The sequence below is a fragment of the Pogona vitticeps genome, chromosome 9 (assembly GCF_051106095.1).
Source record: "Pogona vitticeps strain Pit_001003342236 chromosome 9, PviZW2.1, whole genome shotgun sequence".
Classification (NCBI taxonomy): Eukaryota; Metazoa; Chordata; class Lepidosauria; order Squamata; family Agamidae; genus Pogona; species Pogona vitticeps.
The window spans coordinates 17,037,757-17,274,860 of record NC_135791.1 but is presented as its reverse complement, the minus strand read 5'-3'; the positions used below and the strand labels follow the sequence as shown (position 1 = coordinate 17,274,860).

Below are 237,104 nucleotides of genomic sequence, written 5' to 3'. Positions count from 1 at the left end.
TCATGGCCACTGGTCCCATCACCTCCTGGGAAATAGAAGGGGAAGATATGGAGGCAGTGACAGATTTTACTTTCTTGGGCTCCATGATCACTGCAGATGGAGACAGCAGCCCCAAAATTAAAAGACGCCTGCTTCTTGGGAGGAAAGCGATGACAAACCTTGACAGCATCTTAAAAAGCAGAGACATCACCTTGCCAACAAAAGTCCGAATAGTCAAAGCTATGGTTTTTCCTGTAGTGTTGTATGGAAGTGAGAGCTGGACCATAAAGAAAGCTGACCGCCGAAGAATTGATGCCTTTGAATTGTGGTGCTGGAGGAGACTCTTGAGAGTTCCCTGGACTGCAAAGAGAACAAACCTATCAATTCTAAAGGAAATCAACCCCGAGTGCTCATTGGAAGGACAGATCCTGAAGCTGAGGCTCCAGTACTTTGGCCATCTCATGAGAAGAGAAGACTCCTTGGAAAAGACTTTGATGTTGGGAAAGTGTGAAGGCAAGAGGAGAAGGGGACGACCAAGGATGAGATGGTTGGACAGTGTCATCGAAGCAACCAACATGAATTTGACACAACTCTGGGAGGCGGTGGAAGATAGGAGGGCCTGGCGTGCTCTGGTCCATGGGGTCACGAAGAGTCGGACACGACTAAACGACTGAACAAACAAACAAACAAATTCTCTCTCTCTCTCTCTCTCTCTCTCTCTCTCTGGACTAGGACTTCCTGAATCCCTTAGCCACCATGCAGAATCTTCAGTTCTAAGGACGTTCCAGTGGCACAGTCCACGTGGAAGGTTTATGGCTGTCATAGTCCAGAACATCTGGAGGGCCAAAGGTTCTTTGCACCTCCACTGCTGCAAACTTACTGTAGGACAGACATACGTAACAGGGAGCCCTGGGACATCGACACTCAATGTGTTTTGCTTTATGGAAGATAAGGCAAGGGAAAGGCCCTGCTCAGCTCCTCAGACAGAGGACAGAGTTGAAGAGACCATCATTGATTGGATGGAGGCTGGGAAGCTTAGAAAAACTAGCTGAGGGATCCTAGGAAATGTAATTCCAAACAGGAACGTCCTGAGCTTTGTGTGGGAGTATGATATGTGGGCAGGCATGCATCCACCCAACCACAGAGTCATAAATGCAGGGGAGGAACCTAGACAGCCAAACTTGTAGTTTATGAGCACCAAGTTGTCCCCATCGGCTGGAGTGCACCGACTGCCATTTAGCAAGCAAAGCGATGCAAGCGGCATGGCCTCACCCTGGCAGCTGCAGGAAGCAGGGTCCCCTTGACATTTCCACAGCCGGCCCTTACTCTGGTCCTTGTCTTTGCTCACTCCGTTGTAGTCACTAGCCATCCCTGCCCGGACCGCCGCTCTCCATCGGGCTCTGCCTCCAGAGCTGGCAGGCACCTCACAGGAAGGGACCAGCTGCATCCCAGCTCTAAGAGAGTTTGTTCCCATCGCGTGTCAGGGTCACAAGGCAGAAATGAGGCAATATGACACAGCCAGTTAGGAGCTGAACTGTTTTGCTTCCTCAGATGTCGATGTTTAAGCCAGAGGCCAGATACTTTTACTGGATAAGAGGATCAGATTTCAATGTTTGCCAGGGAAACATCATTGTATCTTCATCAGTAGTCAGAATTAGACCATAGGTTTATTGCTTGATTGCCTTTTTTTTATTAACTGTAACTTTTTTTAACTACCCATGGGTGACATGTTCTCTGGGTGGCTGACCTATAGGAGAAAAATGTGTAAACTCGTAAACACTTCTTTAAAATTTAAAAAAAAATCCTGAACAGTAAAAGGGGCTGAAAGTAAATGGTGGAAGATTTCTTGCATCTGAAGATGTCACCTGTGGTCCACAAAAGATCAACTGAAATACAGTACTATTATTGATCTTAGAGGTGCCATTTTGTCCTGTGTTGTTTTTGTTACTGAAAAAAAAAAATAAAACTGCCCAAGGTTTAAAAAGCTTTCTTAAAAGCTTGGGGTAGAGGAAAGCCTTCTTTTGGTGACCAGAAGATCAGAGGAGCGAGAACTAGGCAAGGCTCTGCAGGGGACATGCAGCAACTCAGCGCCACCTTTAACAACAACGTCTCCTTAGCATTCACCTGCCTCACCTTATTTGGTGTTTGGGGCACCTTCCTTATAGGTGATCCTAATGTCTAGGCAAGTTATCTGAGGTGAGACAAACCTCCTGCAATCTACCCAGAAGCTGCTTAGGGCTTAAATGCAAGAGTGAGCAACTCTGACCCTGTAGATCAGTAGCTCCCAACGTTGGGTCCCCAGATGTTTTTGGACGAAAATTCCCACAAGCCTTCATCACTAGCTATGCTGGCCAGGATTTCTGGGATTTGCAGTCTAAGGATATCTGGGGGCCCAAGGCTGGGAAGCATTGCTGTAGATCAGTGGTCCCCAACCTTGGGCCTCCAGATGTTCTTGGACTTCAACTCCCAGAAATCCTGGCCAGCAGAGGTGGTGGTGAAGGCTTCTGGGAGTTGTAGTACAAGAACATCTGGAGGCTCAAGGTTGGGGACCACTGCTGTAGATGTTCTTGGCCTATTGTTCCATCAGCCCTAACCAACATAGTCGATGGTGACGGATCATGGGAGTTGCAGTTCAAAACTTCTGCAGGGCCACTTACTGGCCATCTTCTCTTTTAAGCTTAACTGGACTCTGAAACAGACTGGAACCCCATACAGATCACAAAATATAATGTGAGAGTTATTCCTCTAATGAGAGTAATAGCAACTCTATGCTGCCCTGGCTGGGTGAGCTAAAATTTCCAGACCATATTCCAATAGCAGCCCTACGTAGGACACAGTTTGGCAGGGCTGGGGAACATTTGGTTGTCCAGATGGTTTGGGCTTCAGTCTCCACAAAACCCAGCCCAGTATGGTCAATGATTAAGGGTGATGGGAACTGTAGTCCAAAATATCAGAAACCCAAATATTCTGCCACCCAGAATTACAGTAATCCACCACACGACAGACATAACAGGAAACTGTGGGGTAGCAAAATAAGAAGCTAGCATTGATGGCAACGGAAGGAAGGATTTCACATCCAGCTTGGGATTCTGGAAGCTGTATCTAAAGAAGGAATTTTTCCCCACCTCTGGGAGATTGTGGTGCTTGAATAGTGCTGATAATTCATTGCATGGAGATGAAGAGATCTAATATCTGCACATCAAAAAGCTGCTGTAAGGCACATTTGGGGTGGGGGTTTGGGCAATTCTTAATTCCCTTGCGCTCTTCTTCATAAGTCTTCATAAGTCTTCATAAGTTGCCACTTATGTGTGGCCTGTATTCACAACCAGAGCACTTAAGCCGATATGAAATTTCTGCCTGTATTGGTCAGACCTAGAGCAGCTCATTCACATATGGAATGAATCGCCAGTGGCTGCCAACAGACACTGCCTTGTGGTGGATTACTAGGGACAGGACACCCATGTGCAAATGGGGGAACATGGGTATGGACGCAACATGCTTCAAAGTAACAACCGCATAGCACCTTCTCCTCCATGTAAGGGTTGTTGAGCAGAAAAACCAATTTTATGGAGTGCCTTTTTGATAACATACCCCTTAAGGCAGAGTTTGTCTCAGAAAGCAGGCAGAGAACAATATATGTGACAACGGAATAGAAAAGCAGGGAAGCAGGGGAACCATCAGGGTGCAAAATTTAGGAGCCTGTCTTGGCCACATAGAACTTGAGCTGCAGATAGGACATCAAACATGACAAGCTGGCAAGGAGAGGAACTGCATGTAAATAGAAAGAGTGGCAGATTTGCCAGCATCAGACTCTGTGCAGAGAGGCACACATGTGCTCCCTAGAGTCTTTTTCATCAGGTGAGCCCAAAACTTACCAGATAAGCGACACCTCATTTCTGACTCAACACTTAGCTTCAGGAGGCATGTGCAGCCGGGAAGACTTCCAAATGTTTCACAAGAACAGATACAAACCCACATTAGATCTGTAGTGCAGCCTAATTGGAAGAATAGGATCTCCTTTCACCTTCTATGTCCTGCTCTGTGACTTGGGGTTTGAATAAGGACAAAGGCTTCTTACTTCTCCACACCTGTTAATGAGCCCATCAATATAAGGGTGTCTGCATTTCCACCCAGGTAAGGTTTGTTAACAGCTATGTTAATGGCAATTATCAGTGTTTGCACCTTTTGCATTTCAGTTTCCTCTAAACTTGCACAAGAAGGTTCAATTCTCTCTCCTGTGGTTTGAATAGAGACAAGGGATTTTTATCACAAGACCTCTGCTAGCCAGCTCATGTGTGTGTTGTGTGCTATCAAGCGAGAGCCGGTGTTTAGCAACCCTAAAAAGTGCTTTTAAACAAAGGAACAAGTCTACTGGTTCCATCCTTGCAGTGAGCCTCCATAGCTGAGTAGGGATTTGAACCCAGGTCTTCCTAGTCCATGACTTGTATCCACTACAACTCACTGGGTTACAATCAGGCCATACATTCTAGGATGCCTCTGTTGCAGCTCAGCTACTGTTCTTTAATGAGTGCTGTTAAAGGTAAACAGTTTATCCCGTTCAAGTTCTTTCTCTCCACACTGATTACGTCTGTAACTACTTTGTAGCCACTCAAACATACATAACATAACCTACCAATGGAAGCAAAGCCCAATACACTTGATTAAATGTGGTGCAGGTAAATTGTCCTCCCTCCAAGTACCACAAAGCTTTGTTGCGTTAGGGCTATAAGGGAATGGAAAAGAGCCAGCAGAGTATTATTGATGTTAGATCTGGACTCAGGAGACCCGAGTTCAAATCCTTCTTCAGCTGTGAAAACTCATGGGGTGGCCTGGCAAGAGTAAACCGCTCCTTGAACATCTCAAATATCTAAAAAACGGTTATTAGTCAGAAGCAACTTGATGGGACGTGATGACAAATGCAAGAACCACCAGGAATTCTGTGGCCTCTTAAAGTTTTGTTTGGCATACATTTTCAGAGAGTCCCTTTTGTAAACGCAAGCTCCACAGCTCCAGTGCCTCCACTCTCCTATCCCTCTGTTTAATGTTGTGGCATCCTTAGGAGTGTCAATTTCTTCTCAGTGTGAGCATTCATGGATTGCCTTCCTTTGGGCAAATACTTCCTTTTATTTCTGAAGAAATGATTGCCATCCACGCCAGCTCACATGGAAAGAAATCTGGTTACATTAAAGGTAACGCTATACATATTTGCTTCTGTTTTTGCTGAAATAGACAATTGCATTTCCGGAGCGCTTCCTAATGAACGTCCCAGGGACCCATCGTGGTGCTTCGGACAGAGCGGCGGACAAGGACCCCGGAGACTCGGGTGCGAAGCCCCCTTCGGCCCTGGACGCTGACTGGGAGGGAGTGGAGCTGATTTAAAAAAAAAAAACACTCCTTCAATACCTCCCTTACCTTGAAAACGTTTTTAGGGTCGCTAGAAGGCGGTTCCAATTTAAGGGCATCTAACTAAGTCACGAAGGTCCCGCCTTAATATGGATTTTGGATTCTCCCCGTCCCGCCCCCCCGGTCTTCCGTTTGTGATCAACCGGCGACGCGTCCTTTTGGCACCCGCGGCAGCTCTTCCACCGGGACATGCCCGTTAATTCCTCGGAGGGGGAAGCGGGTGCGCGTGGCCCCCATCCCGATCCCCCCCCCCTTAGCTACGTGTTCTCCGATTCTTAACCAAATGTCGTACTCGTGGGGGGGGGGCGGGTCCTTTGTCACTGAATTACTCCGAGGCTTCCCCTGCCCCGGAACGTCTGAATGGGACTTCCCCCCCCCCCCCCGGCACCTTTGGAACCACACGGTCTCCTTCAGGGGCCGGATCGCAAGCCGGTGACCCCGTGGGCTTCACTCTCTTACTCACCCACCGACCCACCGCCCGCCCCCTCCGCCTCTTTCCCGCCTCCCCGCCTGACAGCCAAGCCCGCCTCCCGGGCTGCTGCTGCTGCTGCTGTTGCTGCTCCTGGTCCCGCCACCGCCGCCGCCGCGGCTCCGGCCCCTCCCTGCTGGGCGTGACGTCGCTGCAGGCAGAGCGGGCGGGGCCGAGGGGGCGAGCGGAGGCGGGGCTGGGCAGAGGCGGGGCGGGGGGGGCGGCGGCAGCAGCAGCAGCAGCAGGCGAGCAAGGCAGGCAGGCGGGCAGGCAGGCAATCCGGCAGCCGCAGGAGCCGCACCCGCGACGGGGCCCGCGAGCGCCGCCTGTCACAGCCCAGCCAGCGGAGGGGCGGGGGGGCCGTCCGAGCTGGTGCAGCCGCGCTTCGGGAGGCGACCGGATTCGTCGTCGTCGTCGTCGTTATCCTTCCCGCGCGTCCTGGTTCTTTGCCTTCACGGGAGGGGATTGAAAAAATACACCCCCCCGCAAACCCAAGGATCCGCCGCAGGACGGAGCCGTCGGCCCGCAGGGAGCGCGGACGGGCGAGGGAGCGAGCCATGGCCGGTGGGGCTGCGGCGGCGGCGGGATGCGCCGGGGTTGCGCGGAGCCTGCGGGCGCCGGCGCTGCTGCTCCTGCTGCTGCTGCTGGGCTTTTGCGGCGGGCCCGGCGCCGCAGCCAACACCCAGGTGAGCCCCGTCGAGGGGGCGGGCGGCCGGCGGCGGGAGGGCGGGCGGCGGGGGCTCCCGGGCAGCAGGGGGAGCGGAGCCTCGACGGGGCGTCCCTAGGCTGCCTCTCGTGGGGGGGGCGGGAGGGGGGCGGCGGGGAGAGGGGGGCACGCCGGAGTGGGGGGGGAGGTTGGGGCGGGCCGCCCAAGGTCACCGGCGTGGAGAAGCGAGGGCCGCTCTCCGAGGGGGTCCCCGCTCCCCTCCCCTCGGTCAAGACGGCCTGGCCCTGGAGGCACCGGGAAGGGGAGGGGAGGGGTGGATTAGGGGGTCCCGTCAAGAAATCCGTGCCTGGAGGGGCTGCGTTGGAGGGTTTATGGAAGGGAAGGAGCCCTCGGTGGCCAAGCGAGCAGATGGCTGGGGGAACGGGGGGGGGAGAGAGCCCAGCCCAGCCCTCACCCGCCGCATCGCCTTGTGCTCCTGGTGCCAAGCCTTAGGTAGAACTTGGCATCTGTTTTTTGTTGTTTGCCTTTAGTGCTCCGATTCCTCTTGGCAAAAAAAAGAAAAGGTACATGGAGCAGGTATGCTCCACCCCATGTCTCACCTTGGCTGCTGTGAGAGTTCAGCCACGTCAAAAGGGGTAATGGGATTATAGCAGGACATCCTCTCCTCCAGTTTTCTCTCGACCCACCCCTCACAACGACACATCGGGACTTCTGCCTCCAGGGTGGGGCATCACCGTCCAGCCGGGCGCCTGAGAGCCTGCCCCCCCTCCACCGCCACTCCCCATTCCAAAAAGGAGCGAGGGTCTCACCTCCTTTTGGAGGTTTTCCTCCTGCCTCTCACGATTCTTTGTCTTGTTTCCCTGCTTGCTTGCAAGAGGGTCCTGTTGACCCATTGTGTGAAGGAGAGCCCACTCAAGCCATTGTGGTGTCTGAGGCGAAACAGCAAATAGTGGCTTCTCTGCTAGGGCAAGTTCCATGGCGCCCAATCTAGCCAGGTAATTTTGGCGCCTGACATAGAAAACCCCACAAGCATCTCTGCTTGGGGGTAAAAATGTAGGACCTTTTTAAAAACGGTCCAGTGTCTGGGGCTTTTCCATGCTGGCCAAGAGCCGCTGGCGGCCTGAGGCAGGCGGTTTTATGCCGTTTTATGGTGCAACTGCCCAGGGGGAGGGGTGTTAAGTGATCCACCAGCCCAGACGGATAGGCCTCCTCAATTTTATTTTCCCATCAAGCACAATCATGAGCATTAAGTAGAGGCTGGAAGACAAGATGTGGAAAGGCTCCACTAAAATGTCAAAAGATAAAGGCTTGCTGAAAAAAGACAGTTGCCTTCGGTTGGGGCCCGAAGGCAGAATATTTCTCATCTGTATGGCAGGGATAGCCCGGCGGGCTCCATGGTGCCTGGTGCTGATTGGCATCTTCCATCTGCGTCGTCAAACGGCTGCCCTCTGTGGTCTTTTGCAACCTAAGCGCTCTCGCCATGGCTGCCCTGTCTGTGATCCTGCTCTGGGTATCTGCCCGGTCTGTAGAAATCTATAACAGCATTTTCTCCCACTGTCATTTGCTGGGGGAATCTTAATTGGGGGGGGGGGGGGTTGGTTTAATACCCTCTGCATCAAGTAAATTCACAGCCCCTTGCATCTGCCTTTATTTTTAAAAGCCGTGAAAAGCACCCAAGAGGTCTAGCAGTAGATTTCCTGTGTCGCATTTACGTTTGGCCTGTATTGTTAGGCATAGTCGGCTTTTTCCCTCAGCCCGGAGCTGGACTGGATGGGCCACCCTTCATCCTGGCTGGCTCGTTGAAGGGCCTGCTCTTTCAGAGGAAGGTGCTATAATGAGTGGGTTATGCCGAAAAGGTTATGATTCCTTTCTAAATCAAAGAAGAGACCCCCTTCACCAGTTGGGTTCACTGATGTTGGTGCAGGATCATCTTCTTACCCTCCCACCAGGGCCTTGCTGAAGCAGAACGCTTGGCATTTCCTAGCAGGAGGGTCCCTGCTTGAAATCTTGATTTATTTATAATTTTTTGGTGCCATTTCTGAGTTGGAGTAGCTGGTGGGTGGGGAGGAAGAGTCTTGGCTTATTTTCTCTTTCCCCCCCCCTTGCTCCTTTTGCAGGATGGTCTGCAGCTTTGACTAGGGGGTGGCTGGGTTGCGTCAGAGAAGACTTGGTTTGTGTTTGCAGTGGTGGGTGAAATTTACAGCGCTAAGCAGGCTTGCCAACATAACAGATTGGTGATACTTCCTTGTTCTCTGGCGGATCTCTTGGGTTGAATGCCAGCTGGGCAGCCACATGCTGTGCTTGCTGTTTTTAACTTGGAGAAGTGTGATCACATTCCCCCCCCCCCCCATCCCAGGTTCTGCACTGGATCTCCATGCTCCTGACCTGGACTTTTTTGTTGCTGATTTTTGCAGACCTTAGATGAATTACTTTTAAGGCCCGAGTTTTCAAAGCTTCTGCTTTTTATTGTATTTTTTTTTTTTAATGATGCTGATATTTACAGATTCTAAATAGGATCGTACAAGGTTCTAAAAGCCTGTGGCCTGTGCATGTGTGTGAGAGAGAGCAATCCTCTACCTGCCACTTTCAGCTGAGCCCTGTCCTACTCAGATCATGGGCAAAAGAAATAACAGAAGATGGGTTTTTGTTAGGAAACACATATTCTAAGTGCGGATTCTAATATTACCAAACTCCATGCACAATAGAAAGGAACCTGAGACTTTGGACAGAAGTACCCCCCTCCCTTTTAAGGGTTGGGGAAAACTCTTTGGAAGTAGATAAACCAAAGCAGATGATTTCTCCCAAAACTTAATAAAGTCTTCTTACTGGCTTCAAAATACTGAAGGCTGAGATGGCCAGGGGTGGGGTGGACTGAAGCAAAATGAAATGGGGTTTCCTGCAAGAGGGCATGGCTGGCTGAAACTCTTGAAGAGGAGAAAACTCTACACTGCAATGTTTTGTTGCTTGCCCTACTGTCTATCAGTTAGTGATGAGAAGCCAAAGTGGAGCTTCCATGGATTAGAGTCATTGTACCTCATTGCTAGAGGATCAGGACAAGCAACAGGGCCTGTCAGTTGTATCACAGGCTGTTGTGGAGCATCTGGCTGGTGGCAGTTTGCAGACATTACAGACTACTGGGCTTTGATGTACCGGATGATACTGTATCCCAACAAAGCAAGCCTCAGGGTCTTGTTAGCTAGAAAGAACCCTAATGGGAGTTCCAGCGAACGCCGTGTTAGAGAGAAGAGGTGCAGAAGGCCTTACCTGCCAAAATCTAGCCCATGCCTTTCTTAGATTTGCCTGTCCAGTTACTGGTGTTTGGAAGGCATGTAACCTTTTTCACAGTGTGGAAGAGAAATGGTCAGCAGCTTTCAAACCATGTATGGCTTAATAATGTTTTAGGGGGAAAGAATTACTTAAATGCTTCTACTATAAATGCAGTTTGGTCGTTGTTCCTAAATCACCATGTGGATTAGGGCACTTGAAATCCAAGCAGTTTCTCCTGCCTTGACAATGGATTGCTTATGTTTTTTTTTAGTGTGCCATTTGCTTGATCCTTTTAAAGTATCCGTACACTCACTGTTGTCCGCTTTTATATTGCCTTTTAATGATAGAAACCACCTTGCGTCCTTTTTAAGGAGAAAGGTGGGGTAGAAATATTTTCAGTAAAAAAGCATTAAAAAAAAGATTGGACTAAATGACCTTTGAGGTTACTTCGACCTTTCTGATTTCATCTTTTCCCCTTTCCTTCCTGGCTGTTGATAGGTCTGGAGAGAAATTCATCCTTTTGGTACAAAACATTCATTTCTTTCTGATCAGAACTGGCACTGGGCCATATAATTGGAGGAAGTTAGCTCAGTCCTTTGAGATGGATTTTGCTGGACCCTGTGGCAGCCCATAGCTACCCTGGTAAACTCAACAGTACCAATTATAATTTGGCATTTTCCTTTTTCATTGGTCTTAGTCTACCCCACACTTTGGTGTCACGAACTGAGCAGGGCCCCAGTTAAAGAATATAGCTCTTAGGGGAGCGGTAGAGTTAAATTGTCCTTCCTCCAAGTCTGGAAAAGGGACCCAATCTATTATCTGTACCCAAGGCAAAGTGCCAGGTTAAAAGAACCTAGTCATCCTCATTTCTTGGTGGTTAAGGTGCCCCAGAAATATGAGGCTCTCTTTTCATCACCCTCTCTCCTATTCTTCTGGCTAGCAAGAATGAAGGAGGACGGTCCTCCCTCTCGCTGCAGCCCCCCCCCACGGTTCCTTGTTTGGCGACCAGCCCACCCTTCCTCCATCTCAGCCCAGCCAGCTGGAGCTAAAGAGGATGCATTGAGCAGACTCAATCAGCTGGAGGGAGGAGAGGGATGGGGTGGGGAGGGCAGCCCAAGGGATGCCCGAGAAAACATGATAAGCCTTTTCCGTCTCTCTTCTTAGCCCCACGCTTCTTACAGACCACCCCGCCCTACACCTCCTGCCTCTCTTGGCCTTCTGCTTTAACTCTCTTTCTAACCTGCTCCGGGGGAGAGAGCTGAGAAGTCCCCTCGGCTGTTCCCAAAACACCTTGCCTCCACCTTGCTTTTTTTATGCATTGCTTGTCCCACCATTCCCCCCCCCCACAAAAAATCCTGGCCGGGTAGTGGGAAGGGAAAAACAGGTGGACAGCTTCCTCTCCTCCCTCCCTTCTATCTCATCTCACTAAGTGCTGTGGAGGGGGAGTAGGAGGGGGGGGATTAGCGCTGCATTTATTAATCCTGATGCCAATTAACCTCTTCTGTGCCGCTGGCTCCAGCTTCCATTTTCCAGCAAAGCCTTTGTCGTCCTTTGCCCCTTCTCGCCTCCATCGTGCGCACCCTCAGATTCTTGGGCAGGGTGCCGATCGGAGGAGCGACACCCAGACCCCTTGCTCCTCCATTCCCCCCCCCACCTCCATTCCCCTGCGTGTGTTCGATGGCTAACCGCACTCCACCCTGGCCTGGAGGGAGGTCAGCCTTCAACCAAATTGCAGCAGCTGCTTAATCGCTCACAGCACCAGCTTAGCCACGGAATCCAATTTAATCCAGGCCTCACTTCTCCATTGTTGTCCCCCTTATACATGTGTGTACACACACACACACACACACACACACACACACACACACACACACACACACACACACACACACACACACACACACACACACACACACACACACACACACACACACACACACACACACACACACACACACACACACACACCCCCACTTGCTTATTCTGTTTCTTTGATTCCAGAGGGGAAAATACAGGCTCTATATATACCTGGCACGCATACCTGTTCTTACCTTCTTCTTTGGCTCCCCACCCACCCCATTTCTGTTCCGCCTCTTGTTTTAGGGAGAAGGGGATCAGTCAGGAAAGAATTCCCAGTTTTTCTCATGCAAAGTGTCACTTTTGTCCGTCTAGCAGAGGCAGGAAATGGAGACCCGGCTGTTAGATTCAGGAATCACTAGGGCTGCAGAGAGAGTGGGAGTGGCACTAAAAAAATATTTTGCAGCTTGATTGCCGTTCTGCTAACCTATACCAAACCCATTGCTGTGGTTTCTAGGACACACACACACACACACACACCCGTGGTCCCAAAGGCATCTTGACTTTACCCCAGGCTTCTTCCTAAGTAGACCCTTCAAACAAGCTCTCCCCTTGTGCTTCCGTTGCCCCATCTTTGGGCTGTGGCATTGCTTGTTTCTCTAGTTTTTGGACTTCCGCAATTCCTTCCAGGACTTGGGTCCTTACTTAGACTCCTATGTCTAGCTCAGACATGGAATTATCTCTTCTTCTTTTGTGCTAACTTGGGCACAAGGGGTGAATAAGTCCTTGTCTGTTCTTTTGGTCCAACAAGAGGAACGTTAAGAAAACAGGGCTGTTGTTCAGAACTGAGCTGAGCTATCTCTGTGGTTCGGCGGTCTGAGGCCTCTTGGGTGCAAAGAGGGAGAAAGAGAGAGGAAAGCCAGGCAATAGCAAGCACCTGCTGCCCAGCGAGGGGAGTCGGTGCCAGCTGCGGGAACCTGCCTGGCTATACGCTCGAGGGGTGGGTGGGTGGGTGGATATCCCGTGGGAGGACAGAGGGGCTTTAGGGAGCTGAGGGGAGGGGTACATTTTAGGGTGTGGACATGAGGAGGATGGAGAAGTGGCAGAGGAGAGAGTGGGATGTCAGAAAAGAAGGAAAGGCAGGGAAGAGAGAGACAGCGAGGAGGAGGTCTCTCTGGCTGGTGGGAGTGGGCCCAAGGAGAGAAACGGCTGCTGAAGGAGGGGCTGGTGATGCAGTATTAATTTCCATCTGGGAGCTGGTCTCCATGGCAACAGTGAAGATCTGGCAACTCCATGGGGAGCGGTTACCACAGCAACAACATCCCCGTGGTTGCTGAGGAGGAGAAGAGAGAGAGAGATGGTGCAAACAGAGACAGGAGGGAAGAGAGGGGAAGAATAGGAAGTGAAAGCCCAGGTAGATGTGAAGATTTAGGGGCTGGGATGGCCTGAATATGTCATTCGTTCCAGGTCTGCCCCCAAACACCCTCTTACCCTGCTTGCCAGCAAGGAAAGAGGGAACTGCTTAAAGCAGGTATGGACAGATACGATTGGACTGCAGCTCCCAGCGTTCCTTATCATTAAGCTGTGCTGGGTAGGGCTGATGGGAATTGCAGTCCAGCCCCACCTCGAGGACTGCCCTTTGCCCACTTCTGGTTTGAGGTAAACCCTTTTGCCTGTTGTTGTTCTTGTGAAACATGTTGCCAGACGGTCTTCTCTTCTCTTATGTGTTGCAGGGCACGGGAGCAGCGCTTGGCCCGGCCCTGGGGACTCCCCAGGTGGCCATGTTCTGTGGGAAACTAGTCCTGCATCTCAATGTACAGACAGGGCACTGGGAACCTGATGCCTCCAGCACCCACACCTGCTTCCGCACCACAGAAGAGATCCGGAGTTACTGCCAGGAGGTACGACATATGTTATACGCATGTGTCCCCTTGAGTCACAAAGCTACTTACAGAGGTCCTCTTCTCTTCCCTCCATGCACTTTCCTCCTAAATCCTGCTTCATTCCTGTTCCTTACAGCAACCCTGTGAGGTAGATCACAGAGAGAGAGAGAGACTGACTGGCTGGCTCATGGCGATACCATTTGTTTTGTGGCTTAACGAGGTCTACAGGCTAGATCTCCCCCAAGTCCCAGTCTCCATCCCAGTGTTTGAACTGTTACACCACACTCGGCCTGTCATCCTACTAGGCTATCTCCAGCTGTTGCTATCCTCACCATTTCTATCTACATCTGTTTAAATCTGTTTTGACTCTAAATCCAATTAGTCCAGTGGTACCTGTTGGAGTTTCTCTACCAAGTATTGGCTACTCTGGCTGGCAGCATCACTCCCAGCAGGTTTCACATCACCCGCCGCTGCCTGATCCTTCCTTAATCTGGATGTCAGAGATAAGTCACCCGATGAAGCCAAGCAAGTCAGTTAAGTGGGTGGAAAGTCTACCTGAGTCCTCTGCACACGCTATTCGGAGATCCTTGGAAGAAAAACAGGCTACAGACCTCCCAACAAGAACATAATAAATGTGCCTAGCTCATCTTTGAAATATTATCCCTCTGTGCATTATTATCCCTGCATACCAGGCTCTCTGAGGACCCTCCTCTATGCTTGAGTCCTCAGTTAATGTTTTTGGCTTGTGTAAACCAACATCCTGTGGCACCTTCACGAGTAACATTTTTTAAAAATTATAATATGAGCTTTCATGGACTACAGCCATGAAAGTCATCAGATAGTCCCTGAAAGCTTATGCCGGATAGAATGTATTTATCTTTAACAAGCCATAAGACTTTGGGTTGTTGTTTTTTTGCTGCATTAGACTTAACTTGGCTACTTCCTTGAAAATGATGGTTGGCAGGTTAGCTAAATCTTTCAGAGTCTAAACCACGGGTCAGGTGCCTACGATTTAAGGATTTGCACATTCCATCATGAGTGGAGTGATTCTAAGCCCCTCAAGCACATGGTGAGCATTGGGAGCATTGGTGCACGGCCTTATTCTCGCACGCCCATGCATAGCCATGTAGTGTGCTATTGTTTAGCATTGAGCTGAGGCACAACCAGGGCTCAGGAATGAGTCTCCTGTTAAAGAGCTTCTTAGGGCTTACCCCACATCTGCTCTTTCCCTAAAAATGGCCAGTCAAACCCTCCTCAACCTTTACGGGACATTGTGAGCATTGGGCGCCCAAGGTGGGTTGAAGATGGACCTATTTCGGGCCCAAGGAGATCTCTTTTCAAAACTAGAGGTTACTTCCAGTTGCTTCAGTTTTGGAAAAAGCCCTCCTACAACCTAAAACAGGTTGGGGGAGAGATGAAAATAGCCAAACCCACCCCTTGAAGCTGGGCTGGGCAAAGTGTGGCCTTCCAGTTGTTGTTGGACTGCAGGTCCCATCACCCATAGCCATTTACCGTATTGGCTAGGGCTGGTAGAAACTGCAGTCCAAAACCACCTGGAGGATATGGTGGTGGGGAACACTGTTATTGTGTTGTAAGTGTATATGTTTTATGTATATGATTTTTTTGTTATAGTTATAAATAAATAAAAAAATATATATTACAAAACCACCTGGAGGAGTGCAGTTTGCCTACCTCTGTCTTGAGAGACGTCTGGGGTTGTGGTCATCCATTTGCCTGGCAGGTCCCATCCCCCCGCTGCCGCCACCGCCCACAGGTCTTAAGCAGACAAGTGGCTGAAATTGTGTCATTTAGTGTAGGATGTTGCAATTAGAATAGGCCCATTGAATCAATGGGGATTTGGTGAGTCAACTCCATAAGTATAACTCATAACTCAGAAGTTCTGAGGGTGGGCGCCCTTGGGGTTGGTGACCTGGGTGGCTCTCTCACATTTGGGGGGGGGGGTGACCCTGGCTGCTAAGAATGGGATTACCAACACTGGCTATACTGGCTGGGGCATTCTAGGTGTTGTTGTCCAAAACAAGTAATCCTTCTGAGGTCTGGCCTGTAGCGCTCACAATGAATCTTTGTTCCCATGAAAGTGGACTCTGCATGTTTGGCTGCTTTCTCACGTGCACTTTATACTTGCATTAGGCAGTTGTCACCAGCCGTACAAGCAGAACCCTTAATTTTGAATGCAATTGACAGGGCCATCCAGTCTCATCATACATGCACTTTGCTTATACTTCGGTGTGTTGTAAAGTGTGAAGCCAGCAAGTCTACTGAAACTTGTGGAGCAGCCCCTATAAATTTGCCATGATTAATCTATGTAAGCCAAACCGTAATAGGTGACCGTACACTTTTACACCACCCTTACTGTAATACTGACCTTCTTGCTGTAAGCCAAAGATTTGTGTGGTCACTCGGATATGTTCCTGCTTATTTCCTTGACTTTTCACATTGTCAGTAACCCTAGATTGTCCCTTTTCCTTCAGGTCTATCCAGAGCTGCAGATTACCGGTGCCGTGGAGGGCACCCAGCCAGTCACAATTGACAACTGGTGCAAAAAGGGGCGGCCCAGATGCAAAGGCCATCAGCACATCGTTGTACCCTACCAGTGTGTGGGTAAGTTCAAAGTCTAGAGCAGCCACAGAGGGTCCAGCAAGTGTCACGTTCTCCATCCATCTGCACCCTGGGGAGATCTGTAAAACGGGTGTAAGGGCAAGATTATAGGAAATCTTTACTGCTTAAGTGCTTCAAGCTAAAATAGGATTGAATTTAACTCTGGATGAGGAAGTGTCCAGACTTTTGCTACACGGTTACTTGGGGATAAGCCCCAGCATGTGTAGGATTCCTGGGTTAATCATTTAGCACAAATTACTATGTCCAGGATATCAGGTGAGAAATGTTCATGTGAATAGATTACAATATGCGGTGTTTCTGAGAAGTACATGCATTATAATTAACAGGTTGGAGGTGTGAGCAGGCTTCGTGTTAAATAGTCTTCTCTCCTCTCAGATGGTTGGTCCACCGTACCTAAAGAGTGGGGCAACTGCCCCAGCAGGTCTTGTCGGACTCTCGTTCTTATCAGTTCTAGTCATCATGGGTACTAGTCAACGATGATGGGAACCGGGGTTCAGCCGTTGATGGAGAGTCACAGGTTCCTCATCACTGAGTTAGGCTAAGATTTAGGGACACCTGTGTTTAAAACCCATTGCTTGGCTGTAAATTTTGCTGGCTAACATTGGGCATAACTTACTTTGCAAGGGTTCTGTAAGGCAACTGTGTACATTGCCTTAAATAAAGGCAAAATAAAGAAATATAATGGTAGAGAAATACAATTTGCAATGGCATCTGCTTCCTTTTTTTCCAGTGGGTGAGTTTGTGAGTGAAGCCCTCCTCGTGCCCGACAAGTGCAAATTTTTGCACCATGAGAAAATGGACTCGTGCGAGACCTACCTGTATTGGCACAGTGTGGCCAAAGAGGTGAGCACTCACTGAGTTCAGTGAAGGGGTGAAGGTGATGCATGTTTTAAACCAAGCTCTGCCAGCAAAGAAAGGGCTCCGAAGATGTTTCCCAAGAGTTTGCAACACATATTCTTTTATACCAAAATCACAGTCTGGTTTTAATTATAACTATGTAGGGATAATGTAAATTCCAAGTGTTTGATCGCTAGAAATTGTACTTTTTTCCTCTCCTGGTGGATTTCTGATAAAAGGTCTCTGGAAGACATGATGTGAACAGATTTCTCTGTGTTGCAGTTCTACAGCCGTGCAGAAGAAGTAATGCTGGCAACTGGATTCAGTTTCCTAAGAGTGCCAGTTTTGTTTTGCAGTTAAAGCAAAGTTCTAGAGCTCATCATTGTGAACATGTAGTCCATTCCCCAAGTGAATCTTGCAAAATAAATAAAATAAATAATTAAGCTTTAAAAATATATAAAGCAGCCTTCCTCACTCAACACTTCCTCACTCATCATGTGTTGCATTAGAGCAGTGGTGTCGAACTGTGGCCCTCCAGATGTTCTTGGCCTTCAACTCCCAGAAATCCTGGCCAGCAAAGGTGGTGGTGAAGGCTTCTGGGAGTTGAAGTCCAAGAACATCTGGAGGGCCACAGTGCGACACCACTGCATTAGAGCATCTGTGATCCACAGACAGTGATTAAAGGTTAGACGTAACAAATACGCACTAAATTCCTTGTGCTTCACAAGAAAATGGGGGTTACCTCTAGATATCCCACTGAAAAAAGAAATCATTAAGCCCTTCATGATTTTTCATTTCTGCAAGAAAGTAAAAACACCAGGGGTTTTTTAACCAGCAGTGGCATAACAAACAAACATGTTTTCTACCTGATTTGTGCACAGAAAACATTTCTAAATTTTTTATCAGAAAGATCCTGAAATACAGGGAGAGAGGAAGGTAAATCTCTTTCCATGTCACCCACAGTGGAGAGAATTTTTAGTTCTCACTGGCAAGAACCAAAATAATATCAAAAACTTTCTCTTCATTGGGAGAGCAAAATTAGGGCAGGAAGAGTATCAAGTTGGGAAAGACTGATGTGAAAGATATCCTGACCAGTGGGGAAGTTTAAGTACATTTTCTGTTATTGCTTGTTTGATGTAGGGTTTTTGCTTTTCACTGTTTGTTTGCTTATTCCACCCAAGAGATGAGAATAAGCTGAATTTAAACATAATTCCACATCATGGTTTTCTGTGCTCTTTAATACCAGTGCAAAGAACCCCTTCTGTGGAGCTGAAATAAAGATACTAAACAAGGGTTGGAAGTTGGTTATTCTGATTACTGTTCTAACTGTGGCTTGCTGTTGATTTGAAATTGCAAACTGCAGATATGATCATGGTTCCACCTACCAGGGAACCAAGAGTGAATGTACAAAGTTGTGTGTTGAGCGGACTGAAAACAAAAACAGACAAGCTGTTCTAAACCATGGTTTACCTACTGTGTGACTGGAAGGTCACACTCTTGGAACACTTTGGACATTTATTCTTGCCTTCATAAAATATATGGTTTATAAAGTACGGTTTATTGACCTTCCTGTACTGGGGCATATAAATTGGACATTAATCCCTAGCTTTATACACTTCTTGTTCATGGTTTGTAAACCTGAATGGTGTATCAACTTGAATTAACTATGGGTTGTAAACCATGGTTTATGAAGCCAGGTATGATTTTACCATGACAAGCAGTCTCTCCTTCCCTCTCCCAACTTCCTGGCTTGTTAATAATTTTTTTTCTGGTTCATTAATGAAAATGAACCCAGCTTAGAGGTAACAGCAAACTGCCTTAATATAAACCAGGATCATTGCATTGAAGCTGGTGTGCAGATGTAACTAAGGGTGAGAGAGGAAGACTTGACCTCCAAATGCTCATTGCTAGCTTCATACACTGTGGTTTTCGACGCCTGGAAAGATCATCTGGATAACTTTAACTGTATGGATTCTTCACTGTAGTTAGCAGTGTTCCACTGAGCTAGTGGGTGAAGTTCTGATGTTCTTCATCTCCTGTCCCCAGGCCTGCGGTGTTGAGGACCTAGAGCTCCATAGCTATGGGATGCTGCTACCCTGTAGGGCTGATCGCTTCCGGGGTGTGGAGTATGTGTGCTGTCCTTCACGACCCTCCCCTCTCCAAGTGGAACAAGTCACTGAGGCTCCTCAGATGCTTGCCCATATGAGGGAGGATGCTCTGCACAGGTGAGTAGGGGACTCAAAGCTGAGACTACCATCTGCCCTCTTTACTGATTTATTCTCTAAGGGATGCGCTTTAGATCTGGAATATAAGGTGAACTTTGCTAGGTGGGAAAATACAATCCCCCCCCCCCCCCGCACACACACCACAAGTTCATCCTGTCACTGGCAGATTTGTTTTTAATTGTGCAAGATTCAACACAATGTTCTTCTTACATGATTGCTGTTTTTTCAGTTGATTTTTATTTATTTTTTTAAAAAAACATTTCTACCATATCTCAAAGAGGGAGGTACAAACTTTATAACAGTCTAAAGCCGTGGTTCCCAATCAAATCGAATGTTCTTGAACTCAAACTCCCAGAAGCCTTCACCACCACCTGTGCTGGTCAGGATTTCTGGGAGTTGTAGTCCAGGATTATCTGAGGTTGGGAACCCCTGGTGTAAGGATTTGCCTATAGGTGGCTATTGGAGTGGGCTGGATCAGGCCAAATGGGGTCCCACTGTATAATTTTTAAAAAAAATAAATCAAGAAACTTCCTTCAGGAAGCAGAAGAAGACAGGAGGAGGCAGCTTCTCATGTGAGAAGCTGCCTGTGGCCAAATGGAGAGATGATACCCATACCAAGAAAGGAGAATCTCTGCCAGGGGCCCAGAAAGGTGTGGGTAGGAATCCTCTACATGTGGTTTGGTTCACTCCAGCAATTAAGTCAATGGATCACCGAAAACAGAGTGAACCAAACCATCCCCACAGCAGAGCAAACACCAAGACAAAGGCCCATCTCATCTCACCCAAAAACACTTTCAGATGTCAGCAACTGAAACAGAACTGGAAGCCACAAATTGATAGATGAGGATGAAGCCCCAATCTCACTAGGCACCACATTTTTGGATGAATGTTTTTAATTGCTAAAACGAAGACAATGTTGGTGCCAGTCAGGACTCCAGAGGGAGGACTTTGCTCCTCCTGAGGGACATAGCCAAGATAGCCCTGTTTTGTGTTCCTCTATAGACACGAAGAAGGGTTCCCCAGCCTTAATGATTGGGCAAGTATTAGATAAGGAGAGGTACCTTCTCAAGTCTCCTTACACTTTCTGGAGGCATCTGTGCGGGAAGCTTCTAACTGAGTGGTGTGTCTTTTTTTTTAAAAAAAAACAGCAACAAGGTTCCGACAGGACATATGCCAACTGAAGAAGAGAGCTTGGAAATGGAGGAAGATGGGGATATGGAGGAAGAGGAAGAGGTGGAAGAGGAGGAGGAGGAAGAGGAGGAGGAGGAGGAGGAGGAAGGCCCAGGAGACAGTGCCCCAGACCCAGACCCCTTCCCGGCTACTTGGGATGACTATTTTGTGGAACCAGATCACTACGATGACACCATCACCCAAACCACGATCACTACCACAACACAGACCACTGAAGAAGATGTCAAAGGTACGTCTGGAGGGCAAGGCCAGCGTGAAGGGGCTGGCTTCACTGGATGCTGGGTTTGGCCCCCTTGCAGGTCTCGTTTGGACAGTGTAGGTTCCCCATCTCTGCTCGGGAACTCCCTGAGCCCATCGCTCCTGTTTCTAGGTCTTGCTGCCTATTCCTTAATCCCATCTGAATGAGCAAAGGCGGTTGGGTGCATGAGGAGAAGAGGCAGCAGATCACACTCTTTCCCTGCCTCTGGGTAGCCATGCTGGTTGGGGTTATGAAAAAGAAAGGAGAGCATGGAAAGTTACCTTTTTGCATTACAAAACCCAAAATCCCCAGGCTGCATGACTTGCTGGCTGGAGAATTTAGGTAATTTTCCAAGCCTCGAGGTGAACTAGATGACCTCCACATTCTTCCCCAACTTTGGTCCTTTCCCAAAGGAAGGACAACTAGTAGAGCAGTGTCAAGGATGGGAGAGGCTTGGAGTGGGATGTTTACCCTCAAGGCTTCCTGGATCCCAGAAAGCTAGCAGTGCCTCAGCGTGGCCATTGTTGCCGACTGGAGTCATTCCAAAGGATGAAACCGGTGGCGCCTCTGCAGCAGAACCCCAGCTGTTGGCACATGAAGGGAAGGGATGTGTGGAGCCAGCAGCCACAGGGAAGGAAATGCTCAGCTGCTTCTCTTGGTCACGTCTCCTCCTCCATCACAATGGGATGTTTGTGTCGGAGCTGCTCAGGACCTGGCTCTTCCTGGCACAAAGGGAAGACGCATTGAGCCCGTGCGTTCCTCGGAACAGGAGGGCACAGGCGGGCATGTCTGGCTCTGTCTGCATTGAACCAAGAGCCCGAAGGATGCTGTGCAATGTCTGTGGGGTGTAGTAGATGCTGTCTTCTTTAGACTTTGGAGAGGTTCCTTGTAGACCACAGATTGCAGAATTCCCCACTGAGAATGCTGACTGGGGGAGTCTTGGAGGTAAAGGCCAAAAAAAGAGAGGAACTTTTCCAACCTCTAGTATCATTCAACATTGGGAAGGTTTGCATGGCACATCTACGAACATAGATGTTATATGACAGCCAGATTTTTAAGTGGTTCTAGTTACATGAATCACAAAACTGTCCTGTTACAGCTGCTCCACTGGCTGCTAATCCATTTCCAGGCACAATTCAAAATGCGTGTACTAACTTATAAAGCCCTAGACAGCTTGGCTGCAAGTAATCTCCCTTTATGAGCCTGCTTGGGTGTTAAGGTCATCAGGAAAGGACTGTCTCCTGCTACGTTCACTCAATGGGGACGCAGGAGAGGGCCTTCTCTTTTGCTGCTCCCAGACTTTGGAACTCTTTCCCACAGGAGGCCCGGCTGGCTCCATCTTTACTGTCCTTCCACATGCAAGACCTTTCTCTTCTGGCTGGCTTTCCCTTAATGACTGGCTGCCTGTGTGGGTTTTTTTAATGAACCGTTGTACCTTACTGCTTTGAACTTGGTTTTGGTGGTTTATCATATCTTAGTGTGGCATTTGCTTGATCTCTGTCTAGCGTTTGTGTACTTTCTATTTTTATCTGTAAGTTTTGTCTTAATAATGTAAGCTGCCTTGTTAAGGAAAAGGGCGGGGTAAAAACATTTTAAATGAACGAACGAATTAATGAATTAATGTGAGGCTGTATAAGTTTGCCTAATGCTTTACCTTTCATCTCTACCGTGGTCTGTATGTCGCTTTGGATGGGGAAATTGGCAGGCCCTGTGTAAACAAGTCTCGTGCCCTTTTCAGTAACCCCAACCCCTCGCCCCACTGATGGTGTGGATGTGTACTTTGAAATGCCTGGAGATGGGAATGAACATGCCAACTTCCTGCGTGCCAAGATGGACCTGGAGGAGCGCCGCATGAGACAGATCAACGAGGTAATTGCAAGACTGGCTCAAAACCAAGGAACAGCCAAGAGAACATTGTGGACAGATTTTTTTTTTTGCTTGTTTATGTTTTGAATATCTAATTTATTTCCTCTAAAAAATGGATTTTTAGATCTTTTTCTAACTTTGCCGTATCATTTGGTCCTCTTTATATAAGGCGATAAAATCTGAAGGCAATAGTCTACCGCCTGTCTGTCTGTCAGTAGCAAAAGTGGGCAGCCTGCAGGCTTCATGCAACCACTGTGTATTTAGTCTGAGGATGTGAATTTGACCACAGATGCTTGTCACATTTGCAGATGATACCAAATTGGGCGGAATAGCTAATACCCTAGAAGACAGAAGCAAAATTCAAACTGTCCTTGATAGGATGGAGCACTGGGCCAAAAGCAACAGAATGAAATTCAACAGGGATAAGTGCAAAGTACTGCACCTCGGAAAAAGAAACCAATTGCACAGTTACAAGATGGGGGACACCTGGCTCAACAAAACTATGAGCGAGAAGGATCTTGGAATTGTCATAGATCACAAGCTGAATATGAGCCAACAGTGTGAAGTGGCTACAAAAAAGGCAAATGCTATTTTAGGCTACATTAACAGAAGTATAGTTTCCAAATCCCGCAAGGAGCTTAGTCCCCCTCTATTCAGCACTGGTTGGGCTTCACCTTGAGCATTATGTCCAGTTCTGGACATCGCAGTTCAAGAAGGATGCTAGCAAGTTGAAACAAGTTTAGAGGAGGGCGACAAGGATGATCAGGGGACTGGAAACCAAGCTTTATGAGGAAAGGCTGAAAGACTTGGGCATGTTTAGCCTGAAGAAAAGAAGACTGAGGGGTGATACGATAGCACTTTTCAAATATTTGAAAGGCTGTCATACAGAGGAGGGGCAAGATCTGTTCTCAATCATCCCAGAGTGCAGGACATAACAATGGGATCAAGTTAAAGGAAGCCAGATTTTGGTTGACTATCAGGAAAAACTTCCTAACTTTTAAAGCAGTATGACAATGGAAGCAGTTATCTCGGGAGTTGGTGAGTGCTCCAACACTGGAGGCATTCAAGAAAAACGTAGATAATCACCTGTCAGATATGCTTTAATTGTATTCCTGCGTTGAGCAGGGGATTGGACTTGATGGCCTTGTAGGCCCCTTCCAACTTTACTTTTCTATGATTTCTACGATTAAAATAGTGGGACGTGGTGATTAACATATAGCAGTTAGTCTTTAAGGTGCCATAACGTTTTTGCCTTTATTTTTTGTTTTGGCCTGATACACTGTCTATTTAGGAAGCTTATGAACAAACTGTGCAGGAAAAGGAAATGGAAAATAAGATTTTCTGGTTTCATAAGCCACCCAGGATGACATTTCCCCTTAAAAAGCAAAATAAATAAATAAATAAAAAAGCAAAAAGTTACAAAACTGGCAGTTGATTTCTGGCTTCATGGGAGGCCCGTGAGGGCAAACCCATAGCAGACCCCAAGAAGAAACAATAAACCCTTGAAAAGTTTTCCATGCCTGAACTATATCTATTATATCAAATTACTGTAAATGTCTGAATTGTAATGAATATAAGAGAGAAAGGGACGAGCGGGTGGTCTGAACCGGCAAGTGGTGGGCTTGTGCAGCAGAATTGCTTGGAGGCCTCTTAGTGGAAAGAACATCAGCCATGATTGCTTTGTTCCGATCTAACAGGTGATGAAGGAATGGGCTGAGGCCGACAACCAAGCAAAGAACTTGCCAAAGACCGACAGACAAGCTCTCAATGAGGTGAGGTTCAGAGAAGATTGTACTTTGGAGGCCTTCCTTGTTTTCCTGATTCTTTTGCTCAAGTCGTCCGATGGGCATGAGAGGGACGGCCTTTCCAGTGGTCACCCCTCATCTGTGGGATTTTTATCCCCCAAGTTGCATGTGGCGCCTTTGATCCAAGTTTTTAAACCCTTCCTTTTAAAAACCATCTGTTCAGCTTACTTTTTATAGCTGTTTTTGCAACAGTGCTAATTTTGGGAACCTTTGAGGTGTGCTGTAATGTTAATGGTTTGCCTTCTGTTTTAATCAAGGCAAAGGGACGTGGTGGCGCTGCGGGCTAAACCGCAGAAGCCTTTGTGCAGAAGACCAGCAGTTGTAAGATCGAATCCACGCGACGGAGTGAGCTCCCGTCGCTTTGCCCCAGCTCCTTGCCAACCTAACAGTTCAAAAGCATGTAAATGCGAGTAGATAAATAGGTACCATCTCAGTGGGAAGGTAAAACGGCGTTCCCTAGTCACGATGGCCACGTGACAGCACTAGCTCTATGACTTGAAAAGCGGGATGAGCACCGCCCCCTAGAGTCGAACACGACTGGACTAAAAATGTCAAGGGGAACCTTTACCTTTACCTTTAATCAAGGCAAGTGTTTCATACCTGGCTCTGCTCACCGTGTGAGCCCGTGCTTAGCCCCACCTTCCTCCATTGTTGGTCTCCTCATGTGGCAAAGCCATGCACCTGAAGGGCCGAGCTTCCTGTTTGTGTGAGAATTTTCCTCATGAGCAAGAACCTTGATTTGCCAGTTAGTTGCTAATGGAATTTTCTGGTGATCTTCCACCCTTTCCTGGACTACAGCTGTGGAAACTTGTGGTCCAAAAACTAAGTTGTCTCAGCTGTGGTTGTACAACGTTGTACATGTTGGGAAAGTGTTGCGTTTTACAGAGCTTGGAGATGCTCCTCAATTTGTCTCCGAGCTTGGATGCCCAGATTTTGGCAGTGGCCCGGGGTGCCTTTGCACAGTTAAAACTAGTGTGGCAGCTGCGCCCATTCCTGGAGAGGTCTCATCTGGCCGTAGTGACACTTGCTTTAGTGCCATCACAGCTAGATTACTGTAATGCGCTCTACGTGGGGCTGCCTCTGGAAGGTGTCAGGAAACTCCAGCAATTCCAAACATGGCAGCCAGATTGCTGACAGAGACTGGGATCACATAACCTTCCTGTTACAGAAGCTTCCTGACTCATTTCTTGGCACAATTCAAAGTGCTGGTTTTAAGTTATAAAGCCCCAAACAGCTTGGGGGGTCCAAACTATCTCAAGGACTGCCTCTCCCATTATGAGCTTCTCCAAGTGTTAAGATCATCAGGCGAGGCCTTTCTCTCAGCCCCACCACCTTGATAGGTGCATTTGATGGGGACACAGGAGAGGGCCTTCTCTGTGGCTGCACCCAGACTCTGGAACTCCCTCCCACAGGAGGCCAGGCTGGCCTCATCTTTTCTGTCCCTCCACGAGCAGGCAAAGACCTTTCTCTTCAGGCAAGCTTTCCCTCAATGTCTGGCTGTGTGAGTGTGATTTTTAAAAGGACTGTTACGTGTTACTGTTTTGAATGTGTTTTTAGTATTGTTCGTGTTTACCTTTTCTCAGTGGTATTTGGATCCCTTTTAGTATTTGTACACTTATTGCCTTTTTTGCTTTAAATACTGTCTTTTATTGATGCAAGCCACCTTTGTATGCCCATATTTTGAAGCTTTAAATATTGTCTTTTAATGCCGCTATGTCCCTTTAGATGGGGGTTGAAGTATGGCTAGACCTGAATTAACCCCACCCCCCTCACCCCATTTGCGGTCTTTTGCGGGCTTGACTTCCGCAGGGCCGTAGCATCAAATGTGCCCGGCTATGGGGACTTGACTTGTTCACCCGTTGAATGGGCGTCTCCTTCATTTTCTTTGCTGCCCCAGCACTTTCAGTCCATACTTCAGACCCTCGAGGAGCAGGTGGCAAGGGAGAGGCAGCGGCTGGTGGAGACTCATCTGGCCCGCGTCGTGGCATTGCTCAATGATAATCGCCGCGCCGCCCTGGAGAGCTACCTGGCGGCTGTGCAGAACGAGAACCCCCAGGTAGGTGAAAGTGTCTCAGAGACGGAAAGGGGAAGCGTTGGGAGGGTAGCTCGGATGGGGCTGGGCTGGCCTGGATGAAAAGTTGCTCTGGGATTCCGAAACACATCTTTTTCCCCCCTTTATTTTATAGTTCCATTTATGTCCTCTCATGTGTTTGGGGAAAATAGATGGCTCTTCTCCCTTCCACCACAACAGCCCTGCAGATTAGATCAGGCTGAGAGTAAAACGCCTTGTCTAATGATACTCAATGTGCTTTATGGCCAAGTAGAGGTAGATTTCAGACTTCCTGAGTCCCTATCCGGGGGGGGGGGGCGGGGGTTGAAGGACAGCCCCCAGGGAACATTTTTGCAGTCTTCAAGACCACACCAGAGTTCTGAAGCTTAATATTTGTCCTCTGAGGTTGGCCACCCCCACTCACACCAATGATTGCCGAATACCGCCATCCCTCCTGTCTTTTGATATTCTTCCCTTTCCTTTCTTCCCGAATCCAAGTACTTAGCCATTTGCTTTTTAGCTGATGTGTGCATGTCAGGGCTTGACTGTAATGCCTTGAAAGTAACATCATCTGCAGTGTTCCCTTTGTTTAAGAGTAAATGGGCCATGTGTTCACTGATAACGTTACATTCCAGTGCAGCAATCAGTGACTCATTATTCCAACAACTTTGCCTTTTTTTTCTTTTGAGAAGGGTGTTCATTTTGTTTTTTAAAACAATAATTTACATTTTCTTCAAAACTAATTAGAAGTAAAATATAAGAAGCCACCACTGACAATGTAAAAGGTTATTTTTGAGTATCGATCAACCAGTAGCATAATAGATCACCTGCCCCTCATGCATTATAATGAGTAATGAAAGCTAAATACATTTTATAGGTAGGTAGGTAGGTAGGTAGGTAGGTAGGTAGGTAGGTAGGTAGGTAGGTAGGTAGGTAGGTAGGTAGGTAGGTAGGTAGGTAGGTAGGTAGGTAGGTACACACACACATACAGACAGATAGACAGACAGACATTTGAATACATTTATGCTAATATCATACATGAAGTAGTTCAGGATCAGAAGCAAGGATAGCTCCGTGGTTTAGGTCTCTGGCTGTGGAATCAGAAGTTAGGTGTTTGATTCCCCAGTGGACCTCTTGCAAGTGGAACCAGCCTGGGTGGCCTTGGGCAAATGGCATAGTCCCAGGATGCCCCCAGAAGAAGGGAATGGTCAACCACTTCTGAGCATTCTCCACTTGATACACCCTGAAAAGAGTCTCCATGTCAGGATTGACGATGCAACATGATTATTTTAAGAATACCTTGAAAACCCTATTATGGTTGGTAGAAGTTAATTCTTACTTTTGTCAGAATTACATAAGGGTGCATAAGAGAAGAATACCTAGCTCTCAGTCCCAAATTCTGGGGAAATTAAGCAAAACGTCACAATTTTTTGAATTTGTAAAAGTCATTAGATTTTAGAAGCTATTAACGCATTTCAAATGTAGAAAGAATTTAAATGGCTTGAAAAAAGTTGGGCTGTGAGATTTCCTTGTGCGGATGGCTATTATTCCCTGTATTCAAACACAGAGAGTAGGAGAGAAAAAATTCCACCAGAAAAAAAATACTTTTTTGGCAGGAAAAAAAAAAACAGTTTCTAAAAGTACAGTATCTGAAAACATCATACTCACAATTTATGCATTTTAGTGGCTTCTCCCAGCCTATAGAATGTCCTGCCTCAGGAGGCCGGCTTGGCCCCTCTCCTTACTGTCCTCCCACACCAGCTGAAAATGGTCCTTTCTAAGTTGGCTTTTGACTTCTAAATGCCTTTAGAGAAGGGGGAACAGCATATTTTTATCAACATTTGAGATAAATTATTTTTTACTTGTTTCAACTAATGATGCTTCGGTTTAATCTTATTGTAATGTTTATGTCTTGATTTTTGTGATATGAATTATATAATTTTTTTTTAGTTGCTGTGCATTGCTTTGTGCCCCTTCGCTGGGGGGGGGGAACCAAGATATAAATAAAGTAAACAAAGAAATAAACAAATAAATTTTCTTTGTTTTCTTCTTTTTTTTGGCTGTCTTGCTATCTTCACACACCCCACCCACACACCCCATCTTGTTTATCCAGAACACAAGTCTGTGGACAAGGGATTCGGTTATTCCAAAGTCTCAGTGACAGCATCTAGTACTCTGATGATCAATGAATAGTAAACAATAACAAGTGTGTTGTTGAGTAGTGTGAATGCACAATAAGTGGCCGTTGTGTAAGAGAGAAAAAGAGACTGAAATAAAGGTTAATGTAGGAAGATGTTAAGCAACCCTGCAATTGCATCTCAACAGAGAGTGAGGTGGGTAGAATAATTTGCCTGGAACAACCCTCTCCAAAGCAGGCGGGTATATAGAAGAGGACAGTGCTCGCCCCTGTCGTCCTGCGTCTTGTGCATGGACAGTGAAAGGCAAATACTCGGCAAGCGATTATGGATCAAATCCAAAGCAGACATTGGCTGAAATCCAGTAGTAAGTGGCAACTAGAGTAGTGCCCACAGGGTCAGTGGGGATTTGGTGAATCAGCTCTTCCCTAAGTTATGTTGACTCAGTGGTCCTAATCCAGTTGCAATTTATTATTGGATTTCAGTCATTGTGTTCTATGCCTTGTGCATTTCATAGGAAATTCAGCAAGGATAGGATTTGTAAGGCAGGAAAAGTTGGATTCTCTGGACCGCATCTTCTTAACCCAGGGCCCAAGTGCAGTACTTCCCAACATCCCATTTTTAAAAACAAACCAAAACCCACTTCTTTTTACTCAAAAAGTCCTTTTGTTCATTTTAGTGGGTGCAGGAAGCAATTTTGCCATGTTGCCCTGCCTAGGATGGTGGTTTTCTACTCCTGAAGTGGTTGTTTCAGCTTCTTCTGAGGGACGGCCCCTCCTGAATTTGAACCAGTTTGCAATTTATGGGCATCTGAATTTGCCATCATTGCTTCCTAGAGTATATGAGGTGCTGTTTGGGTGAGAAATTCAAAATTTAAGATGCCAGGAGGATGCGGGGATAGACATGACCCTAACCAGTCTGGCCTGTCTGGGCACAAGCCCCCCCCAAACCTAAAACTTGCCCACCCCTGGGGTAAACCCTTGCTGGGGTCAGCTTCTCCTCTGTTTCAGTCAAGCTTTAAATTTTCTTCCCGTATTTGCTGGTGTGTTTGTGAGCTGTGCTAGCATACCAGTATATGCACAGCTTGGCAGGCGCGCTGCCAGCCTGTGTTGATGGTGCAGAAAACTAGGTCTTGCACCAAAAGTTAAATGTAACAAGGCCCATGCTTCAAGCTTAGCCAAAGGGAAAACTCCCTCCATGGTCTGCATTCTACATCCTATATAACAACAGTAACAACAACAGCAATGTTCCGTCAAGTCAGTTGTCACTTAGGGCTACCCTTTTCATATACCTTTCTTTTCTTTTGGTGGTGTTGTGGAACTATGTAGCTTGCCCAAGACCCCCCAAGCTGGATCTTCTCCTGGGATGCCCATTGGGGGATTGAACTCTTGACCTATGGCTCCATACTCACTGTCCTTCATCTCTGAGATAGCCAGCCCACGTCCTGTATTCCTTACATCCGTGACTCCCAACTTTGGGTCCACAGATGCTCTTGGATTAAAGCTCCCAGAAGCCTTCACCACCAGCTGTTCTGGGAGTTGTAGTCTAAGAATATCTAAGGACCCAAGGCTGGGAGCCATTTTCTTGAACCAATCCCAATTGATCAACAAAAGAAAGAAAGAAAAAGGGAAATTGTGCTCGGCAGCGCTTGTTGTTATGCCGCAGAGAACAATTAAGAAGGGAATCACTGGCATTCAGCTAAACTGTTTCATTCTCTTCCTGTGCCTCAGCCGGATCGCGTCCTGGCCGCTCTGAAGAGATATGTGCGGGCAGAACAGAAGGACCAGCGCCATACCCTCCGCCATTACCAACACGTGGCTGCCGCTGATCCTGAGAAGGCAGAGCAGATGAAGTTCCAGGTATGGGCTTCTTCTTTTTATAGTTATACTAAATTAGTTTTTGTAGCTTTTGGTGGAGTGAGCAGTGATCTACACCAAGATCCAGGTCTATAGAGCCTGTGTCCTGAGCACACTCCTGTACTGCAGCGAGTCCTGGACCCTTCATGCACGGCAGGAGAGAAAGCTGAACACATTTCATATGCGCTGCCTCCAACATATTTTTGGTATCACCTGGCAGGACAAAGTTCCAAATAGAGTAGTCCTAGAACGAGCTGGAATTTTTAGCATGTATACCTTACTGAAACAGCGCCGTCTACGTTGGCTCGGGCATGTTGTAAGAATGGCTGATGGTCGGATTCCAAAGGATCTCCTGTATGGAGAATTAGTGCAGGGAAATCACCCCAGAGGGAGACCACAGGTGTGATACAAAGATATCTGCAAGCGGGATCTGAAGGCCTTAGGAATGGACTTCAACAGATGGGAAACCCTGACATCTGAGCGTTCAGCCTGGAGGCAGGCAGTGCATCACTGCCTCTCCCAATTTGAAGAGACGCTTGTCCAGGCAAAGAGGCAGTCACGAAAGCAGCAAAATCAGGGAGCTAGACAGGGTACAGATTGTCTTTGTCCTCAGTGTGGAACGGATTGTCACTCTCGAATTGGCCTTCTCAGCCACATTAGACGCTGTTCCAAGTCCTCCATGCAGAGCATGATACCATAGTCTCTCGAGTCTGAAGGATGCCTATGCTATGCAGTGATCTAGCTGTGACGCACAAGCAGCTTCCACTACCCATTTTTCTGACCTCAGAGTGCCACCCCTGGAAAAAGAGAAAAGTTCAAAATGGAGAATTGCACTCCTGGAAGCCTTGAGGAAGTGTTATTGACATTTAAATCACATTTTGCCCTTCATGATTTTCTAAACCTTCCCAGTGGTGGAGTGGTTAAATTGCAGTACTGCAGTCAAACCTCTGCTCACAACCTGAGTTCTATCCTGTCAGTTCAGGTAGCCAACTCAAGATTGACTCAGCCTTCTATTTTTCTGAGGTAAAATGAGTACCCAGATCGGGGGGGGGGTTGCATAATTATGTTGTAAACTATCCAGAGACTACTCTAGCACTATAGGGTGGTATACAAGTCAAAACAACAACATAAAGTATGATATAGTGAGAGATAAAAAAAATGGAAATGTACTTCCAGACACTTTGAATTTTGTTGGAAGGCATTGTTGTCCTCCATGGTGGGTTGGAGGCATGTAATATATCCCTCTAAATCCACCTGCTCCATTCATTGGAGAGAAATAACCCCAGCTGCCCTCTTTCCCCCTGCCAGGTATATACCCACCTACATGTAATTGAAGAACGGATGAACCAAAGTCTGGCGTTGCTCTACAAGAATCCTCAACTTGCACAGGAGCTTCGAGGAGACATTGGTATGTACCTCCAATTTCTTGAACGTTAGATGGCACCAGCTGTTCTCAGTTTCTCCCAAAGAGTCCAGATCTCTCCCCTTTTGGCTGCTTCTTTTCCACCTGCCCGCCCTAAAACTCACTATTGTTTTTAAACCAGCCATGGCTAATTGATTGCCAGCCTTGCCACGGCAGGGGACCTATCTTAATTCTTTGATAAATTTGACCTCACATCTGTTTTGACTCGGTCCTGTTTTCAGCCCACCAAACCCCAACCACGGGAGATTTTTAAGTGTGTCATCTCTTGGATTTACATTAAAAAGCTCCTTTCTGTTGCAAAATACCTAACTCTATGAGATGCTCTCATTCCTCCAAAGCCCTTCCTGGACGTTGCAATAGTCAGCTGGCCCTTGAGCAGAAAAAGCATCTCTTTGCTAAGTCTTTAAATAAAATGGTTTGGATAAACAGTTGTGTCCGTACGTGCTTTGTTGCCGATAAGATTGAATCTGGAGTTCGTTGCCATTCATTCATTCATTTATGCATTCATTCCTTGGGATAAAGGAATTTTATTTATTTCCATTTATGTGTTTTGTTTTGTTTTTATTATTATTTTTAAGACATACATGCCTACAAAACAAACAAAAACCTACAAGACAATCAAAAACACATAAGACCAACAAAACATATAAGCGGGGAGGTATTTCCCATACCAGCTTATCTATTATATAATTTCTGACTACAGGAAAACTTGAGCCTTATTCCCATAATACATCATAGTATATCCATATGCATCTACACATATTATATTTCATATCCCTATTTTGTATATCTCATTTCCATTTATGTTTTTACCTCTCCTCCAGTGAGCTCAGGGTGTTATTATAGCTCGCCTTTTATCCCATTTTATCTTCATGTCAACCCTATGATGCAAGTCAGGCTAAGAGACTCGGCCAGGGTCGCCTATTGAGTTTCATAAACTGTTCCCTTTTGTGTGTGTGTGTGTTTGTGATGTGCTTCTAGAGGAACTGCTGCGATCGGAGCGGGTGTCTACCAATGACCTCCTCACCACCTCTATCTCTGAGACACGCACCACAGAGGAATTCCTGCCCATGGACAGTAGTGAGGACTTGGTTTCTGAGAGCCGTTCTTACCCACGTGACGGAGAAGGTAAATAGAATTGTCTATATGATGAAGTGTTGTTTTATGGCACAGTCCTTATGGCACAGCTGCTCTTTGGCTTGTAGACACTTAGGACAATATTTCCCTGAGGGAAAACTGGACTCCCCTTTATGCACATGTTAGGCTGACACCAAACTATAATTTTTGGTTCTGTGTTTTCATTTCTCTTCAAATGCTTTGAGCATAAAGCGAAACTAGACATTTTTCATCATATTTTTGCAAAATTGGAGCATATCATTTTCCCTCACTACCTAGCATGTTTTGTTTTGGGATTGGTTCTTTGAATGGTAAACAGGGAGTTAATTTGCAAGTTTGAGTGTGGAAACATGTAACTAAGGAAATCCTATTGTGGGAGGAGAAACAAGTTAATTGTAAGGAATGTGCTGGTTTGACTCTAAGAAACACATTAGTTTTAGACCAGTATTGAACCTGACGCTGTAGGGTGTTCTGTTTTGTATTTAAATTATGGCTTATTTTTTAATGGGGGACACTGAACTTATTTAAAATACTCATGGCATCAGAGACTGTTAGAATTCACAGATACACTAGAAAGCATTTTAAATATTTCTGCCAATATCTTGCAGAGGTAGAGAACCTTTATTCTATATCCTTCAATCACTAAGAGAATTCTGTGTAATTTGGGTTTGAATCCACTCTCCTAATTTCCCCCTCATTTGTAGTTACAGATAAATAGACCAATATGGACATTATTCATAAATTGTGTGTAAGATGTTTTCAGATACTGTACTTTTTGAAACTTTTTGAAACTGATGTTTTCCACCAAATTCAAAAACGTGACTTTTCCCCCCAGAATTTGGGACTGAAAGCTAGGTATTCTTCTTCTTGCTATATGCCATCAAGTCAGAATTAATAGAATAGCAACCCTAATAGGGTTTTCAAGATATTCTTAACAATAATCATCTACCATCAAGCCAATTCTTACTTATGGTGAACCTTTTCAGGGTTTTCCAGGTAGAGAATACTCAGCTGTGGTTTACTATTTATTTTGGGGGTGCCCTGGGACTACGCAGCTTGCCCAAAGCCACACAGGTTAGCTCTTCTCCCAGGAGGCACAGTGGGGAATTTAACTCCCAACCTCTGGCTTTGCAGCCTTCTTCAGAACTCATTAAAACCAGAATACAGTGGTGCCTCGCTTAACGATTGCCCCACATTACGACGAAATCGCTGTATGACGATTTTTGCGATCGCAATTGCGATCGCAAAACGATGGTCTAAATAGGATTTTTTTTGCTTTGCGATGACCGGTTCCCTGCTTCGGAAACCAATTCTTCGCAAAACGATGGTTTTTTAACAGCTGATCGGCAGTTTCAAAATGGCCACCGGGTGCTTAAAATGGCTCTCCGCTGTGTTTAGGGACGGATTCCTCACTATACAGGCAGCGAAAATGGCCACCGTATGGAAGATCTTCGCTGGACGATGAATTTTTACCCATTGGAACGCATTGAACGGGTTTCAATGCGTTTCAATGGGGTTTTTAATTTCGTTTTATGATGTTTTCGCTTAATGGCGATTTCCCTGGAACTGATTATCGTCGTTAAGCGAGGCACCACTGTATCATATTTTAGGTTAAGAAAAATAAAATTTGGGATTCAAGATTTTGCTTTCCAGTAGACCAAATACAGTAAAAAAATGTAACCATTATTTTTGGTAATTCTATTAGATTGTGCAAAATCCTCCTGTAATAGGGAGGGTGGCTTTCTGGCTAAGATGGTCATACAATTTGTCAGTCAGATGAAATATGCTGTGGTGTATGCGGTTGTAATATAGACGGTGTCTATCTGCAGATTCAAAGTAAAAGTAGATGAAATAAAGTGGTGGGAAATCTAACAATAGAGAAGAGAAATAATGAGGAAAGCTACTAAAGCCAAAGCAGTAGGGATAGAAAGAAAAGAACTGTTGGAGATAAGTTCTGGGTTTTAAAAATGGTTGGTTTTTGGTGACAGATTTCCTCTGTGGATCAAAGGATAATGAAGAATAGGGAATAATGCTGAGGTTGCATGCCGAGGGAGAAAGATGGTTTGCAGCATGATCAAAGACCAGAAGAGCAAATGATGAAAGGAATTTTTAAAGGAAAAATAGATGTTCCATTCAGTTTGATGGACACTGATCATTTGTTAGGTGGGGGACAATAGCTCAGTGGTGGAGCAGGCGCTTTTTTGTGCTCAGAAATTCTCAGGTCCTGAAAGGTGATTATATGAAAGGCTTTTTCTGTAGACACTGGAAATCTTCTGCATTGTTCAAGAAGAAAATACAAAGTTTGACCTGGATTAAGGCACCTTCCAATGAACTACTGCTCTGTTTTTATGTTTTATAAAAATTAACTTCTAGATTCTAAATTTGTTCCCTTAAAATGGCTTGAGCGAGGTTGTCTTGAGAGATTGGTTAGCAATTAGACCAGCGTTCCTCGTGGTGCAGTGGTTAAACTGCAGTACTGCATTGAAGACTCTGCTCACGACCTGAGTTCAATCCCAACAGGCTCACGTAGCCAATTCAATGTTGACTCAGTTTCCATCCTTCCAAGGTTGGTAAACTGAGTACTCAGCTCACTGGGCAGGTGGAGGGCCCAATGTGTAGCCTGTGTACAGTGGTGCCTCGCTTAACGGGCACCCCGTTTAACGACGAAATCGCATACTGACGAACTTTTTGCGATCACATTGCAATGTTTTAAATGGGGAAAAATCGCTTTGCGACGATCGGTACCCTGTTTCGGTTACCGAATATCGCATAGCGATGATTTTCCAACAGCTGATCGGTGGTTCCAAAATGGCCGCCGGGTAAAAAAAATGGCCGCCCGCTGTGTTTACCGAGCAGCGAAAATGGCCACCGTATGGAGGAATTTTTCTTTAAGGTGAGTCTGAAGCCATAGGAATGCATTGAAGGGGTTTCAATGCATTCCGATGGGCTTTTTAAAATCGCATAGTGATGAAATCGCTTTGCAGCGATTTTTGCTGCACCGATAACGTCGCTATTTGAGGCACCACTGTAATTAAATTATAAACTGCCCAGAGAGTGTTTTAAGTGCTGTGGGGCAGTTTATAAGTAGTGGCCTTTGCTTTGCTTTGATGGAAGGAACCATCTGACATGAGTGATGTATGGCGACTGTGTAGTTGATTTATCAAGCAGTTGATACGTCTTCCTGTCTTCACTGCAGAGAAGGCAGCAGTCTTGACTCAGGTATAGTCTGTGCATTTGCCAGCTCCATGGTATCTCTAGTTTAAACAAATCAGGTAGCAGGTGATGGGAAAGATCTCTTCCAAAGGTGCAGAGGAACTGCTGATGGTCAAAGCACATAACACTGGGCTAGATGAGCCATGATACCATAGAGAAAGCAGTCCATGAGGCTGCAAGGAGATGAATAGCATTCAACTTACTGGGTCATGATTGTGTAGGCATTAGAACAATTGTTTGTAGTTCTTAGTTCACATATTCTGAGGGTGAAACAGGACGGCACGTAAATATGTGAATTAATTTCATGCATGTCCAGACAGGCATTTGTCTCCTTGTCTGATGTGTTGCTGGGGCAGATTGATCTGCTTCTCCCCCGCCCCCCAGGGTCCCCATGATGAGTGGACCAACATGCCCCCAGAGTGCCCTTGTCTGCACCTTTTTGAGCCCCTGGCAGAAGCATCTGCTTTTTTTGGTACAGGTTGGTGTGCTCTAGTTTAGTCCATTCCCAGTGCGTGTTGAATCCTGTAACTGCCAAAGCCATCAAGGCTCCTTCCAGTTTGAATTTCCAGTATCATGAATTGGCTTAATAAATGAGCTGCTTTGAGATATCAGCAAACTGAACACTTAAGAAAGCAAAGAAAGACACCATGGGGTTTTCCCTCCCCTTTCCTCCCCTTTTTCCCCCATGGGGAATGTTTCTGTTGCACGCAAAAGACAGGCAAAAAAAGCAAGTGTGGCTTGATCTGCAGTAGAGTGTTAAGAGTCTGTTTTGTTTTTATATGGACACAGATCCTGTTGCTGAGGGCTCTTGTTCGGGTACGCCCACGCCCCTTGCCTTTTTAATCTGCTTTGAGCTAGACAATCCCCAACTCTTCTCTCTCTCTCTCTCTCTCTCTCTCTCTCTCTCTCTGTATACTGTATATATGTGTGTGTGCATACAATGCAAGGTGCAAAAGGGGGTCCCTTTATTTTGTCTCCATCGGGGCAAGGTGGGAGATCACATGTGCACCCCTTCCCTGTGTGTCCTGCCCCTTTCTCTCTGCCTCCCCCTCCCTCCCTCCCCATCTCTAAACTCAGTGTAGCCAAAGGGGAGTGCGAAGGGTGTGTGTGTGTGTCTCTCTGCTTTTGCCCAGCTGTCCCAGCGGCTTTTTCTCCCCTTGTATGTAGCTTGCCTCTCTCTCTTTTTCCACTTCTGCCATTCCTAGCCATACTTGAACCCATTTCTTTACTCCTGGATTCTGGCTTTACACAAACTTGCCACTTTGGGATACTGGAAATCGTGTTGCTTGAGGTCTATATGTTATTTGGATGTGAGGATCATACCAAGTAGCATATCGCTCCCCCTCCCCAAGACCTCAACCAACCCTATTTAGACCACACTAACCCACACCAAAAGGACCAGTCTGGACATGCCCTTTTAATTAGTCTCTAATGGTTCAACATTTTCCAAATTGCAAATACAGGGACCTGGATCACCTGAGTGTGGATGCTGATCACTTTTCATCTCTCTACTCAGCAAAACCAGTTTAAATGACCCCATCCCTCCTCACTCAGGCTGACCTCATTACCCTAGGAGGGTGCCTGCTGTCTGTGCTCTAGGGCAGTGGTCCCCAACCCTGGGCCTCCAGATGTTCTTGGACTTCAACTCCCAGAAATCCTGGCCAGCAGAGGTAGTGGTGAAGGCTTCTGGGAGTTGTAGTACAAAAACATCTGGAGGCCCCAGGTTGGGGACCACTGCTCTAGGGTGTTCCCAGCAATTGCAACTTTAATGAGAGGAGATTTTCAATGGGACCTTTAGTGCTGGGAGGAGGGGAACAGTTCTGGCTTGTGGTGGTTCATTTTCCAGAGGTGTCTCTCACACACACATATACCCGGGATGGTCCTTGCGGCTCTTGTCCTGTAACAAACCCCTACTCCGCCCAGTTCGTTTCAGTCATTTGATAACGTTTGCAGATTCAGTACATGAACAGAAGAGGAATGGAAGGGGGGGGAACAAAGAATAATTGGGTCCGTTGATGGTAGTGATGATGTGATCTCCTTGGTATGCAGAGAGCTAGGTGGAGCGATGTGTGGCTGTTCCCTAAAGCAAGGCAATGACCTGGGAATGAACCAATATAGCAGATAAAGGAGGTGTGTCTGAAGAAAGAAACCCCCAAAGCAAGCAGATCCAATGATGCCAGATGCCTGCTACACTGGCAAGGACATTGGTGGAATCTGGCTGGAAGTTGATGGAATGAAGTCATTCAGCCCCCAGGAATGGAGTTTGTTTTCTCCATCATCCAACATTCCCTTCACTGGCATTCCCAACTACATGGTTGTGGTCCTGCGTAGGGCTTGGAAAGTTGCTTTTCAGCAGAAGTTCTTTCTCATTGCTCATTACAGTATTTCAAGAGTGACCCATAGTTACTTGTTGGGAATCTTACAGATCGTGTTACTTGTTAGACTACTCATTATTTTTCCACTATTTACAAAAAAATTTCCTTTTAAAAGTAACTTTAAGAAAATGTTATTTCATTACACCAGTGATTTTACTCCTACTTATTGTACTGCTTTTGAAATGTAACTTTGGTTCCTGTAAAAAACAAATCAGTGTATATAACAGTAACAGGTAGCTACATAACTTGTAACAATGCATCCAAGCACTGGCCAGGTGTTGTGGCCCCCTAGACAATGTGAATTCAGTTCAGATTTAGGCATATGCTGCTAGACTTGTGGAAGATGCACTTCCCTCATCTCTCAAGCCTCTGAAAACATCACAAAGTACAGGAGATCCAGCAGAATGGGAAGAGTTGCGATGCAGAGGTATATGTGTTCCAATTGGGAAAAAAATCTCTGTCTTGCGAAAATTGTCCATAGAAGACATCGTCTTGCAAAACACAGTTCCCCATACCATATTGGGGAAAAACAATCCCCTCACCTGCACTGCCTTTGGAAATTCAATGGGTCTCAGATGGCCTTCCTCCTCTTTCTCTCTCCAGCAACAAAGAAAGAGGATGAAAGGAGTCAAAGCAGCCCCCTGGCTCCTGACAATGGTGACGCCTTTTGCCCTGTTCCTTTACCATAGGGGAGAAAAAGAGGAAGAACACAATATAAGACATCACCAAGACTTGCTGCCTTTGCAATAAGTCCTGATGAGGAGAAAGAGAGATGAAAAGGAATCTAGAAAAACCAGGGAAATAACAAGTGCAGTTTCCTATTAACACAAATTATGCAGTTGAGATCCCCACATTTGGGGAAATCACAGGGATCAGCAACACACCCAAAGTGTAATGGATGAGCCCCTCCCTGGGAAAACCACTTTTATGACAAGGTATTTCCTCTACAAGGTATGAGTTGGAATGGCCCTCGCACCTCATTCCCCCTTCTGTCCCCTGACCCCCCAAGGCATGGTGACCCCCTGGCTGCACCTCCCACTCAATACACGGCTGCACAGCCCCAGTCCTGCCAGAGGCCAAGAGAGCTCCTCAGTGTTTTGGGGTGCCCTGCGGGACCCCCATCAGGAGCTAGGTGGTCCTCCCATAATCCTCTAGTGGTATTATGCTAATACCTGTGCTTTCCTTCACCAAGAAGTGAAAATTCAGCATGAGAATTAAACACCCCTTTCTTCTTGTTTTTGGCGCAAGGCAGTGTTCCATGGCTTCCAGTCTTGTTTGTCTTTGGAGCAAACTCTTTCCCCCTTGGTCTGTCTGCTAGGAAATCCCTTGAAACCCGGCAGAAAAAAAAACATTCGTTGAAAATAGAGAAATTCTAGGACATGTTCTGGGGCTCACCATTCACTCAGAGACAATCTACAGCTTATGCTCCAGGCACAGTGTGCAGTTTTCCTTCTTTAAATATTTACAGGCATGGGGGCAATTTTTGTTGACTTTATATTCAAGCTACCTCATTTTCACACAGCTAGGAATATTAGTGTTTTTTTTTTTTAAATCCATTTCTGCCAATAGGAATTTTAAATCTGCCATTCATAATCATGCAGAGGGATGGCAAGGGAATGAAAATGTTAGGAATGGAAGAAATGTCACATGCCCCACATTCTGTGATCCTTTCTCTCTCCCTACCTGCAGTGACCATGGGTAGGTGGTGCTGCATGATTCAAGCACTGTGTGTTACTTGACTGTCAGGATGTTGTCTAATTTAGGCCATAGATGAGGAATGGCTCCACTGGCAAGGGCTGTGATGAGCTGCAGTTTAACAACACCTGGATGGCCACATGTGTCTTGGTCAACCTCTCTTAGATGTCTCTGTTCTCCTGTGGGCCGTGCAGTCCAAAGAGTGAGTGCAGGGCGAGTAGTCTTTTTCGGTGAATGAGTCCACCATTACTGGCGTTCTCCTCAAGGCGTCCGAGAGCAGCCCAGTCTGATAGGTGTCCAGTGAACTCCAGTCTTCCCTCAGAACACAGCCTGAAACCCAGGTGACGCTGTCACTGGCTTTGTCTCTACTGTCTCAGTGCTATGTTGTCTTTCTCTTTTTTTCTGCCTTTCACCTCAAAAATGTGTTTCTTTTTCTGTTCTTTTTTTTCTTTCTGACATGCTCTCTCTTTCCTTCTGGTCCTCTGTGGGGAAATGGCAGATTCTGAACAAGCTAACAAGAAAGGTGAGTATCCAGCTACACACTTGACTATCTATCTCCTTTCCAGAGTGTTTTCAGGGGGTGGAGGAGAGTGTTTGATCATGTCTCACCCAGAACAGGCCAAGATGAAAGAAAACTGAAATATTTTATGTGCTAAAAATTGTGCTTTCCTTCTCCACAGCTTCAGGACTGGCAGAATATGATTATCCCACTAGTGACAAAGCCTTATTGTATGAGTATGAACATAAGGTAAGCGCAGAGGAGGTACTTCGCAACTCATTGTTTTTATCACATTTAACATGACTGTAATTTACATTTGTATTTATTTTGGCACCAAGTTAAAACTTAGCTATTCACCTGAACATTTCAGGCTCAGTGACATCATGGCTTTGTCTCCAGTCTTTCAGTTCTATCAGTTTTGCTTCAACTGGTAAATTATTTAACATGTTTCAAAATGGTTTTCAGTGGCTTTTAAGTTCCTGAACTGTTCTAGGTTCTCTTAAGGAAATGTTATAATTATTCCCTGTCCTGAGATTTGGTGCTGTATGGTGAGATAGAAACACACACATTTTTGATATGCACTCAGTAGAGGTTTTTTTAAGATACATGAGATGTTCAAAGAGAGCTTTACTATTGCCAACCCTCAGTATGTTTCCACAGCTAAATGTGGATTTGAACCTATGTCTGCCGAATCCTCATCTGCAACTTGGTCCAGTGGTTCCCATGCTTTTTGGGACCATGGACCAGTTGGAGGGTGCAGGCTCCATGCATGGGTGGCACCCCCGCATTCACAGGTGGGCGTGTCACACTCATAGAGGAGTGTGTCATGCTCACAGAGGGGTGTGTTGTGCTTGCACACATGTGACATGCCCACCTGTGAGTGCAACACACCCACTAGCAAGCGTGACATGCCCAGCGGCTGTGTGTGCGGGGTGGTGGTGGAGATCCATCTCTGCGGCCCAGTTCCAAGAAGCCCATGGAACAGCATCGGGCTGCAGACCAGGGGTTGGGGACCCCTGCATTACAGTACACTGGTGTGCTCTCGCTCTCTCTCTCTTACTCACTCTCTCACACACACACACACACACTCACACACACACACAAAATTCTCACTCTCCCTTCCCTAGTTTAGCCTCACAACAATCTTGTGAGGTAGCTCCTACCAAGGGTGGGAAAATATATATCTTACTCTTTTGATAGATTTCTGCATGATTTGTTGTAGTTTCAGAAGGATTTCTAACTCTCAGTTGTCTAACAATAGCAGCTGAAATAAAGAAAATCCGGTATGATGAAGAATAGATTTTTGAGGTGGAAGGATTGTGATTTATGTTTCATTTTGGTACTTAAATTCCTGGGCTGAGAAAGCAGGTTTAGGGTGTCCGTGAACGACTGGAGAAAGTAGACCTCCCTCTTCTGAGTTGGGCTGAAAGGGAATAAATGGTCCAAGGGCACTTCATCAGCTTCTTGGTTGTATGGAGACTTGAACCAAGCCCTCTTCCAGTACTCTAACCACTAGATCACACTGCCTATCTTATCAATTTGTCTTCTACGTCTTCATCATTTTCATGTTTCTCTTGGATCATAGTATTTTTCAAAATAATCTTTGACTCAGAAATCCTTTCAGTTTTGCACTAGATGCGGAGCTAGTTTTGAAGGCTCAACAAAGGACATTTGTTGAACCCTCTGAGATAGAATCATGGAATCACAGAGTGGGAAAAGACCACAGGGGCCATTGAGTCCAACCCCCTACCATGCAGGAACTCCATCAAAGCACTCCCGACAGATGGCCATCCAGCCTCTGCCTAAAAACCTCCAAAGAAGGAGACTCTACCATACTCCGAGGCAGCCTATTCCACTGCCGACCAGCTCTGACTGTCAGGAAGTTCTTCCTGAGATTCAGGTGGAATCTCTTTTTCCTGTAGTTTGAAACCATTGCTCCTTGTCCTAGTGTCTGGAGCCGTGGAAAACAAACCTGTCCCTTCCTCGCCATGACATCCCTTCAGATATTTAAGCATGGCTATCATGTCCCCTCTTAACCTTCTTGAGATCCCGCTTGTAGGGAAATGATGACTTTGTGATGGTTTCCAGTGAACAGTTCTCTGGGTGGATGTTGATACAGTACCAGCAGTTGCTTAGGAGGTTTTACCCCATTATGCTAGTATGTTTTGACCTGTCTCTGTCAGGCCTGAAAGAAGATGTGCCAGACCACTTAGGTTATGTATCTGGGGCCATGAGGGCTATTTACAGTAGATAGGATCCATGCCTTCAGTTGCCCCTTGTAGGTTGAACTCCTTGGTGCTTAAGAGAGGGAAAATGCTGCTTGTTTACCCTTAAGGCTCTTATTCTGTCCTCCAGTTGCTCTTTCAAAATGGATATTTTTTACTCTCTTCACCATAGGTCAATATATCTGCTTCAGATGTCAAAGGCATGGTGTACAAGTCCCAAGAGATCCAACGTGACGAGCTGGTAAGTGGCTTTGGAACCAGCCAGAAACAGCTGCATCTCGACCTCCCACCTGGTCAGGTGTGCATTCAATCCCAAACCCTTCTTAAAAGTGCATTTTCTGCCCCTGTCATTCATTCATTCATTCATTCATTCATTCGTCCACACTCATACACTTCCTATTACAAACCAATAGGCACATTAGATGAGATGTTCATCACACAGTTAGCCCTAGCATACAATCATAAAAAAACCCCCAAAAACACAGGTAGATGGATCTCCAACTGAGCTCCCAAAAGAGGGTCTGCAATGAAGAGGACAACGGTTATAACCATCTCCATCTTGTATGCGACAATGGCATGTACCTAAATCGAATCAGGTCCATGCCACTACATACAGTAGGAGCTGCATATCCTCATGGAATCAGTTCCAAGCCCTCCTGCAGTTGCTGAAAAATACAGATTATAGTGAATGCGATTTTAATAGCAAATAGCATGGTCTCTGAATCCCTCTAGTGTCCAGTTCTGGCAACTTCATTTTTAGAAATATATATTTCTAGGATTATATTTTGAATATTTTGAATATTTTCAGACCATGGATAAGTGAATTGGTAGATACTGATTCTGCAGATACGGGGGTCCTATAGTACTGTTTAGGGCTAATTACAAACATCATATCTGCCTTCTATCTGTCTGCGAACTAACATTATTTTTATTTTTTAAAGTATTTTTTATTTTCTATGACTAGAACATAAACGAAAACATATACATATAACATAAAAACTCAAATACAATGACTGTGTTCCCCACCACCATGTACGGGACCCCTTGCCATATTCTTCTTCTTCTTCTTCTTCTTCTTCTTCTTCTTCTTCTTCTTCTTCTTCTTCTTCTTCTTCTTCTTCTTATTATTATTATTATTATTATTATTATTATTATTATTATTATTATTATTATCATTATCATTATCATTATCATTATTATTATCATCATCATCATCATCATCATCATCATTATTATTCTTATTCTTATTCTTATTCTTATTCTTATTCTTATTCTTATTCTTATTCTTATTCTTATTCTTATTCTTATTCTTATTCTTATTCTTATTCTTATTCTTATTCTTATTCTATTGTCCTCTTCTCCAAAACTGCATAGATTCTTGATTTAGAGGTTTCCCTTTCCCCCTTATTAGCACATGTTCCAAAAATTTGCCCCATATTTCGTAAAAATTATTCTTTTTCAACTTTCCTTTCTTAATCTTTAAATTACAAGTTAATTTATCATTTATTGCTACATTCCATATTTCTTTGTACCATTCTTCAATTTGCAATTCAGTTTTTCATTTCCATTGCCTAGCAGTAAATAACATTATTTTTAATTCATTTATTTGGGCAACTGCAAACCTCTTTGTTTCATTCAGTGATGCAAAACTATGGTCTTGTATGGAGATAGGATCAGATCTTGAGTTTCTTAGGGAACAGCCAAAGGGGAGCAGAAGCTCATGATCCTTATGCTCCTCTTATTGCCCTCCGGGATAGGAAAAATAGCAAAAGTCTGCAGGAGCAAGGAGGAGAAGCAAATCCGGGGAGTGGGATGGGGCTGGTTCACAAACACTGACTTTGGTGGACCCCCATCTCCTGTCCTATACGACTGCTTCTGGTGCTCTAGTGGGCTTTCAGAGTCCCTGGCACCTTCGAACCTACTAAATGGTGCTGGGATCCAGTGCCCTCCTTGTGGCAATGTTCCTTGTGTATGTACATATCTGTAAATTCTCTCTCTCTCTCTCTCTCTCTCTCGTATGATAATGGGTCATTACATGGTGACAATCACCAACAGACATGCTGCCATACTGTATAATAACTTGCTACATGGAGCATGTGCCAAATGACTGGCATGCATTGTCTTTGTGATAGGTTTCAAAGTTTAACTTAAGATCAATTCAAGTGTTTCAGCTGCAAAATGGCTGCCTTCAAAGGCAGCACATGTGTCATTGGGACTCCAGAGGATTTCAATAGCATTTGCATTGGCTATCAGCATAGTTAAGCTCAGAATTAATTAATTCCAACTCCTCCCCCCCCATGGTTCGTTAGCATTATGATTATACTTTTAAAAACTAACTCTCCTCTTTCTCTAAAGCAAGTAAAATTAATCATTTTTGTTGTAGTCACTTCAAACCAAAACATTACCACACTACAAGGTGCTGGTCTGCAACACTTAAGTAATGAGACTGAATCTTCTCTCATAACTTAAAAAGTAACTAAAACCATTAAAGTTGCACTACAGAAGGAGTGAAGTTCTGTTCTGTTACAGCTATAATGCTATTTAATCGTGCCTTAATTACTACAAAAAGGAATTGGTTACAAGTTCCTTGTTGTTTGTTACTAATTATTTGTCAGGTTCCCACAACACCATCCTCCAGTAGTAAAATCCAAGCTCAGTGGCGTATGAAATTCCGGTACTGTGTTAATATTTGTTTACAACCCCAGTAAAATACGAGCAACCTCATTGCTCTATAGTAAAGGAACTAAGGCCTAAATTGTTAGTTCCAACGATCATATCATATAACTTTAATTGTATTTAGCCACAGGCCATTATAGTAACAGATAGAGAAATAAAACTACCAAGGGGAAGAACTGTATTAAAAAGTGCAATTTAAACAAAACTTTTAAAAACCTAGTAAATTTGTACAATAAAAACTAAAATAAGAGCTACAAAGATTTTAAAACTTACGATTCAAAACAAGACGCTAAGTTACCCTGAACATTTCATTTAAAAAAAAATGAACAGCATAATTTCTTTGCTCCCACAGTGAACAGAGCAACCAGATAGGTGACAAAAGGCCAGGAGCTCTACTGTCACATTTTGGGGGCAATTTGTTAGCATAGCCAAAGAGGAATTTTATCCTTGGTTCTGTATAGAAAGGGCAATATAGTATGTAGTCTACAACATCCTCAACCAAGCCACAACCCACAACCCAAAAATATGTTATGAGCAGAGTACAGTCATGCCCCGCTTTACGATTGCCCCACATTACGACAAAACTGCATTACGATAACATTTTTGCAATCGCTTTTGCGATCGCAAAACGATGGCCTGAATAGGCTTTTTTTGCTTTGCGATCGGTTCTCTGCTTTGGGAACTGATTCTTCACAAAACGACGATTTTCCTACAGCTGATCGGCGGTTTCAAAATGGCCGCCGGGTAAATAAAATCTGTCCCCGCTGTTTTCTGGGACAGATTCCTGGTAAAACAGCCACTGAAAATGGCCGCCCTATGGAGGATCTTCGCTGGACGGTGAGTTTTTAGCCCATTGGAACGCATTAAACGGGTTTTAATGCGTTTCAATGGGTTTTTTATTTTCACATTACGACGTTTTCGTTCTACAGTAATTTCGCTGGAACGAAAACATCATAATGCGAGGCACCACTGTATGTACCTCCTATATAAGCAGCTGGCTGTAAACGCCATCCTCCCTTTGAAGCTGGGAGTGGGTCAGCATTTGAAGGCAATTTGCCCTTCAATGGTTTCTTTTGATCCTTGGAAGCAGGACGAAAAAATCTGTGTATATTTCCAAGAAGAGTAGACCCATTCCATACAAGTGCTGAATGGTAGTTCACCGGCTAAGTAAATCCAGTTTCTTCCGTGGGGCTGCTGTGGTTGGGACAAGCAGTTGGATGTAGGCCAGTGGCTCTGATGCATGTGCAGCCAAGCACACGGTGGAATCTCCCTATGAAACAGATGTTTGGCACGGTCAGGTCTGGTACTGTCAATCACCCTGGGCAATTAGAAGAAGGTGCTTGAATTCATTTCCTCCACCACCACCACCACCCATCTCCCCTGCAAAGATAACGGATGCTGTCAAAAGCAGCAGTCTGACCATCTGCTTAGCAGGTGTGCACTGGATTCCTGTTCGGAAACGGAGTCGCTCTCTATACAGTGGTGCCTCGCTTAACGAGCGCACCGTATAACGATGAAATCGCATAACGATCTGTTTTTTCGGATCGCTAATGCGATCGCTCAACGTTTTTTTAATGGGGAAAAATTCGCTTTGCAAAGAATTTGCAAAGAAACGCTTACTGATCTTCGCAAAACGAACCCCGACGATCAGCTGTTCGGCGGCCAAAATGGCCGCCGGAAGCCGGGAAATGGCCCAAAATGGCCGCGCGCAGCGTTTTCGCGCCCTCGTTAATCGAGGCGAGGGCGCGAAAATGGCTGCCGGCCATCCTGAAGCTTCGCTGAACGGTGAGTATTTAGCCTATTTGGAACGCATTAAACAATGTTTAATGCATTCCAATGGAAATCGCTGCCCCGTTCAGCGATGCTTCAGCATAGCGAAGGTTAATCCGGAACGGATTAACCTCGCTATGCGAGGCACCACTGTATATACATTTTTGCCTTGCCAGGCGCCTTTTTTGCTCCCGCCGTCGGCATTCAGCAAAGCAGTCCCGCTCCTTGGCAATCAGGGCTCCGAAGCACAGATTGCCCTTTCTCCATCCGGGTGCTAATGTTACAGTCATCTCATATTTCAGTTCTTTTAGGACTCTTGGGAGAATCCCATCTGCTCCAGGTGATTTATGAGTTTAATCTATCCATTTGCTCTGAAATGTCCTCCAAAGACGATTCAGTTTGTGTCATTTCTTCAGATTTATCGCCTTCCTGGGGAACAGTCTGGGTGTATCTCCCTAACCTTGTCTTTGTCTTAGACAGATGCAAAGCCCTCATTTAACTTCTCTGCAATATTTCTGCCTTCCTTAAGTGCTCTTTTTACATCTTGATGGTCTAATGACCTGCACTATTCTGTCTGGCAGGTTTCCCGCTTCTAATGCAACCCTTTTAAAATTCTTCTTCTTAGCTTTTATGTCTCTAACTTGATGTTTCTCATTCTCCCTTCTTCCTTATCCCCTCCCTCCTTTTTCTTCTTCTTTTTCTTTCCCGGTCTACTTTATTAGGCATTTTATTACACTTCGACTAATGCAATATCAGCTTTTAAAATCTTTCATTTAAGCATCATTTCCACTTTTAAAGGAGGACACTTTAGCTATACAGGCACGTTCTGTTTTTTTTTTTTAACTCTAAGAAATGCTTTAGAAAAGGATCAGAGAAGTTTGACCTTGGTTGTTTTTAATCTTGTTTATGGACAGGTTTATGAAACTGGGCTTCTACTTTAAAGAAAAAAGAAAAGAAAAAGGAACTAACTAGCACAGGTGTAGTGCATTTTGGGGAAACTGAGGATTTTTGCCCACAATCTATGCACAGTACACCAACATGGCAGGCCAGGGGCCATCAAAAGCATGGCTCCAGCCCATTGGCGCTGTGTCCTTTAATACCGGAGCTATGCTAAGAGCAGAGCTTCACTGAACTGTTGCTTAAGCTTAGATCACGTGAGATTGACATGCATGGGAAGAGGACAGGTGAATGGGGAGGAATGCCTGGGATTGAATACCTGATGGCAATACAATCTTAGAGCTGCAGAGCTCAAAGGGGACCCTGTGAATCATTGAGTCCAGCCCCTGCCTAGGAGGCCCAGTGGGGAATCAAACTCCCAACCTCTGGCTCCGCAGCCAGATGCCTAAGCCACTGAGCTATCCAGCAGTTCTACAAGATTAGCGCTGTGCTGAGCTCACCCCTTTTGTGTTTCTTTCTGCCCAGGAAGGAGCAGTATTGAGGCAGCATGTGCGCACGTGACGGGCAGGTTTGTGCCCTTCCAGCACCAAATGTCAGCAGGCTGATTTATGCCTGTCCAACAGTATAATTTTGTATAAATTTCAGGGCCTGAGTCAAAGCCCTGGTTGCCCTGCCTTGGTCATGGCTCTGACTAAAAGCAGTGGTCAGACAGACAGTTCCATCAGGAAGTATCCAGAAAAGGATTCAGAGCACCGGAGTGCCCCATCACCTCAGGGGAAGAGAATCATTGGACTCGTAGGGTTAGGGAGCTCCTGGTGTCCAGGAGACCACATTCAGCCCCCTCATCCCACTGAGGCCTGTACCAGATTTTTTTAAAAAAAATGAAATCAGAAAGGGTACGAATCAGCTTCTAGTTCTGTAAAATCCCTCTGGGGTGCTGTGAAGCCAAACACAAGATGGATCATGCCTTATTTTACAGGATAGTTGCAGGTCCGAGAATAGCAATTCTTTATTTTGGTCAGATTTTTTTTCTCAAGTAGAAGCAGGTGGTCCCAAGGCTACGTGTTCAAGGAAGCACCAGCGCTGACTCAACTGAAAGATCTTATTTACATCTTACATCTTCAATCCGTTATGCCCCCTCCAAATCAAAACCATAATAGATCATTGACAATAAAATCAATTTCAAAAGGAGCAGTTCACTTGCCAGAAACAGCGTAATCTCAGATAATATTCTGGGCCTGAAGTACTTTTTGAAAAAAGCTGTGCTTGATCAGACCAAAGAACTTGGTGGCCCGGCATGAAATTCTCATGTGGGCCAAACCAGATGCTTTAGGGCAGCCCACAATCCGAATTGGAAGATTCTGATCCCACTGATGGTGCAGTCATCGTGAGTATTGGTAATTTCTAGCCTTATCTTCCACACATTTGTCACATTCCCCTTAAAACCTGGCATCTGTTTGACCAAGGAGAAAACAGAAGGCTGAGTTAGATCCATCTTTGATCGGATTCTGTGTTCTTTCAACTAGGACTAGAGAGTCTGAACAAAACCAGTCCCATACTCCAGTCCAGGGAAGTGGTGATTCTGGGCAAAATATCTCCTACCTGGTGATCTTAGCTATTGCAGCCCTTTGGCTTTCTCCCCATAGAAGTATCTACTTATTTAATGGGTGCTGTCCAAGTTTAGAATGCTACTTCCCAAAAGTAACTGTTTACAGTTATGGTTTCATTATTTATAGTAATGTGAAAAAAAGATTACTTTAGATTAGTACTTTCTCAACTGCAACTAAATAGTTACATTTTGGGTTTTGTTTTTTCAAGTGACTGCATCGTGAAGCATGTTAATATTGTCCTTCCAACTTTAGTGAGGCTGTACCCAAAAATTATAAAAGCAACTTCCATAGTTACGGGCATAACACCAAAGAACGGAAGTAATCCTTTCTTAAGCTATAAGTGTAATGTAATGTAGTTGTGTCTTAACTATTGAAAGGATGTGAATTAAGAACAACAATTTACTTCAAAGAACTGAAGGCAGATTTAGTGTGTCACTGAGCAGCTGTGAAGAACCGCTTGTCATCTGTGGATGTCCTCAAGGGCTAATTTTGAGTCAGGACTCCATGGAGAGACAAGCAAGCGTCGTAATAACGAAGAGAAAGTTACAAGGCATGCACTTCATTAAAGCATCAGACATTTGGGACTTCAGCTCCCAGAATCCCCGTGCACTGTCAATGTTGATGGGGACTTCTGGGAGTTGAAGCATAAACCAGCTGGAGGATCAAAGCTTCAGAACCACTGCCTTAAAAGTATCAGAACTCATCTGAGATTAGAAACAGACAAGTAAGGCAACAAAGTACTGTACTAGTAATTTCATAGATCCTTATGTATGTGTCCTCTAATATCTTTATTGTTCTCTAGGTCATATGCTGAATTTCCAGATTTCCCCATTAGGGTCAGTTGACTTTGTACTCCATGTACATCTGTTGCAATACGAAACTCCTGCCTTCTCTGTTGTGGTGATTGACTGTTAGCACAGCACTTTTCCAAAAGGATGGCTGGCATCAGATTACTCAGCAGGAAAGAGGGAAGCTGCAGAATCCCACACCAAAGAAAACATATCCTAAGGGAGCCTCTCTTTTTTCTTTCTGTCTTTCTTTAATCGTCATCATTTCCGTGACTGAGGTCACCCTCTGTTACTTGTCATGTTTCGCTTCATTGTTTATGGTTTGTTTTTTTTAAATCTTGCTCAAAGGAAAAGGAATTTCGGCTGGATTTCTTCGATTTGTGGATCCTAAAGGACTTGTCGGGCAAGGGAATCGGAGATGAATGTTATTTCCCTCTGGGAAAATCAAAAGTGCAAACCGATCTTATTAGGTGCCCGAAATGCAAAATGTGTTCTTTGTAAAAGCAGGCCATGGCAGCCTCCAAAGGATAGGGTGTATCGGTTGCCTCTTAGCCTAGGTAAGGTTGTCTTTCTGCCTATTCCAAAGAGAGCAAAACAAAGCAGAGGAATCACATTTAGAATAGAAACATAAGTTCTAGCTCTGGTCGCTTTTACATCTGAATTACATAGGCAAGGAACTGGAAACATTGACTTAAGCATCATTTGTGAAAATGGCCCTGGGCATAAGAAGGAATCCAGTTTGATTTCTGCTCTGAATGCCTGACAAATGCTAAGGGGATCAAGAGCTTACCATGAATGCTCTTCAACTTTGCAATGGTGGTTGTAATCTTTACCTAATCCTTTCCTTCTTAATAATAAGTACTGCCTTTTGTGTGCAAGTGCCTTTGCCCCTTTTTAAAATCTTTGCCACAGCCCAAAACAAGGTGTGGGGGGTATTGTATTCTACCTTCTGCAGGAGAGAACAGAGACCCATTATGTGGCAGTGTGTTCATGGCTGAGCATACCTGTGATGTTGTTCCCCCTAATATGGAACCCAGGTGGTTGAGTGCTGGCTGTTTAAAACTGAAAGGGATCTACCTAAAGATAAGGTACCTAGTAAGGGAACTTCCCAGGTGTGCAGATGTAGGTATGTTTAGTGGTGGTGATAATGATTGGTAATAATTTATATTCTATTTTATCTGTTATTTATGCTGTGTTTGAAGCAGCCTAGAGTGGTCCTAGGACCAGATAGGCGGGGTATAAAATAAATAAATAAATAAAATAAAATAAAATAAAATAAAATAAAATAAAATAAAATAAAATAAATAAATAAATAAATAAATAAATAAATAAATAAATAAATAAATAAATAAATAAATAAATAAAATAAGGCTCAACAAAGGCTTGTGAATCCGATACCTTGGTGGTTCACAAACTTGGGTGACCCATGTGTACTTGGACTGCATTTCCCAGAAGCCTTCACCACCAGCTGTGCTAGCAAGGGTTTCTGGGAGTTGCTGCCCAAGAATTCTGAGTTACTCAAGATTGGGAACCACTGATGTGTAGATCAACCAAGAGAGGTAAGACATGTTTGAGCAAGACAAACTGGCCCTGTTTCAGGGAGAAGGAATTTCCTAATTTGGGGGGACTGTTTCTTTACTTTTGGGGACGTTTGAGGATACACTGCAATCTTTTGATATGGGAATTCAAGTGTTTGAATGGTAAGGGTTTAAGAAATGTAAAAATAAAATATAAAATAAAATAAAATCTCCAAATAATTTGAAAAGAACCTGTGGATTTTTAGAGGACATGGAGTGTTCAGCTGGTTATTGATATGAAAAGTAAACTACAGATAGAAGAAGAGGAGACAAATGGCCTGCTCGTTCCTTAACTGCTTTTTCCTGGGAATATAGGGTTGAGGAAAGGGGTGGGGTTAGCATCTTGTCCCCAATACAACCATCAACATAGCACAGTGGTTCCCAGCCTTGAGATCCCAGTTGTTCTTGGACTATAACTCCCAGAAGCCTTCACCACTTGCTGTGCTGGCCAGGATTCCTGGGAGCTGCAGTCCAAAAATACTGGGTTGCTCAAGGTTGGGAACCAGTGCTAGAAAGGGATGTCTCGGGTGAAAAAGAATAAGACTTCTAGCTCACTGTCCAAAATGCCTCCTTACTTCTCTCTTGTTGTAAAGCCAGTCTGCAGCTAGACAGATCTCATGTTGCAGGATCACCATCATTATTCTAGGATACCCTGCCTATGACGGGATCCTGTATCACAAGTTTACCATTGGTGTATACTTGATATCTTTTAGTAGTATCTACTGCCTTAGTCAAGGGACATGGTGGCGCTGCGGGCTAAACCGCAGAAGCCTGTGCTGCAGGGTCAGAAGACCAAGCAGTCATAAGATCGAATCCACATGACGGAGTGAGCGCCCGTCGCTTGTCCCAGCTCCCGCCAACCTAGCAGTTCGAAAGCATGCAAATGCAAGTAGATAAATAGGGACCACCTCGGTGGGAAGGTAACAGCGTTCCATGTCTAAGTCGCACTGGCCATGTGACCACGGAAGATTGTCTTTGGACAAAAACGCTGGCTCTATGGCTTGGAAACGGGGATGAACACCGCCCCCTAGAGTCGAACACGACTGGACAAAAATTGTCAAGGGGAACCTTTACCTTTACCTTTTTACTGCCTTAGTCACACTCTGTGCCTTTTTAGAGGTAGTACAGAGATATACATGATAAGGCTGTAATTTTTATGTTAGTTCAGAAAGACTGAGGACCATTATGTTGAATTAAGAGTTATTTCTAGACTTTATTAAATCAGTATTTCATACTGAAACAGCCAATGGTTTGTCAGTCATTTGGGGAATTTTGTATTCACTGCACGGGGGTGTACTTAACAGACAGAACTTCAGCAGAATAAAGTCTGCATATCCCCCTTGTACAGTATTTCCAGACAGTAAAAGGACCAAAGGCTTTGGCTGTAATCTATACACCAGAGATGGGCAGTTTCTGGATTACAACTTCAGTCTGCTTTAGCCAGCATAGTTCATAGTGGGATATAATAGGAGTTACAGTCCAATAATGTCTGATGGGTCACCCCTCCCATACATAGCTTATAATGGTCCGTCGATGGTCATTCAGAGTTCAGCCCTCGTGCTAGTTTTGTTGCTGCTGCTGCTGCTTTATGTAAATCCATAATACTTCCTCAAGTTTCACCACCATTTTAAAAAACTAGTTTTCATGCAGAATAGTACAAATAACACTTTAACTAGTAAAGGATGTGGGAAGCACAAAAGCAGTAAATATATATACAAAATAAATTACATTATTTGACAAATTTGTACTCCATTTCTTTGTTAAAGTTCTCAAGGCAGGATAAAACAATGAACTCACACCCTAAAGCAGTGGTTCTTAACCTTTTTGAAAGAAACGCCCCCTTGAGCCATTGAGGAAGTTATCATCGCCCCCCTCCCCGCGGTGATGATATCTTATTTATTTGTTTGTTTGTTTATTTATTTAAGACACTTAAATCCAATGACCCCTGAAAACAAAATTAAATTCCAAGAAAATGAAATGCCCCCCAAAAAGTGACATTTAATGATGTAGTTGCAAGTGAATTTTAAGACGCAAAAAGAAATATAAAAAGGGCATAAAAACAAATGCAGGAACTAAAAATTTCAAGACAAAAAGTCTGAAACTAAATTAAAATTGGAGGAAAATATATATTCATGCACACTGTAAAAAGGCTGCAGCCATTTTCACAGGTTGGGCTTGCTCCAGCGCCCCCCTACCGCCCCCTTCTGCTCCAGCGCCCCCACGCCGCCCCTTTTCGTTCTACCGCCCCCTTGAAAAATGAAATCGCCCCCTGGGGGGCATTATCGCCCACGTTAAGAACCACTGCCCTAAAGCCACTAGATAAAAGCTGAAAAGAGAAATCTGGAAATAGCACCTTAAATTTACAACATGGAACAGGGGGTTAAAAATGTCAGCAATTCATAAGTTCTTCGGCAGTCAGCCTTCTTTATGTTCTAGCGCTCACTTCCTTACATCGCTACTGGAAAAACCATAGCTTTGTCGGCAAGGTGATGTCTCTGCTTTTTAAGATGCTGTCTAGGTTTGTCATCGCTTTCCTCCCAAGAAGCAGGCATCTTTTAATTTCAGGGCTGCTGTCACCATCTGCAGTGATCATGGAGCCCAAGAAAATAAAATCTGTCACTGCCTCCATATCTTCCCCTTCTATTTGCCAGGAGATGATGGGACCACTGGCCATGATCTTAGGGTTTTTTTGATGTTGACCTTTAGACCATTTTTGGCATTCTCCTCTTTCACCCTCATTAAGAGGTTCTTTGATTCCTCCTCATTTTCTGCCATCAGAGTGGTATCATCTGCATATCTGAGGTTATTGATATTTCTTCCAGCAATCTTAATTCTGGATGGGATTCATCCAGTACAGCCCTTCGCATGATCTATTTTGCATATGAGTTAAATAAGCAGGGGGACAATATACAGCCTTGTCATACACCTTTCCCAATTTTGAACCAATCTGTTGTTCCATATCCAGTTCTAACTGTTGCTTCCTGTCCCACATATAGGTTTCTCAGGAGATGGATAAGGTGGTCAGGCACGCCCATTTCTTTTAGGACTTGCCATAGTTTGCTGTGGTCCACACAGTCAAAGGCTTTTGCATAATCAATGAAGCAGAAGTAGATGTTTTTCTGGAACTCTCTGGCTTTCTCCATAATCCAGCGCATGTTAGCAATTTGGTCTCTAATTCCTCTGGCCCTTCGAAATCCAGCTTGTACTTCTGGGAGTTCTCTGTCCACATACTGCTGAAGCCTACTTTGTAGGATTTTGAGCATAACCTTGCTAGCGTGTGAAATGAGTGCAATTGTGCGGTAGTTGGAGCATTCTTTGACCCTGCCCTTCTTTGGGACTGGGATGTAGAATGATCTTTTCCAGTCCTCTGGCCACTGCTGAGTTTTCCAAACTCGCTGGTGTATTGAGTGTAGCACCTTAACAGCGTCATCTTTTAAGATTTTAAATAGTTCCACTGGAATTCCATCACCTCCACTGGGCTTTTTGTTAGCCATGCTTTCTAAGGCCCACTTGACTTTACTCTCCAGGATGTCTGGCTCATGTTAGTCATATGTTAGTCACTACTAAATTAAGTCACATAGATTTTTATCAGTTTATTCTTGGTAAGGCTAAGGTCAGTTTCAGTACAATGTGTATACCTGTGTGGAGTTTCAAAGTAAACAGTTACATTAAAGTGTTACTGGTAACACTAAATAATAATAAACCAAAAAATTATTTGCAACCATATTTTTCATATTTTCTATTAGCTATTTTTATAGAGAGTTATTAGATATTCAGGTTTCCTTTGTTTGATCTTTTAATTTGATTATTATTGTAGTTTTATTTTATTTCACATTTTAATTTCATGTCTATGCTGTAATACTGTAAGCCACCCAGAGCAGTTGCCTGGCCACTAGACAGGTGGAGTATAAATGTAAATAAATATAAATAAATAAATTACTTGCCCGTATTTCCCATTACAGTTATAATGTATTGACTGAAATCATGTTGAGCAGCTACGTTTGCTTAACTTGACAGTATGCAGCCAATAGCTATATTTGCACCCAGGCACAAGTACTATCCTCTTCTACAGGTGCAGACAAATAGGATTTCAACCACATCTAACACGGGCCCACGACTTGTAGCCTTCTGAATTTTTAATATGTAAATAGACTCGACTGATTCAATTCCTTTTGAACAATAAGAAAGTGTTAATTTTTAAAATGATTACTATAACGGTAACTATCTACATTTGGGACCTTTGAAATGTAATTGTAACTGATTACTTTTTACCACACTCTACAGCACTAGAGTACCAATACAAGTCTGTTTTGAAAAAAGGAGATTCAGAAAGCAGCAAAAGTGGCCCATTTCTTTGAAGACCTGTTATTTAGGAACTTTCCCCCTACTAGCCTCCTAGTGTTGCAGCTTCATAAAAAATTCCCTTCTTTAACTATATAAAGCTTTGGGAAGATAAGAGTTTATTGTCCTATGGTCTCATTGCATCTCTTCCTCTGCAGGAGCCAGACACCTTGGTAACCATCAACAGGGGTGCCCTGATTGGCCTCCTGGTCGTGGCAGTGGCTGTTGCCATGGTGATAATCATCAGCCTCCTGATGGTTCGCAGGAAGCCATATGGGACCATCAGCCACGGTATTGTTGAGGTACGGTCGGGACAGAGTTAGAAAGACCAACGGAACCCTTGGAGCTTGGACTCTGAGAATAACGTGGGTGGAAGGGCTTGTTATTATAAAAACTTCATTTGCTTGACTTAGATCTGAGACAGGGATCTGCCAGCTTCCTTCCCTCTCGGTTTTCTTCAAACCATAATTCCTCCCACTAATTTTTACTTGCTGATATAGACCAGTGGTAGGAGCAGGAGCAGTCGGAGACGAGGAAGGTCCTGCTTTCGCCCTCACCCTGACACGGCACCGAGCAATGCAGGAGAAGCAGCACCTCTGGACTTCCCATCTTCCTGAGGGATATTGCCATTGCAGTAGCCCTCAAGAAGGAGGCGCTGCGTTCCAAGGACGGCTGCATCTTTTCTCCAGACATATTGTCCTGGATGTTCTGATAGAGTGGATGTTATCTTGGATTGTCCTGTGCTCTGTGAGGCTGATGAGTGAAATAAATGAAAACATCCATTGGGACTGAAATTCATTGCCCCTCTTCTCTGAAGAGAGAAAATTAATTTCTTCCTTTAGGTATTTATTTAAAAAACCAAGATTAAGTCTGTGAAAGGCAAATTTTAAGGGTGTGAAACCAGGAGACACTCCTCAAATTCTCAAAAGAGCCTCATGGCGCAGTGGTTAAACTGCTGTACTGCAGCCAAAACTGTGCTCATGATCTGGGGTTCAATCCCAGGTAGCTGGCTCAAGGTTGACTCAGCCTTCTATCCTTCCGAGGTCAGTAAAATGAGTACCCAGCTTGCTGGGGGGGGGGGCAATGTGTAGCCTGCATAATTAACTTGTAAACTGCCCAGAGAGTGCTTGAAGCGCTATGGGGCGGTATACAAGCAGCACACTTTGCTTTGCTTTACTTAAATACTTCTGTGGGTTTATTATTAGTTCTGTTGTGAAATATGTTTGTCAGGTTTATATATTTGCCCCCAAATTTTGGTTGGAGAAATTAGATGCTAGCTCTATGAGAATAATTTATGGAGCTTTTTAAAGATCTCCTTCCAGTGCCATGCCATGAATGGCCAGGAAATTTAAGGTGAATGACCTTGGCTCTTATTCTGAGGGATTAATTGAAGAACATTCAGAAAGTCTAGGGCTTGATAAAATCTAGGGTGGTTGTTGGGAGTTTAATAACTTTAATAACTTTTGGCGATACATTGAGCGATCCCTTGTGTGATTATAGGGTTTATTCTTGGTTGAAGATTCCTATGACCCAAAATCAGATTATTCCAACAAAGCCTATAAAGTTGTCTTATAAGTTGTTTTATAAGCTGTCTTAAAATTGTATTAAGGACATGGGTGCCTTCATCTTTAGATTTTAGTTGTGGCAGAGTAGGGAAAGATATCTTGGGTTAGTAGATTCTAAAAGTAGAATTTGTAAATCTAAGCCCTATTCAGGCATTACTGATGCTGGAGAATTGAACGTGTTGGAACAATGTGTTCTGGCCCTACCCCCTTTGTTGTTGTTGTTGTTGTTGTTGTTGCTTAGGTCACACAAATACCAGTGAGTCTGAAAAGAGGTATTGTTCATTTGGAAACTCTCCATCTGGCTTCCCGTGTGGAAATCCAATGCAAGGAGAAAAAAAATCTGTTCAAGACTCTTTTGGTAACCATCCCATCCAAGTGTGTTCCAGGGTCTTCCAGCTTTTTACAGTCAGGTCATACAATTTCTGCCAGAGGAACTTTTTTTTTAAAAAAAAAATTCTTAACCAGTAGGGGCTACAGCCTACTAGTAGCAATCTAAGTGATAGTGAAGAGGGCTCTGGGCAAGAGGGCCCCTTCTTTGTGTACTCAATTCTCCTACACTGGCAATGTCTGAATAGGACTGTAGTCTCTCCTTTTTTTCTGCCTCTGCCTTTCAGGTGTAAGAGTTTTTGTCTGTCCGATTGGGAATTCTGTATTGACAACAAAGTTAATAGTGACTGATGTTGGTTTTGGGAGTGGGTCAAGGCCATATAGGGTGGTAATTATTCTTGGTTTTTCATCAGGATTGTAGACTTTTTGGAACAGAAAACAGAGACATGGAATATATTCTTACCTCATTTATCGTCAGTAGATGGCAGTAACAGGATCTTTCTTCTTAGGCCAAGCATGGGGACCCGGTGGCGCTCCACATGTTGACAATCTGTTACTCCCATCCTCTCTCACATTAGGAAGATGGGCTGGTGTTGATGGTGTCTTAAGTTCAGCAGCATCTGGCGGGCCACAGGTTTTGCCGCCTTCTCTTAGGCAGAGCTCAGAAAGTCATTTATTGGACTGTAGCTGCCTGGGACTTCTGAGAGTTATAGTCCAAAATCACAAATGTGCTCCCCTTTATTGATCTATAGTCCTCATGCTTCCTATGTCTCGAACTACAACTCCCCAAGGCCCTACTTATTTAGGGATTCTGGGAACTGGAATCCAAAGCGGTAACTTTTCCAAGCTGCAGTCTTGGGCCTTGTTTTGCTGTTAAACCCAAGAAGGAGTAAGAAGTGTTCTGTTTTTTTTTTTTTTTTTTTTTTGAAACATTTCCTCTTTCCTGCCAACAACACTGCAGCGTTTAACCCTCTTTCTCTTTTTCTCTCCCCATGGCAGGTGGACCCCATGGTTAGCCCTGAGGAACGACAGCTGAGCAAAATGCAAAACCATGGATATGAGAATCCTACCTACAAATTCTTTGAAGAGATGAATTGAGTTTCCTCGAGGAAGGGGTTGTGGGAGGGGGGGTTGTCACTGGGGCTGTGGGCATTACCATGTGGGTGGGAGGGAGTGGTATCTACAGGGGGAGAGGGGTAGGTTCCACACACCTTCCACACAGATCCCCTCTTTCTCTTTCTCTGCCCTGGGCTGAGCCTTGCTCTCACTCCACACCCTCTCCCTACACGTTTTTGTTCTTCCTCTTGCCATAATCTTCCTCACAACACATCCATTTGGGCATTTACAGCTTCCCGTCCTTCGCCCACCCACTTGCCATTCTCTCCTCCACTTTTGCAATGACCCTCAATTAGTCATCACTTCTAGGGGCTCCTCACCTACCCACCCACCCAGGCTGTTGTTCATAGTTGCCCTGCCTCTGAGAATGTGAGCTATTGTCATCTGATAACCTCCACAATGCACCATTCCCCAGATTGCTAGTTGTATCTGCAGGATGGTCTGGGGGAGGGCGGGCAACGACCACGTGCACACATTAAACTCTTGTGGGTGCACCTCACTAATCCATGTCCCATTGCATAGGGCTACCCCATGTGCATCCGCCTCAATTGCACAGGTCCAGATTCATTTTGAAGCTGCAGCCCCTACACCTGTGTACATCACCTCAGAACCCTGGATGGGCACAGAAGACTGCATTCCACAGAGCTGCAGCCTCCGTCCATATTCCATCCCTTTGCAACTCCATTTTGCAAGGGTTTCTTTCTCGACATGGGGGAAAGCCTTTGGCTACTGTTGTGAGGCAGGAGTGCCCACAGGCCCAACGCTAACCCTAACCTGCCTCCAGCGTAGGAATCAAATGCCACCCTACACTTGCTTGCCTTTTCCATCGCCACGTGTACGATGCTTCCTTTTGAACTCCTTACTAGTTCCACTTAATTTATTGGAAAGCCAGCTGAAGAGGGTTGACCTCTTCAGAGGGTCTGCTTCCTATGGTCCAGTTAACTTCCATCAGCACCTTACTTACGAGTTTGGGGAGGGGAGACCCAAGGATACTAAGCTCCCCTCCCCACCCACCTATTCCTTTCTCTTGTCCTCCTTGAAAGATGCAAGGGATCGGGGACAGAATTGCTGAAACAGAGTAAGAGGGCTGGTCTTGGTCCGTCCAAGATGTTCCAAGCCTGGGAAGTCAGTTCAACAATGGGGCGGGGGTGTGGGGCAGGGGGAGTTTCCATTATAGGGCTAGGCTGGTAGGCATAGGCCAGTTCTGTTTTGTTTTGTTTTTCTCTCTCACTTGTGGTGGGATGTTTTCTTTCGGGTAGATTCTTCCTTATGAGGCGCTGCTATTTGATTCGATCGCCTTCCAAAGCAATGCCTTTTCTAGAATGAACCATCCCAGCCTCTGAAATGGAGGGGAATCTTGGGCCACTTCGGTGATCGTCTCTTGCCATTGTGTCTGCCCAGATGCACGGCCATTTTTAGCCACTACTTGAGGGTGGGAGATACAGGCCTGGTTCTGCCAGTGGACTGTACCACTTGATTTGCTTTCCTGCTGATGCAGTTGGGTGACAGAAAAAGAGAAATACCATGTTGTTGCAATATATTAATAACAGGAGTGCTGAGACAGAGTAGGAAAAAAAATTCCACGGGGTCAATTTTGCTTTCATTTTGGTTGGTCTTCCCTCAAGACATAAGTCCATTTGGAAGAGCACTGGGGTTTTTAAAATGCAAGGTAGCCACCTAGCCCAGTGCTCGTGGCCTTTGGGATCCTGTGAGGAGAGAGAGAGATGTTCAGAAAGTTTCTTGTGCCCCAAATACCCTCTGCTCTGTTTGTGCCGAGTCGTTTCCTGCCTTTCCTTGACCCAATTTGTTTTAGTTCATGTTCCTTTTTAAGCTGACACTCTCGAAAATAAGATGTGAATGTCAAGAGACAAACCAGGAGATGGGTTTCAATTGCCAGCCCTCCCACTAAACTAATAAAATATTGTCACTTCTCTAACCCCAGTGCTGGGCGTGGACTCTTAAATGGATGGGAGTGTGGGTAGGGGGAAATTGGTCTAAGGATGGGAAGGAAGGAAATGGTAGGTGTGAGATTGGTCTCCACTTCTTGCTGCAAAAAAAAGGGGATTGCACAGAAAAGGTTGAGGGAGAATCGTGAAAGAAAGCTGGACATGTTCTCATACATAGTTCAGCTTGCTTCTGCATGACAACCAATGTTTGGTCACTCTGCATTGTCATTGATTTAAAATATTTTTACTCCACCTTTCTCCTTAAAAGGTGGCTTATATCATTAAAAGACAATATTTAAAGGTAAAAACAGTAAGTATATAAATACTAAAAAGGGATCAAGCAAATACCACACTAAAAAAAACGTAAACAAAAGCAACACCAAAAACACATTCAAACCAGTAAGGTACAACAATCCATTTAACAATCCCACTCCGGCAGCCAGTCACTGAAGGAAAGCTTGCCTGAAGAGAAAGGTCTTTCCCAAAGATGGGGCCAGCCTGACTTCTTGTGGGAGAGAGTTCCAGAGTCTGGGAGAAAACGTACCTCATGTATCAAAGAAGACTTACCTCATGTATCCCCAACCAGTGGGACCAGGCAAAAGGCCTCCCCTGATTACCTTAACACCCAAGCAGGGTTCTTAACTGTCCTTTTTTGCTTCAAGAACCCCAATTTACCGTATTTTTCGCTCCATAAGACGCACCTTTCCATAAGACGCACCAGTTTTTTAGGAGAAGAAAACAGGAAAATATAATCTGTTTTCTTCGCTCCATAAGACGCACAGACTTTCCACTCCCATTTTGTGGGGGGAAAGTATGTCTTATGGTGCGAAAAATATGGTACATTTTGATTTACTGGTAAGAGCAAACTGATGGCCCACAAGGTACAAATGGGTGGTTCATGGAAGCAATAAACCGCCTGATCTGATTATCATGGCAGCTCATGCTGTGGAGGATATCCAAGCACACAATGGGAAAGTGGAGCGAAGCCAAAAGCTGTTTACCCTAGAAAGACTGTGGCTTGGGTGTTGTATCTGTCCTTGTTGTCAGCAGTGTGATGGGAAGCCTTGCTGGGATAGCACATCACTTGAAGACCCTCTACTAGAGCGTTAAATCACCCATAATGGTGGGTGGAGGTATGTTCAACAGTAAGAGTCCCCAGACTTCAGCAAGGGCCTGGATTTCAGTATCTAAGGTTCCTTAACTGTTGGCGGTGTTGGCTAGGCATGATGGGAGTTGTAGTCAAGGGCCATAAAGTTAGAAACTACTGGTGTAGAGTAGTCATTCCCAATCCATGAATATGCTAAAGACTCAATTATTATGAATATTTTGCTCTCTTACCAGATTCCTCAAAACAAATCAGTGAAGGGGAGAGGAGGTGAATGGAAGTTATGATCTGTCTGTCCTATAAGATGGATGTGCAGGGCCTGAAGCAGCCTTTCAGATAAAGGAAACGGAATGTAAAGAATGTGCCCATACAGGGAATCAGCCCTTTAAAAAGATAGCTGCATTTTTTCTTCCTGGTGCAGATGGCTGCCTTTTCTCACAACTTTATGGCTATTATTCAGCAACAAGGACACGTACGGGAGCTCTCTATGGCCTTTATTACACGGCAAAGTAATTTTTAACGTTATGTTCAGGCTCTGATAGTGTGCCACTTAATGTTTATGTGTGTCACTAGAGAGTGACTAAGACTGACAGCAAACTCACAAAAGCAGTGAAGTTTAGTGTGGCACTGGTTTGCTCACCCCTTCTAGAGCAAGTACAACTCCTAGATAGCTCCGTGGCTGAGGTATCTGACTGTAGAGCCAAAGGTTGGGAGTTTGATTCCCCCCACTGGGCCTCCTTGACAGCGACTGGACTCAACAATCCACAGGGTCCCTTCCAGCTCTGCAAATCTATGATTATTATAAAGTGTAGCCCGTTGGGTGCAAATACCTCTCTTCTGTGGCTAATGAAAGGGTATTTTTGCAATTTATAAACTCAGGAAGACACATATTTCAAATTTCTACTGGGCTATCTGGTAATACTATCAGAGATAGTGATGAAATCTCTTTCCTAAGTAAGCTCCAGTTTGTCATGTGAACAAACAGAAGTGCAAGGAAAAGTCATATGTCAGCCAATGATGGGTCCAGATGGCGAAGGTACAGTGTGTCGGGATGAATCTACCAAATCTGAACTCTGTCCACTGCTTGGTAGAGCTATTTAATTGCTTAAGTGGTTGGTTATGATCTCATATAATATAGAAACACCTGAGAAATTAAAAACACAATCATGGTCTGTAAAATGCACAGTCCTGAGTCTTCAAGCTTTCTGTTGCCAGAACATACAATATCTGCCAGTGGAACATTTTAAAAAAAAAGATTTTCTTAACTAGCAGGGGATTAGCACTAGGCTGAAAACAGCAGAATGAAATTTAGTAGGGATAAATGCAAAGTTCAAAACCTTGAGAAAAGAACCAAATGCACAGTTACAAGATGGGAGATACTCATGTCAGGAATACTACAAGTGAGAAGGATCTTGGAATTGTACGTCACAAGCTGAATAGGAGCCAACAGTGTGGTGTGGCTGCAAAAAAGGCAAACACTACTTTGTTTGCTTTAATGGAAGTATAGTCTCCAAATCACATGAAGTATTAGTTCCCCTCTATTTGGCACTGGTTAGGCCTCATCTTGAGTCCTGTGTCCAGTTCTGGACACCACACTTTGGGACAAGTGCAGAGGAGGGCAACAAGGATGATCAGAGGACTGGAAAGCAAGACCTGTGAGCAAAGACTGAAAGAACTGGGCATGTTTAGTTCGAGAAAAGAAGGCCAAGGGGAGATATGATAGTACTCTAAATACTTGAAAGATTCTCATACAGAGGAGGGTCAGGATCTGTTCTCAATCATCCCATAGTGCAGGACATGTAATAGTGAGCTCAAGTTACAGGACGTCAAATTTTGGTTGACTATCAGGAAAAACATCCTAACTGTTACAGCAGTATGATGATGGAACTGGTTACCTCAGGTGGTGGCGAGTGCTCCAGTGCTGTTGGCATTCAAGAGAAAGTTAGACAACCATCTGTCAGATATAATTTGATTTAGATTCCTGCACTTATCAGGCGGGTTGGACTCAAATGTCCTTATAGGCCCTTTCCAACTCCATGAGTCTATGATCCTATACTGTCTGTTGTATTACTTGCCTGATGATCCATCCTTTTTTAGCAGGAAAAACCACTTCACACGGAACTGAACGAGAATAGATCCTAATAGTCATATTGAAGATCAACAAAATAAAAACTGGCCAGTTTTTTTAAAAAAAAAACCTGCCACGTTGAAGTCACTGGGATGGGGTTAGGTTTTGCACACCTTGGACCACTGAGTTTCTCTACCACGGTCACCAGGCAAAACAAGGACCCTTGCTCCCTCTGAGCAGGGGTAGGCACAGAGCAAAACTGGATATTTTAACTGCTGTATATTTTAAACAGATGCAAGTTGTTTCCTGACAGACAACAGTAGGTGGACCCATAGCTCTGTGGTGAGAGCAGCAGGAGGGCAGAATGTTGGACTGGGACTCAAGAGACCTGGGTTCAAATCCTTCTTTGACCATAGAAACTCATCCGGGTTGTGTGCCAGTGATAAACCAATCCTCAAACATCTCATATGACTCAAAAATTTGTTCAGTTCACAACTTAATGGTGCATAACAATTCCACCCTGTTCACAGCAATAACACTTAAGCACAACATTGCAGTTTCTTAATGTTTCTTGTTAAGCTGCAGAGGTATTAGAGGCAGCTGTGGAAAGTGGAAACAACAGCCGCAGTTTGGTGGCTCCCAAGTGTTGGGAAGTGATCATCAGTAGCAAGACGGTGGTGACAGTAAAGCAGAAGAAGTCACTGCTGCAGTTGAAGAGGAAGGACGAAGAGAGACAACAGGGTTTTTTTTAGGTTGGGAGTTGCTAATCCAGAGCCCTCCAGATGTGTTGAATTGCAGCCTCCAACTAGCAGAGGGCAACAGGGGCTGCAGGTCCAACACATCTGGAGGGCAATAGGTTGGGAAAGGCCGGAAGCAACACAGTGTGTCTCACATGCCAAGGTTACTTCCTTCTCACTAGGAAATAGACATGTCTTTCTCTTACAGCAAATCTGTGCTCCCACAAAAGGGAGAAAAGTGAGGAAGCCTTGTGACACCTTAAAGGCTAGCAAACGTATTGTTCCTTACGCTACATGGACAAGAACCTGCTTCAAAAACGATTAAGGCACTAGAACATCTCCGTTGCTAGGAGCTTTGACACTGTCTAGTTCATGCGCAGAAACCCAGTGTGGTGTAGTGGACAGAATGACAGATGAGGACTCTGGAGACCAGGGTTCAAATCCCTGCTCCGCCATGGAAACTCATTGGGGTAGTGGAACAGGTAAAAACACTCCTTGCACATCTCACGCACCTTAAAAATCTTGTCAGGGTCACCAACATTCCAACATGAAAGCACGTAACAACAGTTCATATGCTTGTCGGTTTTCATTGGTGGCTGAATGTCAGGAAATGGTAAGGGGTTTTCTCGGGAGTGTGCCTGTGCATCCTGGGCAAGCTGCAGAACCCCAAAGTGCCAATAAAAAAGTTAGGCATCCTTCAGTCTCGAAAGACTATGGTAACATGCTCTGTATGGAAGACTTGGAACAGCATCTCGTGTGGCTGAGAAGGCCAATTCGAGAGTGACAACACCTTCCACACAGAAGACAAATACATGTCTTGAGTATTTTATACCTGGTTTATGACAACTAGGAGCTTATCAGAATCAACTTGACAGCATGTTCGTAAATGTTCTTATTATAGATTTGAAAAATAAAGCAAGCTAACCCCACATTTGGAAATGTAGGTCTAGAACACATCTGTTGCTTTAATAAGTCTCTGTAGGATTAGGATCCTCTTAAGCTGATTCAAATCAATGAGCTTGATCCAGACTTAGTTCTACTTAATATAAACATATGGAAATATTTAGGGTTTAAGTTAGTCATGATGGACTTCAAATCCCATTAATTTTAACAAGTTGGTTCTAGCTCTTCATCCAACTCTTATCAACTGGCTGTCATTGAAAAACCAGTCATGATTATTCAATTATTACTTTTCCCACATGACAAACATGGGTTGTGTCCCTAAATTTGATTTACAGCTGATTTACAGATGGCTAATTCTTAACCAGTTTATAAAAAATAAGTATAGCCTTAAAAACAAAATGTCAAAACACCTCACAACAAAGATTAAAGAAAACAGCTGGATATCACCCATCTATTATCATTCAAATACATTTAAAAGTCTAGAGCCCTGCTTAGCAAGAGAGAGCAGCCACCTGAAAAGGTGGACAGGGCTCCTGTACCTTTAACAGCAGCGTAGGAGTTGTGCTGTGTATCAGGCTAGACTTGTTGAAATCAACTCTGCCATACAAGCGTTTTCCACCTCTTCATGTGACCATCCTAGATTAGAAACAAACCCAGCAAACAACGGTCATGACTCTCCAGGATAGTAATCAAAGGGTTTCATTTTGGTAAGACGTGGGGAAAATAAGAAAATGTCACATCCCAAAGCCATGTATGAGGTTGGCCAGCAATCTGAGACCTTCCAGTTGGCTAGCATGTTGGCTAGCTCTTCCCATCATTTCCTTTTCTTCCTACCTTGTTATGTGCCATCAAGACGGAACTGACTTACCCTCATAGAGTTTTCAAGGTAAGTGAGGTATTTAAGGAGTGCTTTTACTGGTTTCGCCCCCCAGTGAGTTTCCATAGCAGAGCTGGCCAAACTAACTGAGGTCTCCTAAGTCCTCATGCATTACTCCATCCACTACACCACACTCGGTACCCACCCTGACTGCCTTAGGGCCTTGTAAAGAATTCCTGTGGGGTAAATATCTCCCTACACATTCCCATTAATCATCTCCATTCACTATGTTTTTTAGAGTACTACTAGCTTTTCTTTGTTAATCCGTTCCTAGAGGAGGCATGGCTACCTTGACTGGAAGAAAAACAGGAAGTGGTTGTGTCTTCCTTGCTTGTCTTTCCAGCTTCCAATCCAGAAAATCCAGTCCAGTTTTCTGACCCCTTTATTCCCTCCATCCCCCACTTTGCCAGGGTAAATGTATAAAAGGGCAAGCCAGAGAGGGTTGTATACTGCAGAACAGGTTGCGGCTGGCTTGCGTGCAGTTCACAGGTAAGTTGGGGCTATGTGGCGGATGCCTGTTAGGATGGTGAAAGAGGGAGTTCCTTTCCAAATGAAGCTATGTTGATCGGTTATGTTGAAACTGGCGAGAAAGGGCTTGTGGCTGGCTTAGACAAAATGAGGCACCAGTGTCAAGGGGCAGATGTAGCCGGGGCAAGTAATGCGCTGCCATGGCTATTCCTTCTTACTCTCATGGTTGTCCCTCTCTGCTGAGGGCAAAAACATTGTGCGCCATGCAGCCCAGTTTTGCCCTCAAAACTAACTTGGTGAAGGATATTAAATCACTTGTGTCAACGTTTTTTTAAAAAAAATCAAATGGCTTAGCAAGTTCACTTGGTGTGGAAGAGAGCAGGATACCCTTGTATCCTCAGTGAAATGGCTTGGGGGGCACTTACAGGATTCTGTGGGACTTTAAAAGCTGTATCATTTGTTTTGATGTACACTTTGGGAGAACCTCTTCCTATTGCACTTGTCCTGCTGGAGGTTGGAAGACGTCATAGTCATTCTGATTTTAGTTGCAGCTGATCTAAACTATAGTGTTATGCTTGGACAATTCGATGCTTCAAATGACGTGGCTGCAGGTCCTTCTAGAAATGTCCAAGAGTGGCTTCCATGAAACTGATGTCATTTTCTTCCCATCCCATAAAGAAGCAGTTCTGTATATTCGCAGATCTGTCTGCTTTCAATTTTCATTGGTTTCGCCTTTTACGTCTAATCTCCCATTAGCTCCTATCTTGTTGGATGACGAGACCAGAAAAGTCTGGTACTGTTGGACTTGGTCATGGAGAGGCTGAAGGAAAACCACTGGATGGGTAGAGCAGGTTTTTTAAAGCACTGAACTCTCTCCAACTAGAACCAACTGAAAAACACTAGCTCAAGAAAACCATGCCAGTTATTTATTTTGAATACTTATATACTGCCTCGAAGGATCTGGAGGCACTCAAAGCATCTTACAAAAGAGCCTTGGAATAGAACTGCACTAAAAACTAGTACAGGGACATAAACTACATAGTGTCCAGCCAGTTCATTGGAGAAGGGATTATATGGCTCTGGTTTCCTTCTCTCCCTCTTCTTCATAATAGAAATTATATTATTTATTAAAAATATTTTTACCCCACCTTTCTCCTTAAAAGGGCCCAAGGCAGCTTACAGCATTAGAAGGATAATATTTAAAAGCTAAAAGCAGTAAATACACAAATATTTAAAAGAATTAAACAAGTGTTCTGTTAAAATGGAAAATAAAACAATACTAAAAACATATTGAGCTGCATATCCTTCTCTTTGCTTTCTAATGGAACCTCCTGCCCTCTGGTATTATGAAGAACGGCTGATCTACCACCAGGTTAGATTCAACTACCAGCTCAGTTGGTTTATGTCTGAGGATTATGAGCAATGGCGTCACTTTGTCTCTAATCTGGTAAATAGGAAAGCCGAATAGCATTGCATACACCTGGGGGGGGGGGAGGAAAGTTTTAGGGGTAGGATCATACTTCCGCATTATTAGGGATCAGGCTGGGTAGGTGGGGCTCGTCAGCCTTGGAAGGCAGCCCATCTAGGAGAAGGAAAACTCTGATTCCAAACCTCCACCGCCTTGTGGACATATCCACTGATGGAAAAGGCTTCAGGAGTTAACCTCGAGGCAAAATCTGGAGCTGGAGTCCCGGAGGCAGTTCGTGTTGTTCTGGCAACTCCTGCGACATCACTGAAACAGTTGTATTGGCTCTTGCCTTTCCATTAGACTATTTCAGTGATGTGGAGAGGAGGGAATTTGCTGCTTGGGTAACAGCCTATCCTCCATATTATTTTACTCAGGCTTCGTGCTCTGGAGAGGACACTCCAGCTTCGCATACAGCATCGAAGCTAAATCAGGGAGCTGGACAGGAGACAGATTGCATTTGTCTTCAGTGTGGAAGGGATGGTCACTCTCGAATTGGCCTTCTCAGCCACACTAGATGCTGTTCCATGTCCTCCATACAAAGCACGTTACCATAGTCTCTTGAGACTGAAGGATGCCTACACAAGTCACTTTGTCCTTAGCCTTAGATAGCAAAATGTCTTAGGCTGGCTCTTAGAGGTTAATTTTTTATTTTAAAGCAGGGACTATGGTGCTATGTGAAAACTCTTTTATACCCTAGGCACACCTGTCCACATTTATCCCAGAAAAAAGTGCTAAGGATCCGTGGATTGAGTCACAGCTTGAAAAGTTACTTGTTTGAATTATGACTCTCAGAACTCCACTACCTAAGAGAGTCTGGCAATTATTATTGGTGGGGGGAGTTGACTTTTCTAAGCTCTGTTGCATTGATGATCAAAATTCTACTCTTTGATGAGGATGTTTAAAATGAAATATGTAATTTTGATTTGGATGTCATGGGTCTACCTCTCTGAAACCATGATGGTGTTTGATGAAACTGGTGAGACCATATCCTGCAGAGAATGTGCTAGTCAAGTCCCACTGTCATATAGAAGACATGGGGGGGCAGATGACTATATTGCACCCAGCTCTGCTATGAGGAAGTGTGGATGATGAGACTGTTAGTGTTGTTTTGAGCTTTTGAACCGGTTGCTTCCATTGTACTTCTATGAGTGGTTCAGGGAGCTCTGATCTTCCCAGGTGATGTTTGTTTCTATACCATGTAAAGTTTTCCCCTGCCGCTCACAAAGATTTAATGTTTTGCCCCTACAACCTTAGAGGACAACATGCTTGCAGTCCAACAACATGTACACCCCTGGGTCCAAGCCTGGCTCCGCTAGTCAGAGATTCCTGATTCCTTCCTGGAAGATTCACTAATCCCTATTGCCTTCTCTTAAAACCTTCTTACGAAAGGATGCAGTTCTAGCAGCTGTGGGGCTGGCAGTGTTGCTGTTGGGCTCGTGACCCGCTTTTGGGCTTCGTACAGACATTGGGACGGTCACTATGGGAATAAAACACTGCTCTATATGGGTCTTCAGTCTGATCTAGCAGACTTTGAACCTAGCAGCTCGGGTGTATCTTTGCTCCTCTCTTAGCTATGTTTATGGAGAACAGCGCGGCCAAACAGCCAAAAAAAACCTACAACAACAATCATAATTATAATTTAAATAAGGATACGGTACATCTCACCACAATGTGGAAGATGTTGACTAGGTAATCTGTGTGCCTTATCAGGTTGCTATCCTGGTACTAGGTTTTGATGGCTTTCTGGGACCCATTTGCTTTTCCGTATTCGTATTTTTTTATCTCTAAGTCAAACTTGGGCCCTTCAAACAGGCAAATGTCCTCTGCAATGCAAGTCACATGGTGTCTCCTTCCCCCCTCCTCCAATTTGTGTGTGTTTTCTTTCCTCTCTTTGAAAATCTTTAAGGTATGATATCTTGTTGCTATCTCTTTCGGTGTAGTATTCTTCTTTCATTTCCTAGAAACTGGAGAGGTTGGTATAAAATACAAGAAATAAATCCACTGAACTCCTGAGAGGCCCCCTGTTCCACTGGATCACAAGCTGTAACTTATTCTGCTCATAGACATAGACTTTTGGATAATATAGCAGTGCCAGGTTGATTTTTAATGCATTTTGATTTAAGAGGTATTTAATGATGGATTAAGAGCAAGGAGATTTTCTAGAGTGTGAAATTAATTAATTGATTTCAGATCATCAAGACAATTCTTTTAGCAAACCTTTCTAGGGTTTCCTAGATAGAGTGGTGCCTCGTTAGAGGATGATAATCTGTTCCACTGAAATTGCTGTTTAGCGAAATCATTGTCTAGCGAAAAGCATTTCCCCATTGGAATGCATTGAAACCTGTTTAATGCACTCCAATGGGGAAGAATCGTCGTTGTCTAGCGAAGATCATCCATAGGAAAGCCGCTTTGCGAACCGCCGATCAGCTGTTTAAATCGCTGTCTTGCGAAGCTTAGGTCCTGAAAACACCTGTTTGCGAGCGCGGAGGGAGCTGTCAAAATCGCCATCTAGCAAAAATCGGTTTGCGAAGCAGGGACCAAACATTGTCCAGGGAAATTCCCCCATAGGAATCACTGTTTTGCGAATCACTTCAGCGATCGCAAAAAGCCAATGTCTAGTGAAAAAACTGTTATGCGGGGTAACTGTCTAGCGAGGCACCACTGTATAGAGAACTTATAAGTGGTTTATCATTCCGTTCTTCTGGGAGTGCCCTGTGATTGCAGCTTGCCCAAGGCTACAGAGACTGGCTGTTCTCTTGGAAAGCATAACAGGGAAATCAGACTCCCCACCTCTAGCACTGCTGCCAGATGCCAAACTCATTTAGGTGTTGGGAGGGCCGTGTTGCTGCTCCTTGATGTGACGCAGAGTATTTCAGGACCCAAGTTGTGAATCTCTAGTTTTGCTTGTTGTTGCAAGAGTTGTTTGCATATAAACGTTTGTTGAAACAGCCATAATTTCACACAATCCCCCAAGGAACGCTCACAAGTTTGGCTGCCCATAGTTCAGACCCTAGCACCGGAACTTCTGAACTCATATTTGGGCTTCAATGGCTAGCCCAACCAGCATCTGGAATGTGGGATGGGTGAAGATCTGTCTCAGGCAGTAAAAATGTCATCATCTGACCCTAGTGGAATGGGATATTTCTTAGTTGAGATAAGATGGGATTCTTCAGTGGTTTTAATCTAGCTCTATTATGTTCATTTGTTATAAATATTATTTAGGTTGTTATACACAATCTTGGCAATATTTTCATACTTTTCTATCTTGGTGAAAAGGGGATGTGTGAGCAAGAAATAATATACTATCACAATTATCTTTGTTATTAATAAATATGCGTGTATTATTTTTGTATTCTACTTTTCTACCTGATGGTGGTAAATTTGGCTACAAAATAATGTATGAAGGAGCATCCCAAAATTAACGATAAAAATAGTCAGTTACACATTTCCAAAAAACAACAGAAATCTATTGAGTGCAGAAAAAAATTTGGTGGCCATAAGAAGCTGCCTTGTGAGGCCAAGGGGCTCTTGAACTAACACTGCTGCCCACCTACTTAGGCTCATGCCTTGCCGTCGTGGACTCTCAGCCATGGTGGACCAAGAGCGCTCCTGAGCTATTATGCCACAACTATAAGGCGTTCCTTCAAAAACAAGGTGTGACAATGTGTACTCTGCAGGACAGGTCTGAGTTGTACAGAACTGGCCAGTTTACTTTCCCTCTTCCTCACCCTGCAAAGCTATTTTGGATGGTGCAATGTGGACACCCAGGAATCCTGGCAATGCTGCTCTGTAGATATACCTTATCTGACAAGTTAAACCTGCCCTTGGTAGAACCAACTGGGCAAGAACCGATGCCTGGGGACATCGATCCCCCAATAAACTCAGTAAGGAATGTCCACATCTCCTCTCTCTTCAGCAGCTAACATGTCTGTCTGTCTATAGAGGCTGCTCCACTAGGATTAATGGGGAGTGACCCCAGTTCCCACTTGTCTCTCACAGAGAATCAAGAACAATAATGTGGAGTCCAATGGAGCCAAAATGGGAGGCCATTCTTCTGAATGTTAAGGCTACTGCATTGTGGCAATAAAGGAAGACGAAAACAAAAACAAAAAACAAATAGCCCAGCTACTGATGGTTGTTGTAGGTTTTTTGGGATGTTCAACCGTGTTCTGAAGGTTTTTCTTCCTAATGCCTGTCTCTGTGGCCAGCGTTTTCAGAGGACAGGAGTTAGAACTCTGTCTGTGTTCTGGTGTGGTGTGTGGGGTAGTTGAGTATTTGTAGCTATGGGATCAGCTTTTTGTCCTTTTCAGGAGACTGGGTGATTATGGTGATCAGCATGTTTTTTTGTTATAGGTGTATAGTTGTGATAAGGGGAGGAGATGATCAGTCATTGTGATTGATGGGTGTTGTTAGCTAGTCTTTTGTGCGCAGTGATAACCAGTCCTTGTGGCTGGGTAGAGTCCATTGATTGACCTTTTGCAGGCTGTATTTTTCAGTTCTGGGAGCCAGGCTTTGTTGAGCTTTAGACTTTCTTTTTTTCTTCTTCTTTCCCACACACTACACACTTCTATCCCCCGCAATACACCAGAACACAGACAGAGTTCTAACTCCTGTTCTCTGAAGATACCGACCACAGAGACTGGCAAAACTTTAGGAAGAAAAACCTTCAGAACACAGCCAAACAGCTCTGTCAGTTCTGCTCAGCATCACCCACCCATGGTGGCTGGCTTGGTCTTTTGCTTGTTTGTGTGTGCGTGCGTGCGTGCGTGCATGTGTTTGTTTTTACCATGCCTTTCTTCTTAAAAAGGACCCAAGGTGGCTTACATCATTAAAAGACATTATTAAAGTTAACAACAGTGAGGATACAAATACTAAAGAAGGTCAAAGAAATATACTAAAAACATAAGCAATACTCAACACATATTCAAAGCAATAAGGTATAACAGTCCATTAAAAAACCCTACTCAGACAGCCAGTCACTCAAGAAAGGTTTGCCTGAAGAGAAAGGTCTTCACCTGCTTGAGGCAAGATAACAAAGATGGATCTAGCCTGGCCTCCTGCAGGAGGGAGTTCCAGAGTCTGAGTGCATCAACAGAGAATTTATTTATTTATTTATTTATTTATTTATTTATTTATTTATTTATTTATTTATTTATTTATTTATTTATTTAACTAGCTTGTCTGCCACTTCCATTAGTGCCAAGGCACTACTCTGTGCAGTTTACAATAGATAAAACATCAGACGTAGATAAAAATGAAGTACTAAAGAGAGTGAAAACAAATTAGCAAATAACTATAAAAACTATAAACATAGTTGATGCCAATCAGTAATGCACAGAGACCTTCGGGTAGTGTGGGCGGCATATAAGTTAAATAAACAAACAAACAAACAAACAAACAAACAAACAAACAAAAGCAGATGAAAAATGGGTGGTCAACTAAGGTCAGTTTGGGGAACCTCACTGAAGAGCAACAGCTTCAGTTGCCTCCGGAATATCCACAGGGAGGGGAGCAGGCAATGCTTCTCTGGAAGCTGCTTCCACAAGATTGGAGCCACTGCAAAGAAGGCCTTGCTTCTTATAGAAGACGTACAGGCCTACCTCAGGGCAGAGATACAGAGAAGCCTTGCCTCTGATGATCTAATGGGCCGGGCAGATGACATCGAGGAAAGACACTCCAACAAATGACATGGGCCCAAATTGTGGAGAGCTTTACATGTGAGTGTCAAAACCTTGAACCTGATCTGGGATGCAGTGGGGAACCAGTGAAGGCGAGCCAGAATTAGAGTGATACGTCTGGTCAAATTTGCTCAGACCAAAAAACAGTCTGGCTGCTGCATTCTGGACCAGCTATAGTCTCCAGATCAGGCCCAAGGGAAGCCCTAGGTAGAGAACATTGCAGTAGTTGATCCGAGAGATGACCAAGGCCTGCACCAAGGTTCTGAGGGAGCCCTCATCTAGATGAGGGTGGAATTGGCAAATAAACCTGTGCTGGTTGAAGGCCATTCTGGACACAGATGTGATCTGGGAGACCCAAAAAAAGAGCCAGGTCCAGAAGAACACCCAGATTGTGAACCTGAAACCCTACACCATCCTGTCTAGGGATAACCCCCCCCCCCAACCTTTTGGAGCGAAACCCCACCCCCTAGGAACAGAATCTCTGTTTTGTTTGGGTTCAGTGTGAGCCTATTAGCCCGGGTCCTTTCCGGTACTTAAGCCAGGCAGAGCTCAAGTGTCTGGGTGGCGTCCACTGCGGAAGTGGTAAAGGAGAGATAGAGTTGAGTGTCATCAGCGTACTGATGACATCTTCCTCCAGATCTCCTGATGACCTCCCCCAGCAGCTTCACATAGGTGTTAAACAGCATTGGGGCTAATGCTGACCCCTGGGGAAAACCATGCCTTAGAGTCCAAGGGGCCAACACCTCCTTCCCTAGCTGGACACAATCCTCAAGGAAAGATCGGAGCCAGCTCAATGCTAGCCCTCCAATCCCCACCTCCAAGAGCCTCTCCAGAAGGATACTGTGGTTGACAGTATCAAAAGCCACTGAGAGATTCAGGAGAACCATCAGGGCCCCTCTTGGCCTCCTGTAAAAGGTCATCTTACGGGACACACCAGTGTCGTCTCAGTGCCCCATTGTGGCCTGAATCCAGACTGGAATGGATCACAGCAATCCTGCTCCTCCAGGTATGTCTGTAACTGATTTGCCACCACCCTCTTGATCACCTTGCCCAGGAATGGTATATTAGCAATCAGATAAAAGTTGTCAAGATTGTCCGTTACTAACTGAGTGCATTTGTTGATGGGTCGAACTATAGCTTCTTTTAACCATGAGGGGAGGATTCCTTCACTCAGTGATGAATTAAGTATGTTCATGACCCAATCAATCACAGGCCCCTTTGTGGCTCTAATCAGCAACGCTAAGCAAGGGTCAAGTGAGGAGGTGATAGGCCTACAGCCAACCAGCACCCTGGAGACTTCCTCCACTGATATGGGGTCAAACTGAATCAACTGGGCAGAGAGAGAGAGAGATGGAGCAGCTGTGGTCACCCCCAGGTCAGCTAAACTGATGGTGGAGTCAAGGTCAACAAGAATGGCCTCAGTTTTAGCTCTGAAGAAGGCTGCAAACTGCTCACTCAAAAAATCAAGACGAGGTCATGAATGGCCAGAATAGGTCAGATCACAAACCACTCAGAACACTTTCCACCTGCTGGTTCATAGCCTCACCAATCATCCAAATGTTAAAAGCCTTTTCCACCCTTTTTAGGGCGTTGACCTATTTTTTGGCCATAATCTTAACTGTGGCCTTGTTTTGAGCTGACTGATCTCTTCTCCACCTGCTCTCTAGCCATCTCCTAGATAACGTCATAGCTCACAGCCCCTCGGTATACCAAGGGGCAGAGGAAGCTCTGGAGTGGAGAAGGCATTTGGGAGCAATTGTGTCAGCCACCCAAGTCGTCTCCAAATATCATTTGTCAACCTGGACTTTGAAAGGATTGTCTACCAGATCAGCCGGAAGCCCTCCTGGAGCCTCCCAAAACTGTTCCAGATCAAGAAGCCTGCAAGGGCGGACCAACTTCATAAGTCCATTCTCCACACAGAGAAGAGTCACATTAGACAAATTAGACAGGTCGAATCTCAGTTGGAAGTGATTTGTCCACAACAGTGGGCGAGAGCTCACACTACCCACCCTCAGATTATCTTCTGTGGCCAGCCGAATGAGTGGGGCAGGTGACATGTTGGGATAGGTTCATGGCTGTCATGGAGTCCATGAAACCCAGGGCTTGGCAGAGACTGTTCTGACTCATCGTAGATGTTGACGTCCCCAGCTATCAACAGCCGAAATGAACTTAGCCAGCCCTGGCAGGGAGGCGCTTGGTTCTGGGGAGAGTGGTATGCCAGCACTATCCCGAATCTATCTCTAAGCCAAGTGTAGACAATCTAGGCCCGGACTCAAATGTGAAGCGATCCTACTGGCCTGTATGTAATCCCTGTAAACTATTGCGACCCACCCCACCCCACCCTGCCCTCCGATCTGCCTTGATGCTGCACAGTGTTACCTGGGGGGGGGGCACATCTGGGAGTAGGCAACCCCTCCCTAGTTGCCCACTCCCATCTCTGTGATACAAGCCAGGTCTGCCTTCTCTTCCTCAGTGAGGTCATTAATCAGAGGAAACCTATTGGTGCTGCGGGCTAAACTGCAGAAGCCTCTGTGCTGCAGGGTCAGAAGACCAAGCAGTCGTAAGATTGAATCCACGCAACGGAGTGAGCGCCCATCGCTTGTCCCAGCTCCCACCAACCTAGCGGTTCGAAAGCATGCAAATGCAAGTAGATAAATAGGGACCACCTCGGTGGGAAGGTAACAGCGTTCCGTGTCTAAGTTGCACTGGCCATGTGACCATGGAAGATTTGTCTTCGGACAAAACGTTGGCTCTATGGCTTGGAAACGGGGATGAGCAGCGCCCCCTAGAGTCGAACACGACTGGACAAAAATTGTCAAGGGGAACCTTTACCTTTACTTATTAGCAGCAGACCTGGAATTGATCAGCAGGAGGGCCAGATTGGAGGGCCGGCTGAATGGGTACCCACCTTCTTGTTGGGGGCCCAAAGGATAAGAACATGTGACAGGCACCAATTACCCAACACACATCCTCCTGTAAAGATAGGCCCCACAGTGCTCAGCTGGGGGGATCGCCATCAAAGTCCTTACTAAGTCGCAAGGGTCAGTAAATCATCATAGAGTAGGCGCTGTTGTTTTTCAGCCATCACATACCCTTAATGGGTTCTTGTGAAGGGAAAGTGTGGGAGATCCGTGTATTTTACTTTGAGCTTATTATAGGAAAAACATAATATGCATATAAGTAATAAATAAAACTGCAATTGGTGGTCAAATGGCCACTAAAGGTTGTGTCAGGTCCCATATTTTTTGACTGTTTGGAACATGTAAGCAGAACCCCACAGAGCTGAGGATGGGCCACAGCTAAATATGCTCCCACACCTCCTGTAAACACAAAGCTACTTTTCTGACTTTATTGATTACTTGGGCTCTCTCAGTGGACTTGGTCTGAAATATTTGATTTGCTCTTTGTCATGAATAAATTGTCCAATCCAAGACTATTGGTGGGCTTTTGTGCTTCTGAGAGGAGACTAGAATCTTGAGTTACTTGGTAAATGTGATTCAGTTCATAGAAAGGAAAATATAAACCTCCACTACAGAACTTGAGAAAATTACCTTTTCAGAAGTCACCTGCAAGAATCAAGAGCGATTACTGGTGAGGAATCCTAGAATTATAGTCTGAAAAGTAACTTTACCAGCCTGTACTGTATCAGAACAACTGTTCAGCATTCTACTCTGTCCTTTCGTGTCTTTTGAGAACCTTGCAGTATAATCTAAAATTTGTGATATTTAAGTCAATACCATTAAAAGAAGCCATAACCCTTAGTCTATAAGACGTGAGCAGGACTGTTAATAACAAGACCTTTTGGAAGTCATTAATTCATGCAGACACCATAGCTTAGAAGCAATATGAGCGGGTGCACGCGCACACACACACACACAAACGGATTTGCTAGTCCACAAATACTTTAAATGTGTGTGTTTTATAAAAAAGCTACCTTTTAAATACAAAATGTCAACATTGTGTTCCAGAAATGGAATATGATTAACATGTTATAAAACTGAACATGCCATCCTAAAAGCTTGAGTATATTAAAGTCCTTCCCAGTTTGAAATTTAACAGGTCAGGCCTCTATAAATAATAACCGAACCAACCTTTCCCTCAAGTGCTGCATGACCTAATGGGACACAGACGGTCCTTTTAGCAGAGTTTACCATTTGATTTTCACCTCTGCAAGTTGTTTGGGGCTGAATGTTCAAGGTGACACGTTGACCATGCTGGCTTGCGCAGAGGTCCTCTTCTTCCACCAGGGCGATACTCCAAGCAAAGTGACAATGAACATTTTAAGCTAAGATACCTCAAAATGGAAGCTACTTAATGTAGTTCTATTTTTTTTAAATCTCCATCTTTCTTTATAATGAGGGCAACCACGAACACTGCAGTACAATTCCTTGATATATAAGTGAATTTAATGGTGTGTATAGCATTCCTCCCTAGTTCATTATTGTTTTGCTGTCTTAGAAGTTGAGAATTCTACTGTGGTATACGAGCAAGGGGGCAGCCCTAAGGTAAACTTCCATGAGATGTGGCCCCCACTGATTATGAGCAAAATTGCACAACTTCAAGGGAAACCTGCTCCTCCACATCTCTGACCAACCAGAATGACGTGGGCAGATGATGGCGGCAGTGGGGTGGGTAAAAACAAGGACGTATGGCTGACGAGGTGTTATAGGCATCTGCGGGCAGAGTGACAGACATACATTTTTGTGAATGGACGATTTGCCTCTCACTGACTCCAGCTGAGGTGAGAAGGTGAGGAAAACCATCGGCCCAAGTCTTTCTTGCTTGTGTGATCTGTGGTTTATTTGGTTCTCTTTATTGTTTTTATTTTCTTGGTGCTGTTTTTCCCTTCTGCAGAGTCTGAACAGCTGCGACAAGTACCTTTTGCGGGGGGAAAATCATGGCGGAAAAAGGTTCCACTCTCATTGTGGTCCTCTTGGTGATGGGCAACGTCGTCATCATGGTGAGTGTCCAGAAAGTGAGAATTCTCTGTAGAACCCCTTTTCCCCATCTTGAGCTTTGCAATCCCAAACAGCGCTATAGGGTTCGCCAAGCTGTGATGCAACTCATCTGAAAGGGAGCAGGTTGAGGAAACCCGCTGCAGGGGGAAGGGTACAATCTGGCCTGGAACATGCATGGAGGACCTCTTTTCTGCCTGGGATCCAAATTGGAAAGAGTCTCTGGAGCCACATTCAAGCAGAGGATAGGGCTAAGTCAGGAGTGGGCAGCTTTGGTCATCTTCCAAATCTGGGAAGCGGGTTTTTTCGTTATAGTATCAGGAGTGCTGTGGACGATATGAAAAAGGCCTCCAGAAGCATCATTTCAATGCACTTTTTGTAATGAAGAAAGAGTGGATTAACGAAGGCTGCCCAGAAGCCACAAAAACAGCCTTGTGGGTAGCATTTTCCCTACCAATGCTTTACAGAGACAGGAGCATGGGGACAAGAATGGCTAGTAAGAGGGGTCAAAGCAAAGCAGCTGGGCCCAGAAGGCATTCTTTGACCAATTTAGCCATTTTCTCATCCACCATATTACAGAGCTCAATGCAGTTGTGTGCATGTCTGTTCAAGAGGAGTGTCTAGTCACTGGGCTACATATTAAGGCAGGGGTGAGCAACATGTGTTTCCCCAGAGGTATCTTTATCACTCCCAAAGTCTCGTAGAGTTAACTAGGCCCGTGAAGCCTTTTTCAGTGGTTTCCTCACAACAAATTCTAGGTTTGAGAAGCTGAAACATGGTAGGATGCAGTGAGCATGTTCACTATACAGGCAGTTCTGCTGACTGGTGTTTTTCAGGAGAGGCCCATAGCTTTTGTGGTAGAATCCATGATTCTTTGCCAGAGATTCTATGTTCAGTTCCTGATGTCCCCACTGAAGAAGATCAGGGAGCAGATGATGGTAAAGACATCTGTTGGGAAGCAGCATCCAACTAATGTATTCGCGAAGGCTTTCACGGCCAGGATCTAATGGTTGTTGTGGGTTTTTCGGGCTCTTTGGCCATGTTCTGAAGGTTGTTCTCCAACAAACACCAACAGAGCATGGACAGAGTTCCTACTTCAGTCCTCTGAAGATGCCGGCCACAGAGACTGGCGAAATGTCAGGAAGAACAACCTTCAGAACATGGCTGAAGAGCCCCAAAAACCCACAACAACCATTAGCATCCAACTAAGTTAGCTCTGGGAAAATGCAGAGGCAATATTGTGCCAGATTAGTCTTCCCAGATGTAGCACCTTGCAATTATGGTGGTGTATAATTCCCATCAACCTCAATACATAGCCTGGTAGTTTGGGACGGAGGTGGTGAGTGAACACAACTGCAAAACCTTTGATGGAGAAGACACAACTGGGTGAACAAAGAGTCTGAACTAGTACAAGGCCCACCCCCATACCACAACCTTCCTTTTTTTTCCCCCTGAAGTTGGCAGGACTTGCCCTTTACGCCGAGTCCGTCTGGGTAACAGCTGATCCGTACAAAGTGTATCCCATCATGGGAGTATCGGGCAAAGACGACGTCTACGCGGGTGCCTGGATCTCCATTTTCACCGGGTTTTGCTTCTTCTGCGTCTGTGTCTTCGGCATTATCAGCCTGGTGAATGGCAACCGCCTCATGGTGTTGTTGGTGAGTAAAGCAAGTGGGAAAGAGGCACTGTTTTGCATCCAAGTCATGGGGGTGGTGGTTAGAAGCGCCGATTATTTTCTCAATCACTGTGTGTTTCTGTTTGGTACGATGGGGCAGAGCTTTGAACCTCCAGGACAGTACTCAGAAACATGGGACTGATGAAACTTTCACACAGTTTTCCCTTATTTATTCTCCCCCCCCCCCCCAGTCAAATAGGAGAATTGCTCCTCTGGGAAAATGAGTCTCCTCAAAAACAAGGTGCAACCTGTTATATCTTTTGAGTAAACTATAAGTTATAGCTCATCACAATTACATGCCATCAATTACTGTATTTTTCTGTGTATAAGATGCCCCCATGTATAAGACACCTCCCCACTTTTCTAACCCAAAATTAAGAAATCTAAGTGGGGCTTAGCAAGTGTAGGGGGAAAGGGATCAAAGCCCTGCAGGATCACTTTGATCCTTGCTTTCCCCTCGATTTGGTTTTTCTCTCCTCAGCTGACTTCCGTGTATAAGACGACCCTCAATTTTTAGTCTAAAGATTTTAGACAAAAGTATAGTCTTATACATAGAAAAATACAGTATATATCTGACTAATGGCAACCCTTTCCAGGGTTTTTGAGGTACAGAACACTCAGGAATGATTTCCCAGTCCCTTTTAGGGCCGCTCTGGGACTATGGAGCTTGCCCAAGCTCCACAACCAGGAACTCAATTCACATTACAAGTAGCCCCAGCCATTAGTCAGGGTGAGATGTTTGCCTCAGAGGCTGGAGCAGGGGAACGGCAACTCAGGTCCATTTCCACTAATCACCACCCATTCTCTTTCATGACTTTCATAGCATAGGTACTTGTCAGCTGGCTGTAAGAGGCAGCAGTGAGGCTGTGAAGGCTGTTGCTTGGCTCTTTCACCTCCCCTCAAGTGTCGGCAGGTGGTAGCAGAGGGAGTTATGTTGGCCTTCCCTGATCAGGCAAATATCTTCTTATTCAGGCTGGCCTATGGAAGTTAAGCTGGGTTGCTCTGAAGGGGGTTTAACTGATTGGGTATTGTCTCTTTTCCTGCTGTTTGTTTGTTTTTATTGTGTTTGTGTTTATTTTTACATTCTTTTTTTATTTTCTTTGAGTGGCAATCTTTGTGAGAAATGTGAGCTATAAATTCGATCAATAAACCAAAATCCTTTTCCCTCCCCCTTAACTTCGCAGTACCTCGTGCTGATCTTGATTGTCTACTTGTTTGAGTGCGCTTCATGTATCACCTCCTACACACATCGTGATTATGTAAGTACAAAGATAGGAAATCTTCCCACCTAAACCTTGGCGCCATCTGTTGTGAGTGTGCATGTATTTGTGTGCTGTGTATGTTTAGTTCACTGAAGCCTTCCAATGCAGGTAAGAATGGATTGTCAACAATTCAACAATCCATTGATACAAAGCCCAATATCGCCTGTGGATTTTGTGGAAGTTCTCTTATCTAAAAGAATGACTAAAATATCTGTAGTTCTAAGTTGTGTTTAGAATGTTTGACAACCTAAGTTTTTTTTTAACCCTACAGTTCCTAACTCCTCATTTTTCATGCCTATAAGAGTTTACAGGAGCTGCAATCCAAAATGTCTTAGGAGCCAAATGTTCTAAAATGAGTTTTTTGACCATACCCTAAAATGAGACAAACTGCTTTGGAATGAAACTATCGATACTTATTGCTTGATTGCCATAGCCACAGGATGGAAACCTGTCTGCCTTCAGTCCTGTGTTGCTCTGTTTGGTCTTTGTGGTGGGCTCCTTCCTGACATGACATTGTTGCCTCTAAGCACAAGGGGAGGGAGGGGAGGAATAGCACAAACCCCCTCTGCTAGCTCTTCAAAAACCTTTGATGTGTTCTTTACACATGTGCAGAGATTATCATCTTTAAGTAGGGGGTATGTGACCTTCCTTCATAACTCCTATGAATCCTACTTCACATTGATGAGGGATCATGGGACTAGCAGGTGAAACACATTTGAAAGCTCACATGTTCTCCATCTCTGCTGGACGTTGTGACTGCAACTGAGCCTGGCATTATAATGCTCCTCCCTTTACCCAGGATGGGGAACTTCTGATCCTTCAGTGTTTTGGACTTCAAGTCCCAAATACTCCAGTCTACATGTTTATTATTTTATTAAAGTTCATGGGGCTTGTGACTCCTGAGCAGTACTTGGTTGGAAGCTAAAGACTTCCATCCTGTTGCTACAACAAGCAAAGCAAAGCATACTGCTTATATACCATCCGGTAGTGCTTACAGCACTCCCTGGGTGGTTTACAAGACAATTATACAGGCTACATATTGCCTTCTCCCAGCGAGCTGGGTACTCATTTTACTGACCTCAGAAGGATGGAAGGCTGAGTGAACCTTGAATCAGCTACTTGGGATTGAACTCTAGGTCGTGAGCAGAGTTTGGCTGCAGCACAGCAGTTTAACCACTGTGCTACAAGGCACCTAAATCAATAAATATTGGTGGTTTCATTCCCAACCCCTTGAGGTTCTGGATTACTGCTCCCATAAACTCTTACCATTGGCCATAGAGAGTAAGGTGATTAAGAGTTGAGGGGGGTGGAATCCAGGTTGTCAAAATTTCTAAGCACAACTTGGAAATATTTTGGTCTTCCTTTCACTCTCAGTGCTATCAAAAATTTTTTATGGAAGGCAAGCTATTGAACAGATCAAAATTTATCTATGGAATACATTATGCAAAAATCAGCGTTACGTGTATGTTTCCATCAAAAAACCAAATATTCCTCATTTAACACCAAATCACAAGACTAGCACATGCTGAGGATTATAAGTAGTGATAATTTGTCACTGAGACTTTCACCTTTGTACTTAACAGTAGCATTTATGAGTAACAAGTTTCTGGCCACTGATTCTTTGCAGTCAAAACATTTAGAATATATGGATCTTGTACAGATTTGGTTGCTAGGGAATGTGGCCAACCAACCTTTTTTCTCTCTTCCCTGCCCCAGGTTGTTTCAAATTCCAGGTTAATAACCAAACAGATGCTCTCCTTCTACTCGGCAGATTCAGACCAAGGCCGGGAACTCACCCGGATGTGGGATCGCTTCATGATGGAGGTAATGCCTCTCTGACCAAGCTAGCTTGGCTAGATTCACCATGTGCCCTTCTTTTCCAGTCCTCCATGTGAAGTGCTGCTGGAGTGCAGCCTTCTTTTTTGAAGACGTATTTCGTCCGGTTCAAGTCTGATTTAGAGATAAAGAATCATAAGGCAGTGGTTCCCAACCTGGTAACCCAGGTAAGTGTTCTTGGACTGCAGTTCCCAGAAACGGCAGCCAGCAGGCTGGTGGTGACAGTTTGTGGGAATTGCAGTCCAAGAATACTTGAGTTACCCAAGGTTGGGAACCACTGCCATAAGAAAAGAGGAAAGGGATCTTCAAAATTGCCTATTGAGAGTGATCAGCTGGGTAGCAGACTCAACAGGCATAGAAGCCACCTGACCACAGGCTTTCCAGTTCAAGCAAGATGGATCATCATTCTCTTTGAATTATTATAATCAGTTCAAATTTTGCATCTATGCATATTAGCATATGCAATTTTAATACAAACCAGTGGCCAAAAACCTGTTTAGTGTCATAGTTGTACTAGATTAGGCCCATTGAAGCAGTAGTTGTTGAGTCAACCCTTCTGTAAGTTCCAGTAATTCAAATAAGCCTATTCTAGTTGTGACTTGCTTTAGTGTAGTACGCTGCAACTAGAGTAGGTCCATTTGCATCAAAGAAACTTACAGAAGATTTCAGCAAATCCCCACTGCTTCAATGGCCTGCTGTCGTGCAACTTGCAATGCTAAACAATAGGATTCCAGCCAGTGTCCTGTTTTGTCCTCCCTTGTAGCGACACGTCAAAGAGCCACTCTGATCATGGCTCACCTGTACAGCTTTGGATTTCTTGCTGTTTCGTTTTAGGAAATGAAGGAAGCATGCCAGGAGTGGACAGCTGTGGCCCTCCAGATGTGTTAGGCCTAAACATCTAGCCAGTTTAGAGAATGAGGAGGAATTACAGGCATTGTGATCCTAAACATCCGGAGGGCCACATGTTCTCCACTCCAAGGACTGGTGCAAAAAAAGAGGATGTCTTGACAAGGTGGCATCGTTAAATTCAAGATGGCTGCAGGCAGGCTTTCCTGAGAATGCCCACCCATAGCAGAAGTGTATACAATTGTAGAAAGTGTGGAAATAGTGGGACTAATACTAGAACCCCCTAAAGCTGTATGTTAGGCTATTCAGAACAGTTAAAAGGAAGTACTTCGCCATATTGTGTGCATTTAAATTGTGGAATTCACTGACAAAGCTGAAGTGACAGCACCAACTAGGGGTTTCTCCTGAAAGCGAATATGGTCTCTGACAAGTGGTGATGATATTTAAGGGGTTTACCCACCCTACAGACAATGGAAGGAATCAAAAGTGACAAACACTGACAGAACCTACATTTTGGAGGGGATGTATTTATTTATTTATGTATTACATTTTTATACCACAACATCTAGTGGCCATTGCCAATACTCTGGGCAATTTGCAGCAATAAAGTTAACATAAATAAACATAATTGTGGCCTCAGGATAGCTCACTGGTTTAGGTCTCTGGCTGTGGACCCAGAGGTTGGGAGTTTGATTCCCCACTGTGCCTCTTTGACAGGCGCTGGACTTGGTGACCCTTCTAACTCTGCAGTTTTAAGATAAAGCAATAACCAAGCCCCACTCAATCCACAAATATAAAAATAAAAAGCATACTATTAAAAGACAACAAATCTCAAAACCAAGGATGGTGGCTTTTGAACCCAGCCAGCCACCCACCAAAAAAGGCTAGGATTTCCCCCCTCCATGTTTTGCTTTGTAGTGTGGCTAAGCCTCTTCAGTCAGAAGCTTTGCAATATGGGTGCTTATTGAGAAGGAACTTCCATTCTTCTCCCTTTTATGCTGCATAAGTCCAAGTGAGTGCCATCAGAAACCCTGATAAGATCCACGCTTATTCCTGAAACACTCTTCTCTTCTTTTCTCTTCAACAAAATCTGACTTTTTAATGGAATAGATTGAACATATTTCAAAACGCTTTGAAGAAACTCGTTTTTGAAAACCCTTTACAAATTATTCTGTGTGCTGACTTTTTTATTTTTATTTTATTATTTTATTATTTTGTTCTTTGGTGCTAGAACTGAAAGCTCCCGGCCTCGGCCCTTTACAGGAGAGCTTCGCCCCCATAATCCCCTTTGGAAACCAGCTGTCCTTCACACAAACTCTTTAGCAAATGTCAGGGAAACCTTTGAAGCCTTTCAAAAATGAACTTCAAGATGGATTTGAGTTTTTGTTTGTTTGCTTGGTTGTGGATTCGTGTTTAATACTGACAGTTTCCAACCCAGGAAGTTATTGTTGTGTGAACTGCACCATGGTACAAAGCAAAACAAACAAAACCACCTTCTGGAAGTGGTTTTTAAACACCTGGAATTTTGGTACTAATCTGAGGCTTGATTTGTCTGGACCGTGGGCAAAATACCGTATTTTTCGCACCATAAGACGCATTTTTCCCCATAAAACAGGGGGGTGGAAAATCTGTGCGTCTTATGGAGCGAAGAAAAGAGATTATATTTTCCTGTTTTCTTCTCCTAAAAATTGGTGCGTCTTATGGAAAGGTGCATCTTATGGAGCGAAAAATACGGTATGTATTACTAGCACACAGTTGGGTGCATCTAATAATAATCATTATGAACCATCAAGTCAATTCTGACTTATGGCAACCCTTCTCGGGGTTTTCTAGGCACAGACTACGCAGAAGTGGTTGGCCATTATGCCCTTCTTTCTGGAGGTGCGCTGAGATTGTGCAGCTCACCAAAGGTCACATAGGCTGGCTCTTCTCCCAGGAGGTTCCTGTGAGGAGTCCAACTCCCAACCTCTGGCTCCACAGCCTAAAACACTGAGCTATCCAGCTAGCTGGGTAGATATAGGGGAATAAATAATAAACCTAGAAAAAGTATGAAAACCAGATGTTATGTGTACATTTGAATGGAAAGTGATTCTACCGAGAGATGTTGTTGCTGCCTCTGAGACAAACTGGTGGGAAGAAAGAAGCATCTTTATCATCCTTGCTCCCCAACAATCCATTTATCTGGGCAGGGAAAGCTTGACCAGTGGATTTCCAGGCACAAGCACTGATGTCACAAAAAGAAAATTAAAAATGGAGAGAAGTTCAAACACATAGCTTCCCTGAACTAAGGAGAGATTTGCTGGCTCTTTACTTAAGGTGGGGCAGTGCTGAATGTAGGTATCAGGTATGCTCAGCTAAGCACTGGTGGTTTCTTTAGAAATGGGAATGACAAAAGGGGAGAAGGTTGGAATTCTTCATACAGACTTGGAAAAGGATCATCAATTGTAGATGTGGGGTTTTAAATAGAAGTGTAGACAGAAATGCTGGTAAGCTCCATGATCAATTCATCACCAAGTGACAAAAAAAGGAGGGGGAAAAAACTCTGGAGGAAACCTTGGACAGCTTTTTAAAAGGACTGAACGAATTCAGATTAGAGCTATCAATACCTGTTAGTTGTGATGAATACTGTATATATTCTCTCTAGTATCTTGGCTTGTCAGTTGACGAGGAACATAAATGGACGAGAGTGCATGTCGATGATCAGCAACTGGTTGCTCTCTGTAGGAACAAAATGCTAAGCTAGAGAGGTCTTTGGTCTGATCCAGCTGTTCTTATGACAGTGGGAAGGAGACACAATGGAAGCCTATGTTGATGCCTTGAAAATACCCTGATGGGGCATATCAGGACGGTGTGCTTCAAGCCAGGATCAAGAGATGTCATCCAGTAGAACCTGCATCATCTCTTTCCAAGCTACGTCCCAACATGAATTCAGGGACACAACACAGCAAGTTTCTTCACAAATAGCTAGTGCCAAAACTAGACGCTATTGGTGAATTGGCCTATCTGATGAGCTATCCTGAAGCTAATCCTATATTTGTCCAGTGCCCTATTAAACAGGACTGTAGGAAGCTGCTCTATACCACATCTGTCCATCCATCCCAGTATTGTCTCCTTTGATGGGCAGCAGTTTTCAGGGAAGTCTTTCATATCACTTCCTTTTCCCAGGGGTGGCTCTCCAGATGTTGTCAGACTGCAACTCCCATAATCCCTCACTGTTAGCTATCTGGCTAAGACAGATGGACACTGCAGCCAAAGATGATGTTGAAGGCCACATGTAGTCCATTCCATCTATCCTACCTTCACTTTTAACTGGAAATACCACACATTGAACTCAGGGAACACCATCTTTAAACACCACAGGGGGGAGAGTAGAAAAAAACCCAACAAGGTTACAAAAATTATTCCTGCAAAAAGAATTAGGAAACCCATGTAGTATGACTTCTTCTGTTCCCACCTGTAGCAACAGTGCTGTGGCACCAATGATCCCATGGACTGGGTGAACTACACCTCGGTCTTCCGAAGCAGGTACCCTGAGGTGGTGGCCCCTTGGCCTTTCTACTGCTGCAAGCGCGACCGTAACTTCATCATGATCAACGAGGAAGGCTGCCGGCTGGGGCATGTGGACTACATCAACATGGAGGTACTGAGTTCCTTTACATCTTTCCTGAAGTTGGCTGCCACAACCTTCATGAGAAGGTTTTGTGCTGTCTTCACTGGCGTGAAACCTCCCTATCTCTAGGGTGGAAAGCACTCTTTTGCTCTGTACTAGGGTTTTAAAGGGAGGAACAGCAGTGCCTCCAGCATCTTTTCTCCACAAAGATCTCATGGTTTTTTCCCTTCTCTTTTCAGGGCTGCTTTGAACACATCAAACATGCAGTGCAGAGCTACGCCTGGGCGGTCTCCTGGTTCGGCTTTGCAATCCTGATGCTCACGGTGAGTTCTCCTTGGAAGGTTTCTTTGGGGAGGAAATGGAAGGAAAACATGTATAGAGACAATATGGTAGTCATGGGGGGGACAGTGGTCCCATCCAGATGACGTTGGACTCTAGGCCCACATCCCTAGGCTGCATGGTAAATGACCAAAGATGATGGAGATTTGAATCCAATAACATCTGGAAGGTCACATATTCTCCACCTTTTGCTTGGCATGCTAAATTATGATTGGGAAGAGATATATTTAAATCTACTACCTGGCCAGAAAAACAGCCTTGAATACCTTTGACCCGTTACACATCCTTTAAGCCTAACCTACTCCACAGGTAAAGAGTTAGAAAGCTGCAGGTTTCCCATTTGGATTAGATCATGCATTTGTCTAGTAGTCCACCATCTGTTTTTTGTGGGTTTTTTTGTAGTAGCCAGTCAGATGCTGTTAGAAACCCACGAGTATAACAAGAAGCAAATGACTCTCTTTTGTTTCCTAACTACTTGTATTAAAAATATATTTCTTCCAGATTTGTGGCTTACATATAATCAATCTGATATAAACATTGGCAGAATTATCCTTCATAAATAGGTCCAATCTCTTTTCCACAGCTTGGAAAATTACTTGTTACTCCCAGAAAGTTCTATTCCAAGAACAAACAAACAAACACCTGGAGGCAGATTCTGGGTGTTGTAGAACAAAACAAAACAAAAAGGAAAATTTTAAAGCTCTGTCCTTTCTGAGGTCATCTAAACCACTGGTTCTTAACCTTTGTTACTCAGATGTTTTTGGACTGCAACTCCCAGAAGCGTTCACCATCAGCTCTGCTGGCTGGGGTTTCTGGGAGTTGCAGTTCAAAAACACCTGAGTAACAAAGGTTAAGAACCACTGATCTAAACTAGGACTTTTAGGGTAAAACTGAACAAGCAGCAAGACTGAAGTTGAGGGAGACAGGTACGTTCCCTTGAGATATATTTTTTAAAAAAAATGCTACAACATATTTTGGAATTGCAACAGATTTGATCTCAAGATCTCCTCTCTTTTTCCACAGGTTCCAGTTGTTCTTCTGGCGATATACCATTATACGACAATGTGAGGATTCCCAGCTGTTCCAATTGTGGTTGCCCCATGATGGAGGAAGATGCACCCTGATCCATCCTTCTAAGAAAAACTCCATGGGTTTCCTCCTGTACTGGTGCTGTACTACAGCACGTTTTCCAAAGCTGAATTACTTCCTCAGCTGTTTTTGCCTGTGGTCACTTCTGCCGAGCACCTGTGCCTTCATATTAGCCTGTTGCACAAAAGGCTTCTGTGGAAAAATGTTTTCAGCAACCACTGTGTATCTTTGTTGCTCTTGCTTTTTTTGTTTGTATGTAGTATAAATACTATTTGAAATACATAAAGAATACATTTGTTTCTCTCTCTTGTGTGTGTCTGTGTGTGTACATGCTGCTTTTCTTTTAAAGTATGGAAATTAACCTGATTTGTTCATCACCTTGTTACAACTAGGTTGAGAAGGGTGACTCATGAGGGAACAGATTCCAGAGTAGTGAGAATGGGTTCTTGGCTGGCTGCGATGGCTATTGGAGTCCAGCACATGTGGAGTGGCAGGTTCTGGAAGCCTCAGTAAGCATGTTAGGTTTTTAGTGCTGAAATTTGGCAAATCGTAAGGAAGCAAGCAAAATGCTTACTTCAGATGGGGTTTCCCCAGTTTAGTGTCAGGCATTGTCACCAAACATTTGTGGCAATTTGTGGAGCTTGAACGAAAGGTCACAGGAACATCACAAGACCAAATGTGACCTCTGCGTTTCCCAGCTCTGGATGAGGATGTGGGCAGCAGAGATTCAGATCATTTCAATTCAGGTCTGAAACAGTCCCTACAACTCAGCTCACCCACATCTGAGAGTTAGCATGTGAGGCTACAAACGACAGAAGAAAACCATCTATGCTACCCAGAATGCTTTAAAGCAGTGGCTCCCAACCTCGGGTAACCCAGGTGTTCTTGGACTGCAACTCCCAGAGCCCCCAACCAGCATAGTTGGTGGTAAACATTTCTGAGAATTGCAGTCCAAGAACACCTGGGTCACCCAAGGTTGGGAATTCGTGCTTTAGAGGAAAGGCAAGATAAAAATGGCATCACAGATGAACAAAGGAGATCTATCTGTTCACAGAGTGATGTACGTATTTACGTTCTGTTGTGACAGAGCAGGAGATGGTACTCAGTATACAAGCTGCTTTCATCAAGAGCACTGTAAAAAAAATTTCCACACACCCCTTTCCTCTCCTGCCTTCTCAGGTGTCTTGACTGAATTCCTGGTAACACTGTGTAGTGGGCTGCAGTGGTACGGTTTGGTTGTAAGCCTAGCAGGTTTTTCCAGTCAGGGAGTATTTATAGCTTCCCAGTGACATGTAGCCTAAGTGCCTTGATGATCCCCTTGAGCTAAACCAGGACCTGGCACTGGGTTTTGTTTTTGAAAAGCAAACTTGACTAGAAAGGATGCAATGGGGATTGTTCAAAGAGCGCATCTGTCCCTTTTCTTGCTGAGGATTTCAGTATTTTTCTCACCTTCCAGTTGATGGAAGACTTGATGCAGTATGATCTGTGCCTTTCCCACATCTGTGCATTTTTTTAAAAAAAATCTTCCTGAGAGGGTCGTTTTTGTCCAGGATTCATTCTGGAGGGTGTTTAGTATTAAAGTGCTTCCTATGGAGACTTCCTTTCTGTATCAGAGCGTCTGGATGGGAAGTTTTTAATTACCATACTATTTGATCAATTTTTCAAAAGAAAGAGTGGTTCCAGCAGGGAAATGGATATCTTGCAAGGATTTCCTGAAGAAAAGCAATTTCCAGGGAATGGCTCTTTACAATTCAGTTTGGGCCCTAATCCTGGTAAGCTCCCCAGAAAATAATTGTTGTTGTTTAGTCTTTAAGTCGTGTCCGACTCTTCGTGACCCCATGGACCAGAGCATGTCAGGTCCTCCTGTCTTCCACTGCCTCCCGGAGGTCTGTCAATTTCATGTTGGTTGCTTCACAGACACTGTCCAGTGATCTCATCCTCTGCCGTCCCCTTCTCCTCCTGCCTTCACACTTTCACAACATCAGGGGCTATTCCAGGGAGTCCTCTTCTCATGAGATGGCCAAAGTATTGGAGCCTCAGCTTCAGGATCTGTCCTTCCAGTGAGCACTCAGGGTTGATTTACTTCAGAATGGATAGGTTTGTTCTCTTTGCAGTTCAGGAGACTCTCAAGAGTCTCTTCCAGCACCACAATTCAAAAGCATCAATTCTTCAGCAGTTGGCTTTCCTTATGGTCCAGCTCTCACTTCTATACATTGCTACTGGAAAAATCATAGCTTTGACTATGCGGACCTTTGTTGGCAAGGTGATGCCTCTGCTTTTTCAGATGCTGTCTACGTTTGTCATCACTTTCCTCCCAAGAAGCAGGCATCTTTTAATTTTGTGGCTGCTGTCACCATCTGCAGTGATCATGGAACGCAAGAAAGTAAAATCTGTCACTCCCTCCATGTCTTCCCCTTCTATTTGCCAGGAGGTGGCCATGATCTTAATTTTTTTGATGTTGAGCTTCAGATTTTTTTTTTTTGCACTCTCCTCTTTCACCCTCATTAAGAGGTTCTTTAATTCCTCCCATTTTCTGCCATCAGAGTGAGATGGGGACCTTGGTTCCTATCCCTATCCCAGTAGATCGGACTGAAATTGCCAATTTTTTCATTTTTTAAAAAAAAATCTGTCCTTTTAAGGTCAATGGCAGGGTACAAATATTTGAAATAAATAAACAAGCAGTTGCAGGTGTTTCTGGAAAAATCCGATATTTCTCGTTATTTACTGGGCTTGGGTCAAGACTGCAGTCAAGACTCTGCTCACAACTTGAGTTTGATCCCAACGGGCTCAAGTAGCCATCTGAAGGTTGATTGAGCTTTCCATCGTTCTGAGGTTGGTAAATTGAGTACACAGCTCGGGGGTGGGGTGGGGGTGAAATGTGTAGCCTGGATAATTAAATTGTAAACCACTCAGAGAAAGGTTTAAGTGCTACTGGGCGACATACAAGCAGCACGCTTCGCTTCGCTTCTATGATCATATGATTCCACTGGATTGCCACCTAACAATTTGAGTCTCAGACGAGAACTGCTGTGACCTAGGGTCGGGTTTCCATTTACCCAGGATGCTCACTAACCTATCATTCTTTCTGAACCTAAATCTCCCTCACCGGGTTGTTGTGAAAAGATAAAGGGGAGGGGGAGAGCCATGTCTAATGCTCACACAGGAAGCTGTCAATCCCTGAGGGCGAAGAAAGAAACAACGTGATGCATAGGTGGTGTGTGAAATTGGTCCTGTAGGTGGAGAAAATGGATGTCTAAAAAATGGGCACAGGAGTAAGGTTTGACCATTGACGAGACAACATGCCAAACGAGGCCTGAGCAGTTAATGTCAGCATCACCGTGCAGTGTTAAGCAACTCCTGAGAGGCTGGCAAGTGGAGAGTAGGCGCTAGACACTGGAGGGCAAAGCCTTGCTGGTTTTGCCCCCCAAACTGCCCTGTGACACCCCCGCCAACCTAGCCTGCTGCCCCTTAGATGCTGCAAAGGATTCTATCCTTTGAGCTGGTGCTCAAGGAAGATTCAACTTGAACGTCACCTGGCTTGGGTTCAAGGAATCAGACTAACTTCAGACAAGCTTGCCAGACATGGGTTTAGTGGGCTGTCAGGGACACCCGTCTTCATGAAAGGGCAAAGTCAGCAGCGCCAGAGGGTGGGATTCTGCGGGGACAGTCGCTTGGGAAGCCGCCAAGTTTCATTAGTCTCAGAGAGTCCCATGTGGACCACAGGCTCGCCCACAGGTGTCAAGAGGCCCCATCATAGCAAACAGGTGGTTAAAGCAGAACATGGGAACAGGAGAAGGGAGATATTAAGTGATACCGTTAACTTTTTAAAATGTAACTGCACTGATGAAAGGGCTAAAATACTATAAAAAGCACACTCTATATAGAAGTAGCCAGTAGACTTTACAGGATCTAAGCAGCATGAAAAATCCATCCCCACTGACTTAGAAAACTGTCCCAAAGAGGGAGCATCTGGCTATTTCTACAGAAATAACAGATGCTCACCATAAAGAGCATGAAGGAGCATATGGCGAATGTAAAAACCACCCACGACTGTGGGCACACGGAGGTGGCAAATCACGGAAGCGGCCCATAAAAAAAGCAGAAGGCTGTGAATGGCACGACTTTTTCCTCTCATAAATGGCGGCCATTAGGCCTATTGTTTTCTGCCGTTACAGATGGGAATTAGGTCTTTAGCCGGGGAACCCACCGCTTAGCATGGCTGCGCCATACAGCGACAGTTTCAGGGAGCTGGCATGCTTTTCCATGTCTCCAATCAGAGAGAGAGACAAATCGTAGTTAGGGTGAACTGCTTTGGTGTAGAGTTTGATTTTTTTCCCCCCCTTTCAAGCATGGCACCCACCTCTGTCCATTCCCTAACTGGCTCCCAGCAATGGTGTTTCCATGTATGTTGTGCATATTAGCAGCCCTACATTTTGGATCTGCGGGTGCTGTGCTGTATAAGGCCCTATCCTCAGGCTCAGATTTTGGCCCTGAAATCTCAGTAAAGGGGAGCCTGTTAATCTGGAAACCCTATAGATGAAGTTCTGGGCCAGCAAAATTAAATTAATGATGATGATTGCTACCTAACCCCCAAGCTCTAGGCTTAACTATGTGAAAGGAAAACTCCAGCAAAATGTTGGTGAAGCTAGATACAATCCACGAGGCCTATGTGGTGTGGTGGATGGAACTGGGAGACCTGGGTTCAAATCCCGGCTCAGCTATGGAAACTCACTGGGGGCGGAACTGCTAAAGCCTCTCCTTAAATATCTCACATACCTCGAAAACCCAATTAGGGATACGAATGGCTGACACATAAAACAGTATCAACAGCATGGGGCCTATGATGCAAGCATGTGGGCAGTATCATATATGTAGTCACTCATTGGCACTGGACTCAGTTTCATCAGGGTCATCACACTTTTAAAAAAATTAATCAGTTGCAATAACAGTCAGAACCCCAAATAATTAGTTGCAATCTAGTTATGATTTTAAAAAAACCTTGTTTCCTTTCCCTAACAAAGTGATATCTTTATTAGGCCAAATTTGTACGCAAGCTTTTTGGGTTACCACCCCTTCCTTGTGTGTGCTGGAGGGGGGTTAAGAAGGATGAAGAAAAGAAGCACCCCCAAAACAAACTAGATCTTAACCTTTACGTCACCCCCTGATTTCCCAGAAGCGGGCAAAAGGCAGCCCTTCTGAGGCTACTGGACTACTATTCCCAGAATTCTTCACCATCGACTATGATGAGTGAGTAACACCTCACATTTGAAACATCCTAATTTGGCCCATCTCTGCTACAGAGTAACAAAATGTTCATTTCTGAAAACTTTGTAAAAATCTGGGTGGCATAAACTGCTGGCATGGTATAAGAAACACTGTCCTTTCATTCCCCGTGCTATCATCTCAATACACATAACAGAAAGCAGTACAAAGAAGCAGCAATAGCCAGCACTCAGACGATGTTCTATCCCTCCTCCATTTTCACCTGTGACTACATTGACAACAAAGTGGGAAGTGCTATGGGATTGGTATGGTCTGATTTGCATTTTTTCATTCACATGTAAATGAAATGCAAATCAGCAGACAATGTCCCTCCTTCATCATTTCCCCCTCTGCCACTGTGGCTTCTAAACAGAAAGAGAAATACAGAATGAGAAGCTGGAATTGGTTAAACAAACTTGTTCACAGCTTAAGACAGGTTTTTTTGTAGCTGCACCTCCTGCAGGGCTAGAAGAAGGCTACATTAACAAGCTGCAAATAAAGTTGTTTAGCCCATTTCTTCCTCCCTATGTGGTCAGTTACCATGAACAGATCCAGAGAAACCCAGATTCCCTGGTGTGACTTCATCACGAGTGAACTAGCATTTATCTCACTGTGTAGTTGCACCCTTAGTGAGACTACCTTCCATAGCTGGAAGTAACTGAAATTTTAAGTTCTTCCACTAAAGCATTTTACTAAACAAGATCATTAATGATCTTGGGCACATATAGAGAAGACCTACTAAAATACAATAATGCTGGGAAAAGATGATAGTAACAGGAAAAGAGGAAGATCAAGTATGTTCTGATTTAATAAAACAAGCCACTACCTTCAATTTGTAGACCTCACTAGCGTTGTGTTCTCCAAAAGTTCCTATCAACTGATTCATAGGGTTGCCATTAGGGAAGTGTCCTGATGGCACCTAAAAACAATAGTTATTTGCAGGAGAGCCAGTGTAATATACAGTGGTGCCTTGCACGAGAAATGCCTCGCAGGACAAAAAACTCGCAAGACAAATTGTTTTGGCAACGGGGATGGTGACTCACAAGACAAATGTCCATATGGCCGTGCTCCGCAAGACAAATGTTTTCCGTTTTTTGTTCCTGCCTCATGTTTGCAGATTTTAAAATGTTTTTCTATGATATTTAAAATGTTAAAGTTTTTTTATTGAAATTTTTAAAATCATCTGCACAACATGTATGGCTTTAAAGAGCATTTAATAAACTCTTTGTAAACCAAATTTGACTTTGTTCTGACTTTTTGCCCATAGGAACACATTAATTAGATTTCAATGCATTCCTATGGAAAACGCATTTCGCAAGACAACATTAACCGCGGAACGAATTAAATTTGTCTTGCGAGGCACCACTGTAATAGGTACAGTGTTGGACTAAGACAAAGGGGATACGTATTCAAATCCCTTCTAGGACAAGGAAACTCACTGGGTGCTGGCAGGTGGCAAACCACCCCTTGAACATACCACATTCTTGAAAACCCTACTGGGGGCCTGGAAGTGACTTGATGGCCCATAACAATTATTTGTAACTAGCCACCTCCGAGCCTTGCTCACCACCATCTGGGATGACAATTTCTTGTTGCTATATAAAGCACTCAAAGGAGTTCAGATCAAGCAATGCAACTCCTAGGCAGGCTTGAGGCCTGCTGCCTCAGACAGTAAATGCTAAATGAGACACCAGCGGTTCACTGGCCTCTTCACTCCTCTGCCCCCTTACAATGAATAAACCCGCAGACCCAAGTTGCCAGTTTGCCTTTATTTGTTAATTGGTTTGTTTTTAAGCCATTTAATACAAGAGTCCAGGAAGAAACGGAGGTCAATTCATATCCAAAAAAAGGATGCAGCACATCAGGGACAATGAGGAAACGTTGGCCCTTTTTAACGCAGGCACATACAGACAGTTACGTGTGGCAATGACAGCTTCACATCACCAGAGAATGTAGGATTGCGGCCCCCCCCCCCAATTCCTCAATGGCTGGCTTTGATGCCAGAATGCAGGAGACGTCACAGAGAAGGAAAAGCACTGGAATAACAGAGCTAATATTAAAAAAGAACATGGCCTGACTTAACACTGGCAGCAGAATGAGGTGATAGAACTGCAGGAGGAGGAGAAGAAGAACAGGCGTGGGCCTCCCGATCTTGTAGGGCAGCAATTCTTCCTTCCTGACTGATTGCCTTGGCTAGGGCTGAGGCATCGAGCCCCATTTAGATGGGATCAAGTTGCCCACAGCTATAGTAGAAAGGATAGTGGGGTAAGGAGGTGGCTCCAACATTTCGACCACAAATGATAGATTAGCGCTTCTTTGCAAGGTGCAAGAAAAAAAACTCACACAACGGTGCAAAAAAGTTTCCTTCACAACTCCCCCCATTGTGCTACATAAAGACCTTTTCAATGGAAAGGTGCATTCAAAAATGTCTAGTTTTTTCTGACACCTGAAAACTCCATCACCTCTTTTTCCTTGACTAGAGTGTCACAGGAAGACTCATCCAATGTTCTTCTCCCAACGTTCAAGAGAATAGCATGAACTGGTTCCAGTCAGTCTACCAAGCTGAAATTATCTTCTGTGCTCCACAATGCATTGTATTTGAAAGACACGTTTTGCTCTGAAACCATGCCTGAACTAAAATCTGACTGCACATAATGTCAGAATTGCACATCTTGGTCTCCTGTGAAAGACATATTTATCGGGCACTCGTTTAGATGTATAAAATTTGCAGGACTCATGTAAAATTCCTGATTTATATCAGGAATTCTGGAGACTTGGTCTACCTTCAGTATGGAACGGGTAGATCAAAGCTCAGGACTCTCAGAGGCCCAATCTAACTCCAGCACACAGCAGTGTGGAGTGAGTAGACCAAATACTAGGTTTCCTAGACGCCCAGTTTACCCCCTTTAGGTAGGCCAGACCTCAGTTGCACCACAAAAAGCCTGTGCACTATAGCAAGCTAGTGCTATGTGGCACTGCATCACCTGTATAGCAAAACTCCCCCTGCATTTCCACCTCAATGCAGCCAATAGACCTTGACCCGACAGAGACGAGAGCCAAGAACTCAAACCCAACATGATGTTCTGTAATGATTGTTAGGCACAGGTTTTCTGAGCATACCTCTACATGTTGCAAAGTAACATGCGAATCAGTCTCCCATGTTTTACTTCTCCAGGAAGCCAAGGAATCTTCCAGAAAACTAAGACATTTAAGAGTACCTTGGAATATCTTGGAGGATATTCTCACAGCAGTGATACCCAAACAAACCTCAACAATCTGTGGCAAATTAGTGCAATTTCTACGGTTAAAACAAAAAGTTGAACAAATCCAGGGAGTCAGTCCTCGGCTGGAATTTCTGAACACCGGACACACCTGATCCAGGAAACAGCGCTATTGAAGTTGGATTTCTCTGTGCCACTTCCATAATTTTTGCACATACACGAATATGTGGCCTGACTTATGATCCTCGGTACAATGGACAATGCCTGGCAAAGGCAGAAGGATGATTTGGATCTTACCACTGGAGAATGCCAGCCAGCTGGGGTGGCCAAGATCCGAGTATGGCTAATCCCAAATTCATGAGGGATTCAGCCCCATCAAAATTATGTGGAGGTCTTCAAATAAATGAGATTAAGGCTGCAGTCCTATGTACACCTAACTGGGACTGACTTCCAAAGACGGGTGCAAATGATTGGGCTGTTAAAAACGGGCATGATCCAAGAACTGGTGAGGAGCTACTGCTTGCAGCAGAGGAAGACCAGAGTCTCCCTCTCTCTCAGATGAGATCAACTTCAAGTGCTCATATTTGTATGTTTTTCCCCCGGTGATGTTAGACAGGCATTTATCAGCATTGTTGATGCTTGTTTTTATTTCTTTAAAAAGGAGATTGGACATAAGCCTGAGGCTCTTAAAAAGTGCTTTGGGTGGGGTGTCACAAGGGACTCACTTCTTGCTTACCCTTCCTCTAGGCAGTGGCTCCCAACCTTGGGTCCCCAGATGTTCTTGGATTAAAACTCCCAGAAGCCTTCACCATGAGATGTAAGGGCCAGGATTTCTGGGAGTTGTAGTCTGAGAACATCTCAGGAGCCAAGATGGAGAACCACTGCTCTAGAGTCCAGTGGTGGCAACTGAGCAGGGACAGGCTGCTCAAGGGGAATAAGGCATTGAATCCCCTCCCTCCTTCCCCCAACCCCACATACCTAAAATACTGTCTGTGAAATATATACAGACATCTCCACATACACACATATGCACACACACACACACACACCAATTCCAGACACGAACACACACATACCAAAGAGACAAGGATACCCAGCTCTTAGTCCTCCCAAGTCCACACAAAGCCGGTTCCCAGACACACGCATGTAAGTAAGCATCCCATGCCAGGCACACATGCATCTTGCCCCCCACCCTTAGTACTCCCCCACGCCCGCACAGGAATACAAAGACCCCTCCAATTCTAAAGAAACACACAAATGCATTATCAACCCCACTACCCCATCCCACCCCACTGAATCCTCTGGCCACTGTGGCCCTGTGATGTGAGAAAGGAGGTTCTGTGTGCGCATGTCTAGGCGCACGGCTCTCATTGTAAGCATCCCTTATTCCCCCCCTCCCCGGCACATAGGTAAAAACTGGGGTCTTTCCGTGCTGCTCTCTCCCTGGAATAATTAGCTTAATCTCTGAGAAAGCAGGAGAAGGCGACAGAGCGAAATGTTAATGGTTTAATTGGGTTAAAGTTGTGGTTAAAAAGTTAGAACTGCACATACTTGAAAGAAACATTTTATAAAGGGAGTGATCACTGCCTGCCCTCCCCAACACACACACACACACACACACACTTGATACCCACCCTCTACTGAAATGCATTCCATCGCACACAATGGAGTGATATATGACCGTAACACAAGGCCAGCAGCGCCCCACAGTGTCCATCTGGCACACTGCACCTCCACGAGCACGGCCTCCTGCTTCCACAGAGGACCTCGTATGCAGGCCATGGCAGGCACGATGTGGGCAAAGCCGACCAGGTGGATGAAATGGGTGGTGGTGGTGGATTCGGCAGGTCTTTGCGCCCTCCTCACCGAGGAGAACCAAAGCTCTGTGCTGAGCACATTAGGACTCAATGGGGACGGAAAGAAGGAGACAACACAGAGCATAAACATAAACAGGGTTAGGCAGGTGGGAGATACAACTGGGAGAGCCATTCCAGCCATCAAGGAGGCTGACATGATGCAATCCCACGGCTCCGCTTGATGCCACGCCGGTCTCCTGGTGTGGGGCATCACGCAAGTGCCAGGGTTTGTGTGCTCTTGAAATAACCATAGAGTTCAATCCTCAAAACAGGCAGGCACAGCAGCCAATGAGGGGCCTGAGCGTGACGTCACGGCAACCTGTGGCGACACCGCCTTCCCTCCAACGCCGGCCACGTCTTCCACCGCAAACAGGACCACAATATAAATTCCATCCACACTGGAGGGAATGAGAAGAGGGCAGAAACCCGGAGCCCAGCCCCGGGCACTGAAGCCGCATGCCCGCAGGGCAGCTGTCCCTCAACAGTAGCTGTGCGTCTGCCCCTCTGTGTACACGGTCCAACTCGGGCCCAGGTAGCACCCGGAGGAGGGAGAGCCTTCCCTCCTTTCCACATTGCCGTACTGCGGGGGAGACTCGTCCAGCTTCCGCAGAGAGGCTGGGGGTGCAGACGCCTGGCTCCCCGGGCGGGCAGGGGGTCCGTCGTAGGTGATGATCGGCTCTGGGCCGTAGGGGGCACGGCCCCAACAGGCTGAGGGCGGGCGGTAGAACTGCAAGACCGTGCGGCTGCACGGCAAAACATCCATGAGCGGGTGGTACTGTCCAGGGGGAGGACAGCCCCAGCCAAGCCTCTGCTTCTGAGGCAACGGGGGTCTGCTGTGGTGGGAGAGGGTCTGGGGAGCCCCTGGGTCAGAATGGCTGCGGGGGTGAGCGCTTTCGGGGGGAGGGGAGGGAGTGGGGGTGACGGAGGGAGGCTCGGGGAAGGGGATGTTAACGTAAATGGGCTCCTGCCGGGTCACTGCAGGAGGAGTGGGCTGAGGAGGCATCCGGGCATTCTTTAAGATGGGCTGGAGGGAAGAAGGGGCAGGAGGCGGGTAGGGCTGGCGCCACGGCCTCTCAAACACACCATAGGAGGCGTTGAAGGTGGCTAAGTATTCAGGGGGTGGGCAGGACGGCCAGGGCCGCACCAAGCCGGGGTAAGCCGGAGGCTCCCCCACAATCTCATAGTAGAGATTCTCATGCTCCATCTGGGGAGGGGGTGTCCCATTGATTCCCGCCTGAGAGGAAACCGGGAAGCGCCCACGGTGTCGGAGATGGTCCGGGACATACGCCTGGAAAGGGGGAGGCCGGCTTTTGAGGGACCAGTGGCCAGGGGCAAGTGGGAAGTGCAGAGGCGGTGGGGGCTTGGGTGGGGCAGGGGACTGGCTGGGCAACAGGTAGGAGTCGTGGGGCTGGCGAGTGGCAGGATAGGGGGCAGACGCAGAAGGCGGCTGGCGGTGAAAAGTGTAGGCAGCCCGCGAAGCAGGGGACTGAGAGGAGGGATGGTAGGAGTCTGAGAAGGAATGCAGCTTTGAGTCTCTCTGTGTTATGTCAGTAAGGACCCTCCGGCAGGGAGAAAAGGAGTCGGAGCTTCCCAAGGGGGATGTCTGGTTGACTGAGACCTGCGGCAAGAGAAGGAGAGGAAGATAAACAGTGAGGACTAGTAACACCTTCCACAGATTGGCATGCATCATATGACCTTCCTATACATGACCTTTATTCCCAGTGGCTTTCAAACAAACATTCCATTCTTCCCTCTGCTGCAACATAAGAAACAGCCATTGCAGCAGGTTTGAGGTCAGAGAGTAAAGTGATAGTTAGGTCTTCTCCCACAATGATCCAGAGTTTCCCCAAGATATTTCTGTGCTTAAATCAGAAAATAAAAAACAGCAACATACTCCCCTCACATACTGGAAAATGTACATTTCTGGACTCTAGCTCCCAATTGCAATTTACCAGTACAGTGGTGCCTCGACTTAGGAACTTAATTGGTTCCGGAACTACAGTCGTAAATCGAAAGAAAAAAATCACCAAAAAAAAACACCAACCCCACAACACTGCAAGACCTATAGGAAACGTGATTAATCCATTCCGGCTGAAGGGAAAGAAAAGAAAAGAAAAGCAAACAAACCGTGCAAGACCTTTCAGAAAAGTGATTAATCCATTCTGGCCAGAGGGAGGGAAAAGGAAAGCAAACAAACAGTGCAAGACCCTTTGGAAATGCAAAAAAAAAAAAAGCGCAAAGCAAAAAAGCAAACAAACCCTGCAAGACCCATCGGAAATGGGGGAGAAAACCCAAACAACAAACAAACCCTGCAAGACCCATCACAGCATAGAAACATGATCCCACCACCCAGCCCAAAACCAGGCTGCAAAACCCACCCAGAACAGTTTTTAAATAGTAGAAAGCAGCACCTTACCTTACCAGTCCAAAGCCTCCTCTGATCACACTCACTCTCTAACCGTTGGGGCAAAAGAGCTACAAAGAAACAGCCTCTTCGCCACAAACAGTTAGCAATTTGAATTCCCTGCCCTTTTCCCATGCCTTTTTTCTGGTTGTAACTCGAAGTTCCGGTCGCAAGTAGAAGCAAAATTTTGCGGCCAGAGCTGGTCGTAACTCGAAGTGGTCATATGTCTGGACACTCATAAGTCGAGGCACCACCGTATGGCCATTGAAACCCCCCCCCCCAAATAGCTGGAGAACCAGAACACAACATTCCTAAGCTCTGTGTAATCTCCTTCCCTCATGATGCGCCAATAAAAATACAATAGCAAAATCACGGGGGGTGGGGGGGATACCAAAATCTGCCCTCCCACCCCCTGGGATGGTCAGCTCAGCCCTACCCCGGCACCTTCCACGCCCATCCCTCACCTGGCTTGCTCCTGGGTGGTCGTGGCCCTGGCTGCCCACAGTCCGGCCCCTGGCCTGCCCCTGCAGGGTGGAAGGACTGAGGGGCTTGGGGTTGGGCCGCACCATGGAGTAGAGCGCCCGGGCCTCGCTCGTCAGCTCTCCCGCCTTGCACTCTAGAGACAGGGAGCGTCGGAAGTGCGTCCGAGGTTCCCGTTGTCGGAGGGCGGCCTGTCGCTTCTGCTGCAGGGCCACCTGGTGAGCGCTTTCTGCCAAGGCCAGGGCCATCAACCGAGCAGGGTTCTTCGGAGGAGGAGGAGGAGGAATATGTCGCAGCACGGACAGCGTGCCAGGGGATGCGGGATCTACCTCAGACTTTGGACCTAATTATGAGGGGGAAAAGAGAAAGGAGAGAGACAGAACTATCAGAGCCGGCCCTACCGCTAGGGAAGATGGAGCAGCCTTCCTAGGAAGAAGTGTACTAGGGCTTATTTCCAACACAATGTAGGAAATATTCCTTTTTGGGGATGGAATTGCAACTCCCCAAATCCCAGCGCCTAAGTGGGTAACAGCCATGGTCAATGAGGGATGCTGGGAACTGTAGTTCAAAAATGGTTCCCGTCTCTGATTCTGAGTTGGACCCCTGAGAAGTCGCTAGAGAGGCTCTTCTATCTCCACACGGTGAGAAAAGGATACTTCTACTTTGTGAAACACATTAGGTATCACTGTATTTTTGACCCTGGAATGAGGCCTTGTTTCTACCTCCCACTGTCTCCCCTTCCCATCCTCAGAACCTCGACCATGGGGTACCAAACATCGGAAACAGCCTTAATAGTTAGGAAGTTTTTCTTGATATTCAGCCGAAATCTGGCTTCTTGTAATTTGAACTGATTGTTGCACGTCCTCTGCTCTGGGACGATTGAGAACAGATACTGCCCCTCTTCTGTATGACCGCCTTTCAAGTAGTATTTGAAAAGTGCGATCATATCTCTCCTCAGTCTTCTTTTCTCAAGGCTAAACATGCCCAGTTCTTTCAGTCTGGTTTCCAGCCCTCCAATCATCCTTGTTGCCCTCCTCTAACCTGTTCCATTTTATCGCCATCTTTTTTAAAGCGCAATGTCCAGAACTGGACATACGACAGGAGAGGAGGCCTAACCGGTGCTGAATTCAAGAATTAAGGACTAACAAGGATGATTTGTAATAAACTGTAGGGAGACTGTACTGATGTCATGCCGCAGATAAAGTGGGCCGGTGTCTATGGAAACGTACGCCAAACCAAGCTTCACAGTCCCTAACACGTCACAAGCGTCTTTGCTTGGCAGACCGCCACACCCACCCCAGAAGAAAATAAGATGGTATTTACTGTGCGGAGATGTGGAGCCTTTGGCTTGCGTGATCTTGCAGCGGACTTCGCGTTCACAGCTGTCGCTGAGTTGCCCACCTGCAGCGCACAGCAGCATGGAGATCATGTGCGGAGGGGAGCCGCACACATTCAGTCCCCGCTCCTCACCAATGGTGAACATTTCCAGCACCTTGTCTGGCAGGGAGACGGGCAGTGGCTCTGGCGTGTCCTTGCTGATCGTTGGGGCTGAGCAAGGCGAGAGGGCCCCCGCTGGGCTTGGCGAGCTGGAGTCGTCCGACAGCGAGGACCGCCGGGCGGGAGGGCTGCACTGGAAGGTCAGTGGGTCAAAGTCCAAGCCGCGGAGACCCGGCGGGCTCAGTTCCAGTTCGGAGTCGAGCTCCGAGTCCCCCTCCAGCCAGGAGGAGCGGCGCCGGGCAACCATGTCGACCGTCCCGACGGCCAAGCTCTCGCCGCGGCCGGACACGGAGGACGCCAGGGAAGAACAGGAGCGGCACGGCTTGAGGGTGGGGAAGGCATCGCTGCTGGAGTGGGGGCGTCGTAGGCAGGGCAGCTTGGGCAAACCTAGGCAAGGAGACCCAGAAGGGGGGAGGAATCACAAAAATTAAAGATATGTAACAGGCACAAGCAACTTCAGTGGGCCATATTTTCACCCCTAGAGATAGCAAATAGGCCCAAAAATGGGGGGGGGGAATCAAAACAAGAAGTTAGTAGATGTCCACACCCAGTTTTAATTTTGACTTTGGGGTTTTTTTATGGGGGGGAAGAGGGTATGGGGCAGCACTGCAGTCAAAACTAGTGTGCCAGCTGCATCTGTTCCTGGAGAGGTCTGATCCATTCATGGTGATACATGCCTTAGTTCCATCCCAGCTGGATTACAGTCAGGTGCTCTATGAGGGGCTGCCTTCAGAAAGGGTTCAGAAAGTCCTGGAGGTCCAAAACGCTGCAGGCAGAGTGCTAACTGGGACTGCTCACAGGGATCAAACAGCCCCTTTGCTGCAGTAGCGCCACTGACTGCCGATCCATTTCTGAACACAATTCAAAATGCTGGTTTTAACCCATAAAGCCCTTTGCTGTCCTTCGGCGAGCAGGCAAAGACCTTTCTCTGCAGGCAGGCTTTCCCTCGGGGACCGGCTTTAAAACAGAATGGTTTGTATTTTTGTTGCTTTTAAATCTGTTTTAGTAATGTGTTTACCAAACCTTTTTAATATACTGTTTATTTAATTCTTTTAAAATATTTGATTCATTTACCATTGTTAGCTTTTAATATTGTGTTTTTGGCAATGTAAGCTGCCTTGAGTCCTTTTTTAGGAGAAAGGTGGGGTAAATATATTTTTAAATAAATAAACAAACAAACGCAGAAAGCCTGCTGTTCATGCAATCCCTTTTGAAAGGGAAAAGCCAGCACTGATGGTGACAGTCCACGTGGCTGCCAAAACCCTCCTATTTACGTGGCCCAGCACGGGGTGGAGCTGCCACTATAGGTCCTGCGCCTCAGGCGGCATGCTGCTGCCAGGGACAACCTGGTGCCACAGATTCTGCTCTGTACCCCTTAAGGTGGTCTTTACATCCCATGGAGGAGACCGATCTGATGTCCACAGTGAGGTAAAATTAAACCGCCGATCGAGCTAGCTTTTCGGGCCGGGTGCCATTTTCTTCCCCTCACACAGCAAAATGTCTGCAGCCAGCCCAGTTTATTACCTGCCATGCTGGCCTGTGATGTCAGGGATTCCTCACTCTTGGCCGATCGGAGGGTGACTGACTCCACCTGCCCCCCTAGAGACAGAAAGAACAAAAGAACAGGTTTAGGTATGACACTTCTCCCTTCGACAACACTGGGGTTAGGGGCACCTGACCCCTATGTATTTCAAAAACTATGTATAACTCTTATGCTCTGTCATACGTAACAACAAAGCATAAACAGTTGATTCTCTCTCTCTCTCTCTCTCTCTCTTACACACACACACACACACTTTTCCCCCAACCCTCCCAGGATACCCCAGTACCCTTCCCAGGTGCCACATGGAGCTGCCATGACAGGAGAGGGGGCCCAGCCAGGCCGCCCCCGTAAGACCAGGGGCTACTGCACTGCCAACAGCAGCGCCGTAGGTAAACCCGAGACTCACCTTTCTCAAGCCACTTCCTGGGGACAAAAAGCAGCACGGTATTTATTGAATATTTATTTATTCATTCATTCATTTATTCATTCATTTTTTAAAAGTGTATAACCAAAACCAAGCTTCTTAGGTCCGTGCAATTCAAGGGAGAAGTGTACGTACTAACATTTCTGTCTAGACTCTCCTCTAATGCAGTGGTTCCCAGCCTTGGGTCCCCAGATATTCTTGAACCGCAACTTCCAGAAATCCTGGCCAGCACAGCTAGCCGTAAAGGTTTCTGGGAGTTTCAGTCCAAGAACATCTGAGGACTCAAAGCTGGGAATCACTGTTCTAATGAGTTCTTCAGTTGTCAGAAATGGCTGTCCTCCTCCTCCTCCTTTATCCTCACAGCACATCTGTGATGCAGGATAGGGAGAAAGAGAGAGGGAGTGACCAGCCGAAGTTCAGCCAAGCGATTGTCATGCCTTAGAGAGAACTGCAATGAGGACATATCCAAAATCTCAATCCAACGTTCTAGCCATCACACCATAATAATGGCTCATTATTATTATCCCTTTGAAAAGGGCCATAGCCAAGCTCAAAATCCCACCTCCAATCCTCTGCTGAGATTTTATCCACTTACCATTGGGATAAACATAAAGGCACAGAAGGTTGTCTTCAGCCTATTTGTAAAATCTCTCCCTCTCCTCAGCACACATGCAATTTGGTGTCTAGTATAGAACTGAACATCAGTATGTCTCAGCTTCCTTTTTAAAAGAAGTCTAGCCCTCAAGGGTGCTGAGATAAGCCTGAAATTGCATGGGAGTGTTTGATAAAATCTCAGAAACCAGAGGCGCAGGCCTATTACTTACTCTCCCCACAGCTGTCAGAAACAGGACAAATTATGCAAAACATGCTGATAACAATGTAAATTTGATTTGTTTTCACAATCTGTTAGAGACAAATCCTGGATTTTCTCAGTACAGATTTAGGGGTTTCAACAAAGAGTAAAGCAACCCTCCAGTGGTACTAAACAGCAAGAACGTCAGTAGGTGGATAGAAAATTACTGATAAAATCCAGAATTTGCAAATTAAATACAACAGAAAATGTGTTGGAAGTGTGCAAGATCATTACTTTTGTAAGTGATTCATCCAAAAGAAGACTAAAGGTAAGTTGTGGATTTTGGAATTTCTTCAATGGATCAGCAGAAATTCAAGCATATTATTACATCTTAACATTTTACAAAAACGGTGTCTTTCTTCCCAAAAAGCTCATTGTTTGTAGACTTAGTGCTCTTCTTTCAGTCTGATCTGCACAACGATCTTAAGGCAGACCTGGGCAAAGTCTGGCCTGTGGGCCGCATACGGCCCACAAGCTGCTCCTGTCCAGCCCGCCCATCACCGTCGCCACTGAATGAGCCACAGCTCCAGCCATCCAGCACGGCAGTAAGCAAAACTCATGAGATCCAATGCTGGGATCTCGCAAGTTTTGACTGTTACTCTGGAGCCACAGGCTCCACAGCCTGTGGCTCAAGAGGCCGGAAGCGATCCTTGCGCAGGCGACGTGATGCGTCATCACGTTGCCTGCACGGGATAGAAGACAGTTGGAGAGGAAGGCCACAGGGGAACGGAGGACAGGTGAGTTCGCTCAGTGTCGGGGGTTTTTTCTCCCCCCCTGCCCCCGAAGACAGTTCAGATTTTTCGTGTGCCCCCCTATAGAAAGGTGCCCACCACTGTCTTAAGGGGTAAGGTAAAGGTAAAGGTTCCCCTTGACAACTGTTGTCCAGTTGTGTTCGATTCTAGGGGGCGGTGCTCATCCCCACTTCCAAGCCATAGAGCCAGCGTTTTGTCCGAAGACAATCTTCCGTGGTCACATGGCCAGTGCGACTTAGACACGGAACACCGTTACCTTCCCACCGAGGTGGTCCCTACTGATCTACTTGCATTTGCACGCTTTCGAACCGCTAGGTTGGCGGGAGCTGGGACAAGCGACGGGCGCTCACTCCGTCGCGTGGATTCGATCTTACGACTGCTTGGTCTTCTGACCCCGCAGCACAGGCTTTTGCGGTTTAGCCCGCAGCGCCACCACGTCTTAAGGGGTAGGATATGTTAAACAGTACTGACAGAAATATACTAAGTCTGTCTTCATGGCCAGGAAAAAGAGCTGAATTCTGGCCACCCAGTCTGAACTAGGAGTGGCTATCAGCCCTTTTTTTTAAGGACCACATTCCCTTTGAGATAATCTGTGAGGAGTTAGATACTTGTGGTAGGTAGAGCCAAAATCAAAAGTGGGTGCAAAAATCTCTTCATATCCTGCAGCACTAAACAGTCCTTCTGAAATCTGAAACCATTAAAGTGGTTTCGGGGAAGAACCTAGTCCTCACCCACCAACTCCTCATGACTTCAGTGATGTGAGCAGTGATGCCAATAAAGAGGAGATACTCTCACTGGCATATAGGTTCCGGCACGAGATTTTAAAAATCTGGGTTCTTATTCCTGTGTAGGGCCTATTCAAAGCCACCTTCACCTCTTCCAGGGGATCACGAGAGCAGGTTTGGCTCTTCCCTGCAACCATGTTCATGATTCCAGATGGTGTCTCTCTCTTTCTCCTAAATGCTGCCTTCTTTCCCTTTCGCTTTCTTGCCCTGACACCTTCTCTGCGCCTCGCCCTATTCAGTCACTGAAGAGCACTAAACGTACAGGGAGGGAGAGTAAACAAAACCTGCCTCTTCTTTCTCAAGGACTGAAGAGGAGAGACTCCTCAATCAGTAACTGTTGTCCACATGAGACAGAACACAAGGAAATCAAGTTCGTGTGGAGGGCTTTTGTGAATGATGATTGTCTCGCCTCTTTCGACCTGTTGTGCTGCACGAGCAAAGAATCCTCAAGAATTCTTTGGCTTGTGCTTGTGCAGAAGATCCGTTCATGACCTTGTTGTGGGATTTGTGTGTGCATGGGAAGACTATACACCTGTCTCCTTGTCTTATTAGAAGAAGTAAACAGGTCAGAGGAGAAGAGACACAAGGCCACCTGAAGCAGCAGCAGGTGCCACGTCCAGCTGATGGTTGCATCTCTCACCTGGCAGGGATTCTCCAAGTCCAAAAAGCTCTCCAAGGCGATGCGACTTCTTACGGAATGTGACCGGTGCTTTGCCAAGAGCAAAGAAGGCTTTCCATCCAGGCCCTGATGTTTTCCGCAACCTCCCATTACTTTCTGCCTTTTGCCTACAGAAAGAAGAAAAAGATCAGCACCCAGCCACCGGGACCTACGCAGCCCAGCCCCATGCCAGATGGCAGAAAGCTTGCCCGGCTGCCTCTTAGCTAAAACAGACTGAACATACTCCCAGTGGCACATCAGTTGCCATAAGATCACTGCACAGAACAACGATACAGCTGGTGTGGTAGTGGAAGCAGGACTCAAAGAGTCAAAGCACTGGCGCTTTTCGATTGGCAGGGACGAAGACATCATCTGCCATGACCCTTAGTCATCTCTGCATTCTCTGAGGTTAGCTGCATTGCTCTTGTCAGTTATCGGGGGCTGGGATGGATTTTGCCAGGAACAATGCATTCCTATGATCTGTCCCTCCTGTAATGTGTAAAGCATTTTCTTATGCTTTGAGTTCATGTCCTGCAGCGACAGAGGTGCGTATCTGGCAGAATGCTTTCTTCCAGCGAGAACTGCCTACCCTATTTGTTCGCCCCAGGCTGGATGTCTGAGGGTGCTGACCCCAAAGGGAGTCCAAGAGGGAGAAAACAAGGAAATGGGCCTTCTCAGCAGTTGCACCCCAACTCTGGAACCAACTACCCCTGGATATCCACCAGGCCTCCTCGCTGGTAACTTTGTGAAGACAGGCATTTTATTCCATTCTGCCAATGGAATCCCGATGAAATTACCAACCAGCAAGATGATCACGCCACGACTTTAAATGCTTAAAGGTGTAAATGTTTAAATCTTTGTGCCATTTTAATACGTTTCATTATGCTGAATTTATTTTTGTATTTGTAGTGATGTTGTTGTTGTCTTATGCTGTGTTGTAAACCACCCCGAGCGGCCGCTGGCTAGATCAGAGGTACATAAATTAAACAAAATTAAAAATTTTAAAACTGGCTTTACAAAAGACCTACTGATGGTGAATACGGAAGTGGCTAGATTTGTTGACATAGAACAATGCAGACACCTGGATTTAGGTTTTTTTTAAAAAAACTTTTCTTTTGGATGTGCAAAACAGACTGCTATAATGAGCCTGTACTTCAAAATTTACCACCACACAGACATTCAGGGTCAAACAAAGGACCAATTTAATCCCTCGTCCTGTTTTCAGGGGTTGTCCAGATGCCACTGGAAGCTTACAAGCAGAGCATCAAAGTCAATTCATTACATTGTCACTTGGAATAAGAGGCGCACTGCCTCTGTACATGGAGGCCCCATTACCTGGTGTCTGGTGAACCTAATACGGCAGAGAATTTTCCTTGTCCCTGCGGATTGACGGATTCCTGCTTGGACTCTGACCTGCTGATCTTGCACAGGGCTTGAGTACGAGCCTGTGCTTCTTCCAGGGACAACAACCGAGTAGATGGGCAGCTGACCAGCTGGGATTTGGGTCGGGGAAGGAAGCAGCGCCCTGTGGGAAGAGACAGATTATGAGCATGCTGACACTGGCTGCCTCAAACCCACATGCCAGAACAGGCAGGCATGCCCATGATTGTCCAGTCTCAGAAGCACACACTGTACAATGCTTAGTTGGGTCCCCAGATGTTGTTGGACTATAGCTCCCAAACTCCTTGACCACTGGACATGGTAGTAGAGGATTATAGATGTTCAGGTCTAGCAACATCTGTGGTCCCAAGTATGGAAACATCTGGCCTACAGCCTTGCTGAAGTATTTGCCTGAAAGTGCAACGGCTACATGTAGAAGGACAGTGCCCTTACAGTTCCATATCTGTCTGCCCCTTCTGTCTTGGTACCATTCATAGAAGGGAACCAGGTCACTTTATGCACATGTACTCAAATGCAAGGAGCACACGCTGCAGAACTCAAGATCTTGAGTCTCAGGATCCCTCACCACACAGATCATTTATTTTACATTTAAAATAATGTGAGCAGAACTGCTTCAGACTGCTTAGCATGACAAATTTAAACACTGAGGAAGCAGGCAGACTCAGGCATACAGCAGTGGAGCCAGTGTGTATACCTCTATGCCTACTTTGAGCCTGGACATGTTCAGGCAAACATCCAAAGAGGCCTGCGGTGTCTCATGGACACCACATCCTGCTGTACAGACAGTACAAGCAATAGCGCTACAGTCCAAAGGCAAAGAAGGGGAAACCCCCCACCCATAGATGACACTTCATATTTCCCCCCCCCCCATGAAATTAGGCCGGAAGACTTTGGTTTGAAGATTTTTAGAACAGCAGAGATGTCTGAAAAATGCCATCATTGTGTTTGGTAAAAATGGTTTTTATATTTTTTTCCTTCTTGGGTTGACCTCTTGAAGTTAGGGGAGATTCTGCAGGCCTGCAGCATGATTCACTTAAAACTGGGGGGGAAAGCTCACTGGGAAGAGAGTCGGCTAGCTTGATTCCATGATGTAAATAACATATCATCTTAGAATTGTAGAGCTAGAAGGGATCCTATAGATCATCAAGTGCAGTCCATGTCAAAGAGGCACAGTGAGAAACTGAATTCCCAACTGCTGTCTCTGCAGCCAGAGACCTAAGCCACTGAGCTGTCCAGCAGTATCTCTCTCCTCTGCCCCACAAGAACATGGTAGCAACTGGTTTTAAAATATTTGATAACTTAATTTTTTTTAAAAAAAAAGTAAAGCATACATATTTAAACAGGATAGGCAACTTCAGGTCTCAGAAATTCACATGCCCCCTGGAAATCTCAAGGGGGTGGAGCTGGGTCCACTGGCATCATCAGGTGTTTTTGAAACTGAAAAAAAGGCTTCTTATATACTGCAGGGACTATGGGGAAGAGTTGGAGCACATTCTCTGGCCCCTGTACTTGTTTTAAACTCAGGGAAACTTTTTCAAGACTGAAAGGAAACAGAAGTGACATCTGGTTTTGAAAAAATAATTCGCCTCCTTCTTTAGATGGGTCAGGTCCAACCTAAGGAGTGTCAAAATTGCTCCCCCCCTTCTCCCATGCCCCTAAAGGTCATGCTGAGCCTCTTAAAAGTAGAAAAATGTTGAGGGCGATGGGCAGCTCTGTGAGACAGCTGGCTGCAGAGCCAGAGGTTCAGAGTTTGATTCCTCACTATGCCTCCCTGACAGTGCCTGGACTCAGTGACCCCTAGGGACCCTTTTAGTTCTGCAGTTCTAAGATAATGATGACGATGATGAGTATTGTCAGGGGTCTCACATGGCCCGCAGGTCACATTTTACCCATCCATAGTAAAAAGCAAAGTGCACCTGCTGCTTTAAAAGAACAGCTCGCCCAAATTGCCAGGAGAGGACCAGAGTGGGGGGGAGGGGGCTGAGAAGGTGCATCCAGTTTCCGCTTACTGACAGGTATGCATCCCTCTCACACAAATGTAAAAGCAAACACACGCTGTAGGCAAAAAAATGTCTTGGGTGCCTTGTTAAATATTTGTTTGCCTGTTTAAAATTTTATAGCCTGCCTTTCTGCCCAGAGGCTTCCACAAGCAATGAGGGGGTATGTGTGTGACCTCCAGGTCAACAATTACAAATGCAGCAGTAAAACTGGTTGGTCTTCCCTCTCAGTTTTGCAAAGAATACAAATAAATATTTTTCAGAACTCCTAAAACGATCCTTTAGACCTCTGACCTCTGTGATAAATTGAACAGGGGAGTGGATTTCTGTTGCTATAGCAAGCCTGGGGAACATGGGAGTTTTTCTGGACATCCTGAAACGCCTGCCTCTTTCACTAGCCCTGGAATCAATGTCCTGTTCTGCACCCTTAGGCTTTTTTTTTAATGCACCTCTGAATATTCAGAACCTGGATTTTTGCAATGTTGAGGAAATGATTCCCCCCCCCCCAGAATGTTGTACTGGTAATGAAACGTTTTCATCAACCTCTGTCACGTTATCCAGGAACTATCTATAACATCCCGTAATGTGAATCAAATGCTTTTCCAGCACTTTTCAGAACATCTCCTTGGTAATCCATACCTGTTCTTTCCTGCTTACTTTCTCTACCTTTCTTTTTTAATCATGGAATCAGAATTGTTATTCCTTCCACTAGACATCTCTACACAGGGCACGATTAATGTATATATGGCATGCTTAACAGATAAGACCAGCTTTACCCTCACCCAACCCCTGTGCAGCTTGGGTCCAGACTATCTGAAGGATTGCACTATTCCATATAAGCCTCCCTCTTCTTATTTTATTTATTTATTGGACTTATATACCGCCCCATAGCGCTACAAGCACTCTCCGGGCGGTTTACAATTTTTAATTATACAGGCTACACATTGCCCCCCCCCAGCAAGCTGGGTACTCATTTTACCGACCTCGGAAGGATGGAAGGCTGAGTCAACCTTGAGCCGGCTACCTGGGATTTGAACCCCAGGTCATGAGCACAGTTTTAGCTGCAGTACAGCATTTTAACCACTGCGCCACGAGGCTCATCTTCTGGAAAGGTTCTTCTCTCAGTGATGATCATAGAACTACCTTTGGCAAGGGCACAAGATTGAGCATGTTCAATGGCTCTGCATTACACCAGGCTGTGGAATACACTGCCCTCATGAGCCATGTTGGCTTCCTCTCTCTTGCCTTTCCATTAACAGGCAAGGATTTTCCTTTTTTAGGCAAGCTTTCAGTTGACTCAAACGAGCAGGGGCCATTATGGGATGCGGACTACTCTGAATGGACAGGGTATGTTTTCAGTTGTATTTAAATGTAGTGGTAGTTTTACTATCATTATTTGTTAAACTGGTTTTTAATACTATATCATATTGTGGTTTTAACTATGGTTTTAATTCATTGTGAGCTACCCTGGACCCCTTACAGGGAGAAAGGCAGCAAATAACGTAACATAACATAACATAACATAACATAACATAACATAACATAACATAACATAATATAATATAATATAATATAATATAATATAATATAATATAATATAATATAATATAATATAATATAATATAAAGCGCCCATTTCAGGCAGCTTTTGAATGTCATGAACCACCTAGCAGATATGCTCTGATTTGTCTCCTTGTATCCAGCAGAGGGTAGGACCTGATGGCCTTGTAGGCCCCTTCCAACTTCAACTATTCTATGATTCTATGATTTCTATGAAAGGGCAGCAATTAGATGTTTATTGAATAAGAATAAGATAGGGAGAGATGCGTATAGGATTTTCTGTCTCAGGGGCCAACATAGTTTCTGGCGCGATGCTTTTTTGACCCATGCGTTGGGGCATCTTTTGCCACTTCACCATGAACCACAAGACGTCCTGGGTCAGCCACGTGATTGGAGGACGGGGCCCGATTCCTTTCCCAGCGCGCCTACCCCTTTGCCTTCCTGGTGCCTTTCCCAAGGGCTGACGTGGGTCTCTAGCCCTGCACAGATATTCAACCCTGCCTCTGCACAAATATGACCTTATAACCATCACAGGGGGGGAAACAGGGAAAGCCCCATGCCCTCTTCCCTGTGTCTGTCAACAGAGCTTGGAGATGATAGTTTACAGAACTACAGAATCCAGAATCTCCCAGCCTATGTGGGTGGTTGTCCTACTGCTGGGAGATACTGGATAATGGAGTGTAGAAAAGAAACACACACACACAAACACACGATAATGGAGTTTAAAAAAGAGCTCTACATACACACACACACACTCTCTCTCTCTCTTCCGGTGATCAATGACCTCCTCTCCAGACCTCCAAGTGCTGGTAGCTGAAGGAATGTAGCAGGAGCCAGCTCTCCCCCTTTAGGCTTCTGGCACAGTTTAGAACGACATAAAATTAAGGTACAACATCTTGCAGGGAGTCAACATATGCAAAAAATAAGGCGCCCTACTGTAGAAGGCCCAGCATTACTCCAGCATGCAGAAGCCTCTGGGCTGCAGTGACAAGAATGCAATGAAATAGATGGAATAGAAATTGCTCTCCCCGATTCATGCAATTTCAACTGTACAGGAAATGAGCTCAAAAGCTTGGAAAATTTATTTATTTTTTTGGACTACAAATTCCAGAATCCCCAAGCTAATACTTCCATTGTCCCCACAAGCTGCAAATTCTGGCAGCTGCAGTCCAACAAGGATAAACTCTCCAAGCTCTGTCTGAAAGTCTAAATGCAGCTTCTTTGCCAAGCCAGGGGAGGGGGAAGGCTGGTGATGGCTCTTTGCCTGAGGCTGGGTTGGAGGAAACAAAGTCAACTTTTTAATGCTACGAAACATACGCAATTGGCATGGTTATAGTTTCCTGCACAAATTCGGGGAGATGCAGCACCTCTAAGGAGGAACCTCTGACAATTTGGAACAGTTTCTTTCTCAGCAACTTCACAAAAACAGTAGTGTGGGCGAGGTATACCTGCACCATCCTTGCCAACCGAGGTGAACGTGTCACTGAAGAGAATCTGAACATTGTTGAGAAGGAATTCGACCACGAGCGACTGAACCCTGACCTCCTGAAATGCATCAGCTCCACACTGGGCAACCGATTCCAGAGCCACTGACCTACCATACAAAATGGAGGGGGGGGGAGATATGAGGCAAAAGAAAAGCCTGAGGCGGGAACAAGCATGCCATAGCCACAGGACTACAGCCTAGAGAGGGCACGGTACAGGGCCAAGACAACATGGCTGCATAGGGAACAGATCCCCATGACAGCTTTCCCCTCATGGGCTGGGTCAGAACACCGAAGAATTATGGGAACGGAACAGAGGGGTCAAGTTATGCTCAAGAGCTGTGGCTGCTTTATTCCCAGGTGTCAGTGCAGGAAAGGATGAGTTTTGCGCCCCGGAAAATTGCGGGCAGGGACTTGTGAGAGCAAAGGGGAAGCTCACAAAGGAACACAGAGAAGATTACAAGAGCAACGCAGGCAAAGAGCATAGGAGGCAGAGGGGAGAGGATCCGGGCAGTACAAGGAAGGCAGATGGGAAAGTGCCGAGGCAGGGCCATAGCTCTGGCCGTCTCACCGCAGCAGGTTGGGTGCCCAAACGATGGCTAAGTTGCGGATATGCATGCTGGTGTTTTGGCTGTGCATAGCCATGCGTGCCAGGTGCCGCAGGAGGAATTCCAGAGTCCTGTTGGGATAGAGCAGAAGCTGCTACAGCTGAAGAATCGGAATCTATGGCTTCCCCTCCCTGAGTCCCAAGCAGCTCCCCTTACATCCCAGTTCCCTCTCTCTTCCAAAGACTCCTCTGTCTACCCACCCTGCTCATTTTGGAGAGCTCTCTCAATATCCTCTGCTCTTTAGGCAACGCGTACCTATAATGTGGGGGAGGCAGTTGCTGGATGACATCGTGGACCCTCACCAAGCGTTCCTCATTCCCGGAAACGGATACAGCTTCCTGCAGAGATGGGAAGAGAAAACAATGGAGGCAAAGCAGCGTCGACATGACAATCAGGGCTCAGATGAAGCAAGGCAGTGGTACTGAATTTATCATGCCCACCTACAATGTACATTTCAATGAATTCTTATAGCACCCTTATTCCCTCTCACATTTCAGCATAGTGTACAATGAAACAGTAATGCCATTATTATAATAACAGCCATAATCCGGCTGGTTAGTTTCATCAGTGGAAGTCCAATGGTGTATCCTGCAGAAGCAAACTGCCACTAGTTAACCAGTTGCCTGTTCTATCTCTTGTCGTGGACCAGATCACAAGGGATATTATTAGCAGCAAGACTAACTCATGTCCGTAGATTTTTGTGGGTCTGCTCCAAATAGAAGTAATTCTGGATTCAACCCAATGAATCAGAGTACGCCCATTGAATCAATGGAACTTACAGAGGAGATGACTCACCAAATCTTCCCCGATTCATTAGGTCTACTCTAGGTGTGACTTAAAGCAAAGCAAAGGGTGCGGCTTACATACTACCCCATTGCCTTTAAAACTCTCTCAGGGTGGTTTACAATTTAATTATGCAGGGTACATATTGCCGCCGCCACCCCACAAGATAGGTACTCAATTTACCAACCCTGGAAGGCTGAGCCAACCTTGAGTCGGCTACCTGAATTTGTTGAGACTGAACTCAAATTGTGAGCAGATACAGCCCCCCCCAAAAAAACTACCAGTCACACATGCACTGGTAACAACAAGACTGGACTACTGTAATGTGCTATAAGTGGGGCAGCCTTTGAAGATGGTCCGGCAACTGCAACTGGTAAATGTTGCAGCCGCGCGGACTCATATCACACCAGTTCTGAAAAATTTACACTGGCTGCCGGTTGCTGCTTGGGCCAAATTCAAAGTGCTTACTTTGACATATAAAGCCCTAAACAGCTTAGGACCTGGTTACCTAAAGGACCACCTTCTTCCATATGAGCCTGCCTGTCCTCTAAGATCAGGCCAGGAGGCCCTTCTGAAGGTGCCATCCCAGAAAGAGGTGAGAGGGATAGCATGTCAAAATAGGGCCTTCTCGGCTGTTGCCCCCCAACTTTGGAATGCCCTGCCTTTAGAGATCCGCCTGGCTCCAACACTTTTGGGTTTTCGGCGCCAGGCAAAGACCTTTCTATATACTGTATTCACGAAGGCTTTCACGGCCGGGATCTAATGGCTGTTCTGGGTTTTTCGGGCTCTTTGGCTGTGTTCTGAAGGTTGTTTCGCCAGTCTCTGTGGCCGGCATCTTCAGAGGACAGGTTCCTCTGGTTGCTGTCTTCAGGTTGCTGTCCTCTGAAGATGCCGGCCACAGAGACTGGCGAAACAACCTTCAGAACACAGCCAAAGAGCCCGAAAAACCCAGAACAACCAAAAGACCTTTCTGTTTAGCCAGTATTTTACTTAAATAGTATCCTTTAGCTGGCTGTATGAGCGGCAGGATTTATTAATATTAATGTTTTAATGACTGTTTTTAATATAGGGCATTATTATAATATTGCCTATATTTAATGGTTTTAATGTTTTTAAAATTCTACTATTGTTGTACGCCGCTCAGAGACCATTGGTAACGGTGCGGCTAAAATTTTTTGTAAGTAAATAAATTAAAAGTGCCCTGGAGAATTTTGCTGCTCTTAAAACAACTGGGCAAACTATCTAAAAGGAAAACATACTGCTACAGAAGGGAAGAAAGTGATGTGAATCTCATCCAAATAGTAGAAAGGAAACAGTGGTGTGGGAATTCAAGAGCACAGCAAAGACAGGAAGCCATTAATCCATTCCGCCTTCTTCCAGCTTTATACCAAGCCAATGGACGGCTGACACATTGGGAAGCGACAAAGTTCACCTGAAGCAATGACAAGACCTTTCTTCAACTCATCTTCACTCCCTGCTTCCTGCCTGGGCAACATGCCTGAGCCAAGAGCCATCCCTTATTATGAAAGAAAGAATCCCCTCTTTTTTAAGAGGCAAAAGGAGACTGGAGCGAAGTAGAGTGGAGATAAATGGCTGCAAAGAGCATCCACAGTGCCATGGGACGGGGGGTCACAATGGCCAATGAGTAAGTGCAAGAGAAAAGTGAGACCATCAGAAGGGCTCCCGGGCTCCCATCATTCTATGGCCATGCTCCCAAGCCAGTGGTAGCTGTTATTCCATAAGACAAAGTGGGCCCCAGTGCAGAGGGAAATTCATATCTTTTATCATTTTGTTCGTTTAGTCGTGTCCGACTCTTTGTGACCCCATGGACCAGAGCACGCCAGGCCCTCCTATCTTCCACTGTCTCCCGGAGTTGGGTCAGATTCATGTTGGTTGCTTCGGTGACACTGTCCAACCATCTCATTCTCTGTCGTCCCCTTCTCCCCTTGCCTTCACACTTTCCTAACATTAAGGTCTTTTCCAGGGAGTCTTCTCTTTTATCTTTTATCATGTAGCCCATAAGAAGAGCATTCATCCATGCATGCTTCACAGTTAGTGCCATAGGGTGTTCCATTGCTTTAATGAAAGCTAAACACTGGGAAGAGCTGTCTGGATACAGCTCAGTGCTTTAGGTATCTGGCTATGGAGCCAGAGGTTGGGAGATACAAAATCAACAAATTTCCCCAAGGGGGCCAACAGCCCACTTCATTCACTGCAGTTCTGTACTTCATGGCCTGACATGATGAAGCGACATCTCTGATTCACATCTTTTGCAGTGTTAGGCATGCCGGGATGTTGATCTTGAAAGACCACAGTGCTAATCAAAGCCAATGTAAAAGAAAGGAGATGGGATGGGATGGTGAAAAAAATTCAACAGAACTGGAGTTAACTAAGCCTAAAATAGCACAGCACAAAGAACAGTCATACAAAAGAACAGGGAGGGAGTAGGAAGAAGTGCAGTATGTATTATCGCGTGGGCGACAACGTTGGCGGACAATCTAATTGCACTCTGCTGTTCCTCCTCCTCACTCTGTTTTGCTCTGCAATTCCTACTTCCATTGTTTCACCAGGGAAAGCCCCCCGGTGTAGAGAGGCAGCTGGTGGGTGCACATCCTGCGCCAACTCTCCCTTAACAGTTTGAGCATACGCAAGTTGCAGATATGAGTCACAGGGAGCATGAAGAAATACGAGAAGTGACAAATCTGGCAAGGATATGCAAAACTTGGGAAGTTACTTTTTCTGCACTTACTCCCTGAAGCTCATATCGGGTGAGAGATTTTGGGAGCTGTCGCCCAAAGGATTGCTTCCAAGCTCTGGATGATGGGCACTGAGAAGCAACACACTCCAGGGAGAGTTCCTTGTTTTGATTGCTGCTGATTTTACTTTCTTGGGCTCCATGATCACTGCAGATGGAGGCAGCAGCCCTGAAATTAAAAGACACCTGCTTTTTGGGAGGAAAGTGATGACAAACCTTGACAGCATCTTAAAAAGCAGAGACATCACCTTGCCAACAAAAGTCCACATAGTCAAAGCTATGGTTTTTCCTGTAGTGACGTATGGCTGGACCATAAAGAAAGCTGACCACCGAAGAATTGATGCCTTTGAACTGTGGTGCTGGAGGAGGCTCTTGAGAGTCCCCTGGATTGCAAGAACAAACCTATCAATTCTAAAGGAAATCAACCCTGAGTGCTCACTGGAAGGACAGATCCTGAAGCTGAGGCTCCAACACTTTGGCCATCTCATGTGAAGAGAAGAATCATTGGAAAAGACCCTGATGTTAGGAAAGTGTGAAGGCAAGAGGAGAAGGGGACGACAGAGGACAAGATGGTTGGACAGTGTCATCGAAGCAACCAACATGAATTTGACCCAACTCTGAGAAGCAGTGGAAGACAGGAGGGACTGGCGTGCTCTGGTCCATGGGGTCACGAAGAGTCGGACACGACTGAACAACTAAACAATGACGGCTCCACTTGGACTGGCAAAAATGATGCAGAATGCAGAGCTACAAGTGTGCCAAACAACAGGGGTGCAGAAAGGGCAAATGTTTGTTGAAAGAACCATTTAAAAGAAGATGTATTGTGTCATCATGATCATCATCATCATCTTAGACCTGCAGAGCTGGAAGGGAACCTATGGATCATTAATATCAGCCTCTGTCACAGCGGGGAATCAAAATCCCAACCACCGGCTCCCCAGCTAGAGAACTACACCGCTGAGCTATCCAGCAGTTCTTGTCCTGTGACCTAGGAGGTCCAGGTTCAAGCCCTCAATCATTCGGGAACGTTTCTGGGAGGTCTACGAAGACTCAATGTCATTTTAAGACTGTTTCCCCCCCCCCAGGCTGTTGTGTGGAGGAAGCAGGGAGGAGGAGAGTTCCGTATCACCTTTATCTCATTAGAGGATAAATATGTAATAAATAAGGAAGAAAGGAAGAACTTTCCCCAGCTTTTGCAAGACTCACAGCAAACTTGTTGTAGAGCTGATAGGTGAGCAGTGGGTTCGGCAACTCGCGGAAGTAGAGCTTGCAGAGAGAACTGACCGAGTGGATGTCTTGTAAATAGACGTCTTTGGAGAGCTCCGGAACCCTTTCGCTGTCAAACTCATGCCTGTGACGATAGGGTTGAGGGAGAGAATTACACAAAGCGACCACAAATTGCACAGACCCACACCTGTGTGCACCCTTTTCCTTGCCTTGGAAGGGCTAAACTGGACATGACAGGGGAATCTCTCCCCTTTCTGTCCAATTCACATATGAAGCAAAAAGAGGAGTGTGTATAAGAGAAGGAGGAGGGAGGGAGGCGGGATGGAATTCTCCTCCCTGAATGTACCTCACTTCTCTCCATTGCTCTCACCAGTTAAAAGCAGCTTCTATTGCTTTTAAGACCAGAGACTGGGCTTTAAAACAATGGTGCACACAGTCAAGAGCCATCTGAGCTGGAAACTGGCCACCTTTGGTTCCAGGTGAGGTGAGTGAATCACTGGAACCACACTCTGGAGCACCATCCAGAACAGTTCTTTGGACTGCCCTTCCCTGCCTACTACACTGGACCCTCGACTTACAGACGGCTCGACTTACAGACTTTTCGAGTTACAGACTTCTCTGGCTGCAAAATTTAGATTCGACTTGCAGCCGGAGAATCGACTTACAGACCAGAAAAACCCCAAAATGGAACAAAAATAGAATAAAAACCGCCGGTTATGGGATTAATTGGTTTTCAATGCATTGTAGGTCAATGTAGATTCGACCTACAGACTTTTTGACTTGCAGCCACCATTCCAATACAGATTAATTCCATAAATAGAGAGTCCACTGTAAAGGCAGCCATTAATATCTCCCATCCAGCAATGGCTATAAAAGCTTGCCCATGTTTTAACGAGGAATTTTTATTTCTTTACTGACAATATTCTTGTGTCTGGATATTGGGAAACTGCTCCTTTTCTCCTCTCTTTGTCCCACTCAAGGAGCTCTCATGCAACCCAGGCTCACGGCTGGGCCTTACCGCAATCGCTGGATGTTTGAGGAGACCCCAGAGAGACGGTAGATCCCGTCTACGATGCCGTGCTTCTCGATGAAATCAGAACAGGTGCGCAGTACCTGTGGAACTGGAGAAACAATATACTCATTCACATGTATTAGCAGGGTCATCCCAAAACTTTTGGCTACTTAAGCCAAGACATTTCTTTTCATTCCATGTGCAAAGCTGACTAGCAAGGAAAAGCATTCTCTTCTACACCTGGAGGCAGAAGGTTAGCTTGCCAGGGGAAGAGAATTGTGACACATTATAGGACATGAAGCTCTCATTCTTCCCTCCCCCCCGCAACAAAACTTTGTTTTTGTCTGTCAGCATTTACTTCCTGAGACAACTGCCTCAGTCCACTTTTTGACAGAACTGCCCCTATATATTATGTCCATAGCCCTTACAAGCCTACAAGGTAGATTCAGTACTCTGCACGATTACTGTGCCATTACATGAACATTTTCAAAGTTTCTTTATTGTGTTTAACCTCTTCAAAAGATCAAATGCTGGTCCGCAGCACCACACCAGCACAAAGTCTCACAGAGAGGCCTGCATGAAAGGAAAGACTTCCATAATTTGGGAGCCGTGACACAGAAGGCCCTCTCCCATGTCCTCACCAAATGTACTTGTGCAGGTGGCCAGACCAAGAGCGAGGGCCTTCTCCTCTAAGGATCTTAAAGCTTGAACAGGCTTAGCAGTACAATCACTCAGATTACAGTATTTACACCGGACACCCAAAATATCTGGAGGCAAGTCTTCCTTTTTCAAAAAATAAAGGAAGCTCATGATAAAATATTGAATAAAGAAACAAAATAATGAATTAAGGGACCGCATAGAGATTTATGACAGCCTTTGCTTCTTAACTCCGGAGGGACTGAGATATGCCACAGCTGCTTTCTCTCAAGGCTTGGAAATATAGCCGGATTTACCTAATAGCCCCATGAGCCTTCAAAATCCTTTTGAGAGTTTTATTTTGCTCTTTGTGAGCACTCTGTGTCTGGGGTGTCAACTAAAGATAGACTGTAGATTATGCTTACTACGTGCTTGTTCAACCTGCTAATACAATGACCACCCTGTTCTATATTTCTGTGTAATCCTGCAGCGGAAAGAGTGGTAAATGTCAGGAAATTGTGTATGGATTCAGCTGAAGGTACAAAGTTCTATGCACCATTAAACCAACCGAGTCTCCCATTAGAAACACACTTCCTCCAAAATGCTCTTTGTTGTCTTCTTCAGTCCATTAGCCCTCAAATCTGGAAAAGTTATGTTTACATACTAGAGTTCACAGAAGTCCTCCAGCTAGCATGTCCAGAATGACTAGAGCACTGTGGAAGGTGTTGACCCAAAAAGCAACATGTCAGAGCTCCCCTTTTCTCTTTAATGTCCAGCTGATTGGGCTGCTGCTAAAATAAAATTAAGCCACCTTATAGATGTCCAGGAACTAGATTAGGTGGACAGAGTGCCTGAAGAACTATGGATGGAGGCTTGTAGCATTGTACAAGAGGAAGTAACGAAAACCATCCCAAAGATAAGGAAATGCAAGAAAGGAAAGTGGCTGTCCAACAAGGCCTTACAAATAGCAGAGAAGAGAAGGGAAACAAAATGCAAGGGAGATAGGGAAAGTTACAGAAAATGGAATGCAACCTTACAAAAAATAGCAAGGAGAGACAAGAGGGCCTTCTAAAATGAACAATGCAAAGAAATACAGTGGTGCCTCGCTAGGCGATGATAATCCGTTCCAAAATCATCGTCTAGCGAAAAGCATTTCCCCATCGGAATGCATTGAAACCTGTTTAATGCATTCCAATGGGGAAGAATCGTCGCTGTCTAGCAAAGATTGGCCATGGGAAAGCCGCTTTACGAACTGGCAATCAGCTGTTTAAATAGCTGTCTTGTGAAGATTAGGTCCCGAAAACACCCATTTTGCAAGCACAGAGGGAGCTGTCAAAATTGTTGTCTAGTGAAAATTGGTTTGCGAAGCAGGGACCAAACATGGTCCAGCGAAATTCCCCCATAGGAATCACTATTTTGCGAATAGCGATTGCAAAAAGTCAATGTCTGGCGAAAAAACTGTAATGCGGGGTAACTGTCTAGCGAGGGACCACTGTAGAGGAAAATAAGAGAAAGGAAAAAACAGAGATCTGTTCAAGAAAATTGGAGATACAGTGGTGCCCCGCTTGATGATTACCTCGTTAAACGAGGAAATCGCTTTACGATGAAGTTTTTGCAATCGCTTTTGCAATCGCAAAACGATGTTTTAATAGGGAAAAAACGCTTTGCGACGATCGGTTCCCTGCTTCAGGAACCGATTTTTCGCTTAACGACGATCTTTACAGCTGAATGTTGGGTCTTCAAAATGGCCACCCGCTGTGCAAAATGGCTCCGTGCTGTGTTTTAGGATGGATTCCTCACTATACAGGCACTGGAAAATGGCCGCCCTATGGAGGATCTTCGCTGGATGCTGAGGTATTTTGCCCTTTGGAAAGCATTGAACTGGTTTTCAGTGCATTTCAATGGGATATTTACTTTCGGTTGAGGATGATTTTGTTCTACAGCGATTTTGCTGGAACGGATTATCCTCGTCAAGTGAGGCACCACTGTATTAAAGGAATATTTTGTGCAAAGATGGACATGATAAAGGACAAAAATGGTAGGGACGTCACAGAAGCAGAAGACATCAAGAAGAGGTGGCAAGAATACACAGAGGAATTATATCAGAAAGATTTAGATGTCCCGGACAACACAGATAGTTTGGTTGCTGACCTGGAGCCACTTCACTGGAGAGTGAAGTGGGGCTTAGAAAGCCTGGCTAACAACAAGGCCAGTGGAGGAGATGGCATTCCAGTTGAACTATTTAAGACCTCAAAAGATGACGCTGTTAAGGTGCTACACTCAATACGCCAGCAAGTTTGGAAAACTCAGCAGTGGTCAGAGGATTGGAAAAGAGCAGTCTACATCCCAGTCCCAAAGAAGGGCAGTGCCAAAGAATGCTCCAACTACCGGACAATTGCACTCATTTCACACGCTAGCAAGGTTATGCTCAAAATCCTCCAAGGTAGGCTTCAACAGTATGTGGACCGAGAACTCCCAGAGGTACAAGCTGGATTCTGAAGGGGCAGAGGAACTAGAGACCAAATTGCTAACATGCACTGGATTATGGAGAAAGCCAGAGAGTTCCAGAAAAACTACTTCTGCTTCATTGACTATGCAAAAGCCCTTGAGTGTGTGGATCACAGCAAACTATGGCAAGTCCTTAAAGAAATTGGAGTGTCTGACCACCTTATCTGTCTCCTAAGAAACCTATATGTGGGACAGGAAGCAAAAGTTACAACTGGATATGGAACAACTGATGGGTTTTAAATTGGGAAAGGAGTACGACAAGGCTGTATATTGTCCCCCATTTTATTTAACTTATATGCAGAATACATCATGCGGAAGGCCGGACTGGAGGAATCCCAAGCCAGAATTAAGATTGCCGGAAGAAATACCAACAACCTCCGATATGCAGATGATACCACTCTGATGACAGAAAGTGAGGAGGAATTAAAGAACGTCTTAATGAGGGTGAAAGAGAAGAGTGCAAAAAATGGCCTAAAGCTCAACATGAAAAAAACTAAGATCATAACCGCTGGTCCCATCATTTCCTAACAAATAGAAGGGGAAGATATGGAGGCAATGACAGATGGTGACAGCACCCATGAAATTAAAAGACGCCTGCTTCTTGGGAGGAAAGTGATGACAAACCTTGACAGCATCTTAAAAAGCAGAGACATCACCTTGCCGACAAAGGTCCGCATAGTCAAAGCTATGGTTTTTTCAGTAGCGATGTATGGAAGTGAGAGCTGGACCATAAAGAAGGCTGATCACTGAAGAATTGATGCCTTTGAATTGTGGCGCTGGAAGAGGCTCTTGAGAGTACCCTGGACTGCAAGGAGAACAAACCTATCAGTTCTAAAGGAAATCAACCCTGAGTGCTCACTTGAAGGACAGATCCTGAAGCTGAGGCTTCAGTACTTTGGCCATCTCATGAGAAGAAAAGAGTCCTTGGAAAAAACCTTGATGTTAGGAAGGTGTGATGGCAAGAGGAGAAGGGGACGACCGAGGATGAGATGGTTGGACAGTGTCACCGAAGCAACCAACATGAATCTGATCCAACTCCGGGAGGGAGTGGAAGACAGGAGGGCCTGACGTGCTCTGGTCCATGGGGTCTCGAAGAGTCGGACACGACTTAACGACTAAACAACAACAATAGATGTCCACTCAAAACCTACTAAATTTCATTTGAACCATAATAAACAATGGAGGAAACAAACGCGTCCCCTTCATTTTGTTTAACAGTAAAAATCATGTGCCATCAAGTCAATTCTGACGTGTGGTGACTCTTTTCAGGGTTTTCCGTTCCCTTCTTCTGGGGGATGTCCTGAGACTTAGCAGCTTGCCCAAGGCTACACAGGCTGGCTCTCCTCCCAGGAGGCACAGCAGGGAATCTAGCTCCCAATCTTTAGCTCCGCAGCCAGATGTCTAATCACAAAAAAGGACTTAATTTTGTTTTGCTACCTCAGAGGCTGCCTAGAGCGCTGTCTGAACTTTTCCTGAGCTGCCTGCCTGCCTGCCAACAGCTTGGAAGCAGAACAGCAGAACTCTCTGCTATTTAACCTCTTTTCTCTCTTCCACTGCAATTAGATGTGAGCCAGAGTGTGACACAGTTTGGGAATGTTACTTTCATGGACTATAACTCCAGGAATCTCCTGATCAGTATGGTCCCAGGTAATATTGGACTACAGCATCTGCAGGATTATGGGAATTGTGGTTCAGCACATCTAGCAGCCATGACCTTCGGCCAGTCACACACACTCAACCTAACTCAACTCACAAGGTTGTTGTGAAGCTATAAGAGCGGGTGGCAGAAATATATACATTGAATTCTTTGGGTGAAGAGCAACTACACCGTGCTAGTAAGCAGAGGTTGCTATGCTGTCTGGTTCAGAGAGGATCCATTTCTACAAACATACCATCACTTCCTGAATTCTTGAGGTGTTCCCCCAAATCACAGCCGAAGACTCTTTCCCGAAGGATCCCGCGCTGCTTCAGGCGCTGCTTGCTGGGCCTGGACTTCATGAAGGTGCGAAGGAAGCCAATAAGCTTGCCGTGTTTCTTGGAGACTGGGAGGGAAGGGAAGGGATTGGAGGAAGTGGGAGGGAGAGGCAACGGAGGGCAAGTTAAATGCACCAGACAGGAGAGATGGGGAAGGGGTGACCTTCTAGACATTGGTAGACTCCCTACTTCCGTCAACCCTAGCCAACACTGTCAGTGGCCCTGGACTACACGACTCACAAAATATTGATGGCCATGCATCCCTTGCCCCTATAATGCACAAAAAATTACCCTAAGAATCTTTCTTTTATGCAGCACATGCTATGGCGCTGCTGAAGATCAACATCCCAAAGCTACTACAGTGGTGCCTCGCATAACGAGCGCACCGTTTAACGACAAATCCGCATAGCAATCTATTTTTTTTAGATCGCTAATGCGATCGCATTGCGATGTTTTAATGGGCAAAACATCGCATTGCGATGATTGGTAAGCATTTTGCTTACCGATCTTCACATTGCGATGTTTTTTAAACAGCTGATCGGCAGTTCCAAAATGGCCGCCAGGTGCCCAAAATGGCCGCCGCAACCATTTTTGCGCGGTTTCCTCGCTTACCGAGGGCGCGAAAATGGCGGCGCTATGGAGGATCTTCGCTGAACGGTGAGTTTGGGGCCCATAGAAACGCATTAAACAAAGTTTAATGCGTTCCTATGGGTTTTTCCCTTCTGTTTAGCGATGTTTTCACATAGCAACGATTAATCCGGAACGGATTAACGTCGCTATGCGGGGCACCACTGTATACCAAGGGAATGCTGTTATTGACCTCAGTTGGGTCAGAAGCAGAGACTGAAGTGCCAGAGGGAAAGAGCTTAACCCACTGAACACATTTAATATAAGTATAGTGACCCTAACAGGGTTGTTAAGGTAAGGGAGGTATATAAGGAGTGGTTTTACCTACTCCCCCCCCAAGTGTTTCTATGGCTAAGTGACAAATCGAACCAAGTCCAGATCCTCAGTCATAGTCCAGATTTACTGTCACATGCCATTTGCCCTCAGATTAGTAGTTTAAATTAGTACAAGGCATCCTATGCAGAACGTGAGGGACACAAATCTGTATCTAGTCCATGCTGCTTTCATGTCTGGTGGTTTCATCCAATTTCCATGTCACTATGCAAGTTTTTAAAAGAATTTTTGCTGTCCTCTGAAGATGCCGGCCACAGAGACTGGCGAAACGTTAGGAAAAACCACCTTCAGAACATGGCCAAGAAGCCCGAAAAACCCACAACAACCATTACATCCCGGCCGTGAAAGCCTTCGCGAATACACAGAATTTTTAAACATTGCCATTTTTCCCCACGTGCAGTTGCCCTATCACACAAATGTTGTGTGTACCGTTCTATAATGTACACATTTGAGTGAAATTTTAAATCCCAGAGAATTGTAGTGAAGGTTAACTCTGCTCCAATCCACACCGTCTGACTACAAATGCAAATCAGGTTGCTTGGGTTAAATCCACAGCCCAAATGACTTTCTCCTCTTGCTTCTACACCAAAGAATTACTGACTTGCGCTAAAGGCAGCATAAACGAGATTAGGTTATGTCTCACCTGATGTTGGGGAGAGAAGGCCAGGGGGTCGGGGGATGCCACAGCTGATTCCTTCAGCATCTATGCAAGGGAGACACAGACAGGATGTAATAGACCAGAAAGAGTAAGTTAATATCCTGGTTTGTTTTGAAGCTGTTAACCACAGTTTATTAATTCAAATGAAAGTTGTTATTTACTGTATTACAGTATTTTAAAAAAACAATTTCTGGAACTTCGATATGGGAATGATGTGGGAATGATAACACGACTGCAATCACCAATGTACGAAAATTAACGATGTTTGGAAAAGTTACTTTTTAGATAGATGCAGGCCATTTTGCAGAAAGATTCTGGAAGCTGTACTCCAAATAAGGCAACTTGCCCAGGCCCAGAGAACCAGCAGCCAAACAGTTTAAGGGAGTGTCACAGCATCACACACCATAGGCAGGAGTTTACAGACAGTCTGGTCTAACCCTTCGCTTGTCTGATGTTGATGCTCTGCAGAGGGAGAGCAGAAGACTTTCTCACCTGCTTTGAGTCCTGGGCTGGGGCGTTCGGAGAACAGCTCCACGCATTCACTGGGGAAGAAGCCCACCTGGAAAAAGAGACCAGCAAAGGCAGCATTGCTGCATACTTAAGAGAAAGAGGCTCGCTTGCTTCCGGACGATGCAGAACATGCCCGGCTGCAATCCGAATTCCGTTTTTACTACCTGCATCCCTCCTGCCATATATGTCTGCTACACATGATCATGGCTCACAAGAATGGGACAAAAAACAGGGAAGGCAAGGGCTGTGTAACAATAAATGACCAAACCACTAAGAGTAATCAAGTACAGTATTACGAAAATGGAAGAATGCATACAAAGCTAGTTTGTAAAGTACAGTGGTGCCTCGTACAACGATTGCTTCATACAACGATGAATTCACACAGCGATGGGTTTCTTTGAGGAATTTCCCCCATCGTTTAACGATGCTCTCTATGGGAGAATTTCACTTAACAATGTCCCTTTTTCGCTCCTGTAAAAGTGTCTTAAACTGTTAGAAACCTGTTTTAAATGCTTGAAATCGTTAGCCCACCTCCTGAAACCTATGCATACTTAATTTGGTGTTGTTCTGAAGCATCCTTAATTTTTGGTGATTTTTTGTTTTTTCTCTCATTGAACTCTATTGAACTGTCCGTTCAATGCATTTCAATGAGAGAGAAAACAAAAAATCACCAAAAATTAACGAAGACTCAGAACAACACCAAATTAAGTTTGCATAGGTTTCAGGAGGTGGGCTAATGATTGCAAGCATTAATCTGTTCCAATTGGAACGGATTAACTGGTTTTCAATGCATTCCTATGGGAAATGGTGTTTCACTTAACGATGTTTTCACATAACGATTTTTTATGGAACCAATTAACATCATTAAGCGAGGCACCACTGTACAGTTATTTTTAAAAAGGTTATGTGCTAGGCATAAATCCTTTAACCAAATGTGAATTTACTAAGAGTAAAACATGGGCAGACATTCAGTACAAAGCAAAAAAATTAAAAGCTTCATCCAGCTGTGAAAAAAACGTGAGGCCGAAGTTCCAGACATCTTGCTTCAGGTGTCTTCTTCAGTCTCAATATTTCACAAGCTGTAAAATGTCCTAATACAAATCATAAACTTCGACCACCAAACTTTGACCGGCTGAATTCCTGTTGATGTAACCACGCCTTTAGAAACATGGTGAGATTACCAGCCAGAGCAATGTTCAATAACTAAAAACTTCCTCCTCTTTGTCCCCTGGCTTTTCTGACTCCTGTATAATCCCTTTCATTACATGGAAGTTGAAGGACCACAGGACAGAAGAAGGATGTCTTTAACGGGATGACATCACCAGCGGAGGGGAAGGACATTCAGTAACTAATTTACTTATTTATTTATTTATTTATTAGATTTCTATCCCGCCCATCTAGACCAAAGGTCTACTCTGGGTGGTTAAAGACTTCCTCCTTCCGTCCCATGGCTCCCATAGGTTCCACACAAAGAAATGGACTACCTGTGAATCAGAAAGACCATAGCACAGAAGTACGAAGTTTTTAATTATGCACCCCACTCCCGCTGGTAATATCAGCACTCTTCTGTAGGTAGAAGTTATACAAGAGAATTTCAGGCACTTATTTGTTACAATTGCATTCTACAATCTGCTTTTGTAACATATGTTTTCACCACAATAAATCCATTAATCCTTACATTCATAACATTATGCATTATAACCCGGCACTGCTCAAAGGATATTTTTTTGGGGGGGGGGGGAGAACCACAACTCCCAGAAAGCTCTGTAAGCCAGATAGGATGGAACATTCTAGGAACTGCAGCCGACTCTCCACACTTAAAGGGGAAGAACAGTGTTTTTGTTTGGCCCAGGTACAAGCTGTTCTGGTCTGTTCACACTAGAGATGTAGAACATGGATAAAGAATATGCAATTTGCCTAATACAAATTCTAATAAAAATTAGAACTCAGTTTGCATTTTAAGACAAACTGTGTTTTTATTATTATTATTTCAGTCCTACCACTAGGCTATTTTCTTTCTTTTTAAAATGCTGATTAAAACATATTCCTGCTCTAAATTAACATTTTGGAGAGGGAACTAATACAGTGCTAAAATTATGCCATGCAGAAAGACAAAAATGTGTTGTTTTCTTCTTTAAATTGATTTTTATCTTTGTACCAAATGTTTCTTTTTCCTTACTGAAACTCTACATTTATAGGGTGTACCTCTTTTAATTTAAGCTTGGCAGCACCACCAGAATCATAAACCAATTCTGCAAATGCTAGCAAGTAGCACTATGTTGTTGTTGTTATTGTTGGCAACATGGAACACATAAGCGCTATGTACTCTGCCCCTGTTTATGTGGCCTCATTTAGCCACTGCCACATTTCCCACTACATTTTATTAGTAGGGAAATAGCTGCATTTTTGCTCTAAAACAGTGCTTCCCAACCTTAGGTAAGCCAGTTGTTCTTGAACTGCAATCCCCAGAAGCTTTCACCACTAGCTGTGCTGGCTGGGGTCATGGGGGGTTGCAATCCAAGAACACCTGGCTTACCCAGGGCTGGGAATCACTGCTCTTAAACAAGGCATGAAGGCACATACAGTGGTGCCTCGCTTAACAACAATAATCCATTCCAGGAAAATCGCCGTTAAGCGAAAACATTGTAAAGTGAAATTTAAAAACCCCATTGAAACGCATTGAAACCCGTTCAATGCATTCCAATGGGGTAAAAACTCACAGTCCAGCGAAGATCCTCCATGTGGTGGCCATTTTCACTGCCTGTATAGTGAGGAATCCGTCCCTAAACACAGCGGGGAGCCATTTTAATTACCCGGTGGCCATTTTGAAACTGCCAATCAGCTGTTAGAAAAAATTCATTTTGCAAAGAATCGGTTCCCGAAGCAGGGAACCGATCATTGCAAAGCGAAATTCCCCCATTTAGACCATTGTTTTGCAATTGCAAAAAGATTGTTGTAAAGCGGATTCATCATAATGCGGGGCAATCGTAAAGCGAGGCACCATTGTATATCTCATTTCTAAGCTGAATCATGGTCCCAAGAAACGTGGCTCAGCTTAAAAACAAGTCATGAAACCTATGCCACAGTAAATCTCCCTGGCTAGAAGATCTCTTTGCTCTGAGGTCCAACCTGGAATCCATGCTTCCCACGCCACCAGCTCCTGTCCTCCTTGGGGGGCATATCTATCACGGAGATGATATCTCCAACCTGTGTCAGGCAGATTAAAAGAAAAAAACTGTCAGTGCATGCACCCATTGCAACATGGATTAGAACTGGAGGTGTCACTTGCATAGATTGCCTGCAATAATATACACAGCATTCAAATGGTGACTTTCTTAAGGGCTGTATCTACATTACCACAATCATCCTTCCAAAAATGTTGTTAGGTTGACAATATTGTTGACATGCATATGGAAGTTTTTTTTTTTAAAAAAAGAGGGGTAGAATAAAACACACAAACATATTTACAGAGGTCAGGGAACACTTGGTTTGTACATTTTGCAATAGAGATATACATTTTGACAGCATTTGTTGATAGTACATTTTGTTCTGCTTCTCTGAGAAGCCAACACATCTTGCAGTTCTGAACGTATGTCTGGCAACTAGCCAGAAGGTATATTATTTTAACTAAATTATAAGAATTGGACTAATCCTTCAGCATGAATTTCCCCCCTTTCCGGCTTCAACAAAAATAGCAAGCTACAGTCTGAAGAGATAAACATTTTAAGTCACTAGAGCGTCACACATTCAAAGATGTTGATCTAAAGGGACTGACTAATATTGACTCATAACTTGGGTATACTGCATACACATGCTTTGGCATTTCACATGAGAAACACTGCAGAAATTGTGATATGGAGTGCAGAAAGATGACGGCAGAAAGATAACAGGCTAGCCAGTAAGAGCAAGGGTCATGCAATATCTGGACCAAGAACTTGAAACTCATAGCTTGTGCTGTTAATCTGTAGTTTAGAAGCAACTCAGTGGTTTAGGTCTCTGGCTAAAGAGTCAGAAGTTAGGAGTTCAATTCCCCACTGTGCCTCCTGCAAGTAGAGCCAGCCTGTGTGGCCTTGGGCAAGCTGCACAATCCCAGGATATCCCCAGAAGCAGAGAATAGTAAACAAATTCTACGTATTCTCTATCTGGAAAACATTGAAAAGGGTCACTATAAATCAGAATATCATTTTTATTAAGTAAAAATATTGAACACTGTAATTAATTACTTTCCTCCATAATTAGCACATGACTACATTACTTATGATTGCCACTCCACAAAGGATCACAATTCCTTTGGAACGCAACTGTTATTTCTTTAGCCTCCTTTATGGCTAGAGAATATGGGCCTCACTAGATGGTAGTGGAGGAAACTATTTTGTCAGTCATCTACACAGTAATTATAAATGTAACTCTAAAAATTATTGCTGCATCTCAAAGGGAGTGAAGATATCCCTCACTAAGTTACATTTGGACTGTAATTAAATTGTTCCTTAATTACTGAAAAGAAAGTAGTACAAGTAGTTAAATATTTCCAAGCTTTGGGCCTACTGATGGCAGATAGCATTCCACACAAACCAAGGTAGTACTGTATAATATGTTGTTGTTATGCGCCATCAAGTTGCCTACAACCCATGGCAACCCTACGAAAATGAGCACTCTCCAAAATGTCCTGTTTTCAACTGTCCTGTTTAGCTCTTGTAAACAAAAGCCTGTGGGTTCTGTTATGGAGTCAGTCCATCTCGTATTGGGTCTTCCTCTTTTCCTGCTGCCTTCCACCTTTCCCAGCATTACTATCTTTTCCAGTACAGTGGCGCCCTGCACAGCAACGATAATCCGTTCCAAAAAAATCGTTGCTATCCAGATTTGTCGCTATGCGGGACTAAAAAGCCCATAGGAACGCATTAAAACACATTTAATGCGTTCCTGTGGGGGGAAAACTAACCGCTATGCAGAAATCCTCCATACGGCCGCCATTTTCACTGCCTGGTATGCGAGGAAACCGCGCGAAAACGCTGCAGGAGGCCATTTTGTTTACCCGGTGGCCATTTTGGAAACTCCGATCAGCTGTTTTAAAAACATCGCAATGCGAAGATTGGTAAGCGAAACGCAAAATTCACATTGCTATGCGTATTTGTCATTAAACAGGGAGCTCGTTATGCGGGGCACCACTGTATTTTATAATACATATAGATTTTGTGAAAGATTCCTCCCTGATATGTCAATTGTACATTGGGGGTCAAGTATGGAATGTTTACACTACTGGCCCTCTGTGTTTATATAAATGAACAAGATTCTGGCCTCTATTTCCAAAGCTGGGGAAAGAGATGAAAAAGTCATTGTATACCATTGCATACTTAGGAAAATATACACATGTGAAAAAGAACATTTGAAGCAAATTACATCACAGGGCAAGGCTTACTTCAAAGGAGAGCTCATCAGATGCTTGTGCTGTATAGCGTTTAACAACATGAGCCGCTGCAATGGCAGGGACATTGATAGAAGCCTCTTCATTCACCAAGAGGCGGTTGCCATGGTTATCAATCTGGAGAGGAAGAGGAGATGCATGTGAAGGAGATGGAGCCTTAGAAGGCCCTATAGGCATCCTTTGGGATAATACCTGGGGAAGGGGGAGGATAGAAAACAGAGGTGGGAGGACACAACCCAGTCTGTTGTACACCACGTAGTGTGGTCCAGGCCAGATGGTGCAGTATAAAAGTGTAATAGATAGATTAGATAGGAAGGAGAGGGAGAGAGAGAGAGAGAGCTACCACCATGGTTTTACACTTTTGACACTTTTATGGCAGGCAGAAACTGAGGTGATCAAAATACATCAGAAGCAATTTATGAGACCCCGGAAACATTATAATCACTGTCTCAACAACTTCAGTTTAACACCAAGACAGTAGTACACCTTCTTTAGCTTTTCTGCAGTGCATTACAAGCATCTGAATCATTTCACATACATTAATATCATAGCAATTATTACAACAGCAGGAGAGGGGATATTTGACACACAACGTATTTTTGCTCCTACAATGCTTCATCATTGGGACACAAAAGTTCTCAGCTCAGAGGAAAGACAAACCAAACACCATCCTCATAGGAGAGATGGAAATAACATAGATTTGCCTCCAGCAATTTTGTGAGTTTGTGGCTGAAGTACAAACCCATGGCTTTCAAGGTTACAAGTCATATTCCTTAGTCACTACGTTGTAATGCACCAGCTTCTCATGCTTATAATAAACATGTATTGATTTGTAAGCTGCGGTTTTACTGAAAATCTAAAGCTATAAGTGGCACTATAGTGGTGCCTCGCTTTACGATTGCCCCGCATTACGATGAAACCGCTTAATGACGATCTTTTTGCGATCGCAATTGTGACCACAAAACGATGGTCTGAATGGGGGAATTTCGCTTTGCGATGATTGGTTCCCTGCTTCGGGAACTGATTCTTCGCAAAACGTTTTTTGAACAGCTGATCGGCGGTTTCAAAATGGCCGCCGGGTGATTAAAATGGCTCCCTGCTGTTTTTAGGGATGGATTCCTCGCTATACAGGCAGCAAAAATGGCCGCCATATCTTCGCTGCACGGTGAGCTTTTACCCCACTGGAACACACTGAACGGGTTTCAATGCGTTTCAATGGGGTTTTTATTTTCACTTTACGATGTTTTCGCTTAACTGCGATTTTCCTGGAACGGATTATCATCGTTAAGTGAGGCACCACTGTACCTGGAACCAAATTGTGTTGGCATTTCCAGGCATTCAGACAATCTTAGGAAGGAACAGGAAAAACTGAGACAGATTAATCTGGGCAAAAATAAGTTGCCTACAGGACTAGAGTTTAGAAAAGTTATTTTTCTGGACTGCAGTAGAACCGCAGGACCCCAAGGGGATCGGTTCCAAGCCCCGCCCCCTGCAGATACAGAAAACTGCAGATTATAGCAAACCGTACAGATACTATAGTCTCTAGTTCCCTCTAGTGCCCAGTTCTGATCACAGCATTGTCAGGTGTTTTTGCTTATTATTTTTGGGTAGCGGATAACTGAATCCGTGACTACGGATCCCATGGATAGCAGGCTCCTACTGTACAGCTCTCAAAATCCTATAGCCAGCATGTCTGGTAGATTCCAGAAGCTGGACTTGAAAAAGCAACATTTCCAGCTAAGTGACCTCTGCTGCATTTCCCACCCACCCCCCATGTCATTCACCTCCATCCAGGTGAGAACTGGCCCACAGTTGATGTTGCTGTCCACAATAGCTGAAAGTTTCTCCAGGTACTGTGAGAGCATGGGTACCAGCAGCTGGTGAGGGAAAGAAACAAGTTAGCAGGATATCACTGGGACCATTTCTCCCAAATTCAAGCATCAGGCAGGCCCAAGGCATTTTTGCTGACTGGCCATCCAAATGAATCTCACTTCAAAAGCAGTGACGGACAGGTTGATTACCCGTAACTGTAGTTTATCTGTGAATTCATGCATATTGGTTCATCCTTCACCTGTGTGACCATCCTCAGAATCTTCCAGAACAGTGGTTGCCAGATGTGGGTCCCCAGATGTTTTTGAACTTTAAAAACCCCAGAAAATCTGGCCACAACAGCTAGTGGTGAAAGTTTCTGCAAGTTTTAGTCCAAGAACATTTGGGGGACTCAAGTTTAGGTACCGCAGTTCTCGAGCCCAAATAAGTGTTAGGAGACACACCCTCCACCATGCATGCTCCCCAGTCTGAGGGCAGTCCTCATGTCCCCCAGTTTGCCGCTGATTCAGAAACAACAGGAGGTGTGAGGTAGAGAGAGGGCAGGACAGGTGGGTTGTATAAATCCACAGATGAAGAACTACAGTTAGAGGCAACCTTCTTCGCAGGCTCTATGAAATCACAGGTGGGCGACGAGGAAGCTGTTGGGATGTCATGCCAATAGAGAGATTCACCACTCTGCCAAATGCAGCATCCAACCTAGCCTGGATGCTCAATCTGTAATGTCTGATCAATGTTGAAGGCTGGGACCAGGCTGCTGCCAGTGTTGGCATTAGGCCAGTCTCTTTCCTGCTGTGGACCCTTTTATCTTTAAGAGTTGAGCCCAACGCTGAAGAAGACACCCTAGATCACTCCTGAAAATTGAGCAATTCATTTGCTGCTGCAGCTATTGAGTTGTGACAGTGCAAGCATAACTTGCCCAAGGTCTGCTGGATCAGTTAGCTCAATTTGAGCAATTGGCTGAAGGTGGGGTATGATGCCCTCAACCCTGGTCATCTCTCCCTCCAATGCCAAGCCCAGGTAGATCAAGTCATGGTGCTCCTCCTCATGTCCAACGGCAGACTTGACATGGTGCAAGAGACAATGAGGCAACAGTGGCAGTAATTTGGACAGAGGAGTTTGGGCACTTTGACTACTTGATTCTGGCCTTTTTCAACTGATGATCAGAATCAGGAGATTTCTTCCTTCTTTTCTCCACCAATGGTGGTGGCTTCAGTGACTTGGAAGTGGATGTCCTCGATTTTGAGATTCGGAGTCAGAGTTTGCTGGCTAGTGTCTATCTCAGCAAACAGCCTCAACAAGTCTTAGTAGAGGTCGAACTGGTCTGGGGAGCCTCCATAAGAGATTTATTTGATGGAGTTCACAGGCTGCAGCTGTAGGAATCTTTTTGAAAATAGCATCAACAGTCTGCAGAGACTTTTCCCACAGATCAAATTTCAGGCATGACTGGTGGTTCCTGATGGCTACCTTCATAAAAAATTTTTTGCAGAACTGACAGTTTTGTCATTGATGCCCCTTACTGAGGCAATATAAACACTCCATCAGTGAAGGCAAGTTTATTATTACAACTAAAGAATCTTCTGGATGGGTCTGTTGGGACCATAAAAAAGTAACAAGAAATAAACATTTTTTTAGGAACAACAAAGAGGAGAAGAGAAGCGAGGTAAGAAAAACTACATATAAATGGTCTGGAGAAAAACTAGCAACAGTAAGCTCTAAGAAAAACTCCTGAAGTGTTCTCTCAGCAGCAAACGGAGGGAACTGAGGACTGTCCTCATGGTGTAGAGCATGCATGGCGGAGAGGGTGCTTCCTAATACTTTTTTAGATTCCAAGAACATTCACGTAGGTCTGAACCCATATGTGTGGAATCATAGATCACAAAAAAGAAAGGAATGCAATTTTCATCTCACGGCAGCATGGCAATTTAAGAGATCAAGAAACATTGTGCAGCACACACAACTCTGTCTTTCAGCAAAGGGGAATGGTTGGAAAACTAAAGAAACACAATGGGGACCACTGCAGCCATACCGCAGGATCTAGTAGATTATATAGTTCCCTCACTCTACGGATAAAGCAGGCCCTACAAGGAATCTTATGGAAATGGATCTTAAGGAGCTGCGTTATACTAGATCAGAGTAACTGTCCCGTATGGTTGACACTAGTTCTCCAAGATCATGGGCAAAGAAAGGTCTTGCTACCCAGTCAAGAAAGTAGTGATTGAATATACTCCGCTGTATGGTAGGATCAGCTACTCCACCTAATACAGTGGTGCCTTGCTTAACAATTGCTTCGCTTAATGACAAAACCGCTATATGATGACTGCGATTGCAAAATGATGTTTTAATAAGCAAAATCCACTTTGCGACGATCGGTTCCCTGCTTCGGGAACCGATTCTTCACATTACAAAGTTTTTAAAACAGCTGATTGGCGGCTTCAAAATGGCCGACTGCTGTGTAAAATGGCTCCCCGCTGTGTTTTTGGATGGATTCCTCGCTATACAGGCACCGAAAATGGCTGCCCCTATGGAGGATCTTCACTGGATGGTGAGTTTTTCAGCCCATTGGAACGCATTGAACGGGTTTTCAATATGTTTTGATGGAATTTTTTAAATTTCGCTTAACAAGGATTTCGCTCTACAGCGATTTCGCTGGAACGGATTATCCTTGTTAAGCGAGGCACCACTGTATTACATCATTAAAGGTCAGGTAGGTTTAGACAATGAGGAGAGTTTTTTCCCCACTGTTGCTCCCAGACAGAGATGGAGAAGCCCCATTCCTGTGTGTGCAACCCCCACAGTTCTTCACTTTACGGCATGTTAGCTAGAGCTGGTAGGAGTTGCAGTCCAATATGATCTCTAGTGCAGCCTTCCCCAAATCCATACCTTTCAAAGGTGTTGTACTATAGCTTCCATCATTCCCAGTCACCAAGGCCTTTGACCAAAGATAAATTGGAACTGTGGGCGAATATAAGGTTCCAGGAGAATAGGCTGGTGGAATACACACATACACACACAAAATAATTCTCACACAGATACCTCCGGGTGAGCCCGCATGTGGCTGAAGGGTGGCAGTTCAGGAAGCTGAGAGAAACGCCTGTCAAAAATGCAGCAATGCAGATGAGCGTCCAAAGTCCGGAACTCCTCATAGTTACGGTGCACCTGCCAGTTCTTTCCCTGAGGGATCGAAGGCAAACACTGAGAAACAAGCAGATTTAAGGAGAGAGATCCACACTATTATATTTCCAATCACTATGTATAGGTATGGAAGCTGGACAGTAAAGAAAGCTGACAGGAAAAACAAATGATTCATTTGAGATGGGCCACTGGATGTAAATAGGCATCCTTCAGTCTTGAGAGACTATGGTAATGTGCTCTGAATATAGGTCTTGGAACAGTGTCTAGTGTGGCTGAGAAGGCCAATTTGAGAGTGACAATCCCTTCCACACTGAAGACAAATCCAATCTGTCCCCTGTCCAGTTCCCTGATTTTGCTGCTTTTGTGACTTCCTCTTTGCCTCAGTCTGCTGGACAAGGGTCTCTTCGAACTGGGAGAGGCCATGATGCAACGCCTGCCTCCAGGCTGAACGCTCAGATGTCAAGGTTTCCCATCTGTTGAGGTCCATTCCTAAGGCCTTCAGATCCTGCTTGCAGATGTCCTTGTATCGCAGCTGTGGTCTCCCTCTGGGGTGATTTCCCTGCACTAATTCTCCATATAGGAGTTCTTCTGGAATCTGACCATCAGCCATTCTCACAACATGCCCAAGCCAACGTAAACGTCGCTGTTTCAATAATGTATACATGCTAACAATTCCAGCTCGCTACAGGACTACACTATTTGGAACATTGTCCTGCCAGGTAATGCCCAAAATGCATCGGAGACAACGCATATGTTCAACTTCCTCTCCTGCCGTGCACAAAGGGTCCAGGACTCACTGCAGTACAGGAGTGTTTTGGGCATTACCTGGCAGGACACACGCTCTATAGACCTGGATCTTTGTATAGTCCGTCAGCTTTTTGCTGAGCCATACTCTCTTTGTGAGTCTAGAGAACATAGTAGCTGCTGGAGAATATGTTGAAAACAACAGAAACAAAGGCTCAATATATGAAACAACAACTTGAAAATAAATTAATCAGTTGGCAAAATAAACCACTACAAGGACAACGCCTGAGAAATATTGATGGAAATCATGATAATAATTTAACATGGGCATGGCTAAAACTGGGGACCATTAAGAAACTGAAGACTTGATTTTTGCTGCACAAGAACAAACACTCAAAAACAATGTGATGAAAGCTAAGATTCAAGGAATTAGTGCTAACTCCAAATATCGACTCTGCAAAGAAAAAGATGAAACTGTGTCACACCTCATCTGTGAATGTCCAAAGAGTGCACAAGCAGATTACAAAATTAGACATGATAGAATGGCAAAATTAGTACACTGGTGCAAAAAAATATGACTTGCCAACTTCCAAAAACCCATGGGGACATCAGGTAGAGAATGTGTCAGAAAATGAGGAAGTCAAGATCTTGTGGGATTTCTAAATCCAAATGGACAGACACCTTGAACATAACGCACTAGACGCAGTAGTAATAGAATGAAGAAATGTCTGGATCATTGATATTGCAATTCCAGGGGATGCCAGAGTTCAAGATAAAGAAATGGAGAAACTAACAAAATACAGAGATCTGACAATCTGAACATCTCGCTTGTGGATGACCACTTCAGTGGTCCCCGTAGTCATTGTGGCTTTGGGAAAAATATCAGGAAGTTTCACACAGTACTATAAGCAGTTGAAGATATCAGAAACAACAGCATCAGAGATTTTTTTAAAAACTGGCAATATTAGGAACAGCATACATACTGCGCTGATATTTAACAGATACTTAGGTTTTTGGATAAAAATTGTATCCGTTATATAATGATTAGTCAATGTTTTTATAATTTTGAGTGACTGTGCTTGGTATTTCTGAATAATAATACATTACAGAACAAGCCATTTGTCATGGATTCAGGACATACTAAAATGTTACTGCCTAAACTGACTCACTCTGAATAATGGTATGGATAACCCTATGTCTGTATGCAAAGATTGTGCCCTATAATCCTGCTCAGATCCTGTATCAGCACACAGCATCCCTGGATAATAGTCTGGATCCCAATAATTAAATTTAAAACAACATCTTGACTAGTTAACTAATAAGTTGACAACTCTGTTCAGAGTAAGAAGCAAACCAACCAAAAAACAAACAAACAAAACACCTCAACAGATTTTGGCCAATCGGCTTTTCTCTCAGTCTCACCTGACAAGTGACTTGAACTGCAAACAGCAGGTCTCCCTCCTCCAAGTTGTTGGAGTTCTCATTCTGTTCAGGTGCCAGCTGCAGCTGCAGGGAGAGACAACATTTAAGCACCTCTGGAAACTGAGGGAAGACTCAACATTAATGTTTCTCACACACACACAATGGCTACCATAATGACCCATCATGTGCCATGGTGACAGTTGCTGGTGCTTAATGACCATGGAAAAGAGAAGGAAGGAAACATACCTGAATGTGTCCAAAATCTACCGCCTCGTAGTGGAAATGGGCACACTCGGTCAGCTTGGGGAAGTGACCCCGTGTGATAGAAAGCCTACAGAGAAAAAGGTGGTTTAAAAAAAGAAAGGAATTGAATACTTTGCCATGGGTAACGATTCTGAGGCTCAGTCTAGGGCAGGAAGCAATCCCCAGCATCCCTCGCCACTGGTTCTGCTAGCTAAAGATGAGGAGAGTTGCAGTCCAAAAGCATCAGAATGGTTACACTTTACCCACTTCTGTGAGGGACAAGAGTGAAAATCAGCTCTCCCAACTCAAACCCTACTACTACCAGTGGTGCCTCGCAAGATGAGCACCCCGTTTAACGACGAAATTGCATCACGATGAACTTTTTGTGATCGCAAAAGCAGTCGCTTTACGATGTTTTAAGTGGGGTTTTTTTGCTTTGCGATGATCGGTTCCCTGCTTCGGGAACTGATTCTCGCAAAATGACGATTTTCGGCTAGCTGATCGGCGGTTCCAAAATGGTCACCGGGTAAAAAAAATGGCTCCCCGCTCTTTTCTGGGATGGATTCCTCGCTGCACGGGCAGCAAAAATGGCCGTGCTATGGAGGATCTTCGCTGGACCGTGAGTTCAAGCCCATAGGAACGCATTAATCGGGTTTTAATGCGTTTCTATGGGCTTTTTTATTTCGCATTACGACATTTTCGTTCTACAGCGATTTCGCTGGAACGAATTAACGTCGTAATGCAAGGCACCACTGTACTTGTAAGAAAACCTACTGCGACATTTTGGTCCTAATTAGAGATGAGCATGGTTCATCTTACTTCATATTTCTTCCCAATATGTGTTCAAAGCAGCGGTTCATACTTCATCCGAACATGTGTTCGGCCCTTCCCAGCTCCACTTCTTCCGGTGGGCACCCACTCAGTGGCAGCACCTAGAGCAGGAGAGGCAGGGAAGCCAAGCGGCTGTCTCTGAGTGGGTCAAACACATTTGGATGAAGTATGAACCGGCATGAACCACCAGTTCATGGTGGTTCGTGCTCATCTTTAGTCCAAATAGATCATCTCTCCTTTCCTTTGTGTTTTGTTTTTTAAGTTCAGGCCTTGCTCCCACAAGCTCAACAACATGACAAACATTAAGGAATTCTGGAATTTGTAGTCTAGTAATACCTGGGGAGCCAAGATTCAGAACCATGAGGCCTGCAAAGGCCTATTTTATCACACACACCCTCAATTTAATTAAGTACTCATCCTCCATACCAGCTTTTGGTAAGGATATGCCTCACTCTCATGCCAAACAGCCACTAGGACCTAACAGGCTTCTTGCTTCTATGAAGCATCACCTCTATAGAGTGTTCTCCCCCACCGAACAATTGTGTCTAGTCCTGGAGAAAGGCAGGAAGCTAGCAACAACACATAGTCACATTCTCTCTTAATTTCTTTGGGATACTTTGCCCATCCATCCAAATCATGACTTCCATCCGATTCCACTAAAACAGACTTGCCAACCAACAGGGCTCAGGGATGTGTGTGTAAATCTATTCTGGCTTGCTTTGCTGGCCTTTAAGAATAAACTGGTCTGCAGAGTGTCAGCAAGAAGCATTTTACAGCATGGAAGTACACTGTATTTTATTACTTAATGGCTTTGCGTCTGTGGCTTTCCCTACTTGCTTGTATTATACCTTGTCACGTTGTGACATTGTTAAATTTTGGATTTTTTAAAATGAAAACAGCAGAGGACTACCTACATGAAAGAAATCTGTGTGCAAGCTCAATGCTGCATCACTAACTTTTATTAAGGCACAGCTGCAAGGGCTTGGTCAAAAATTAACAGCCCTCTGTTGCATCTCAGTCCTTGGGGTTGCTAATTTTTGACCAAGCCCTTATAGCCCTTGCATCTCAACCCTCCCTATTTTACCTCTTGGTTGGCTTCCCCTTGATGTTGCTTGCTGCATTTCCCAACGCACGCACTTGACCCTCGCCTGCTGCATCAATGCTGTCCGTGCTCCGGGCCTGTGTAATCGAAGACAAGCAAGGTGTCAAGAAAAAGTGATTTAAAAAACATTTCTCCAAGGTAAGGATTAGGAAAGGCTGTGTCATTCAGGATTGCACAAATACAAGAGTAGGGTGGCATGCTTCTTGAACCACAAAAAATCTAACAAATTGCAAGCTTTTGTGAATAAAATTGCTCTTCATCAACTGGGCACCACCCCTTTCTGGACAGTGTAGACAAATTGTGGGTAAGAGTCCCAAAATTCACGGCAAATGTCTGTCCAGAGTCTGCTTATTTACTTAGGTTGTAAAGTCAGCAGAGGGTGTCTTGAACTCTTGCAGCACAGTTGGAATTTTCCACCCAGACACCAAAGGAAGGATTGGCTAATCACTCTTCAGATTTTCAACTCTTCAGCCACTTTTCCATCCCACAGCTAGATCAGGGATGAGCTGCCAGAGGGATGGAGAGGGGGAGAGAAGGGCAGGCAATCCAGTACTAGTCAATTATTGTACTCAACAATAGAAACCTCTCTTTCTTTCCTTCCTCCCGGAACAAAACTTGAAAAAGTTAGGTCTTGAAATCTTAAGTCCCCAAATCAACAGCCATACTGGCTGCAGGACTGGAAGTGCTGCCGTCACAATCTAACTTTTCAAGCTGCACCCTGCATTCCCCCCATATTTGTGCCAGAGAACTCTCCATTGCTCTGCAACAAACTGGGGAGTGTGGGGAGGGCTATGGGAGGTGTGAGTGGAGATATTTTGAGACAACTGTCAATCTGTTGGCATGTGGAAACCAAAAGATACAAGTCAGAGTCTTCAAGTTGCAAAGTACGATGGATGATCTGGTCTTATTCCAATCACTGACACCTAAAACCAAACATATCTTTAACAGTCTCTCTCCAGCCTTTTCTTCAGCTGCTGTGCTAACTACTGTATTTACTCGAGTATAAGCCTAGTTTTTCAGCACAATCTGTTTGCTGAAAAAGCACCCCCTTGGCTTATACCCGAGTCTGTGTCAAAATTACATGTTCCCCCCTGCAGTCCGGGTGTTTTCCGGACTCCCCCGCTCATCTATGGGCGCCTGCAGCCTCTGTGGATGGTCCAATGACCCAGGTTAAGACACTGCATTTCTGCTTCCAGGACACTCCCATCCTCCTCCTTCTGCATATTCTCTGTCCCCACCTTCCTCCTCCCACCTTCCTCCTCCATCTCCTTCCATCTTGTTACGCAGCAGTAGAGCAGTAGATAAGTGCAGCAACCGGTATGAGTCCTCCCTCCCCAGGCAGTGAAGTGTGTCTCGCAGCTCAGAAGGGCAGTATCTTCAAAAACATTTAACCTACTGATGCCTCAATTAATGTAATTTTATTGGTATCTGTTTTTATTTTTGAAATTTACTAGTAGCTGCTGCATTTTCCATCCTCGGCTTATACTCGAGTCAATACGTTTCCCCAGTTTTGTGGTAAAATTGGGTGCCTCGGTTTATACTTGGGTCGGCTTATACTCGAGTCTATACGGTAGCTTAGTTCCACTGTTTCCTGAGAAATCTTTTAAACCATCAACATGTTCTTTAGATCAGGGATGAAGAACTTGTGGGTCTCCAACCGTTGTTCCAGTCCTGGCCCCATAAGCAACATCTGGAGGAGCACAAGTTCCCCAACTCTAGATTGTACGCAAACTGTTTGTTAACCATACTTGCTCATTTCCACCAACCTTATATTTAACTAAAATTCAATTTGTTATAGCTTGACCTTCCACAAGTTTGGGTCTACTCTTTGGAGAAACAGAAAGGAAAGGTACTCTACCAAATATCTGAAGATATTGTTCCACTGTCTCTTTGCCGTGCTAAACATACCTAACTTCCTTTGACCTTTTCTTATAGGAAGAGGTCTCCAGGACCAACATCATCTTTGTTCCTGTTTGTCAACAGACTATGTAAACTGCAGTGCCCATAAACAGACACAAAGCTCAAGGCGGAGAGTTTGACAAAGTTACTTTTTTAGACTAGAATTCCCTAGGAGATTCTGGAACTTGTAGTCACCAAAACTAACTTCACCAGGCTCTTGGTCTGGGCAAAGTAGAACAGAGGAATGCCATTACTTCTCACAATGTGGGATGCTATGCTTTTCTTGAATTTAAAAAGTACCAAACTGTGGCTATTCCACAAACCATGACCCTTCTTCTTTCCCCAGGTCATGGAAAGGAAAAAGGAACTGTGTGGCAAGCAATGTCATCAGGCATGGAGTTTCCCTTCTCCATTTCTCAGACTGCAGCTAAATGGAGATGGGGAAACTCTTGAGCATGATGCATCACATCACATGTTCAGCTTTACCACGCATTTCTGGGGGAAAAGTGGATGTGGGGCTACTTGTTTGTGGAATGGGTTTGATGATCTAACTGCAACACTATAACCTGTGGAGTCTGTTATAGATAGAAAAACTATCCTTGGACCTCCATACAAATGACAGAACACTATGCCATGTACAAAGCACCCAAAGGCTCCAAGCAGATAGGCCATCTACTCCTTCCTCTGCTACAGGATGAGATCTCTTCCATTTCAATCATGGGCCATCAGTGGCCCAAGATCTTCAGTCTCACCACCTGTAAAAAGAAATGAGGACACATCTCCCCTCAAAGTAAGCAGACGGCATCATCAGAAAACAAAGTACTGTATTGTAAAGCCTCTATGAATCTGAGTCGAATTCAAGATCTAAAAGTATAATGAAGTGTAGTTGATAGAGTATCGGATTAGGACTCAAGAGACTCAAAACTAGGTTGAAACCCCTGCTCCACCATGGTTTACATGGGGGTGGGGGGTGGGGAGAGAAAATGGTAATCATTCCTTGAACATCTCAAGCACATCAAATATGCCATTAAGTCTGAAACAACTTGAAGATCCATAAGAAAAAAGCAAAGTGTTCTGCTTACATACTACTCCGCTTAAAGCACTCTCTGGGCAGTTTACAATTTAATTATGCAGACAACACATTCCTTCCCCACCCCCACCAGCTGGTTACTCAGTCGAAGGACCTCAGAAGGATGGAAGGCTGAGTCATGAGCAGATCTTCTCCTGTGCGACTTAAGTAAAAAGTACACTGGCCTCAATTTAGTCATTTTAGCTTCCACTGAGAGTTCAGAATAATATTCTTTCCACACTGAGCAGAAGAATGTCTTTCATTTTTTTATTTCCTTTTTCAATCGATAGATGGAGGGTCCATATCAATAACGAGCTACAATTCAACAGTTTAAGAGAGTTTGCAAAGCTTCATACCATGGAAGCTGCATTTATGCCAGGTCAGGCTAATGTGTTTATCTAAGTCTAGGAATGAATAGGATGCGGCTCTCTGGGTGTTGCTGGGTTGCAACTCCCATTAACTCCGTTAACAAAGCCAGTGGTGAGGGGGGGGGGCATCGGAGTTGACGCTGATCGAGTATTTGAAGAGCCCCAAATTGCCCATTTCTGATCTAGTTCATAATGTCTTTCAGCCCAACTGCTGAATTCAATCTCGAAGAGGTTTTTGATGGCCACACTTCAATGATGGATTGAGTAAAAGGGGAAAGTATACGATGAAAAATAGCAGTATCGTTTTGACTAAAAATCTTTCAAAGTTTTACAACAGAAAAACCGTATGAAATCTAAGAAGCCAAATAATCGTGCCACAGGCAAGATTGGGAGGCCTTAATTTGGCCCCAGGGGCTGAGGCTGCCCACCCTGTTTCCATCTGTGAGCATCTAGTCCAACCGAAAGCAACTCTCCCGAATCAAAGGTCTAGACAGAATTACAGAATGGCAGAGCTGGTTCCATCTTTTGATTCTGGAAGGTTGCTGCTACTCAGATTAGACACTCCTTCTCATCATCTTTTCTATGACTGTTCAAAATAATGTATCAAAGGCTTGAAAGCATTAAGATGCAAGTCCATTACTTACTATTTAGTTCTTCATAGTTAGAGATACCCCTTTCCAAATTCAAATTTGTCTCCATTTACAATGAACCTAATCCTCCCCATAGCCTGCCCCTCTGGGCCCAGCACACAATTCAAGAATATAAGCCAGTACAGTGGTGCCTCGCTTAGTGATTGCCTCGTTTAATGATGTATTCGCTTAGCGATCAGGTTTTTTGAGTGATCTTGCGCTCCGTTTAGTGATGTTTCCAATGGGGGAACTTCGCATAGCGATGTTCGGGACCTTGCTTCGCTTAGCAATGAGTTTAGGCCCCCCAGTTTCGCTTAGCAATGTTTTTGACAGCTCCGTTTTCGCTATTTTTAAAAGGTGTTAAATTGTTTAAAAAGGGTTTAGAGTGCTTGAAATTGTTGGTGCACTCAATAAACCCTTTGTTAACCAAAATTGGCTTCGTTCTGACTCTTTTTGAATTTTTGGTGATTTTTTTCTCCCCCATTGAAATGCATTGAAAAGGTTTCAATGCATTCCAATGGGGGAACCGCGTTTCGCTTAGTGATGTTTCCTATGGCGATTTTCGCTTAAGGACGGCAATCCGTTCCCATTGGAACGGATTATCCGGTTTTCAATGCATCTCTATGGGAAAACGCGTTTTGCTTAGCGATGTTTTCCCATAGCGATGAATTTTTTTGAACCAATTAAAATCGTTAAGCGAGGCACCACTTTAGTTGTATAGACCAAGTGTAACCCTGCACACAGCAACATAACTGCATAAATAGCTGGCTGCTCTCTGGGAATTTAAACAGGAAATATTGTGACAAGCACCACGAGCTGACAGGCATGTGAACTTGTGACTAAAATACAGTAATGCAGTTTATGGAGCATATTTTTGCTTGACAAATACTGCTGAATAATAAGTTACTGCACTCTGGGATAGCTGTATGACCGACCATTCCTTTCATTCTCACAAACCCTCTTTCCAATGTGTCTTCCACTTCTCCATTTTCTCTGCCCTACCAACCACTACTAGGAAACTTCTGTTGATGATTTAGCCTCCTAAGGAACATAAGTAGTTGCCTTTATGCTGAGTCAGTCAATCCATCTAGGTTAATCCTGCCAATATGAAAGTTACCTTTTGGGGGGGGGGGCAGCAACTTGAAGAATTTCTAGAGAATAAGAAACTGTAACCCTTCCCATTCACCCCAGCTAGCATGACCAAGGGCAAAGAGTTCAACATCGGGGAAGCCAGGCATTGCCCATGCTTAGAAGAAATACATTTCTGAACTTCTAGTTCTGAGAACCAGAAGGGGGTGAGCTTTTTGGTGGTGGCACCACTGCCTGGATTCCTCTCTCTCCCCCTCTGCCTAGGGCATTTGATGCCTGACAAAAACAATCTCCCCCAGGTCTTTTAGATTGGCTTAGCTTTAATTTTATCTTGGATGTGATCTCAACAGATGGGAATGGATCTCAACAGGAATGGATCTCAACAGATGGAAAATCTTGACATCTGAGCGTTCATCCTGGAGGCAGGCGGTGCATCATGGCCTCTCCCAATTTGAAGAGACCCTTGTCCAGCAGGCTGAGGCAAAGAGGCAGTTACGAAAGCAGCAAAACCAGGGAGCTGGACAGGGGACAGATTGGATTTGTCTTCAGTGTGGAAGGAATTGTCACGCTCGAATTGGCCTTCTCAACCACACTAGACGCTGTTCCAAGTCCTCAATACAGAGCACGATAGCATAGTCTTTCGAGACTGAAGGATGCCATTGACCTGTGATCTACTGTACTGACTAATTACATCAGCGTTGTTTTTAATGTGGTTTTTAACTGTTTATATTAATTTAATTATATTGTAAGCAACTCTGAGAATCTAATATTACCGAAGAATAGTGCACGATGAATGTATATATTCTTGTCTAATAATGTGCTGTTAAGTCAATCCTGACTTATACCAACCCGTTTCCTAGGTTGTGAGTACTCAAAAATAATTCCTCATTCCCTTCTTCTGCAGGCTATCTGGGTACCAAAAGGCCCCATCAGCTTTCAAGAACTTTCAATAGCTGTAAACCAAGTAGGCTGGATGTTAGAAAGTAAAAAGCCAATGGACTGATCCTGCCACAATTTAACAGCTACCTTTACTATGTCAAAAGAAAGCAACAGAACATCTTCAATCAGTAAAGAAAAGAAATAAACTCATAATTCCCAAAGTTCTCCAATCAGCATGGTCACTGGTTGTGGTGTTGTGGGTGATGTAATTTTTTTTAAAAAAGTAACTGTTCCAATATCTGAAATACATCGATCATCCCTCTAACCCAGAAAAAGGCATCTCATTATTACTTGTGTTAGACTGAACGCCCAGTGTTTGAAGACTCTTAACATGACAGATATCCTGTTGCAGAAATCCTGGACTGCCAGAAAGAGAAATAAGTGGGTCCTGTGATGCCCAAGCCTCCCTAAGGAGTGCTTAGCATTCAGTCAGAGAGTTTGACCGGCCGCTTACCTACGCCCTTTGCACTGAGGGAAGTCCCAAGACCGCCGCAGTGTGTAGCGTAAGGCCCTTGAACAAGTCTGACCTTAAAAGAACACTTCACTTTTACCCAGTACTTTGCAAGTACAGACACGTAGGCTTTGGGATTCCTTAGAACTCACAACAGCTCAGTTAGGTAGGACTTTTAAAGATAGCTAGTTTGTGGCCCTCTCCACTCCATGGATTTAGCCAGACCCTGCTGTTCCAGTCTTTTTGTAATAATTTTTATAATTATTTTTATTGTAAAAATAGAGTTTCATAGAATCAGTTTATATTGCTCAAGCTTTAGCATAAAGAACATACTCAAAGATTATTACAGTTAAATAAAATAACTAATCCCCATTAAAATAAAAAAACACTACTAACCTGGGCTAAAGTGGGCTAGCCCCACCTCCTTCTTTCTGTTTACTTACGGTACATTCTTTCTCTTTCAAGCCACATGCTCAAAACATCAAGTTCTTTTTCTCTCCCATCATTATGGAATCGAACCTCTCCCACATAACCCATCATCCATTTTCTACATTCTCTAACTCCTCCCTTCTTCTTGACACTTCATGGCTGTTAGCCAATTAGCCCCAAGTGGCTGCAACACCTTCCTCCGCCCCCCAATTCCCACGAAGATCCAAGTGTTTTATCTCTTCTCCAATTAGCTCGGAATGTTGAGTCTTTCACGGGCCTCTTTGTCTGAGCTGAACCACGCCGTACTGGTTTTCAGAAAAACACTCTCATAGCACTTAGAAAAACACATTCCAATGTCTCTCAAATCGTTTTCACACAGAACCTGTCTAACTCCATCTTACCCTTCTCTGACTATATAGCCCACACTGCTTCAACGCCATCACAGGTCCTAGATCAAATCAAGCCTTAACTATCTCTGGAGGCAGCACTGTGGAAGCTGAGCCTGTCCTACTTTGGGCACATCACGAGAAGGCAGGCTTCTCTGGAAAAGACAATAATGCTAGGAGAATTGGAAGGCAGCAGGAAAAGAAGATGACTAAACATGAGATGGACTGATGCCCTAAAGGAAGCCACAAGCTTGAATCTACAAGAGCTCAGCGGGGCTGTTGAGGACAGGACATTTTGGAGATGGCTCATTCGTAACTTATGTGCTGTCAAGTTGGAAGCATCTTGATGGCACATAACAACAACACAACAAGACAGTACTGGCCCTTATCGCAACATCACTTCTCAGACTTACAGACAAGTGACAACCTGAGTTACGTGACTGTCTCATATCCACCGTTTCAGAATATCCATTTTCAGACATTCACACAGTCACCTAAGTCAGAATGCCAGTGTTCATCATTTGTGTCTATCTGAAAATGGGGAGAGTATACATCAGTTTTCAGACATTTCAAAAATAGTTCAGGGATTATCAGCATTCAGTGAATTATAAAATATGCCAAATATAATCTGATGAATTTGACACTGTCACACCCCATGACAAAATCAAGTTTGTTAATTTTCATAGTGATGCAAGCCTCTGATTTATTTATTCACACTTTATCATTGTGGGCAATTGCAGCTGCTGTTCAAATTCTATTAAGCACAATCAATATGACCAGTGATAGGTGGCGAGGGAAGCTGTAGTACAAGAACATCTGGAGGGGCACAGATTGCCCCCCCCCAATTAGGCCAAAAACTCATTTCTCCATGTTATCACACCTTATGTAGTCTTTCCTTAGTGATTACTGTAACTGTCTAGGAGACAATAAATGGAATTTATTGCTTCGAAATCTGTTTTTCTTAGTGTTTTCATCTAATTTTTAAAGTTCTTTAATATATGAATAATTTGCTGTTTTTAGCTTTTAATATTGTGTTTTTAATTATGTAAGCCACCTTGGGTCCTTTTTAAGGAGAAAGACAAGGTCAGAATAATTTAAATAATTAAAATAAAATAGTAAATAGTCAAAACGGCATCATCCATGGATTAGAGTGAGATACTGGTGAGTTTTAAAGAACTTGAAGGCTTGCAGAAGTATAAAAGTGGGGCCCTGAAGAGGCAAACTCTCCACCAAAAAAAGAGCCCAGCAAATACACTCAGTAGCCAGAGAATGCTACATGGTCACTGTATATGGGGAGGTGAAACGGAATGCGTTCTCCTGAGAAATGGCTGGTGGTTAGAACTCTGAACGATGGAACACTGTGTTGCAGTTCCTACCTGTTAGGGTCACTGATGCACATGAGATTTTACACACTGTCACCAATTCATTCGCGAGGGTATCAAAACTTTCAGAATACTGGCACACAACTTGAAGATCCAAAGGCTAGCTAGATACGTAGTCTCAAGCAACTTCTTAGTTGGTTTTTAGCACTTGGTTAACTCTTTTGGATCATTGCTTCTACTGAAAAGTTTTATGCTGAAATACAGATTCATCTGTCTATTTATCTAGACACACATACACACAAAATATTAAAATGGTGGTTAAATGTGTTGCATGTTTGCACATTATTGATTTTATTGGAATGCACTTGGGTGTAGAGTACAATCTTCATCATCCCAAAAATTAGAAAATAATAATGTTAAGAGTGGGAGTCCACTTCTTCAATGCAAGGTACGTTGGACTGTAACTCCCATCAACTTCAGCCAATGTAGCCAACCAGATATCTTTATTTGATATCTGGATATAGAAGATTGCAATTAAAACATACCTGTGAAATGATCGCAACAGTTCCGCACACAGTAGAAAACAGACCTTCTGCATGTACTTGAACCAAGACATTCTGATTTCTAGAGAAGCAGAAAAGCACTCTATTTGTGCATTTCTCTGTACAAATAAGATGTAAGGCAGAAGACAGTTAGGGCCCTTCTACACTACCTAGCAAGCCAAAAATGTGATACGGGTGCAACCCAAGAGAAGTCTGAAAATAGGGCACTCTGCCATCCAAACAGTCAACACCTGGCAACACAAAGTTTAATTTATAAGACGATGGTAGCATCCTAGCACACAACAAGCAATGGCACTCATCCTGGCAATATAAGTTGAATTGGCCCATTGCAAAAAGCAACATGTACCAATAATGGCTGCGACGAGTGATCCCAGCCAGGACTGGCCCAGAACATTTTACTGGCAAACAGCAACTCCCAGAAACAGACTGGACTGGTAGTAGGACCAAGCCAAGAACATTCTGCTCCCTCAAGCAAACCTTTCCCACCACTCCATGCCTTCCCAAGTCAAGAGGTACAGCCAAGAAGGTATAGCAAATTATTCTGACATCTGAAGAAGAAAATGCCACAAACAATTTTTCTGTCCCCAGCAGGACGATGGTACAGTAATGACGATCATGAGAGTGACAATAGCAGTCAGTAAACACTTTCCTTAACAATATTCAGTTATCACATACTGCCCATTTCCTAATGGGAGGACTAGCCTTGACTGGCAGCTGAATCTTACTTCAATACCAGTGACAACCTCAACTGTGAACCAGCTTAAAGGGTACAGACTAGGCACCTATAATTCTGTCCTCCAACACATGAGAACAGCCTGGGGACTCAGAGAGAAAGCTAGAAAGGGTGACTGCCGCCCTCTCTACACACTCCAACACCTGCTGCCTGAGGCAACCATGTACTTCTGCCCTGTATCCAGCTTTACTCCTCCATCTTTTCTCCTCTGGTCTTCATCTATCTCACCTAGGCATTTAAGAAAGTGTATTTGCAATTTTTCAGCCAATATGCAATTATTTAAATATAACCTCTTCTAGAACAACTGTCTAGAACTTTACATTGATCCTGTTCTGGAACAACTGTCTAGAACTGTCCCCTTCACAGATTGCTGCCTTGTCGTGGCGAAGGGCCTTGAGCAATTCAGAGAAGCTATGGGCTATGCCGCGCAGGGACACCCAAGACGGACAGGTCATAGTGGAGAATTCCGACTAAAAGCGATCCACCTGGAGCAGGAACTGGCAAGCCACTCCAGTATCTTTGCCAAGAAAACTCCGTGGACAGAAACAAAAGGCTAAAAGATAGGACGCTGGAAGATGGGCCCCTCAGGTCGGAAGGCATCCAACATGCTACTGAGGAAGAGTGGAGGACAAGTACAAGTAGCTCCAGAGTTAATGAAGTGATTGGGCCAAAGCTGAAAGGATGCTCAGCTGCGGATGTGCCTGGAAGTGAAAAGAAAGTCCAATGCTGCAAAGAAAAAAAATACTACATAGGAACTTGGAATGTAAGATCTATGAACCTTGGTAAACTGGATGTGGTCAAACAGTAGATGGCAAAAACAAACATTTGACAACCTGGGCGACAGTGAACTAAAATGGACGGGGGTGGGCGAATTCAATTCAGACAATTATTGTATCTAGTATTGTGGGCAAGAATTCCATAGAAAAAAATGGAGTAGCTCATCAAGGTAGGCTTCAGCAGTATGTGGACCAAGAACTCCCAGAAGTACAAGCTGGATTTCGAAGGGGCAGAGGAACTAGAAACCAAATTGCTAACATGTGCTGGATTATGGAGAAAGCCAGAGAGTTAAAAAAAATCTACTTCTGCTCTATTGACTACATAAAAGCCTTTGACTGTGTGGACCAAAACAAATTATGGCACGTTCTTACAGAAAAGGGAGTGCCTGACCACCTTATCTATCTCCTGAGAATGTAGGACAGGAAGCAACAGTTGGAACTGGATATGGAACAACTGATGGGTTCAAAATTGGGAAAGGAGTACGACAAGGCTGTATATTGTCTCCCTGCTTATTTAACTTATATGCAGAATACATAATGTAAAGGCAGGATTGGATGAGTCTCAAGCTAGAATTAAGACTGACGGAAGAAATATCAACAACCTCAGATATACAGATGATACCACTCTGATGACAAAAAGTGAGAAGGAATTAAAGAACCTCGTAATGAGGGTGAAAGAAGCGAGTGCAAAAAATGGTCTGAAGCTCAACATCAAAAAAATTAAGATCATGGCCACTGGTCCTGGCAAATAGAAGGGGAAGATATAGAGGCAGTGACAGATTTTACTTTCTTGGGCTCCATGACCACTGCAGATGAGGACAGCAGACACGAAATTAAAAGATGCCTGCTTCTTGGGAGGAAAGTGATGACAACCCTAGACAGCATCTCAAAAAGCAGAGACATCACCTTGCCAACAAAGGTCTGCAGAGTCAAAGCTATGGTGTTTCCATTAGCGATGTATGGAAGCGAGAGCTGGACTATAAAGATGGCCAACCGCTGAAGAATTGACGCTTCTGAATTGTGGTGCTGGAGGAGGCTCTTGAAAGTCTCCTGGACTGCAAGGAGAACAAACCTATCCATTCTGAAGGAAATCAACCCTGAGTGCTCACTGGAAGGACAGATCCTGAAGCTGAGGCTCCAATCCTTTGGCCATCTCATGTGAAGAGCAGACTCCCTGGAAAAGACCCTGATGTTGGGAAAGTGTGAAGGCAAGAGGAGAAGGGGGATGACAGAGGATGAGATGGTTGGACAGGGTCACCAAAGGGACCAACATGAATTTGACCAAACTCCGGGAGGGAGTGGAAGACAGGAGGGCCTGGCATGCTCTGGTCCATGGGGTCACAAAGAGTCGGACACGACTTAACAACTAAACATCAAAGAACAAATGTGAAACACATTTTTGTCATCCCCACCTTTTTTTAGCAACATATAATTTCTCGACAGGAAACAACACACACTAATCAAATCATGTCTAAAAGCCTGAATGGCCAGAGAGTATTTACCATTACCATTACCATTACCATTACCATTACCATTACCATTACCATTACTATTATTATTATTATTATTATTATTATTATTATTATTATTATTATTATTATTATTATTATTATTATTATTATTAGTAGTAGTAGTAGTAGTAGTAGTAGTAGTAGTAGTAGTAGTAGTAGTAGTAGTAGTAGTACCCCGCCTATCTAGACCAAAGGTCTACTCTGCATGGCAATCAAAGTCAAAGGAACAGGAGCAGAAAATTAAGCCACCAAAACCCAGGACTTTGATCTGGAATCGTGCAAAGGTCCAGTGCTCTAACCACTGAACCACAGTGGCTCTCTTAAGATGATTCATATTGCTTAAAGCGGCGGGTAATGCTGCCTCGGATGGGAGTTTTTTTTTTAAAAAAAACTGAGAGTAAATTATATCAAAACAGTGAGAAAAAAAAACAAAGAAAGCTAATTATCATGGAAAACTGGGAGTGTGATTAGGATCTAAAAAAAAAAACTTTGGCGAGAAAAATGTTTAAAGAGGTTTGCTGGTCTCGCTCTTCTCTGCCACAGCTCACTTTTCTAGACAATACACTGAATCCCAAAACTCACCCCCTCACCTTGCCTTCAGAATACCTGGTCTCACTCTCCCAATTCCATTCTTAATGGATATGCTTCTTGGCCACAAGGCCTAAGGAACACTTCTAGCCTACCTGGGCAGTCGTGGCAGGGAGCACAGGTAAGGAGGGGCCAATGATTTGGGGGAAGCCGCGCGTGCAAGGAGGTGCACCCGATCTAACTATTACTATAACTGTAAAACAATTCCCTCTTGAATGATGGTGGTTTCTATTATTCGGATTTCGCTCAAGGGAAGAGGAATGCGAGCCTCGTGCCAGGTCACTGATGGTCTGCTGGGGGTGGGATGCGCTGTTCATGTGCTTTTTTAAAACCCTAGATCTAACGTGTTTTCGGACTTCGGGAAGGAATAAGGTCCGCAAAGTGGGCTGGGGAAAAGGTCTGGGAGATCCAGAGACCTTCCGTGAAATTCCCTGTCCTGGTTTTGCCAAGAAATCGAGCCACGATGCCCTGGAAAAAGGGTCGAGAGGAAGAAGGTGGTGGTGGGGGGGGAGGGGAGAGGAAGGAGTTGACAACGGCATATCTCCCCCCCCCCAATCGCCCCATTTATGCAACATCCTAAAGGGGAGCGTTAAGGAGGGCGGAGGTCTCTTTGTCGGGGCGCCTGGTTTTGGGGGTGGGGGGGTGACGATGGTAACAGGTGCACGTCGCGGAAGGAAGAGAAGAGTCCACCCGACACCGGCTCCTCTCCTGGCAGCCTGGGAGCTTCTGTTTCCCCCACACACACACACACACACAAACACCCGCGCCGCCGCCCCCCCCACTTCCACTCACCACCATGGCGCCGCGCTCCCGATGCGCCGCGGCGGCGACAACCAGGGCCAGTCCGGGGCCGAGCGGAGACAATAGGGGAGGGAGCGGCGCAAACGCCCGACGCCGCTGCTGCCGCCGCCGCCGCCCCCCGACTCCCGGCGGCCCGGCCCCTCGCACGCAGGTCCGGCCCCCCTCCTCCTCCTCCTCCTCCTCCTCCTCGCCGCCGCCGCCGTCTCCAGCCGCCGCCGCCTCCTCCTCCTCGTCGTCGTGGTCCCTGCCTGGGAAGCGCCAGCCGGCGGGCTGCTCGGGGCGGCAGGGAAGCCCAGCCGTGGCGGAGCTGGGCGGCCGGAGGAGGCGGGGGCGAGACGCGAGACGCTTGCGTTGGCGGGCGGGCGAGGGCGGGCCCGGACTGGGAGAAAGAGCGGGCGAGGAAGAGGAAGAGTCGGGATCGATCGGCGGGTTGCCACAAAAGGGGCGCAAGGAGACGAGGAGGGAGACCGGGGAGGCTGCAGACACCCCCTCCTCTACCCTGCCTTCTCTTCCTTCTCCCCCCCCCCCGCCCCCGCCACCTTGCCCGGCTCCCCTCGTGGTGCGATCGCGCTGAAGGCAGGATTGTGTTTGTTGTGTGTGTTTTTTTTTTTAAAGAAAGACATCGCGAAACAAAAGAGGCAGCTGGAAGAAACGGCACAAAGGGGCTTCTGTTAGCCCAGCCGCCGCTCTTCACCAGCTCGGCCCCCCCCTCCACGAGCAACCTCGAGCTATAGATGGGAGGGACCAAGCCGCTCTCCCCCCCCCCCCAACATCCCAGCCATTTGTTATATAGGCGCCTCTTATTCTTCCCCCTCCCCGCACGCTGCACTATAGATAGAGCCCAATTTTGTTTTTTCCCTGGCTGTTGTGATTGCTTAGGTCTTCTCCCACTTTGCGAAGGGAACAGTCCCAGACGTTCACTCTCCTACATCCCTTGCAAAAGGGTTCTCTTCCCCTCTCTTAAACCGGCCGCCTCCCTTTCATTCATCTGGAAGCCCACTTATGAAAGACCTCAGGCTGTTCTTCACTGAAGGCAGATCTGCTTGACAGGACATCTTCACCAGCCTGCTAACAGATCCCCACTTTTCTGCAGGCCCAGCCCAGGAAAAATGAATTACTACAGAACAGGAGGGAACTGTAGTATACCCTTCCATAGGAATGTTGCAGCGTGGGCTACCAGGAAAGGTTTCTCCTTAGCTTCTGTAGAGACAAGGTGGAGTACGGCTAGGACTGGTACTATTCAGACTTTCCTGGTGCTTTGTGTCAAATAAGCAGGAGGAAACTAGATGCCAACTTAAATCTGCATAATAGCTGCCTATGGGGGGGGGGGAGCCAAAAGGAACATTATTGCAGCAGGTAGTCAAAAGCCCCACTTAATATGGCATGAACAGATAAGTTGTATAATTGGGCAAGAAAAGAAACTCAAAGGGAATAAACTAAACCCAGCCTTGCACAAACTGGCATTGATCATCGCACATGCAACTAATCAAAATAACACTGAGGGAGGGACACTTATTATTAATAATACTGTAACAGCTGTGTTGTCGATCACCAATTCTCTCCCAGGTAGCCAATAGAGAGGCCAGACAAGGCTGTTGCTGACGCAGCAGTGGATCCAGACAGGCAGCCCTAGGAGGAACATATTAATCACCCACTGTGCAAATGGTTCACCTGTTATCACTACAGAGAAAGAGAAGCCCAGGAACTCAATGCCTGGTATATGAAGATCTAAAGCAGGTAATGGGGAATGTCAGGTTTTGGAATCAATGGCAACCTTCCTGGGATTCCCCAGCTGACCATGCCCCCCTTCCCAATAACACCACCACCACTTGATGGTTTCCTAGCTTTTGTATGAATTTTTGTACACCCCATTTTCAGAAATCAAAATATTCCTCCTAAGGTTTTGTAACTAGCCGAACTTTCAGCTACAATATAGCTGGTACTTTGGGTAATCCCGCGTTTGTCCCACCTACAGTGAAATGCACCCCACATGAAACAATTCAGCTCTCAGAGAGAGAAAAATGTTCCCTGCCCAAGACCTAAAATTTTCATGGAGGTTTAGCTAAGATGGGTTGCTCAATCAGTCCCCTGATATCATGGGGTGGGGTTTCCAGACAGGTAAAGATAAGAACATTTAAAAGATGTCTAATGGATCAAAGCCCATGTTGCATCTGATCCTTGTGAAGGGAAGCATGTCAAAGTACATGCAAGCTGTAATGGAATCTTAGATGACAATTATCACAGAATCTCCGATTACACAACCAGATGAGCAATGTCTTAGTCAGACACTGACTGGCAAGGAGAGATTTTTATGTCCGCTCCTGCTAGTTAAGGACAAGGGGAAAGGTTAGGTTTCCAGAGATCAGACTAGTGCTTTCGCACTAAAACTTGGTGAGGTTTCAAAAAAGGTTGATGGGCCTTTGGGAGGCCACCCCAAGCTTCTTCTGTAGATGGGCAGATACTCATAAAAAACCAATGGAAGAAGCACTGTGACAGAATGGTTGTAAGCAACAAAAAGTACCTTGTTCTTTGCCAGACATGACTATCTCAATGCCTGGCACTACCTAAGTAATCACAGCTGTGCCCATTCAATTCTTTCTCTCTACGAAACCATCTCCCAGAGCCCTGTGCTGCTACAATACAGAGGGCTTCTCCAGATGGCCATAGAAAGTCAGTAACAGCTCAAGTGATTTCACAAGCAGTCCTTGCAATTGCTCCTTGCAGGACACAGAACAGGGAGGTGTCCATGGTTCTGATCTGCTCCTTGTGACCACACCTTGTCACATACTATTACACCCCTGCACTCAGAGCAGTTGGCATCATACATATGGCCTTACATCCTTTGAAACAGGGATCAACAGTCTGAGCTACAGGCTGATTTCTAGGTCAGTGCAGTAGACCTTTGGTAGACACTCCACAGCTCAACTCCTGTTAACATGCTTGCACAGCTGCTGTTAACATGCAATAAACCCAATATGGCACTAGCCAGATAATTTCACAACCACAGCAAGTATAGATCTACTGATGATGCTGTGTCCATTGTACTCCATACTGTATTGAGCCACTTAGAACAACAGGGAACTTATGCGAGGCTGTTGTTTGTGGATTATAGCTCTGCTTTTAATACCATTCTACCAAATAGGTTGTTTTTTAAAATGATCAACCTGGGATTACCTCAGGAGATCCGCATGTGGATAAAGGATTTTCTGACAGATAGGCCACAGTCAGTAAGGATGGGATCTCACCATTCTTCTACCCTGGTACTAAGTACAGGAGCTCCCCAGGGCTGTGTGCTAAGTCCCTTCCTCTATTCCCTGTACACACATGATTGCACCCCACTGTATAACACCAATGCAATTATTAAATTTGCAGATGATACGACAGTGGTGGGACTCATAAATAAGAACAATGAGTCTGCTTATAGAAAGGAAGTACAAAGGTTGATACTTTGGTGTAAAGAAAATCATCTCACACTTAACATCAAAAAAACTAAAGAACTCATAATTGATTTTAGGAGGAAGAAAAATGTACATTTATCACTGTACATAAACGGTGAGGAAGTGGAGAGAGTTGGTAGTTTTAAATTTCTGGGTACTTACATCTCAGAGGACCTCTCATGGACTATAAATGCCAACATGCTAATGAAGAAGGCACAGAAGAGGCTGTATTTCCTGAGAATGCTCGGCAAGTTAAATTTATCTCAGCATTTACTTCTGTCATACTATCGTAGCACCATTGAGTGTCCTAACCTATGGCATTCTGGCATGGTTTGGGAGTAGCTCTGTAGTGGACAAAAAAGCTCTACAGAGAACCATTAAAATTGCCCAGAATATCATCGGGCTCCAGCTACCAACCCTGGATGACATCTTCACATCCCGCTGTCTGAGGAAGTCACACAGCATCCTGAGAGACTCTTCCCATCCTGCTTATAACTTTTTTGAACTGTTACCATCTGGCAGAAGATATAGAACAATTAAGACTCGGACCACACGTTTTCTCAGTAGTTTTTATCCTAGAGCTATAATTGCAATTAATAATGAGCTTAAAGACCACCAGTAGTGAATAATTAGTTGGACTGTGTTACTTGGCCTGCGGTGTAGATGTTTGTATTTTTAGTGGGGGATTTTTTAGTGGGTGGGAAGTGTTTGGGGAATTTTATGTGTGTGCGTGTGTCTGGTCTCTGGGTGTCTGTGAATTTCATTGTATGGGTATACTGTGTATATACTTACAATGACAATAAATTTATTATTATTATTATTATTATTATTATTATTATTATTATTATTATTATTATTATTATTATTATTATTAAGTAAACGATCCTATATTTCCTGCTAAATTATACTACAGAATTAAAGAAAGCATGGATAGCAAGGATAGGACATTTTTGTGGAAACATTGCAAGCTCCATTCTTGCATGCAAAACGAATTCTTTACTTCAGAACTCCAAATGTATCTCTTTTGCATTAGGATTTGGCTAGTGAATCTCAGGATTCTAGGTTTTTTTTATCAAAGTACATGCCAAAAGCCTGAATTTCCCCATGTTCATCTTGAAAATGCACTCCCTTTCACACAAATACATGAACTTTATTAATGAACATATATGAAGGGAAACCAACTTGATATTGATGTTCAGATATTCAACAGAAAACTAAGAGCAGAAGCATTTGAAGATATCATTCAGCTTATTTACTTTTTGAAACAATTGGGTGAAAGTATAGCTGGCTTGAAATGCCCATTTAAAACAGCTACCATCTGCCACCTCAAAATTGTGAGAGGATGATTTCACATAGTTCCTTTACTATATCTTATGCGGCCATCTTGGCAGAGCAGCAGCTCCAATATTAACTAGAGGACAAGGTTAAAGCTTAAAAATAAATGGTTGTATGTTTCTTTCCCTGTGTAGTCATAAGACTACACAAGGAAACCACTGAAATCCATAAACACCAGCACAGCTTCAACAAAAAAAGAAGGAAGTCTAAAACTCAACAAAGCCTGGCTCCCAGGACTGAAAAATGCAGTCTGCAAATGGTCAACAAACTCTACCCAGCCACAATAACTAGTAATCACTGCACAGAAAAGACTAGCTAACGACATCCATCAATCACAGTGACAAATCATCTCCCCCTTATCACATCTATACACCTATAACAAAAAACATGCTGATACACCCATAACAAAAAACATCCTGATCACCATAATCACCCAATCTCCTGAAAAGGACAAAAAGCTGATCCCACAGCTACAAATTCTCAACTATCCCATACACTACACCAGAACACCAGAACTATCCCATACATTACATCAGAGTTCTAACTCCTGTCCACTGAAGATGCCGGCCACAGAGACTGGTGAAATGTTAGGAAGAAAAGCCTCTAGAACATAGCCAAACAGCCTGAAAAACCTACAACAACCATCAGATCTGAGCCATGAAAACCTTCAAGAATACATTAAAATTAAATCCTTTTGACATTAGATTCAGGCAGCTAGGTCACCTTTCAATGAAACCGACAATAGGTTCAGAACAAACAAATGGAAGTACTTAAACATAATTCATAATTAACTTACAGACTTCACTTCTGCAAGAAGCAGCAATGGCCATCAGCTTAGATCGCTTTTGAAAAGGCTTAAGCCAATTGTTGGAAAGAAAAGCTGACAATGGATATTAGCAATGAAAGCCAAACAAACACTTTCATGTACAGAAACAATCTCTTGGCACCAGATGCTGGGGTCAAACAAGGGAAGTTCAACACTTTCAGCACCCAGGAGGCAGCCACTTAGTTACTGCTAGCAACCTAATTCTGGACTGAATAGACTTCAGATCCAATCCAGAAAGGAACACTATTTTCAACAGATAGCATCAAAATCCAACAGAGGGAGAAGTTGATGCTATTCAAGATACTGTATATCTGCTTGATCCCTCCAAGCACCATGTAAACGGCCCACAGTCTTATTCAGAACACATCCAACTGTAGCAAGAATGAGCAATTTATGACCCACCAAATGTTATGGGATTACAACTCCCATCAGCCCTAGCCAGCACAGCCAACGGTGAAGAACTGTGTTGCTATCCAACAACATCTAGAGAGAACATTATCCCACGCAATCTATGGTTTTTTCATCTTGACCCACATTGTTACTATGCTTTCTTATCTAGAATGGAAACTCCTGATGCTGCTCCTATATCATGCACATAGAATGTTTTCCCCAACAAGACAGAGTTGCCACTGTAGGAAGGGGGCTTCTGGATTACAGGTATATGATTAGCAGCATTTTTAAAGGCAAAATTCATGCCATATTAAGTCAATTACTACAGACCTAGATATCACATAATCATTTGCCTTCCTCACAAAACCATATACCAATGCTGTCCCAGAAATCATCTGTTTAGCTACAGAAGCAGCAGGCAACTTGTGACCCTCCTCGGGCTGCAAATCTCACCATCCATCCCTGGCTATGCTGATCTCGACTGACAGGAGCTGTATTCCAATACTATCTGAAGAGCCAGACATTTCTCATCTATGGGATAATACAACACAAAACCAGGGCAAAGGGCCAGACTACCAGAAAGAATACTTCCTTCTATACAGAGCTGGCCTTTGCCCAGGTCAAATCTTAGGCAGATGAACTATAAGCAAAAAAGACCCCAATTGGGGGGGCACTTGAGAGAGAGGGGTACACCTAAACTACTGGTGTTCAAGTGATGGAAAAAAACTTGTGTACATTCTGATACCAACCCCCAATCAGTTCTGTTCTTGGTCTGAGTGCTAATCTTGCTTTGATGCTCCTGTTGATTTTATTATTGTTTTTAACTGGATGTTGTTGTGATTGTTTTATTTTACAATGCAAACTGCCTAGGACAGCTATCAGGAAACATGGGACATAATACTCAATAACGTGTACAATAGTTTATTTATGGCTGAGATTTATCAAAGTTCCAATCCACAGGTGGCTTACATACACATAAAACACATTTTCTCTGTCTTGGGACCCTGAGCATTGCTCATTGCCTCTTTCCTAAATCAAAAGGCTGCAGATGACATTCACCACCACTTCAAGTGATGCTGCTGTATTATAAAGCAATACAATTCACTTTAGTCCAAAAAGACACTTTTAGGTTTAAACACAATACAAAAAATACAGAATGAATCCATGGGAACAGAGCACTGTCTATGCACCAGAGGCAACCCTACATGTCAATGCTTGGTCACATTAAATTGTCAGTTGGATTCCATCAATATGCTACCTTAGGAGGTGAATGCAGCACAACCAAACCAGGAGAGTGTTAATAATAAAAAGGTCATTTGGTTGAAGTTATATTTGAGGAATCCAAAAGATGCAGTACAAAGCTCAGTCCCAAAAATAAAAAAACCTACTTTTTTAAAGTTTAATTCTGGAATCCCAGCCAGCAGGACCAGAGGTCCTGCTAGCTGGATGAGTATGACAGATTTAGTCCCGAACATTAATTAATCCTGATTCTGCTCAGTCTACTGCCATAATCTCAGAGCAGGACAAATGGACCCTCAAAGCACTCCAGATGCAGAAAATCACTCGGAGGAGTCTGTCATCGACAAGAGAAGTTCTGATCAGAATTATAAACTTCTAGTTGACCCATCAGGACATCCACAGCTCTGCAAGGAAACAAAGCACAAAGGCATATCAAATATGAGGGTCAGATACCCATAGCAACAGAGTATGAAACCACAATTAACACAGCCATACCATCAGAGGGTAATCCGTCCAGCTGAATCAAGTGATTGTATCTAACTTGGAACACTGTCAGAAAACAGGTGTCATGAAGGGCTCAAATATGCTCTTTACTATATAAAAATCAAAATTCCCCACCAACATAGACAATTTGACACTTCTTGCCTACCTTGTATACCATATTTTTCTATTCATAAGACTCCCCCAGTACACACTTTTCTAAACCAAAAATTAAGAAAACTTCGCTTTGAGTATTCAGCCTCCGGGCTCAGAACGCTTGGACATGAGGAGTCCCTGTTGAATCTGAGCCTACAGGCTCCAATGACGTGTGTTCCAATCAGCTCACGTCAGTTCCATGGAGGAAGCTAAGTCTCCTGACTGTAGGAAGCAAAGCCTCCTGATCATAGAATCATAGAAAAGTGAAGTTGGAAGGGGCCTACAAGGCCATCAAGTCCAACCCCCTGCTAAGTGCAGGAATACAATCAAAACATATGTACCAGGTGATTATCTAAGTTTTTCTTCAACGCCTCCAGTATTGGAGCACTCACCAACTCCAAAGATAATTGGTTCCACTGTCGTACTGCTCTAACAGTTAAGAAGTTTTTCTTGATACTCAACTGAAATCTGATTTTGTTTAACTTGAACCCACTGTTCTGTGTCCTGCACTCTGGGATGATTGAGAACAGATCCTGCCCCTCCTCTGTATGACAGCCTTTCAAATATTTGAAAAGTGCTATCACACCACACCTCAGTCTTCTTTTCTCAAGGCTAAACATGCCCAATTCTTTCAGTCTTTCCTCACAGGGCTTGGTTTCCAGCCGCCTGATCATCCTTGTTGCCCTCCTCTGAACTTGTTCCAATTTGTTAGCACCTTTCTTGAAGTGTAGTGTCCAGAACTGGACACAATACTCAAGGTGAGGCCTAACCAGTGCTGAATAGAGGTAGACTAAGCACCTTGTGGGATTTGGAAACTATATACTTCTATTAATGCAGCCTAAAATAGCATTTGCCTTTTTTGAAGCCACATCACACTGTTGCCTCATATTCAGCTTGTGATCTACAACAATTCCAATATCCTTCTCACTCACAGTTTTGCTGAGCCAGATATCCCCCATCTTGTAACTGTGTAATTGGTTTCTTTTTCTGAGGTGCAGTATTTTGCACTTATCCTTGTTGAATTTCATTGTTGCTTTCGGCCCAGTGCGCCATCCTATCAAGGTCATTTTGAATTTTGTTTCTGTTTTTTAGGGAGGCATCTAAGCCTTGTGATTGAAGGAAGCCTGTTTACAGAGGCAAGGTATGGGCCATTTTGTTCTCTCCATGTTCTTGGCTCACTTCCATGTAAAATATGCCCCTCAATTTTTAATGTAATGATTTTAGGAAAAACTAGTGTCTTATACAAGGAAAAATACAGCGATTTGTTTTGCTTCTTATAGACATGGGGAGTGTCACAATGATATGCAGAGCACCAAACTCCACTCTGTGATCATGGAACCTTTTAAAGAGATCAGCCACACATCTGACTTTTAAGATTACTAGGCATTTCCTATATGATGCACTCTTATTTTTTCAGCCGGGAAGGATGGCATATAGTCCAAAATATGTGGAAGACACCAGGCTGATGAAGTTTAGGTTAGAGTGCCTGATAAGAGGTTCCAATCTTCACTCCTCTCCTCTGAAGTATCTTGAACCTATCACTTTTCTTCAGACTCTCTGGGGAAGTTGTCAGAATAAAATAGGTGGAGAAGAACAAAACACGCTACCTTAAGCTTGTTGGAAATAAGGGCAAAGGGGAAAAAACAATAATAAATACTTTCTAATGGAAACCATTTCACTGAATTGTTTCAAAACCTGGGAGCAGGAAAGGAGAAATATAAACAGAAGAACACATCTAGGTACTGCAAAAGACACAGAGACCCACAGAGGGAACATATCTGCTACTGATTCAGTTTAGTTGGTCCGAGATACCTGGTATGCTCCAAAGCTAAGGGAGAAGCATTGGGGTCAATCCAGAAAGACAGAAGATTTTCTATTTCTAACCCACTTGGTATGAGATAACTTAATTCAGTGGTAAAATAGCAATTCAAGTGAGAATGCTTCCGGACAATTTGTGAATTTGTGAACCCACCTCATCTGGTTGCGTAGCACTTCCCTCTGGCGTCTCAGCACCTGCAACAGGGGATCATCCTCAAACTCTGTGCCATCAGAATCTGCAAAAAAAAAATCTCCACTAAGTGAGCGTCACCTCTTGCCCTAATGCAAGTCCTCACACTTTTCCATCAAGATCATGCCAAATGACTTGAGATATCTATCAGTTATTTAAAACATTTAGTCCCTTTGCCACCCTTGCTGTTCAATCTTTTCTCCACACACCTCCTTTTTCCTGCTGCAATGTTTTACCAAGACTCCCTTGCTCAGAATGCACACACTTTATATAACTTTTGGGCTTTGTCTACACTGAGTATCTAGTTGTATGCCCAGTTTTGCTGAAGACAAAGGAGTAGGTATACGAAACGGCTCCTGTTTCAAAAGCAGTAAAGCACCCTTCCCGTCTTCTATGTCACAAATAGTCAGCTGGATCCTTGGTCCACATTTCCTGTCCAGAATTGATGGAATATTCACACAGGAAGCAAAGGGACAAATAACTAGGCAAAATAACTGAGCAGACTACCACCGACACTGGAATTATGCTTAAAGACATCTACCTTCCCTGTTTACAATTATCCCACCTTCAGCCTGTTCCAATAACTGCACAGCCATATCCAGGAGCTGAGGATGTGAAGGAGTTGCAACGGGGTCTGGCACAGCCTGCTCTGGGTCCCGGTTTTCTGAACTCCTTTTTGGTTTTTGTCTCTCAAGAACTGGAGATTCAGGTGGGGAGAAAAGCCTTTCAGAAACCACCTAGACAGAAGAGAGAGAATTCCCATTAAACCTCTTCTTTTGTGCCCTATATCTTCTGGTAAGAAGGACAGAGGTAGAACTGTCATTCCTGATGCTCTCAGTAAGCCGACTGAACTTGAGGCTATTCAGCTACATGCAGATGTTCTATGGTGGGTCACATTCTTTCTTTTAGAGGCAATATCATTTTCAATCCCAAAACCAAATGGGGAATCTAGAATTCTGCCATTTAAATAGTTTGCTTGTTTGCACAAATATTCTAAATATACATGTGCTAATTCTTTCACTCCTATTGTTTTATTCTGAGTTTTGTTTATTCTTTAATTATTCTGAGTAGTTATACATTGACTTAATTGTTTTAGAACTGTTTTCAAGTTGCTTTTATTGACTGCACCCTGCCATGAGATCTTTAGATCTAGGGTAGGACAAAAGTGTTAATAAATGCATACATTCTAACACTAGTTTCAAAGACCTGATGGTGACTAAAAAATTTTGTGATGACTAAAATGCAGATGTTTCCATACCTCTTCCAAGACGCACTGGACAGAATGTTTTGCTGGGCTGAGTGGTGGCTCTCTGGTATCTCTGACAGGTTTTGCTGGGTTCTGTTTGGATTTGAATGGCCTCCAGTTCTGCTTAGTTCTGTTTGGATTTGTATGGCCTCTTGGTTCAACGTTAGCTCTCTCATCAGATGGAATTATTTGCTGAGCATGGCACAGCATGCTCTGGCTCGGGGGCTTGTTGGGTCCTTTAAACTCTGGTGACACAGGAGAGACTGGAACTGCTGAGCCACACTCTTCTTGTCGGATTGTTTTCTTCCCTTCTTGCTCTCTGTTGGGTGCAGGCCTCGGTATATGACAACAATTTGGGAATGCAGGGACAGAATCCTGCTGGGGAGTTGATTCTTTGAGTCTTTGCTTTTCAGTGGGTTCAAGACTTCCAACCATTACTGTCCTACTCCCGAAGACAGCAGTTTCTCTGATCTGTTGGGAGCCGAGCCCCTTTCTCACAGGGCCAGCACAGCAGCAGGGCTGGCTTTCATCAAGAGTATATTTCATACCTCGTTGGGCTTCAGATATTGGCAAAACGTTGCGACTTTCACTCCTGCAACTAGTGAGTTCTGGTGATTTCAGCACTGCTCTTTCAACCTGTAATGCACACAGTCCAATAAACTGGAAAGTCCAGGCTGTATTTCATGGTGTAGTGAGGAGAAACATTTACACAGGTCTACTCCTGACTCTACACCCTGCCATGCTGAATAGGAATAAGTGTCTCTACCTCACTGTAAAGGAAAAGCAGGAAGGAAAGGGACAAGAATGTTATCCCCAAGTCTTATGCACATGCAGTTCAATGGTCAATATCCTCCCGCAGAGCTCCACTGGCACAGCATAAGTGTCCTTTTTTTGTTTTGGACAACATGCAACTTCAGCTCACTGTGTATGAGTAGCATGCATCTCAAAATCAGAAAAGGAACTATTTAATTAGTGGTAGCCAGCTGCTGTGGGTGATATCGCTCTTTTCATGTGAGTGCAACTCTGCAACAGGATACTTTTCATTTGAAATCAGAGATGCAGTACACACTCACACAGCCATAAGTACTGTATTACTGTACATGGACACACACCCATGACAGTCACAAATCACAGTAAACTTCAGTTAAAAATGATACTGGTAAAAACTGTTCTACCTTCTATCTGGTTTCTGTGCTGCAAAATAGCCATGTGTCACATAAGAGGCCACTGAGAAAAGCTGCTGTTTTGTAACTACTGCTCAATAATCCACTGATACATTAAATATCACTACTTGATCTGGAGGCGGGTGGCGTATAATGAGGAATGTCAGGTCTTGGAATCAATTCCAACCTTCCTGGGATTCCCCAGATCCTCATGCCCTCTTCCCAATGACATCACCACTTGATGGTTTCCTAGCCTTTGTATGGATTTCTCCCCCCATTTTCAGAAGTCAAAATATTCCTTCTATGGTTTTGTTACTGGCTGAACTTTCAGCTAAAATACAGCTAGTACTTTGGATCATCCTTTTGCCTTTGTCTCACCCACAGCTCTCAGAGGGGAAAAATGTTCCTTGCTTTGACCTAAACTTTTCATGGAGGTTTAGCTGAGACAGGATCTCTCTGCTTCCAGCACCTGAGTTCTCACAGCCAGATGAGAACTGGCCATTCATCTCAAGTTTTTACCATGCCAGAAGCCGAGCTTATTTGGTTGTTCTGACTCCTCCAGGCTAGTGAGGGCATCATGGTGACAGCTTTACTTGCTTCCTCCATCTTCCGCCGCAGGCGCCACTGGAATAGGATGTCGTCCTCTGGTTTGAAAGAAGAATAGGCCTGGGACCTTTGAGTTCTATGGGCAGGGAGACTAGTCAGACCACCTGGAGGCAGAAAAAGAAACTATTGTGACTACAATGCGATGTAATACAGTGTAGTGACTGAAGAGCTGGAATGGGACTTTTGAGATCTAGATTCTATTCTCTACCAAGATATGAAACACACTGGGTGAGCTTCATTTGGGCCAATTGTTCTCTCTCAGCCTCATCTACTCATAGAGCTGTTGTGAGTATAGGAAAGTCTGGTACGCGGTCTTCATTTCAGTGGAGGAAAAGTGAGATTTGAGTACAGTGGTGCCTCGCTTAATGAGGATAATCCATTCCAGCGAAATCACTGTAGAGCGAAATCCTCGTTAAGCGAAATAAAAAAGCCCATTGAAACGCATTGAAAACCCTTCAATGCGTTCCAATGGGCTGAAAACTCACCGTCCAGCGAAGATCCTCCATAGGGATCCATTTTTGGTGCCTGTAAAGTGAGGAATCCGTCCCTAAGCACGGGGGGGGGGGGCATTTTGTACACCCGGTGGCCATTTTGAAACCCAACAATCAGCTGTTTTTAGATTGTCGTAATGCGAAAATCGGTTCCTGAGGTAGGGAACTGATCATCGTGAAGCGGATTTTTCCCAGTGAAACCATCATTTTGCAATCGTCAAGTTAAACCTAATCATCAAGCGATTTCCTCGTTAAGCCGCCTAGAGTGGTCCGCTGGGCCAGATAGGCGGGGTATAAATCAAATAAATAAATAAATCATTAAGTGAGGCACCACTGTAATAATGGAACATGGCAGGAACATACGGAGGGAAATGCAAGAGATGGGCACTACCCATTGATGCAGTATGCATTTTTAAGCAATTGTAATTTAAGTAACTGTATACTGATTTATCACATTTGCTGTACACATATTTCTTCTTTTCCCCCTCATGACTTCCAATCAACGTACCCTCTAATTTTCAGCTCTGCCGGGCGGAGCTCCACCTCTCGCATGCACGGCTTCGTCCCTGCGTGCATGCATGACTCCCCCCCACACACACACTTGGTTCCATCATGACCAGAACCTCACGTGATCGCTGAGAGAAGAAGGAAGTGAGCTGTGCACAGGGAAGCGGAGTCATGCGCATGCACGCACCCAATTTAGCGGGAACCTTGCTTCCAATTTCTATAATCACCCTAGGGCATGGACAGCACTGATGTCCTCTTGAGTGCATTGTCGGCCAAGTCTTACCTTTGTGTTGGCTTGCTGTAATGTCCTGCGGGGTACACCTTGCCCAATCTGCTTCGGCATCTGTGCTGGTGGGCGTGGGAGTGAACCCAAGTCCTTCAGAGCTCACAGGTCTGGAGTTGCTTGAGGGGGACATGCTGTATGTAGAAGAATACCTGCAGAAAAGCAACTCATTAAGAAAGAGTGGAAATTTAGGAAAAAGAATAAGCTGGCTAAGAAGCCAGAGGCAGGCACAGGGGCCCTTTGCAATGAATCAGGCAATCACACAGGGCAGAAAGTAGAGAAAAGAGCAGCGAATCAGAGCAAAATTAAACCAGTCCTACTAGCTAAAGAAAAAGAGAAAATTCCTGACTGAAGAGATGATTCCCCACTGAGCTGCCTCACACAATGTGTAGTCAACAGTTTTTAACTCGATTTCATCTCTGCCAAATCCGAAGAAACTGCAGGGTAAATGGCCAACATAATCACCCCCATTTATGTAATCCCAGATATTTTTGCCTCTGGTATCACTAAATTCTCTTGGTTTGCTGCAGCAGACTAATACAGCTACCCCCTTGGCTGTAGTCCCCAAAGTCCCTTTTCCACGCTTTGGCCTGGTCTGCCCCAATTTCTACAGGGTATGCTAGCTGGCTGGAGGATTTATTTCATCTTATTTACATTTCAGGATGCCAGCCTAGAAGGTAACAAGTAAAATATAAGACAGGTCAGTACCTTCTCTGCAAGAGTCTGGCTGCTCTCTCCTGCAGGCTCACAGTCTCGGGGTCCACTGCAGAAGCATCCTGCGGGCTTCCCTGCAAAACAATACACAAAGGAAGGGGTCAGGATGGAGAAAGACTGTTCTAATCCTGGCAATGGGGAAGGGGGAAAGTATTTTGGTCTATAGGTAGGTTCCACACTGCAAGTCAAGCAAGCTTATATGCAGGAGCGATATAAAAGCCAACCAAACAGACCAGGAGAAAAGAATATTGATTCACTTATGTAGACAAACACAAGCTAAGGACAAAAAGAAAACTAAGCAAATATAAAATAAATCAATAACAAAAACAAGGATAATTGTGATGACATAAGATTTTAAAAAATACCTGCTGGACTGTCAAGGTAAGCAGCCAGACCAGGACCTAACAAGATTCCCCTTGCCTGGACATTTGGAACCTTAAAAAACAAATTTTTCTTGACAAAGAACAAAAAATTGACTCAGAAAAACAAAGCTAATCCTCCTTGTAAGTGACAAATGCCATGGTATCACATTCATTTGTGAGTCCCCAAAGCTGGGACGAGGGTCATGCAGCTGTATTTACATATACCACCTGGTGACATTCATATTCTGCCCTTCCACTAAGTAGGTCAGGACACAATATATGGAATTATCCTAATTTAACACTCAAAAAGAACCCTGTGAAGGAGGCTGGACTCAGAAATCAAAACCAATGCAAAATTATGCAATGAAGCAGAAAAGATACTTGAGTTCAAACCTTCCCACGGCAAGAACAGTATTTTTCAGCCCTATGGTGCTGAGCTTGCCAGTCATTTCAAAACAAGATAAAAGCAAAAAGCAAAGTGTGCTGCTTATATACTGCCCCATAGCACTTAAAGCACTGACTGGGCAGTTTACTAGTTAATTATACAGGCTACACATTGCCACCCCGGTGAGCTGTGTATTCATTTTACAAACCTCGGAAGAATGGAAGGCCGAGTCAACCTTAAGCCGGCAACTGGGATTGAACCCCAGGTAGTGAGCACAGTTTTGGCTGCAGTACAGCAGTTTAACCACTGCGCCGCGAGGCTCAAAGATAAGAGGAGATCAAAAAGTCTGAGCTAACATGGCCATCCTAACAGCTAGAACAAACCCCACTAGAGAGCACCTCCATACTCACCAAAGGAGACTGATCTTGTGTAGGGCTGGAGAAAGCCACTCTCACTTTATTCTGGCTACTGTCTGCAAAGAAAGGTCTTCATTCAAGGTCAAGGACTCACAAAGGTCAGAAATCTTTGCAATTAGGCTACAATTAGTGCCCAGGAGGCCCCTGCAGGCTGCAAAGTTTTTGACTCTCTTATATGTAGGTAGGCCTGCATAACTCCACCCTCAATGTATGCTTCCCTAAACAACTTCCAACATAAGGACCATGAATCTGAGGTTGATAGAGCCCCAGTCCAGCTCTCTGATCCCTCCCCAAGACTATTATTTGGTTGTTTACCTGTTTTTGTATGTTTTTCCCTAATTCTAAAATGCATAAATGCATCTCCTAAGATTTATTTAACAGCAACCGCTTTAAGTTAAAATGTGTTGATATTTTAATCACACCCTTTTCTTTTTACCTTTCATTGGAATGAGGCCCCCAAAAATGTTACCTTTGAGATGAAAGAATTTTAATTAATTTATTTAAATTATTTCTATACCCATACTTGTTCAAAAACACACTGAGAACAGGTAAAAATGAAACCTATGGGTGAGTTGATAGACTGGCAGCAGTAAGTGCTAGGATAGCTTAGAATAATCAGCTGTGGCAGGGCCTCACCGGGACCCTCAATCCCTATTCTCTAAGCACCCTTGCTTTTATTTTTTAAAACAAGCCTTAGATCACATATCAAGTTAACTTACAGTTGCAAAATGAAAAATTATATATTGCTACTTCAATATGTTTGGCACACATATGCATCTCCAATGAGAAAAGCCAGTTCTGGGAAGCTGCATTTCCTGTTACAGCTGGGAATTAATGGGCAAGTGCTGGACAAAGACAAATGCCCCTTTACAGTATGTGCATCCTATCTATATCAGATATTCTCCAAATACAAAAATCCTGCTTCTTATATAACAACCATTTTTATAACTAAGGCAGACCACTCAGTTTGGTTTGCCACAGTAAAAATGCTATGCTCACGAAAGCTGTATCTTTCTGGTTGGTCCTAAGTACCTGACGATGATGATGCCTCCTTCTTGGAAATGTTGCCTCCAGGAATAGATGAGTGGTCAAGCCACCAGAAGTGAGCGGAGGTATCACTGTTTGCCCCGCGGTCTCTACGGTTGGTAGGCTGTCCATAACGGAAGCGCTCAATATACCTGGCAAAGGAGGTAGAACATGATTTCTGAGGAGAACAGTCTGGAATATATCTAATTATTAACCTCAGATGTGTTGAACACCAAGCCCTTGAATAAAAACCAGTAAAGGAGAATAGAACATAACAGTTATTTGAAGAGACGCAACTTGAATCCAGGACTCGCCCACCCATAAAAGGGTTAAGCAGCTCACCTGGCAATAACTGATTCACTGTCTGAGACTGAGTCCAGGGGCTTTGGTGAGGGCAATGACTTGATCCCCAACGCCTGCTCTGAGGGAAAACTGACTGCTCCTTCAGGAGTAAGGGCAGATGAACTGCGCTCCGTCGAGGGCCATGACTCATTGAATGGGCTTGTAGAGTCTGATTTAGCGGGTTTTGCCTCTTGGTAGCTGGAGTTAGGCAGGAAACCTGGATGTGGAGGGCTGGATGGTTCTGCTTTTTCAGGAGACGCGGGGCAATTCCTGTGCTGCAAACGAGACGGGCTCAGAACCTAGTTGGCGGGGAAAAGGAGTTTATAGAGTCAGCAATCCCAAAAGAGCTGGCTTGGCACTGGCATTCCAGAAGCATTCAAACACAGACATGAGACTGCAGTCTATCCCTGTAGCTCCTCCTAACAACTCTTTATTTTGCTCCCTCCCCCTCACCTTTCCTCCTAGGACATCATGCATGCCCCCTCCCTTTCTAAGCTCACGTTAACTCTCCTAGGCTCAGCTGCCCAAGAAAGGGTCTCAACTTAGATCCTTGAGTCAAAAGTCCAATATACTAATCACTAGATCACACCTGCCTCTTCCCAAATTTCACTCAGTTCCTCAAGAAATTAGTTGACAGCCCCTGAGAATAACAAATGTCTAGCTTACAGGCCTAAGATAACAGGGGTCAAAGTTCACGTTCCAATGCATAATCTGAAACTCAGTGCTTATGAAAGAGGAATCATGGCTCCTTTCTCTCCATCCACTCCATGAAATCGGATCACTAGAGATCAGATCAGTTTGATTCTGTCTGGAACATCTGTTTCCCCCTCCCCCCCCCCGTGACCCTGTAGCCTATTATTTGCCCATCCCCATTGCCATCTCACCGTGTTTCGCTGCTCCGGCGACAGTGCTTGTGCCTGGGAGGGGTGATAATAGCTCCGTAAATTTGACGTCTCCAAAAATGGACTCCCCAGTGTGGAGAATACAGACAGACTAAGGGCAAAATAAGGAATCCATATAAGCAGGGCGACTAGGCCTTGGCACTAACTAGTCCCCACCAGGATGAAAAAAAAAGACAAAATCCCAAACCTTCAGAGTTGCAATGCTGCATTTCACATAATACAGTATGTATTAAATACATAACATGTATTAATACAGTAGAACTCAGCCTTTGGAAATCAGGACTGCCTTTATATACAGACATGCCAAAAAGCCCAAAAAGCAGAGTACTCACTGGCAACAAGATTCCAGCACCAACCCTGCTACTTGAAACCTATTAGCTAAAAACACTGGTGTTTGAACCCAAGGCTCCCTATACTGTGGGGCATTTAGCTGGCCATTATTGGGAGGGGGGGAAGTTGACAGCTAGGTCTCTGATCTAATACAGCAGGGCTGATCTTCCATTTTTAAATGTTACAGGGAATTAGGTGGTTGTGTTGAGGTGGTACAATTCTAGACTGTGCTGCTGCAGACAGAGACAAGGATTAGTTTTAAATGATTTCCAATTGTGGGCGTGGGGAGCCAAACAACAACAAAGTCCTGGATGCATACAATAAAATAACACTAGCAGTTCAAGGGCAGCTTTTCCCTGATACGCCAGTTTCATATACTATACAAAGGTTTTTAACACAAGGAAGCTTTCAAAACTCATTCTCCCTCCCATTTGAAATGTTGTAATCTAGTACTGTACCACTTCTTTCTGTATAACGTAAACTATGATGGATAAAGGATAGCACCTGCAGGTCCACACATATACTGCCCCTCTCGTTTCTCCTAGCCAGGCCAGGCTGTCCAGTCCCCTCCCCGTCTTTCCATGGGACATTCTTCTCTATCAAAGGTACACACCAGCTCTCATACTTGGAATCCATTGCTTTTCAGGAGATTTTTCAGCTTCTGAAGGACACAGAGTTAACTGCGGTGTAGATACTGTCTCTGACAATTTTCTTCATGGGGTGACAGGTCTCCCAAAAGTTGTGCTCTAAAGAAAGAGGTTTCAGTAAATTATCTGCCATATGTCTGCTTATTTGCATAACTTACTTGGCTTCCAAGGGCTCATGGTGGTTTCCTCCTTTCTCCCCATTGTTCCTTTATGTGGATACATCCTGTAACACCACCATTATCCATATATTATAGATAGGCTGAAGAGCTGAAGCTGATATACATTGGCTTGTCTGTGCATCTTTACCAAGCTCCTGCCTGAATTGAGAAATCCCAGCTTCTGTTTTTAACCATTGTTATTACTCTGACTCTCATACATAAATATGGCATGCAAACTAGCAAGATCGTTTCTCAAACCCTGTGCCTCCTTGACAACTAAAGACATATGACTCTGGAAGACTCAATGAAAGAGAGCAGGAGCTCAAGGGGTCAACCATTAAGAAGGCCTCCCAACACTTTAACTTACACCCGCTTTTCTCTACATTTGTCCAGAGAACTGTATTTGCCATCTGACACCCTGTGTAGTTTATTAGACATGTAACTGAGCAGTGTGTACAAAAAGAACAATGATGCACCATTTGAAAAAAAAAGGAATCCATTTCCCAGGACATAATCTCAGAGTACAGGATGGAGAATACTGCTGAGGGGAAATTGCTCTGGGTCTGATCCATGCCTGGATTATCAAGTACCTAGACACTCTACAACAACCACTAGGAGTTCCATCATAGAAAGATGCGAATTTACTATATTTTAAAAAAATGCACATTACCAATCTGCACAGACTCTGAAAACCTTCCATTTTCCCTACAGCTAGGAATCTGTCCACTGCTTATCTATCAAAATGATAACAGCCACAACTTTCTCAGCTGCAAAACATTATTTCCTTCCGTTGGGAACAGCCCAACTTTGCGGAAGAGGGATAAGAGTACATTTCACAAAGACCAGGGCTGGACTTTCCAATAATCCCTTGTTGGTTAATCCAGGCCAGGGAACTTTCCAAGTCCTGGATATGCACTAACAATGAACCACTCCAGAAGGTAATGGAATCCAGGCTTGGCAAGATTTCTATCATAACAGAACTGTTACACAGCTTTCCGGGACTTCCAGCTTTGCTGGGGTTCAGAGCAAAGAATTCTTTGCAGCCACCTTAGCTCCAGCATGTGGTTGGGGAGGAAATTTCCACAGCACTTGTTTTTTCAGTGTGCCGTTGCCAAGGCAACCATTTTTGTGCTTTTTCCCCCCCTGTAAAAGCATCCCATTCAGAAACCCTGCTGTACCATGAAGCAATAAACAACATGAATCCCCTTGTCTTGGGGAAATTTGTGACTCCAAATAACTTCTGATCAAAGGTAGAGCCATTTCTGTCCTAACATCTCCCTGTACAATTCTCACAGCTCAGCACCGGCAACAGAGGAGTATGGATTCAAAAAACAGCTTCTGCCCAAGGCAAAGCAAGCAATTGTCTCGGCTGGTATAGGCTGAAACAGACTTCAGGGCTTTTCTTCGAAAATCAGTGAGACTCCTATGAGGAGGAGAGAGTCTAGCTCTCTAAAAGCATGGAGGAACTGGCCAGCCTGCAAGAGCATATTTGCATTTATTGCAACATGGAACTGTTCTGCAAGATATCCAAGAGCAGTGTGCCTGCAGCCCAAGGAAATTTATTTACACTGATCTAACCTGTTCATGTGTTTTCACACCATCAGCCCTATAATCTGAGAGAAGAGGATGGGAAGACAGCTCAGGTTCTATTTCAAAAATACAGACTCTGTCCCTAACAGAGTTAAGTGGCCAATGGCCATATGGGAATGCTTCCTTGTTATGCTGATTACTGTGACAATCTCATAGGCTGCTACTTGCAGCTACAGTTGCACCCTGCAGCCCAGGGGCAGGCGGAGACTGTCATTTCCCCTGAGCCCTCTGCCTGGGAGACCACACGCCCTTGTGCTGATGCCGAATCCCTTTTCTTTGCACTGTGTGTTTAAAGCCACATCCTGGCTCACATGATGACAGAGACAAAAGCAAAAGAGCTTCCCAACAGATACAGTAACCCTGTACACTCTCTTTGGTTGCTATACAGAGATGGAGAAGCCAGCACTACATTGTTTCTTGCAGTGTGTTTTTTTTGTCCTTGCTGGAACGGGTTTGTTTGATTCTGTGGCTCCTAGAGTTTGGGCTGGGGGGGGGGTGTATGATGGGTCTTGCAGTGTGTTTTTAGTCCCTGTTGGAATGGTTCCCCCCCCCCGCCAGAACAGATTAATCATGTTTCAATGTATTCCTATGGGAAATGACGCTTTGAGTTATGACCAACTCATGTTACGACCATCATTCCAGAACAGATTAAGTTTGCAACTCAAGGCACCACTGTATGCACCTTTGAATAAGTGGTAAATGGATATCTTGTGTTGCTATACTTTCACAAATTGAACATGTGCTGTGTAGTACTGTCGTTGTCTGGAACAACATGTTTACGGGGAGGAAAAGAGGCAGAATGCAGCATACATGGAAAGAAATTCCCCTTAAAATTGGAATGGTCTTTCAAACTACTAGCACATAATTTAGGGTACTCTTTTACTGCAGGTTTTTCAAGGGCCAGACATGTTTATTCAGCCTCCTAATTGAAAGTTCTTGATGTCTCCTAATTTACATAGCACAACAGAAACAATAAAAGTGGTGTGGCACAAGGAACTTCTCATTCCTCTGAGGCTGACTATGGAAAGAAATAAAAAATATCTGATACAACTTTTCCTCTTACTGTGTCTGTCACCGTTACAGTTTACCTCCAAATCCTGCAACCTGCCAGTGGGGTAGGAAGGAAAATAAACTAAGCAATGGCTCAAGGGCATCTGCACCTCTTTTAGATTATCACCAGATGAAAAGATTTTCTGCTCCTACATGTTGATATTGATATTCTGTGTCAACGGGCTAAGGCTGAACCCGGACAAGATGGAGGTACTGAGGGTGGGCACCCCCACAGTTGGGGATTTGGGAAGCTCCCTCTCTTTTGGGGGGGTGACTCTGCCCACCAGGGATGGGGTCCGCAGCTTGGGGATCCATCTGGACCCAGCACTTACTATGGAACTCCAGGTGGTGTTGGTGGTCCGTACTGCCTTTTTTCATCTCAGGCGGATAACCCAGCTGCAGTCCTACCTCGATGTCGGGGCGCTCACTACCTTGGTGCATGCGCTCGTAATCTCAAGATTAGACTACTGTAATGTGCTCTATGTGGGGCTACCTTTGAGGCTGCTGCAGAAACTACAGGTAGTGCAGAATGCGGCGGCCAGATTACTTAGTGGAGTGAAAAAATTCCAACATATCTCACCCACTCTGGCCGCACTGCACTGGCTGCCCATCCGTTTCCGCATCGACTTCAAAGTGATGATGCTCACGTACAAAGCCCTAAACGGTTTAGGGCCTCGATACTTGGCGGAACGCCTACTCCCACCAAGATCTACCCGTGTCACTCGTGCGAGCCAGGAGGTGAGACTGAGGAGCCTAACGCTGAGGGAGGCCCGGAAGGAAAAGACGAGAAATCGGGCCTTCTCGGCGGTGGCTCCTCGCCTCTGGAACAACTTACCTCCTGAGATTCGTGTGGCCCCCTCGCTGGGTATCTTTAAGAATCCATTAAAAACATGGCTGTTTTGGCAGGCCTTCCCATCAGAAAATCCCTGATGCCTCCTGACACCCTTTTTCCTCTCTTTATCGTTCCTCCCACCTTGTGAAATGTTTTATCATTTAATAATTGTTTATATATCAATTTTATTGTAGTATTTATGTTGTTAGCCACCTAAAGTGGTCTTGACCCAACCAGATAGGCGGGATATTAAATAAATAAATAAATAAATAAATAAATAAATAAATAAATAAATAAATAAATAAATAAATAAATAAATAAATAAATAAACAAACAAACAAACAAACAAACAAACAAACAAACAAACAAATAAAAATAATGAATCTTGTGACACCTTTTAAAACATTTGGGGAGGCAGCAGAGAAATCTCTCTTCAGTCCAGTATAGGCGGAAGCACAGCAAACATGCATTTACATTACTTTGTGCAACTTTTCAATGTCAAACTGGCAGATTAAGTGAATGGTACACATGCTTCAGCATAGGCTATTGATATGCTATAAAACTGCAAATCAATTGCAGAGGCGCAGCAAAGACTGAAAGCAAGAATTTACAGAACTTCAATCTGCACTGTTCAAGGCTTCCCAAACACTGCAAGATAACCTCCTCTTGTAGAAAAATCATTCCTTGAAACTTGACATCACAGAACTTAATAAAACAAGTACTGTACATAATTCATAATTTAACCAAGCAGGGATAATGTGACCCGACAGTTCCTGGGGACCTCTCTAGTACTCAAGAGTTCTTACTGATAAACACTCATCTCTGCGAAGGAGTGGAGTTGACTGCATTAGTTTAAGATGTCAGCTCCACATCTGTCCCAATCGCCCCACCCCTCCTGTGTTCCCTTATTCATAAATTAGGATGCCACTATTCACATTACTCAGAGAAGTGTCAGAGGCCACTGACTATTCTCGTGAAGTTGCCAGACTGCCAGAAAAACAAAAACAAAATACAAGCCTGGACCCTTCTGTCTGCTGCAAAAGGGTTAAAGCCACACCAGTGTTTTTGTGCCTTGTTTCAATGCCATGTCTTTAGGTTGGCAGCTTGCAAGAATGCCACTGTGGCTTGGCTCATGAAGCAGACTGCCTTTGCATTTGAATATGGCGGCACAAAGACAAGAACATTAACAACCCCAATGCGATTAAACAGTCTGTGGTTACTTTATGGCACCTGCTCAGGCTTGGATCAAGTCTCTTCTAAAGTAAATGTCCTCATCTATTTTCTGGCTTGTCCTACTTTTTTTGGCAGATGCCCCACTTGTCAGCATTAATGGAATAAAAGAAGAGTGTCTCAGCATTTTCAGACTTTCTGTGATGTGATTATTCCAGGTAAAACACGTACAAGATATTGTTGGCACAAATTAAACTCAATACAAGCCAATAAAATTAAATTACTCAAAGCAAAAGTCTGGCTAACATAATCCCTTCCTTAAAAGAACTGGATTCAGTGCTTGTGGGTTACCTGAAAAATCTTTCAAATCAGCTACTTCACTACACTACAGGAAATCAACCCTGAGTGCTCACTGGAAGGACTGATCCTGAAGCTGAGGCTCCAATGCTTTGGCCATCTCATGAGAAGAGAAGCCTCCCTGGAAAAGACCCTGATGTTGAGAAAGTGTGAAGGCAAGAGGAGAAGGGGACGACAGAGGAAGAGATGGCTGGACAGTGTCATCGAAGCGACCAACATGAATTTGACCCAACTCCGGGAGGCAGTGGAAGACAGGAAGGCCTGGCGTGCTCTGGTTCATGGGGTCATGAAGAGTCGGACGTGACTTAACGACTAAACAACAACAACTTCACTACATTCTTTATGAAATTCTAGGAAGACATCTATTCTAGATACTTGATTTTCTATACTCTTTTTAATCCAAAAATCACATTGTTCTCCAAAATTAGAAGCAGTAAATCCCAATGTTGTTCATTTTGCAATACTTGCATCAAAAATTAGTTATCAAGACTATTAGTTATCAAGACCAACACACAATTATTACTATAAATGTCTTAAATAAATAAATTTATTAAGTAAAAAAGATTTGAGGGGAAAGAGTAGGAGCAAAACTGGAAAGAGTAGGAGCAAAAAGTCCAGTTCTTAATTTCATAGAATCATAGAGAAGTGAAGCTGGAAGGGGCCTATAAGGCTATCAAGTCCAACCCCCTGCTCAATGCAGGAATACAAGTCAAAGGATATCTGCCAGGTTGTCCAAGTTTCTCTTGAATGCCCCCAGTACTGGAGCACTCAGCACCTCTCAAGGTAACTGGTTTCACTGTATTAATTTGTAAATGTGCTAATACAGTCAGGATCAGAAGCACCCTTGACAGTATGGCAGAAGAGCTGAATTGCATCATGTTCCACTTCCAAGGTTTCTAGAACCTACAAATCACAAGATCATAATTTCATGGACACATGCATGAAGTGAAACAAATTTTAGCAAAACCTGGCTGAGCACATCTACCTCAAAACACCTACCCATCCTACCCATTCCTCTTATATTGGGAGGCTCCACTTGGCCACCCCAAATTAGCCCAGAAATCAGTCACCTGAAACCGCAACTTCTCTTTGATGGCCACTTCAATCTGGAACCCTTTCCCACCAGAGGTGCAACTGGCCCCATCCCTCCTGGCTTTTAAGAGGCAACGGAATATCTGGGTGTTCTTCCCAAGCCTTTCTACAGTCTACCCTTTATTATGTATTCTTATGTATCCTCCTTGACAGTCCAACTGCCATTAACATTTTTGCATTTTACATGGTTCCTTTGGTTATATTTTGGAACCTTTTGTTTTCTTGTTGTTCTTGATATTATTGTTTATTACTTTGTTCTCTTCGGTAGCTGCCCACAGTAGTAGCCTACCTACTAGCTAGATGAGATAAAAATGTAAATAAACAAATAAGTTAATTAACATAAAGCAAGCCCATTGAAAGGCTCCTTCTGTTTAAAAGTCAAATGGTATTGATGAGATGCTTGAAAGAGAACTAGAATTCAAATTAAAACCCAAGAGCTATTCAACCTGGTCCAAAGTAAACAGTGTACATAGCATGGCAGTTGCAAAAAGTATATTACAGATTCAGAGTCCTTAAGACTCATTTCGAACAAGATGCAGCTGAACAAATGGGCTTCAGTCCATACAAATTTATGTTAAATATAACTAGTTAGCCTTTAGAATGGCACAAAACTCTGTTGCCTTTTCTTAAAACACCACTTTGAATTTACCCACAAAACACTGTGTCAATTCCTAAACTGGAAACTAGCCAGCTATTTGTGTTCAGAAGGACTTAACCGTTTGCCAAAAAACTTAGCTCCATCTGCATGACCTTTTAAAATGCCTGATAACCATAAAAGCTTGGAATTACAACTGATTTTCCAAATGTTAACCATTTCGACTGCAACACTGGAGTACAACTGGAAATGCACAAACCATAAAGAAAATCCAGTGCACACTTACTTGAGTGTAAGCTCTATTGAAACAAATGTGACTTTACCTCTGATAAGCATGCAAAATGAATTGGCCTTACTCACACCAGTGTTGTCTTCCTGTATTTGGTAAGCACATACAAGCAAGAGATCAGCACTATGAGACACATAAATCTGTATTCCAAACCTGCTAATTTTAAATGTTATTATAAATGGCTGAAGCTCCTTTAGCTTCCTAAGAAGTACCACTTGGAAGCAATTTAAGGCTTGCTGCCAGGCAGTAGCAACACCTTTCACTTCAAACTTGCGGAATCATACAAATCAAACTTCAAATAGGTATAGCAACCTAAGAAAAGTGTGGTGTTATTCTGGCATGTAACACAATCCATTCTGTGACAGCTGAAAGAGCTGCAATGAACCCAAGCTAGAAATTCTGTAATTCTTCTATTATCATAAACAAATAATTCTTGCACCAAAAAAATCAAGCAACAAAAGATAAGAACGCTGAACTGCTTTACTATACAAACATAATTGCTAAAGCTTTGCATGACAGAACTCCTGTGCTTTAATATCAAAGTAGTAAACAAAAAGATCAGTAAGCATTGCTTCCCCCGCCATTGTCCCCCATGATAGGAATGTCTTCCAGTTATACAACTGTTGAAGTCACAGAATGTCTAACAGAAAATATGTTGACAACCCAAGAAAATTCTAACTTGATGCAAACATACTCTGGGATAGGTAGAATTCATCATGCCATAAAAAGTTGAAAAAAAATGTTTTTTTAATGTGGGTGGTGGTAATAACAATGTACTGAGTTTAGAAGAGGAGTAAAACACTGTCATGATTGGCTACTAAAATTACAGAGTATGAAAAAACAAATAAAAATGACAGGGTTAGCTACAGAGAGACACCCATACATGTTAAAAGCATTACTATGCTAATTTACCTAGCAAAACCTACACACTTTTAAAATCTTTACCCCAGCTATCAAAAGCAAGTACAATATAATTTTGCAATGTTTTAAAAAAGTCTTTTAAAAGTCTCATAGGTAAGCTTGAGAGGTCTTAACCTGAGGCAGAGTTACTAACTGAACAGGAAAAAAAGGCAGCCTGGCTTGTTCTTCACCCCTAAAAATCAGTAGGTATGAATTTTACAGCACAGAGATAAACCGTCACTATCTGCTAATGGTAACAGATCACATTACTACTGGAGTCAATAAAAAAAATTGCAATCTGGATCAGGTCTAGTACCAAGACAACAAATGATGGTGGATAATGGAATTAATAGAAGATCAAGATAAATGGCAAAGTAGTCACATCCTGAATCAAGCCTCCAATCATTTCAAAGACAATGGTACCATCTCCAGGCAAAGATATGCTTTTTAATGGTTTGTCTTGGATAACTGTAACTCTGCAGCCCTATAGTGCTGGCTTACAAAAAAGAAATACCTTTCACAACCAGGAATTCCTGCAAAATTTAAATACTGATCATTCCCAAGTATATTCGCAGTTAAATATTACTCAGTGCCTTTTCTCAAATATTCCTTTATTTCTTTTTATACTGTGTCTTTATTCTCAAAGAGGTGTGTTAGTGTGGTCACAGTAAAAATGTAAGATTAAAAGCAAATTCCAGCTTGAAGTAAACAACAAAATAAATAAAGTGAACCAAATAACTGTTTGTTCACTTTATTTGCTTTTATGTTATTCAAGCTAGAAATTGCTTTTAATCTCACATTTTTACTGTGACCACGCTAGCACACCTCTTTGAGCATAAAGACACAGTATAAAAAGGAATAATTATCTGAGAAAAAGCACTGAGTAATATTTATCCATCTCACCTCCCGCTATTTGAATCATTGAACCCTTATAACATGAAGGCCACTCTAGATAGGTAGAGAGTCTACAGATCAGAAAGTGTGGAAACTGCATAAAATATATGAGAAATTCACAATTTTCCGGGCTTAATTTAAAACAAGAGCCTGCGTTTATCCTTTATTCCTGAACTGGAAGCCCAATTAGTAACGATGTTTTAGCTCGGCCTTCCAAGGAAGGCCACACAATTTACCTACCTGGTCAGTCATTTGTAATAATTTAACCTCTCCCCCCTGTTAGTCATCCTACGCACTTCCCCATCACGACCCCTTTTTCCAGGGCTCTTCCCGCTCACTTCCAGATAAACTTACCGCCCCTGCGGTCACTTAGCAACCGAAAGGCGGAACTCATTCAGCGCAGAGAATGACGGGTAACAGTATTTTCTCAACAGCGAAGTACTACCATTCCCAGAAAGCTTTGCGCGCCTAGCATCGTTTCCACTGAAACAGTTGACTTCCTGACGCATCTTACGTTTGCGGGTGGGCACCCAAACTACAAATACCGTCATGCCCTCTTAAAAGAGTCTTGGCTGTAGTCCTGTGGTTCTTAACCTTGGGTTACTCTGGTGTTTTTGAACTGCAACTCCCAGAAACCCCAAGCCAGCACAGCTGGTGGTGAAGACTTCTGGGAGTTGCAGTCCAAAAACACCTGAGTGTAGTCAAGTCAAAATAATCGCCGTACTAGTTCTGTGAAAAGATGATCAACCAGTAGAATAATCCTGAGCATGTTTAACTGGCAGCAAGTCATGTTTTTCAGTACGGCTTACGTATAAATGAGTTTTCAAAGCAGTAGCTGCATTAGCCTGTCTCAACATACTGGCAAAATTGGGAGACAATGTGGGACAATGATAAAATATTATGCCATTTTGATAACTAATACATTTTTATTGTGAACTTTTTTGAATGAGCATCCACTTTTCTAGATACATAATTCTTGCACCTGAAGAAGGGGATTGTGATCCACCAACAAAACAAATTTGGCCAAAAATAAAAATTGAAGAAGACAAAAATGTGGCACCTTAAAGACTAACTTCTGTATTTTAATGTGATTTTTTTTTTGTGGGTCAAGCCCACTTCCTCATCTTTGAAGTGGGCACAATATATTTCCCCATTTAAACAAGTGTGTATCCCTAGAGCACTGTGAACACCTGTAATTATCACTGGCTGGACCAGAAGGGTTTGAAAACTGCAGAGACAGGAATCCAGAATTATATGTTGGAAGAGTTGTACTTAGCAGGTTTGCACCTTTACAAGGATGCCTAAGCAAGGTTGGGTGTGGGAAAGAGATATAAACAAAAGAAGTGCAACAACTTTCTTATCAAGGACTGGCCTGCTTCTAGACACAGAATGGCAAAAGAGACACATCTTGACATCCCTAACATGTTCTGTAAAAATGACACATGGATCAGTTCCACTTAGCAGTCCATAGCACTCATCCAAATAATAATAATAATAATAATAATAATAATAATAATAATAATAATAATAATAATAATAATAATAATAATTTATTGTCATTGTAAGTATATACACATACAACGAAATTCACAGACACCCAGAGACCAGACACATGCACACACATAAAATTCCCAAACACTCCCCACCCACTAAAAGTCCCCCACTAAAAATACAAACATCTACACCGCAGGCCAAGTTACACAGTCCAACTAATTATTCACTACTGGTGGTCTTTAAGCTCATTATTAATTGCAATTATAGCTCTGGGATAAAAACTATTGAGAAAACGTGTGGTCCGAGTCTTAATTGTTCTATATCTTCTGCCAGATGGTAACAGTTCAAAAAAGTTATAAGCAGGATGGGAAGAGTCTCTCAGGATGCTATGTGATTTCCTTAGACAGCGGGATGTGAAGATGTCATCCAGGGTTGGTAGCTGGAGCCCGATGATATTCTGGGCAATTTTAATGGTTCTCTGTAGAGCTTTTTTGTCCGCTACAGAGCTAATGGGGATGCCATATAACACTTGCAGTATAATATTGGTGTTAAACATTTAAATAGTTGCTGACACATAAGAATTGCCTTTGTTCAAATGGAAACGGGCAATGGTCTATGCTGTCACCCCATCAGAATTCAATAATGTTTTACAATGCCAAAGGCTGATGTGTTTGTAGTTAAACTGTATACCTATTTAAATTGTTTAACATGTTCAATATTATTTCCCTTGACATTCCAGCTGAATGTCCATGTTTTAGCAAAAACCATAGTTTTAGATTTGCTATAATTCAGTTGGAGTTTATTATACCGGGAGACAGGTGTCTAGTTGTCTCATGTGCTCCCGGAGGCATCTGGTGGGGCCACTGTGAGATACAGGAAGCTGGACTAGATGGGCCCTTGGCCTGATCCAGCCGGGCTCTTCTTAAATTATTGTTTAATAGGTAATCGTTTAAGTCCTTGGCACATTTAAGACTACAGCATTGTCTGCATAAAGCAATATTGGTACATAGTGAGGTCCACATTTAGGAGGGGTGACCCTCTACTCCATCTAGATAGGTGGCTATGTCATTTTTAAAAAGGTTGAATAATGTAGGTCCCACACAGCCCTATTTTACTCCCATGTGATAACATTTGCTCAGATCAGTGTCCATCCGAAAAAGTCTAATCTGACAAGGATTATTGGTGTAATTTCTCCTAAAATAAAGCTATGCCTAAATTCTTCAGTTTGTACCAACATTGCTAACAACTCAAACACATCCTTTACATCCAGAAAGGCGATATAAAGCTTAACCTTGGCCAACTTTATCTGTTTATTATTAAGATGTGACAAAATAAGGCCCTGATCTACCGTAGTCTCAAATTGCCCGATCTGAAACTTATTTATTCTACACCCAATAGAATTATAGATTCCCTGTCCAATGACTGAGTTTGTTTAATAAATGCTTTGCATAACAGGCTAAAAGGTCTGTAGTTTTCTGTGGATCTATTTATTTTAATAAAGAGAAAAAATGGGATTTTGAAATTCCTTTTTAGAAAATGAATAAAACTTTAGTGGAGGAAGAGCGGGAAGGTGTTACGCCGGGAAAGAAGTTCTGTACCTCCACAAAACTACAGTTCCCATAAGGCTAAAAGCAGCCTCGCCGAACCCTCAAAATGGCGGCGCTCTGAAAAGACGACGCGATTGGGTCGAACCTTCCCGCCCCCTTGCCTCGGCCTACATCCCCCAGCATGCTAGGCGCCACAGGCGGTTTTTTTTTTCTGCAATCGAGCGAGCGGAGGCGGCGCGACGGGTGGAAAGGCGGCTTCTGCTTTTTTATTTTTTTGCCCGGGGGTGTTCGGGGCCGCTCGAGAGCGGGGCGAAGGAAGGCAAAGCCAAGCCCCCTGCGCGGGTTTCTTGTGGTCCGCTTGAGTGGAGCAGCCGCGTCGGTCCCGGTCCAGCTGGCGTGGGTCCTCCCGAGGTGGGGAGAAGTTGAGAGAACGGATCGGGGCCACCACCCCCTCCCCCTCCCTTGGCTCGTCGGGAGCCTCGCAGCCCCTGAAAAACCTGCAGATTTTCGGAAGCAGAAGCTTCGGGAGACGAGAAGCCCAATTCATCACGTGCATAGAAGGTGGGTGGGTGGGGATGATGGTAAACGCGGAGGCCAAAAGATGGTGACTTGTAAGGAGTGGGATGATCTGGGACGTCCAAAACTAAAATCTATGTCTAGATTCAACCAGGTGAACACTATATTAGCATACATTTTGTTTTCAAATACCCTAGTCGGTTTTCCTGCTTGCGTTTCGCATGCTGCAGTGTTTACTTCCCCGTTGTCATTATCCAGCGTGATTGATCTCCTTGTCTAGTTAGGTGGTTGTTGTTGCAAATTTAAATTGTTCAACCAGTTAAGTAGGTTCTAGATGGCCCTCCTCTGAAATCTGTAACCCTCCGGGTGTTTTTGATTGAAAAGCCCATTCTCCACAACTAGCATGGCCAGTGGTTGAGGGGAATGGGATTTGTGCTGCAAAACACCTGATAGGGAGCAGGCTTGGGGAAGGTCCCTCTTCTTGACCCTGGAAGAATCCTGGCAGACCCTGAACTGCCATGTACTGTACAGGTGAGTCAGTGCATAGCCCTGAAGCCAGGACGTTTGATTTTGGCGCTTTGGTCTCTACTTTCCCAATAAGAAAGATGGTGGGGAGAACTTTCCAAAATTTGTCAGCATTTTGAGGAAACTGGAAATTTCAGCATTTATGCTGAACAATGTCAAAGCCAGCTCTATTTCACCATAGAAATAGAACATTATAAGCATTAGCTTCCTTTTAGCACATCTGTTTGTTTACCTGTACTAAAGGAAGCTAATGCTTATAATGCTAACAGCAACACAACATTTTTAGCCTTTAAACTAACATGAGATTTCTTGTCTATATGCAGAATAGGAATAGTTACTGATCTCAAAGTTTTAGTTACAATACTGAAGGAAGATGTCTGGTGAATATGAAAGTTTTGACTTGTGCTAGGCCCCTAATCAGGTGATGAGGTCAGAAAGGAGGTCTGATGAAGCCCCTAAAAATTTCTGAATATTCAGAAATTTGTGCTGTTTTTGCATCTTCACTTTTTGTATTGTTTGCATTTCCTTTATTTTAAAAAAGTACTTTTTGTATCTTTGCTTTTAGATTCTTTGTGTATAAAATAGCTTTTAAAATAAATCTTGGCCTAGCTATAGATCTGCTTTGCAATTATCAAGCTCATGATAAACTTGTGCCATCACAACTGTTTAATGCTTTGCTCTGCAAACTTTTATTTATCTTATATCTGTTATAGGTTAACATGCACAAGTGTTCAATACTTTATTACCAGCTATGTTTTCATAATAGTGTACAAACTTTCAAATTCTCTGTAACCCTCCATCATACTAAGGGCCTTGCTCCAGATACAGTACAATATTTCGAAACACAACTCATTTTCTGTAGAACTCAAAGCTTGCAAGCCTATGGAATTGCAGTTGGTCCTGGTCAGGTGATTGTGAATGTTAGCTTTTGTTTTGTTCTTATGGATCAAAATGGCTGCCTTCTCTTTTTTATGTTTACGTGGCTACTCTTCTGGAAGGTGCCATATGTAAACTGAAAGTTTATGTATGTAAATTGGTCTCAGTGGGAGAACCTTTCATATTTTAAACTACAGTAGTGCCTCGCATTATGATGTGAATTCGTTCCAGCGAAATCGCTGTAGAACGAAAACGTCGTAAAGCGAAATTAAAAAAACCATAGAAATGTATTAAAACCCGTTTAATGCATTCTAATGGGCTGGAAACTCACCGTCCAGTGAAGATCCTCCATAGGGCGGCCATTTTCACAGCCTGTGCAGCGAGGAATCCGTCCCAGAAAACAGCGGGGGCCATTTTGTTTACCCAGTGGCCATTTTGAAACCGCTGATCAGCTGTCCGAAAATCATCGTTTTGCGAAGAATCGGTTCCCGAAGCAGGGAACCGATCATCGCAAAACGAAATTCCCCCATAGGAAACATCGTAAAGCAATCGCAAAAAGTTTGTCATAATGCGGTTTCGTCATTAAATGGAGCGATCGTAAAGCAAGGCACCACTGTATAGTTCTCGCAGTCCTTTGCCATCAGTTGTGACTCTAGGGCTGTGGTTCCCAAACGTAGGTAATGTTGGTGTTCTTGGACTGTAGTTCCCAGAAACACTGGATAGCTCAAGTGGAATTGAAGACTTCTGGGAATTGCAGTCCAAGAGCACTTGGGTTACCTAAGGTTGAGAACCACTGCTCTAGGGCACTGAAGTCTAAAATATCTGGACAGCCAAGAGTTCCTCACCCTGATATATACAGAAAATGTGTTTACCTGTTTTGAGCTAGTACATCACTTTAACCACTATGCCGGAAATCTCCAGCACCGAATGATTTGTGTGTGGTTCCTACATGTTGTATTTTTTTCTCTTGCAGGAAGCTGAACCTTTGGTAAAGATGCTGCATACAAAGGTGAAAACAGAAAAGCCAGGTAAGATGCCTAAGAAATAGTTTGCCCTGAACAACAAGGGAAGCTGAGCTCAGAATGGGAAGGAAAGAGAAGCTATTGTCCATCTGAAGGTGCCACTTAGTTGCTTAGCTAGATTATGTTATAGTTATGCAGGGGAACTGCAGTCTTCTAGAAGAATCCTGTCTTTACCTCTGTATTCCTCTGAAAAAACACCTGGTCAAGAAATCCCTCTTTTCTTGAAAAGTTTTCCAGGACACAACAACCTGAAATAGGGAAAGGAAATGGACCACAGTTTATTTTATTAATTTTTTTACTACACATCTATGCCACCTTTCTCCTGGCAATGGGACTCAAGGCAGATGATTAAAAGAGACTGGAATTAAAACAAAATGCAAGAAGCAGGAAAAGCAACCTGCAAGCACGGATGTTTATGAGATTTTGTGGCTCCTAACAGAACTTGGAAATTATTCATTTCCATTACAGTGGTGCCTCAACTTACAACCATAATCCATTCCAGAAGATGGGCATAACTTGAAATTGTCATAAATCGAACCACCATTTCCCATAGGAATACATTGGAGCACGATTAATCCGTTCCAGAAGAAAATAAAATAAAAATAAAACACTGCAAGCCCCAGAGGAACATGCTGGGGCTGAAAAATAAGCACACCAAAACACAAAGAAAACACAGCAAGCCCCATAGGAACGTGTTAGGGCCGGGGGGGGGGGAATTACCAAAAAAAAAAAAAAAACAAGCCCCATCAGGATACGTTGGGGCTGGAAAATAAATTACCAACCCCCCAAAAACACAGCCAGCCCCAGCGGAACGCGATGGGCCTGGGAAAAACAACACAACAAAACACAAAAAACATTGCAGCACAGAAACATACCCCCCCACCCAAACCCACCCTGCAAAACAAAGTAAATGTACAGTGGTGCCTCGCTTAATGATTACCTTGTTAAACAACGGACCCGCTCTTCGATGTTCCTATGGGGGAAATTTGCTTCACGACGATCGGTTCCTTGCTTCGGGAACCAATTCTTCACATTACAATGATCTAAAAACAGCTGATTGTCGGGTTTCAAAATGGCTCCCCGCTGTGTTAAGGAGGGATTCCTCGCTATACAGGCACCAGAAAATGGCTGCCCTATGGAGGATTTTCGCTACACACTGAGTTATTTCGCCCATTGGAATGCATTGAATGGTTTTCAATGCATTTCGGTGGGTTTTTAAATTTCGCTTGACGGCGATTTCGCTTAAAAGCGATTTTAACAGAATGCATTATCGTCATCAAGCGAGGCACCACTGTACTTACTGAGGAGCAGAAAGCAGCTCCAGGGAGTCCCAAAGCCGCCTCCGATGCCCTCACTCTAACTGTTGGGGCGAAAGATCTACAAAGAAGCAGCCTCTTCGCCTACCAACCATAGCAAATTTGAATTCCTCACCTTTTCCCCCTGCCTTTTTCCAGTCGCCAGTCGAAGCAAAATTTTGCAGCCAGAGCTGGTCACAACTCGAAATGGTCATATGTCGGGACGTTTGTAAGTCGAGGCACCACTGTACTTGTTATACTGTTTACAATTTGTTGTTATTACTTTGTCATAATGTTTAGAAAGTAACATGCTTTGTTACCTCTTGTGTTACTCTTTGCTTTCCTATTACTAAAACTTGGGAAAAGTGTATCTTCAAAGTGTATCTGAAGTTCCTAAAATCTCTTTTTAAAGCAGCTTTAGAAGTAATTGGAAAACATTGCTGATCATACTAGTAAAGTAACTTGGTTTCTTTATGCTACTTTTGAAGTGTAACTTTGTTGTGCCATAATTATTGAATGAAGTAATAACACCACTTCTGGTGTAGTGCTTCCAACCTCTGTATACAAACTAGTGGATAGTTTCTGTGTTATTTTTTTTGAGGGAGGTGGGAATCATGCTTTCTACAAGAATAACCATTTAATTCTTCTCCATGGTGACTGCTCTAGATCTGGAGACAGCCAATGCTCGAACGCGACTTGAAGCTGTGCTCCAGTGCTTGCTGGAGAAAACCGATGTTGACCGGTAAGTACTCCATTGCATGAGTTACATTTATATCCCATCTTTCCCCCCGTGAACTAAATGTAGATGTGGCGTTTTCCTCTCTGTTTTGCCCTCATAACAGCCTGTGAGGTAAATCAGGCCGAGAAAGTGCAGTTGGCCCAAGGCCAGCCTCAGAATTCCTGGCTGAGTGTAGACCTGAGCCTAGATAGATGAGTTCCCGCCGTGGCTACGACATCACACTAAGTTTCTATGTCTATCAAGACGCATTGAGACTGGCAGATAACCCTGATAGTTGTCTTTGAATAAAGCCTCTTGTGTAGATTAGGGAATTGGGAAGCTTTCTCTTGGGGCCAAATTCCAATTTGTGAAGGATTTGGGGAACCGTATTCCAACCCTGGCCAGAGGATTGGAAAAGATCAGTCTACATCCCAATCCCAAAGAAAGGCAGTGCCAAAGAATGCTCCAACTACCGTACAATTGCACTCATTTCACACGCTAGCAAGGTTATGTTCAAAATCCTACAAGGCAGGCTTCAGCAGTATGTGGACCGAGAACTCCCAGAAGTACAAGCTGGATTCCGAAGGGGCAGAGGAACTCGAGACCAAATTGCTAACATGCGCTGGATTATGGAGAAAGCCAGAGAATTCCAGAAAAACAACTACTTCTGATTCATTGACTATGCAAAAGCCTTTGACTGTGAGTACCACAGCAAACTATGGCAAGTCCTTAAAGAAATGGAAGTGCGTGACCACCTTATCCATCTCCTGAGAAACCTATATGTGGGACAGGAAGCAACAGTTAGAACTGGACATGGAACAACTGATTGGTTCAAAATTGGGAAAGGAGTATGACAAGGCTGTATATTGTTCCCCTGGCTTATTTAACTTATATGCAGAATGCATCATGCAGAAGGCTGGACTGGAGGAATCCCAAGCTGGAATTAAGATTGCTGGAAGAAATATTAACAACCTCCGCTATGCAGATGATACCACTCTGATGGCAGAAAGTGAGGAGGAATTAAAGAACCTTGTAATGAGGGTGAAAGAGGAGAGTGCAAAAAACGGTCTGAAACTCAACATCAAAAAAACTAAGATCATGGCCACTGGTCCCATCATCTCCTGGGAAATTGAAGGGGAAAGATATGGAGGCAGTGACACACTTTACTTTCTTGGGCTCCATGATCACTGCAGATGGAGACAGCAGCCCCGAAATTAAAAGACGCCTGCTTCTTGGGAGGAAAGCGATGACAAACCTTGACGGCATCTTAAAAAGCAGAGACATCACCTTGCCAACAAAAGTCCGAATAGTCAAAGCTATGGTTTTTCCTGTCGTGATGTATGGAAGTGAGAGCTGGACCATAAAGAAAGCAGACCGCCGAAGAATTGATGCCTTTGAATTATGGTGCTGGAGGAGACTCTTGAGAGTCCCCTGGACTGCAAGGAGAACAAACCTATCAATTCTAAAGGAAATCAACCCTGAGTGCTCACTGGAAGGACAGATCCTGAAGCTGAGGCTCCAATACTTTGGCCATCTCATGAGAAGAGAGGACTCCCTGGAAAAGATCCTGATGTTGGGAAAGTGTGAAGGTAAGAGGAGAAGGGGATGACAAACGATGAGATGGCTGGACAGTGTCTGCGAAGCAACCAACATGAATTTGACACAACTACGGGAGGCAGTGGAAGATAGGAGGGCCTGCTGTGCTCTGGTCCATGGGGTCACGAAGAGTCAGGCACGACTAAACGACTAGACAACAATTCCAACCCTGCGCGTTCAGAACACTGAGTGGAGTTAAGCGCACAAGTAAGGTTACAAATGAAGAAACAGCACCACAGATAATCCGTAACTTTTTTTTGTATACATGCAAAAAGGCAGCTCCCTTCTGTATCAGCTCAGTCTCCTGCACAACAAAAAAGCATGCTGCTTATATACCACCCCATAGCGCTTCAAGCACTCTCTGGGCAGTTTACAATTATGCAGGCTATACATGGCCCCCATTTTACCAACCTCGGAAGGATAGAAGGCTGAGTCAACCTTGAGCCGGCTACCTGGGATTGAACCCCGTGTCGTGAGCACAGTTTTTAGTTGTAGTACAGCAGTTTAACCACTGCGCCAGGCCTAGAGTGGTCGAAATGACTAGATAGGCGGGGTATAAATACAATCAATAAATAAATAAATAAATAAATAAATAAATAAATAAATAAATAAATAAATAAATAAATAAATAAATAAATAAAATTGGTTCCATGCAAAAGCAGGGTTCAGGCGTATGTAACAGCTTCTAAGTCTTTAAATGCCTTTTGATCACCAGTCATTGAACAGCAATAAGAGCAGAAGCTTGCAGATCACATAGGAAACTCCCACCAGCAACGTCTACCTTATAGGCCAGAAATTCTACATCTCTGACATCAATGATACAATAGATTTATTTATTTTTTTCTGTTGCAACTGGCATTGTGTTATAACCAACTATCTACAGCAGCGTGGTTCAACCTGCTGGCTGAGCATGATGGGCGTTGTAGTGCAATATATCTGAAGGGCACTGGTTTTGGAGAAGGAAGTCCATGGTGATCTATCCAAAACCAACAAGTTCAAATGGCAAAACAGGAAACTTCCAACCTTTGGCAAAAATGCAAATTTGTTGACAGTAGAACATGTTTCCTTAGAATGTGATGGGCTCTCCTTTGCTAGAGAGTTTTAAGAGGAGAATGGGTGTCTGTCTACCTATGAGAGATGAGGTAGTTATGGATTTCCGGCATTGGGTGGGACTGAACTACATGTCTACTTGGGTGCTTCCCAAAATAGTGGTCCTGCGTGGGGTTGATCATGCCTTATGCAAGGGGAAGCTTTTGATGCCCTGGGAGTATCTTGTAACTAACCTTTTCTCCTTTAAGAAGCAGTGTTTTCAGTAGAGGGTTCCCTCAGATGAAAAAAAAAAAAGAAAAGACTTTTGAAAAAGCCCCCTGATATCCGCTGTGAGTTTTTTCTTTTTCTTTCCCAACTCATCATGGCAGAGAACAAATGGAAGAGGATTCTGGGAAGGCACCATCTGATGCCCTCAGCAAGTAAGGAGCCTTGGCAGTGTTTTAGAACTTATCATTTATTTTATTGGCTGTGTTTGTGTTCTGTTGTCTTCCCTTGAGCTCAACGTGGCATGCTTTGCTCTTCTCTTCCTGCATTATCCTTGTAACAACCGCCCGTGTGAGATACGTCAGTCTGCAGGCAAGTGTCTTGTCCAAAGGCCCCAAGTCACCCAGTGGGTTCCGTGGCCAAGAGGGATTTGAGCCTGGATTTCTCAAGTTCTAATCCACACAGGCTGTCTCCCAAATTTATTCCCTTTGCCGTGTTTGTTACATTGTGATGCAAGGTTTAGGGTTAGATGGGGACTCTGTCAAGATCTGGCTTCTGGGTGGTGGTCATACTATGCTAGCTATGTCTGTTGCGGCTGAAGAATTTCTTCTGATCACTTTGGAGATAATAATCACTCTACAGATGGACCCAAGGGCCATCTCGGTTGACATTCTATCTGCCCAAAAAGCCACAGTGATGCCCCTGGAAACTTGGAAGCCAGACAGAATGATGATGATTGTACCATGCTGAGCTCTTGAATGGATGCATTTCAGTGCAGGGCCAGTCCTCCCATTAGGCAGAGTGAAGCCGCTGCCTCAAGCAACAGGTGCTGGAGGCAGAAATGGCCGTCTTCTGCCAGTTTTTCCTGAATTACCCAGCCATTTCCCTCGGTTGGAAGTCGGAGTTGTGTCCACCTTGTAGCCTGTTCTGTTTCCCCCAGATTGTCCCCAAATGGGTTGAAAAATGCTACCTCGTCATCCGTACCTAAGGAAGACTCAACCAGTTGTCTTCTGTACATTCAAATGGAGAAGGGTGTTTTTTTTTTTTTTTTTGTCTTATACAGCAAGATACTCTGCTCGCATTTACATGCTTTTGAACTGCTAGGTTGGCAGGAGCTGGGAGAAGCAACAGGAGCTCACTCCGTCGTGTGGATTCGATCTTACAACTGCTGGTCTTCCAACTCTGCAGCACAGAAGCTTCTGCAGTTTAACCCACAGCGCCACCACGTCCCTTCATTATCATCTTAGGGAATAAATAATTAACTAACAGAATTGTTAGGCAGGAATAAAATTTACTCTTGTGCTCCAGTCTAAAATATTGGTAAAAATGTTTATCCTGCTGTAGAAGGTATTTTTCAATTGTTTCATTAATAATATGTTACGTATGTACATATTACATGTTTCACGGCACGATCTGTAATTTGTCAGTGGGCTAAAACTGGAAGAAAATATGTTTCACCATAACTCCTGGAATCCTCCTATCAGCAGCCAGGCTGACTGGGTGATTCTGGGAGTATACTTTAAAAAAAAAAGTAATCTTTCAAATTTTGCAAGTACTTGAGTAATTGATTCTGCAGAAATTAGTGGTTTTCCTCTTGTGGGCTCTTCTTACCAGCCCGGATTATGGCAGACCAATAGTGATGACTTTAATGAGGGAGGGCTGCTGTCTCAATTTAGATTTCCATTTTTGAAACAACTATGCAGAAGGCCAGCGAAACAACATTTCTAGTCTTGTCAAAATGCTGTTTACAACAAGAAACACCATCTGTTGTTTCAGCAGATCGAAAGCCTTCCAGATTGCTTTGTAAAACCTCATTTTAAAAATTATAATGAAGACCCACACCCAAAATCTCTTTTGTCTCTGGCTCCCAGTCTAATAGTTCTTCTGGGAAGGTGGACAAGCAGCCCTAAAGCTCCCCCCCCCCCGAGCTGATCTCAGAGTTTGGGCAAGTTTTTGTGGATGGTGGCCATCTTTCCCATAGCTTAGCAACAGACTTCAATATCTGATCTCCAGCACCATAGGATTGGGTGGATGAATAACAGCTAAATACTTTCCAACTGCCCATGACATCTTCTATGTGACACGAAGCAAGAACAGGCAGTTTTTACTGGCATAGTCAAGACACATGCTGAAAATGGGTGAAGAAAGTGCTTTTCCTTTTTCAGAAAGGCTCCTTGCTAGAGAATTATGAATTTGAACTGTCAGCTTTCTTACACTTTTGAGTGCTTCTTAACTTGTCTTGCTTTGTTTTTACAGGGACTCTTCTCCCACTGCCACAGGAAAGAGGTATGGGTCTCCATAGCATCTTCTCCTCCACCACCTGCCCCAAATTGGTGACCGTTCAGTGGAGCAACTGAGTTTTGAGTAGGCTTCCACCTCGCTCACCAGCTGTCCCTGGTTTCAGCCAGAGATTTATTTATTTGTTTGTTTATTTATTTATTTATTAAATTTTAAATTTATACCCTGCCCCTCTAGACCATGTCTATTCGGGGCGGCTTACAACATAAAATATATCAAAGAAGTCAGCTGGAGCTGTGACAGTGGTGGACATTTTATTCCTTTGGGTTAGTCCCAACTGGAATCATATTCCAGCCCCATGCTTGGAATTTACAAAGGGAAGCAAGTTCTTGGTGCCCAGTAAAATACAGTGGTGCCTCACTAGACGAGGATAATCCGTTCCAGCGAAATCACTGTAGAGCAAAATCGTTGTCAAGTGAGGAAAAAAAACCCATTGAAAACCGGTTCAATGTGTTCCAATGGACGAAATACCTCAGCGTCCAGCGAAGATCCTCCATAGGGTGGCCATTTTCCGATCCCTGTTAAGCGAAAAATCCATCCTAAAAACAGCGGGGAGCCATTTTGCACAGCGGGCGGCCATTTTGAAAACCGACCATCAGCTGTTTTTAGATCGTTGTAATGCAAAGAATCGGTTCCTGAAACAGGGAACCGATCATCAAACGAAAATCGCCCTTTGAAACATTGTTTTGTGGTTGCAATAGCAATCGCAAAAACATCATCATGAAGCAATTTAGTCGTTTAACGAGGTAATCGTAAAGCGGGGCACCACTGTAGAAGGGAAATGGTTTATTTGATTCTTTTCACATTGCATTCCCAGAAATCCCCAGCTAGCATGGCTGCTGTCTTTGAGTTCCTGGGAGTTGTAATCCACACTCTGTCCAGTACCAAAGCCTGCAGTGTCATCATCCTCCCCTAAGGAGACTGATGGACTGGGTGTATTTGAGTGATTTTGTGAGCAATATCAAAAGAACATGGGACAAAGCCCAATTCAAGAGTCTATATAATTTTGGAAGGGGAAAGGGACTCCACAATGGGAAGTGATATAGGCCATTACTCTCTAGTGCTCCCAGTGGTGGAGTGCACTGTGTATGTGGATTTTTTAAAGTTTTAAAATTAGATCCTAAATTTTTTAATGTCTTGTTTTTTGTTCGTATTTGTCTTTATTAGCAACAAAATTTTAAAACAGAATGGTGCATTAGTTTCTCACATTTAGAGGTGGGCATAGTTCTGCATTTGGACTACGTACAGCTCCTGAAATCCCCCAGACAGCTGTGCTCTACAGCTGTTGCTCTGGTCTAGAAATGGTTAACCCATTCAATCATCTCATGGTTCTCCTTTCCATTGCTTAGGATTCTTGCATGCGATATAATGCCTGTTGCCAGCTGATGGTGCTCCTTTCTTGGTTCCTTGATTACCCTTAATTGAGACCCCTTGTCTCCAAGAGTTGAGAGAGTTAAGTGACTGAATCACTGTCCTGAAAGGGACCAGAGGAATAATCGAAGCCTATGTTCTGCTCAATGTAGGGTCTACTGTCAGTTCAGAATTTGTAACCCCTTGCTTTTGCTCCAAGGCCCTCCACCCGATTTCCCCATCACCGCCGCAAGAAAAGGAAAGAGGCGGATGAAGGACTTGCTGAGGGGGGGCAGCAGAAACAGAGTGAGTAGAAACACCATCAGGGCCTTGCTGGTTCAGAGTAAAGATCTGAACCATTTTTGTGAACTTCCTGCTACCCGTTATTGAAGACAAGAATAAGTTGCGTCTTCAAAGGATGGCATCTAATGTAGTGGTTCTCAACTTTGTGCCCATCAGAAATTTTGGAACTCGGCTCTCAAAGCCCCAGTCGTTGATCATGCAGGCACGAGTGCTTCTGGGTGTTGGAGGGCCACAGTTGAGATCTAAAAGGTCAATTTTTATCTGAACCCATTCCTTCCTTGTCCCCTCTCTTCCAGATACTTATGTCATCAAGCTGTTTGACCGGAGTGTGGACCTGGCTCAGTTCTCTGAGAATACGCCACTCTACCCCATATGTCGCGCATGGATGCGGAACAGTCCCACAGTCCGGGAGCAAGAGAGATCCCCTAGCCCTAATCTGCCCGCCCTTCCTGAGGATGAGGAGGTACTAAATAGGGCTAAATCCTTTCCCTCTTCCCAGTTGGAAAAGGGGCTCCTTAGAGTGGGAACTGAAGTATGAGATGTTAATGTCTTATATTGCACTTTGGCCAGAGGGATTAACACTCATTTCACTCCTCATCTTGGTACTTCTCAGAACATCTCTTGACGGCAAACCAATAGTGTTGACTGTAACCAGCCTAAAAGCTCCTGGTCAGCCAAGCCTATCACTCATTATTTGCCTGTTAGTTGCATTTGTATCAGATTTCAAGTACATTGCCCTCCTCTCCCATGTTACTCTCATAGTAACCCTAGGAGGTAGACCAGAATGAAATCATGGTTACTCAGTCAGTTTCAATAGACACAGATCGCTGAGTCTCCCAAGTCCAAGTGAATTTTATAGTCCCAGCATGTCACTGTCACTTGCATTTGAACTAGGGTCTTCAAGCACATCCTAATACTGGTTGTTTTTCGGGGGTTTTCGGGCTCTTCGGCCATGTTCTGAAGGTTGTTCTTCCTAACGTTTCGCCAGTCTCTATGGCCGGCATCTTCAGAGGACAGCACTCTGTGCTCTGGTGTAGTTAGCTTGGGAGTGCAGTATTTATGGCTGTGAGGTAGGCTTTTGTCTTTTTCTGTAGATGGGTGATTAGTGTGTATTGTTGTGCTAAGGAGAAAAGATTATCTGTCACTGTGGTTGATGGGTGTCATTAGCTGGTCTTTTGTGTGTATTAAGAGCATCCTTATACTCTTAATTGCTATGTGACACAGTGACTGCAAGAACTTGTATGCTGTTGTCTGTATCCTTAAGTGGTACCAAAATTACAACACAGAGACCTGGGTACAATTTTCTGTGTGCCCATGTAAGCCCAGGCTTAAAGCAGAAAGTCTTGAAAGTTAGGTCTAGCTCCACCCAAACTTCCTGTTCCTGCCCCATTGCCTGCCAAGAGCTTTCTTTCTGAACAGGAAGCTGGGTCAGACTAGGCCTAGTTGGCCAGAAGTCTTCCCGGTTAAGCCTTTTCTCCAGGTGAGCAACATTTGATATTTGTAAAGTGTGTGCAAATCAGGTAGAACTCCCAGAATAGTTGTGGGATTTGTCATCCAAGAAATCCAAAAATCCCATACCTAATTCTGTGGTGTTAGAAGAGGGGTTTTCTTGCCTGCTTGGTCTACGGAAACTTCAGAAACCTATCTGACCGTAACCTTGACCATGCTGGGCTGATGTCGCACCCAAGATGACATCTCAGGCTACGCCTGGAGAGAAGGGCCAGTTCCCAGGCTGTTTAGAAATGGGCTTTTTTGCTGGGTGTGTGTGTGTGTAAGTAAATACTAGGAGGCAAGCCTCAGCTTGCACTTCATTGAGTACAGATAGAGAATCCGCAGGCAAAGATCTAGTACACAAAAAAGGGATCATTATCAGATAGAGGTGCCCAGGATAGAAGGAAACCAGCTGTACATGGTTCCTTTTCAAGAATGTTGGTGTCTTTCCATCTTTATGCCTATTTTGGGGATCTTGTCACTCCCGTCTTCACCGTCCCATCTCTTTATGATGACGACAATCTGGTGAGGACATCTTGGCTGAAATTCGGAAGGAATGTTCAGGATGTTTTTGAGATGACCAAAGGTCAAATGCGATGCCATTTGGTTTCCTTCCTTATCAGTCCCTAAACAAGCGTCTTGGCAATTGGTGTCCCTAGAAAATCAGAGAGTTGTACAGAGTTCAGTGTGGCTCCTTTGGTTCGGGCAGGAGTCGGCCTGGAGCCCGGCTGATCCAGGACATTTTGGTGCCTGAAGCAAAGGACAAGTTGGTGCCCCCCCCCCCAGCTGTTCAAGCAAATTTAGGCTGACCAGATGGACCATTGATGCTCAAGGAATCCCATAAAACCTTTCTGCGCAGATTACCTCTTCCCTTGAATAAGGGGTGAAGGAGGCTACAGTTGTGACCCACAGAACATGTTCTGTGGAAGAATTTTTTATTTATTTTATTTATTTGATTTTTACCCCGCCCCTCTAGACCATGTCTACTCGGGGCGGCTTACAAAATAAAACAAAACAGTATAAAAATATATAAAATCATAAAATTACATATTTCAATTTAAAACAATTAATTTAAAGAGAGGATTACCAAGATGGAATAGCCAAAAAAAGAGAGAGAAACAGAGAAAAAGACTTAATTGACTGGAGGGAAGGCCTTCTTGAATAACCAAGTTTTTAACTGGCTTTTAAAAACACAAAATGTGGAATAATACCCACATTCACTGCTTGGAGGTCCTTTGTGGGGAAGTAGAGATAGATTTATAAATAAGATATTTAGCAAAACTCGCTTACAACTCTTACCTTTTTCTCTCTCATCTCAGGGAGCTGAGGGACTGAATGGAAAAGCCCAGGATGTCTTCAGGCTGCCACCTCCAACCACCTCCCAGACCAATGCCGCAGGGGAACCCATTAACCTCCGCGTCCCTGCTCCGCTGGAGCCCGAAGAGGATGCAAAAGCAGCTCTAGACATGGTCAGAGCACCTCAAAGCTGGGGGACAGGGAGGTGCAGGTGGTCATAACAACCCGGCTGGTCCTTAAGGTCCAAGAGGAGCCACCCGGAAGGTTCAGTTGATAATCAGGGATTTTCCACTGCTTGCCTTTATTTATTAGTTACTTTTATATTGCTCCTTTCCTCCATGAAGCTCAGCCTACATGGCTCCCTTCCTCCCCACTTTTGTCCTCTCAACAGATTTTGGGGTGAGAGCAAGTGACTGGCCAACATATGATGATAGTCATCATCTTAGAACTGCAGAACTGGAAGGGACCCTATGGATTATCAAGTCAAGCCCCTGTCAAGGAGGCCCAGTGGGGAATCGAACTCCCAACCTCTGGCTTAGCAGGTAGATGCCTAAACCGTTGAGCTATCCAGCAGATCACCTAGTAGATTCTGTGGGTGGATGGGGACTACAGCCTTCATCCGTCAAGTCCTGATCTAAGACCCTACCTACTGCGAAGAATCTGTCCCTAAACACAGCAGGGAGCCATTTTAATTACCAAGCGACCATTTTGAAACCGCCGATCAGCTGTTTAAAAAAACATCATTTTGCAAAGAATTGGTTCCCGAAGCAGGGAACCGATAATCGCAGTGCGAAAAAACCCTATTTAGACCATCGTTTTGCAATCGCAAAAATGTTGTCGTGAAGTGGATTTGTCGTAATGCGGGGTAATCATAAAGCGAGGCACAACTGTATCTGCTGGTAGATAGATTGTACACAGATGTGCTGTGAAATTCCCCCTCTACTAGATCAGGCAGTGCTTTCTGATTTTTTGCTCTCTAAACTGCAGCTGTTCACTGAAGGCTGGGTTGCCCAGTAATCACTCTTTTTTTCCATTACCTGTGTATCTACCTATAATTTTTGAAGTGGCATCTTGGGGGTTTTTTTATGCTTATGTGCACCAGAACTTGGAAAGATTACTTGGTTTTGACAACTCCCACAGTGGCCATACGGTCTAGCAGTTTCTGGGAGTTGTTATCCAAAGATATAACGTTGATATTTATAGCTTGCATACTTTAAGGGGAGGGGCAAGGATTGGGTAGAGCTTCCCAGCTGTTTGTTTTGCTGTTGAACTTCCTTCCCCTCCAAAAAAACTAGCATATTCCTCTTTTTCTTTTTTCTTTTTTTTTTCTTTTTTCTTTTTTTTGGTCTGGTCAAGTAGTATGAATAGTACTTGAGTTGATTTGCTTGTTCTGCCATTGTTTTTAGCCCTGTTTGGCTTTAGTAAAGTGCTGGTGCCTTCTCCTTCCCCAGTTCCTCCCGACTGAGGCTTCTGAGGCAGTGCCGTCCATGTCCACCCTCATCTTCAAAAACATGGAGCGATGGAAGAAGATCCGGCAGAGGTACAATGCTGTCTGGCCCAGACACAGGCGGTTGAGATACTTTGCAGAAATGTTATGCTGATGGAGGGGAAATAACTAATTTGAGCAAATGTGTGGAGAAATGTGCGGATGGCAACTCCCATAATTCCTTCTCATTGACCTTCTGTGCGGGGCTTCTGGGAGTTGAAGGCAAAAAAACATCAGACAGAACAAAGGTTTCCCAGCTCATGTCTGAAGGAAACCAGAAAGGTCCATTCGGGGACTGTGGCTTCAATAAGCTGCAGGATTCTGTGAACTGTGATTTAAAAAGGTAACATTTTAAATTCTGTGTGGAAAGATTAATGGGCTACAGCTGACCTGTGCTTGCTCCCCACCCCCCACACCCCTATACAGGTGGAAAGAGGCTTCACACAAGAATCAACTACGTTATGCTGAGAGTATGAAGATCCTGAAGGAGATGTATGAGCGGCAGTGAGGGAAGCCACTTCCCCGTCTGGAAGCAGCTGAACTTGTCTTGTAGCCATTTTGCTCTGTAGGGTCTCTTGTGCCTAGTGTCCTTTTATGATGTGGGTCGACATCATTTGCTTTTGTGCAGCAATAAATGCCATATTTGGAGTATCTCCGTGCTTGTCAATCCAGGTGTCCACCCAACCTAAAAGATCTCTTAGGCCTATCAAGTGAAGGGATGAAAAGTTGTCTGCTGGCCCAATTCTTGCCCTGCCCTGTCCGTGTCATTCGGTTTTGCTTGGTGAAACAGCACAGGGCCAGGACCTCATGCCCATGTGACCTGATGTCATTAGCAGTATCCTCGTTAAAGGGTGTCCTTCATTTTGTTAAAGGCTGCCCTGATGGCCAAGGGATTGCATAGATTGGCCAGGGCAGCCAACTAGATTCAGATTCCCACTGATGCTTATGGTGTGGCTTCGGGCCCCAGTTGGAATCCCTTGGATGAAGTCATCTCACAGGCTTGCTGTGAGCATAAGGAGAGCGGAGGAGAGTCATTGCTGTTGCCTTGAGCTGCTTGGAGGATAGTCAGGATAATAAAAGGAATACAATCAGTCTTTCAAATTAGCCCCTCCCCCCCCAAAGTTAGTGAAGATGTTTTCTAGCTTTCTGGAGAGCTGGCAGAGAGAACCGGAGAACTGCATCTTAGGCTGGCACAGAGAGAAGCAAGATTCACTTCTTTAGGAGGACAGTAGGTTTCTGTGTTCCATACAGAGGAGAAGTGAAGCCTAGAGAACTTGACAGCATTTAAAAACAACCTCAACACTAGATTAGTCAAATGCCTATTTGTCTCATGGCAGTGAAAGCAGCAGGTGAAAATGGAAAACTGCCTTTTCCGTAGATTCAGACCACTGTTCCCTCTGAGTATTATTTGTCCTCTCTCAACAGCCATTGGTTTAGTGGCTTGCTACCAGGTGTATGGGTGTTGTTGTCATTCCTCCCCTCCGCCCCAATTCTGAAAGGTTGGAATGTCTCTCCTGTGCCTGAGTTACCAGCAGCAAGAGCTTGGGGCTCAAATGTGCTCTATCCTTTCCGCATTGATTCCATCTATCTCTTGGAACATGGTCCCTGTAAAACTTTCCTAACACTGAAATTGACCAGCTGACAGTAGCTCTCCAAGATTTCAGCCATGAAGCACACACACACACAGTGTGTTTTAAAAACACACACAGTTTTTAAAAACCAGTTAAAAACTTGGCTATTTAAGCAGGCCTTCCCTCCAGTCAGCTAAGTCTTTTTTTTCTCCTCTTTTCTTATTCTATCAGATCTTGGTACTCCTTTCTTAAATTAATTGCCTTAATTAATATTGTAATTCTATTTTTATATTTTTTATATTGATCTATTTTATGCTGTAAGCCGCCCCGCATAGACGTGGTCTAGAGGGGCGGGGTATAAATTTAATAAATAAATAAATAAATAAATAAGTGGGAATTTGAAACCAGGTTTCCTGAGTCCCTTGGAGCCAGAGGTTGGGAGTTTGATTCCCCACGGTGCCTCCTGCAAGTACAGTCAGTCTGTGTGGTCTTGGGTAAGCTACACAATCCCAAGGCACTCTCAGAAGAAGGGAAGAGTAAACCACTTCTGAGTACTCTGTATCAGAAAACCTCAAAAAAGGTTGCCATAAGTCAGAACTGACTTGACAGTGTGTATTTTTATTTTCTGAATCCTGGTCTGACACTACCTGGTACACCACAATGGCACTACAGAGAGATTTAGTTCATTCCAATGCTGTCCTTAACTACCACTTTATTTCTTTTTGGAATGAATTGTGTTATTCATTATAAGGAAAAAAGATCTGAGCACCCTCTAGAGTCTAGATGTTAGTGGGCTCCAGCTCCTATCACCAGGTGATAGGAGTTCATCTACAGTTAAAGCCAGAGGTTCTTGTGAGTGGGTTCAAGCTTGGGTAATCTCAATCCTCCATTTTGTTCCCCCAAAAGTGGCGATGTCTCTTTAATGCAAAAACTTTATTTCCTAACAACGGAGAACTATGAACAATAACCATCGTAGGGCCAATAGGTCCCTCTGTCACATTTTGTTTAACAAAACTGTCCTTTAACTCTGGTTTGGCAAAAGAGCTGATCAATAGGGATTCACTCCAAAACATTCATGATCGGTCGGGTTCCATGTCGGGTTCCGCAGGTTGGGGCAGATTGTGCCACAACAAGAGTGTCAAGCCCACTCTCCTGTCACGGATTTATCAATGTCACCCTGGCCCCCTTCCAAAGATCAACTAATTTGGCTATACGTACACGGTCCATTCTATCAGCTCACCCTCACCCAGTTGTGCCGCTATTCCTTCTTCCCCCTTTTTCTGATCCTCTCCTCTCTCTTATCCTCGGATGGATTAGCAATATGATATTGCTGCCTTCCCTTTATTTCTTCAATAGGCAGCTTCATCTTGACTCGCTCCTGAGTCCAGGGATCCTCCATTTCTAACTATCTCCATCCCAAAGGTATATCTTCCTCTTTCCCAGCGTCCTTTTTTAAAAATTCTCTCATTCTACTTCCTCCCAATCCACTTCTCCTTTTATCCCTTCTTCCACCTCCATCACTAGATACCCATCAACGATTAGATCCTTCCCCCTTCTTTCACTCCTCTCTTTCTTCTTTCCCGCTCTTCCTGCACTCCCAGCTGGGTCATGGTTGGTAATAAGGTGTAAACTGTCTCATATTTCTCTGTAGTGAGTGGTTGAAGGGATGGCTCGCCCTCCTCCTTCCTGGTAAGAACGTGTTCCTTCTCACAATTCTCCAGCTCGAAGCAAGGTTACAGTGGCTGGACCTGCCTCTGTTGGCTGCAGGTTATGGCTGAGCTGTTACATGCCATCACGTCATCCCCAACTTCAGACGACTGCATGGAGGAGTTGTCTCCAAAATGTCCTGTCAACTCTAGCGTGTGGCTTCCATTAGACGTCTCATCTCATATTTGGTCTTCCTCTTTTCCAGCTGCCTCCAACCTTTCCCAGCATTTCTGTCCTTTCCAGAGAATCTTGCCTTCTCATGAGGTGCCCAAAGTAGGACAGCCTCCATTTCAGCATATGGCTGAGAAGGAGGAGCAATTCTTGTTCCTGTCAACAGTGTTGGATGACTGGCATAAATCCATGGAGCAGCTATTTTGAATGGAACCTGTTCTTGTAGCCTCACCCTGGTCAGGGCTGCAGGAGCTGTACTGTAAGAATATCTGGAGCCTCAGGTTTCGAAGCCAGCAGACTCAAACCCGACAGAACCCATCCCAGGCACTGCCCCTGTATTTCTCCCTATCTATAGATCATGAGTCAAGGGTGTATCCTGCCTTATCATCGCATTGACAGAGAGGAGGCGTCCAAAGGGCTTCTCAGCTTACTCTCTGAAGTTCAGCTGAGAGCCACGGAGCCTCATGACTGCGTGCTTTTTTTCTCACTGGGGTTCCCACAGCCGGTGCCAACATGCCCGGTCATGTGTCACATTCCCCTTTTTATTATGTAGCCTTGGTGGAGCCTGAGGGGAAAGGACTGTTAAGGCCCCACTCCATCCCACTGGCCCTTGAGGAAGAGGAGAGTTACACCAACTTCCACAGTTAGAACAGCCTCATGTCTGTCCTGTGTGTTCTCTTGCACTTCAGTTGTTCACTCGAGGATGGGGATGTGCCATCTCCATTTTTTACATTCTTTTTGTTATAGCCCCGGTATTTGGCATGCTTCGCTTTTCAAGGAAGACCATGTTCCCTCTGCTGATTTTCCTAAAAGAAACAATTTTGGCAAGACTGGCTTTTCTAAGCTCTACTCAGTAAGGGAGTTGCGGCTGGAGTAGGAATCAATGGGCTGTTATTTTCAAACATGCTTCCAAGATAGTGGAAAATGTGAAAAGGGGAGCAGTGTAGAAGCCATGCATAATATACGCTTACACAGATGATTTACAAACAAAAGTATTTAAACAAAAGGTTTCGGCTTCTGCCTTCTTCAGTTGCCTCCATATATATGTGAAGTTACTTTCGTGGGACACAGTTTTCAATTGCCAGGAATAATTGGGAGTTAATGGCCCAAAAGTATTTTCCCCCCAATGATTCTAGGAATTAAGGCGTAATTAAACGTTGTTACAGAGCAACCTTATGCAGGTCTACTCAGTTCATTTGAGTTCCATGAGGCTTATGTGCAGGATACAATGTCTAAGAGTGCTTTCTTAGTTGAAACTGCAATAAAATATTTGGGCAAAACACAATTGGCATAATGTATTCTCTAAGGCTTTCATTGGCCGGGATCTGATGATTGTTGTGTGTGTTCGAGCTCTTTGGCCATGTTCTGAATATAGGAAGGAAGGAAGGAAGAACAACCTTCAGGAAGAAAAACCTTCAGAACACGGCCAAAGAGCCCAAAAAACCCACAACAATAAGTGGGTTTACGCTGACACAACCTGAATTGGATGTCAGAAATATTTGGTTTAAACTAACGTAAGGCTTCCTATCTTCCCCTGTCTGATTTTCTCATTTACTTCTTTTTGCCCTGGAAAAGTCTCTGGGAACCTCCAGACATGGGAGCTTCCAAGTAAAAAAAAAAAATCCCTTTGCCAAAGGCAAAAATGGCACTCCCCCGTTACTATTCAATCCTGCCAACCAGCCCCCGCCCCTGCCGATCCTGAGGCTCCCAATGGCTTCCCCAGGGCACAAAGGAGTCCTAGGGAGCCTCCAAACCTGAAAGGGGTGTGTGTGAAGGAAGATTTCCTTTAGTTTAAATATTTCCAGCACCCAATCCAGGTTACGCCAGTGTAAATTTATGCAACCGGATTTTTTCTTGCATGTTGTGAGCTGTCAAATTGTACCTGACTTTCATGTTAGGCATCTTTCAGTCTCGAGAGACTATGGTTAACGTGCTCTGTAGGGAGGACTTGGAACAGCGTCTAGTGTGGCTGAGAAGGCCAATTCGAGAGTGACTATCCCTTTCCATGTTGTTTCGACCCTGTATGCAAAACTGGAGTGTCCTCTCCAGAGCACGAAGCCTGGGTAAAATAATATGGAGGATAGGCTGTTACCCAAGCAGCAAATCCCCCCTCTCCACATCACTGAAATAGTCCAATAGAAAGGCAAGAGCCAATACTGCTGGTTCCAGCGACGTCGCAGGAGTTGGCAAAATGACACGAACTGCCTCTGGGACTCCAGCTCCGGATTTTGCCTCAAGATTAACTCCTGAAGCCTTTTCCATCAGTGAATATAGCCACAATGCAGACGAGGTTTGGAATCAGAGTTTTCCTTCTCCTAGATGGGCTGCCTTCCAAGGCTGATGAGCCCCACCTTATCCAGCTTGGTGCAACCCTAATAGGTGAGAAATTTAAGGCTTTAAAAAAAATAAAATATTTTATTAAAAAAAAGAAATTTAAGGCGTGGTTTTACCAGTGCTGTCCCCACCCCATGCACCTCCATGACTGGACATGGATTCAAACCTAGATCTCCCAACGGTCTGCCTTGCCACTCTGTCCACTTGACCATTCTGGGTACCCAGTGAATATTTAGGAAAAGCCCAACTGTACAGGCAGCCTCTGCTGCTTCATTTGGCGAGTGCCCAGTCAGTTTTTGACTTCCTTCTTGCCCTGCAACTCATTAAGTTCAACACTGGCAAGTACCAACAACAACTGGAAGAATGCTTCTTTTTGAATCCTTTCACTGCTAACTGCACACTGCAACAGAAAAATTTGCTGCCTTGTTGCTCTCGGCTCAGCTTAAGTGCTCTTCCTTTTATGCCCAGTGTGTGGCCGTTGTCTTCACCGGGAATGTGCTGATTCTGCTTCTCTCATTCTATTATTGCAGAGCTGGGAGAAATACAATCCAAGTATTCACTTTCCACTTGAAGGTATCTTAGCCTGCTTGCGCCAGTAGAAGGCAAGCTCCCAAATCCAACTGCTCATTATTGTTCACAGATCATCTGAAATATTCCATGTTGCTTAATCTGTCTAAACAAAGGTCATTTTATCTATTTCAGAAGTCCGCAGCGTTGTGTCTGTGAAAAGACCTGAGATTTAATTCAGCATGCTAATTTGTTTTGTAATGAGTTTCGCATTGGACCATTGAAAGGCAACTAGCAGCGTGAGAACATCAATATGCCACTGGCGACAAGATTCTGGAGAGATAGTTGAAAGGAAACTAGGAGTGTGAGAATATCAATATGTTGCCGGCTGTGGGATTCTGGAAACAGGCCAAAAAGAAGTTAACTTTCCATGCCCTGTCTGGAACCTTGCCATGCCCCAACAACTGTTACTTGAAATCAAATACACAGCAGCTTTGTCCATCCACAGATAGTGAACAGCAGGTCCCAGAAATTCCGGCCAGCATTGCCCGTGTACTAAAGCAGGGGTCCCCAACCTACAGTCCACAGCCCGTGCCAGTCCGTGGCCATGGCAGGACCAGGCTGCGAAGACAGATCTCCTGCCCTTCCGCATGCACCCCATCCGCACGCACAGCCCGCCACCTGCACACACAGGTGCCTCGCCCCTCTGTGAGCGCACCCCACCCCTTTGTGTATGTGCATAGGTGCATTCCGCCCCTTCACGCATGCATGCGAGCATGCCTCACCCACCTGCAAGAGTGGGAGGTGCTTCCCCCCCCCGAGAACAGACCCCATCGCCCCAACCAGTCCACAACTTAGAAAAGGTTGGGGACCCCTGTAAGCTAAAGGATGACAGGAACTGTAGTCTAAATTTAAAAAGAGCTGGCATATAGATCAGAGCTGGCTGGATAGCTCAGTGAGTTAGGCATCTGGCTGAGGAGCCCATGTTTGGCCATTTGATTTCCCCCTGTGCCACCCAAGGGAAGAGCCAGCCTGTGTAGCTTCGGGCAAAGCTGCACAGTCCCAGGACGCCCGTAGAACAGTGATGGCGAACCTCTTGGAGCCTGAGTGCTCAAACTGCAACACAAAACCAACTTATTTATTTCAAAGTGCCAACACTGCAATTAAACCTGAATACTGTACTGAGGTTTTAATTTAGAAAAAAACACCTCATAGATGCCCGAACTAATTAACATCTTTTTTCTTAAAAGAAAAACACAATAACAGAGCTTTCAATGATAGTTTTTTATTGGAAAAAATCAACTCTAGTAAACGAAAAAAAATTATTAAAGTTAAAAAAAATTGTATACATAGCCTGAAGCCAGGTAATGTATACAAACGTTTGGATACTCAACTTGTAATATGATCATATGCCAGACTTAAATTGTATGGGGCAAGCCTTACTCTGGGACCTTTCCCTGCTTCTACAGGTGTTGGATTAGTAAAAGTCAACCTGTATTAGGATGAGCAAAATGAACAAGAAAGCTAAGCTTGCCTTACAAATGAGCCTCTATAGATGAATAAAGAACTACTGCATTTGAAAATTAGCTTTAAAATTAGCTGTTTTATTACATAGGGCACTTGGGGAAACCAAGCCTTGCCAAGAATTAAGCATATGTCCAAAGAAAGGGAGGTAATGGGACTGTTTAGTTGGTTTATTTTACTTATATAATGCATATCTCCCCATAGGTGGCCCAAGGTGGCTGACAACTAAAACTATAAAACAATCAACAAGTTTTAAAATACTATATAAAAATCATATTAAAAACAATTAACCATGTATCAAGATTAAAAACAAGATTAAAAACAATTTAATATATGTATTGTTCCTATAACTGTTTTAGAACAATCTTGATCTAACCTGGATTAGAGGTACTTTTTCTATAAAGTACTGTAGATCTAATGCTAGTCATCTTTAAATGAGACTTGCTCTTATTTTTGACCTTCATAATCCATAGCTCAGTGGTTTAGGTACTCAGGTTGGGAGTTCAATTCCCCACTGGGCCTCCTGCAAGTAGAGCCAGCCTGGGTGGCCTTGGGCAAGCTGCACAGCCCCAGGGTGCCCTTGCCTGCCCTAGAGGAAGGGAAGGGAAAAGCACTTCTGAGTACTCACTACCAAGAAACTCCTGGAAAGGGATCAGAATTGACTGGAGGCCACTTTATTATCATTATTATCTTTTTTTTTTAAAGGTTGGTCGCCCTAAAAGCACAGGTAAAAAGCTACACTTGAACATCCAAATTATTTTCAGACAAGTTCTGGTTTATCGGAGCAAAGTGGGGCGAGGAGAGGTCCATGAGGGTTGCAGAGAAAGGCAAGAGAGCAAGCTGGGGCCACGGGCCCTTTGACCAAGTCCTTCTTCCAATAACACCCTTGTCGTTTACAGGAAGCTGCGCAGCATCTGGAAAACTCTCAACTGGAGCAAAATGATGATGATGATTGATGTTTTTTGATGCTGTGCACGTACACAGTTCTGTGAGATGCAACCTGGGCTCAGGGAGGCTGCAAACATGCGTTTCAGAGAGCCCTGGGAAGAACAAAGCGGATGAGGTTCTTGCTCTTGCATTAACTTCTGGGCTCGGGGTTGGTTAGCACAGCCCTCCCAATGTGGCCCCGCCAGCTCTTCTCCACCCCCTCCTCCACCTACAGAAAAGCCTGGCCAAAGCCCATTGCTTCGCCTGCCTTCCCCGCCCACAAAGGGTTAGGTTTGTGGGGCCAGAGGAGGGAGTGGGTAGGGCTGGGAAGCAGGTGAGGGGCATGTGCTTCTGAAACGCATCCTTCTCTATCAATAGAGGACCTTTCCTCCTTTGTTCTGCTGCTGTGCTGGCAGGCGGCGGCGGGGGGGGGGGGGTTCTTGCCTTTTCCTTCTGAACCTTCCCTCAGCTGCCAGCCACACAACCTGTGGCCTCACCCCCACCGAAGCCCCTCCCTCTCCCCAACAGAAGCAAGTTAATGGGGAACAAAGAGGCTGGAGTCCACGGCACCTTGCAAATGAGCCTCTGTGAGTTATGGCTTATTTGCCCACAGAGAGGGCTCCGAGTGCCAGCTGTGGCACATTCCTGCCCTAAAAGAAAGAAATGGTAGACCACTCCTCCATACTCTCTACCTAGAAAACTCTGGAAAGGGCCACCATTAGTCAAAATTAACTTAAGGGCAAGGGGGTATTATTACTATATACTGTATACTGTAGATCAGGAAGTTGGACTGTGTGGCTACAGAATCAGTTTAAATCTCCACTGTGCCTCTTGGGAGAAGGGCCAACCAAAATCTCAGAACATGTGCAGCTGATGGGGCTACAGGCCACCACCTGTGTATCCCTGGGCACACTGCATGATCCTAGGGTGCTATCAGGAGGGAGTGCTAAACCATTTTTTAAGTACTTAAAAGCTTCCTCCACCAACAAACACACTACATAGATTTTGCCACATACATTGAAAAGGTTGTAAATTCAAGTTTATTGGCAAGTATACATCAAGTTACATTTGTTTTTTAAGTACACATGACTATGCCAGCAGTATCTGTATTTATACAGAGCCAAGAAGTTTAGCATGTGCAACAATACGAAGTAGGCCAGGAGCAGAATGGGACTCATAAGCCAGAAGATGATAATGGGCCTGATCTCTACGCCCGGGAAGATCCTAAGCAAGTGCAGGGAAGCCACATGGAAAGATCACCACCTAAAGGCAAGAAAGTCTATGCTGTCAGACCACTCTCCAAAAGTGAGGGGGGAGGAGGCCCACAATGCTGGCTTCTGGTCAGAACTGATTGCAAAAGGACATGCATGTCGCTGCCTGGTTACTTTCCGGCGACAGCAGGCTTGTCCTCACGGCTGATGGGAATGCTGCGCTCCAGCGCAGCTTGGCCAGTGGTAGGTGCTGTGATGGACAGCACTCCATCCGGAGAGAGGGCTGAGGCGACTTTCGAAGGATCAACTCCCTTTGGCATCATGTAGCGACGGTGGAATTCCCGGGAGATGTACCCATGCTCGTCCTGGAGAAAAAGAAACAGACACAGATGAGCACCTAGTAAGACATACCCACCTTTCTCAACTCAGCTGAGCAGATCAGACAGCATCAGCCACGTCTCATTGTTTAGGTTAAAAGCTGTTTTATTGAAACGCAAGGGCATATGCACTGAATAATAAATCACATTTTAACATTTAGGCACATTGGAGGCCATCCCCTGTTACTTGCTCAGAGCTTCAACATGAGTCCAATCCTAATACCCAGCCAAAACGGACTTATAATTAACAAAACACAATTTGAGAAACATCCAGTAAGGAAAAAAGGAAGTCAACGGAAAAAAAAAACATTGAAAGGACACTGGTTAATTGCTTCTTTATGGTGCTCAATGTAAGCATATGAGCTCCCTTATGTACCCTGGAGCTTCAGGCATATTTTTAAGGGGGGAAAGTCTCCCCCATTTTGGTCTCCAAAGCGAGATTAGATGTCAGACCACCTTGCAGAACCAAACAACACCCCCTTTCAGCCGGATAGGTGACAGTTTTCTTGCCCCAGAGCTCCCCCCCATTCGAGTTTCTTCTTCCCCCATCCACAAAAGAGGTGGGACACTCTTCACTCTTAGGCCTGTCTTTGCGTGTCCTGTTTGCTGCTTGGCATTGTCAGGGCAGCTTGCCAAGCAATGGTCTATCTTTTCTTCTTCTTTTTGATTCCCACAGACATCCAGAGTTATTCATGCAATTCCTTTTTGTGAAACATGCTTGAATGCAAATATGATCATATAAAGAGTGTTTGTCTTTCCTCCCTCCCCGGGTTAAGCAGTTGGGTTGTGTGGTATATGTTTTGTTGGGTGGAGTGGGATTCTTTTAAAACTTTGGTTGATCTGTCCTACGATTTATTTACCCTGATTGCACGGTCTCTATGTTGTGTGTGGGTTTTTTTTTCCTCTGAGGTACCTCAAATCCTATTCTTTGAAGGGCCTTCTGTGGCAACATTGGGATAGTGTGGCAGTCTATAATGGTGCCGGACCCCAGGAGAAAACTGACCACTGGAAAGACTCGCTCATTCTGAAACCAACCGTTGCTTAATGCATTCTTGGCAGCATTTGGAAGAGACTGTTGGGCAAGGTAATCTAAGTGAACTCATTCAAGCCCCTTGACTAAGCTTTCAGAAGAGATTTGAATGGGATCCCTTTGTTTTCCTGAACAGCCTTATTGCTGAATTTTCCCCCCAGTTCCACAGCAGTCCCACCAGCTGGCCGATTTTGTTTTGCCTCTTTCTGAACAGCGTGGCTGGCCTGCTCATCTATTCAACTTTCTCTCCAGCTTTGCTGACCTGTTTTCTTTGCTTTCAAAAGTTTTTTAATTTCCGGATCTCTCCATCTGCACAAGCAAATGGTGTGCCTTTTTAAAGGTGGATTTTAAAATCCAGCACAGAGCTCCGTACAAACCTTTTACACAAAGGGCAGCACAACCTGTTCTAGACCTGATCCTACTGCCCAGCTCCCAGGCTTTTGGGGAAAGCCTCTCCATAATTTCGAAAAGTGGCATGATTTGACCAAAGAGGATGAAATTGACAGTTCCCCAAAGGCAGAAACTTAGACTGGGAGATCATCTGCCACCTTGAGAGAAAGGGGAATGATAGGCAGGATGCAACTTTTCGCTTCTGGGAAACTGAAACTTCACAGACAAAATGCTGCATTAACAGTCTCTTCTTGCAATTAAAAGGGACACAGTCTCCACACCAAAATGTCCCTCAATGCAGCAGCATTTGAGAGTACTGGGGGAAATTTAAAACTCTGACAGCTTTCCAAGTTTTACCACCTGCTCAGGATGAGCACTAGACCTGCATTTTGTCTGACTCATTATAAACTTCTGACCTAAAAGATCCAGCATCCCAAGGATCATACTCTCCTTAGTACAGAGAAGGGATAGGTTAACTCGTGCCAGTAAAGGTTAAAGTCAGACACATCCAATGAGATTGCCTACTCCTGCAGTAGGACAACTGTTAAGATAAAAATGAGTGTTTGCAGTCAAGATTTTCAAGAACTAATTCTCCAAAATATTTTCAGGTATTTTTGTAAGCTGTATCTTTCCAGGTTGCCTTTGGTAAATGATTCATATAAACTGGACTCATTTTAGTCTGACCACAGACACATTTATGGGGAGGGAGAAGGTGTCCCCTGAATAGGACTTGCTACCACGTAAGACTATAAAGTTCTTTTGACTAAACTACCATATTGTACTTTCAAAGCAACATACCGGGCGCTCCTCGTGTTTGGCATGAACCTCAATGTAGTCACCCACCACCTTCACATTCAACTCTTCTGGTGAAAAATGCTTCACATCCAGCATCACAGAGAACTTGTCTTTATCCATCTTCACCTGGAGACAACAAGAAAACTCAGATCACAATTTAATTACTATTCTGCACCCTTGCCAAACCTGTCTAGTGCAGCAATATAGTTTGTCCACCAAGGAAACTTCACTCTAACTGCAATCCTCAATTAGATCATCACAACCTGGTGCTTTCTGTTCATGTTAGACTACATCTCCTATCATCTCTTTGGCATGAGAATGGTGGGAGCTGTAATCCAATGTACCTGGAAGATAGAAGACTGAGCTACGCACAGGAAATGTCGAGATACCACCACCAACATGTCTGCTACCACTGGCAGCCCCAACTACTTAAAGAGACAATCATTTGGTGAAGCTGAGTTTAGGGGGCAATTTTCCCTACCCAATGCACTATGATTCTCAGAAACAAAATGAGAAGTGACTAGAACCTGCCCCCCTTAAAGTTTTTCCCCACAATGGGAGGGGGCTGTTGTTTTAAAGGAGAATCTCATTTTCTATCAGCTTCTGGAAGTACAATTTTAATTCTTTAGTGCAATGGTTCCCAAATTTGGAGTTCTAGGACTACAACTCCCCGAAGTCCTAGCTAGCACAGCCAAAGTTCAGGGCTTCTGGGAATTGTAGTCCACAATGTATGGAACCTCCAAGTTTGAAAATAGCTAAAACTGAGGGTGGGTGGGTTTCTGGGGACCACACAAGGCCCAACTTCTTCCAACCTGAGTTCCCAAATGCTGGACAACCATGTTCCCCACCAACAGCTAAAACACCAAATGCTTAGATATGAGACTTGTTCCCAAACCTGACAACTTTTTTTTAGACCATGCAAGGTGGGATGAAGTAATGATCAAAGCTTTCTGTCTAGAAATTTTCAAAACAGGCAGCTCTGTGCAGGCACCACTCACTTACGAGTGCAAATGCCTAAAGTCCATGATAAAAACATTAATTTTTCCCAAGGTATGCATCTGAATTTTTGTGGGTGGGTAATTCCACTCCCCCCATCTAGAGTGGCTAGCACCACTCTATATATAGATCCACTGTATACAGAAACAGACACTGTGTCCAATCGCCTTGCCAAAGGGTGGGGTAAAGCATGCTGGGGAAGACAGTCACAACAGAGAAAATGGAAACAGAATGTACAACTGAGTCATGCAGCAGCATCAGCTACACAGCTATTTGATCAGGCGAGTTTCTAACTGAAGGGTTCGGACCATCAGCCATTAAGTTAAACATCATACAACACTCTTTCTGCCGATTTTATTTAATGTAGTCTATATGCTTTAATTTGATTGCCCAGGAAGAGGCAGAGGACCACAGCACAGTGCAACATGCATGCTTTAAGGCATGTATGTACTACCCATGCAGAGGTTTGCAGGTTCAGTCCCTGCAGGGCCAAAGAAACATGCAGAGAAGTATCCACAGCACCCCTGCAACATTCCCCAAAATATATCTTGTCTTAGCAAAATCTTGGCACTGACAGATGGTGCAACGTACTTAGCTTGGCCACCAATGCAGGACTAAATTCCCAGCTACTCCAGTTAAAAGAAAACGAAGTGGCTACAGGGCTTTGGACAAAGGCAATCAAGTTTCTAACCCCCCCCCCCCCCAAGTCAAGAAACCAGGAGGCTGGCTTTAGACCAGTCACACATTCTCCTCCTGTAAATACGTCACAGGGCCTTTGTGAGTGCAGTGGGAAGCAGGCTAGGCATCTACAAAACCCTGGTGCTCACTGGGGAGAAAGGTGCAGTATAGATATAACCAATGACTAATTAGAAAAAGTATTGAAATGGATCAAGTTGCAAGTGATGGAAAATATATTTGTGAGAACTAAGGAAGAGAGAACACTACTGAAAAAAATAGGTATTATTATTGGACTGGAGAACAGAACCTGATCTGTCTGTGGGGCCAGAAGCCAGCTCCCCATCCTGGCACAGGACCAAATATGTTCACCACCAAGCCAACTCAGAGACTGGACAGGACAGTGTGCCCTTCCTAGCAAGTGCCAGGGCTGGGGGGGGGGGTCTCCAAGGGGTGCGTGCCAGGCCTTTCCCAACAAACCGTGCAAGGCAACCCAGCTGGTATTGTCCGTCCGGTGCCCCCCTCGCCCTCCCCACGGGACCAGCTGGAGAATGTTACCATAATAGGCAGCAGAGCCTCCTCATTCTCCTGGGCACCTTTCCGCGAGCTCCCTCGCCCCCCTCCGGCTTCTTCTCTCCTCCCAACACCCGACACGCATCCAGCGCCCCCTTCCCACGACCAAAGGCGTTCCCCTCCTTGAACCGCGCCACGAAAGGCGACCACCCACCCACCTGTTGCAGGGGCTCTCCAGGCCTCTCTGCACAGGCTCGGGGGGGGGGAGAGACTTCTTGCCCCAGCCTAGGCAAAAATCGAGACCCGCCTCCCTTCCCGTTTTGCGCGGCTCATCCCCCTGCCTTACCTCCGAAAGCCCCGTCTCCGGCATCTGCATGCTGGGCATCCGCATGTAGAAGGGGGAGAGGGTGGCCGACATCAGCTCGTTCTCCAGCAGCCCCTCGCCAAACCTCTGGTCGAAGAGGCGAGCCGGGCACATGGGGTGGAAGAGCGACGGGAAGCCCATCGGGCGGCGGAGCCACGGGTGGTGGATGGCGATGTCCATGGCGCGGATGGTGGAGCCCACTTTCTCTGTCTCTCGGACACAAAAGCTGCGCACTTTCTCTCTCGGAGACCAAGGCTGCAAAGCTCAACTTTCGCGGACCAGGGAGAACGATTGCGCGTCGATCCGGCGGCAGTGCCTTTTATAACCCGCGCGGACCCGGACCCGCCCCCTTCGGAACCCGCTAGAAGACGGCGGAGCTTTCGGGACGGGGGCGTGGCCTGGGCCCCGCCCTCTCTTGACGCACCCAAATAATTGGCACGTGAGGCCCAATCGGCTGGCCCGAGAGGGCAGGACGGGGGGGCGTGTCTGAGGCTCGGCCGCCTCAGGGCTGTAGTCGCCGCCTCTGACAGGATTTGTTGTTCTCCTCCTCCTCCCGCTCTGTGGGCGCGCCTTGGCGGGAAGGTTCGCCCCGCTTCTCGCTCTTTCTGATCGCTTTCCTCCCCCCCTACAAAACCTCCCCACACACACAAAAAAAACACCTTTCTGGCTCTGAGCCAGACCTGAACGGGCCGCCCCCGGGCACATTCCGGCCAACTCCATGGTGCAAACCAGATGGGGCAAACGGGGCTCCTCACGAGGAAACGTCATGTTTGAATTTGTCGCAGGCGTTTTTAAAAAAGTGATTATTACAAACGAAGGAATATGACGTAGCGCGTCTTCCCAGGATTAGTACTGTATTGTCCCCTTTTCAGACATTAACGTGCACTGGGGGCAGATGCGCGTGTAGGGCGCGCCTATAGACGGTTGAAATGGAGAATCTCTCCCATAGACTTCAGAAGCGTGGGTATTGGATCCCGGTTAAGTTCTCACCGGGGTCCAATACGTTTCACGAGTCAAAATGTATGGTGAGAAGTACTCTAGATGCAATATTACCTAGTCATGACCCCTGTCACCAGATACTGGTGTGGGGACATGTGGCTTTGTGAATGTTCTAGAACTACAACTCTCATCATCCTTCACCACTGGTTATGGTGATAAGGATTGATGAGATCTGCAGTCGAACACCCAGAGAGCTCTATTTCCTACCCCTGATATAATCTATTCTAAATCATCACTTGCAGGGCCTATAAAAACTATGCCGCAGTCCTTTGTGAAAAGTCATACCAGGGAGGCATACATCACTTTGTAAATCAACTCCCGTAGGTTACAACAGTTCAGTCTATTTGGTTCTCAGTATCTCTGTAAACCTTCCATTCAGGAGTCAGAGGTGTGACAAAATATGTAATACTGACTGGCAGAGAAAGAAAAGCCTCAGAAAGCTCTGGATCTCTGCTCTTGCCCAACCCACACCTAATGTAAGGTGCACTGTTCCAGGTAGAGATTTCCTTTCAAAGTATCCATCATTTCCTTTGTCATTGGAACTGCCGTACGTCAGAACACCTGGCTGTGCTGAGAAGGCTCCACATTCGCCTTTCTTTGAGTAACAGGAATGATGAATCTTTGGCCTGTCTCATGTTGCTGGAGTGCAAATCCCATCCTCCCTCATCATTGACTGTCTTAATTAAGGCTGATGAGTGTTGCAGTCTAATGATATTGAAGTTCAACACCTTCTGCAACCCTGTTTTAAAGGAAAAGATTGTGCCATTTTTGTATGAGAAATATCAGCTCATGAGTAATATTGCCCCAATACTATTAATCTTCATAGTTATCAGCAACAAGGTAAAGGTAAAGGTTCCCATTGACAATTTTTGTCCAGTCGTGTTCGACTCTAGGGGGTGGTGCTCATCCCCGTTTCCAAGCCGTAGAGCCAGCGTTTTGTCCGAAGACAATCTTCCGTGGTCACATGGCCAGTGCGACTTAGACACGGAACGCTGTTACCTTCCCACCGAGGTGGTCCCTATTTATCTACTTGCATTTGCATGCTTTCGAACCACTAGGTTGGCGGGAGCTGGGACAAGCGATGGGAGCTCACTCCGTTGCGTGGATTTGATCTTACGACTGCTGGTCTTCTGACCCTGCAGCACAGAGGCTTCTGCGGTTTAGCCCGCAGCGCCACCACGTCCCTTGAGCAACAAACATATCACTATTATTGTAATATTAGTTTTGCATTGTAAGAACAAACCCGTGCACACACAGGGAGACATCCTCTCTGGCCTGCATGGGGGCTGGTAAACAAGCATTCACATGAGAGGCTCCCTGCTAAGAAGGCTGGCAGGAGAGGACTCTACAGAGGACAGAGCTGGACAGCACTTACTGGCCCTTATGAACAAGCCACACAACCACAATGTTTAGGGCCAGCTGTGCCACAGAGTGGCCTTGGCATGCTGCTTTTCCTCAACCTCAGCCTCCTCCTGTCTGCAGCAGAGGGATAAAAACAAGGTCCTACCTTGCAAGGCAGGTGTTAGGGTGGCATGGGTTGCTTTGTACCCTAAAATCTAGTAGATAAGGCAAGGATTTGGAATGTGTTGCCAGAATGTTCTGAATGTGCTCTGTTGCTTTAAAATGTTTTTAGTATTGACTTTATTTACCAGTTTTAATATAATACTTGTTTAATTTTGTTTTAATTTTGTATACTTATGGATTTTAGCTTTTATATATATTTTATATATATTAATGATGTAAGCTGCCTTGGGTCCTGTCTTAGGAGAAAGACAGGGTAGGGTAGGGAGAAAGAAAGAATGAAAGCTTCCATTGTTTCTCACCTCTCAGCTGATGGTACATGAGATCTAACATCTAGGGACACGTGTTCCTGGTCATGAAATAAGAGCTAAATATAACGATGATTCTTCTCGGTGATTATACAGCCACAAAATCCCTGTTTTATTTTACATCTGTTGCTACTTGTTGGCTGTGCTCCCCCCCCCCCCCGGGCAGAACTCTGAGCTCACTGGGCCAGTCCCACAGAAGTGACGGGTTGACAAAAACTAAGCCCTCATATTCACAACAGTTAGCTACACTAGCACTGTTACTTCAGAAACACTTACTTGATGGCTTTTAAAAAAATCAGGCCTAGCCATGTTTGATACCGAACTTGGAAATGCTGTGGTGGTGGGGGTGGGGGTATGTTGTGTTGGACTGCAACCCCCAGAACTCCACAGGCCACAGTGGCTGCAGATTCTGAGAGTGTTAGTAAAAAAAAAGCTAACATTTCTAGCCTTAGGATTGACCCTGAGAAAAATGCCAAATATAAGGTCATACTTTTATTCAATAACATAAAAGGGTGCAAAAACTGTACACCTATTAAGACCTCCAGATCCTTTAATCAGGCAGGATCTCACCAGAAAGAAAAGGAAAAAGGGAAGAGGGGAAGGCGGAACCTGTTTTTAAAGTCATGTCATCTGCAAGGTGTTTGAAGATACAGTACAAGATTTCCAAGTAAGTAGCCATCTTAGTCTAATGCAGCAAAAGAATCAGAGAATCTTCTAGTGCCTTTAAAGTAAAAAAAAATTCCTATAGAGCAAATGACTGTGTGCCATTATTTCCAAAAAAGCTGCTAAATCAACTTCTCAGCATCCTCTATAGCAGACCTACTCTACAGTAGAAGAAATTGTTTTTCCAAAGGACTACTGGATTTCCATCATAACGGACACTCTCTTGAAAACAGAAAAAACCATTTCTATAACACCTCAGGGGCAACTGACTGGTGTAACTGGTCTAAATATTGCTAGGATGTTTATGCAAGTCAATCCTGTGTTGTTCATTTTCTATTTTATTCAAACCATTTGTTTGTTGACTTTTTTATCAGCATGGCTCTCTGAGCAACTTGGTGGATTTAGAAGAGGTAGCCAAATTAGTCTGTGCAAGCTTTTCAGGCAAAATTAAAAGAAAAAAATAATATTAATATTTTAAAAATTAAAATTAAAAAGACAAAAACCCATGGTACTTTAAAGACTAATTGTTATTTTTTAATGTGAACTTTTGTGGACATGTCCACTTCTTCAGACATATTGAGAGAAATACAGTCATAGCAAAACTGTCCCTTTCTGCCACAGTCTTTGTGAGACTAAAATATGGACTTCACATGTAAAACATGTCAGTGGTGTATGGTTGCATCTCACACGTGCTGTAATTTATGACCTGTGTTTGGTGTTCAGTTCTACCAAGACATTCTTCACAGAATATGAAAGTTACCATTCTTAAAAAGAAACATTACAGAACAAGAATACAGAGGGAAACAGCTGAAATAATATATATACACATGATGGACACTCATCATAAATATAAGTCAGGGTTTCTTAACTCATGATCAAATATACTACCTATGCAGTTGTCTACTTCACAACTAGCATACCCATCTTTTAGTACAAGGCTCAAAGGTAAAAACTGTTAATGTTCTCTGTAAAACATGCATTGTTCCTCTGCAGTCTCCTTTAATCATGTTACTGCTCACAGTTGGCATTTATAGCACCACAAACACTCCTTCCCCTCATTTTTCTGCTCTTGTCTTGTGTTTGGTTTCCTTTCTCTTGTGGAAGTGTTTACAAACCAGTCTCCAAAAGAATTTAACACCAAACACAGGTCATAAATTATTGCATATGTGAAAGGCAACAATACACGACTGAATCTCAAAGCCAGCGTGAATGTTTTACTTGTGAAGTCCATATTTTATTATATTTCTCTTTATATATCTGAAGAAGTTGACCTGTCCATGAAAGTTCACATTAAAATATAACAGTCTTTAAGGTGTTACGGATTTTTGTATTGTTGTTACAGTAGATTAACATTATTAACAAATAAATCAAAAGCATTTTAAAAAGAGATGAGAAGTATTTTTAGATGTCAGATCAAGGCATTCTCTCATAAGTACTAAGCTTCAAAAGAATATTCTGTTTGCAAAAAGAGTTTTGTTTCCAACCCAGGAACCTTTTGCCTCCTGCAGTAGTTGAAACCACAGAGGGTCCGGTGATGTTTCAGAGACCTGTTAACACTGGCGATGGGCACAACTGTTGTCCTTAATCCAAACATCCTGTCTGTTCCTTTACAACCTAATGAGCTCTGGGAAGAAGTGGAATTCCCTTCACACTTCAGTGTGAAGGTTCTTGGGGATGAGAGAAAAAGAGACATTGCAGCTGAGCTATTCTAGATGTAAATGCCACAGCCTTTACAGTATAAAGTCCTTAATAAGACCCTAACCCAACGGAGAACAGAGAGCATTTGAAGAGGAAATTACAACATCCCAAAGGCATTGAAAATCTGCTTGCAGCATATCTAAAGAGGCATTAATGTAACAGTTGCTACAAAAAAACACCAAATGAAAAACAAAATTTGATGGCTTCAAACTTAACACATTTCTTATACAGTAGCTCTCTCTCACTCTCGTGCATGCATGTATGCATATGCGAGTGCATGTACACGTAGAAGATTGATTAACAATCAGAAGCATTTAAGCAAAATGTTTTGACTTTCACCTTCTGCAGTTGCTATGGGAAAAGATATATACTGTATATTTATTGATATTAGATAGTTCAGTGAGATACGTATCTGGCTACAGAGCTGGAGTTTGGGAGTTTGATTCCCCACTATACCTCCCAGAAGAGCCAGCCTGTGTGGTCTTGGGCAAACCACACAGTGCCAGGGTACTTCCCCACACCTTATATAACATATCATTTACTGGAGCAACTGAAGAAGGGAGAAGTCAAAACATTTTGCTTAAATGGTTCTATTAGACACTCTTCTATCAACAATATACGAAATATGTTGGCTATAGCCCACTTCATCAGAAGTGATATCCAGAATTCCAGTTACACGTATCTTGTGCTGCAACTCATTTGATAGTCTTCAATATCTTTCGTACCTCTTCGTGATTTTTCTGGGATCTCCCTCCATCTTCAGCCTGAGCACCAATGTTGTGTCAGTTGTTGAGCACTGTGGGTGGGTCTGGGTATCCTAGCTGCCAATCCCAAATTGCCTAGGAACCATAAATGACACACTATTTAGAAATCCAATAGAGCAGTGGTCCTCAACCTTGGGCCTCCAGATGTTCTTGGACTTCAACTCCCAGAAATCCTGGCCAGCAGAGGTGGTGGAGAAGGCTTCTGGGAGTTATAGACCAAGAACATCTGGAGGCCCAAGGTTGGGGACCACTGCGATAGAGCACAATACAACTGATTTCCACAGCCATTGTCAAAGTGGGTGAAGCACCAGACTGGAATCCACAACATCTCACATGGAAAGAAATCCATTAGTCTTTAAGGGATCTGAATCTTTTTATTTTCATACATTCTAAAATAGAGTAACATGGCTGCCTCTTTGAAAACAGGTAAGAGTAAACAAGTTCTTAAAGAAATGGGAGTGCCTGACCACCTTATCTATCTCCTGAAAAACCTATATGTGGGACAGGAAGCAACAGTTAGAACCGGATATGGAACAACTGATTGGTTCAAAATTGGGAATGGAGTACGACAAGGCTGTATATTGTCCCCCTGCTTATTTAACTTATATGCAGAATACATCATGCGGAAGGCTGGACTGGAGGAATCCCAAACCGGAATTAAGATTGCTGGAAGAAATATCAACAACCTCCGATATGCAGATGATACCACTCTGATGGTAGAAAGTGAGGAGGAATTAAAGAACCTTGTAATGAGGGTGAAAGAGGAGAGTGCAAAAAACGGCCAGAAACTCAACATCAAAAAAACTAAGATCATGGCCACTGGTCCCATCACCTCCTGGCAAATAGAAGGGGAAGATATGAAGGTAGTGACAGATTTTATTTTCCTGGGCTCCATGATCACTGCAGATGGAGACAGCAGCCCCGAAATTAAAAGACGCCTGCTTCTTGGGAGGAAAGCGATGACAAATCTTGACAGCATCTTAAAAAGCAGAAACATCACCTTGCCAACAAAAGTCCGAATAGTCAAAGCTATGGTTTTTCCTGTCGTGATGTATGGAAGTGAGAGCTGGACCATAAAGAAAGCAGACCACCGAAGAATTGATGTCTTTGAATTGTGGTGCTGGAGGAGACTCTTGGGAATCCCCTGGACTGCAAGGAGAACAAACCTATCAATTCTAAAGGAAATCAACCCTGAGTGCTCACTGGAAGGACAGATCCTGAAGCTGAGGCTCCAGTACTTTGGCCATCTGATGAGAAGAGAAGACTCCTTGGAAAAAACCTTGATGTTAGGAAAGTGTGATGGCAAGAGAAGAAGGGGACGACCAAGGATGAGATGGCTGGACAGTGTCTGCGAAGCAACCAACATGAATTTGACACAACTTCAGGAGGCAGTGGAAGATAGGAGGGCCTGGCATGCTCTGGTCCATGGGGTCATGAAGAGTCGGACACGACTAAACGACTAAACGAACAGTAAACATTGCGGTTACAAATCAGGTTGAAATGGGTTAGAAGAGGAGGAGGAGTTGTGGGAAAGAAAGAAAGAAAGAAAGAAAGAAAGAAAGAAAGAAAGAAAGAAAGAAAGAAAGAAAGAAAGAATGAATGAATGAATGAATGAATGAATGAATGAATGAATGAATGAATGTGAGAATACATGTATTACCCTTTAGTCTGCTGCAGGACTCTTATGTTGTTTTTGTGGCAACACAACGGTTCTCTTAGAACAGTTGGGCTGAAAAGTCAGATAGATTTTTAAAAGGCCTGTGTAAAAACACAGAACACCTGGAACCAAGAAGAATCACATCTAGCTCTAGGCATAGCCCTTATTTAAAGGCTTTCCAGGATCAGGACACACTCAGTGTGAAATCCCCTTCCTTGAAGTACCTGGGGCAGGACTTCAGTTAAGATGTGAGGCCAAAAGCAAGTTGGTTAAAGAAAGAGGCGTTCTTTCAAGCATACAGCACTACCTGTTTTGCTTCTCATTTCAGCAGTTGACTTGTATAATTGCTGTCTTCCTTTAAAAAAGAAGCTTCATTTAGCAGTCTATGATGCTGCTTGCACAAATGTGCCAACGCCTAGGCATCAATAATATGTGCCCACTGAGCCTGCATATCACTTCTTCCTATCTCCATCAGGAAAAATGCTACAAGCAGATATGCCACCCAAGATGTGTGAAAGTTAAGACATCTCATCCGATCTGGATCAAACCTGCAGCCTCTCCAGTTTCTCCGTATAGGTGCTAAGGGAGCTCCTTGCCTTTCTTAATTTTCAGTCCCCTCCTGCCTGTCTGCTGGCAGCTGTGCATTGGTAGCATTGAGGCGACATGCACAACAACAGAGACTTCATTCTGGAGCAATCACATCTCCCCATGGAGCAGACTGCTAATATGGATTGAAACCACCACATCTGGTATAAAAGAACTGCAGGGGGCATGCACATTTTAACTACTGTCTGTGACAAGGCACTTAAAGTAGATGGGAAACAGATGTTTAAGAGGAACATAAGCTGGCAGTCTTTCTGCTCAGCCATGCTCTCTCTAGGTGGAACGCAGAAAGCTGTCTTTCAGGCTTCTATCAGTTGTGGAGTACTGGCTTTTCTTGAAGGGGTGTTATACAGTTGCAGTGTGCCATGTAAACTTGCAGTGTAGCTCTTTAGATGTTGCAGTGGGTTACAGTCAAAGATAAGGGATGGTAGAAAACGTGGTTCATCCCTATCTGGAGATCCATACATTCCCTGATGTGGAATGATTTATAGAAATCACTGTCCTTCTTATATGATAATTGTAAAAAGAAAATAACTAAGCAGCTGTCTTGTTATCTTCAACATGTTCTCTAAGACCATAAACCTGTGTACGCTTATTAAGGTTGAATTCTCTTGTTCAGTGGCGTTTCCTTCAGAATAATCACAGGGCCTGGCTGGAAGTGTCTGGGCACATCATTTGTGTTACGTATTTTATTGTTTGTTTTATGCAGTTTACAAATGGCATTTACAAGGATGGGCCTTGATTAACTGCTTTGTAAGTTTGGAGTAACAATTCCTAGTTCAGCACATGAAAGTCTTTAATGAGAAAAAAACTCCCCAAAGTCTTTCTGGTGACCTTCCTCTTTGCACTGTCTTTCAAATCATTGGTTGTTTTGGGTTCTTTGGGCTCTTTGGCTGTGTACTGAAGGTTGTTCTTCCTAACGTTTCACCAGTCTCTGTGGCCGGCATCCTCAGAGGACAGAGTGCACCCGATTTATGGGTGACCCACGAATGAGCAATCTCCAAAATGTCCTGTCCTCAACAGCCCTGCTCAGCTCCTGCACACTCGAGCCTACAGCTTCTTTTTGGGAGTCAATCTATCTCATATTTGCCATCCTCTTTTCCTGCTGCTAAGAGTGGCTGTTGTTGTTCCCTGCATTTCTCCTACAACTGTCTGAGGGAGAATACCATGTCAGTGGTGGATCTATTTGCTCTGAATCCGCACTGTGATTCTGGATAGACTCTGTCTGCAAGCGCCTGGAGCCTCTTCAGCACAACATGGGCAAGCAGCTTTCCTACAACGCTAAGAAGAGAGATGCCACGGTAGTTATTGCAGTCGCCCCTGTCTCCTTTGTTCTTATACAATGTGACGATGTTTGCATCCTTCATGTCCTGTGGTACTCTACCTTCACTCCAGCAAAGATGAAAGATTTCATACAGTTCGGTGGTGATGGTCTCTTTGCAGCACGTCAGCACTTCAACAGGGATGTTATCCTTTCCAGGAACAAAAGCATTTGACTTGGTTAGTCTTTTTAAAATACTTCCTAAGATTGGATGTCCTCCTCGACTCCTTAGCATCATCAGGTCCTTTCATTAGGGAATGAAGGGCACTGTAGTTTTTGATGGCTCAACATCAGATCCCTTTGACATCCAAAGTGGAGTGAAACAGGGCTGTGTCCTCGCGCCGACCCTGTTTGGGATCTTCTTTGCTGTCATGCTGAAGCATGCCTTTGGAACTGCAACAGAAGGTGTCTATCTCCGGACTAGATCAGATGGAAAGCTCTTTAATCTCTCTAGACTGAGAGCAAAGACCAAAGTTCAGCTGAAATGCATGCGGGACTTCCTGTTCGCCGATGATGCAGCCATTGTTGCCCACTCTGCCAAAGACCTCCAACAACTCATGAATCGTTTTAGCAAGGCCTGCCAAGACTTTGGACTAACTATCAGCCTGAAGAAAACACAAGTCATGGGCCAGGGCGTGGACTCACCTCCCTCTACAGTATTACCATCTCCATGAAAGAATTGGAGGTTGTCCATGAATTTGTGTACCTTGGTTCAACCATCTCTGACACTCTTTCCCTAGATGTCGAGCTGGAGAGACGCATTGGCAAAGCAGCTACCATGTTCTCAAGACTCACAAAAGAGTATGGCTCAATAAGAAGCTGACAGCATACACCAAGATCCAGGTCTATAGAGCCTGTGTCCTGAGCACACTCCTGTACTGCAGTGAGTCCTGGACTCTTCATGCTGAACACATTCCATATGTGCTGCCTCCAACGTATTTTTGGTATCACCTGGCAGGACAAAGTTCCAAATAGAGTAGTCCTAGATAGAGCTGGAATTTTTACGTTGGCTCAGGCATGTCATGAGAATGGCTGATGGTCAGATTCTAAAAGATCTCCTGTATGGAGAACTAGTGCAGGGAAATCGCCCCAGAGGGAGACCATAGCTGCAATACAAGGACATCTGCAAGTGGGATCTGAAGGCCTTAGGAATGGACCTCAACAAATGGGAAACCTTGACCTCTGAGCGTTCAGCCTGGAGGCAGGCGGTGCATCACGGCCTCTCCCAATTTGAAGAGACCCTCGCCCAGCAGGCTGAGGCAATGAGGCAGTCACGAAAGCAGCAAAACCAGGGAGCTGGGCAGGGGATAGATTGCATTTGTCTTCAGTGTGGAAGGGATTGTCACTCTCAAATTGGCCTCCTCAGCCACACCAGACGCTGTTCCAAGTCCTCCATGCAGAGCATGATACCATAGTCTCTTGAGACTGAAGGATGCCTATGATGATGATTTCCTGCTGCCTTCAACTTTTCCCAGCATTATTGTCTTTTCCAGAGAACCTTGCTTCTCATTATATGCCCAAAGTAGGACAGCTTTAGCTTTAACAATTTTGCCTCCAGAGGTCGTTTAGGCTTGTTTAATCTAGGACCCACTGGTTTGTCTTTCTGGCAGTCCAGGGTATCAGCAAAGCTCTCTTCCAGCACCATGTTTCGCATGCTCATTACACATGCTATGTAACTATGAGAACTAATGAACACTCCTCATGTAGGACTTATGTAAACTGCCCCAAATAGCATCTCACTAAGTGGGGCAGTCTAGAAGTCCAATTATTAAATAAGAAAGCACTTGGGCCCCCTGAAACAAAGTTTAGTTGAGCAGAAACTGCAAACGTTTGCTGGAATTTTGAGAAGGAATTCTCTGTTTCTGCCTTCCTTCTGTGCCATGGCTGTGTCCACCCTAGAAACGGTCACCTTTCCCTACAATCTTTGTCCAGTTCTTAGCTCTTGCCCTCTAATGCTTCAAAGACCAGAGGTTTCCTCTTAGGCAACTGGACTGTTGTATTTACTACAGCCTCCACTATTATCTTAATATAGGTAGTGATTATTGTTGTTTAGTTGTTAAGTCATGTCCGACTCTTCAAGACCCCATGGACCAGAGCACGCCAGGTCCTCCTGTCATCCACTGCCTCCCAGAGTTGGGTCAAATTCATGTTGGTTGCTTCGGTGACACTGTCCAACCATCTCATCCTCTGTCATCCCCTTCTCCTCTTGCCTTCACACTTTCCCAGCATCAGGGTCTTTTCCAGGGAGTCTTCTCTTCTCATGAGATGGCCAAAGGATTGGAGCCTCAACTTCAGGATCTGTCCTTCCAGTGAGCACTCAGGGTTGATTTCCTTCAGAATGGATAGCTTTGTTCTCCTTGCAGTCCAGGGGACTCTCAAGAGCCTCCTCCAATTCAAAAGCATAAATTCTTCGGCAGTCAGCTTTCTTTACGGTCCAGCTCTCACTTTCATACATCACTACAGGAACAACCATAGCTTTGACTATGCAGACCTTTGTCAGCAAGGCAATTTCTCTGCTTTTTAAGATGCTGTCTAGGGTTGACACCCTAGGGTTCCTCCCAAGAAACAGGAGACTTTTAATTTCGTGGCTGCTGTCACCATCTGTAGTGATCATGGAGCCCAAGAAAGTAAAATCTGTCACTGCCTCTATATCTTCCCCTTCTATTTGCCAGGAGGTGATGAGACCAGTGGCCATGATTTTAGGGTTTTTTATGTTGAGCTTCAGACCGTTTTTTGCGCTCTCCTATTTCGCCCTCACTAAGAGGTTCTTTAATTCCTCCTCACTTTCTGCCATTAGAATGGTGTTATCTGCATATCTGAGGCTCTTGAGATTTCTTCCTGCAATCTTGATTCCGGCCTGGGTTTCCTCCAGTCCAGCCTTTCCCATGATGCATTCTGCATATAAGTTGAATAAGCAGGGGGACAATATACAGCCTTGTTGTACTCCTTTCCCAATTTTGAACCAATCAATTGTTCCATATCCAATTCTAACTGTTGCTTCCTGTCCCACATATAGATTTCTCAGGAGATAGATAAGGTGATCAGGCACTCCCATTTCTTTAATGACTTGCCATAGTTTGCTGTGGTCCACACAGTCAAAGACTTTTGCATAGTCAATGAAGCAGAAGTAGGTGTTTTTCTGGAATTCTCTGGCTTTCTCCATAATCCAGCGCATGTTAGCAATTTGGTCTAGTTCCTCTGCCTCTTCGGAATCCAGCTTGTACTTCTGAGAGTTCTCGGTCCACATACTGCTGAAGCCTACCTTGGAGGATTTTGAGCATAACCTTGCTAGCGTGTGAAATGAGTGCAATTGTACGGTAGCTAGAGCATTCTTTGGCACTGCCCTTCTTTGGAACTGGGATGTAGACTGATCTTTTCCAATCCTCTGGCCACTGCTGAGTTTTCCAAACTTGCTGGGGTATTGAGTGTAGCACCTTAACAGCGTCATCTTTTAAGATTTTAAATAGTTCGGCTGGAATGCCATCACCTCCACTGGCCTTGTTGTTAGCCATGCTTTATAATTAGCCATGCTTTATAATTAGCCATACTTTCTAAAAAGGTGGCTTATATAATTAAAGAACAAAATTTTAAGCTAAAAAAGAGTATACAAAAGTGGCTTACATCATGAAAAGACAACATTTAAAGCTAAAAACAATAAGTATACAAATACTAAGAAGATCAAACAAATACCACTCTAAGAAATGGTAAACAAAAACAATATTAATAGCACATTGAAAGCAGTAAGGCACTGGGATTAAAAATTCCACTGAGGTAGCCAGTCCTTAAGGGAAAGCTTCCTTGAAAGGAAAGATCTTTGCCTACTTGTGGAAGGACAGAAAATATGAGGCCAGACTGGCCTCTTGTGGGAGGGAGTTCCAGAGTCTGGGAGCAGTAACAGAGAAGACTGTCTTCCATGGCCCACCAAGCAGACCCATGAGACCGAGGGACAGGCCTCTCCTGAGGATCCTAACACCTAGGCAGGCCCATGAAGGGATAAACCATTTTTTTAGTTAGCTTGGACACAGGACACTTAGGGATTTATAAGTTAACATCAGCATTTTTATTTGTGCCCAGCTAGTTTCAATATATGTACCAGAGCTGGGAAGAATTACTCTCTATACGTAGAATTCACTCAGTCAGGAATTTATTTTTATTCATCTGGCATAAATACTTCTTAGACTTAGATGAATAAATATAAAGAAATGAAGATTCCTGATTCTCCCTGCAACCTTTGAAAAGGGAGAGGGTTTTCCAGCCTGCACCTGGAATAGCAACACACCTGCACCTATAAACCAAGAGAGCTGAGAACAGAATTCCAGCCCTTTGATGTAATGGAGAAGAAGGGCTGGAATCGCAGGACCACACCCTCTCCTAAACTGAAGAGCCTGTGTGCAAATACTTTGGCTGTTCTGCACTGTGAGAGCTTGAAGATGCTTCAAACACCTTGCTCTCATCAGGCACGGAAATGCCTCCTTGCCCCAGAGGGACAGGCCATCCAAGGGAGATGAACAAGCTGTCCTTGCACAGGTTGCACTGCTCATAAAAATCTACGGCGAGTATCTTCCTGCAAAGGAAAGACTGCGAGAATGCTTTGATTAACGTAGACAGATTTTGTCAGAATCTGTAAACTGAAAAGCTCAATCAAGAGCTTAAAACCCCATTTGGAGTGTTTTTAACAGTGCCTGTTATTTCTTTCGCTTGCACATGTAGCTGAAAATACCAGCAGCTCTTTTTATCCTTATCCCCACCCAACCTTCCAAAACACAGAGGTAAACATTTTACACCAAGTGATGATGATTTATCATCTCACTCAAAACATGAGTTTTCTTGCTAGGCGAATCTTTACACTTGTAAGTTTTCACTGGTTCATACTCAATTGCTTTAGATAGGGAGGTGGTTTTCTCGGGGCTCTTGAGGGAGGGAGGGAAAGAGGGAGCGAGCAGAGGGATGTGGGTGAATGGATGTGGTCTGTTACAGAGGGTGCACCATTTACACCATGGTCCGTGGTAAATCTGGGACCAAAAAAATCTGTGGTGCCCCCTTCCCTGGTTGATGCCCTAAGCATGTGCTTATTTTACTTAATGGCTCATCCGGCAATGACTAAAACTCCCAGAAGCCTTGGCCACTAGCTGTGCTGGCCAGGATTTCTGAGAGCTGTAGTCCAAGAACATCTGGGACCCAAGATTGGGAACCACTGCTGTACGCTGTGCTTCAAATGGTGGCTAGTCCTCTGTGACAGATGACATGTGGCCACCTTAGTAGGCATCCTTCAGTCTCGAGAGACTAGGGCAGTGGTGTCGAACTGTGGCCCTCCAGATGTTCTTGGCCTTCAACTCCCAGAAATCCTGGCCAGCAGAGGTGGTGGTGAAGGCTTCTGGGAGTTGAAGTCCAAGAACATCTGGAGGGCCACAGTTCGACACCACTGGACTAGGGTATGTATGGAGGACTTGGAACAGCATCTAGTGTGGCTGAGAAGGCCAATACGAGAGTGACCATCCCTGACCACCTTATTGACATCACAAATCTGGGGGTGATGATTTTATCACATCAGGCCCCTTCTACTTTCCTGGTGATCATGTTTTTAGGAATTTCACTGTTCGTTATAGCTTTATAAAACCAGGCAGCTCCATAAAATAGATTAAGCTTCTCATGACAAAAGAAACAGACATAGAAGGTAGGTTCCAGTATTACTGGATTACATCTCTTTTAGCCTTTTTTTTTTCTTTAACCATGCAATACATAGTTTATCAGCCCACCTGTTGGGAGTAAGGGCTGCTGCATTTGGGAATGAAAAAAGAAGCAGAGAAAGAATTTAGCAGTGCTCCCTCATTCAGCTCTTCTCCAAAGCCAATCTGTGAAAGGTTAGGCACATGCATTTGCTGATCACGTACTAGGCAATGTTATGTTTAAAAAGTTGATTTCAGTGGATATAATTAAATACATGTGGTTAAATGATGTGTGCGCATCATTAAAGGGCTAGGACTCCACAGGGTACTAAATTTTGCTCCCACAATCCAGGATGGAGAAGGTGAAGTCCAGAATATGGCATGGGGACCAGACCAGGGATGTGCTAATCTGTTACAAAAACTTGATGGCGTTGTTAGCTCATTTGTTCACCACAATGGACAAACCATCAGTTATCCTTCAGATACTCTACCAAATGATGCCATAAGCCTGCCAGGCACAGGGGGAAATTTCAAAGTCTGATCCCTTTGCCTTCACCCTCAGCTGCAATTTCACTGACTGCTGGACAATCTCCATTCATTCCCATCCTCTACCAAGCTGCAGTCAAAGAAGTGTGGGACTTCTATTTGCAGCCTCACCTGCTGCCTGTACCTTGTTTGACTGGGACGGACTTTTCTGGTCTGAGGTGACTGTATATCTGTCTAACACTAACCAATTGTTCCTTCCAGCCTTTGAATTCAAACAGAGACCCAACTCTGTTCCATGTTCTTTTTCCTTTCTTATGTCAGATGTAGCAGTTTGCTTGCTGTTGATCTGTTTGGTTGGTTACTAAGTATGTGTGCAGTAAAGGAAGCAATATATACAAGCCTGATGTAACATGAAGCAACTATGTAAGTCAATATTTTTAATTCTACAAATGTTTCAGAGTGAATTACTGAGACTTTAAGTGCCAGTTAATGAGACATGAGTGGATTCTGGGTAAGCTGTAGCTATTCTCACAAACTTCTATTGCATAAGGAAAGAGAATGTTACCAGAAAT

General features: G+C 44.5%; 6 protein-coding genes and 1 non-coding gene across 14 annotated transcripts; 3 read left to right on the top strand and 4 right to left on the bottom strand.

The window, feature by feature from the left end:
- Positions 1-6,263: 6,263 nt before the first annotated feature.
- APLP1 (amyloid beta precursor like protein 1) lies at positions 6,264-61,462 on the top strand. 5 transcript variants are annotated; one of them, XM_072979904.2, is made up of 17 exons: positions 6,264-6,537; positions 13,316-13,483; positions 15,958-16,087; positions 16,836-16,948; positions 18,989-19,167; positions 20,316-20,587; positions 22,335-22,465; positions 24,160-24,234; positions 26,165-26,323; positions 30,183-30,311; positions 31,617-31,716; positions 32,713-32,859; positions 40,630-40,653; positions 40,811-40,878; positions 43,027-43,095; positions 56,672-56,815; positions 59,405-61,462. In XM_072979904.2, the coding sequence occupies exons 1-17, from the start codon at positions 6,409-6,411 to the stop codon at positions 59,501-59,503; spliced, it is 2,136 nt and encodes a 711-aa protein (XP_072836005.2). In that variant the 5' UTR covers positions 6,264-6,408; the 3' UTR covers positions 59,504-61,462. The 5 variants fall into 5 exon arrangements, with proteins under 5 accessions (XP_072836005.2, XP_072836003.2, XP_078236364.1 ...); XM_072979902.2 differs by having other exon boundaries at positions 43,027-43,152; XM_078380239.1 differs by lacking the exon at positions 6,264-6,537 and adding an exon at positions 12,911-12,996 and having other exon boundaries at positions 43,027-43,152.
- Positions 39,231-39,394, bottom strand: LOC140702124 (U1 spliceosomal RNA). Its single transcript, XR_012081176.2, has one exon. It is a non-coding gene; the product is annotated as a U1 spliceosomal RNA (small nuclear RNA).
- Positions 61,463-67,077: 5,615 nt separating the features above from the next.
- On the top strand, positions 67,078-90,688 carry UPK1A (uroplakin 1A). The gene is made up of 8 exons (XM_020813290.3): positions 67,078-67,166; positions 79,626-79,731; positions 81,184-81,384; positions 82,586-82,660; positions 84,380-84,487; positions 88,806-88,985; positions 89,195-89,278; positions 90,318-90,688. The coding sequence occupies exons 2-8, from the start codon at positions 79,669-79,671 to the stop codon at positions 90,360-90,362; spliced, it is 756 nt and encodes a 251-aa protein (XP_020668949.2). The 5' UTR covers positions 67,078-67,166; positions 79,626-79,668; the 3' UTR covers positions 90,363-90,688.
- Positions 90,689-100,971: 10,283 nt separating this feature from the next.
- ARHGAP33 (Rho GTPase activating protein 33) lies at positions 100,972-158,625 on the bottom strand. The gene is made up of 22 exons (XM_072979449.2): positions 158,461-158,625; positions 144,899-144,993; positions 142,987-143,071; positions 142,741-142,824; positions 140,476-140,613; positions 137,397-137,489; positions 135,607-135,729; positions 133,320-133,397; positions 130,173-130,239; positions 129,666-129,725; positions 127,981-128,130; positions 122,951-123,053; positions 121,912-122,056; positions 117,423-117,505; positions 117,131-117,238; positions 116,524-116,669; positions 111,454-111,643; positions 110,101-110,246; positions 106,628-106,702; positions 104,930-105,490; positions 103,591-103,949; positions 100,972-102,340 (listed from the first exon to the last, which is right to left on the bottom strand). The coding sequence occupies exons 1-22, from the start codon at positions 158,464-158,466 to the stop codon at positions 101,201-101,203; spliced, it is 4,035 nt and encodes a 1,344-aa protein (XP_072835550.2). The 5' UTR covers positions 158,467-158,625; the 3' UTR covers positions 100,972-101,200.
- A 6,733-nt stretch (positions 158,626-165,358) lies between these two features.
- On the bottom strand, positions 165,359-187,112 carry PROSER3 (proline and serine rich 3). Of its 3 annotated transcripts, none has more exons than XM_072979717.2 (13): positions 187,042-187,112; positions 177,727-177,859; positions 176,766-176,874; positions 175,882-176,180; positions 175,546-175,691; positions 174,508-174,569; positions 173,345-173,424; positions 172,637-172,788; positions 171,269-171,459; positions 169,599-170,222; positions 168,906-169,077; positions 168,305-168,386; positions 165,359-166,100 (listed from the first exon to the last, which is right to left on the bottom strand). In XM_072979717.2, the coding sequence occupies exons 2-13, from the start codon at positions 177,747-177,749 to the stop codon at positions 166,034-166,036; spliced, it is 2,007 nt and encodes a 668-aa protein (XP_072835818.2). In that variant the 5' UTR covers positions 177,750-177,859; positions 187,042-187,112; the 3' UTR covers positions 165,359-166,033. The 3 variants fall into 3 exon arrangements, with proteins under 3 accessions (XP_072835818.2, XP_072835817.2, XP_072835820.2); XM_072979716.2 differs by having other exon boundaries at positions 186,928-187,058; XM_072979719.2 differs by having other exon boundaries at positions 177,739-177,859; positions 186,928-187,058.
- A 2,899-nt stretch (positions 187,113-190,011) lies between these two features.
- On the top strand, positions 190,012-206,405 carry LIN37 (lin-37 DREAM MuvB core complex component). Of its 2 annotated transcripts, none has more exons than XM_072979538.2 (10): positions 190,012-190,139; positions 192,619-192,673; positions 194,629-194,704; positions 197,695-197,745; positions 199,787-199,816; positions 201,399-201,484; positions 201,778-201,944; positions 204,292-204,441; positions 205,720-205,808; positions 206,181-206,405. In XM_072979538.2, the coding sequence occupies exons 2-10, from the start codon at positions 192,640-192,642 to the stop codon at positions 206,260-206,262; spliced, it is 765 nt and encodes a 254-aa protein (XP_072835639.1). In that variant the 5' UTR covers positions 190,012-190,139; positions 192,619-192,639; the 3' UTR covers positions 206,263-206,405. The 2 variants fall into 2 exon arrangements, with proteins under 2 accessions (XP_072835639.1, XP_020668952.1); XM_020813293.3 differs by having other exon boundaries at positions 190,122-190,289.
- Positions 206,406-215,517: 9,112 nt separating this feature from the next.
- HSPB6 (heat shock protein family B (small) member 6) lies at positions 215,518-221,261 on the bottom strand. Its single transcript, XM_020813291.3, has 3 exons — positions 220,829-221,261; positions 218,302-218,424; positions 215,518-216,071 (listed from the first exon to the last, which is right to left on the bottom strand). Exons 1-3 carry the CDS (start codon positions 221,024-221,026, stop codon positions 215,877-215,879), a joined length of 516 nt encoding a protein of 171 aa, XP_020668950.3. The 5' UTR covers positions 221,027-221,261; the 3' UTR covers positions 215,518-215,876.
- Positions 221,262-237,104: the final 15,843 nt, after the last annotated feature.

Coding starts and splice junctions, on each gene's coding strand:
- UPK1A (XM_020813290.3), top strand. CDS start 79,669: ATGGCGGAAAAAGGTTCCACTCTCATTGTGGTCCTCTTGGTGATGGGC. Junction 88,986..89,194: donor TGGACTACATCAACATGGAG/GTACTGAGTTCC, acceptor TTCTCTTTTCAG/GGCTGCTTTGAACACATCAA. Junction 89,279..90,317: donor TTGCAATCCTGATGCTCACG/GTGAGTTCTCCT, acceptor CTTTTTCCACAG/GTTCCAGTTGTTCTTCTGGC.
- LIN37 (XM_072979538.2), top strand. CDS start 192,640: ATGCTGCATACAAAGGTGAAAACAGAAAAGCCAG. Junction 197,746..199,786: donor CCATCTGATGCCCTCAGCAA/GTAAGGAGCCTT, acceptor TTGTTTTTACAG/GGACTCTTCTCCCACTGCCA. Junction 201,945..204,291: donor CCCTTCCTGAGGATGAGGAG/GTACTAAATAGG, acceptor CTCTCATCTCAG/GGAGCTGAGGGACTGAATGG.
- ARHGAP33 (XM_072979449.2), bottom strand. Junction 133,398..135,606: donor CTGATGAGCTCTCCTTTGAA/GTAAGCCTTGCC, acceptor TGCCTGACACAG/GTTGGAGATATCATCTCCGT. Junction 117,239..117,422: donor CTGCCTCCCCCACATTATAG/GTACGCGTTGCC, acceptor CTATCCCAACAG/GACTCTGGAATTCCTCCTGC.
- PROSER3 (XM_072979717.2), bottom strand. CDS start 177,749: ATGGATTCCAAGTATGAGAGCTG. Junction 175,692..175,881: donor AGTGAATCAGTTATTGCCAG/GTGAGCTGCTTA, acceptor CTCCTTTGCCAG/GTATATTGAGCGCTTCCGTT. Junction 169,078..169,598: donor TCCAGTGCGTCTTGGAAGAG/GTATGGAAACAT, acceptor TCTTCTGTCTAG/GTGGTTTCTGAAAGGCTTTT.
- HSPB6 (XM_020813291.3), bottom strand. CDS start 221,026: ATGGACATCGCCATCCACCACCCGTGGCTCCGCCGCCCGATGGGCTTC. Junction 218,425..220,828: donor CGGAGACGGGGCTTTCGGAG/GTAAGGCAGGGG, acceptor TGTTGTCTCCAG/GTGAAGATGGATAAAGACAA. Junction 216,072..218,301: donor CCAAACACGAGGAGCGCCCG/GTATGTTGCTTT, acceptor CTTTTTCTCCAG/GACGAGCATGGGTACATCTC.
- APLP1 (XM_072979902.2), top strand. CDS start 6,409: ATGGCCGGTGGGGCTGCGGCGGCGGCGGGATGCGCCGGGGTTGCGCGG. Junction 26,324..30,182: donor TGCAGAACGAGAACCCCCAG/GTAGGTGAAAGT, acceptor CCTGTGCCTCAG/CCGGATCGCGTCCTGGCCGC. Junction 56,816..59,404: donor TCAGCCACGGTATTGTTGAG/GTACGGTCGGGA, acceptor TCCCCATGGCAG/GTGGACCCCATGGTTAGCCC.